Genomic DNA, 288,358 nt, shown 5'->3' with positions numbered 1-288,358 from the left:
GAAGGGGAGAATTTGAGTCCTGTGTATACACTAGTTGCCTTAAGCTTATACGCATGAGACAGCTGATGTCAACGTATGGCTTGGCACCTCAATTGAGTGGGAAGGGCTCACAGAATGTGGGCTCTACCCTCTACTCCTTGCTTACTCAGTTCACCCTCAGCTCCAGCACAGCCTCACCAGTGCAGAAGACAAATGAAGCTCATGAACTTGCTCTATCCCATTCAGTCCCTGGACCCATCAGAATCACACTTAGCAAAATTCCCATCAGTGATTGATCTGGGAAGACAGGGGTGAGTCTTTCACAAGCATATCAGTGAAAGAGGCATAAAGAAGTTTTTAGGCACCAAATATCCACTGAGCTTCTGCCTTCTTGTCCTGGGCCCATCACAGAGGTCAGTCACCCACCTCTGGCCTGCCCCTCCTTCCTACTGTTCATGGTAGCTTCCTGTTAATACAGGAGCTCCCTATGTCAATTTATTCCATAAAACTGTTCTTCCTGGCCACAGAGCTAGTGTCGGCTACAAATTATACTCTTCAATTCACTACACAAACCTCTGTCATTGATGGCTTATGTGCCACCATCTAGAATTTCAAAACATATAGCTAGGGCTACTGAGGTCATAACAATAAACATACATTTTAATAACAGTAAATGTTAACATAATTAATTTAATAGACACATCTAGCTAATGTGCTTGTGTGTCTGTGGTGTCTGTGTGTATGTGTGTGTGTGCTTTTCTGTGGTCAATATTGGAATATAAAGTTTTCTCTTTCAAAGTAAAGTCACTTTGCTCATTAAACAAGCAAACAAAATCCAACAGATAAAAAGCCCTGTTATACTTAGCTCTTCCTTAATTTCAGAATAAAATAAAACTTACAGCTCAGCATTAATTACTATCATGATCTAACCCCCACCTACTCTTCCAGACTGTATTCGGTTCTCACGTTTTATAAATAAATGCCTAAGACTAGGTAATATATAAAGAAAAAAGTTTTAATTGGCTCATGGTTCCACAGGGTGTGCACATGTCTGCAGAGGCCTCAGGAAATTTACAATCATGATGGAAAGCGAAGAGGAAGCAGGCACTTCTTATATGGCCAGAGCAGGGAAGAAAGAGAGGGAAACGTGCTACACACTTTTAAACAACCAGATCTCATGATAACTCACTCTCATCATAACAACACCATAGGGTATAGTGTTAAACCATGAGAAACTGCCCCATGATCCAATCACCTCCCACCAGGCCCCACCTCCAACATTGGAGATTACAATTCAACTTGACATTTGAGTGGAGACACAAATCCAAACCATATCACAGGCTTATGTAATATTATACATACCCTTCCTTATCCACTCTCTCCCTTTTTTTTTTCCCTGTTTTTGAACAGGTACTCTAACCCCCATTATCTTCTTCAGGTACCATAAGTGCAATAACCTGAATGTTTCCACTGTCAAGTCTTGACTTATGTCGTTCTCTCAATCTGTCTGCTCCTCACAATCTTAGCATTCTGCAAAACTCAGCTCAAATAACATCTATTAGGAGATGCTTTTCCAATTTTCTGACTCAAATTAATCACACATACTTAGGCTTTTAACATTGCCAAACCTCTCCTTAGCACTGATTTCACTTTATCTTCAAGCATGTTTGAGTTTGTGTCTCCTCCAGTGTACTGAAAGTTCTATGAAGTGAGAGACATAGTCTCATTCACTTCAGTTTCTCCCAAGTGTTACGCATATATAAAGCTCCCTAAAACACTACTGCTCTTGAAATTGAGCAAATAGAATATGAAGTTTATGTTATAGTAAAGAAGAAAACTAATGTTTACCAAGGAAATACTGTGTCTGGCACTTCAAAGTATATTCTTTATCTCTAAGCAGGAGTTTCTATTCCTCATATATATTTGGGAAATGTCGATGATTCTTTTGGCACTTAAGTTCACTTGAGTTAATAGTTATCCTTCTTGAATTCCATCCTCTCATTTCTTTTTTCTCCATTAACACTTTCTTTACTAAGATCTGGTTGAGAGGGAACAGTATGATGTCATGCCGTTGTTAGAAAAGTCCCTAAATATCATTTATCACCCTGGCATGTGGGCTTTCTGGGGCTTTTCAACAGACAAGACTGTCTTTATGAAGTGCTCATTACTTTGTTAACAGTAGCTCATCTGCCACAAACTATTTAACCTCCTGCAGTTGAGTGAAGAGTGAAGGATAAATTCCTTGACATGTGAGTTTTAAGTGTTAGTTCAAACATCACGATCCATAACTAAGCTGAATTTCAAAGCAAGAAGCAAATGTATACAAGGTAGGGGATTGCTAGATGCAATCAGTTATCTCCTTTTTAGTAGCAGAATTTGCTATTGTAAGGAAAAAATATATGAGTCCATAATCCTAGTGGTGGGAAGTCTACACAAACCCTGGAAAGCAGAACTGTAGGAAAGCTTCCTCTTCCTGGAGCCAGCAGCAATTTGGAATTCTGTGTGTGTCCCCCCACGATCCAGAACCCTCCTAACAAGAATATTCATAGGGTTTCTAATATTGGAATATATTTTACCAAAATAATTGTTGATCTAGTATACCCTTAAGTTTTCTACAGAAACAACATAGACCAAAAGACACTCATAGCTCCATGAAGGCATGTGAGGTTTTGCATCCCTTTATGACATGGAATGCCAGGTGTAGATTAATGGATGACTCTATGAAAAAAAAAAAGAAAAATGGAAAGCCAACCGTTTCATTGCCTGATGGCACAAAATAATAACACATTTTGTTTTATGATAGAAGGGTCATGTGGCATAAGTACTCAATGTTCCTGCCAAAAGCATCGATCCAGATGGAAATATTAATTATTTGACCAGATGTGTGACAATGTCACTCTGAAAGGTGGTTTCAGTATGCTGTACTGACATATATCATCACAGAAATTGCACTGCTAATAGAATGTATCTGAATTAGTGGCTCTCCAGTGGGACCTCAATCATTTTGAGCTATAAAGAATGTATGATTTTAGAGCTAGAAAAGACTTTAGATCCTATATAGTCTGAAAGTCTCATTTTATATAAGGAGAAGGTAAGGCTTAGTGAGGTAAAGTGTATCACATGGGCCTATTAAGTTATGTATGGCAAAATTGAGAATTGACTCTGGACCCTGGAGCTACCTAACCATACAACTGTGCTCTCTGATCTTAATTCAATTTCCATATATTCCTCTATTTCACTACACCCAATGTATTGTTTAATACATTGACATCCACTATGTGGCTGGCACTATAAAAGGCTGGGGGTAAACAGTAGTAAAGAGACAAGATTTCTGCTTTTGACAGTACTTACCTTCTAGTGGCTAGTGTCAAACAGAAACGAAATACACTGGACCAAACATAGGTACAATGAAGAAAGTGCAACAAGAGAACATTGGAGAGAGTGCCTGGATTGAGGCAGCTGCTTTTGGTAGGGTGAAGAGGAAAGGATGTGCCATTTTGGTTCATACTCATAACAATGATGAAAAGAGGCCAACGAAGTGACCAAAGATGTTTCCAGACAGTGAAAAGACCAAATGCAAGGTCCATGTAAGCTTGGAGAGGAAGAGGAACAGATGAAAGAATAAGATGGCTGCAGCACACTGAGCCATGGACACCATAGACCACGGTGGGAAGAGGAGTGGAAGGTGGTCAGCTCATATGAGACCTGGTGAGTTGGATTTTATTCAAACTGCAACGAGAAACTTTTGGAGGAATTTACTCAAAGCAGCAGTAGACTCTGGTAAGCACCTAATTGTGCATAGCCTATTCCGAGACATGTACTTTTTTAGGCTGCAGAGCACTCTTGTAACAGACACGATAGAAGACACCTCCTACCAACTTTTACATTCAGTTAAAATATTACTCGAGTTCCTATTTGAGTTAGTGGTGAGCTTGTAAAACCTTTAGGACAAAGCTTTAGCTGAACAATTAATCTACTTATTGTTGGTTTTTCTTTTCTTTTAATTCCCAGTTTCTCTTCTTGTTCACATTTTGCATTGACATGGTACATTTGTTAGAATTAATGAATCAATATTGATACATTGGTATTAACCAAAGTCCACAGTTTATTTATTACCATTGTTATCATTAAAATGTATAGTTTGTGTTGTTGTACAGTCTATGTGTTTTGACAAATGCAAGATGTCATGTACCCATCATTGCAGTATGATACAGAAGAGTTCATTGTCCTAAAAATGCCCCGTGCTCCACCAATTCATTCCTCCACCCCTACCTGCAAACCCTTGGTAACCACTAATCTTGCTACTGTCCTCTATAGTTTTGCATTTTTCAGAATGTTTACAGCTGGAATAATACAATATGTAGCTTTTCCAGACTGGCCTTTGTTTTCACACAAAAAATACATACTAAAGTTTCCTCCATTTTATTAACCTTGATATCACATTTCTTCTTATCATCGAAAAATTATTTTATTGTATACACATACTATAGTATGTTTATCCACTAATGTTTGGAAAGGTATCTTATTTGCTTCCATGTTGAGGCAATTATAAATAGAGACGCTATAAACATTCATGTGTAGTGTTTGTGTGAACATAAATTGTCAATACATTCAGATAAATATCTGAGAGTATGATTCCTGTATCATATGATAAGAGTATATGTAGCTTTGTAAGAAACTGCTAAACTGTCTTCCAAAGTGGCTTTGCCATTTTCATTCCCAGCAGCAATGAATGAGAGCTCCTGTTGCCCCACATCCTAGCCAACATTTAGTCTTTTGGGATTTTGGCCGTTCTGGTAGAAGTGTAGTGGTATCCTGTTGTGTTAATTTGCAACACTCTAATGATGTTGAGTATTTTCTCCATCCATTTGTTTTTAAAGAGTAAGGTATAAATTACTCATTCCTATAATAATATAACCACATAATAAATGTAAGTATGGTGATGCTTTATTCTTTGTTTATCCACTATATATTTAGCATCTACTGCATTCTAACGTCTGAGCCAGGCACTAAGGAAAGAGGGTATTCAGACAGAACCTCCCTTTCTTCTAGGAGTTCATGGTCCATCAGCAAAGACAGACACATAAACAGAGCTGTGGTAATAGGAAAGGCAGGGGTTATGAGAGCCTCAGGAGCAGGATCCAATTCTTTCTTAATAGGTTCAGAGAACTTTCTGAAGTAAAGATTTCTAGATCTGAGTTAGAAATAAAGCAGAAGAGTTTATCAGTTGATGGTCATGAGGTGGAGACCTGGGTTATCCAGCCTAATCTCTGAACAAAACAAATAGAGTTTGGTGGTGGTGTCATGTCAAACATGCATGGAGAGATGCATGGATAGGTCAATATAGACTAATATTAAGAAGAGCTGAGTGATTAAAAAATAGAAAGTTAACCTATCTAAGCTAATTTTCCAATAATGTAGGCTTATTTAAATATTAAGTCTGCTTATTATAAAAGTTCATAGCATGTATAAAATACAAATAGTTTTGGTTGCAATGTCATATGGTTTTTGCACAGTTCGTATCTTGTCTATTTTAAAATAACTTTTTAAATTATAATTTTATTACATGATGGAAAATAACAAAATACAAATGTGTAAAAAATTACGTAAGAATCTCATACTCACTAATTATAATTATTTATATCATGATTTATAATATTTCATGATTTTAACATGTATGTTTACATATATGCATTAGCAAAATTGATCGCTTAATGCTAGTTCATTTTATTAAGTGGAAGGCTGCAACATCATTTTTAATGACTTCTGAGTAATCAGTCTATGAAATGAACAAAGCATGATTAATGTACCAATTATGCCTTGAAGGTTAGTTCAGACACTTCCAGTTTTCCATATTATGAATAAATCTGAGATTAAACTATGGTATAAAATCTTTGGAAATCAATTCAATTATTTTAGGAAGCTAATTCTTTATGAGGTTAAATTGCTGGGTCAACATGTGTATGCTTATTTACTTTGATAAATATCAATAAATAATTAAACAAGTCTATAGAATATGAGACTAATGATATCATATATACATTTATATAATGCACATGCACACATATGTATGGATGTTCATTGTTACTATCCCTATTTATTCATTTTACTCTTTGCCAATACGATAACTAGAAAATGTCTGTATTGCTTTATTTTGTCCTAATTATCTCCTGCCTGGTCCAGTGTTCTATTTCCCAACCCTTTCTCTTGCTTCAGTTCTTGTCACTGACAACCTGTTCTCCAGAGAACAGCCAAAGGATATCTTTAAAAAGTGACTCTATCCTATCACTGCTCCCACCTAAAATCATTCAATAAGGTCGTGTTGTTATTATAATGAAATTTAATTCGTCCTATTAGATAGAATCTCTCTCTACCTGCCTAACCTAATTTCATACTCTGCCTATCAGCCCCTTCCCACTGCTTCTCCATCACGCACTCTTGAATTTTACCCACAATATTCTTCTTTCTGTTCCTTAGGATCTTAAAGTTGCTCCCATGCTGCCTGGAACACTGTTTCTGAGATAGTCGGTGACTGACATCTTCTCCTGATTCAGGTCTCAGTTTACATATCCATACCCCAGAGGGGTTTTCCCTGAGTACCCTAACCAAGGGAGCCTCTGCTCCATTCCAGTGGCTCTGTGTCAGATTATCCTGTTTTGTTGTATCAATACCACCTACTGATATTGACATTATCTTGTATTTCTGTTTCCCATTTGTAAACAAGTGCCTGGGACATTGTCCTTGTTCTCTGTTCTGCTTCAACCCTAGCACCTAGGTTGTTCCTGCCACATCAATAATCAGTGACAATTGTTGAATGATTGAATGAACTTTTAAAAACATATTAGAAAAATCACTTTTAATGCATGGTTTTTTCTGTAATGAATTCATTCCATTTTTGTTACTTCTGTCATTGATGCCTATTCATAAACTTTAGTCCCTTATTCTACTAAGTATCCATCTTTTCTTCTTTTTACTAAGAATTCACTGGCATACAAGTAATACTCTTTTCATGACATTTATTTTAAATATTTCCCAATTAATCATTTGCCTTTAACTTTTTATAATGATTTATTTGGTACACTATTTTTTACATTTTTACTTGTCAAATTTATTAGTATTTTTACTTTTTGCTTTCTGACTTTGGAGTTCAAGTAGTGAAGTCCTTTCCTAAGAATTAATATCCATACATGTCTATATTTTCTCCTAGAGATGTTGTACTTAAATTTTAATTAACATATTCATACCTTGTTTATTAACATATTAATAAATGTGTAAGTTATTTTTTTGCAGGTGATGATATCCTAACCAAATTTTATTTTTCCCAAAGCAACCTCATTGTTCCAATAAGTGTTTGAATAATCTATTCTTTACCAATCATTTGAATTGTGAACCATCACTTTCTAAACTCAAAAATGTGGTTCAGTCTTTGTTATCTTTTCTATTGAATCATTTTACTTATTTATTCCTAGATTGTTATCATTCACTTTTAGTTATTTTAACTTCATGAGTTTTAGCAATAGTAAGTCAAGGCATTCCAATAGTTCCATGTGTTTTTGTTATGTTGACTGTTCTGGATCAGCTTAAAGATATTTTACCAAACTGGCCCAAAAACCCCATTGACACTATAACTGTAATTTTGTTTTGTTTGTTATTATTAATTGGGGTAGAATTGAAAAATTGGTACATTAATTCTTCTTAATCAAGTCCAGAACCTAAATCTCTACTAATATCTTTTAATGTAGCTTGGGTATCCTTATTTTTCATACTTTTTAATATTTTTAAATTATAATCAACAATTTCTGAATATATCTAGATCGATTTATTCTCAAATTTTGTTTCCATTTAGTATAGAATTTTATGTCTTGAAGTGGCTACAATATAGTAAAGAAAACATTATTTTTTGCCTCAAAAATCAGTCATTTACTGGATAAAGAAAATGTGGTACATATATACCATGGAATACTATGCAACCATAAAAAGGAATGAGATCATGTCCTTTGCACGGACGTGGATGAAGCTGGAAGCCATCATCCTCAGCAAACTAACACAGGAACAGAAAACCAAACACTGCGTGTTCTCACTCATAAGTGGGAGTTGAACAATGAGAACACATGGACACAAGGAGGGGAACATCACACACCAGGGCCTGTTGAGAGGTGGGAGAAGGAGGGAGGGAACTTAGAGAATGGACCAATCAGTGCAGCAAACCACCATAGCACATGTATACCTATGTAACAAACCTTCACGATCTGCACATGTATTTTTATAGGAAGAAATAAAGAAATTTTTTAAATTAGTAATTTAATTATTATTACTTGTTACCACAAACTTTTTAAAGCCAAATCTATTGGATTTTGATTGTAAGCATTCATACTATTCCCTAATGGTTTGTCTAAATGTTTTAGAAAAAAAATGCTGAATAACAGAGGTAATAGCCAGCTTCCATTGTAATTGTTATTTCAGTCTTATTTTGTCACATTTTCAAAAGAATCCTTTCTGACCAGAATTATTCAGAAATACTTTATTATTGATTCATGTTCTAGATTACACACACAATTTGTTTAAACCTGCAGGCGTTTTTCTTTTGAGCACCATAGAGCTCTTTGCCCTCCACTAAGTGTCTCCAAATTGCTTAGTGTGTGATTTTTTTCTCCTTTGCTCTTAAATCTTATTATTCTATCCTCTCTCTAATATCATCTATCACAAGCCTATTGTGATTTCTTCATGCTACTTCTAAACCCTTTCAAATAATTCTTTGGGTAAAGGATATTCCCCTTTAATGTGGAGCCAAATGCAGAAACATTTGAAAGCTATTTACTTTTCAAATTAATTATTTAAATTAAACTTAATTTGCAGCTATGCTATCGTTGAATATGTTTATCAGATGTGTAACCATCAGGCAAATGGACGGGTGATCATATGATCAGAGACAACTTAGAGGACCCATGTAGATAGATCATAGTTGAGAAACATTGTTTTAAAGGTATTTCTAGTATCAAGATTAATCCTATAATAACCTGTCCCCTGCATCTGCTCTCCTAATTTAAAGGTGCCCATAAAAATTCAGAATTAAAAAATAATGTAGAAGGATTGACTGTTTTGAACCATACATACATTTAATAAATCGTGAAGAAATAACAACTATTTACTCTGTCTTCCCTGCTTTCTGTGATACACTTCAGAGTTTACCAGAGATTAACTTTTCTTTGCAGTTTACTAATCTGAGTATATAAAAGAAGCTTAAAAACAATAAATAAATGAAAGAACAACAAACCAATGAATAGATGAGAGGAAGGAAGAACAAAGAGGCGCAAAGAAACAGAGAAAGAAAATAGCATATTTTCACTTGCTGTAGAAAATAAAAAAGGCCAGTTACTCTCAGATCACCCTGATAATATTATCCTGAGTAATCTTTAAAAATCATAACAAGTTACATAAAGGCAACCATAGAAAGGTGTGTGTGTGTGTATGCAAGTGTGGCGCAAACACACACACACACACACACACACACACACACAAACCCCCAGAAACCACTGGAAATTAAATACTGTATTCTCATGGAGGCAGCTTTCTGGCTTCATTGCCATCATAATTTATTAAAAATCTCTGTATCAGCATATCTGTTAACCTTCTCTCAGTGGAAATTTTTACAAAGATTTACAAAAGAAATAAATGCTAAATATGATGACTATTGCAACTTTGTACCTCTCTTTGAAATCTAACAGAATGGATTTCTAAACAATGAAAGTACAGTAGAAACAATGCCAACAGATTTTAAACAGCCATCTGCTGTAATTATTCATGCTCCCTAAAAATAGGCTATTTGAAAACATGCAAAGTTCCTTTCTGATATAATTCCGTGGTCTCTCTAACAACACATGAGCTGGCAAAGAGAAACTAAAAAGGCTTTCAACGGGCAGTTCTAGTTGTTTAATTTCTTTTGTTATGTAGAAAAAGACCCAAAACTTAGATTTCAAAGACATGTTATACATCCCCATCTTCCATTTTCAAAGTTATCCTGCTGGAGCCTTTCCTCCCCTTGCTGTTGATGTGGGTGCTTATTTCCTCCAAATTACACAAAAGCAAACAGATCCCTAGTTCATCTCAACTCCATCACCTACCTCTTCAGTCAATGCCCTTTATGCTTTGCATTCATCATTCACTTGTTCATTCATTAAGGAACTTTCATTGACAGTGTATTAAAATTGTCTTTTTTTATAGTAACAATATTCCTTCTTTAATGTAGACAATATAAACATCAAAAACAAAGTGATTTGCTTTCAGTTTCTTGGATAAATAATGGTAGAACTCAATACAGGTCTCCTGAAAATTGCTTATTCTAAAGTTGTTTCTCTGTGTTTTTTTCAATCTGGGGTGCAGTGCCTGACAGAATCAAGCTCATACATTCCTTAAGCTAGAGAGGCTGGGTCCCCCACAGAATATTTCCAACTTCATCTAATATCCTATTAAAACAACCCTATTCATACACCTTTACCATCTACTTTTTCTTACTTCCTTTTCTATTTTAATTAGTTTAATTGAGGAGACTACACTCTAATATAAACATGGACAGCTTCATTATCTCAAGAATGGCTAATAATTGTATTCTAAGCCCTTTCTCTTGTTTCCAGTGAGACTTGACTGGAATTTCCTAAAGCCTAGACTATAACTAAGGGCATAATCTTCTATTTTACAATTAGCTCACCTTTCTCTGTGTTTGATCAGGGTTTGAAAGGGAAAAAGAAGTCCCCTTACATGCTCAATTATGTAGTAGGTATGGTAATGTGTCTGCCTCATTCATGATGACTGGCATCTTCAGCTTATCTTCTACTTATTCAGTGTATGTGAATGGGAATCCTAATGGTGGAATACTCAAACACAATCCTTTCTTCTAGGCATAAGTGTCCCTTGTGGGCTGGGACTGCCTGCTTTTCTCTAGCTTGCGGTGGGCTTCCCCTTTCCTGAAGACCCAGTTTCATCCACTCACATTCCCTGGGCGCTGGCAGAACACATCTTCCCTTCATCTCAGGAAACAAAGAGGGAAATACCACCCTTACCAACGTTTCTTTCTCTTTTTCTTTATCTCTTATAGTTACAGGGTAGGTTAGTAAACCTTCTGGCTCCCCAGTAATTCAACCTCAACTCAATGTGTATGTTTTATTTTCCTTTTAAATTATACCCCTGAACTTGGAGAATAACTCATTAAAGTAACACAAATAATACCCCCTTCAAAGATGTCCACAGCCTCATTGTCAACATCTATGAATATGTTACCAAATATGTATTAGGGCTCTTCAGAGGAAAAGAATATGTCTACACACACACATAGACACACAGAGAAAAAGAGAGAGAGAGAGAGATACTCTAGGGTATAGACCCCTGTGATGATTATGGAGGCTAAGAGTTCCCTCCCTCTGCCCTCAAGCTGGAGACTCAGGAAGGCTCATGGTATAGTTTTAAGGCCTTAGAGCCAGGGAGTTGTTGGTATAAATTCCAGTCCAAGCCTGAAAGCCTGAGAACCAGGAGTGCCAAAAGCAAAAGAAGGTTAATGTTCCATCTAAGCAGTCAGGCAGAAAAATGGCTAATCCAACCTTCCTTTTTCTTCTGTTCCATTCAGGTCTTCAACTGACTGGGTGAGGTCTGCTCACATTGAGAGGTGCCATCTTCTTCACTCAGTCCACCAAGTCAAATGCTAATCTCTTCCAGAAACATCCTCACAGAAGTGTTGTTTAATGAGATATCTGGCCTTGCCATGACCCAGTCAAGTTGACATATGAATTTACCCTGACACATGGCAAAAGAGAATTTGAAGTGGTGATTAAGGTTATGGACCTTTAGATGGAGAAATAATCTGGGATCATTCAGGTAGTCCAATCTAATCATATGAGCTCTTAAAAGCAGAGGGTCTTTCCAGGTTGAAGTAAAGAGAGAGACTTGACAAAGAAGACAGGTACTAATCTGTTGTTGCTAACTCTGAAAAGCGAGGAAGGGAGCCATGAGACTGAAATGAAGGTGGTCTTCAGAGTCTTGAACAGCTGTCTGAGAACAGTGCAAGGAAAAAGAGGCTTCAGTTCTATAACACTGAGGAGCCGAATTGTGCCAACTTTCTCAATGAGCAAGAAAATAGATTTTCCCCTGGAACATCCAGACAGGATACAGCTCTACTGATACCTTGATTTTAGCCCAGTGAATTCTGTCTTCAAATTCTGACCTGAAGAACTATATCATAATAAGTTTGTGTTGGTTTAAGCTGCTAAATTTGTGATAATTTGTTCTAGCTGCAGTAGGAAACTAATGTATTATTTTCATGTGCTCCCTTCCACATACAGGAATATTGTAGTTCCATTGGTTCTTCTAAAGTGGCACTTTCTGGGCAGTTGTATGCAATAGTCCAGGTTCACAGCAAGCACTTCTCTGAACCTAGAACACAGAATTCTTAATGCCATTTTCTGAGATATGATCTCTAATTTCCAATTCTAAGAAAGTTCTATTCTTTCTATACAAAGCATCCTCAGTACCGTATTCTCATGAGAGAATGTTACCCATCTGTGATAGTTAATTATATGTGTCAACTTGATTAGGCCACAGAATACCCAGATACATGGTAAAACCTTATTTCTGGGCTGTGTCTGTGAGAGTGTTTCTAGAAGAGATTAGCATTTAAATGGATCAACTGCGTAAAGCGGATGGTTCTCCCTAATGTGAGTAGGCATCATCCAGTTTGTTGAGGACCTGGACAAAACAAATGGGCAGAGGAAGGTTGAATTTACACTGCCTTCATGGTTGAGTTGGAACATTGATCTTTTGCCCTTAGTGCTCCTGGTTCTCAAGCCTTCAGACCCAGATTATAATCTGTACTACTGGCTATCCTAGATCTCCAGTTTGCAGACTACAGATTGTGGGACTTTTCAGACTTTTCAGCCTTTACACTCACATAAGCCAATACTTAATAATAACTCTATTTATGTAGATTGATTGATCTATGTTTGTATCTATCTATCTATCTATCTATCTATCTATCTATCTATCATCTGTCTGTCTTATTGGTTCTGTTTCTCCAGAGAAGCCTAATACAAAATATTGAATCCGTGAAGCATTTTCACAATCTTATATTGCCTGCATCATGCAAAGCATATTGTCTAGATATATGTGTTCATTTTAGAAAAAATTCCAAATCTTATTCATCTCAAAATGTTTCATAAGGTATCCATGTGATTCGTCACAGATATGCAATATTTCGTTTTTGAATGAAGGAACAAAAAAGAATATTGAAGCAAGTTTTCTTTTTTTTATTCCATCCCTCCTTTTTTTAGTTTACATCTTGGAAGTGAGATTATCGCCTCTCTTGCTCTACCTCTCCCATCATGGGTCTTCACTTTGATGTCTCACATACTTTATTTCAAAGAGCATTTCTTCCAAATAGCTTCCTTTCTTAACACCTCTACTTGCAGCTCTGAAACGTTTATATCTTATGTTTTTAATTTTATAAATTAATAGAAATTATGCTCATAAAAATCCAGTGGTTTTCCAATCTAAACAATGTTGTTGGGAAGGAAGGAAGAAAGAAGGAAGGAAGAAGGAAGGAAGGAAGGAAGAAGGGAGGGAGGGAGAGAGGGAGGCAGGGAGGGAGGGAGGAAGGGGAAGGAAATATGTAGGCCTACTACCCATCAGGCCCTATTTCAGGGCATAGAGCATATGCTGATAAACAAAACAAGACAAATTTGAAGCTGGAGGCATCAAATTATTTGACTTCAAATTGTATTACAAAGCTATAGTAACTAAAATATCATGATGCTGGCATAAAAGCAGAACTCATAGACGAATGGAACAGAATAGAGAACCCAGAAATAAATCCAAGCATTTACAGTCAACTCACTTTTGACAGAAACACCAAGAACCTCTAGGGAAAGGTCAGTTTCTTTAATAAATGGCTCTTGGAAAACTGAACATTCATATGCAGAAGAATGAAACTAGACTCTCCCCATTAACAAAAAACAAATCAAAATGAATTGAAGACTTTAATGTAAGACCTGAAACTATAAAGCTACTAGAAGAAAACATTGGGAAAATGCTTCAGGACATTGGTCTGGGCAAAGATTTCTTGACTAAGACCTCAAAAGCACAGGTAACCAAAGCAAAATTGAACAAATGGAATTACATCAAGCTAAAAAGCTTAAAGGATAAAATCAACAAAGTGAAGAGAGACCCTACAGATTCAGAGGAGATATTTGCAAACTTTGCAACTCACCGGCGATTAGTAACCACATTATATAAAACAAATTTTTTGCTTTGTTTTAATTAAAAGAAAGGGGTTACCTCAGTTTTCACTTCTTAGACATAAATGGAGCTACCTTTTTTTTTTGGATGTTGCTATTTATTTTAAGCAATTGTGTTGAATTAGGAGTATACTTGGTGTGGAAAGAGTATAAATTTGCCATGTGATTTCCAAATGGAGAAAAAGTTACTGTCAGCATGTGTTTTATTTTTTAATTTACACTATAGTATGATTTTTCCCCAACATTGTTTTTACCTTGCATATACTGGAGTATTTATTTTGTCTATTAAAAGGTTATGTTTCTGGGAAAAATGGCAACTCAAAAGCAAAAAAAATTCTGATTAAAACTGGTCAAAAACCAGGCTTGGTGGCTCGTACCTATAATCCCAGCTACTCTGGAGGCTGAGGAGGGAGGATCACTGGAGTCCAGGAGTTTGAGGCTGCAGTGAGCTGTAATCACATCATTCCACTCCTGCTTGAGTAACAGAAAAAAAAGGGGCAAAAAAATCTAAATAGATGTGTCTCAAAAGAAGACATACAAATGTCCTACAGGTATATGATAAAAAGCTCAATATCACTAACCATCAGAGAAATGCACCAAATCTCACTCCAGTTAAAGTCATCTTTATCAAAAAGGCAAAACAAAACAAAACAAATTTTGGTGAGGATTTGGAGAAAGGCGAATGCTCATACATTGTCGGTGGGAATGTAAAGTAGTATAGCCACTGTGGAAAACAGCATGGAGGTTCTTCAAATAAATAAAAATAGAACAACCATGTGACCCAGCATTCCCACTGCTGGGTACATACCCAAAATAAAACAAATCAGTATATCAAAGAGATATCTGCATTCCCATGCTTATGGCAGCACTATTCACAGTAGCCAGAAATGAAAAGCAATGTAAGTGTCCATCAACAGATGAATGGATAAAGAGAATGTGGTACATATACATAATGGAATACTATTCAGCCATAAAAATAATGCATTCCTGTCATTTGGGACAATATGGAAGGAACTGGAGGACATTATGTTAAGTGAAATAAGCCAGGTGCAGAAAAACAAGTATAATGTATTCTTACTCACATGTGGGAGATAAAAAAACAAAAAAAATTACTTTGTGGATGTAGACATTAGAATGATGGTTACCAGAGGCTGGAATAAGAAGTGAAGAGTGGGGGATCAAGAAGGGTTGGTTAGTGGATAGCTAAATACAGTTAGATGGGAGTAAGATCTAGTGTTTAATAGCACAATAGGGTGACTATAGTTAACAGTGATTTACTGTATATTTCAAAATAACTAAAAAAATGAATTTGGAGTTTTCCCAACACAGAGATGCTAAATGTTTGAAGTGATAAGTATTTCAACTACAATGATTTGATCATTATACATTGTATGCTTGTATCAAATTATTATATGTATCCCATAAGTATTTTCATCTATTATGTATCCAAAAGTTAAAAATATTTTTCAAAAACCAGACAAGTTCCCCCCCCCCAAAAAAAAAACCAGATGTTACTTATATTAATGGGCCTTGCAGTCTAGTTGAATTTTTTTAATGACAAAGAAGAAAATGAAGAATTATAAATTGTCAGGAAGACAAGAGTGAAAGAGGAAAGATTAGTAGAGAGAATATTATAATGGCCCAGGGGTGAAATAATGGTGACAGCCTTGGAAATGGTAAGAAAAAATTGAATATAGTCTACATTATGAAAATATAGCTAGTAGAACATAGTTATGTATTGGTTAAAGATTTTGAAGGAAAGGAGGTGTTTAAAGGTGATGTCTAGGTTTTTGACTTGAGCAGTTGACTGAATTATAATGCCATTTATTGGAATAAAAAATGTGCAGAGGTGTTGAGAGTTCTCCTTTAAATATGTTAATTGTGAGATAACTCTTGGGCATACAAATGATACATTGACTCTGAAGCTCAGGTAAAAGAGAATGGGTTTAATTTGTTTTGTCAGTGTTAAGCATACAGTTGTTTTGGAAATCCATGAAACTCAATAAGATCGTCTAGGGAATGATAAGAGAGAGAAAACTCTTAAAATATGAGCTCCAGTCTACTGCAAAAGTGTAACTAAACTGAGTCACACTGAAAAGCAAAACACACACACACATATGCACACACACACGTATACACATACACAAAAAGGATGAAAGAGGAATGGAGAAAGAGAATCACTGTTTTATACATTTATTAGGTAGTTTTCAGACATGATCTCATTTAATTTTCATAAATATAAGGTGTCTATAAAAGACAAAACAAAAAAGACTAAGGAAGTGTGCTGGTAAAATTGTGAAAAATTGGGAGATATTAAATAAATAAAATGTTTTAAGATACCAGAAGTTTCATTTCTGCCCAACTCTGCAGACAGGTAAAATAAAATGACGACTGAGACTGACCATTGGATTTACCATGCAGCGATCACTGGCAAACTTGACTAAAGCAATTTCAGTGGTATGGTGGAGAGAAAAATAGGATAGAAATGGGTTCAAGAAAGAACAGTAAGTGAAGATATGAGGACAGCAAGTAGAGTTTTTGTAGTATTTTGTAGTATTTCTTGTAGTTTTCCCTCAGTGATCTAGAGAAACTAGGAAGTAGCTAGAGTGATAAGAGATCAAGAGAGATACTACAGAATATTTGGTAACATCCTGCATTGCATAATACAGATGTTTCTGCAAAGAAAGCTGGATGCTCTGGGAGGGAGGAGTATAATCACAGAAGTGAGGAATATGAGTACGCAAGAGCTTATGGGAGCCAATGCGCGAATGAGAATTTGGTCCTCCATGGGTGAGGGGACAGTAAATCTATTGCAATGGGAAAGGAGTTAGGAATAGGTAGAAAAGAGGGAACAAAAGGCTTAGATACAGATAGATCAGTGCACGTGAAGATGTGCAAGTTAGAGAATTCCCATACGGTTTTACTAGTGAGGTACAATGACTTCCAGAAAACAGCTTGGAAGTTTTGATAAGACTATGAAGAATTGAGGATGTACTGATTCTAATCCAGAGCTATTTCAGTAAATAACCCTGGGAAAAGAGTGAGAATAATGAGAGGTTCCCATTTGACCTAGGAAGAAAACTAAGATGTAAACTTGATGAGGTTAATCTTAATCTTCTAAGAAAAAGTAGATAATCAGTTCTTATAGATTGCTTCATGAGCAAGGTCTCTTATGTGCTGTATAACAGTGAAGTCTTCAGTGCTCTGAGGAGGCAACTCTTGATAAGATTCAGATGAGCTCTCTGAGTTCATTTTTCAATCTCCTTGAGGAGCAAAAAGAACTCTATGGATCTCCTTTAAAACCAGATCTGCAGGAGATAGTGAAGCCAATTGGGAGAGAGAGTCTAACCTGGAGCTTCTGTGAGTATCAAAAGCTCAAAATTAAACTTATAAAATCTTTCTTATATGAGGCATCTGACCTATAGAAAGGATTGTAAAAAAAAAAAAAAAAAGACTCATTGTCTTAGCCCATTTGTGCTGCTGTAACAAAATAGCACAGACTGTATAATTTATGAACAATAGAAATTTATTTCTCATGATTCTGGAGGTTGGAAAGTTCAAGATCAAGGCACTAGCAGAAGTGGCATCTGGTGAGGGCTGCTTTCAGCTTCCAAGATGGCATCTTATTGTTGCGTCCTCTGGAGGGGAGGAGCACTGCCATCTCACATGGCAGAAGAGCAGAAGAGCAAGAGACTGCTCCCTTCAACTTGGAGCCCTCTTAAAAGGGTGCTAATCCCACATGTGAGGGTGGAGCCATCATAACTCAATCACCTTACAAGACTGCACCTGTTAATACTATTGCATGAAGAAGTAGTTTCAACATAAATTTTAGAGGGAACACATTCAAACAATATCACCTACCAATATTATTTAAAATAAGAATGCTATTTTCACATATTCTCTACTGTTTAAGCTATGATCAGAATTGGAAATCAGTCAAGGCGCTCTCTCAGCCAGGATGGGTCTTCAGAGTCCTATACCCACCACGCTCTGATCAGTTACCTCCTATGTATTGGAGTCAGCATGAGAGAAAAAAATGTCCTGAATACGTCTCTGCCTTCAACACACCTCCATTCTACCAACACATGTCTCAAAACTGAACTCCTGATCTCCCCTTAACTCCGGCATATACCAACATGCTTTCAAAATCCCAATCCCAGCCAATGAATCCTGGTTTTTTCTTATAGGCCAAATATAATTGATCAACCTACTTGGTCAGTTCTAAATTTAAAATGAATCTAGAAACTTCTGCTCTTTTCGTTGCTTCCATTGCAACTCCTAGGTCCAAGTTTTCATCATCAGTAGCCAGGATTGCCATAACTGATCTCCTTCTGCCCTTTAGCCCAGGTAGTCTATTTACAACACAGCAGCCAGGACGATCCTTTAAACAGGTTTAGATCAAGTCACCTCACTGTTTTGCTCACAACCCTCCAGGGAATTTCCATCTCATCACCTGGCTTCATGACCTGTGGTCCTCCCCTCTCTGACATCAACTACCTTCCCTTTTTTTCTCATTTAATTTGAGCTGTGCTGGCTTTTCTGTTCTTCCCTCTTCCAAGAAAGGTTTTCCTCAGATAGCAAGAATGTAACTCCTTCTCCTCCCTGCTCTGCTGCTGCCTTTTCATACAGCCTTTCATTATGCCCTCCCTACTTGATGTTGCAGCCACACCCAACCACCTCCACCTTGCACACTTAATCCTCTTAACGCCCTTTATATTTTCCTGACACTTATTACCATCTGACATACTTTACATTTAACATACATTTTGTTTATTGTTTCCACCCTCACCCCCCAAATTATATAAATTATATTCTAAGAAAGCAGAGATTTTGATCAATATTTGGTCTCCAGCACCTAAAAAGTCCTCAGTACATAGAAGGTTCTCAAAGAATAAATGAAGGAATTAATGAGTTTGCAAACTCAGATGTAAGCAATGCTCTTACCTGAGCACAATTACTTTTTAAAATGCAGCATGCTTGTGGAGTTCAGTTTGATCCAGTTTGCAATCCTCTGAGTGAAAGCGTTTCCTCTTGGAAGTAATTCAATAAGCCATCAGCTCCCTTAGGGGTGCTTTTATCAGTTCTGAAAGCAAGTTTTGCCACTCATCAGCTGTTTGCAGGAGGACTGAGCAGACCTCTCTGTGCTCAGCATTGGAAGCCTCTCTCACCTCCCTCCTGGGACATTTGCAGTTTCAGGAGTATTTCCTGCCTGCTGCAAAGCTCCCTGTTAGCTGGCTCTGCCATCTACATCAAAAAGGTCACCTCCAGTTACTTGTTATTCCAATATGCAACTACTTCACCTATTTTTCTCCTTCACTTTTTTCTTCCCTTGACCTGAGTTAATCCACTCCTTATCTGCCTCCCACTTGGATCAAATCCCCCTTCAACTTTAGCTCTGTTCCGGCCCTGCCTTTGCAGATCTCCACAGGGATTTCACAAGAGTCAGTGTTTAAAGACCACTTTTTTCAGGTCCAGCCCCAATTGTTGGCCAAAGAACAAAGAAGAGTGAGCTACTTTCCAAGGAAACAGGGCTGCTGCTGAGTAGTCCCCTTTCTAATAATGCCCGTCTTGTCTGCAGAAATCTGAATCTCTGTATTAAATAAGAAAATGAACCAAGTAACAGGTAATATTTGTTGAAATCTACTTTGTTCCCAAGGATTGTGCCTAGAGCATTTTTTATAGTTACTGTCAAATAATCGTTGCATGCATGCATCCTATACATTAGGTAGTTAGTAATCAACTCCATTAAAATGAGACATTAAAAAAAAAAAGAAATATGATGATGCCACCGTCGTGCTCAAAACCTTTCAGTGATTTCTTATTTTGTGTAGACTAAATCCTAAGTATGGCCAACTGGGGCTTGTACATCTGTCTGACCTCATACACCAATCCTCTCACTGCCCTCTTACCCTCTGTTACCCATGGTTAGAACCTCATATCTTTTTGCAAAAACTCCAGTGTCTATGCATTTACTGTTTCTTCTGCAGACCTGCTCATCCTCCTCCCCACATATAATCCCTTGGTTCCCAGTATCTCTCAATCCAACTGTCATCTTTCCTGGAAAACATTAGCTGACCAATCTACATGATGGCTGCCAAGTTTGGAAACAGAGAAAACTGTGTTAACAGAGGAAAATGTCGAAAATGGTTTATCAACATAAAATAATGGTATTTCGACGGCTACATCTTATGGGCAACTGTATTTCAGTCACGTCCCTTCAATTATCCCTAGTTCTTTATTTTAAACATTTCTGTACATTAAATGTGTTTGTTTTCATCATTTCTGTGCCTCATAAGAATATCTGTTCCCCGAGGATAGAGCCTTGCTATGTTTACTGCCAGCTCCCTGAGGTCTAGAGGCATGCTGTTAGAGAATTGGCAGCAGTTAACTCTGTTGAATGAATGAACTGAGCAAGTAGAAGTGCAGGCAATGTAAATAACTTGTTCAAGTTCACAGAGCTACTAAATGGCTTAGTCAAAATTTGAAGCAAATTCTGATTCCAAAGCCAACATTTCTTCCACTACTACAGATAGAATTCCCTTTCTTGTCTTGTGGTCGTTTAAAACTGTAAAAGCACCAGGGTATGAATGGAAAGGATAGTCAGCAATGAACCCATAACCAGGCCGCTGGCAAACAAAATGGAAGCAGCCCTGGCATAAGGTGAGGTGACACCATGTCAGGAGGGAGCAAAGACTTGGGAGTCCCAGGGAGCCATGTCCACCACCGCCTGCCTCTTCTACTTCCTAGAAGGTTTTGAACTTGAGTATTTGTGTTGGGTTTCAGTTTCTTCAGCCACACAATAAAAACTAGAGTAATTTGTAAAATGATCATATTATCCATCCAGCCTCTGAGACTCAGACATCCTGAAATCAAATTCTGATATAATAATATGAACACTGACCGTGACCAAATAATTTGAACTTGTTAACCCAATTTAAATTTAGATTAAGAGAATACAAATTGAATTAGAGATACAAATAATATCTTAATGTAGGTTCATCCATTGTGAATAATGCAAGACTGTTGGGAAGTGTCAATAATGAGGAAGGCTGTGCACAGATACATGGAAAGTCTCTGTACCTTCCTTTCAATTTTGCTGTGCAACTAAAACTGCTCTAAAAAAAATAAGTCTTAGGCCAAGGCGGGCAGATCATGAGGTCAGGAGATTGAGACCATCTTGGCAACATGGTGAAACCCTGTCCCTACTAAAAATACAAAAAAAATTAGCTGGGTGTGGTGGTGGGCACCTGTAGTCCCAGCTACTTGGGAGGCTGAGGTAGGAGAATGGTGTGAACCTGGGAGGTGGAGCTTGCAGTGAGCCAAGATTGTGCCACTGCACTCCAGCCTAGGCTACAGAGCAAGGCTCTGTCTCAAAAAAAAAAAAAAAAAAGAAAAGAAAAAAGAAAAAAGTCTTTTTGTGAAAAAAGTATGCTGGCTACAAAGGAGATACTCCTCCCTCCTGAGGAAGTCCCTGATGATTGACATTTCTACAGAAACCACTTGATATGATTATAAGTTATAAACAAACAAAAACCTCACATATTAAAACTCGAAAACCTAGTAAAGAAGGTCACCCCCTTCAGTGGCTTTTAGGAGATAAAATGGGATTAGGGCTCTCCCTTTTCTCTCATCCAAGCTTCATCTTTATTCTCACACATTTTATAGAACATAAATTATGACAAAAATAGTATATTCAACATAGAATAACTGAGTTTATTCATGTCATATAAATTCCTTAGCACATTGGTCAATTTATGCAAGTAGTTTCATGCTACTACAAGTTTTGCATCTTCTTTTTCTTTGTCATCTTCATCCTCGTTGTTTTTTAGGAGATACAGAACAATTCCTTTCTTGAAGACAGAGATTATTTCCTATGTATATTTCTCATCTATTGCTCTACTAGGAGAATTTAAAAGCAATACTACATGCTTACAAACATTTTTGGGTTAACTAATGGTAAACTATTATAATAATGTGAACTTGTAATATGGCTTCATATCCATTGTTTTGCCTATGAATATATACTGGAAAATTATAGTGGAGAAATCTAGCAGTTTTTATTGTTGAAAAATAACCAACAACACTGATTTGTAAGCTGTAGAATCACTCATTCCACATTATTTTGTTGATCTTCACAACAACCCTGCATGGCAGGCAGGTGAGTAATAATTCTATTCTGTTCGGTCCTCACGGAAGCCTTCCTGTGTCTTATCTATTTCTCCTTCCATGATCTTCCATATTTCAGAATTCTCAATGAACTTTTATTCATCTGCTATATTTTAGTCAATACATATTTAGAGCCAACAAAATGTTTTCCAAACATTTCTTAAGTGCCCACCATGAAAGATCTAGAGATAAATTAGCACCAACTTTGGAGCATGAAATTTGGATTCTAGGAGAAACAGGTACATGAACAACATAACCCCGAATTCCTCATGCTACTCTTGCCTGCAGGTACAGTTGGATCAACACAATAATAAAAGCAGAAAAACCTCCTTACCTCAAGCCTCATCTACAGACACAGCAGAGATCTAGCCCCAGAGATTCTTAGTCCACATAAATCAGGATCACCTGTGCTGTACTTCTTGGCAAGGCATATTTGCCAAAGGGTGGGCAAAACATGGATTAAGGAACCTCATAAAAATCCCTGAAGTGGGTTGGGCATGGTGGCTCACCCCTGTAATCCCAGCACTTTGGGAGGTGGAGGCGGGTGGATCAAGAGGTCAGGAGATCAAGACCATCCTGGCTAACACAGTGAAACCTCGTCTCTACTAAAAATAGAAAAAATTAGCCAGGCGTGGTGGCGGGCGCCTGTAGTCCCAGCTACTCTGGAGGCTGAGGCAGGAGAATGGAGTGAACCCGGGAGGAGGAGCTTGCAGTGAGCCGAGATTGCGCCACCGCACTCCAGCCTGGGTGACAGAGTGAGACCCCATCTCAAAAAATAAATAAATAAATAAATAAAATCCCTGAAGTTCACAGAAAAGAAGAATTGTTTCAGGAAGCAGCATCTCAGTGAAGTGCAAGAATGCTAGGAATTAGCTCATCAAACCAAATGGTGATAGACATTTAGAAATAGGAGAATTTTAAATCACAGTGTTTTCAATGATAGAGGAAAGTTAGAGGCAAAGATATTCTTTAAGGAAAATAACATGTTAAATCCACTTGAGTACTACCTACAAACTAGGTTTCTTCACACATTTCCCTAGCATCTTTCCATCTAGATAAAGACATGCCTTTGCATACATAGAACTTGTAAAAATTCCTTTAAAAGAAGTAATTAGATGGGTACTGTAAGCTCTGAGCTTAAAATGGCCATGCTTGGTATAGTACAATTATAGATCAGTTTTAAAATAATATACTTAAAGATGATTTTTGCACAGAGAATCCACTAACACCTATGTCTTCAATATTCTTTGCTTAAAATTTGAAAAGGTATAAGTATGCGTGTGTGTGTGACATGTCTTTCCACTGATCAATAACCTATCTAAAATGCTTCAGCAGCCAAGTGAAATGGAGATTAAGGGCATCCGCTGAGACAAGATCAAGGGAAATGATGAAGAATGATGCTTCTTAAGGCTTATCTAATTCAGCAGCCAGTAGTCAATGGTTGGGGCAGCATTTTGCCCTTCTCCCCTTGAGAATTCCAGTTTGTGCGTACTAGAAGCATTTAGGGATTTCTTTTTTTTTCTTTTTGTAAGTTTATTTAAGCCATTTCCTTTTCTTCTTTTTATTTTATTTTATTTTATTTTATTATTATTATTATTATTATTATTATTATTATTATACTTTAGGTTTTATGGTACATGTGCGCAATGTGCAGGTAAGTTACATATGTATACATGTGCCATGCTGGTGCGCTGCACCCACCAACTCGTCATCTAGCATTAGGTATATCTCCCAATGCTATCCCTCCCCCCTCCCCCCACCCCACAACAGTCCCCGAAGTGTGATGTTCCCCTTCCTGTGTCCATGTAATCTCATTGTTCAATTCCCACCTATGAGTGAGAATATGCGGTGTTTGGTTTTTTGTTCTTGCGATAGTTTACTGAGAATTTAGGGATTTCAATAAGAAAACGCCTCTCTGCTGTTTGGAGCTGATTGACTGTGACTGCCCCCTGCCATCACTTCATGGCATCTGCCTTGACGATCATCATTTGATTTTCCCAACAACTCTATAAGGTTTATTATGTTCATTCTATTTTATAAGAGAAGAAAACTGAGGTTCTAAGAGTTTAACAAAATGACCTGAGTTTTCAGAAGACACTAAGTGGCCAGATTTGTATTGAAAGCCCAGGCTCCTCTAACTATGAGCTATGAGAATGGAGAGCACACGTTTGCTATTTCTGGTAGGTAGCCTGCATGAGAGTATCCAATAATCCATCTCCTGATATCCACACCATTGTGTAATCCCCTCCACTTGAATGTGCACAGGACTAAATCACTTTTCATAAATAGAATATGGCAGAAGTGATAGATTCTCATCTTTGAGATTAGATTTTACAACAGTGTGCTCTAGGGAAAGCCAGCTGCCCTGTCATGACAGAGCTATGTAGAGAGGCCTACATGAGTGAACGCAGGAGATCTTTTGAGGTTTTCTCTTAACCAAGAGATTGAGGTTGTAAAGATTTTCCAAGGCCTGCCAACAGCCACAGAAATAGAACTCTTTCTAGCAGAGACTTGACCACAGCCAGGGCCGATATCTTTCATTATTATTATTATTGTTATTATTATTATTATTATTTTGAGTCTTGCTCTGTGGCCCAGGCTGGAGTGCAGTGGTGGGATCTCGGCTCACTGCAACCTCTGTCTCCTGTGTTGATGCGATTCTCCTGCCTCAGCCTCCCAAGTAGCTGGGATTACAGGCATGTGCCACCACGCCTGGCTATTTTGTTTTTGTATTTTTTGGTAGATTTGGGGTTTCACAATGTTGGCCAGGCTGGTTTTGAACTGGCCTCAAGTGATCCACCTGCCTCGGCCTCCCAAAGTGCTGGGATTATAGGCTTGAGCTACCATGTTTGGCCCAGGGCTGATATCTTGACTGAAATTTTTAAGAGACCCTAAGCCAAAACCACCCAGCTAAACTATTCCCAAATTCCTGATTCATAAAAACTGGATAATGAAAGGTATGTTGTTCTCAACAGCTGCTTTTGGGGGGAGTTTTTAATATAGCAACAGATAACTAATACAATATTGCTCTAGAAACCTACTTTTTTGGTGTTACTGAAGTGTAATGAATAATATATGTCATTTTCCAAAAACTTCATCATTATAATTTCTAAGAACTTCAGCATTATAAAAAACTCTTGTGAAGTAAGAATTTGTGCCACCAGTTTACAGACAAAATAAATTTATGTATTATAAAACATAGAAATAGGTGATGTAATTTACATGAATCATGACATGTTTTAGCCCTGACTTAATTTACAATTAAGGATCATTTACCTACCATGATGATAATGCAATAAAAAGATAAGAATGGATGACAGATTCATTTAGGAAATTAAAAAATATTGACTTTAGGATTGATTTTCCTGGTATATGGGAGTGAGTAGTCCAGAAAAACCAGGGATATGGAGGATGTTTACATTTTGATCTTAAGTGCATAAAAATGGCTTTTAGATATAATTTTTGGCTATTTTGGTGAAACTAAGAGAAATGTAATGTAGAGATAGAGTAAGACCTATTTATGTTTTATTTTCTAATTTTTATTTGACCTCTAAACTTCCTCTCTTGTACTATTTCCTATCTCTTAAGAAACTTAGATTTTTAAGTACCATTTTCCGGATTTACAAAGGTATATCCTTTCCAGAACTTACTCATTTATTACATGCATCTGGTCGCTGTGAGGTAGACACTATGTTCACTTTACAGACCTTGTGAGTTCACGCGTTAAGAAGAAATAACAATCAATTATCTGATTTATGTGGCTAAAGACAGATTAATCAGTGAGTTTTACATTCCAATTAAAAATTGTTTGTCTCCTGCGTATATTTATTTAGTGTTTAGGATGAATAGCTTGTTAATTTACTTAAAACTAGAGATTTGAAAGCTTCTCAGATTATGTTATAGGTTTTTTTTTTTTTTTTTAATCTTCTCTTCAAGCTGTAAGTCAAGCTGAAATATTGAAGTCGATCAGAATTAAACTGCTGTCTCCTGGATCCTGTACAACATTCCCTTCACCATGCAAATTTAGTTAACAGAAGGTCAAGTTCAAAACCCTAAAACAACTGTCATGGTAATGATTTTGAAGTAAAGAAACCTCTGACTGGGATTGTGTCTAGACATGGTTACCCAACTAGACTTGGCTATTTAATGATTCTGCCCTCTTGACAGTTGCCTCCATCAAATCAATTGTGTGATGATCTACTTTAGTTGGCAAAGTAATTTATATTCTCAGCCTATGCAGACATTACAATAACATTATTACTCTTAAGAGATGTTTACATTGAAATAAAATTCATATAACATAAAATTAACCATTGTATGTTATTATTTGCTTTTTATTTATTACTAACTTGGGGGGAAGAAGTTCAGAATATTTTTGATAATACTTGTATAAATTTATGGATATAATATAATGTTTCAGTACATGTATATATTGCAAAATGATCAAATTAGGCTAATTAGCATACTCATCACCTCAAAAAGTTGTTATTTCTGTGTAACCTTTAAAATTCTCTCTTTTAGCTATTTTGAAATATTCAAATATTGCTATTAAATATAGTTACTGGGCTGTGCAATAAAACACCAGGGTATATAACTCATCATCATTTAGCACATTCACAATATTGTACAACAACCACCTCTGCCAGCTTGCAAAACATTTTCTTCACTCCAAAAGAAAAACTTATACCCATTCAGCAGCCACATGCCATTCCTCACCCTCACTTCTAGCCCCTGGCAACCACCAAACTGCTCTCTCTCTCTCTGTGGATTTTTGTATTCTGGAAATTTCATACAAATGAAATCATACAATCTGTGGCTTTTTGTGTTTGGCTTTTCCACTTAGCATAATGTGCCTAAGGTATATCCATGTATAGCATGTTTCCATACCTCATATCTTTTAATGGCTTAATAATATTCCATTATTTGTATTTATCACATTTTGTTCACCCATTTATTTGTTGATGAACATTTGGGCTGTTTCCACTTTTTAGATATTGTAGGCAGTGCTGCTATGAACACTTATGTACACGTATTTGAGCATGTGTCTTTCAATATACTAAGTGTCCTACAGGATCTTTTTTTTTTTTTTTTTTTTTTTTTTTTTTGAGACAGAGTTTCCCTCTGTTGCCAGGGTAGAATGCAGTGGCCCAACCTCAGCTCACCACAACCTCTGCATCCCAGGTTAAAGCAATCCTCCTGCCTCAGCCTCCCAAGTAGCTGGGATTACAAGCGCACACCACCACGCCCAGCTAATTTTTGTATTTTAGTAGAGACGGGGTTTCACCATGTTGGCCAGGATGATCTCGATCTCCTGACCTCATGATCCACCTGCCTTGGCCTCCCAAAGTGCTGGGATTACAGGCGTGAGCCGCCGCGACCAGCCTGGATTATTTTTTAAAACGGAAGGGGATTGGCAAAGAAGTAACTGGCAATGCCTAGAGGGTTTAAGTTGAATGTACTCTCACATGATTTCTTATTCATTTGTGCTGTTACTTAAATTTTCTCACCATTGCATCTGCAGAGTTTATAGAGATCCCTGGAACACAGTAGATATTTTCTAAATATTTTTAAATGAATATTACAAGTTTTATTTTCTTGCTTCATGCTGCTAGTATAACAGTCAAAAATATGTCTCAGCTAATTATTTTTAATTTAAAATGAGAGCACAATCTTATCTAGAAAAATAATTTCCATGATTTGTTTAAAATATTTACTTTTATACTCTCTCTTTATGAACCTTCACACTTTATTAGATTACCTACCACCCACTACTTTATTGTGTGAAGCTTGTTTTCCTCAAAATCTTTGCAGATATTTCCAAGGGAGTCTCTAAACACTAAGTAGAGAAGTGCCTTGTCAAGCTTGAGAGAGAGATTTCCGTATTTCCTGTTACTGTTAGTGATACCCTTGTTATTAGTATGTTTTATATCTCTCTGTCAATTATGTGTCATGTGTTTTGAATTATGTAGGAAGGATTTTACAGCAGCACACATAACAATAGGAGAGTTATAACATGCTGCTTTTATTCTGCAGCTGATTTGTTATTTAAACTGAGCCCAGTGGAAAAAAATTGCTTGTATTTTTCCTCTTAGTTTTATGCTTTCCCTTGCATTCTTACGGCACTAAAAGGATTCTTTGTAACATAAGACTATTCTGAAGAAGAAAAATAGCCATAATATTTAAACTTACATGAAAATACTTTATTTTGAAGCTGTCTTACAATAAATACATTTTCATAATGGTTAAAAACTGTTTGGTATTTTATGTGGGACATAGGAAAACAATTAATAATTTTTCTACATCCTAGGCACAAGGGTCTGTTTTTAAATTTTTATTCTCTAGTTTGAATATGAAGTCAAGATTTGGAAGGAAACAGGGCTGAATCTTATGATTACAGATTCAGGACTTAGAAAACAGGTGTTCATCAAGCTGGAAAGAAAAAAATAAGTAAAAGATATAGTCAAGCTTTTCATAGAACCTGTAGAAAAACCAAGGCTTGTATTTCAGTCATCTGTACAAAAACAATGAGTTATGTTTCAGAACACTTTGTTCATTTGTTGGAGTATAAAAATAGAGAAAAAAGATGGAAGAGTGTCTTAGATCTGTCTTTTTAGAGGGTTCTACTGCTGAAGCTAAGATGGGGTAAACATTTTAAGTCTGGATGAATAATTATTTGCATATTTTATTTGCCTTGCCAAGTAGAATCTTCATAGACTTGGGTGATGAGTATTTAATTAGCAGAGTGAATGTGTTCAAGATAGTAAATCTTCTGGCCCGAGACCATTCCTGTTTTCTCTGCTTTTCATGAGTATTCTATGAAATAAATGAGTTAGATGAGTATTTTATGAAAAATACATTTATCTCAAAAACACTGAGGGCACATGGCCACATTTCCATCTTTCAGCTTCTGTTTTCCAGTCACCTGCATCTGAGGGTGTGGATGAACTTCATCTCAGGACCATCTAGTTTCTATACAAACCCTCATTCATCCTTGAAGAGAATTCAGAACAGCACAACCTAACATTTGGGTCCTGTGAATTGTTTGGCTTCTTAAGTGTCCTTGACTCTCCTACTTTGCTTTAGAATGCTAATTTTATTTTAGATCCCTCTAGAAGGTGGAAGATACAGCTTGGAGACCTCTCCAGATCTGATGAGAAGGGTAGTTACTTCAGCTTGATACAGGATGCATATGTACTTAGCCACTGTTTCTCAATCTATGAAACATATATTGCCTTTGGTACATCACTTCAAAGTTAATTATCAGTTGTTTGAAGGTTAAGTTTATTATAATCTTCTAGTGGCTATGACATACTTATATGGCATTATGCTGCCCCCCGCCCTCCACTGACAGTGGTCTGGAGTAGAAGCTAAATTAGAACAAACTCACTCACCAAGCTGTTCAATAATTTTTAAATATAACCAGTAGCTTGGGAGTTTCTTTCTGTTTTCCTTTTAGGACTAGAATGCCTCCCTACTTAACTCACATTAATTCTTTTATGCTTCTGTTATGTCGTTATCTCTTAATTCTCCTTCAATGTTTTGTATTCTGTCATATCTCCAACCCTAATCACTGTAACCACTACTCCATATACTTCCTATTCATTTAGATCTTGACATTCTGTCTTGTCAATGTCCCTGTTATTTCCCACCTAGTACCACCTAATTTAAGGTGTCCTGTCCTAAGCTTCACGAGTGATAATAAGTGCAAGGCTGTGTAGACTAGCTCAGGGTTGTCACAGGCCCTGTGCCATGACCTGTTCAGAATATTCACTTGTCCCTGGCTTTTTGAGATTCTAGCTTGGTTTTGTGTGTGGCCCTTCTTATGACAGGTTTGCTTCTCCAGTCATTGTGAAAGTCAGCCCTGATCATTTGACTTGTTTCTCAAATGTTGGCTCTTACGTTAATTCTCCCACTATAGCTTCACATTTAGAAAGTCAGTGTTTCCCATCTCATTCCTACTGAAGATCAAAACAGATCCCTTTATTTAGTCCTTGATACCTCAATGCTATGCCTGTCGCAGAAGAGGGATTATTTCCAGTGCAAGTGCCTCTTCTTGCTTCTGGTATCCTCTTCTTCACTCTCCTCCCACTTTTCTATCTCCTTGTATGTCCTTGATATAGATTGAGGGATTATTAATGAATAAATAAAAACAAACACACAAATTTCATGCATGTCCGTGTGAAGAGACTACCAAACAGGCTTTGTGTGAGCAATAAAGCTTTTAATCACCTGGGTGCAGATGGGCTGAGTCCAAAAAGAAAGTCAGCAAAGGGAGATAAGGGTGGGGCCGTTTTATAGGATTTGGGTAGATAAAGGAAAATTGCAGTCAAAGGGGGGTTGCTCTCTGGCAGGCAGAATGGGGGTCACAATGTGCTCAGTAGGGGAGCTTTTGAGCCAGGATGAGCCAGGAGAAGGAATTTCACAAGATAATGTCATCAGTTAAGGCAGGAACAGGCCATTTTCATTTCTTTTGTGGTGGAATGTCATCAGTTAAGGCAGGAACCGGACATCTGGATGTGTACCTGCAGGTCACAGGGGATATGATGGCTTAGCTTGGGCTCAGAGGCCTGACATTCCTGTCTTCTTATATTAATAAGAAAAATAAAACAAAATAGTGATAAAGTGTTGGGACCATGAAAATTTTGGGGGGTGGTATGGCGAGATAATGGGCGATGTTTCTCAGGGCTGCTTCGAGCAGGATTAGGGGCGGCGTGGGAACCTAGAGTGGGAGAGATTAAGCTGAAAGAAGATTTTGTGGTAAGGGGTGATATTGTGGGGTTGTTAGAGGAAACATTTGTCGTGTAGAATTATTGGTGATGGCCTGGATATGGTTTTGTATGAATTGAAAAACTAAACGGAATAAGAGAAGTAGAAAAACAGGCATAAAAGGTCTAAGAATTGGGAGGACCTAGGACATCTGATTAGAGAGTGCCTAAGGAGATTCAGCAAAGTCCTGCCAGCAAAGATTATTTATTTACTTCAAGAATTTAGAGTGGCGGTTTGGGGATAGCACCAGGAGATATCAGCTGTGATGGCCTGGAGAAACAGTGTAAACTGGCAGTGTAAACAAGAGCAGGGCATGTATGAGTAGTTGAGAACGGTGAATAGGAGTATGACTAGACAGAACATAGTAGGGATGACAAGTTTTTTGAGGGGCACAGTCTAAGTTGGTCTGGCGTCTGTAATGAGACTGGGGCTTAATAAAAAGGAGAGTCTATATAGGAGCTTAAATGGGCTGTACCTTGTAGCATTCCAAGGACAGGCCTGAATTCTGAGAAGGGAAAGTGGTAAAAGTATTGTCCAGTCCTCTTTAAGTTGGTGGCTGAGCTTGGTGAGGTGTGTTTTTAAAAGACTATTAGTCTGTTCTACTTTTCCTGAAGACTGAGGACTGTAAGGGATATAAAGGTTTCACTGACTACTAAGAGCCTGAAAAACTGCTTGGCTGATTTGGCTAATAAAGGCTGGTGTGTTATCAGACTGTATAGAGGTGGAAAGGCTAAACTGAGGAATTATGTCTGACAGAAGGGAAGAAATGACTGCAGTGGCCTTCCCTGACCCTGTAGGAAAGACCTCTACCTATTCAGTGAAAGTGTCTACTTAGACTAAGAGGTATTTTAGTTATCTGACTCGGGGCATGTTGAGCAAAGCTAATTTGCCAGTCCTGGGTGGGGGCAAATCCTCAAGCTTGATGTGTAGGGAAGGGAGGGGGCCTGAATAATCCCTGAGGAGTAGTAGAATAGCAGATGGAACACTGAGAAGTTATTTCCCTGAGGATAGATTTCCACGATGGAAAGGAAATGAGAGTTTCTAAGAGGCGGGCTAGTGGCTTGTACTATAGCATCACCTGCCTTTGCTGGTGTGTGGCGATTAGGCCTGGTGGAACTGCCATCAATGAATCGAGCATGATCAGGGTGAGGAACAGGAAAGAAGGAAATATGGGGAAATGGGGTGAATGTCAGGTGGATCAGAGAGATACAGTCATGGGGGTCAGGTGTGGTATCAGGAATAATGTGGGAGGCCGGCTTGAAGTCCGGGCCAGGAACAATGGTAATTGTGGGAATTAACAAAGAGTGAGTACAGCTGAAGGAACTGGGGAGCAGAAAGTATATGCGTCAGGTATGAGGAAGAAAATAGATTTTGGAAGTTATGAGAAATGTAGAGAGTGAGTTGAGCAGAGTTTGTGATTTTTAGGGCCTCTAAAAGTATTAAAGCAGTGGCAGCCGCTGCACGCAGACATGAGGGCTAGGCTAAAACTTTAAGGTCAAGTTGTTTGGACAGAAAGGCTACAGGGTGCGATCCTGGCTCTTGTGTAAGAATTCTGACCACACTAACCATGCCTAGGAAGGAAAGGAGTTGTTGTTTTGTAAGGGATTGAGGTTTGGGAGATTAATCGGACACGATCAGCAGGGAGAGCACGTGTGTTTTTATGAGAATTATGCAGAGATAGGTAACAGATGAGGATGCAATTTGGGCTTGACTGAAGCAATGGGGGCTGTCTGTGAAGCTTTGCGGCAGTACAGCCCAGGTAATTTGCTGAGCTTAATGGGTGTCAGGGTCAGTCCAAGTGAAAGCAAAGAGAGGCTGGGATGAAGGGTGCAAAGGAATAGTAAAGAAAGCATGTTTGAGATCTAGAACAGAATAATGGGTTGTAGAGGCAGGTATTGAGGGTAGGAGAGTATATGGGTTTGGCACCACGGGGTGGATAGGCAAAACAATTTGGTTGATAAGGCGCAGATCCTGACCTAACCTGTAAGTCTTGTCTGGTTTTAGGACAGGTAAAATGGGGGAATTGTAAGGAGAGTTTATAGGTTTTAGAAGCCTATGCTGTAGCAGGTGAGTGATAACAGGCTTTAATCCTTTTAAAGCGTGCTGTAGGATGGGATATTGGCATTGAGTGGGGTAAGAGTGATAAGGTTTTAATGGGATGGTAAGGGGTGCATGATCGGTCTCTAAGGAGGGAGTAGAGGTGTCTTATACTTGTGGGTAAGGTGGGGAGATACAAGGGGAGGATGTGAAGGAGGCTTTGAACTGGGGAAAAACGTGGCAATGCGGTGCGGCTGTAGCCCAGGAATAGTCAGGGAAGCAGATAATTTAGTTAAAGTGTCTCGGCCTAATAAGGGAACTGGGCAGGTGGGGATAACTAAAAAGGAGTGTTTAAAAGAGTATTGTCTAAGTTGGCACCAGAGTTGGGGAGTTTTAAGAGGTTTAGAAGCCTGGCCGTCAATACCTACAACAATTATGGAGGCAAGGGAAACAGGCCCTTGAAAATAAGATAATGTGGAGTGGGTAGCCTCCGTATTGATTAAGAAGGGAACAGACTTACCTTCCACAGTGAGAGTTACTTAAAGCTCGGCGTCCATGATGGTCTATGGGGCTTCCAAGGTGATCGGGCAGCATCAGTCTTCAGCCGCTAAGCTGAGAGGATCTGGGAAGGAGTCAGTCAGAGAGCCTTGGGCCAGAGTTCCAGGGGCTTTGGGAGTGGCTGCCAGGTGAGTTAAACAGTCCGATTTTCAGTGGGGTCCTGCAGAGATGGGACGTGGCTTAGGAGGAATCCTGGGCTGCGGGCATTCCTTGGCCTGGTGGCCAGATTTCTGGCACTGGTAGCAAGCTCCTGGGGGAGGCGGCTCTGGAGGGATGCCTGGCCGCTGCGGTTCAGGTGTTTGGAAGTTCTTGGGTGCTGGAGATGTGGCTGGGGTTTGTCTCACAGTGGAGGCGAAGAATTGCAACTCAGAAATACATTGTTACTTGGCTGCCTCTACTCTATTATTGTACGCCTTGAAGGTGAGGTTAATTAAGTCTTGTTGTGGGGTTTGAGGGCTGGAATTTAATTTTTGGAGTTTTATTTAATGTCGGGAGCAGATTGGGTAATATAATGTATATTGAGACTAAGACAGCCTTTTGACCTTTTAGGGTCTAGGGCTGTAAAGTGTCTCAGTGTTGCTGCCAAATGAGCCATGAACTGGGCTGGATTTTTATATTTGATGAAAAAGAGCCTAAACGCTATCTGATTTGGGATAAAGAAAAAGGAGCATTAACTTTGACTGTGCCTTTAGCTTCAGCCACCTTTTTAAGAGTAAATTGCTGGGCAGGTGTTGGAGGGCTAGTCTTGGAATGAAACTGCAAGCCAGACTGGGTGTGAGGAGGGGAGGTGATAAAAGGATTATAGGGTGGAGGAGGGGAGGCTGAGGAAGAATTGGGACCTAGCTCGGCCTGGCGAGGAAGGGAGAGGTCAGATGGGTCTGTAGAAAAGGAAGATTAGAAAGACTCAGCGACACTTGGGGTTGGGACTGAGGGGACAGGTGGGAGGGAAAGAAGGAAGATATGGGACGAGTTGCACTGGGCACAGAGACTAGGGAGGGACTGATGTGTAAAAGAATGCCTTGAGGTCAGGCACCTCTGACCATTTGCCTATTTTACAACAAGAATTATTTAGATCTTGCAGGATGGAAAAATTGAAAGTGCTGTTTTCTGGCTATTTGGAACCACTGTCGAGTTTGTATTGGGGTCAAACAGCATTGCAGAAGAAAATAAGGCATTTAGGTTTTAGGTCAGGTGTGAGTTGAAGAGGTTTTAAGTTCTTGAGAGCACAGGCTAAGGAAGATGGAGGAATGGAGGGTGGAAGGTTGCCTATAGTGAGGGAGGCAAGCCCAGAGAAAAGAGAGTAGAGACACAGAGGTAAGGGGTTCAGGGGTTCTTACCTTCCAGAAAAGCGGGAAAGGGGTCAGGGCACGGAAATAAGGGGTTGAGGCACAGAGATAAGAAGTCAGGGTGCGGAAATAAGGGACGGGGCGCAGAGATAAGAGGTCGGGGTGTGGAAATAAGGGATTGGGGGTTCTTGCCCCCTAGAAAAGCGGGACTTGCCACTAAGGGTGAAGGAGAAGGGGTTGAGGGGTTCTTGCTTCTCCTTCAGAAAAGCAGAGAAGGGGTAGAGACACGGAGAGAAGGGGTTGGGGTACTTGCCCCTCCTCCAGAGAAGTGGGACTTGCCACTAAGGGTGAAGGACAAAGGCAGGCGGTCCCTGCAATGATTAAACACCAAGGGTAGGCTGCCTTCCCAGTCTGTGACCGGTGTCGGAGTTTTGGGTCCATGGATAAAACATGTCTCCTTTGTCTCTACCAGAAAATGAAAGGAATTGAAATTAAGAGAAGGGAGAGATTGAAGTGTGGCACCAAGATTGAAAGGTGAAAGAGGTTGAGGGATAGTGAGGGAGGTTGGAGAAGAGAGTAAAAAGAGGCCGCTTACTGGATTTGAAATTGGTGAGTTGTTTCTTGGGCTGGTCGGTCTGAGGACCTGAGGTCGTAGGTGGATCTTTCTCACGGAGCAAAGAGCAGGAGGACAGGGGATTGATCTCCCAAGGGAGTTCCCTCGATCCGAGTCACAGCACCAAATTTCATGCATGTCTGTGTGAAGAGACCACCAAACAGGCTTTGTGTGAGCAATAAAGCTTTTAATCACCTGGGTTCAGGCGGGCTGAGTCTGAAAAGAGAGTCAGTGAAGGGAGATAAGGTGGGGTCATTTTATAGGATTTGGGTAGAAAAAGGAAAATTACAGTCAGAGGGGGGTTGCTTTCTGGCGGGCAGAGTGGGGTGTCACAAGGTGCTCAGTAGGGGAGCTTTTGAGCCAGGATGAGCCAGGAGAAGGAATTTCACAAGATAATGTCATCAGTTAAGGCAGGAACAGGCCATTTTCATTTCTTTTGTGGTGGAATGTCATCAGTTAAGGCAGGAACCGGACATCTGGATGTGTACCTGCAGGTCACAGGGGATATGATGGCTTAGCTTAGGCTCAGAGGCCTGACACAAATAAAATACATAAATAAAAGTATAATTTCTGCCATTGTGAGTTCTTTAGGGGACTCACAGTCTAGCAGGGAGAGATGACATTAATAAAATTCAAGAAGCACTAAGGCCACAAACAAAACACCCCATATGTGGAAAACATAGTGGTAGGCGTAGTTTGTGTGGGAAGATGAGGCTAAGGAGAGCATAGAAATAGTTCTAACACACCCTGCTATTGAATTGCCACCTAGTGGAGAGAATACAGATAATGCATGGCAGCTTAGAGCAACACGTTAGAAATTTAAATGTGATTGCAACAGGCAGTGAATAAGGAAGTCAGTTTACTGGGGTACTTGAAAAATATTTCCTGAACAAGGTATTTAAGCTCAACCTGGAAGGATGAATAGAGTTTTATTTACCAGAGAAGAGGGAGAATATTACAGGATTGATTTCACTAAGCAAAATGTTGTAAAAGCATCTTACTGTCATGGGTGTTTAAAACTTAATAATTCACCTGGAAAAAGTATATATTTTGATTAAATGGAATAAAGTATGTAGTTTTGTTTAAATTTATGGGTCAAAGATAATTGATACAATTTTTCACAATTATCAGTAACGTCTTTAGTCATCCACAAACATCAGCCAACTGAAGTATAGCAGCGATAACCTTGAGGAAATTAGCATGACTCATTAGGAATTAAGAGGCTTGGGTTACTAAGAGAATTTTTATAAGATGGATGGGCACAGATTTTACTGTTGGACCAAGATCTACCATTGCTACCTAAATGTTATGTGACTGGCTTTTTGACAACAAACTTAGGGAGAAAATATGATCATGTCTCATTTACAGATAAGAAAAGCAAAATAAAAGAAGGCAAGTGATTTGTTGAAGGTCATAAAAAAGGTGGTCTCAAGTAGAAGTTAAATTAGAACAAGCTCACTCACCAAGCCGTTCAATAATTTTTAAATATAAGCAGTAGCTTGGGAGTTTCTTTCTGTTTTCTTTTTAGGACTAGAATGTCTCTCTACTTAACTCACATTAATTCTTTTGTGCTTCTGTTATGTCCTTATCTCTTAATTCTCCTTGAATGTTTTGTATTCTGTCATATCTCCCTGTCTGCACATGACAATATCTACCTTTTTTCCCATGTATTGAATAACTTAATCCTAACAACAATCCTATGAAGCAGGGGAAGACAGGCTGTAGTTATTTCTGAGATGAGGAAAGTGATGTTTGAAATGTTAAATGACTTTGTCAAGGTCATCAGGCTTCTACGGAACAAAACAGGAAAAAAAATTGGACTATTTTTACTGCAAAATGCAGCATTCTTTCAAATCCTTATTTGCAGCATTAAGCTGTGATTATGTCTCAGAAACATCCCATATGTATTCAAATTATACTTTATATTTAGACCAACTTTACATTTATAGAAAAATTGGGAATATAATACAGAGAGTTTCTTTCTATCTACTCTTTCCACATAGTTTTCCTTAATGTTACTATGTTACCTTTGCATGGGAATTAGTCACAATTGATAAACTAATATTGATACATTATTATTTTCTAAAGTCCACATTTTAATCAGATTTTCCTACTTTTTATTTAAGGCCTGTTTTTTTCTGTTTCAGGATGCCTTATCATATTTAATCTTCTAAGGCTCTTCTTGGCTGTAACACTTTCTCAGACTCCAGCAAGACTTATCACTGTTGATGTTGACTTTGATCACCTGGCTGAAATGGCATTTGTCAGATTTCTCCACTGCAAAGTTACATTTTTGTTCCCTTTCCGTGGTATACCCTTTGGAAGGAAGTGACTATGAGGGACCCACACTTAAGGAATGAGGAGTTATGTTCCCCTTCCTAAGGGTAAAATAGCTATAAAAATTATTTGGAATTCTTCTGCATGAGACATTTGTCCCCTCTCTATTTATTTAGTCAGTCACTTATTTATATCAGTTGGACTCAAAGATATTTATTTTATACTTTGAGCTATAATTTAATATTACTTTATTTTGTTGTTCAAATTTCTCCAGATGTTAACATTGCTATTGGTTTCTTTAAAGTGAAATTCAAATTTAATTTGATTTCTAAATAATTCTTTGATATGTAGGCAATTGACTGCCTACATATATATGTGTATATATATATAAATAATATATATTATATATAATAATAAATATATAGATATAAAGAATAGACAAATATATATAGAAGAAACATAGAAATATATATATACATATATAGAGAATATATATATATAGAGAGAAAAGAGGTTTAATTGACTCATGGTTTTACAGGCTGTACAGGAAGTATGGTGCCAGCATCTACTTCTGTTGAGGGCCTCGGGAAGCTTTCAATCATGGCAGAAGGTGAAAGGGAAACAGTATGTCACATGGCAAGGGTGGAAGCAAAAAGATCGCTTGAATGTTCTGTATTAACCGTATATTCTGAGAGATTGCTATATTTGTCTATCAGTTACAAGGAGTGCTTTTGTCTGCTTTTCCTAATTCCCTACATAGACAATCACACCATCTGTGAAGAAAGATTTCTTTTTGTTTCTTCCTTTTAAATCTGTATACTTTACTTACCATTTCTTATCTCATTGCACTAGCTAGGACTTCTAGCGCAATGTTGAATAGGTGTAAAGAGAGAAGACATTCTTACCTTATACCCAATCTTGGGAGACACAATTAAGTTTCTCACCATTGAATACATGTTAGCTAAAGAACTTTTGTAGATGTTCTTTATGAAGTTAAGGAAGTGCCCTCTATTTTTAATTTGCTAAGAGTTTGTATCGTGAATGAGTGCTACATTTCGTTAAATGCATTTTCTGAGACAATTGATATGATCATCTTATTTTTCTTCTTTAGCTTGTTGAAGTTAACTGCAATGATTGATTTCCAAATGTTGAAACTGTCTTCAATACCTGGGTTAAAGCTCACTTCATCATGGTGTATAGTTTTATTATATATTGTTAGATGCTGGTTACTAACACTTCTTCAGGATTTTTGCTGTTATGTTTATGAAAGATGTTAGGCTATAGTTTTTCTTTTTTGTAATTTTCTTTCTGGTTTTGGTACTAATGTAATGCTGGCCTCGCAGAATGAGTGACTTAGAAAGTTTTCCCTCCAATTCAATTTTCTGGAAAAATTATAAAGGATTGGTATATTTTATTTTATTATTTTATTGAAATATTTGGTTCAATTTAAAAGCATCTGAGCCTGGTGTTTTCTTTTTATGGAAGGTTGTTAATTATCAATTCAATTTTATTAACACAAATAGGTTTATTCAAATGAGTTATATCTCCCTGGGAATTTTGGTAGTTTATACCTTTCATAGAATTGGTCCATTTCATGGAAGTTGTCAAATTTGTAGGCATAGAGTTACAAATAGTATTCTGTTTTTATCCTTTAGTGTCTCAGGATGATTGGTGATGAGCTTCTCTTTCATTTCTGATGTTGGTAACTTGTGTCTTCAATCAAAATTGTTTATTGGTCTTTTGATAAAAACAGCTTTTGATTATGTTCATTTTCCCTTTTACTTTTTTCATTTTAATGGATTTTTGTTCTAATTGTTTTCTTTACAGTTGCTTTAAACTCCAATTGCTCTTTGTATAATTTTGTTTTTAAATTTTAATTGCGAGAAAACAGGTGGCATCCCCAGGCACCATTAGATTGCGAATCAATGCTCAGTATTCAACTAAGTTGTTCTGTTTCTTAATCAGTCAAGACTACAATCCAAGGGACAAAAATTTCTTCTAAACTTTTAGAGAATGTGTTATCTATCTTTTTCTGGACATACATCACGAGTCAAATTTCATTGCTGTGTTCTACCAGTGTGTTGTGTCTCTTCTATGACAGCAATCACTTCTTGACTGTACAAAATATCCCATTAACATTTAATGCTTTAACCACATTCAACACAGTATTTGGAATGTAGGAGATATTCAATCAACATTTGTCTAATGATTCTGAGTCATGTACTGTGGTGACCTCAAGATGGTGTAAGACAAGCATCAATCTCTTCCAAGTAGAAGTAGCATGCCTAGTCAGCTCATTTCCAGAGGAAAAATACCCTACACACACACAAGGAGAAAAAAACAGGGAAAGTTAATCAAAGCAGTAAATGCAGAAGAATGCTTCCTTTTCCAGAGTCACAGGAAACCTGTAATGGGGTGATAAAGCTACCACACCTTTATCCCAGTCAAACAGTAATAAATATTTTGATATGTAACCGGGAGTTTATTATGACTTCACCACTATGGTAAGATCCTCCCTCGGTTATCTGGAATGAATGTGCATCCAAAGTCCATATCTATTTCCTTTGTTTAGATATAAAAGAGAAAACACTGCAAGGGGGAAAATCAGGCCATGTACAAAAGCAGTGGCCTCTGAAAGGCAGAGCAATCTGCTTTTATAGTTTAAATTAGCGCTGTCCTGAACAGGAAAAGAAAATTAAGTGAATCATTTATAACGTCCACATACAGGAGTAAGCAAGTGATTCTCATTCACATAAGTCATCGCCTACCTTATCTGAAAAAAATCCCTTTTTTTCTATTAATTATTTGCTTAATCTACCCTTGTCTTTCCTTTCTGAGAAGAACTAAAAACGATACAGTAAAACCAGTTTGCTTTCCCTGTAGGTATTTGAGATAAACATGAAACAATGTAGCTCAGCAGACTGAGCTTATCATGCAACTGGTGGACCAGAGTTCATTAACTATTCCATTCAGTCATCAATGTTTCTGAATGATCTATTCTATGTCAGGCCCAAACTATGTGTTTTATATTGGTTATATAGTTTAGCTAAAAAGCAAACTGATATGGTTTGATTGTGTCTCCACTCAAATCTCACCTTGAAATGTAATAATCCCCACGTTTCAAGGGCAGGGCCAGATGGAGATAATTCAATCATGGGGGGCAGTTTCCCCTATACTGTTCTCTTGGTAGTGAATACGTCTCATGAGATCTGATGGTTTTATAAATGAGAGTTCCCCTGCACAAGCTCTCTCTTGCCTGCCACCACGTAAGATGCGACTTTGCTCTTCCTTTGCCTTCTGCCATGATTGTGAGGCCTCCCCAGCCATGTGGAACTGTGAGTCAATTAAACCTCTTTCCTTTATAAATTACCCAGTCTCAGGTATGTCTTTATTAGCAGTAAGAGACTCACACACAAACAAAACAAACACCAGATTAAACTAAAAAAGCTCTCTAAAGAATGATAGAACACAGCAAAGCCAAAACTGAATCCAGTCTGTCTAATTTCAAAGCTTATCCTTACTGACTTTCACATATTATGGACTTTCTTTCTCATGTAATATTTAAGGAATATTAGATGTATTGAATGTCTGGTCTGGGATATTTGGTAAATATTTCCTGTGTGAAGAAACAAGTGAAAGAAGAAATAATTTTCCGTAATATTAGAATACTAAAATTATAAATACAATCAAATAAGACTTTCTATTGTAAAGAAACTCTATTGCTGTGGGGGGGAGCATGAATCTTTAATTTTTATGTAATCAGATGTGTGACTTTATACAAATTAATGAACAGTTGCAGGAACCCAAAAGAGATACCATTAAGTAGGCCTTGAGGTAGTAGATAAGTTTATAAAGAAAAGTTGATATGTGAGTTGGACCATAAAGTTGAATATGATTTTACCAGATGAAAACTACATAATGGCATTCTCAGCAGATGGATTGAATATGCAGACATTGAGGTAAGATGCAGTTCAGTGCATAAAGGGAACAGTTGGTATTTCTATGTAAATAGTGAATAGAGTTCATAGTGGCTGAGACTGTCAAGAAATATCATTAGGAAAAGTCTAAAATTAGATTACTATGACTGTGTGAATTTGAGAGAAATTGTGCAGTACCTAACCTGTAACAGGTGTTCAATAAATGATTTAGAAATGAATCCTCTGATCTTTTAGGTAATGAGGAGTCCCTAGAGTGTTTAATTACAGGTAAACTCTACAAAGATCCTACTAGCTCCTGAGTAGTAGAAAAGAGAAGTGCAAGGGAATAGAAGGGAGTCTGTGCTCAAGGAGAGGTACTGACTGCAGGGCTGAGGCTCTGAACTCAAGAAGCATTTCACAGACTGAATCACAAGGACTGCTCATTTATTGGATGGGAAGACAAGTGTCAATCTCCAACACATTCTGTGTGATGCTATTTTGAAAGGAGGAAAGAAGAAGGAAGTCCATGACTGACACAGCTATAAAAATAATAATCATTATAATCACACATATCCCCAAGTAAGTAAGAGTGAAGCCAAACACCTTAGAGGAATCCCTGTTAGCACAGATATACATAAAATGATGAAAAAAAACAAACAAAAAGCAGGATGCTTATGTGGTAGCCTCTTACATGGTTTCTTCTCTATCATCATTAAAATAAAAGTGGCAACTAGTTTTTCTTCAAAAAACATATATAATGTACAGAAGAGATGTCTTCAATTGCTTTTCTTATTAGAAAAAAAAAACCCCACAAAACTCTTCACCTTCACATAAACAACTCCCTCTAGTCCACCCACCTCTCCTCCTTCCCCTGACTAGGAGAAGTGTTCAGACCCCAACATGCCTTTTATTAGACCAAGACTATGTTCCTAGGGTGACCCCAGCGTACCCCCACCTCTTAAAGATCTGCCTGAAAAAATGGCCAAAGAGTTTACTGTTTGTTCTAGTCAATATGTGAACATGGGCTGACTTCCCATTTTCTTTAGAAAACTTACAATTTAACATCTTTTCTCTGCTCCATTGAGATGCATCTCCTGTAACCCAGCAATGTCTTTCTCAAAAACCTGGAAGCCATCCTTTTGAAATGTAATTATCACAACAGATGGAAACCCTGTCTCCCAATCTCTGTGACAGGGTAGGAGCCTAACTTCAATAAACACCTTTAGCAAACACAGATCTTGGAGTCACATTGGCCACCCTCCAACAGCATTTTAAAAGCTTCCTTCCTGCCTTTTGTTTCAATGAAGTTAAGCTCAGTTTATAATAACCTCTCTCTGTCCTACTGCAATAACCGGAAGAAAATTTGTCTCATGTTGTTAACATGAGTTCAGTGCAAAATTCTTCTTTTGCCTAAGTTATCTGTATACTTTCCCTCTACCCTGCTTTGAGCAACCCTTGACGTACACAGGGCAATCTACAAATATTTATTTGACAATTTTATAAGTAAATGATTTATTTTTAAACTTAACATTGCTTCGGAAAAGACATTGAAATAATTCAAGCATCATCATTCCAACTTGGATTTTTTTTTTCTAATTAAAATTAGGTTTTGCAAGTCATTGCGTTGTCTCTGATTGTTCACTTGATAGCAGGGAAAGATGTCCTGCCTCCTGCAGAGGGGATTTGCTCTCCTACTCTGCTGATTTAGAAGATCAGACAAAATGACCTCCACATCAGTCTTTGCCATCATGCTCATTTGAGTTCTGGTTTTCCATTGATGTTAGAAGTAATTCAATTAATAGCATACATGGTGGTATATTGTAATAGAGAACTGAGTTTGAATCAAAGGGTCACATTTAGTTGAAGCACACAATGACTGCTTTTTTTGATTGGTACTAAGGTTTGCTTTGCTCCCACCAAAACTCCTGTTAAAATTTGATACCTAATGTGGCTGCATTGCATTGTGAGATGGGGCCAAGGGAGAGGTGTTTGAGTTATGAGGGTGGATCCTTCATTAATAGATGAATGCCCTCCCATGGGGATTGAATGAGTTCTTGCTGTCACTAAAATGAATTAGTTCCTGCATGAGCAGGTTGTTAAAAATAGGCCGACTCCCTCAGTTTGTTTTTCTCTCCTCCTTCCTCTCTTGCCATGTGACCCCCTTGCATATGCCAGTTTGCTTCCCTTTTTGCTTTCCACCATGATTTGAAGCAGCCTGATGCCTTCACCAGCTGCAGATGCCCAATCTTGAACTTTCCAGCCTCTAGAATCGTAAGCCAAATAAAACTCTTCTCTATAAACTACCCAGTCTTAGATATTTTGTTACAGCAACACAAAACAGACTAAAACAACTGGATTCCTGTTGTTAGACATTTTCATCTGAAATCCCTGCATCTCCAGGCATTGGAACTGTCTGCTGTATGCATATGTATTTTTGACCATGAGTTAGATAAATACTTCAGAACAGTCTTGGCTCATCATGCATTTCCTAAAACCTCTAGTAAATATTGCAAACTACTGTCATTCCAATCACTCCACTGGACATTAAGAATACAGATGAAAGACTCAAGGAACTCACAGGTTGATTAAAAACAAGTTATATCAGAGAATAATAAGAACCATAAAAGAAGTAGAAGCACACAACACGGGCACTCACATGTTTGAAAGTCTATGACCTTCTTGACAATCACTGAGTAAGATCAAATCTACAAGAATCTGCACCTAGAGTTCTTTTTAGGTGAAAAGGCAGTTATTTTCAACAATAAACTCAGCAGGGAAAAGAAAACTTCACTTCAGCTGCTAGATAATAATATGAAATAGATCCATCATAGATATTAGAATAGCAGCTTATTTATTCACGCTGACTTTGGTCTCATGTCGAAGAAGGTCAAAGCACTCTTCCCATTTGCCCTCTGTTAAAAGCTTTCAAAAATGACCTGATGAAAGGTGGAGTTGCAGAGTGGAAAGGATCAGTTCTTTAGAATTTATAAATGCACTAAAATAGAATTCAAACTTTTGCTGCAGTACATTACAGATATAGAAACCTAAAATTGTAAATAATAGAAATGTGGCATCAGAGGCCCCTTTGAAATTATCTGAAGCTATTTTAAAAATTATTTTATAGTGGTAGAAACTATTCTTACAAAAGCATTAATAATGGGCCCAAGAACTATTTAGAAACAGAACTGTCCTAAATTCAGCTTTGGGGTGCAAGGAAAATATGGGCAGATTCTCCCTCACATTTGAGATTTTCTTAAAAGTAAAAGGGTTCCGTCAGTGTAAAAGCCCTGCCTCTGTTTGCCCCTATCTGTCCTCCCGTGGGGGATGGATTGCTTATCTAATTAGTATATGCAAAAGCAAGGCTAGGGCATATATAGCCAAGGTGCTCCCTTCTTTTTCTTTGGGGCAGACCTCCTTACATAAGGCATGAGTTTTTATAGCTGTTGTCCATGCAGGGAGCTCATTCCAGAGACCAGGCAGTCTGGGAATGGACTGTGGTGCCAGGATGAGAATGAAAACTCTAAATTCCAAGTTCAGCACTGGGAGGCCCACTTGACCAGTGTTTTCTCCATTAGTAATAGTAATATACTGATCTCTTAATAAGATCATACTGGTAAACTAACACTTGACTCTAAGAAAAAACAAATCAGACTTGCAGCATCTGCAGACTTCTGTGGTATAAATACCTCCACCTAGACTCATTTCACTATGACCATGACGTCAGTGAATGAGGACTTGAAAAGACATGCACACAATTCGTTCTCATAAGGTTACACAAGACAGATTCAGCTCATCACTGTCTCTTTCCCATGTTAGTCTTTTACCTCATTCCTCAATGGATGCAGAGCTGAGAGAGAAAAAGTGCTATTTAGCAGACTCCCTCAAACACCAGTATTTAGATTTCTTGATTTATAGTCAAATGCGTTTCCCACTATACCACAGTGTCACTTGGAAACTGGAGTTTTACTGCTTATTGTGTAATCAAGCATATAAGCAGTTTATATATATATATATATAGTGTATACATAGTATATAGTTATATGTAGTATGTGTATTTGAATGTACACAAATATGTAGTGTGAGTGTGCATACATGTACACACATGTAGTGTGTAAAAATACATATGAAGTGGTTGCATAGGTATATATATTGTTAAAACTTATTGAGCATTTTAAATGACTGGATTTGATCCTATGTAAATTTTACTTCAATAAAGTTAATTTTTAAAAGTTAATTTGTTCACTTGAACAAAATAGAAATATTGGATTAAATGAGGCACAGAAACCATTGAGATGATAATGGGTGGTTGTTTTATTGCATCTGAATCTTCAGCTTGGCTTAATTCCATGCTTTTATTATGTGACTTTGCTGTTACTTCATTGATGTTGACTGCCCATTTGTGCTAATTTGTTTAAAAAAAAAAAGAAATAAATGAAAAACAACCAGGGAACACTGCCAATAAAAATTGCTATTCAAAAAAAAAATAATACAAATAGCCAAACTGTGTCCCATCTATAGACATTAATCTTCTTCAAGCTATAACACCTCTGATTCTTGAACTGGCTGGGATACTTTGATGAGGAAAATTAAACATTACTTGTCCTTGGCAGCAGATATCAAACAGATGAAAATTGTATTAGGCTTATAATTAAGATATTACTTTGACATTGAAAGCTCTTAGTGGACTAGATCTCAATTAACTTCCTGAACTCCTGGCTCCTTAATTGATCATCTCACCTTTGTATTTTAAACAGAAGTTTGTAAATAATATTTTTCTTTTCACCAGAGCTGTGACTTTTGTTTACCTCCTACCCCTGGGCTATATTGCCAAGTTAATTGATATCATATTATATCTCCATCACTGGAATTATAACCATCTGGCTTCTAGATACACATCCATATATATTATGTACACACAAATGTTAAAAAAACCTGAAATAGATATACACATATATATTTATATATGCACATATATACACATACATATGTACTCATGTATTTAAAGTTTTTAGCCTAACAGCTTATATCATAAGATACTTTTATATAATCTGAAATATCTGCATCTATTACTGAATGAAATCACCTGATGTTTAAGTTGTATTTTCAATTACCTATAAGTAAACTCCTAAAATAAGCACATTTTATTGACACATTTGGTCATGCAGAGGTATTCATGATTGAAGAAAGTGCTAATTTTAACCAACTGCCTGAGAATTTGCACTCCTCTCTCCTAACTTTCCCTGTAGGGAGCGCTCCATTCATACCAACAGGGCTGCCATTACTAAAAGCAACTCTGAAACTGCCGTTTTTGGGGAACTGCCTTTGGTGCTGACTCTTCTCTATGCTAACCAGTGACAATACTTGGCAAAATCTTAGTCCTTTGAGAGTTGACTGAATATCTCAAAACTGCCAAAAGCGTTTGGAATCAAGACTAATGAAGATGGTTGATGGGAAGCTGTGGACACTGCTTGAAATCAGTGACTCCGTGGTACTATAACATAATGAGGCTTTATTTTGCTCTGTGGCTTCTAACCTGAAAGTCAGGGCCAAATGCAGAGTTCACAACATGCTTTGAGCAAATGCATATGAAATCTCTTCTTAATTGCCTTCTTTGGCTACACTAAAAATAATTATTGGAAGCACATTCACTTTTCTCTTATTTTTAACCTCTCCTGGAAGATCCCTGCTTAATGAAAATGGAACACAATAACTCTCCAGCTTGACAAAATGTTGTCTAAATTTTCTATTTCACTTCCATGGAATTACAATTTTAAATCTTTATGTACCTTCAATGTGAATGGGGCACATAACTCCTATGACCTGAAGTTTTGGTGAAGATTTAACGATAACACATGTAAAGTACCCGATCCGGTATCTACGTAAAATGTGTGTGCAATATATGTTGTTATTTTTTTTCCCCACTCTTCTCTCCTTCCCCTAATAAAACTTTTGGTGTATTCCAACATTTGAAATGATTTTGTTAATCCAACAAATGATAAATATTATATAATAATTTTAAAAAATTGCAGCCAATTTCTACCCATCTTAAAGCAGAAATGCCAAAAGTTTTAGGGATTTTTGTACACTGCATGTAACACTCTTTTGTTCCCACACAGAAAACTCTTTAGCTTTGTCTAATAAATTCCAACAAAACAGCTGAACTTGAAGTAAAACAATTTTGTGACACTTATACCCTTACATTTTGGTAGGTGATGATAAAATGCAGAAGAAAATAGGGGCATTTCAGACACATTTAAATATAGAAACATATTTTGAGTTAATTGGTTGAAGGATGATTTTGTTTGTTTTATTCTTTCTTATTTTAATTTTAGGGATGACAAAGAAAACTGGTAAGAAAAATATAGGCCAGGCTTTTCAAACAGTATTTCATTTCAAAAAATACTGTTTGAAAATAAAATATCGTTCCATTTCAATAATGAAGAGAAGGTGCTGCAACACTGATTATGCAGAGTTTGAACTGAGCATGTGCCTGAGCCGAGGTTACGGTCCTGAGGATCCTCTTGCTTTAGAGGTCTCCCATTTAGAGGCAGCATGTGCTCACTCCACAATACACAGTGACTACACATTGTGAACACAAAGGCAGAATTGCAGCATTTGCATGAACCTGCCAGTCTATGTTGCATTTTCTCACACAGGGGCCGCAATAACTACAAAAACTTTTTTCATCTAGACTATTCTACAGGTAATAGATGAAACCACTCTTCCAAAGGTGTAACTGTTTTAAGTGAATTATTATATAGAAATCTTTTTATTTCTAAGTGGAAGGCATGGTTTTGAGGTGTCTGTTTGGGAAAGTGGACCAGAATCTAAAAGGCATTCTGAGAATTCCTTGACAAATGTCATGATTTTGCTTGATGATTTGCACTTACCGGGGAAAGCTTAGAATGACCTCACCAGGCACCTGCAGAGGAGACTCCCGCTGTTTGTTTTTTATTTTGCATCCTTGCTCTTACGTGTAGGAGCACTGCCTGTTGTGTCTTGCTACAGCATGAATCCCCCATCTCTGGGGAGTGGAGATTCTACCTCTTTATCTTAGTTGGCATTAATGTTACATTTGCTAGAATTATTCTTTGAGACGGAGTCTCGCTGAGTCGCCCAGGATGGAGTACAGTGGCGCGATCTCGGTTCACTGCAAGCTCTGCCTCCCGGGTTCCCGCTATTCTCTTCCCTCAGCCTCCCGAGTAGCTGAGATTACAGGTGCCTGCCACCACGCCCGGCTAACTTTTTTGTATTTTTAGTAGAGACGAGGTTTCACCATGTTAGTCAGGATGGTCTCGATCTCCTGATCGCGTGATCCACCTGCCTCAGCCTCCCAAAGTGCTGGGATTACAGATGTTAGGCACTACACCCAGCCCCTAGAATTATTTTTAAGGAAGTTGAAAAGTCTGCATGGGGGGAAGGTGGGAGGAGGAGATGGTTTAAAAGCTAATTGCATAAATCTGAGGGAGAAGATATCTATGGCTTTGCAAACACTTTAATGGAATATTGGTGTGGAAAGAGAGTCTTCAGGATATGATCTTGATGGCCTGGGATTCAGATAAGAAGAGTAAGTGTTCTCAGAAATAAAATGATGTGAGAGTATGTGGTAGAGAAATGGCCATGCTCAAAATGAGACATGGGATCTCTGGAAGACAAGGCATCCAAGAGATAAATCTTTCAGATTCTTTGAAGGGTGGAGCTACCTAATATTTAGTTATAAATTATGTGTTGATTGGATATTTGCTGTTACCTATTTGGCATTAACTCCCAAATTTAATTAAAGTCTACTTGAAGAAATGGCCCCGTCAGAGAAGTGCCTTGAGAAAATCAAAGTAAAATAAATTTTGTTTAATCTTTGGGTCAATATTTGGTACAGAAAAAGAGAACAGCTATAAGAAACAAATGGGGTGAAATATAAAGACAAAAGAGAGAAAATATGAGAGAAAGCAAAATCTTGAGTAGGAAGACATTATAAGAAATACAAGCTCTTGTAAATGCTGGAAAATAGTGGGAAGTTAGTGAGTGATGCCCAGTTGCCCACTATTTCTATATGGGATTGGATTCATTTTTATATAAGTTCAGTCATTCCATATAAGTCCAGTCTAGAAGGCTTGGGGGTGTCTAGGAAGCTGACACATTGATAGCAATCTCACTGTTTCTAATCTCGGTTTATTACAAGATTTTTCTCAATTACCTCTACTTTCTCAGATGCGGACATAGCTCTCCAGAGGCTAAACACACAATCTAAACTCCTAAGAATGGTATAAAAAACTTAGAGACCTACCTTTTTTTCTCACCTCATTATCTAAAACTTTCTCACCCACACTCTATGTTTTAACCGTTAAGACTTATCAATAGTTGTATTTCTTTTTCTTTCTTTTTTTTTTTTGAGAGAAGTCTTGCTCTTATCCCCCAGGTTTGAGTGCAATGGCTCGATCTCGGCTCACTGCAACCTCCGCCTCCTGGGTTCAAATGATTCTCCTGCCTCTGCCTCCCAAGTAGCTGGGATTAAGTCGCTTTCCACCATGCCCAGCTAATGTTTGTATATTTTAGTAGAGACGGGGTTTCATCATGTTGGCCAGGCTGGTTTCGAACTCCTGACTGCAAGTGATCAGGCCGCCTTGGCCTCCCAAAGTGCTGGGATTACAGGCGTGAGCCACTGCGCCCAGCCTAGTCCTATTTCATTTTTTTAAAAAACCGAATTTGATCTCTGAAACAACAGGAGGTAATGACACCATTACTGTAGAAAAGACAAAAAACAAAAGCAAAAAACAAAAAACACACTTTTGAGCAACGTAGTTCACAATACCCTTCTTCTGGGAAGAAACTAGTATTCCAGACAAAATGATAAGTGATTTTCTGCTGGATTTTAATAAGATTAAGCTGTATCCAGAGAACTTCACTAACCCAGTTGACTGCCAGCTTAGTCAAGAATTCAGTGCCGTTTAAGGAGACTTTCTTTTCTTCCAGTATTTAACATGATTAATAGATAATCTAACAAAGCTACCTATTCCTTCTCTTGTGTGCTGTGAAATACTAACCAAGAGTAAATCTTTGAATTGGCCATTGGGGACTTTTAAAAAAATCTGTTGTGCAAGACTAATAAAACACTAGCCAATGCTTATAACTAAATTGTCTGAAGTTTTCTTTAATGTATGCGGGAGAAAATTATAGTTGCTTCAAAGCAACCAAATGCAAATCTGGAGCCCAGATATTGCTAGCAGCTAGAATTACAAAACATGTTTTGGAAAACAAAACATTACATATATACATACATACACATAAAAATAATAGATAATACTGTGAGCTTTGGGGAAATATATCTTAGAATTCCCTGTTAGAGTATATTATCCACCTGCACTGTATGACATAATAGTTACTAGGCATATGTGGCTATTTAACACTGGAAATGTTACTTCTACTAATTGAGATTTTTTGTAACACTTATATCCTTACATTTTGCAGATATTAAGTGTTGTATATTTTGCTTTAAGTATAAAGTACATTTGATTTTAAAAACTGTAACTAAAGCAGAATTCAAAGCATCTAACAGTGTTTATATTGATTACATGGTGAAATAATATTTTTAATATATTAAATTAAATAAAATACATTAATCAGTAAAATTCATTTTAGCTTTTTCCTGTTCTTTGATGTGACTACAAGAAAACTGAATACTATGCAGGTAGCTTGCATTTGTAGTACACATTATATTTCCGTTGGACAGTACTATTACAGATGATAAGATGTTTTCCCACTTCGAGTTTTTATTTCATTTATTTTTACGTTTCCTCTTATCTTTAAGAGGGCTTGCTAAAAATTGTGGAGGAAGTTTTAACTCAAGTTGGTATCAGTTGGTAGTAAATGAAGCCTTCTATCTCTTGGCAAACTAACAAAGAAAAAATTTACTGGAATTAAAGCACTGCAATATTTTTTTTTGGTTCCAGTTGTTCAGCAAATGTTTGCCAAATTTCTAATATATACTGAGCACAGTGCTCCATCCTGGCGATACAGTGAGTAAGCATGCAGGTGTGTTTTTCTCCTCTCTTTGCAGAGTAAGTGCATGACAGGTATAACACTTATGAACATCAGCATGGAGCAATATCATACAAAGGGGTCCTGGGTGATGCTATTGGTAAATATTCAGTAATCATTGGTGAATAACCCAGAGAAATAACTAGATTGGAGAGTTTTGAAATGGACTCTCTGATGTAGTAGTTTTTATCCTGATACCTGGGGGTTAATTTATATATAAGCCAAGGAAAGAGGAATTCTAGGTAAGAATTCTCTTTAGTTAAGTGTCATTCCTAGAGAGAAATTCAGCCAAAAGTCATCAGTAGCCAACCTTTGCAAGTATGAGTCAAAGAGAAAAGAAGCAAACTTTGACTCACTGCCCACTGAAAACATTTGAGCTTGAATCAGACCCTGGGCTTTAATTTGACTAAGAGTCCTGAATATTCATATGGCCTTAACTTGCATTGGAGTTATTTGGTTATTACCTGGATTTTTAATATCCAAAATGGATGAGATGGGATCTTATCGAACACTAATCAGGAAAGTTGTGGAATTGTTCTATAATTTTAAATAAGAAAAAGTACCATTCTAGAGAGTAAATTTGAAGTAGCAATGGGAGAAAGAATGAAGCTAGCTTTTGTATTTACCTTTGAAAGCCTAGTTTGGTCAATGAAAGCAGTTTCATATTTGGTATACTGAAATTACTTGGTCACAGGCATGCTTCTCTGCTCACATTTTAAATTCACTCAGACCTTAATGTTTCTAGCTTTGTGTACTGAAAAATGATTCAACGTTGGGTACATACTGGCCATGCAATACATATATTTAATGAATGAATAAATACTTTTAAAGTGTGTTTGTGTGTGTAATGTTTGTGGAAAAGATATCACTTAATAAAAATTTTAGACCTCTGAACTCTCTGTGGGATTAGCAGCAATGAACTGCTAATCCCACATAGAGTTCACAGGTCTAAGGGAATGAAGTTTCTTATTTCCTCATCAACAGTTATGAGTGGATATTTAGCAACTAAGCTAATCAGAAAGCTCTTACATCATCAGAATTAATGAGGATTTAAGACGCTTGATTGAGTCAAGGGAAATTTTTCAAAGTTATCTGCCACGTGCTATTGATCTCTCAGCAGTTCATTAAACACCTGAAGCAAACAAGGCCATGAGCCAGCAGGGCAGTGGATGAAGTGCTGAAGATTTACAGCTCCAGTGGATCTCATCCATCAGCTACCTTCTTTGTCTCTTGTTGTCCAGCCCCAGCTTTGTCCCAGACCTTTTTTATTTTAACTTCTATTTTAGGTTCATGGATGCATATGCAAGTTAGTTATATAGGCAAACTTTTGTCATGGGGGTTTAGTGTGTATAATGTTTAGTGACCCACGTACTAAGCCTAGTACCCAACAGTTATTTTAACTGATACTTACCCTTCTCCCACCTTCCTCCCTCAAGTAGGCCCCTGTGTCTCTTCCCTTCTTTGTGTCCATGTGTTCTCATCATATAGCTCCCACTTATAGGTGAGAATATGCCATATTTGGTTTTCTGGTCCTGCATTAGTTAGCTAAGTATGATAGCCTCCAGCTACATCCATGTTCCTACAGAGGACATGATCTCATTCTTTTGTTTGGCTGCATAATATTCCGTAGTGTATATGTACCACATATTCTTTATCCAGTCTACTGTTGATGAGCATTTAGCTTGATTTCCTGCAAGGGATAGGATCTCATTCTTTTATATGGTTGCATAGTATTCCATGGTGTATGTGTACTGCATTTTCTTTATCCAGTCTACCGTTTATGGACATTTAGATTGATTCTATATCTTTGCTACTGTGACTAATGCTGCAATGAACATACACGTGCATGTCTCCTTATGGAAGAATAATTTATATTTTGGGGAGTATATACCCAGTAATGGAATTTCTGGGTTGAATAGTAACTTCGTTTTTAGTTCTTTGAGAAAGTGCCACACTGCTTTTCACAATGGCTGAACTAATTTAGACTCCCACCAACAGCGTCTAAGCATTCCCTTTTCTCTACAACCTCACCAACATGTTATTTTTTGACTTTTTTTTTTTTTTTTGCTTCAGAGTCTCGCTCTGTCACCCAGGCTGGAGTGCAGTGGTGCAATCTCGGCTCACTGCAGCCTCCACCTCCTAGATTCAAGTGATTCTCCAGCATCAGACTCCCGAGTATCTGAGACTATAGGTGCCTGCCCCTGCACCCGGCTAATTTTTGTATTTGTAGTAGAGATGGGGTTTCACCCTGTTGGCCAGGATGGTCTCGATCTCCTGACCTCATGATACACCCTCCTCAGCCTCCCAAAGTGCTGAGATTACAGGCGTGAGCCACTGGGCCCAGCCTTGACTTTTTGTACTAGCCATCCTATTGCAGACCTCTTGTCCCACTGTTTGTTGCTATTTCCTAGTCGTTTCTGTATCCTCAGAAGGTCTCTTAGTGACTGATGAAAAGTCAGGTAAATAGAAGGATGTCCAGTACAAAGGTTGAGAAACTCATGCAACCTGATGGCCTTTTTTCCTAAAGCATATTTGACCAGAAGAGAATTCTGGATGGGAGGTCAAACAGTGTTTTCCATATTCTTTTCATATTCTTTTGCTAATTCACCTATTTGCATCCCACCCCACTCCCCACCTTTGCAAGTCCAAGTTAAATCATGCCTCTTATGGAAAATCGTCCACAGCCACCGTGTCTCATAGCCATATGCCAACTGCTGCTAATTACATAATATAGGTGCATCCTTTAAGATACCAGGAAATACAAAAATAAAAAAAAAATTATACTTAAGCACGAATAAAAGTTAAGTGTGATCTTGAAAGTTGGTGAAGAAATTAAAATTACTTAGTTTTTCTTTTTAGTAGAAAGCAACTTATAGTCATATCCAATCTCCTAATTAAATAGTGGCAGTTAAGTAGTACATGGAAGAAAGACAGAAGATAGATAAAAAGATAGATAAATTCATAATTATGTTTAATAACTACATTTCCATTAACAAGATGCTCTTTTTCTGGATCATTTACCAACTTACCAATTAGCCACCTACACTGCCAACAAGTTTGCTACCTAGTTGAGGAGAGGAGACTAACAGGAGCCAGGCCACGGCTTAAAAGATCACAGCCTACAGTAGGTGACGTCTGAACATATAATCATGACACAGCTGAGCCCAGCTCCGAGGGAGGCACTTGTTGCTTGCCAGCAGTATCAGCAGAAGGGACTCTTTTGGAGTTAATGCCTGTGATAGGCTCAATTGTGTCTCCTTTATATTCGTACATTGAAATCCTAATCCCAAGTATCTCAAACTGTGACTGTTTTCAGAGACAGGGTCTTTTAAGAGATAATTAAAATGAGACTTTAGGGTGGGCACTAATTCAATATAACTGGTATCTTTATAAGAAGAGATTTGGACACAGAAACAGAAGACCATGTGAAGATATAGGGAGAAGATTGCCATCCATAATCCAAGGAGAGGGGCCTTAAAAGAAACGAAATCTGTCGACACCTTGACTTTGAACTTTTAGCATCCAGAATTGTGAGAAATTTCTGCTGTTTAAGCTACTCAGTCTGTGGCGGTTTGTTACAGTAAAACTAACAAACTGATACAGAGGGGAAGTGCCTGTGAAGGTAGCCTGCATATATGATACATTAGCAGGATCTGAGATTATGAAGTGAAACAAAGTAGGGGGAAAGAAACTTTTCTAGAGAGAGCAGCACATGCAAAATCACAGCAAAGATAGAGGGTGCAGGTTATTCAGACATCTCTAAGTGCATTTGACTGAAGGCCAGGATGGGTACAGGATGGCAAGATGAACCTGGGACTCTAAGCAGACTTCAGATCTTAGAGGGCATCAAGTGATTGCTTAACAGGAGCCACTGACTTTCTGCTCAAAGGAGAAAAAGAGTTCTTTGCTGTTGAGGATGACCCACTGGTCAAGTTGAATTTCACCCTCTCTGCCTACCCCAGACCATTGTTACTATTCTCTGATTCATGGCTTACCAGTACTCTCATCTATACTGGGGAAAGCCCCATGGAAGAACTCAAGAAGAAAGCCACCTTACAAAGGGGCATTAATTAATTGGCAGGGAGTCTGAAGGAGTGCTAGAATAGATTGATCACAACAGATGGAGATAAGTCGCTTGAGGAAGTGAACAGCTGGATGGGTCTATGTTTATTTTCCACAGTTGCAAACTTATAACAAAATTAATACAACTTATCAACAGAGATTGATGGCATTTCAGAAGCAGTGGGCAACCACACGGGTGAAACATTTTATTATGTATATATATGAACACAGCCATTCATTAAAACAAGTGGGCCCGGCGCAGTGGCTCACGCCTGTAATCCCAGCACTTTGGGAGGCCGAGGTGTGGGGATCACGAGGTCAGGAGATTGAGACCATCCTGGCTAACACGGTGAAACCCCGTTTCTACTAAAAATGTAAAAAAAATTAGCCGGGCGTGGTGGCGGGCGCCTGTAGTCCCAGCTACTCGGGAGGCTGAGGCAGGAGAATGGCGTGAACCCCGGAGGCGGAGGTCGCAGTGAGCCGAGATCACAGCACTGCACTCCAGCCTGGGTGACAGAGCAAGACTCCGTCTCAAAAAAAAAAAAAAAAAAAAGTAATGCTTTTACAACTATGGAATGGATGACTGGATACGTCCACAGAATTCAGCTATAGACAAATATTATTTGATATATACAACTGAAAGTTCCATATTTTGTAAAGTAAGTTTTGTTAACAAAGAAGACTAAGGAGTCATACATTTTGGAAGATAAAGTATTTAATAGGGATTAAATCCACGCATTCAAGAACCGTACTTTCTTGGTTCAAATTCCACTTCTACCATTTTTCAGTTCTTTAATCCTCAGAAAGTCACACAGACTCTTAGAGCTTCAGTTCTCAGTTTTTAATGTTAAAATAATTCTAAGTATACTAATAACAACAAGCATTATGGGATTTGCCAATAATTACAATTAGTGTTTTACATATTTTGCCCCATTTAGTCCTCAGAAAAACTTTATGCTATAATAATTATCAATAGTGCAAGCCTGGTGGTTTATGCCTGTAATCTCAGCACTTTGGGAGACTGAGGCAGGCAGATCACTCGAGGTCAGGAGTTCGATACCAGCCTGGCCAACATGGTGAAACCTCATTTCTACTAAAAGTACAAATATATATATATATAACATATATCATATATATGTTATATATATCATATATATGTTATATATATCATATATATGTTATATATATATCATATATATGTTATATATATCATATATATGTTATATATATATCATATATATGTTATATATATATTTATATTAGCTGGGTATGGTGGTGCACGTTTGTAATCCTGGTTACTGGGGAGGCTGAGGCAGGAGAATCGCTTGAGCCAGGGAGGTGGAGTCTGCAGTGAGCCGAGATCGCACCACTGCACTCCAGCATGAGTGAAAGAGTGAGACTCCATCTCGGGAAAAAAAAAAAAAAAAAAAAAAAGAATTACTAACTCATTTCACTGATCAGGAAATTGAGGCAGAGAGTGGTTAAATAACTTGCCCAAGGTCACTGAACTATTATAGTAAATGACAAAGCTAAGATGCCAACCCACGCAATTTCTCTCCAGTGTGTATATTTTCATTATATTCTACAATTCCATGTGATTATTAGCACCCTTATTATTATTGTAAATTAGTGGTATAGGCACACACTATCTGTTCATTAACCTACTTGAATTCCAGGTCTTTGCATGAATCCAATCTCACCTTACTCTGCCTTAAGCAGGTTGTCTCTTAAACAAGGTCCTGGTTCTTGCTCTCCTATCCAGGATTCTGGCTGGCACTTTTTGCCCTCAGTCTCAGTTCCTCTTGATAATACCTCCATCTGGATGCTCACTTGTAGCTGAATTTTGGTTTCTGATAAATGCTTCTCTTGCTCAGTTATTTGGTCTTGCTTTGGGGACATCTCTGACTTGATTCAGTCCCTTCCCTTAAAGTTCCTTTTTGGGGGACCTAGCTCACCCATGACTCTGTAGCTACTTTCTCCTGATTGGGACCAGTCGACTCCTCCCAGTACAAATGTCCTTCTTTCCTCTTCTCTAATGATGTGAAACTTCCTGCTTTCAGACAAGATAAGGGAGCTTTACTTAAAAATACAGGGGGAGTGAAGGTTGAGAGCCTGGGCTTTGGAGTGGGGAGCTTTCCATTTGAACCTTGGTCCTACCATTTATCATCCACTCTGCCATGTGGACGATACTCCTCCCTCCCTCAGGGTTGTTTTAGATATTAAAAGAGATAATATATGAAAAGGCTTTAGCAAAGATCATAGTATACAGTAAGTGCTTAGTGAACGTTATTTTTACTATTATAATTTTAATTGTTCTAAAAGCATTATAATTTATGTTTTCAGAAATACAGTATATAAAAGCAGCAAGCCATGTTTGATCATGAATTTCTGCTACTTACAACCTTTGGAACCATCTAATTGCCTCCTAAATGAGTTTCATAAGTTGGCACCTTTTAATCTCTTTAAACATGTAGCCTCCCACCTCTCCCTTTATGCTTTATACTCTAATAATGATAAATGACTTACTCTTTCTCAAAAAACACCGTGGTATCTTTGCTTAACATAGTGTGCCACTTACTCCTAAAATCTCCACCCACTCATGTTCTCATCTAGAATATTCCTACTAAACCTTGTAAATAAGAATCTTCCTTCCAACCTTTTCTGAGAGCCCAACACTGTCTTTCCCAATCCAAGACAAGAGGGATCTTCTGTGTGCAACCCATGTGCCTTGAAAGTTTGTCTCATAGCAGATGAAATTATCACATGTTTTTCCTTCATTCTGTAACTTTTACCAGGTCTATTTCCATGCAGAATGATCTATGGTTGGATCAGTAAGTGTGTCTAATTCAGAAGCTAGTGTTAGTATGCCCAATTGCTCACAAATACAAGTTTTGTACTCCAATCTACCCTTATTATTAATAATGGGTATATTTTGGCTTTTATTTGCTTGAAATGTTATTTTTCAGTTAGTTTGTAATCCAGGTCATGGCAAAAGGAATGTTATTCATTTAGCTTCTCTCAAATAACTCTGATGCGTGGGCTATGCACCTTGACAAATGAGCAAGGTGTAAAATTTTGGAAACAAGTTACGCATGCAATGATTTTGGCTTTTGGCAGAGCTGGAACAGATGCTTGTAAACTGTGCTTTTCTAAGCACAGGCCATGCTGGCTGTTTTTTTTTTTTTTTCTTTTTTTTAATCTTAGTGACTTGCCACCTGCATTACACAGTGCAGCTGGTTTTCACTGTGGAGTTGGCTTTATGAATGTGTGGCATGATCTAGGGACTTTGAATCTTTGGACTATTTTGACCATGACAGGTTACTGCAGGTTATTGTGACACTGGCCAGAGTTCTGTGATAGCTTATATAGAAGGACGCCCCAGCAAATGTGAAGAGGGCTTCTGAAGTCCCAACAAATTTGTAGACTGCCGGTGGCTACAGGTCCCAGCACCATGATCTTGACCTGTACTTAGTTTACGTGCATGAAGAACAGGGAGCATGAAAATAGTGGTGGCCTCAGAGATATCAGTTAAAAGGGTCAGCTGAGGCAAGAATTTGATTAGAGACAACATATCATCACTAAAGAACTTTTAGGCCTCAGTGGTTGAGGAATATGTGCTGTGCTTAGTCTGAAAGAAAGTGAATTATGAGTGTGTTACAGGGCACAAGGGTAGTTCTAGGTTGAAATTGTTAACACCAGGCCTAGGGAAGAGGCTAAATTGGCTGCCGAATTTTACTTATGATTCAAGTTGAGGAAGGAAATTGCAGGTCTAGAGCCAGTACCAGGGTATAAGTCTGTTCTCACACTCCTATAAAGAATATCACCGAGACTGGGTAATTTATAAAGGAAGGTTTCATTGATTTACAGTTCTTCATGGCTGGGGAGGCCTCAGGAAACTTATTATCATGGCTGAAAGTGACGTAGGCATGTCTTACATGGCAGCAGGTGAGAGAGAGCATTGAAGGAAGCGAAACCATCAGATCTTGTGAAAACTCACTATCACGAGAACAGCATGGGGGAAACTGCTCCTATGATCCAATCACTTCCCATCAGGTCCATCCCTCAATATGTGAGAATTATGGGGAATACAATTCAAGATGAGGTTTGGGTGGGGACACAGCCAACCATATCAACCAGCTTTTCCATGGGGTCAAGTATCAACTAACTCACCCTCCCACTATCAACACTATCTTGTGATAAATTAATTCTGTATCTCTTAATTACTTATAAGAGGGGAAACCCTCTCGAAGAAGGGATATTTTTATGTCTTAAAAATTTGAAAGATAAATGAAGGAGAAGCAACCTTAGTATTTCAGAACTGAAAAATGCTTTATCATAAGAAAGTGTGGGGAACTCCATTTACTTCGTACAACCCCCATTCAGCAGACATGGAAGCCAGGAGCTTTTGAATGTTATGAGTGGAAAAGCAAGCAAATCCATTCTGACTTATCAGGCAGTATTTATAAGTAAATTTTATTGATATAGTAAAAAATTCCAGAATTAATATCTTGGTGAGAAAGTTTTCCAATTGAGTTAAAATTTCAATTATTAGATTTTTAAAAAATAGCATGAACTGAATGATATGCCAGCAAGGTCTCCACCAAGATATCCATCTTCTTTTAGCACAATACTAAGTTTCTGCTGCAGTCTTTGGCAATACAAATGATCAGGTTGAAAATATTTTTCTCTGTGAAAACTCTTCTAGAAGCCATGATGGATTGCTCTGTTTAGCCAGTTCTCAGAATAAATGCCATTGCTGTGATAATCTTTTCTTTAACAGTAACTTCTTGGAATTTTTTAAATAGTGAAGAACTTCAGAGACTCAGTGTTAAACAAATACAACTTCTGAGACCATGAAGAAGAAAATACACCCCTTCCAATGAGAAAGAGCTCAGTTTTCAAATGCTTAAAGATCACTGTCTGGTCCAATGTATTGAGAACTCTTCCAACTGACACCAAGTGGCCAAAAAATTAAATGAGTTGGAGACTTTAAAATCTGTTAAATTTTAACTCACAAGTATCAGTAAAAAAATGATTTGGACCTTAATTCTTTGGAAGCATTATATTTATACTTTAAGTTGCAACATAATTTAATCTCTCTATTTTAATATAGGCCCAGTAATGTTATAGTAGCAAAAAAAATGTTATTTAAATGTGGGTCATCTCATTATTGACATTTTGTGATTCGAGTATAATTATGTTATCACTCAAGTTCAAAATGGATCTCCTACTAGGCTATTTTGGCAATGTTACTGAGAAAAAAAATGTGAACCAGAAAATCAAATAGAGATTAAATTTTCAGCCTTAGAGTTGTTTTAACCAATGTGCTCTTCTGACCCATTTTAGAGTCTACAGGGATTGGGGAAGGTCAGCTCAGTTCAGTTCATTGATAGTTCTAAAGGGTATTCATTCCAAGAAGTAGTGTTAGCATTGGATGTGGGGCCTCATCTGGGAAGGGGACGAACTGGCTTGTTAAACTTGTGTTCTTTTCCCTGGGCAAGTAAAGCACAGTTCTAAGAGAACACAATGCGGAGGAAGGAAGGAGGAAATACTTCTCCTTTCTTGTGGATTGAGATCAATTAGTGGAACACTCTGCTTCTCTCTGTCTCATTACCATTACATCATGGAAAAGTTACTGACTAATCTTAGAGTCAATTGGGAAGTAATAAACTACATTCTTGACACAATTTCTTTGAAGCCTCTATTGCTTTTTGTCATATGTTGCACAGTTTTCTTTCCCTGGGAGCAGAGGCTTGTAAAGGGATAGCAATACCTGCAGATGGAAGAGTAAGGCTTTCTAATTTAAAGGCAGGAGCCAATAGCAGAGGGTCTATCTGCGTGAGGAATGCACTATGTCCTCCAAACTCTGCTTTCTCATTAATAAAGGTGATACCTTGCTTCCATCTAATGATAAACTAGTTTATTTTTTAGCATTGTTTCTTCTGCACCATCAAACATACAGGGTAGGGAAAATTTCAGGATCTTGTGCAGAAGGAAAAGGGCCTAAAATGAGTCAAACCTTGTTATCTGGGATGGATGTACCCACCTATGGGACAGTAAGGAGAGGGAATACAGGGTGGCCAGGATTACGTGGGGTGTGATAATTCAGGACACTCTTTCCGTCTTGAAATAACTCTGAGTCAGCATCAATTGTCTTTGTGTGCCAAGCTTAAATGAGGCAATGCTGAAAATGGGGCTGACTTGTTCCATTTTTGTGTGTGTGTGTGTGTGTGTGTGTGTGTGACATCACCCCAAACTGCTGTTTAGTGAGAAATGAATCCTGAATTCATTAATGCTTTTTATTCTTGCATGCATTTCCCTATGGATCAAGTCCTGGAGAAGTTAGAGACAGTCCTCATGAGGCAGTTAAATGGTGGGATAGCCTGGGACTATACAATTTTGTGAATCATGCCAGTGAAAACACTCAAATATGTATAAGCCACCCTTATCAATCAAGGTCTTTTTGGCTCAATTTTAAACTTACTTAGAGTAACAAGAAACTTCGTCTACCTTTGAACATGTTGAACTTCAGCTGATTGAGGTCTCCCATATTTTTCTACTGCTCTGACCAATACGAAGACAAGCAACACTGTCACCTCTTTCGTTGTAAACATATTTCTCTTAACTCAACCAAGCATCCCACTAAAACCTTTCTGTGTGTCACAGTACTGATGTGTTCTCTATGTGAAGCAGAAGGAGCACTGGCATTCTCCTGGACTGGAGTTCTAGTCTGGACAGGGATACATACTACAATATCTTTAAATTAATTTCCTGGCATTTTTAAGCCTCAGGACTCTGTTATGTAAACTGAAACATCACTGTAGCTTCATTTTGGTGATTACAAACAGCCATACTACAACTCTGAAGCCACCCTACCCATGCTCAAGTCCTGGTTCTTCCTCTTATTAGCTCTGAAGACCTTACCCAAGTTAAATAACTACTCTATGTCTGAATCTCCTCATCAGTAAAATGGACATATCAAGTGTATTCCTATATCATAATGTTGTTCTAATAATAGGTGAGTGAATAAATTTTAAGTTATTAGAGTAGTGCCTGACATATAATTAGTGAAACACAAGTGTTGTTTTCAGTTATAACAGATAAAACCCTCAAACCTTTTGTTTGGCATTGAAGACTCTGCATTAATGAATTAATCTGTTTCTCAACATTCACTGCATGTGTACTCTAGAGCAGGGGTCTCCAACCCCCCAGGCCACAGACTCGTACGTATCCATGGCCTGTTAGGAACTAGGACGCAGACCAGCAGGTGAGTGGCAGGTGAGCGAGTGAAGTTTCATCTGTATTTCTGGCCTCTCCCTCTTACTCACATTGTCACCTGAGCTTCACCTTCTGTTAGATCTGCCAGCCATGACACTAGATTCTTATAGGAGCGTGAATCCTATCGTGGACTGTGCATGCGACGGATGTAGGTTGCGGGCTTCTCATAAGAATCTAATGCCTGATGATCTGTCATTGTTTCCCATCTGCCCCAGAGGAAACTGTCTAGTTGCAGGAAACCAAGCTCAGGGCTTCCAATGATGCCACATTATGGTGAGTTGTATACTTATTTCAGTATGTATTACAATGTAGTAATAATAGAAATAAAGTGCACCATAAATGTAATGTGCTTGAATTATCCTGAAAACAGTCCCCCCCATCCCAGTCTGTGGGAAAATTGTCTTCCATGTAACCGGTCCCTAGTACCAAAAAGGTTGGGAACCGCTGCCTTAAAGAACACAATATTTGCTAAACATCATGAGGTCAGGCCCATGTCTAATCCATTGTTTTATTTCTAGTATCTATCCATGCTATCTATGTAAATATACATATATTAAGTGAGTTAGTGAATTAATCCATGCCACACTAAAATTTACCCTCGATCTCTATCTTTGTCAGAGACATTTATATTCTGTGCCTTTATGTTCATAAATGTTATTTTCTGGGTGTTCCTCTCCTACTTCTTTCCCAATATAACTCTGACCTGTTCTTCAAGGTCTAGTTCAAATGTCATCTGTTTAATTAAGATGCTTTCCCTGGAAAGGGCATCATTGTTCTGAAGTGAGAAAGAAATGAGGAGCAGAACTGTAGCAACGCTTTCCAAAATTTTGCTGGAATAGAGCCCAGCAACATGGAAGAGTGGCAACAGGAAAATATGGGGTTTGTGTTCATCCTGAGGAAGGTTTGGGGGGCTTTAGCCTTGCCCCTCAAATCTCCTTTTGTCCATCCAGAAAATTTTGTTTTTGGTTCACTTATTCCTTGATAGAAAAACCTAACAGTTTCCTTATTGCAAGTAGAGATCATAAAAATATGTTTAGAATATTTTTCTAACTTTCATTTTTGTTCTATAATTCACATTCTAAGTTACGATGATGTATTTCATATGCACATAGAGCAACATGACAAGTTCTCCAAATTCTGGTCCAATCCAAATGCTTACTCTTCACTCCTCCTATAAGGAAATTCTAGAAACACCATTGCTTGAAGATGAGGGAAAAAAAAATAACGTTAACACAGGAGAACTGGCACTATGTTTATATATGCATTAAAACAAGAAAATGTATTTGCTTTCACAATACCCCTTTGACTTTTGTCAGAAAAGCATTAAAATCGTCATTGTATAAATAAGTAAAAAATGGAGGCACAGAGGTTGCAACAATTAAAAATAAAATTTAAAAAAATGTAATGAGTTGAGTGCAGGGCAAAATTCTGAAACCTACTGTAATTATTACAAACTTGGTCTTTTATTCATGGTATCTTAATGTTAATGGAAAGTAATCTGTATATTTTAATTCCATGGCCAAGATAATTTAGATGAAAGTGTTGCAAGTCCTCATTATTGATAACCACTCATGAATATTATGACAAGATTTAGTTTTTTGCCTTGTAGTTATAGTTGAGCTTCCACATTCAAGCTGGCCTTTAATTTCTTAAACACCATTTTGGCTATGTAGAAAAATATCAGAAAAAAATAATACAGCCTTAAGGGAAAAAAGTATAATAATTATCGTATTAACTCACAAGAAAGCTTTGTGCATTAATCTGGAATCTGGGCCTTTAGCCCACATATCCTTAACATAAATACCCTTTTACACAGATGAAAAGTGCAGAAAACTGAAATCTGAAAAAGTCAATTATTCCTAAGCATTCTCCAAAAGGGAGAAAAGCCAGTGCTTTATGCCAACTGGCAACTTATATGAGTCTAAAATTGAAACTTGTTCACTGTTTAAGTTCTAGAACAGTGGACCCCCAACCTTTTTGGCACCAGGGACCAGTTTCATGGAAGACAATCTTTCCACAGACTTGTGGGTGCAGGGGGATGGTTTTGGGATTAAAACCATCAGGCATTAGATTCTCATAAGGAGTGTGCAACTTATATCCCTCACATGCACAGTACACAGGGGTTCACACGCCTATGAGAATCTATTGCCCTGCCACCACTGATGTGATGGGAGGCAGAGCTCACTGATGTGATGGGAGGCAGAGCTCAGGTGGTAATGCTCTCCTGCCTGCCACTTACCTCCTTCTGTGCAGCCCAGTTCCTAACAGACCATAGATCCATATCAGTCCATGGCTCAGGGGTTGGGGACTCCTGATCTAGAAGGTATCAGCATGATAATATCCTTTTGAATTCATTCATATACTGAAAGCATATTATATGGCAGCTACTGTTTCAAATACATGGCGTAGGATCCCCCCACATCCATGTCTTCTCTATGATTCTAAACTCACTGAACAGACTTTTTGGCAGAGGCGTGGAGGCCTGATCATCTGACTCCAAGGACTTCCCAGGGATTTTCAAAGTGGGCCCAAGGACAGAGAGTCAAGCCCAACAGTGGCAGCTACAGGGCACGTGACTCAAGGGATGACAGTCATCATGTATCCCAGCTTTTCTGGAAAGGGAGAACATAAAATAGACATGCAAAGTCAGCAGATACAAGAAATATGAAGACAACTCTCTGGTAGTTATGAAAGTACTGGGATCCTTCCAATTTTTTTTCTTTTTAAATAAAATATTTCAATTTCTGTTTATGCGTCTTTAAATCAAAACATGCCTTATTTATGCAAGAGTCTAGTGGTAGGAAAGAAAAAGCACTGTATCTTTTAGTAAGTGCAATAACAGAGAAAAATCTAGGGCACTGTGGGAGTTTAGAAAATAATTCTCTACACCAGCATTGAGGAAAACAATATTTACTAGAGAGGTGTGCTAAGTTATTATTTTTTGTTTTGTTTCCATGTGTATTTATCTGTTTCAACATTTTGTAGAGAAAATCTGGAGTTGTGGGTGGGAAAGTATACAAGATAGTCATGCTAAGGGCTTTAGGAAGATGAGGAAATTATCAAGATAAGCCAGAGTCAAGAAAATATGAAACACAAGAAAATTCATAGTGATTGACAATGGTTAGAGCAGAGGCTCATGTTGAAGAGTAAGAGGAAATAAGCCTTTAAGACCCTGTATCTGAGTTCTTAGTTGTAAGCACTGTAGAAAAGTATGTATTGGATCAAGCAAAATGGCTTACTTCCTTGAAATATGGGGGAATAAATCTGTGTAAGTATGGCTGATCCAGCTGGTTTCCTGCCAATTCTTGGATGGGTCATCCTAGTCCAGAGTACCATGGAAAATTGTCCACACAGCTTGAGTGATTGATTTAAGGGTCTACGCATGTCTCAACTCAGAAATCCAAGCTCTCCCAGGACTATTCTAACAGCAGTTCTAAAAGCCTCTTGCATTGGAGGCCAGGTAGATGTGAAGCTTGGCAGTGCTTGGACACATACTCAACCATACGGAGAATATCAGCCTGTAGCAGGTAAACAAGAGCCCAGCACAGAAGAAAAGGCAGAGCTACAAGACGACAGTGCCACATTATTTTCATTGGAATCTATGTACCCATCTATGCCTGAGGTAAGATCTACCTCATCCTTCTGAAATACCATATTTTGATCAATTTGGCTCCATGGGGCTTCTGTTACTTGCAATGTAAAATATACCAATTACACTCTGAAGCTGGAAAGTGTTTCTCCTATTGGATAAATGCAATTCATGTTATAAAATTAAGAGCTAGGAGACAACACAGATAACATGTGCACCAGCTTACATTGTGTCATAGATGAAAAAATTGAGAAATAAAGCAGGCAAGTAGCTTTCCCCATACAAGTTGAATTGGTATCAGAGAAATCCCTTCATTAGCAATTGGTAGGTATTCTATTTCACAAGTGTATACATCTGCCATTAACTATGCATGATTGCATATGTACATATATATGCACACATGCAAGCATATATATAAAAGGCAAAATCATGTACTCTATATGTTTTTTATATAGTATGTTCAGACACACATATATAAAACCTAATGCAATTAGTACTATCTATCAACAATGACTTGCTTGACTTCAGAGTGGTTACTTTGCACAATGAGAACAGAATAAATATATGTGGACTTTGGAATCACTGGGTATAGCTCATTGGCCTGAAATGACGCCAGGGCAGAGAGGGGCTTATTTCAGGGTAGAAGATCCAAATATATTCTTCATATCATTTTATCTATTGCTCTTTTCAATAATTTAAATATTATTTCTTTATTTCTTTAGGTATGTTTCCATTTTACTTTTAGGATGACACACTAAGGTCTAGGTGATTGCTTCAGCTCATTACTCAGGATGCCATATCACTGCTGGCTAGAATATTTCTTTGGCAAGTGTTGTTACCATGTCCACCAACTTTATATAGCATACTTGGTTCAGATTTGGAAGCACTGTTTTTTTTCCTCATTTAAGTGGCTTATGATTAGGGAGGCTGACAAGAATTTAACATGAGTAAGCCTCTGGCAGTGAGAACAGAACTTCTTAATGCTCAGCAGTTAGCACCAAAGACATCAGCACTTGACAATGGAATTAAGCTGTCCTTTGACAACAAGAGTTTATGATGACAGTCTAATTGTTCTTTCTCCCAAAAATATCAAAGAGAAAACTGTCCTGTCCTAGCTGCACAAGGAATAAAGAATATAAAAATCTTATTATGCTTCATGCCCGTTAGAAAACATTTTTTAAAATTAAAACATTAAAAATGAAGCTCAAGTAAAATTTAAAACATTCCAAATCCAATTGAAAACTATTTAGAGAGGTTGAATTTTTCAAAAGCTATGGAGACTTGATCGTATAGTAGAGGAAAGAACAATATTTTTAGAATGAAATAGTCCTAGAATAAAAAACAATAATAAATCCTGGTTTTATGAAGTTTTACCAACATAATTTTCTAAGCATCAGTCACACCTCACATGTCTTAGATTAGGATTCAAAATTTTGAGGCACAGCAATTATATCCTAAGAACATACAATATCAGAGAAACATATGTATTGAAAAGGAATGGAGGTAAGGAAAGAGGGGATGTTACCAAGTTGGTCAGTATTTGGTATCAAGCTCAACGTATAACTCAAAAGCATTCTCAGGCTCTTCCAGATGCATCTGACAACCTCTTAGAATTGAAAGATGGTTTAGGCATCATCTACTATAGTGTTTCTACAAAATCCATGTCTAATGTGTATTATTGCTGGGCAGCGACAGATCCAATTCAATAACTTTATCTTCTATGTGAAGAAACAAAAAAATGGTAAAATAAATTGTTCAAGGTCACATGAAGTTTTTTGTCAGAACTGGTTTTAAATTAGGTCACTCTCCAATCTAAAGCCATTTTTCCTTTTTTTTTTTTTTGTCTGAAGCAACATCTTCCCAATTAATCACCCTCTGTTCTTCTTGGACTCCACATAGTATTCTAAAGAGCAAGAATGGCTCGTCTCTTATATTTATTAGAGGACCGACCCAGTCGAGTGCCAATCATAGAGTAAAACATAAAGTGACTGTTGTAGGTTGAAATGTTTCCCTAAAAAGCCCTATGTTGAAGGCCCCTAATACTTCAAAATGTGCCTTTATTAGGAAGTAAAGTCATTGGAGATATAATTAGGCAGGTTAAGAAGAGGCCATTCTAGAGTACAATGGGACCCTAATCTAATGTGACTGGTATTCTCATGTAAAAAGGAAATTTGGACATGAAGGTGCACATACACACACACATACAGAACACCATATGAAGATAAAGGCATAAATAAGAATGATGCTTCTAAACAACCAGGAATACCTAAAAGCAGAAATAAGAATGATGTAAACAACCAGGAATACCTAAGATGGTTAGACAATTACCAAAAACTATGCAATGGCCATGGAATGGAATGGAATGTTATTCTGCCATATAAAAGCAGAACATTATAGAATATGTGACCATATGATGAACCTTAAGGGAATCAAGCTAACTGAAATAATATAGTCACAGAATAAGTGCTGTATGATCTCACTTACAAGTGGAATATAACAAAATCAAATTCATACAGGCAGATAGTAGAATGGTGGTTACCAGGCACGGATGGGGAGCAGGGGAAATGAGTAGTTGTAGGTCTGAGGATACAAACTTGCACTTATGTAGGGTGAATAAGTCTAGAGGTCTAATGCATAGCAGAAGAATTATAGTTAATAATATTGTGTTGCATATTAGAAATTTACTAACAGTAGATTTCAGACACTTTTATCACACATACACACAAGAGTAACTATGTAAACAGATGGATACGTTAGTGTGATTCACTGGTAATCATTTCAGTATGTATATGTATATTAAAATATCATATCATACAGTTGAAACATACATCTAAACAGCAGCATAACACACATAAGAAAAATAAGCATAGTTATATCTATCTATTTTTTATACAAAGACGCCATTGGGCATGAAACCACACAGAAATCATGACAATAAGAGCACAATACACATAGATTACTTGACTCTAGTTTTCTCATCTCTAAATTTGTATAATAAAATTTTACTTTCAAATTTGCTTTAATGGTTAAAAAAAACGTACACATGCAACATGCTTGACACTAGGAGAGTTACCAGAAATGGATAGCCTCTCAAATTCTGTCAATTTTGAAATGGTAAGGTGGTTCTGATCTTATCTGTGTGAATCCGGAAGCGTCAAAATACTTCACATTCAATTTTTTTAGTTAGTTACTCCCAATTTGATGAAATGAGTTCATAGCATTTTGGGGAATGAGGTTACAGCCTTGACAACAGTGCCTCCAAGGAGAAATGCCCTCTAGTGGATGTTTTATCTCCACTTGGAGGATACTTGGGAGGATCTCTTAAGTATCAGTTTTTTCCTCTAACATATTTTACAAGTTAAAAAATATATATTTTTTCAGAACAGTCATTAATACATTACTTTACTTCTTGAAATTTACTATCTTCAGATAGATTAGATAGTGTTTTGATGGAATCATCTAAAACAAATTCTGATAAAATACAGACTAGTAACTCATACATGTGGATTTTATCACTGATTCTAAGGGTGGCCTTTGGCAAAACCTGGTTTCTTCATATTTTTTTCCCCTACCTGAAACATGAGAGCTCAAAATACCTGACATCGAGTAATCTAGCTGGAGAAATATCAATTTTGTGTCTAATCATATTACACTTGATTGTAAAGAGAAAATAATAAGTCCCTTCTGTAATATTTACCTAGGTATATCATATACATGTAGTTTTAATAAGCAGAATAAATGTTGCATATAGTCTAATACAAAAATTCTGATTTGAAAGCAAGACTCCTTTTGTATATAGTGTCATGTTTTATATTTCAGGGGGAAAAGAGTAAAGATTTGAGAATCAAATTTTACCCTGGGGAGTCCCTGATATAATTCCAGTTTTCCCACTTCAGAAGATTAATCTTGAAAAGCTTAGGGAAAGAAAAAATGTGTAAAGATGGCTTTTAAAAGGAAAAGGTAGAAAAATATAAATGTAGTAAAATAAGAATTTAGCTACAAGGACTAGGCTACAATTTGTTATTCAGAGTGCAAAAGACGATATTTATGAATTTAGAATATATTCAATATTTGTATATTTGTTTTATTTTTGTTATTTCTATTTTGATTTACTTTTATCTTATATATAATATATGGTACCTATATATAACTTATAAGAGTGAAAAAATATATAATAAATAACTTATGAGTGAAAAAATATATAATAAAATATTTTGGGATGCATGCTTTAAATCTGATAGTTAAACATGATCAATGAGTCTTTCAAGCCCAGAAATAAATTTATGCATTATACATACAGTCAACTGATCACCAATAAGGATGCCAAAAACACAAAATAGTGAAAGGAGAATATTTTCAACAAATCGTTTTGGAAAAACTAGGTGCCCCCATACAAGAGAATGGATTTGGACCCTTCACATACACTATACACAAAAATCTACTTAAAATGGATTAAAGACAAACGTAAGACCTGAAATTATAAAACTACTGAAAAAACAATAGGGAAAAAACTATACGACATTGGTCTGGGCAATGCTTTTTTGGAATTGACCCCAAAAGCTCAGCCAACAAAAAAACAAAAATAGACAAATGGAAATTCATCAAACTAAAAAGCTTCTGCACAGCAAAATAAACAACAGAGTGAAGAAGCAATCTATAGAACAGAAAAAAAAATTTGCAAGCCATACATCTGATAAGGGCTTAGTATCCAAAATATATTAGAAACTCAGAGAACTCAATAGCAAGAAAACAACCTGATAAAAAAAACCGGACAGAGGATCTAAATAGGTATTTCTCAAAAGAAGACATAAAAATGGCAAACAATTATGTAAAAAATTTCTCAGCATCACTAATTAGGCAAATGTGAAGTGAAAACACAATGAGATATTACTTCACACCCATCAGGATGGCTATTATATATATAAAAAGACAATGTATTGGTGAGGATATGAAAATAATTTAAACATTTTAATACTATTGGTGAGAATGCTGACTGGTAGAGCCACTTCGGAAAATAGTATAAAGGTTTCTCCAAATATTAAAAATAAAACTATCTTATGGTCCAGCAATTCCTTTTCTGTCTTTGTGTATACATACATATATATACACACACACATTCAATAAATGATTGAAATAAAAATCTCAAAGAGCTATTAGAATGCCCATGTTCATTGCAGCACTATTCACAACAGTCAAGATATAGAAACAAAGAAATATTACTCAGTCATTAAAAAGAAATGAATTATACATTTGTTACAGCATGAACAGATCTGGAAGACACCATTCTAAATGAAATAGCCAGTCTCAGAAAGGCAAATACTGTATGATTCTACTTATATGAGGTATATACAATTTTCAAACTCAGAGAATCAGAGAAGATAGTGGTAGTTGCCAGGGTCTGGGTTAGGGGAAGGAGGAGTTGTCATTCAAAGGTATAAAGTTTCAATTACACAAAATGAATAAGTTCTGCAGATTTTCTGTATATCATAGTGTCTATAGTTAACAGTAATGTATTGAGTACTTAAAAATTTGTTGAAAGAGTAGATCAGATGTTAAGCATTCTTACCACACACACACACTCACACACAAAAGAGACATAAGAAAATTTTTGGCGGTGATGAATGCACTTGTACCTTGATTATACAGATAATATCATAGACGCATGCCCAAACTCATCAAATTGTATAAATTAAACATGTACAAAGTGTTTTGTTTGTTATCGATTATACCTCAATAAAGATAAAGAACGGAAGGGAAAGGCAGGTGAGGAGGGGGGAGGGGAGGAAAGGGAAGGGAAAGGTGGAAAGAAGGAAGGAAAAGGAAATCATGACGGTAGCATTATGTGCAGGTGAAAGTTACCAGACTTTCAGAAGACAAGTAAGGTCTTCTCACTTGGAGATTTCTGAAAAAAAAAAAACAAAAAAAAAATTAGGAAATAAGTTTTAAGGACATGTTAAGCAGAGTTGCACACTAATGTTACAGTTCAATGAAACTGACAGCAAATCATCAGACATACAGTCATTTCCACAATACCCAGACTAAGATTTTTACCTGAATATTTTCTGCTTTGTTTATATTTTACTTGATTATCTGCAACTCCGAATTTATCTAATGATATCTTAATCCTCATTCAACGTTCTGTAGTGTAACAACAACAACAACAACAGATTGTGGCTCAGAAATAATAAAATCCTAAAAAACAAGTATGGTAAAAGGTATCCTTTATGCCTAATGGGTCATTGTAATGTAAGTCCAAGTAGGCAGATTTAACAGGTGTTGTTTGATTGGCAATAGTCTTGCTCCCCCAAGCCTTTCCCTTGAGAGTGAGTGAGACTTTTTCTAGCTGTGTTGGTCTACATGCAGCATAATGGCTAAATTTTAGGTAAAAGTGTCCCTTCCTAGTAGAGAGCACAATTTGGCCTCCCATGATAAATATGTATGTGTATATATATATAAAAATATTTATATATATAATATATATAAAAATATTTATATAATATATATAAAAATATTTATATAATATATAAAAAAATATTTATATAATATATATAAAAATATTTATATAATATATATAAAAATATTTATATAATATATAAAAAAAATTTATATAATATAAAAAATATTTATATATATAATATATAAAAAATATTTATATATATATTTTAATAATCTATATAAAAATATATGTAAATATATATAAAAATAATATGTAAATATATATTTAAATATATAAAAATATATAAAAATATACATAAATATATAAATATGAAATATATAAAAAAGTGTATATAAAATATATTATATATTTCTATATAAATATATATTATATATTTATATAAAATATATATTTATATATAAATACATATAATATATATTTATATATAAATACATATTTTATATATTTATATATGTGTATATATTTTTATATACACTTTTTAAATATATTTTATATTTATATATTTATATATATTTATATATTTTTATATATTTAAATGTATATTTTTATATATCTTATATATTTATATATCTTATATATTTATAAATATCTTATATATTTATATATAAAATATATATTTTATATATCTTATATATTTATATATAAATATATATCTTCTACATTTATATATAAAATATATATTTTATATATCTTCTACATTTATATATAAAATATATATTTTATATATCTTCTACATTTATATATAAAATATATATTTTATATATCTTCTACATTTATATATAAAATATATTTTTATATATCTTCTACATTTATATATAAAATATATTTTTATATATCTTCTACATTTATATATAAAATATATTTTTATATATCTTCTACATTTATATATAAAATATATTTTTATATATCTTCTACATTTATATATAAAACATATATTTTATATATCTTCTACATTTATATATAAAATATATATTTTATATATCTTCTACATTTATATATAAAATATATATTTTATATATCTTCTACATTTATATATAAAATATATATTTTATATATCTTCTACATTTATATATAAAATATATATTTTATATATTTATAAAAATATGTTTTATAAATAAATATATAAATTTATATATAAATATATATAAATATATTTTATAAATATATTTTATATAAAAATATATATTTATTATAAAAAATATATATATTTTTCTTGCTTAAACACATCAGACAACGTCAAATAATCATGAGCCCTTTGATAAAATATTAAAATGTTAATCTTTAAAACTTTTATGGAAAATATGAAGGAAAGGGAGAGGAAATAAACAACAGTATTCATTAATGTTTAGTTATGCATTTATCCTTAATATTTTCTTTAGGGTATGTTTACAATTTGAAATTTCATGTTCCATGGACAAACTTTAACCACATCTGGCATGTGTGTCTTCCAAATGAAAAGCAGTAGATGTTCGTTTCTTTTCTATCACACTAGAAGACACGAGATATTTGGAGATGAAATATCATTATGATTGTCTCTGAAAGCTAAATACATATCCAAAAATGTTGATTGTAAAAAGCATTTGGGTGGCCAGTGTTCCAATAACTTGATTAGTCTGGGAATGCAAGCTAATGCTTATGAGCACTGTAAAATTAAATTCTAAATAGGTATATTGTTAATTCTTATGATAATATTACTACCAGTTTCCCTATGTGTACTGTTGTGGTGAGAAAATATAAGATTTTTCTTAAAAAAGAATGTTCAGAGACTCTATTAGGTTAAATTAAACATTGCTATAGAAAAACTGATGTTAAGTTCGTTGATTTTTATTTCATGACAGAAATGATGTCAAGGTTCCATTTCAAGGCCCTCATACTTGCTGTTCCAACTGTCTGGAATGTTCTCATTCCCAAATACATCTAACTGTCTCCTTTGGCCCTCCAATCTCTTCAAATGTTACCTTTCTCATAAGTCTTCCCTGTATACCTTTCCTAAATTTACTACCTCGTACTCCAATATTACATGTGTCCTACTATTCTGTTATGATTTATCACTACCTACCAACCTATTATCTATCTTGCTTGTTTACTATGCAAATGATAGGTTGTGTTCTGTCTGCCTCCTCCACAAGGAAGAAAGCTCATGAAAGAGAGACATTTGTTTATTGTGTTCACTGTTACATCTCCACGTTCTAGACTAAGGCCTGGCATATAATTGGGGCTTAACAAATGCTTTTTGAATAGTACATATAATTTTATTTATTTCTCACAACCAAGAAAAGTAGATATTATCTGTGCCCTTAGCTAAATAAACGGAGGGCCCAAAGATAGTAAATAACTTGCTCCAAACCTCAAAACAAGGAATAGTCTTTCTCTGAGAGATTAAATATGTAAAAGGAGAGCGAGGAACCTGGATAACACAGCTGAGGTGGGCTAGGAAGAGAGGTCAGACCTGTTATGTGGTTACTCAAGGAATCAGGGAGATGTCAATAGAGAGAAAGCAGGAAAATGAATTTTAGATCTTAGCAGAGATGGACAGAATTATAATCCATCATCTATGGACAGAGGGAGTTCCTGGAAAATGGAGATGTTCAAGGATGATGTGAATAATCAGAATTCAGGGCTGTTGCAGTGATGATTATATTCTGAGAAGGAACATGGATCAGATGTTTTTTAAGGACCCTGCACGATTTCCAAATATAAATTTTTAATAACACTTGGCTGCCAATGACGCCAATTACTAAGCTTCTCTGGAAAAAGAAAGGCTGGGATTTCCAATAGAAGTAACAAAAAAATCACGTTGTTCTATTTTGAAAAACTAAATTATAGCTCCAAGGAGAAAGCTTGAGGATGATGGAAATAGCCTTCACAGAGCAACTACTGTACCAAACACTGTGCGAGCCACTCCACTCACATTTTCTATTTTTCTGCATATCACCATTTCAAATGAGGATCCTAAGATTAGAAGTCAAATGACCTGCTCAAGGTGAAAACAGTGAGAAAAGTGCAGATGTAAGACACAAGGAGCCTTTCAACTCACTCCCAGCTCTATACTTCGCCAACTATGTTCTAGCTAGATTTGGTAAAAATAGGAAATAAATTAGTTCAAAAATATAGATAACAGAGAACCACTTAAGAGCATTTTTGTGGCTCGGATAAAGAAATCTGTAACTTTGTAAATTAGCTTTGCTTATCTTAGAATAATTTAAAAGTATTTAAAACCACTTGTGATGATGAGTTCTGAACTTGTGCTAAGCAGAATTGAAACAAGCATGCAGCCTTCAACTTGCATTGGCCATTTTTTTCCACGTTAGAAGCTGAAAAATGGTTATATGTTTCAGAATAAAACATTCCAGTATATTCATAACTTAGTGTATATTTTTAAAAGACAGGTAACTTGGTAACTTGGTTGATTGATTCATTTATTACTCATAAATTTGTTTTAATATATCGCCATGTTTTATACAGCTTTATGTTTGTCTTTTGAATTTTTTTAATCATAAAAGAAGCAATGACTCTATGAACTGTAGAAATCAGAAAAAAAATCCTAATCTACTATTCTTAAAATCTTTTCTCTCCAGGAATAAACTGTGTTTATCAAGCAACTTGGCATGGATTTATTAGTCAGCTAATAATGCAACAACAAACAGTTATATAGTATTTGTTCCATGGCTACACTTTCCTATATAATTAATTTAATCTTCACTTCGAATACAACATGCTATTGTATTTCCACTTAATAACAGTGGAAACTGTGGCAGAGATGTTAAGTAATGTGCACAAGGATACACAACTAGTGTTACATTTAGCACTGGACTAGAAATTTTGGGGAATTAAAAAATTATATTTGAGATGTATCACCCATCCTTAAAAAATAAAAAAATCTGAACTATTTGATGACTGAGTCAATTAACACATGGGTGAATGAAAGGATCAATAAATTACATAATTAATAAAAGAGCCAAAGAACAATATATATTATATGATCAAATGCTATCTTTGTGGTTATTAAATCAAATTTTTTGGAAATCTACAGACAAAGGAATACAGAGTAGAATTGGTGTTTAAGGGAAATGAAGTAATATCGAGCTTTAGAAAAGCAGAAGTAATCTAATTAATTTAACAAATATATATTATTCACATCATGCTGGAGAGTCATTGGACTACATTTTACAGCTATAGAAACATGTGTGGTATGTCCTCAACATCTTTCTAGTGGGAGAGAAAGATTGTAAACAAATAATTGCAGGAAGGTTTGGTTTAGGTGATGGTAGAATACCAATAAGATGTAGAAGTCTTACAGAAGAGAAAGGCAAGGCTGAGTGTTTTTTTAAATGTTGATAGAAAATGCATATGGATAACATCTGTAATTAAATTCAAATTACCATTCATGGCAAAGAGTTCTTGTGCCAGTGTCCCCATGCTTTAAATTTGCTTGAACTCATTTTTTAAACTTCAGTGAATGCTACAACTGAATGTTGTATACACCCCATAAATAGGAAATGGACCTTAGATTAGTTTTCTGTTTTTTGTGAAGCCAAATGGTGTCTCTGTCATTAGAGTAAATTAGTGCTCTAAGATTATTTATTTAACTAGCAAAATATGCAGATGCCAAATTTCACATGAACATTATCAACAGAAACTGTTGATCTAATTTCACATTTCAGAGAATCTATCTATACCAATGGCACAAGAAGGACTATTTTATTAAGATAAACATCTTTTGTAACTGAATTTCCCTTGCAGATCTGTTTTTATATATTTGTATATTATTCATCTTTTAAGAAAGTAGGAGATTATTGAGATTTAGCATTTTAAGTGGAGATGTGTCTAGGGGACTCAGAACGAATGTCAAGAATGACACCAGTCTAAGAGCACAATTACTTGCTTAATGACTCATAATTTGTGTCCAGCAATACATACTGTGATGGATGGAAGTGTTAAATACTTACAGTGAAGATTTCAGATGATACCACCACAACAAAGGGCATTTAGATAAGTCCAGGAATCAAAGGACTTTTACTGGTCATCAAAAATTGAAACGGCAGTTGATGAAGATTCAAAAAGTGCAGAAATTAAAATAAAAAACCTCCAAAGATTATCAGACAATATAGCATCCACAAATGGAATTAGAGTGGCATAGAAAATAATTATCATGTAAAGTTCTATTGTGGGATTACATTTCTGTTATTAAACCAATTTGGTCCTTCTTTGAATCCATAATGCTCATTTTGAAATCAATTATGTAATGTTAAGGGAGGTGGAAATGAAGAAAGGGAATGACACTTTTTAGTTACAACTAAATTTCAACAAAATTCTATGCTTTTGACAATGCGATGAGTTAAATGTGAACACTCTCCTCAAGAAAAAGAACACATTTGAGGACATCTTTATTGGATACACATAGAGTATGCACAATATTATCTTACAACTTGTGTATCCTTCTTATATATGTTAACGTATTGTATGTATGTGGACCATTTATGAATGAAACCAAACAATGAGTAATTATTTACTGGGGAACAAGTTCATAAAGTGGACCTTTTCTGTCCAGATTCACTGAATTCCTCCTTTGCATGCAAAACAGCCCATAATCAGGTGCCAGAATAGTTAACTGAGAGTCTACCTATCAAGATTGCAGAACCAACTAGAAATTGTATTTCAAATCAAAAGGATATTGCTAATTGTCATATTGCTAACTATGTGCACTTTTTCAATATGAATACTTAAGCCTCATTTTCCTTCTTTCTCTCTTTTTTTTTTTTTTTTTTTTTTTTGAGATGGAATCTCCCTCTGTCACCTAGGCTGGAGTGCAGTGGCTCGATCTCTACTCACTGAAACCTCTGCCTCCTGGGTTCAAGTGATTCTATTGCCTCAGCCTCCCAAGTAGCTGGGATTACAGGTGCGCACCACCAAGCCCAGCTAATTTTTTTTTAATTTTATTTTTAGTAGAGACGGGGTTTCAGCATGTTGGTCAGGCTAGTCTCAAACTCCTGACCTCGTGATCCACCCGCCTCAAACTCCCAAAGTGCTGGGATTACAGGTGTGAGCCACTGTGCCTGGCCTCATTTTCTCTGGAGATAGCCTGACTAGCTTTCTAGGATAGTTGGGATATAGCTAACTTATCCCATTTTGGAAAGAGCTCTTCTTCAATAATCTAGTTGGTGGCTTTCCTCAATTTACTTAATTTTGCTGCTTTCAGCATCATATTGTTAAAAATAGGGTTTCAGAATACCCACTTTTCAAAGTGATACCTAGTTCACTAATTAGCACAAAGTCCCTTTCCAGCTGTTCCTTTTCTGTTTTTGCTGAATCTAATACCAAAGCCCTTACAACTCACCAACCAGCGTAAGAAGCCGTCAGTTTCTAAGAGAGAGCGATCCAAAGATTCCCTGAAATGAATATGGAGCAATAAAAATGAACACAAGTATGGGATTCCAAACAGGGCTTTGCTTATTGGCCCTTCTGAAGGGACTCTAGTTTATTTACAGGTGACTAAGACCTTGGAAAAACAAGTGGACTCAATCTCTGCTCACTGAATCCTCAGCATACTATCTATGTAGCCTCTCCATTCTGCTTTTACCCTCCACTTTGTGAAGTGTCCTTCATTAACAGGACATGTCCAATAGAAACATCCTATGGAAACATGTCCTATAGAAACATCTTTGTTTACTTGTTCCTCACAGAGATTAAAAGGGAGGGAATCAATATATCTTCGTTCTAGTTTATCAAAACTAAACATGCACTAAATTGTACCTTTAGGAAATAGAAGAGGAGTCTTAGACTAACCCAAATTTTCCTTTGACATGTTTCTTCAAACATGCAGACCTTTTCCAGAGAGTGAAGAGGCAGCCTATTTGGATAATAATAGAATCATTACAGGCCAATATTTATAATGTGCCTTCATTTTACAAAAGAACTTTTGAACGATCAGGGAAAGCAACAGAATGCATTGTCAAACTGTGCACTAAAAAATAAAAAATGTTTAACAGTAACTCAAAAGCCAAAGTGTTCTCATGTCTAAAGATGGATTTCCCTGTCAACTCAGTACCCTGGGCCCCTTAAGCAGTAGCAGTAAGTACAATTTATTAATCAATTGAAGGGTAAGAAAGGCCATTGCTAACAATGTATCTTAAAGGATAAGGTATATTCATTTAGCTTCAAGTAAATTCTAATGTCTTTACATGTTATAATTCAACTTATGGAATCTTTATTGGTATCTCTACAAAGAAAGAATCAAGTAAATAATGTAGAAAGATATTCTCATGTTTCAAAGAATAAGAAGAGCAAACACTTTGTGTGATTATCTGGGTACATGTAATACTGATAAATGAATTTTTAATGGTTGCATTTGCAGTATCATCTATGTATGTATGTATATTTCCACTTAAATACTTATGATTTTTGAGTGGAGAATCAGAGTGTATTAAAACTCATTAAGAGGTCAGAAAATTCTGGTTTAAGATCTAACCCTGATAACAACCATGAACTTTTGAAAAAAGCAATTAATCTCCCCTTTGCTCACTTCCACCTATGCCAGGCTTTCCTGAAACTTTCAACAGTGTCCCTCAAAACAAGACCAGTTCACTCCTTGAAGTGCTAAGAAGCTCCCTGCACTAGGACCCACCAAACATAAAATGTAACCCATTTCTTGCACTCTTTCCTATTTTTCCCTGTGACTATGAAAGTACTGTCCTTTGTATTATTTTCCCATCGCTACATAACAAATTAGCACGTAAATAAATGCTTAAAGCAGCACAACTCCTTATTGTCTCTAAATTTTCCTATGTCAGAATTTCTGGGATGTCTAGCTGGGCCCTCTGCTTCAGTATCTCACTGGTCTTCCTCAAGTAAGATACTGTCTGGGGCTGAGTTTTCACAGCCAGTTCCAAGCTCATTTGGTTTGTTGGTAAAATTAATTGCTTGTGGTTAAAATGACTGTGGGCCTGAGCTTCCTGCTGGCTGTTGACGTAACACCAGGGGCCACTTTCAGCTCCTAGAGAGTGGCTATAGGAGCCACTCTTGTGGCCACATGCCATGTGGCCCTCTTGGTATGATGTCTACCTCAGAAAATCTTACTCTTTCAAAGCCGCCAATGTGTAAAGACTCTTCACAGGAAGGTCTAGGTACCTCGTTAAGGACTTTCATCTGATTAAGCCAGGAGGAGCCTGGCTCAAGCCCACTCAGGAGGACCTCTCTGGATAAAATAAACTGATTGTCTACAAATAAGAATAACTCTGTTGCTTTCTTCTTGTTTCCTATGTAGTTAATTTACATTTTTAACTCATTTTATTACATAGCAACTCAAATATAATATTGAATACATTTGTGGTAGTACATTTTTAATTTTGGTTCTTGTTTTTGACTGGAAATAAAGTACAGTGCTTCTAAGCACCAAAATGTGTATGTTTGCTTTTGATTTTTAAATAATCATCATTACATTTAGAATGTTTATCTTTCTGCTATTAGTTTGTTGTGTGAATTTTTGAAAACACCAAGGAGTATAGATTTTTTTTAGTATGTTACTTGCACCTATAAAATTACTTACTCTTTAATACCTAATGTGATATAATTAATTGATATATTTTATGATCTTGGCCATATATATGTCCTTGTGATAAATGCCACCCCGTATTTAGAAATTTCTAATATTTCTAATATTTCTAATATTTTTTCCTACACATGAATGAATTTTGCCCATAATTTCAGTTTCCATTCATCACTTATTCTATTTTGGTTTTAATAACTGAGTTGGAAATTTTCTTCTGTCTCTATTAATCTAAAATGGTTTTACATGATAAAGATTACCTAGTTTTTGAAATTTTATAAAAGCATCAGAACCTGGTATTAATATTAAAATTCTTTTAGGTCGTATATTTCTTCTAAAATCAATTTGTGTTGTGTTGTTTGTTTGTTTTTTAGTTTGGTGTTTCACTTAACTGGAATACAGTTGTTCATGTTTTAAAATTTTTTTAATCTTATTTTTTAAAGTCTTGTTTTTTCCTCTATTTATTTATACCTTTTCTTTTTTTTTCCTTTTTTTTTTTGAGACAGAGTCTCGCTCTGTCACCCAGGCTGGAATGCCGTGGCACGATCTTGGCTTACTGCAAGCTCCACCTCCCGGGTCCACGCCATTCTCCTGCCTCAGCCTCCTGAGTAGCTGGAACTACAGGTGCCCGCCACCACGCTCAGCTAATTTTTTTTGTATTTTTAGTAGAGACGGGGTTTCACCGTGTTAGCCAGGATGGTCTCGATCTCCTGACCTCGTGATCTGCCTGCCTCAGCCTCCCAAAGTGCTGGGATTACAGGCGTCTGTTTTATTTGATTAGTCTTGAGGAAAAAAGTTCTCTATTTTGCAGTTAGTCCAGAGTTGATTTTATGGTTTTAAACTTTCCTTGTTGTTTTATTTTCTATTTAGTTTAAGTTTTTTCTCCTATTTCACAATTTTCTTCTTTTCAATATCATCATGTTTATTCTGTTTGCTCTTCTGAGCCTTTACAGCTGAAGTGCAACCTCCTCTTTTTCTTCTCCCATCTGCTCCAACTCCTCTTCTTCCTCCATAACTTTCTTCCTTCTCCTTTTCCTCCTCCTCCTTCTCCTGCTCTTCCTCCTTCTCTTTCTTCTTCTTCTGCTTCTGCTTCATTTTTGGCTCAGAATATTCAGGGATACTCTCTTATTCTTTGACAGTATTTAACTACATATTTCAGATTTTGATATGTAGTGTTTTTAATTGGAATTCAGATTAATGTATTTTCTAATTTCAATTGCTCTTTTCTCTTTATCTTATAAAATTTAAAATAATATAGTTTAGTGTTTTTTCTAATTCAACTGAACTTTGCTCAGATGTGATTTATGAAATTTTAATTTTTAGAAAATAGCCTTACCTTATAATGTATTTTGTGACCACAATTTACAAATGTTTCTTTAAAAAAGTACTTTTTTCCTTTGTGTGAATTTTCCCTTTTCACCCTCTCTCTGTGTGTGTATTAGTCCATTTTTGTTGCTATAAAGAAATAAATGAGCCTGGGTAATTTATAAAGAAAATAAGTTTAGTTGGCTCATAGTTCTGCAGACTGTACAGGGAGCATGGTGCCAGCATCTACTCAGCTTATGGTGAGGCCTTAGGTAGCTTTTACTCATTGTGTAAAGTGAAGCAGGAGCAGGCAGTCATATGGCAGAAGTGGGAACATGGGAGACGGGGTTAAAGAGAGAAAGGAAAAGGGGAAGATCCCAGACTCCTTTAAACAATCAGATCTTGTGTAAATAAACTGAAAGAGAACTAACTCATTACCAAGAGGATGGCTCTAAGCTATTCATGAAGGATCTATCCCTACGACCCAAACATCGCCCACCAGGCCTCATGTTCAACATTAAAGATCACATTTCAACATGAGATTTGGATGGGACAAACATACAAATCATATCATTATCTCTCTCCCCACTTCTCTCTTTATCAATCCCTCCCTCTTTGTGAATCTTAGCCTTGGCCTTCAGATTTTACCACTTGATTTTTCACATTTTCTGTATTCTTAATGATCATTTTTGCCTGCTTGACCTAACCATTTCTAAAAAGGTTTTATTTACAAATGGTCAGGATTCTGTTATGGTGATGCTTAAAAATATCCCTTTGTAGTTGATATAGTACCAAAAAGAGAGGACTGTCCAAGGCTCATGGTTTCTAAAGTGAGAAAAGAGAACCACATCTAGTCTTTCTCATGTTTCAAGACACTTCTCAGAAAGCCAACTTTGGCCTCACTGTACAGGAAAAGAAGGTGTAACAGCATAGGCAGAATATCTGAGGCCAAGTGGAAACAAAGCAAGATGGTACAGCCCATTGGCAGTCAGCAAACAGATCTTTGTGGTGGCCCTGTGTACCTGCCAGTGGTGGTGCTCAATCAGAATAACTAGCAAACAGCATAGCCCACCTGCAAAGCTGAGCTGGTGGCTCCCATAATTTGTAGGATCTGGCTTGAATATCCCAGCCAAGAGGCCCAGCTACAAGCCCTACTCCAGGCCCCTGCCCAGCAAGAGTGATGCTCACCACAGTGCAATTTGGCAAAGAGTAGGGACTTTGCCAGACCCAGGAGTTTAAATGGTGCTCAGGTCATCTTCAAAGCTCAACCCAAGTCTCCACCTAGGCAGGGAGGTAAACCTTAACCATGCATCTCTATCAAGCATAACATCTGGTCTTATTTGTCCAAAGAGGGAACTCCATTTACCCTTGCGGCCCAGCCTGTAACTCTGTCCAATTTCAGATCTTAAATATCAATACCATCTGGCAAGAGAATATACTCTGTCGCTTGGCCCAATCAGAGCCAACTACATTTCCCAGCCATCAGCTCTGCTTGATTGCAGAATTAAATCAGTCATCTCACCTGACAAGGAGGCCCAGGGTTCAGTCCCACCTAGAATCACAGCCTATAATAAACAGTAAAGTCTATCTCTGCCAAGAAAATAGAAAACCTTGTAAAACCTGAAAGAATTGGCTATCTCCTCAATTGTGGAGAATTCAAGGATTACAAACATCCAAGAAATCATGACACCTATAAAACAAAGTTCCAACATTGAGCCCTAAAAAATGAGACTCATGAAATAACAGAAAAATAGTTCAGAATTAATCCTCTTGAACGAATTTAGTAAACTATAAAATATGTGGATATAAAATTAAAGGAAATACAAAAAAATACATACACAAATCATGAGTTTAACAAATAAATAGAAATTAAAAAAAAAAAAAAAAGAGGGCAGGTGCAGTGCTTTATGCCTGTAATCCCAGCACCTTCAGAGACGGAGGCAGGCAGAACACTTGAGATCAGGAGTTCCAGACCAACCTGGCCAACATGGCAAAATCCCATTTCTACTAAAAATACAAAAATTAGCTGGGTGTGGTGACATACGCCTGTAGCCCCAGCTACTCAGGAGACTGAGGCACAAGAATCGCTTGAACCCAGCAGGTGGAAGTTGCAGTGAATCAAGATTGTGCCACTGCACTCCAGCCTGGGTGACAGAGGGAGACTGTCTCTGAAAAAGAAAAAAAAAATAGAAATCCTAGGGAGGTAGAATACACTAAGTATATGAAAAAATGCAATAGAAAACTTCAACAGCAGGTGCAATGAGGCAGGAGAAAGAATCAGTGAGCTCAAAGACAGAACATTTGAAATTATCCAGCCAGAGGAGCAAAAGAGTGAAAAATAATAGAGAAAGTCTATGATAATTATAGGACATCAACAAAAGATCTAATTTTTATATAATAGAATTTCCAGAAGAAAAGCAAGAAAAGGTCCAAAGGGGAATATTTAAAGAAATAATAGCTAAAAATTTCCCAAATCTGATGCCAACGTCCAAGTACCGAAAGCAAAGAGGTCTTCAATCCAAAGAGGAGTTTACTAAGGCACGTCATAATCAAACTACAAAATCTAGGGACAAAAAATTCTGAAAGCTAAAAGGGATTAAAAAAAATCACTAAAAGGGGAGTCTCAATAAGACTACAGATTTCTCAACAGAAACCCTGGAGGACAGAAAAAAGTGGGATGATATATTCCAACACATCCTGAAGGAAAAATAAATGCCATGCAAAAGTACTTTATTCAGCTAAGCTGTACTTCATAAATGAGGGAGAAATAAAAACATTCCCAGACAAACAAAAGCTAAGGGAATTTATCAACGCTAGGCCTGCCTTACAGACACTACTAAAGGAAGTTATTTAAACTATGCAAAGGCCACTAATTAATAACATAAAATGATATTGCGAGAGAGGAGCCAAGATGGCTGAATAGGAACAGCTCCGGTCTACGGCTCTCAGCGTGAGCGATGCAGAAGACAGGTGATTTCTGCATTTCCATCTGAGGTACCATGTTCATCTCACTAGGGAGTGCCAGACAGTGGGCACAGGTCAGTGAGTGAGTGCACCGTGTGCCAGCCGAAGCAGGGGCGAGGAATTGCCTCACTCGGGAAGTGCAAGGGGCCAGGGAGTTCCCTTTCCAGGGGTGACAGACGGCACCTGGAAAATCGGGCCACTCCCACCCAAATACTGTGCTTTTCCAACGGGCTTAGGAAACGGTGCACCAGGAGACTATAGCCCGCACCTGGCTCAGAGGGACCTACGCCCACGGAGTCTCGCTGATTGCTAGCACAGCAGTCTGAGATCAAACAGCAAGTCAGCAGCAAGGCTGGGGGAGGGGCACCCGCCATTGCCCAGGCTCACTTAGGTAAATAAAGCAGCCGGGAAGCTTGAACTGGGTGGAGCCCACCACAGCTCAAGGAGGCCTGCCTGCCTCTGTAGGCTCCAACTCTGGGGGCAGGGCACAGACAAACAAAAAGACAGCAGTAACCTCTGCAGACTTAAATGTCCCTGTCTGACAGCTTTGAGGAGAGGAGTGGTTCTCCCAGCACGCAGCTGGAGATCTGAGAATGGGCAGACTGCCTCCCCAAGTGGGTCCCTGACCCCTGACCCCCGAGCACCCCCCAGCAGGGGCAGACTGACACCTCACACGGCCGGCCGGGTGCTCCAACAGACCTGCAGCTGAGGGTCCTGTCTGTTAGAAGGAAAACTAACAGAAAGGACATCCACACCAAAAACCCATCTGTACATCACCATCATCAAAGACCAAAAGTAGATAAAACCACAAAGATGGGGAAAAAACAGAGCAGAAAAACTGGAAACTCTAAAAAGGAGAGTGCCTCTCCTCCTCCAAAGGAACGCAGTTCCTCACCAGCAACAGAACAAAGCTGGACGGAGAATGACTTTGACGAGCTGAGAGAAGAAGGCTTCAGACGATCAAATTACTCCGAGCTACAGGAGGATATTCAAACCAAAGGCAAAGAAGTTGAAAACTTGGAAAAAAATTTAGAAGAATGTATAACTAGAATAACCAACACAGAGAAGTGCTTAAAGGAGCTGATGGAGCTGAAAGCCAAGGCTCGAGAACTACGTGAAGAATGCAGAAGACTCAGGAGCCGATGCGATCAAATGGAAGAAAGGGTATCAGCCATGGAAGATGAAATGAATGAAATGAAGTGAGAAGGGAAGTTTAGAGAAAAAAGAATAAAAAGAAACGAGCAAAGCCTCCAAGAAATGTGGGACTATGTGAAAAGACCAAATCTACGTCTGATTGTGTACCTGAAAGTGATGGGGAGAATGGAACCAAGTTGGAAAACACTCTGCAGGATATTATCCAGGAGAACTTCCCCAATCTAGCAAGGCAGGCCAACATTCAGATTCAGGAAATACAGAGAACACCACAAAGATACTCCTCGAGAAGAGCAACTCCAAGACACATAATTGTCAGATTCACCAAAGTTGAAATGAAGGAAAAAATGTTAAGGGCAGCTAGAGAGAAAGGTCGGGTTACCCTCAAAGGGAAGCCCATCAGACTAACAGCGGATCTCTCGGCAGAAACCCTACAAGCCAGAAGAGAGTGGGGGCCAATATTCAACATTCTTAAAGACAAGAATTTTCAACCCAGAATTTCATATCCAGCCAAACTAAGCTTCATAAGTGAAGGAGAAATAAAATACTTTACAGACAAGCAAATGCTGAGAGATTTTGTCACCACCAGGCCTGCCCTAAAAGAGCTCCTGAAGGAAGCACTAAACATGGAAAGGCACAACCGGTACCAGCCACTGCAAAATCATGCCAAAATGTACAGACCATGGAGACTAGGAAGAGACTGCATCAATTAATAAGCAAAATAACCAGCTAACATCATAATGACAGGATCAAATTCACACATAATAATATTAACTTTAAATGTAAATGGACTAAATGCTCCAATTAAAAGACACAGACTGGAAAATTGGATAAAGAGTCAAGACCCATCAGTGTGCTGTATTCGGGAAACCCATCTCACGTGCAGAGACACACATAGGTTCAAAATAAAAGGATGGAGGAAGATCTACCAAGCAAATGGAAAACAAAAAAAGGCAAGGGTTGCAATCCTAGTCTCTGATAAAACAGACTTTAAACCAACAAAGATCAAAAGAGACAAAGAAGGCCATTACATAATGGTAAAGGGATTAATTCAACAAGAAGAGCTAACTATCCTAAATATATATGCACCCAATACAGGAGCACCCAGATTCATAAAGCAAGTCCTGAGTGACCTACAAAGAGACTTAGACTCCCACACATTAATAATGGGAGACTTTAACACCCCACTGTCAACATTAGACAGATCAACAAGACAGAAAGTCAACAAGGATACCCAGGAATTGAACTCAGCTCTGCACCAAGTGGACCTCATAGACATCTACAGAACTCTCCACCCCAAATCAACAGAATATACATTTTTTTCAGCACCACACCACACATATTCCAAAATTGACCACATACTTGGAAGTAAAGCTCTCCTCAGTAAATGTAAAAGCACAGAAATTATAACAAACTATCTCTCAGATCACAGTGCAATCAAGCTAGAACTCAGGATTAAGAATCTCACTCAAAACCACTCAACTACATGGAAACTGAACAACCTGCTCCTGAATGACTACTGGGTACATAACAAAATGAAGGCAGAAATAAAGATGTTCTTTGAAACCAACGAGAACCAAGACACAACATACCAGAATCTCTGGGATGCATTCAAAGCAGTGTGTAGAGGGAAATTTATAGCACTAAATGCCCATAAGGGAAAGCAGGAAATATTCAAAATTGACACCCTAACATCACAATTAAAAGAACTAGAAAAGCAAGAGCAAACACATTCAAAAGCTAGCAGAAGGCAAGAAATAACTAAAATCAGAGCAGAACTGAAGGAAATAGAGACACAAAAAACCCTTCAAAAAATTAATGAATCCAGGAGCTGGTTTTTTGAAAGGATCAACAAAATTGATAGACCGCTAGCAAGATTAATAATGAAAAAAAGAGAGAAGAATCAAATAGATGCAATAAAAAATGATAAACGGGATATCACCACCAATCCCACAGAAATACAAACTACCATCAGAGAATACTACAAACACCTCTATGCAAATAAACTAGAAAATCTAGAAGAAATGGATAAATTCCTCAACACATACACCCTCCCAAGACTAAACCAGGAAGAAGTTGAATCTCTGAATAGACCAATAACAGGAGCTGAAATTGTGGCAATAATCAATAGCTAACCAACCAAAAAAAGTCCAGGACCAGATGGGTTCACAGCCAAATTCTACCAGAGGTACAAGGAGGAACTGGTACCATTCCTTCTGAAACTATTCCAATCAATAGAAAAAGAGGGAATCCTCCTTAACTCATTTTATGAGGCCAGCATCATCATCCTGATACCACAGCCAGGCAGAGACACAACCAAAAAAGAGAATTTTAGACCAATATCCTTGATGAACAGTGATGCAAAAATCCTCAATAAAATACTGGCAAACAGAATCCAGCAGCACATCAAAAAGCTTATCCACCATGATCAAGTGGGCTTCATCCCTGGGATGCAAGGCTGGTTCAATATATGCAAATCAATAAATGTAATCCAGCATATAAACAGAACCAAAGACAAAAACCACATGATTATCTCAATAGATGCAGAAAAGGCCTTTGACAAAATTCAACAACGCTTCATGCTAAAAACTCTCAATAAATTAGGTATTGATAGGATGTATCTCAAAATCATAAGAGCTATCTACAACAAACCCACAGCCAATATCATACTGAATGGGCAAAAACTGGAAGCATTCCCTTCGAAAACTGGCACAAGACAGGGATGCCCTCTCTCACCACTTCTATTCAACATAGTGTTGGAAGTTCTGGCCAGGGCAATTAGGCAGGAGAAGGAAATAAAGGGTATTCAATTAGGAAAAGAGGAAGTCAAATTGTCCCTGTTTGCAGATGACATGATTGTATATCTAGAAAACCCATTGTCTCAGCCCAAAATCTCCTTAAGCTGATAAGCAACTTCAGCAAAGTCTCAGGATACAAAATCAATGTACAAAAATCACAAGCATTCTTATACACCAATAACAGACAAACAGAGAGCCAAATCAGGAGTGAACTCCCATTCACAATTGCTTCAAAGAGAATTAAATACCTAGGAATCCAACTGACAAGGGATGTGAAGGACCTCTTCAAGGAGAACTACAAACCACTGCTCAAGGAAATAAAAGAGGATACAAACAAATGGAAGAACATTCCATGCTCATGGGCAGGAAGAATCAATATTGTGAAAATGGCCATACTGCCCAAGGTAATTTACAGATTCAATGCCATCCCCATCAAGCTACCAATGACTTTCTTCACAGAATTGGAAAAAACTACTTTAGAGTTCATATGGAACCAAAAAAGAGCCCGCATTGCCAAGTCAATCCTAAGCCAAAAGAACAAAGCTGGAGGCATCACACTACCTGACTTCAAACTATACTACAAGGCTACAGTAACCAAAACAGCATGGTACTGGTACCAAAACAGAGATATAGATCAATGGAACAGAACAGAGCCATCAGAAATAACGCCACATATCTACAACTATCTGATCTTTGACAAAGCTGACAAAAACAAGAAATGGGGAAAGGATTCCCTATTTAATAAATGGTGCTGGAAAAACTGGCTAGCCATATGAGAAAGCTGAAACTGGATCCCTTCCTTACACCTTATACAAAAATCAATTCAAGATGGATTAAAGACTTAAACGTTAGACCTAAAACCATAAAAACCCTAGGAGAAAACCTAGGCATTACCATTCAGGACAGAGGCATGGGCAAGGACTTCATGTCTAAAACACCAAAAGCAATGGCAACAAAAGCCAAAATTGACAAATGGGATCTAATTAAACTAAAGAGCTTCTGCACAGCAAAAGAAACTACCATCAGAGTCAACAGGCAACCTACAAAATGGGAGAAAATTTTTGCAACCTACTCATCTGACAAAGGGCTAATATCCAGAATCTACAATGAACTCCAACAAATTTACAAGAAAAAAACAAACAACCCCATCAAAAAGTGGGCAAAGGACATGAACAGACACTTCTCAAAAGAAGACATTTATGCAGCCAAAAGACACATGAAACAATGCTCACCATCACTGGCCATCAGAGAAATGCAAATCAAAACTACAATGAGATACCATCTCATACCAGTTAGAAAGGCAATCATTAAAAAGTCAGGAAACAACAGGTGCTGGAGAGGATGTGGAGAAATAGGAACACTTTTACACTGTTGGTGGGACTGTAAACTAGTTCAGCCATTGTGGAAGTCAGTGTGGTGATTCCTCAGGGATCTAGAACCAGGAATTCCATTTGACCCAGCCATCCCATTACTGGGTATATACCCAAAGGACTATAAATCATGCTGCTATAAAGACACATGCACACGTATGTTTATTGCGGCACTATTCACAATAGCAAAGACTTGGAACCAACCCAAATGTCCAACAATGATAGACTGGATTAAGAAAATGTGGCACATATACACCATGGAATACTATGCAGCCATAAAAAATGATGAGTTCATGTCCTTTGTAGGGACATGGATGAAATTGGAAATCATCATTCTCAGTACACTATCGCAAGGACAAAAAACCAAACACTGCATATTCTCACTCATAGGTGGGAATTGAACAATGAGAACACATGGACACAGGAAGGGGAACATCACACTTCGGGGACTGTTGTCGGGTGGAGGGAGGGGGGAGGGATAGCATTAGGAGATATACCTAATGCTAGATGACGAGTTGGTGGGTGCAGCGCACCAGTATGGCACATGTATACATATGTAACTAATCTGCACATTGCGCACATGTGCCATAAAACCTAAAGTATAATAATAATAAAAAAAGAAAACATAAAACATATGAAAGTGCAAAATTCAATGGCATAAGCAATACAGCATCCTATTCATAACACCCTACACTGAAAATGGTAGTGTGTAAAGGAATATCATCTCTACTGTGATGGTCAGTAGACAAATCTATTAAAAGAACTATAGCTAAAATTAATTGCCAGAGAACAAAAATTACAAAATAATGTAAATTTTGACATTAAAATTATAAAATACAAGGGAGAATAAAAGCATAGTGTTGTCATATGAGATCAAAGTTAACTTACTATCAGCTTGAAATAGCCTGTTACATGTTTTATGTAAATCTTAAGGTAACCACAAAATAAAAATATATAATAAATATTAAAAACATAAGTAAAATGATTCAAAGCATATCACTACAGAGACACATCGAACCACAAAGGAATACAAATAAAGAACAATAAGGATATTACATATATACAAAATATCCAGAAAGCAAATCACTAAATGACAATAATAAGTTCTTCTCTATGTGCTTGAAAGTAAACGGAATAAATTCCTTAATAAAAAAGACACAGGGTAGCCAAATACATAAAATAAATAAATAAAAATAAAAAAGACCAAATAGTCAACTATATGCTGTCTACAAGAAACTCACCTCATCTTTAAGGACATACGTTAACTGAAGGTGAAGCAATAAAAAAGGATACTTCATACAAATAGACACAATGACCAATGGAACAGAATAGAAAGCTCAAAAATGAACCCATACGTTTATTACCAGTTGATTTTTGACCAAGGTGCCAACAGTACACAATAAGAAAAACATGATCTCTTTTAAAAAGGATGTTGGGAAAATTAGCTGTTTACATAGAGAATGAAATTGAACTTTTTCTGATACCATATACAAAATTCAACTCAAAATGAATTAAAACTTAAACATAAGATATAAAACTGTAAAACGAGTAGAAGAAAACAGGGAAAAAGCTATACAATATTGGTCTGGCAATGATTTTTTAGAATTGAACCCTAAAAGTAAGATTACTTAAAACTAAAAAACATCTTCACAGCAAAGTAAACAATTAACAGAATGAATAGGCAACCTACAGAATGGAAGGAAATATTCATAAGCCATACATCTAATTAGAGGTTAGTATACAAAATATATTAGAAACTCAAACAAACAACTCAATAGTAAAAAAACAAATAACCTGATTTTTAAAGTGGGAAAATGCCTGAGTAGACATTTCTCAAAGAAAGATATGGAAATGGCCAATGGAAATGTAAAAAAAAAATGCTCAACATCACGAAATATTAGGAAGATGCAAATTAAACCTACAGGGAGTTAACACCTCACAATTGTCAGAATGGCTACTAGCAAAAAGCTGAAAGATTACAAGTGTTGGCAAGAATGTGAAGGAAGGGGGAAACCCTAGTACACTAATTCACACGCTGCTGCCTTACCAAAAGCTGTGCGACTGTGCAGTTACTGTAACATCAGTGTCCTTATTTTAAAATGGGGTCAACTTCTGTCCCCACCTGCCCACTGAGGTGTTGTGAGGATCAAAACAGATAATGCAGCAAATGTTATTTAAAGCTGTTAGAGATCATGCAAAGTAAACATCATCTATATGACTAAGATGATGATGATGATGATGATGATGATGGTGATGATGAAGACAACAATGGCAAAGGTGATCAATCCAGGAAATTTTTTTTTTTGAGAGAAAAAGAGTGCTGTAAATAATTACTCTGGGACAACCCTCTTAAACCAGGATAGCCTCCAAAAAACTGGGGACAGGACCGCAGCCACTCTTTTTAAGCTGATCTTAACAACATGTTTAATTGCTGAAGATCACACCACAGTCTGGGGCTGGAAAGGAAGAATTTATATGTCTTTCCAGCAACGTGGTTGATCTAAGAAAGCCTAACTTGAAAAGCGGATGGGAGAAGAAGGCAAGTGGAAGGATTGACCCTACAGACCCACCATTGCTAGTTACTTAGTAGAAAGTCATTTCTGATTAGATAGTTTTACCTGTGTATCCCTTAAGCCCCTCAAATTCAGTGTTCTCAAACCGAGGTGTTCTTTCCACAAACTTTTTTCCTTTTTTCTTTTTTTTTTTCGTTTGTTTTTGAGACGGAGTCTCGCTCTGTCCCCCAGGCTGGAGTGCGGTGGCGCGATCTCGGCTCACTGCAATCTCTGGCTCACTGCAAGCTCCGCCTCCCGGGTTCACGCCATTCTCCTGCCTCAGCCTCCCGAGTAGCTGGGACTACAGGTGCCCGCCACCACTCCCAGCTAATTTTTTTGTATTTTTAGTAGAGAAGGGGTTTCACTGTGTTAGCTAGGATGGTCTCAATATCCTGATGTCGTGATCCACCCACCTTGGCCTCCCAACACAAATTTTTTTTCTAAAGACTTCTTTATGAAGTTATACTAAAATACCCTTTTCCATTGACTGACCCTTATTTTATCTGGCAGAAAGTTTGTTACTTTTGCCATCTAAAACTGATTTAAGTTTCCTTTTGCTTGTTCAAGCTGACTTCCACTGAGTCTGTTCACATGCCTTATGATACTTTACCTTAGGTGTTAAGATACCCTTAATCTGGCTTTTCTGCTCGTAGCTCCCACTCTTCCAACTTGCTTGAATCCTCTGTCTGCTACTCTTAGAGCCATCATGCTTAATGATTTCTCATCATTTTCTCTTCCATACTTGTATATGATGCATCTCTCACAGTGCTTGAACTCTGTGCACTTACACTTAATGTTTGCCCAACATTCATATACTACCCTACATTAAAAAAAGCTATTTGAGATTAGAGTGACAAATCGCACAGGGCTTGAAATGGAATACAGACTGAAAAACTCACTCTTGAACAGCAGATTGTGTATACACATTTCTGTAAACATCCACTATGCTAAATGCTTCGGACTCCTACACAAAGAAGAAGAACAAGGAGAAGGAGAAGGAGAGGGAGAGGGAGAAGAAAAGGGAGAGAGAGAGGAGGAAGAAGAGAGGAGGAAGAAAAGAGGAGAAGGACGAGGAGGATAAACTTTCTCAAGAGTTTTTTTTTTTTCCCCCCATAAAGTTTTGTCATGATGAAAGTCTTCTGGGTATCTTTATATTTTCATTCTCAATTTATACATGCAAGGATGATCATATCTGACAGATTTTCTAGGAAAGTCCTGATTTCAAAAAGCATATTGCATACTACAAACCTATAAACTACCACCACTGTAAGAGATATTTAATATCTAGTTCAGTGGATCACAAACCCATTTACGTGATAACAATCCTGGAATTCAGAGTGTCTTTATAGAATTCTGTGATACAATGGTTTTATCATGTATTTAATTTCATCATGTAAAATAAGAAAGTATTTGCCATCAGAAAATGTGATTTGATGCCCGCATGGTGTATAAAAGTCATCTTATTATGATGGGCACTAGAGAGAAGGTAGTTAGTAGACACCTTTTCAACCAAACTGTCACTGCTGTTGTTTTTGTAGCTGTTGTTGATGTCTGCTTACTTACACTATGTGGATTCAGGTTTTTTTCTGTTTGCACGTGAGAGTAGCTAACATTATCAGAAAGAAATTAAGGAAAAATACCTCATGACTGACATAATTCTAAAAAGTTAACTTAGCTTTTTCTCTGTATTTGCAAAACATTTATATGGCCAACCCCTTGCTCCTGTACTCTGCAGGCATATAATTTAAGATTTATTGGCTCGAAACCTTAAGTTTTAAAAAATCAGAGTTATTTCATGATTATTGCCCATTAAGAGACATAATTTACTTCTAGGTCACACTCTAAGTGAAATTCTTGCTTGTTTTTTTTTCTCTAAACTTGAAAGGACCAAAGATGACACTTAGTGATTTTGGAAAAATGAATAGCAGAAATACGAACCAGCCACATGCATGAAACTTATTCCATGGCTGAGCCCTGAAAACAGAATTAGTTAAGTCATTGGCTCAAAGCAACATGACTAAGGTTACTAGAGGATATGGCAGGAAGGGGCTCTATATTTATGGCATATTTAATGTGAACAGGAAAACTGAGGAGAAAGGTCATTGACTGGGTTACTTTGTATTGTAATGAAATCTTGATATGCTGTAAAACAGGAAGCACCAAGAATTTCGAAGAACTCGGTATCTGGGGTCAGAGAAGCAGGGTGGAATTCCAGCTTTGTTGTATTTGACAAGTCAGTTAACTGCTGCCAGTCTCTATTATCTTTGCTTAAGTGACAATAATAATAATTGCATAGGAATATGTGTATATATACATAATCGCCTAACTGAATTTTACCAGGATTAAATGTCTAATAATTGTTGTATGCAAAAATTGTTGACAACTACTTAAATACTAACACCAACAAACAGAAACTATAAAAGTGATGAGTCATATCACATGGTTATTTCATTTTATTTCTATGTTGACGTTTTACCCATAGAAGTTCTATTTTCTTAAAAAAGGTTAGTGCTTACACATATGGTAAATGTATTGAAGAGATCAGACTTTGGTGATATCAACTAGGTCAGATCCAAGCAATAAATCTCCAGGTTTTCCCTTGGATATGGAAAAGCGACACCAATGATATTGTTTTCATCAGCACTGCAGCTTAATTTATTTTCATTATATACTACAATATTTTCTTTCAGGAGTCTGAAAACCCTTTTATTGGAAAATTAGGTCATTACAGCGATTGTGTTATCTGCCTCCACCTTCCTCCAATGTGCTAATCAAATCGTCCCCAGTTCAGGAAATCATCAAATAAATGAGAATGCTTACTCCACACACTTATGTGTCCACAGCTGCCCTTTAGTGATTTTGTATCTGTTACCACTGTAGTTTCAAGTAACATTTTTCTCCTTTCACTTTGGATGATGTCCTCCAACAAATATTTGCGTGTAAACAGTAAAAAGAAAAATATATTTTTCTGATCTAATTGTATGATACTTTTATTTTGTTTTCTCCTCCTCAAGTTTAAAGATGCTCAATGACTGTAGGAAGAAGATACTGGATTTTCAAAATAACATTTGATGAAAGCAATTGCCATGCAGTGATGAGAACAGGTTTGGGAGGCTCAAGACTTGGTGTGACATCCTGACTCCAATTGGTGTAAACTGCATTGCTCTGCTCAAATGATTCAAACAATATAAACTGCAGTTGCACATTGGTAATATCTACTTCATTGGTATGTAAGATTTGAAAATGTTCATAAACCACCAAGCACTATGTAAGCATTAGTTATTCTTATTATGACTTTTTTATTCCTTCTATAGGGAAAAGAGTGCTAGAAGTTATAGCTAGGAATTCTAGTTACTACACAATTCCATAAACAATGTTGTCAAATAGCTTAAATTCTAAGATCAAAGATAATACTTATTCAGTAGGGTTTATATGTATGTTTATATATACATATATTTTTAGTCAGAGCAAATAATATGGTCAGTAAAATGGGTTACAATTGTAAACACAATGACCATTAGTGTTGTAAAGTACATGTCAGCCTAGGATGTAAAATAACTTTATTGAATAAAACCTTTCTAGCTACATAATATCTAAAGGGAACTGTGTTAATATACACACACACGGAAATAGCATTGAAAATAAAATAAGATGCTATTAAGTTCAAATGATGATGAAATTGCCCCCAAGACATGGGAGTAGGTAAGCAGTAGAGAGCCAGTGGTCTTCTGAAGTCTGTAGCCCTGGGGCCTGGCTCAGTCTCAGATAGTCCCCTCAATTCAAGAGAAATTTAAATGCAATAGACTATAATCCAGGTCTACATATTTCCAGATCAAGCTATTTTCCCTTCTCCTTGCCAAGTGCAATAACAAAGTTTGGTTCTGAAATTCCCCAACGGACTGTTTAGCCTGGCTTTGGGCCCCCACATAGAGTGTGACAGCAACCATGCAGTGAGGGCTTTCACCCCAGGGACGGTGATGGTAAGCATTCAGAAGATGTGTGCATGAGGTAAGACAAGTCTTTGCTTCATAAAGTGTTCTGTGTATTGTGAGTTGTTTCACTTCTCTTTCTCCCCACATCAAATTATAGTAAGGTCTAAAAGTGAATAACAAAAAACAGTCTTCACAACACATTTCTAAATGATTCCTGGGAGGAATTCCCACCCAAATTGAGAACCTTGGAGTTTTAAGATGGTTGTTGCTGAGGTCAGACTCTTAAGAGCAATCTGAGAACCCCTTTCTTTCATCTGAACTCAGACTATGCTCTTAGACCTAGAAAAAAAGGGGTTTCAGTGTCCAAAAGCTGAAAGGCTATGTTGTAGACATATCATGTTTCATGGACTGCAAAGCACCTGAAGCCTGTGCCTACATACAGAAAAACCGTGTCCCTAATTATAGGTTGATAGAGGCCAAGATTTAACTTTCCAATCCCTCAGAAAAATATAAAGGCCTGTGACCTTGCCTACCAGCCAAGGAATGTGTCTGGTCTTAGGGATAGAAAAGACCTAGGAATGGAGACTTTTATGTTCTTGTGGGCAGGAGATGCAGTAGGAGAATCAGCTACCAGGGATGGTCCACAGCACAGTGGAGACCTCATGTGCAGTGTTGGAAGCAGTGGCAACAGCATTCAGGTCCTCACTAGATTAGGTCTGCAGCATCATTTGTGCAGTGGTTCTGGTTTAGGAGCCTCTCCTTATTTCTGTTCTTTTGAGCCTGATTCTCCAATCTTCCTGGAAATCTATGAATCACTCCCTATCTTTTCAGTAAGGATTTTTTTTCTGCCTAAAGAAGCCTTCACTTGGTTGTGGTATGGACTGCATGATTGTGTCCCCTTCCAACTCAAAAAAATACCTATATGTTGAAACCATAAGGCTCAATGGGATGGTATTAGAAGGTAGGGCGTTTGGGAGATGATTAGATCATACAGGTGGAGTGCTTATAAATGGGATTAATGCCCTTGTAAGGAGAATTATGAAGAAAATGCTTCCTCTTTCTCTGCTCTTAGTCATATGAGGAGACAAGGAGAAGATGTCCATCTGGAAACCTTCAGGAAGTGGATCTTCACCAGATACCAGATCTGCTGGTACTTTTCTCTGGACTTCTCAGTCTCCAGAACTGTGAGAAATAAGTGTCTGTTGTTTAAGCCACTCAATCAATAGCATTTTGTCATAGCATACTAAACTGTCTAGTGGAGTTTGTATTGTTTCAACCTAAAGCCCTGAATGGTGAGAATGGTTAACCATTTATAAACCACTGAAGGTGACTCAGCACATTATCTTGTACATGGTGGACCACTCATACCAGAGGTTAGTAGGTTTTTCTGGTTAAACCTTCTAATCATGCAGCAAACATTGTCTGTGCACCAATAAGTGCCAGGTACTCTTCTAGGTGCTGGGGATGCAAAGTGACACAAACCCAAGTCTTGCCCAGGAGCTCATCATCTCCTAAAAACAAACAAACAAAAAAGCAACTCTATACATTTATGTGTTAGTACTAAAACAGAGGTATGGTCCAGGATTTATGTAAACTGATGATCTTAGTTCTTTGTTGGTTATACACATTGAAAAGATATTCTTACAGTTTATGATCTTTTGTTTCACTTTTTAAGGTGTCTTTTACGTAGAGTTCATTATGTTGTATGTATTTATAACCCAGAATTATTAAAATGCTTGCCTATATGTTTTTTGCCTGAATGTTTTAGGTTTTCTATATATTAAAAAATTAATTTAGCAAATGTTTTCTTGAATCTATTGAAGTGATTTTATGGTTCTTCTCCTTTAATGGACTAATGAAGATAATTACTTTAAAAGATTTTTTAATATTAAACTATACCAGCATTTCTGGCATACACCCAAATGAGTCCGAAATCTTTCATATATTACTGGAATTAATTCCTTAATATTTTGTTTAAAATTTTTACAACTATGTCTGTAACTTGAATTGTTGTATAATTTTCATTTATCATCTGTCTTGGCTTGGTTTGATACCAAGATTATCTCAGTTTCATAAAATAAGTTCAAGTGAATCATCTGTTTCCAAGTTCTCTGGAACAGTTTGTATAAGTTTGGAATAGTTCTTATCTTGATTTATTTCCTGAAACTTGACTCTAAAACCTTCTGAGTAAGTTGCCATTTTTGTAAGTAGATTCAGCCATTTCTCTCTTAAGAATCATTGTATCTCTGCTATAATTACATATTGAATATAAAAAGCATTAATTGCACCACTTATTATACACCTCCCCACTGCTCTTATTCTTCCTTCTAGTTCTTCTCTCAGCAATTCACCTTCTTTATGTGTTTTTCAGAAATAGCCATTTTCAGGAGAATGGTGTGAACCTGGGAGATGGAGCTTGCAGTGGGCCAAGATCGGGCCACTGCACTACAGCCTGGGTGACAGAGCAAGACTCCGTCTCAAAAACAAAACAAAATAAAAACAAACAAACAAAAAACAAAAACAGAAATAGCCATTTTATGTACTGTCTGAAGTGATCTCATCCAAACTTGTTTTTTTCTAAACAGCTAAAGAAACTGAGAGAATGGAGCATATCTGGGTTCAGGAAATGATGCTTCAATATATTCAGGGCACTGATGGTTTCCATCTTACAGAACACATGCACTATCCAATTCCTGAGTGTCCATTGAAAGAATATAAGGCCTTTTCTGCAAAATCATTTGCCAATATTCAAAGAGCACTTCTTATATACAAGTTCAGAGCCAGGATCTGGGATGAGTAAAGAAGGTACATGATCCTCCTCCACCATTAGCCTTCAGTGTTTCACAGTGTATTAGTTCATTCTCACATTGCTATAAAGATACTACCTGAGACTGGGTAATTTATAAATAAAAGAGGTTTAATTGACTCACAGTTCTGCATGGCTGGGGAAGCCTCAGGAAACTTACAATCATGGCATAGCGCAAAGGAGAAGCAAGGAGCTACTTCACAAGGCAGCAGGAGAAAGAATGAGTGCACAGAGAAAACTACCATTTTTAAAACCATCAGATATCACGAGAATTTCTTCACTATTACAAGAATGGCATGGGGGAAACCACCCCCATCATCCAATCACCTACCACTGTGTTCCTCCATTGACACATGGAGATTACAATTTGAGATGAGATTTGAGTGGGGACACGGATCCAAACCATATCATTCTGCCCTTGGCCCCTCCAAAATCTCATTTTTTTTTTCACATTTGAAAACCAATCATGCCTTCCCAACAGTCCCTCAAGATCTTAACTCAACCCAGGATTAACTCAAAAGTCTAAGTCCACAGTCTCATCTGAGACAAGGAGAGTCCTTTCCACCTATGGGCCTATAAAATCAAAAGCAAGTTAGTTACTTCCAAGATACAAAGGGGATACAGGCATAGGGTAAATGTTCCCTTTCCAAACGGGAGAAATTGGCCAAAACAAAGGAGCCACAGGCCCCGTGCAAGTCTGAAACTCAGCCAGGCAGTCATTATGTCTTAAAGCTCCCAAATCTCCTTTGATTTCATGTCTCACATCCAGGACACACTGATGCAAGGGGTGGACTCCCAAGACCTTGGGAAGCTCTGCCTCTGTGGCTCTGGAGGGTACAGCCCCTGCAGCTGCCTTCATGGTTTGGTATTGAATGCCTGTGGCTTTTCCAAGCACATGGTGCAAACTGTTGGTGGATCTACCATTCTGGGGTCTGGAGTATGGCAGCCTTCTCACAGCTCCACTAGGCAGTGCCCCCGTGCAAACTCGATGTTGGGGCTCCAACCCCACATTTCCCCTTTGTAATGCCCTAGCAGAGATTCTCCATGAGGGCTCCACCCCTCCAGTAGACTTTTGCCTGAACATCCGGGCATTTTTATAGATCCTCTGAAATCTAGGCAGAGGTTTCCAAAGCTCAACTCTTGTCTTCTGTGCACCCACAGGTGCAACATCACATGGAAGCCACCAAGTCTTGGGGCTTACACCCTCTGAAGCAATGGCCTGAGCTGTATCTTGGCCCCTTTTAGCCATGGCTGCAGCTGGAATGGCTGGGCTGCAGGGCACCAAGCTCCAAAGCTGCACAGAGAGGAAGGGCCCTGGGTCCAACCCACAAAGCCATTTTTCCCTGCTAAGCCTCTGGGCCTGTGATAAGAGGGGCTTCTGTTAAGATCTCTGACATGCTCTGGAGACATTTTCCCCATTGACTTGGCTATTAACATTTGGCTCCTCATTACTTATGCAAATTTCTGCAACCAGCTTGAATTCCTCCCCAGAAAATGAGCTTTTTCTTTATAGTCAGGCTGCAAATTTCCCAAAATACTCTGCTTTGCTTTTAAACATAAGTTCCAATTTGAAACCATCTTTTTGTGAATGCGTATGACTGAAAGCATTCAGAACAATACAGCTTACTTCTTGAATGTTTTGATGCTTAGAAATTTCTTTTGCCAGATACCCTAAATTATCTATCTCAAGTTCAAATTTCCACAAATCTGTAGGGCCGGGGCAAAATGCCATTCTCTTTGGTAAAGCATAACAAGAATTACCTTTATTCCATTTCTCAACAACTTCCTCATCTCTATCTGACACCACCTCAGTCTTGACTTCATTGTCCATATCACTATTTGCAGTTTGATCAAAACCATTCAACAAGTCTCAAGGAGTTCCATACTTTCCTATACCCTCCTGTCTTCTTCTCAGCCCTCCAAACTGTTCGAACCTCTGCCTGTCGCTTGGTTCCAAATTCGCTTCCACATTTTCAGGTTATCTTTATAGCAGTACCCTACTTCTGTTATCAATTCTCTGTATTAGTTCATTTTCACACTGCTATAAAGATACTACCTGAGAATAGGTCATTTACCAATACAAGAGGCTTAATTGACTCACAGTTCTGCATGGCTGGGGAAGCCTCAGAAAACTTGCAATCATGGCAGAAGGCAAAGGAGAAGCAAGAACCTTCTTCACAAGGCAGCAGGAGAGAAAGAGAGAGCACAGGGAAAACTGCTATTTTTTAAACCATCATATCTCATGACAGCTTTCATATTATCATGAGAACAGCATGGGGGAAACCGCCCCCATGATCCAATCACCTTCCATAATGACCCTCCCTGGACATGTGGGAATTACACTTCAAGATGAGATTTGGGTGGGGATACAGAGCCAACGCAAACCATATCACACAGTTTTTTGGGAGGTGGACAGTTGATACACCAATAATTAAAGCAATAAGGTAAATGCAGTGACAGAAACCAGGCAACACAGAGGAGGCAATATCCAAATGCCTAGGGATGACAGGATGAAATTGAGGAGTCAATTGTCCTCTAGATGTTGGATACAAACTTTTTGCCTACAACTATTACACTTTTAGCACTATACATTCTTTAACCCAGAAGCTCCCTCAGTTCCTGGCAAACCAGGTCAATTGGTCACTCTATCTAGACCTTCAGTGCCTAGCACAAACTTGTCCAACTTGCAGCCCGTGTGCTGCATGTGGCCCAGGATGGCTTTGGGTGTGGCCCAACACAAATTCATAAACTTTCTTAAAAGTTTATGAGGTCTTTTTTGTAATTTTTTTTAACTCACTAGCTATCTTTAATGTTAGGGTATGTTACGTGTGGCCCAAGACAGTTCTTCTTCTTCCAATGTGGCCCATGGAAACCAAAACATTGAACGCCCCTGGCCTACCACTATATATGGCACAAAGATGGAATCCAAAGGGTATACTTAATTAGTTGACATATGATCTGAGTAATCATGAACAGTAAGTTTTAACCAAGCATATGGAAAAGGGATTGCAAGGCTGTCTGGAGGAACAATGCAGGCAGAATTACTAGAGAACATGGACACGGTTTAAAATTATAAGTCATCCTGTGTGATGGAAGGAGCAGTGAGTACAGGAAAATAGTTGGTGATAAGACAGCAGAAATAGACAAGGTTCAGATGGTAAAAGTCAGGTTGAGGAGTAAGGGCTTTATTTTATCCTATAGTCAATAAGAGGATTAATAGAGAGGCATTAACAGAGTCAGCTAGCTCTGAGATAATATGAGCATAATAGTGAAGAATCCAAATTTCTTTACATGTTTGTATATATAGGCATCTTTGTATATATTTGCATTTTGTATATTCAGGCATTGGAAGAATTGTCTGCCTGTTTTTGTTTCTGTTTTTGTTTTTAATCAGGACCCCATGTGTGAGAGAAGAAAAAGTCTCAAGTTGGAGTTAAAATTCTCCTGCATTCTGATCAGATTCTGCTGCATTCTCCATGTGACCTCGGGCAAGTGTCTATATTTCTCCAGCCTTAGGAATTCTAAAAGGGAATTCTTAAATTTTAAAAGGGAAACAGTGATATCTATTTCTAAGTCTTTTGTAGAAGACTGTGAGAAAATACCTACAGACAAGCTCTGAAAAATGTCAGGCAACACGGAAATCTAGGTTTGGAATTTGTAGTTGGAATGACTAATAGATTGAATGGTTAATGGTGTAAGAGAAGAATGACTGAAAAAAGGAACTACATTCATTAGCAATTGAAGCTACTCTTGAATTGGCTGTGAAACTTCAGCAAAGCTATATAATAGTCCTATAACTTGAGATAACTCAACAACAGCACAGCTTGTCACAATTAATGTTAATTATAGGTAACTGATACATGATATGGATTGGCTTATGATCCCAATACAAAAAAAGAGCCACATTTTACCTGACATGGAAGATGAACTAACTTACAAAAGAGTTAACAGTCCATGGGTCTGATATAACATATTTAATTAAATGGTGCCTATCAAAACCTCTGCTACTGAATTCCAATAAGGGTCTCCCCTGCTCGCTGAGTCAGCCTTTATCACCCTGGCTGTCAGCACTGTGAACATTCTATTGTTTCTATTTGCTTTGAGATACAAACTTCTGGGTGCATGGGGGCTGCAAGTGTTATTTTCAGCTATGTGTCTCCAAATACTGCAATCACCTTACATCTGGCCCATTTCCATGACGTCTGCTCTAAGAACCCAGTGGCACAATGGTCATGGCTTGTTTGTTAAGACATTCTGGGTCACTTTGGTTTATTTATATTTTTATTAAGGTAAAGTTAGAAATTATACCGTGTCTGTCTCAATGAACAGAATGTTTGTATTCCTCCCCACCAAATTCATATATGTTGAATCCTTAATCCCAATGTGATAATATTCAGAGGTGTGGCCTTTGGCTGGTAATTAGGTCACAAGGGTAGAGCCATCATCAATGGGATTAGTAGTACTCTTATAAGGAGAGGCTGAGGAGTTAGATAGCTTTCTTTCCTTCCTTCCATGTGGGGCTACAAGAAGGTGGCCATCTGCGATCTGGAAGAGGGCCCTCATGACAATCTGACCATGCTGGTATGCTGACCTTGGATTTCCAGCCTGTAGAGCTGTGAGAAACAGATATCTGTTGTTTATAAGCCATTCAGTCTATGAGACTTTGTTATAGCAGCCCACGCTGGTTAAGACATCTGTAAACATAGCTCACTCAGAATAGCAGAACTCAAAATAAGCACGTGGACCACAGAGGTCATATGAGTTGAGGATCCTTGCATCTTGTGTGTCTTGGGTTTTGGTCTCAGGTCTGCTGCTAACTGCCGGTATAACCCCAGGTGAGCCTCTTGAATACTCTGAGCCTGAATCCCAGTTTTTAATCTGTGCACTGAAGAAAGGTAATTTTATTTGTTTCGCCCATCTGTTGTTCTATAAATAAATGAATTATGGTAAATGTGCTTTGTAAATGGAAATGTTTAGCAGGGATATGACACTTTAAAAAAGGATGAGAAAAGTTACAAATTTTAAGTCAGAAGTTTGATCTTCCACCTACAGGTTGGGAAATGATGGATGAAGCACCACTAGTATCTTGGAGTAGTTCAGAGTTTCGCTCTGGAGTCAGAGTGCCAAGGTCAAATCACAGTACCACATTTTACCAGCTATATGTGTGGCCTGAGGCAGGTTACTGAATACACTGTGTTTCAGTTTCCTCATCAGATAAGTGTGGATGATATTAATTGGTTATGATATTAACATAAGAGTGTGAATATATATCAATAGAGTCTGTATTACTTAGTTGATATGAGTGTTAGCTGAGTTAAAAATCTGCAAAGCCCTGTGATCAGAGCCTGGCACACTGGCATTTCTGAATCCATGGTAGTCATTATATTTGCTTTGGTTACCTTTTCTTAAATGAAAAAGATTAGAATACCTCTGCCTAGAGCAAAATATAATGAATTTTAAAATACTTTGTCAACTTCAAAAGACGTTCAAATTTCAGTAGTAGGTACGAATAAATACTGATGAAATGCATTTTGCTCAGCAGGGTGGAATTCCTGGATTTTGGGTCACACACACATGCACACATACACACATACGGCCAAACCCACTCACACACATGGTTACATACTCAGAGACACACAGACACATGCGCGCGCACACACACACACTCTCATACACATGTACAAATGCACTAGAGTTCTCATCTGTCTCAGTACAAAATCCACTTCCATTTTTGAATGTGAAACCTGGAGGAAGAAGAACTAGGGTCTTCCAGAACATCCACAGTTTAATTTGTTTTCAGGGAGTCCCCTATCCCCCAGAAATCATTAAGCTACAATTCAGAGTTATTAATCTTGAACAAGGCAAGTCTTTTTCCTTTTTAGGTACTCAGTTATTTCAATTGTAAAATGAAAAACTTGGTACATAAGAGTCACTCTATGAATATTTGTGGAATGAAATAATTAAATGGTCAAAAAGTAAAATTATGTAAAATTATTATTGCTATGATGTGTTTATTATGACAAACTCTTTCAAGGGTGCATTTTTAGAAAAATTCTGTTATGCAATGATTCCCAAAGTCAACCCAGCCACAATTACCTTTTTTTCTGTAGATTACTAAAATATTTATAAAACGCAATAATCAGGAGTGAATGTGTGTGAACAAACTTGTCCACGAGACTCCAAGTCCTCCCTCTTGGGAATCTCAGGCCTCTCATTCATACACTCATTCAACAACTCTTTGCAGAATACCTCCTTTGTATCAAACATTGTCTGGTGCACAATGATAGAAAAATGAAATCAACAGGTTCCTGATTTTAAGGAGCACTCAGTCTAAAGGGAGAGTGGGAAGATATACAGTGGGTATGGCAAAGACTTTCTGCAGTAGCTAACATTTCAACTGATGGGAAAAGTAAGCAGGAATCCATCAAGGTTTTAGGGTATTCTGCCAGTGGAGGGCAGATTGGCAGAGGCTTTGTTAAGAAATGCTCTATGTGTGCACCCAAACTGCAGGAGAATTCCTGCCACGGACCATGGGCAGAAACTCAAGGACACTGAGCCACAAAATGCAGTGACACTTAAAGCACTGTCTCTGACAAGAAAAATATGTGCTCACACCTAATTGACCAAAGTATGTCATATGGCCAAGGTCAGTGTCACAGGGTAAGTCACATGTCAGGCAACCCAATTGTTTAATCTTATTGCAGAAAAGGAGTAAAAAATTGAGAATAAAAATATAATCTTCCATATTAATTTTATTAACAAGCTGATAATTTAGTAGGACCAATGAGCTTTGAATAATAATAGGAGGTGAGATTAAAACCTAAAGTAGAGACAACCCCTTGTGCATAAACACAGTTCACACAGGTAAAAACCTGGGAGTTCTTTAACACTTTATTTTCTCTTTCCCCCAGAAGTTAGCCATTTTCTAATGCATGTGAATTCCATTTATAACACTTATAGTGCTTAGCAAAGTATCTGACACAGAGTTGGTATTCACTGTATGTTTGGTAAATGAATCCATGTATGCTTGAATAAATACATGGCCATGCTGCCAGCCCTTTCTTGCAAAGTCTGTTTTAGATTGGATTCAAGCTTCTACAGCACCTGCGCTTATCAACTGTGTCACACTATTACAGTTCACTATAATTGTTTGTTCATCTGCTTCTCATTACACCATACTCATGGTGAGGTCAGAGAATGTGTCACCTCTCCCTAACCGAGGGCCTGGCAGAGTGTTTGGCATATAATAAGAGCTCAACAATGTTATTCGATTCCTAATTATCACTAGCAGCATGAATTTTTGACCACTTAACATACAACTTAAGTCAAGAGGTGCTGAATAACCAGGTCACACATTGAAAAAGTGTCAACACTAAAATTTATGACACAGTTTTTCTCTAAACTAGTCTTTATACAGTACATCATATTTATTTCAGAGATCAGCTAGAAGCTGAGAGAAAGCATATTTAATATACACAACAAAGACTATATAAAGAACTTATACAAGTTTAAAAGAAAAACACGAACCCCAGGGAAATATGGACAGTTTGAATAAGTTTGTCATAAAATATAAAAATATGTATGGTTTGTAAAATACGAGGGTATATCCAGCTCCATTAGTTTTGAGAAAGATGCAGTTGAAGACCATGATATGCTACTATATTTTACCGTCAATTGATCAGTAAAATTTCAAAAGTCTGACAATATCAAATGCTAGAAAGATACAAATTTATAGCATCTCTTACCTATTACTGATTGATATGTAAATTTGGCTGAATCTCTTAAGAAAATAGTTGAGTATTGTAAACTTGTATATTCAAATACTGAGAAAGGTACATATTTTACTTCTACACGTAGAACCAAGGGAACCTTTTAAACAGGCTTACCAAATAGATATGTGTCCACTATTATGCACAAAATCTTTGAAACTAGCAAAAACCTATAAACAACCTAATGCCAATAGAGAGGATACAAGATGAATAAACTGTTGTATATTTACTATTATGGCCCTAAAAATAAATGTGGTATAATAATAATGAACAGTATAGATGAATTATAAAAATATATTCAAATTTTAAAAATACATTGAAAAATATTATGTATGCTGTAAATCCTTTTTAAAAATAAAGTTGAATACAATTATTAACAAACAAGTGCTTGCTTGAAATGCCACACACAAATAGGAAAACAAGGAAATGATGCACAGAGAATTTTGGATGGTGGTTACTTGAGATGGAGTTACGTAAGAAAAATAAATGCAAGAGGACCCCATACAGTTACTGTTAATGTTCTTCCTTAACTGTGGGTTCATGGATGTTTATGACATTATTTCAAATTAATTGTAATCACTTTTTGAAAATTTAAAAAAGTGTAATCCGTGGACCAATGATACATTGCATGGCCAAGGATTATAAATAATACAATTGCACTTGAGATCCATTAACAAAAGAAGAAGACCTGATTGAATCCAAGTAACTAGGCTTAGAGTTAACACAAAATATTGATCTCGAGGAGAAATTCTCTACCCCTTGAAAATTTTCTTCAAGTAGGTCAAGTCCAGGTGTAAGAAGGAGACAGTCAAATGGAGCACAAGATAGGCCCAAGGATTTGGGATGCTCAAGTTGTGGGTCAGAGGCTGATGATACAAACCGGAATCGGGAAGACACAAAATAATATGGAGCGGGGCTGGACAGCAGTGTAGCTCTAGAAGACTGACAGTTACCAGCACACCCATGGGAAAGGAGAGGTCAGAGAGGGCCAATGGACCTGCTGGGTAAACAATCAGGATTTGAAGATTCAAAACAAATAAAGAAGATGATTGTAAATGCTGAGCTAGAGTTCACAGAGAAGCTGTGCAGTGCACTGGAATAAATACTACATTCTGGCTTCAACTCTGTTCCTGACTACTCTTAGGCTGTTATGCAAATCATTTTCTCTGTTTAAGCCCCAGTTTCTTCCTAGGATAACTTCCTCCATTACAGAGGCTTCTGTGAAGCTCAAGTGAGAAAATGTATATGGACATGCTTTGGAAATTACAAAATGCCTAATAAAGGTGAGAAGTTGGTATTATTTTGCTCACCGAAGACATTGGAAATAGAGTGATCGTGAAAAAATGTCAAGATGCCCCTGATATTTTTAAGTACTCATTCACCTGTCTGCCTCCACTAATGGGTTATATGCTCTTAGATTATCGAGATGTCAATGTGTTCTCTATATACTCCTTGTAACTATCTCGTTAGCTGATTCCATGTGGTCTACTAAATATTAAAGCAATCAATAAAATAATTGCAAACAACCTTAGTGCTGGCCTCTATGTAATCCAATTTCCCAATGACAGTGGTTTTATAGCTAGATCCCTTCCCCCTACTCTCCTTATAGTTGGGACTCCAGCCTTTCTGAGAGAAAAATCTAATGGTACAATTCAGTTTAAAAATTCTCGTAAGCTCACTAAAGTCTAAAAGAATGAAAGCATGATATTCAACACTGTTTAACATATTCTGTCTTCTCCCTACTTTTCCCGTCTCATTTTCCACAAAGGCACACAGAGCCACCAAATTCTAGAAATGCTCCATGCTCTTTTCAAGTCTTAAAAGCTTCACTGCTATTCCTTGTACCTGGGATTTTCTTGCCGTTTCTCACTCTACCTCTACCAAGTAAACTGCAGTTTACTCAAAGAGTCAAAGTTCACACATCTATTTTCCTCATTAGCCCAAGACAGAGTTTCACAGTCTTGTCTCTGCTGGAAACCACCACATCTCATGGAATGATGGGTGTGTGAGTGTTCTCATGGCTAATAAATTACTTGTGTTTATTTCTTATGACCAGCACCCACTGCAGTGCTTAGAAAGAGAAAACATGCTCAATATATGTTTAATGCAAAGATAGAAGAAAGAATATTACTTTTTTCAGTTGTAGCACAGGAGATATTCCTGGGAGGACATCAGGGAAAGCATTTCCTATGGGTCTTTACATGACAATCCCCATGGAGTAGAAGGAAAAAAGCATATAATAGTATTTCAAGCTTCTCAATTTTGCCCAGCCTTCAAGAGCTTATTTCCTATGCAACATTGACTGTATGGAGTTAAATTAGATTTTATCAAATAGTAATTTGTCACATATGTAATACATGAAGGTGTGTGATTGATGTGGAATCTTGCAAAATCATTCTAATATGTCAGAAGGACAAATGGATTAGTGAGAGGTATAATTTATGGTCATAGATGCGGCTCTGTATTAAGTTGGCAAAATCAAAGCCTCACTTGAAGGTAAATTACCTCACTCCTTTCTTAACTAAAGTGTCATTGCCAGTAAGACCAGCATAGTGGAAACAGCTCAATTGTGTTGAATTCAAGCTATTTAATCAGCTTCCTTTGACTGATTCGTCAGAGCATTTGTTACTATACTTGTTGATAAACATGTGACCCTGGATGTTTTCTCACTTTAATTTTTATATCACTAGAAATGAAGTGTATTTTAATATTTAATATTTAGGGCCAGGCTCACGTGTAATCCCCACACTTTGGGAGGCCAAGTCAGGTGGCTCACTTAAGGTCAGGAATTTGAGACCAGCCTGGCTAACATGGTGAAATCCTGTCTCTACCAAAAAATACAAAAATTAACTAGGTGTGGTGGTGCATGCCTACAGTCCCAGCTACTAGGGAAGTTGAGGTGGGAGAATTGCTTGAACCCAGGAGGAGGAGGCTGCAGTGAGCCTAGATTGCACTACTGTACTTCAGCCTGGGCAACAGTGTAAGACACTGTCTCAAATAATACTAATAATAATAATAATAATGATGATGTTTAGTTTTAATATAACTAGAAATGAAACTTCCCTTAGAACATAAATGTATCTTTTCCCTGCCTTTTTTTCCATTTTAAGTCTATAAGTTACTGTCATGAACTAAATTGTGTCTCTCTCAAATTCATATGTTGAACCTCTTTTGAAGATAAAGGTTTTTTTCTTTTTCTTTTTTGATTTTTGTAGGTACAGTCTTTAGGAAGGTAAGGTAAAATGAGGTCATAAAAGTAGGTCCCTAACTGAGTAGAACTGGTGTCCTTAGAAGAAGAGGAAGAGATACTAGAGCTCTCTCTCTCCCTAGTGTGCACACAGCAAAGGTCAGACAGAGTGGCCTCATCAGACACCAACTCTGAAGGCACCTTCTTCTTGAACTTCTGACTTCCAGAACCGTGAGAAAATAAATTTCTGTTGTTTAACCCACTCAGTCTATGGTATTCTGTTATGACAGAGTAAGTACACCAATATAGTTACATAGAGTGGAATACATAGAATTTAAATTTACATTGCAATATGTTTTAACATATGCATATACTCATATAACCTCTCCCCAGTCAGAAGAGAACATTTGCAACATCTCGGAAAGCCTGGACTCTCTGCCACCTCCCAAGGCAGTCTGGCTTCAAACTCCCACCCAGGGGCAACTGCTACTCTGATTTCTATCTCCACAAATTAAGCTTTGCCTAAAATAGAATTTCAAATAAATGAAATCTTACAATACGTACTGTTTTGGTCAGAATGTATTAGCTCAACATCACATTTTTAAGATTTGCCCATGTTATTTCATTCATACAAATATTGATATTCCTGAATGGTATTTCATTTTATAAATATATCATCCTTTATTTATTCATTGTCTTGTTAATAGATATTTGAATTGTTTTTAGTTTTATTTGTATATTATGAATAAAGCTGCTCTCAACATTCTCATAAAAGTCTTATTGTGGCATTTGTTTTGATTTCTCTTGTTTAAATAACTAGTAGTGGAATAGTTTGATCACTGAATATTTACCTTTGTAAGAAACTACCAGAGTAATGCAAAATACTTGTAATGTTTTACATTCTCAAAAAAAAAAAAAAAAAACCACAGTTTTTATAGCTCCACATTCTCACCAGCATTTTGGTGTAGTGGCTTTGTGTATTCCTGTGGATTTGTATGATATCATAATTTGATTTGAATTTGCATTTCTCTTTTGACTAATAGTGCTGAGCACATTAAAAAATGTAATGTGCTTATTGGCCTTTAGGTATCATTCCCCTTTTTTTAAATTGCAGTTCTTTTTTTCTGGAAAAAGTCCTTTCTCAGATATCTGTGCTAATGATACAATTTTATTAAGAGTCATTTGATGAACTGAGGTATTTAATTTTTATAAAGTTCAATTCATCACTTTTTAATGTTTTATGGAACTGTGCTTTCAAAAAAGTCTTTTTCTACTTTGTCTCGATCACAAAGATGTCTTTCCTGTTTTCCTCTAGAAACCATAATTTCAACCTTAAAATTAATGCATCAGATCCACTCAAATTTACTCTTGCACATAGGATGAACCAAGGGATGAGAAGTTTTTCCCTAGGGCTATCGATTTGATTCTACATAACTTATTTAAAATGTTAATTTTCTTCATTGAATTGGTTTGTTGCCTTTTGTTGAGAATTAATCAACTTGATAATTATAGGTATATTTGTAGAAACTATAATCTGTTACATTAATCTATTTGTTTATCTTTATGCAAAATTCGCACTCCCTTGATCACTGATGCTTTATATTAAATTCAATTCTGTTCCTTTTTAAAACAGTTTTGGCAATTATAACTTTTGAAATTAATACATGACTTTTACAATGAACATAGGACTTTCAAATCACTGTGGCAAAACTCTACTGTAATTTTATGAATGTTGTACAAAATCTATCAATCTGAAAAGAACCAACCCAGGAACAATATTCAATCTTCAAAACTGTGAATATGGTATATTTTCGCATTTATTTGAATTTTTAAATTTATTTCAGCAATGCTTTATACTTTTTATTAAGTTCTTATAAATCTATCCCTTAGCTTATTCCTAACCTTTATCATCTTTATGTTATTGCAAAAACTACACATACTATTTGTTTGCTTGTTTGTTTTCTTATTGTACTGGCCAGGTGCTCCAACACAATGGGGAAAGCAATATCCCTCTTAATGGATGGATATTATTGTCCTATTTTTTATTATGGTTTCACTATGAAATAAGATCTTAGCTGAAGATTATTTATACATGTCTTTATCAGGCTGAGGAAGTCCCCATTTATTCTAAGTTTGCTGAGAATTTGTATTAAATAATATTTCTGCATTTATTGAAATGACTAAATACATTATTTTCTTAATCTGTTAATATGGTAATGTATATTGATTCACTTTGCAATGTTAAACCAACCTTGCATGGCTTGAATAAATGTGACTTGATTACAGTCTATTATCAGATATGATTTGTTAATATTTATTTTGTTAAGAATTTTTGCATCTGCTCCTGAGAGAGATCCATCTTGAGATTTCCTTCATTGCAATACCTGTCTGGTTTTGTTGTCACAGTAATGATAGTTCAAAAAATGAATCAGAAAGTGCTTCCTTATCTTCTGAAAAACAGATGTGCAGTACTTTAAATATTTGCCTGAATATATCAAGGAAGCTATGTATGCCTAGAGTTTCCTTGACTAAAATATGTTTAACTAGAAACTAGCTTTCTTTAATAGATACACAGCTTTTTCTGTTTTGTCTTGAGACAGTTTTGGGAATATGACTTCAGGGAATTTTTCTATTTAATTTAAGTTGAAGAGTTTATTGGCACAAAAGATTTCGTAATTATCTTTTGAGATTCTTGTAATATTGTTAGAATTCTTGGCGATGTCTTCTCCTTCATTCCTGATATTGATAATTTGTGTTTTCTCTTTCTTTTCTTGATCATTTAATCTAGAGGTGTATTAATCTTATTGGTCCTTTGAATGAATGACGTTTTGTTTTTGTTGACTGTTTGCTGTTCTTGTTTATGTGTTTTTATTTTTATCCTTATTATTTCCTTCCTTTTATTTAATATCAATTTACCTTTCTTTTCCTAGTTTCTTAATGTTTAAACTTACATTATTAATCTTAAACCTATCTTCTTTTTTAATCAAGTCATTTGAAGTTATAGATTTTTCTCCAAGCAATACTTCAGCTTAATTCCACAAATTTTATCTAAATATTATAGTCATTTTATACTATTGGAAATTATATGTAATTATTATTTTATCTTGCATTATTTAGTATGTAGTATTGGTTTAATTATAAATAATACTATTACAGATTATTACTTTGTTCCAATTTATTACTAAATATTTTGGGTATTTTTTAGAAATATTTAATTGGCTTCTAATGCAATTTTATTATAGTCACTATATTTGCTTTAATTTTAAAGATTATTGTAACATTTTATTTTCCAATATAAGGGCTATCGTGATGAATGTTTCTGACATTTAAAAACAACATGCATTCTGAGATCTCTGCTGCCAAGACCTAAACTAGTTCCATTTATTTATCCCATTTTTCATGCCATTGTTGTTTGTACAAGCAAAGAATAATTCTGAAATCCATTATCCATCATAACCAAAATGGAAGTGCCTTTTGTTTGTCTTGAAATTTAATACTAAACCATAGACATTTCCATGACTAACAAGTAGCTCATAATCTCTGGGCTCTTATTCCAGAAAAAAAATGTACTTTACATCCTGAAATATTTGTTATATGAGTGGATGTGGAAATAACAACAGCCAATACAGATTATGGACTAACTCTAGAGGAAAGGGCTCTGATGGAATATGGGTTAGAGCTGCAGGCCACTTTCCACGCAGTCACTATTGCCAGGTTGTCAGTCTGAAAAAATAAAACATAAAAAATAAATAAAATAAAATGTCTTGCAAGAGAGACATAGCTATTTAGCATCTCAGAAATAAAGCAGAAAATTCTGAAAAGAGAAAGAACATTTCCTGGCAAGTTAGATGCAAAGGTTAAGGAGAATAGAAACTAGGGAATGCATAAGATCAATAATATCAAAATAACCAAACAAGGTTTAGTTATATTCTGTTAGTAATTCTTATAGTATGCTCTAATGGCAACTTGTGTTGTAATCGCTAGAGTTGCTTGTTAAAAATGGGCATCCGAAGGCCCCACCTGTGCCTTTTAATAACAAAGAACACTATCATTTGCAATTTGTCTTGAAGCATACCAAATGCTTCCCATGGATTATCTCATTTAATTTTTATAGCCACATTATAGGAGAGTTCTTATTAAAAATCACCACTACAAAAAGAACCTGAGGATTAGATAAGAACTTTGTCTTCTCCAAGTTCGTAGAAGCAAGAAGTAGCAGAGTAGGTGAATCTCATGCACACTAAAGTTTAGAACAATTAGTTTAGGGGTTTAATGTGATGAAAATGACCCCAAGATGATAAAGGGATAATGAATACAGTGTGTGGGATAGAACTACACAAAAGCTGCAATCAGGGACAATATTACAATTGTGTCTATTTGTACCTGATCTGCTCTTCTTTCTTCATTCTTGGAAATAAATCAAGGGGGAAAGGTGTCTGGAAGCCAAGGTCAGTACCCACCCAGGAAAAGGACTTGGCCATATAGCTTGTCAGAGTTTTAAATCAGGTGATTGGGACATGGAAGACTTCCATCCTAGCAGGGGAACAGAGTCCCTACTGTAAAGTTGAGGAAGAAGCTGCACGTGGATAAACTTTGGTAGACAGGTATCATAGTGATATACTAGAACAGGCCCAGGAGGAGCATCTACCGGGAAAGTGTCATGCAAAACAATTCCAGACCCCAACTGCCAGTGGCATGAATAATAGTAATGTTTTCCTTGCTGTGCTCAGGTTTGTCATTGTGTCCAGAGTTGGTTCCTTCCAGTGGGTTCTCGGTCTCATTGACTTCAACAATGAAGCCACGGACCCAGCAGCAACCCGCTTGGGTCCCCTTCCACGCTGTGGAAGCTTTGTTCTTTTGTTCTTCACAATAAGTCTCACTGCTGCTCACTCTTTGGGTCTGTCCCACCTTTAAGAGATGTAACACTCACTGCGAAGGTCCTCGGCTTCATTCTTGAAGTCAGAGAGACCAAGAACCCACCAGAAGGAACCAACTCCAGACACATCATGACCACTGAAGAGGAATGAATATACAGGTGAAAGGATCTCAGAGAAGCAGCTAAGGAGGCTGTCAGAAAGACTTTTTCCCCCTTGGCTTACCACAAAGAACTATTTGTTAGGGAGACCATGCATTATTTGGGTTAAGTACATGCGTATACGAGTCAAATATGTATGAGTTACAAATATGGGTTTGCATTTATGAACTCCATAATCCAGGACATTTTTTTACCCTTTCTGAACCTCCAATGTTTGTCTATAAAATGAAAATACTTCTTTTCAGAGCATTTTGAATAATTAAATTAAGTCATATCTAAAACACTGACAGTCAATAAATGCTCCCCCCACTTGCACTGTTTTAGAGAAATGGTGCTTACAAATGTGTACTGTGGTATCACTGGCCAAAGGAAGATGTCCAGGTAGTACATGGGTCTCTGCCCAGAAAATTCAGGAAGTACCAACTAAATGCAAGAACAGTCAGGACTCAGAGATCAGAACAAGCAGTGCATCTGGAATCCCTATTTCAGGCAAGATTTCAACCTAAAAACAACTGTCACATGTCTTTGAGATATCCAACTTGGATACTAAGTGCCAAGAACAAGAAACATGATTGATATTAAAGAAAAAAAAAACACCACATAACAGCTGATGCAAGGAATCTTTTTATCAGTGGAGAAGCAAGTGAGCCTGGCGTGGAAGGAAAGGCTGGCTGAGATTAGGGTTCCTTAGCCACTTGTTCCTGAGACAGAACTTCTCAAATAAGTTTAAAACTGTATTATCCATTGGTTTGTAATAGATTTTGCCAAAATTTACCAGCATGTGGCAACAAACATCTATTATCCCACATCATTTTGTGGGTCACGAATCCGGGAGTGGCTTACCTAGGTGGTTCTGGCTCAGGGTCTCTCATGAGGTTACATCAAACTGTTGGCTGGGGCTGCAGACTTTTGAATTGCTGATGGGACTCAGCTTCTCCCAGCTGTTGGCTGAAGGCCTCTGTTTCTCACCCTATGTATCTCTTCATAGTCTGTCTAAGTGGTTTTTTGACATGACAACTAGAGCGTTAGAGAGATTCCGGGTGATGTCATACTACTTTTATGACCTAGTTTCTATTTTACGCATGTGACTTCTGTTTAATTCTATTGACTGTAGTTAGTCACCAAGTCCAGCTCACATGAGATGGGACAGGTTTGCACAAAGGTATTAAATCAGGGGACGGGGCCATTTGGCACCTTCTTTAAGACTGGCACCACAGGAATTGTGGTGCTACATTTAGGGTCTACTGTTTTTTCTTGGTGGTGATGGTGGGGTAGTTACAAGAAATGGAGCTACAGGAAGGCTCAGATACTGATGGTAGAAAGAGCTCTAATTCTGTGTAGGTTCTGACTATTTAGCTTTCGTATATCAATGCCTATTCTCATCATCTGTGCATAAGTATTTCAACCTCTGAATTATAGTTTAAGAGAAATTCCTTTTGTAATTTCATGTAAATTGTATGTTTTGTTTTTTTAAAAGGAAACATATTTGTTGTTTAAAAAATAGAAAGGAAATAAAAGTCCTCTGCAATCACCCCACCCAGAGATAATCACTATTAATATGTGGATGAACACTTTAGACATTTCTAAACCATATAAACACATACAACTATATATTATGTAATTGTACATAAATTTACAATAATATTGCACCTGCTTGTCAGCAATAGCTTTTTTCACTTGATGGTATGCTATGAGCTATTTTTCATGTCAATAAATATAACTTCATGCCATCATTTTTAGTGGCTGCAATATGTTGCATTGTATGGATGCTCTATAATTACTCCTCCAATCACTTGTTATTTGATATTAAAGTTGTTTCATATGTGTGTTTTTATAGAAATAAAATGCGCAGCTGTAGGAATGCCCAGCTTAACCCAAACCCAAATTATGATGCATTCATTATCATTGCTTTCTGTCCTTTTCCATACCTTTTTATAATATAGTGGAAATGTCAATGTTTCTCCGTTATTTGTGGAATATTTTAAATGTTTTTAAGGATTTCAAGAGGCCAGAAAATGCAGATAAATGTGTAATGCAAGAGGGTTTTCCTGCTTTCTGGGTAGTGTTAACTTTATTAATTTGATAAGATCCAGAGCTTATAGTCTCTCCATTCTCTCATCTTTACATAACACATTGAAGATACAAAGAGACATTTAACGATCATTGGTGAAATTAGCTCCACAGACAAAACCTTAGTTTAAAAATGCACTGAGTACCAAGCACTTGACTCCTGGCTGTACCTCAACTGCTCCATGCTTAATCGTTTCTCTCCATGAAAGTATATAAAAAGTACCCTTGGATCACATAACTAGGGTGACCATATCATTCATCACCCAAATGGGACACTTTAGAGAGTAAAATCAGAATTATTAATAATTATATGGGACAATTGGCATAACCAAAACTGTCCCAGGCAAGCTGGGACATACGATCAATCCAAATAGATCAGTTAAGGAAACTGAGGCATAGATTGCTTATGTGAACTATCAGAATTCACAGGTAGCAAATTACATATCGCCTGTTCCAGATCCATTCCCTTATCATTGATTTCCGGGTCCCTGAATATCTTTGCAAGTTTGTTTTATGCAGGGGCCACTTCTTCCTATTAGGTGGGATCTCATGGATATAATTTTGTCTTTATTGGAAATGCTTACTTTATTGGGAATTACTTTCTTTATTGGAAATGCATATATATATGTATATATATATGCACAATATATGCACACACACATATCCAATATATTGGATATATTATATAAATATAATAAATATATTTGTATGAATATATATAATTTCTATATATGTATGGATTTTTATACATATGAATACATTATATTTTATATATGGATATGCATATAATATAGATGTATTTCTCTTTCCCCAGATGTAATAAACAACTGTTAAATACTGGATGTCTTCTGCATTTTCGTGGAATTGAGAAAAGTGCAGAGGGGTAGTTCATAGGTCCACCACTAGAGAGAGTGCTGGCCAAGAGTTTGTGTCTATAGCCTGGAAGTTCTGTGCTTTATGAAAAAGGCACAAGAGTGGAATTTGTTCCCTTATGTCTCTTAGAGAATGAGAAACTTTTCTATACAGCAATAAAATCTTTCTCCCTACTTCTATATCAAACTTTGTTTGGTTTGTTTTTCTCAGTCTTGACTGAATTCTAACATCTATCAGTAACTTTTGCTGCTCCATCTGTGTCTTTTTTTCCCCAGAACCCTCTACTGTTTCCTCTTTTTATTCAGGAGAATCCCCCATTCCTCACAGGCCTCCAATCCAGTTTGCAGAGTATTTGAGAGGTTTTGTGGCTGCATTGTCTTAGAAAAGGAGCCCACATTGAGCACCCTTTGCCTCCACTCTTAAGCTGATCTGGCACAGCGCCATCTTGAAACTGAACAAACTACTAAAGCGTATCCCGCTCTGGGGGCCAGGGGCCACTGACTGTTTTCAGCTTTGAGTGCCTGCTGTCATTCCATCACATTTCCGTGAATGTCTGGAACACCATGCTCTTGGCTGCCTACAGCTTGGATCTGACAGAATTATTGAGATCCTAGCATCTAAATCTACACAATACTTCCACAACCTTTCCACAGGAAACTGGTGGATCTGCATAGAAAGGAAGCTGTTGAACAGTCAACCATACCACCGCACTTGCCCTGATTTTCTGGAAAGACTACCACACAACTAGCCAGCCTGCTTGTGCATACATAGCTTGACAGTCAGTCCAGTGGTGACCCAGCCCCACAAAGAGAGCTCACCAGATAGCCTGTTGGCTCTCCATGCCCACTTACACTGGGCTAGAAATCCAACCTGGTGCCCTCATCCCCAGCAAAAACATGTCACCACTATCATGAACTTCTGTAGCTTAAGTCATTGAGGCAATCCCAGACATCACCAATGAGGATCACAATAGAAGGAACTGTATGGAGACCACACTACTGAGTCCAACCAAAACCAAAGCCAATGCACCATACCCAAAGAACCCACAGGACCCACCTATGATGTACTCCATAAAATTAGAAAAAGCAACCCTTCCACTAGATGCATAGATATCAACATAGAGACACAGGAAACTTGGAAAAAGAAGGAAAAATAGCATCTCCAATGGGGCACAATAAGTCTTCAGTAACAGAACTCAAAGAAAAAGATATTTACAAAATGCCTGAAAAACAATTCTAAAATAATGATCTTAAGAAAACTCAGTGAGATACAAGAGAACATAAACAAAATTTCAATGAAATTAGAAAACAGTTCATGATTTGAATGAGAAATGCAACATAGATAGGTATTATATAAAAATAAACAAAAGTCTTGGAGCTGAAGAATTCAAAAATAGAAATTTTAAAAATACAATCAAGAGCTTTAATAACAATCTGGATAAAACAAAAGAAAGAATTTTTAAAGTTGAAGACAAGTTTTTTGAAATAGCCCAGTCAGAAAGAAAAAAAATAACAATTTAAAAAGAATGAAAAACACTATAAGACCTCTAGGACAACATTATGCAAACAAATATTCATGCTATAGAATTGTCAGAGGGAGATGATAGGGAGAAAGGCATGAAAAACCAATTTAATGAGATAATAGGTAAAGACTTTCCAAGTCTTGGAGAAATATAGGCATTCAGATCCAGGAAAAGGGAAGGTCTGCAAAGACATAGCACTCAAAAAGTTACCCTTGAGGTCACATTATAATGAAACTGCCAAAAGTCAAAGACAAGATAAAGAGATAATTCCAAAAGCTAATGAGAAAAGCATGAAATCATGTATAGGGGCTCAACAGAAACCTTATAGGCCAAGAGAGAGTAAAGTGATATATTAGAAGTGCCAAAAGAAAAAAAAATGCCAGCCAATAGTACTATATTCAGTAAAGATATAATTGCTATCATGAAAACACATGAAAGTGTAATATCAATAGAAATAAATGCATAAATCAAACTCAGAAGTTTTCAGTGATATTATGGTGCTATGTAAATCTTTCAGGCCTCTAGTATGAAGATTTAAAGTCAAATGGTAAAAACAGCAACATATAGGTTTACAATAGTCTATTATAACTACAAGGCTCTATGTTAGCCACATGTTAAGCATAAAGAAAGAAATTACAGCAGATGTATGAATGAAGCAAAGAAAGGAAACAAAGCTGAGCATACAGAAAACCACCAAATTAGAGAGACCAACAGCAAGAAAATAAGAGAGGAACAAAAATCTACAAAACAACCAGAAAACAATTAACAAAATGAGAGGAATATTTCTCTACTTATCAACCATAAACCTGAATGTAAATGGATAAAATTTCCCAACCAAAAGAGACAGAGTGGTGAATAATTTTTTAAAGACCTTACTATATGCTGCTTATAAAAGACTCCTCTGCCTATTAAAGACAAACAGACTGAAAGTGAAGGAATAAGAAAAGATACTCCATGCAAATGGAAACCAAAAAGCAGAGGAAGTAGCCATACTCATTTCAGATAAAATAGACTTTAAATAAAAAATTTAAATGAGACAAAGAAAGTCATTGTATAGTGATAAAAGGAGCAACTCAACAACAGCAAAAATAGCAGGTGTATATACATATATCTATGTACATATATACACATATAGATATATATATACACACATCCAACACTGGTGCACCGAACTATATAAAACAAATATTATTAGATCTAAAGGGAGGGATAGACTATAACACAATAATAAGAAGAAATTTCAATACCCAACTTTCTATAATGGACAAAAAAAAATTAACAAACATCAGACTTTAACTGCACCAAATGAATCTAACAAATATTTACAAAACACTCCGTCCAGCAGCTTCAGAATATGTATTCTTTTCAACTACACAAAAAACATTCTTCAAGATAAATGATATGCTAGGCCACAGAAGAAGTATTACAAATTTAAGAAGATAAAAATCAAATCAAGTGTTTTTTTAACCACAATATTGTAAAACTAGACATGAACAACAACAAAAAACTTTGGAAACTTTCACACAAATACTTGGAAATGAAACAACATGCTCTTAAATAACCAATGGGTCAGTGAAGAAATTAAAGGGAAATTTTAAAATAATTCTTTAAACAAAAGAGAACAAAAGTATGTTATCTCAACACCTAGGAGCCAAAAAATATTCTAAAAAAGATGTCTGTAGCAATAAACACCTACATCAAAAATACTCGCACCTGTAATCCCAGCACTTTTGGAGGCTAAGGCGGGCGGATCATGAGGTCAGGAGATTGGGACCATTCTGGCTAACACGGTGAAACCCCGTCTCTACTTAAAACACAAAAAATTAGCCGGGTGAGGTGGCATGTGCATGTAGTCCCAGCTACTCGGGAGGCTGAGGCAGGAGAATCGCTTGAACCTGGGAGGTGGAGGTTGCAGTGAGCCAAGATTGTGCCACTGGACTCCAGCCTGGGTGACAGAGCAAGACTCATTCTCAAAAAAAGAAAAAAAAATTAAAAAAGAACTTTAATAAATAGCCTAAAGATGCACCACAAGAAACTAGAAAAACAAGAACAAACTAAACCCCAAATGAGTTGAAGTAAGAAAATAATAAAGCTCAGGGCAGAAATAAACAAAACAGAGATGAGGAAAAAAACCCAGAATATTAATAAAATGAAAAGTTGATTTTTTAAAAGATAAACAAAATTAACAAACCTTTAGCTAGACTAACTATAAATAAATAAATAAATAAATAAATAATAGAAGATGCAAAGAATTAAAATCAGAGGTGAAAAAGAAGACATTCTGATGGATATCACAGAAATACAAAGGACTATAAAAGACAATTATCTACTACTATACACCAACAAATTTGATGTCATACAAGGGATGAATATATTTCTGGATACATAAAACCTACCAAGATTAAATTATAAAGAAATAAAAAATGTGAATAGACCAATAATGATTGAGACAACTGAATCACTAATTTAAAAATCTTTCATCAAAGAAAAGCACAGGACCTGGACAGCTCCACTGCTGAATTCTACCAAACATTTAAAGAAGAACTAATATCAATCCTTATTAAATTATTCCATAAAATTAAAGAGAAGGAGAAACTTCCAAACTCGCTTTACAAGGCCAGCAATACTCCGCCTCCAAAACTGGACAGGTATACACAGAAAAAGAAAACTACAGATGGTAACCGTGATAAACATAGATGTAAAATTTATCAACAAAATACTAGCAAATCAAATTAAATAACACGTTAAAAACAGCCTTCACTATAATGAGGTAGGACTGATACCAAAGATACAACAACGGTTCAACATATGCAAATTAAGAAATTTAATACATCACATTAATAGATAAAAAGACAAAACCTTATGATCATTTTAATAGATGCAGAGAGGTATTTGACAAAATTCAACATTGCTTTATGATAAAAACTCTCAACAAACTAGGTATGAAAGATATGTACCTCAACAAAATTAAGGCTATAGATGGCAAACTCTCATATAACATTACAATGAATAGGAAAAAGCAGAAGGCTTTTCCTGTAGCATTAGGAACAAGACAAAGATGTTCAGCTATATGACTTCTATTTCATATAGTACTAGAATTTAGAGCAATTAAGCAAGAGAAAGTAATAAAGAGCATCCAAATTGGAAAGGAGGATATCAAATTATAATTTGTAGATAACATAATCTAATATATACAAAATCCTAAAGATCCCACCAAAAAACTGTTAGAATAAATGAATTTAGCAAAATCACAAGATATAAAATCTACACAGAAAATCAGTAGTGTTTTCATATGTTAATAGTGAACTATGTGAAAAATAAATCAAGAAACCAAATCCATTTACAATAACTATAAAAAAAACCCAAAGATACTTGGGAATAAATTTAAATAAAGAGATGAAAGATCTGTGCATGGAGAAATATAAAACATTGATAATACAAATTAAGGAGAATGCAAATAAATGAAAAATCCCATGTTCATGGATTGAAAAACATTGTTAACATGACCATATTACCCAAAGTAATCTACAGATTTAACACAATGTGTATTAAAATACCAATAGCACTTTTTGCAGACATATAAAATACAATACAAAAATTCATTTGGAAACACAAAAGAGCCTGAATTGCCAAAGCAATCCCGAGCAAAAAGAAAAAAGCTGCAGAAATCATACCTCTGACTTCAAAATATATTACAAAACTATAGTAACCCAAGCAGCAGGGTGCTGACATAAATACAGACACACAGACCAATAGGAATACAATAGACAGCCTGGAAATAAATGAATGAGCCTGGAAATAAATGAATGCACCTATAGCCAAATAATATTTGCCAAAGGAGCCAAGAACACATATTGAAGACAAGACAGTCTTTTCAGTAAGTAGTGCTGGGAAAATTGGATATACACATGCAGAATAATGAGACTAGACTCCTACCTCCGACTATATACAAAAAGCAATTAAAAATGAATTAAGAACTTAACTATAAGACATGAAATTATAGAAGTCCTAGAAAAAAATCACAGGGGAAATGCTTCACAATATTGGACTGGGAAAGAATTTTAAAATTTTACATGAAAAGGAAGGCAACAACAAAAAAATTAAACAAATGGGATTATATCAAAGTAAAGATATTTTATACAGCAAACGAAACAACAGAGGAAAGAGAACCTATAGAATAGAAGAAAATATCTTTCAAACTATAAAACTGACAAAGGGTTAATTTTCTGAATATGTACAAAACTTAAAAAACTCAACAGCAAAAAGAATAAGTCAATTAATATATGGTCAATATACTTTAATAGGCATTTCCCAAAAGGAGACATACAAATGGCCAAAGGTGTATAAAAAAATGATTACGATCACAAATCATCACAGAATTACAAATCAAAACCACAACGAGATATTTCCTCACTCCAGGTAGAATGGTTATTATCAAAAAGACAAAAGAAACCATGTGTTGGCAAGGATGTAGAGAAAAGGATGCATTTACATATTGTTGGTAGGATTATAAACTAGTATAACCATTACAGAATACAGCATGAAAGTTCCTCAAAAAATTAAAAATAGAACTACCATATGATGAAGCAATCCCATTACTGTGTATAAATTCAAAATGAAAGCAGCTGGAGAGGAGGAGGTGGAGCATGATGGCTGAATAGAAGCCTTCAGCAATTGTCTCCACTGCAGGAATACCGAATTTAACAACTATTTACACACACAAATAAATACCTTCATAAGGAACAAAATTCAGGTGAGCCATCACAGTACCTGGTTTTAACATTATATTAAGAAAAAAGGCACTGAAGAGGGTAGGAAAGACAGTCTTGAATCACCTATGCACACCATCCCCATTCCGTGGCAGCAGCCATGTGGTGTGGATAGAGAATCTATTCACTTGGAGAAGGGAGAGGGCAGTGATTATGGTAGTTTCCATTGGAGCTCTGTGCTGCCCTGTCACAGTGGAAGGAAACACAGGGAAGAACTCAGCTGGCTTCCACTGAGGGAGAATTTAGACAAGCCCTAGCCAGAAGTGAATAACCCATCCCAACAAGTAGGCTCTGAGTTTCAGCAGGCCCTGCCCATGGGTAGGCTGGTCTTGAACTCCTGACCTCATGATCCACCTGCCTCAGCCTCCCAAAGTGCTGGAATTATAGGCGTGAGCCACCATGCCTGGCCAGATGATGTAATCTTACATGTGGGAAAACTTAAGACTCTACCAAAAAAACCTCTTAGAACAGATAAACAAATTAAGTAAAGTTGCAGAATACAAAATCAACATACAAAAATCAATAGCATTTCTATATACCAACACTGAATAATCTGAAAAATAAATCCAGAAGTAATAGATAAAAAATGTGGTACATAGAAACAGTGGACTACTATTCAGCCATTAAAAAAAAAAAATGAATTCCTGTCATTTGAGACAACACACATAAAACAGGAGGATATTATGTTAAGTGAAATAAGCCAGGAACAGAAAGACAAACTTCACATGTTCTCATTTGTTTATGGAAGCTAAAAATCAGAACAAACTCATGGAGAGTAGAGTAGGATGTTGATTACCTAAGGCTGGGAAGGCTGGTGTTTGTAGGGGATTGGGGAAAGTGGAGGTGGTTAATGGACACAAAAATATAGTTGAATAGAATTAACAAGATCTAATATTTGATAGCACACCAGGGTGACTACAGTCAATAATAATTTATTGTACATTTCAGAATAGATAAAAGTGTATAATTGGATATTTTGTAACACAAAGGATAAATGCTTGATGTCATGGATATCTCATTTACCCTTACATGATTATTATACATTGTATGCCTGTATAAATATATCTCATGTACCACATAAATATATACACCTACTATGTACCCTCAAGTATTAAAAATAAAAAAGTTTATTTCAGCACTATTTAGAGTGGCCAAGATATAGAATCAACCTAAGTGTTCAACAATGGATGCATGGATAAAGAAAAAATCGTATATATACTCAACGGACTACTTTAGCCATAAAAAGCAATGAAATTCTATAATGCAACAACATGAATGAATCTGGAAGATATCACCTGAGTGAAAAAAAGCTAGGCACTGAAAGGCAAATACCTCATCTCACTCATATGTGGAATCTAAAATAAAAGTTTTTTAGGCTGAAATCAAAGAAGCAGAATGCAGAACAGTGATTACTAGAGATGGGGAAGTGGGTCAGAGGAAGAAGAACGGGGAACGGCTATTCAACAGGTACAAAGCTCCTATTAGGAGGAATCATTTCTGGTGGTCTGCAGCACAGTAGGTTGACTATTGTTAAGAGTAAAGTGTTTTACATTACAAAATAGCTAGAAGAGAAATTTTTGAATGTTCTCACCACAAATAAACAACAGTGAATTAGGTGATAGGTATACTAACTATCCTAATTGAATCATTATATATGTATCAAAACATCAAATTTTACCTCATATTTTAAGTATGATAAAAATGTGTCAATTTAAAAAGAAAAAGAAAAGGAGGAAATAGAAGAGGACTATTCTATGTTCCTTAACACAAAGAAAAATTCAATGTGAGCCTGAAAACAGTGACCAAGAACAGATCATATTTTATGTATTAATGAGAAGTACACACAGGTCCAAGTTTTCCTTATGTTTATGCTCTATTTCTTGGACATCTGAAGGAGGTAGATAAGATATAGGAGCATGAAGAGATCCAACTTAAACTCAGGAATTCTTATTTACATTAAAAAAATTAAATGTGAATGATTTCTTTTTCTTTTTCTTTTTGTTAACTTGTAAGTCACCGTCAGGACCTTGGAGAATCTTGAGTCTATCGTGCAGGATAGTTAATACTCCTTGTTGCATGACATCCGTGACTATCTATGTTCCTGTAACCATTTCTGGGTTTAATTAAAATGTTGAACACTGCAGGGTTAAAGACAAGACCATCAGATGCATTACTAGGGAACTCTGTCAATTTTACATTGATTCATTAATTCTTACCTTATGATTTATGCAATCCCCCATGAAACCAATTATTACACTGTCACTTAATGCACATTTCTAGATCTTGAACATGATGGACTCATGAGATTTTTTGGAAATGCCTTCTTAAATCCAGGTTAAAAAATGTGTATCTATTTCTGAGTCTAAAATACCTGTCAAAAATTCTAGTAGGTTTAGTTTCTCTATGAACCAGTGCTGTGTTTTAACGGCTCCTGCCTTTTATCAAGTATTGATTTGTTTAATAATTCAATAAATTTTTATTTCTCACTTATTTTGTGATAAGCATTTTGCTAAATACTTGTTTCAAATCACTAGCACTGAATATTTGGTATCTGTGTGGTCTCTTTTTTAAAAACTAAAAAAAAATTTGCTCACCAAGTCTTCAAGAACCTCTTTCCCCAGAATTCTTAGGTAATCATTGCCAATGTTTCTCTGATATCAACTTCAAGACTTTAAAATAAATATCAGATATATAATTTATCTGTCACAGACTAGACACCTGAACTCAAAATCATCTAAAGCTAAGCTATGTTTTTAATTTTTTGCTGAAGGGTTTCCTTTTCTTGGGACCTTATTTTTCCTCTACTTCTCCATTGAGGATCATATGAAAGTCTTTTGAGCCTATTGACTTAGTTAGATTAATTCTGTAGCATGTCCTCACTTCTATGTTCTAGATTATTTCTTTTATTTTGTAGCCCATCCCCGACTTTTGGTGTTCTTGGAAATGAGGAAAGGGGGCAGTAAAAAGAGCCCTTTAGGCATTACCATGGCTGCTCTATCTTCCTCTGAGTGATATCTTGCTTCTCTCTATGATTTTTATGGGGATAGTCACTTTTTTCTTTTTTCTTTTTTTTAATACAGAGTCTCACACTGTCACCCAGGCTGGAGTGCAGTGGCGTGATCTCAGCTCACTGCAACCTCCACCTCCTGGCTTCAGCGATTCTCCTGCCTCAGCCGCCTGAGTAACTGGGACTACAGGCGCGTGCCACCACACCCAGCTCATTTTTTGTATTTTTAGTAGAGACAGCGTTTCACAATTTTGGCCAGGATGGTCTCGATCTCTTGAACTCGTGATCCACCCACCTCAAGCTCCCAAAGGGCTGGGATTACAGGAATGAGCCACCAGCGCCTGCCCACTTTTTTTGTTATATAGGTGCAGTATTTCCAACAAGCCACACATATTGTTGTTTCTGTACTTGAACCCTTATGCCTTAGTCCCAGTTACAGTAGCCTTAGCTACCTGTGACATCTTGTTAGGTTATATCTACTGTGCTATGCATTGATGATCCTGCTGAGTAACTGCAATAGTTCTAGTATAATAAAACAATGTTTCCGGGTAATATTATATATAAAAATCCTCAAAGTCGACTATTCATTCAATCTTAATAGTTCCAAATAATGACCAGAAATCATATGTGGTTCTATAGTATCGAACCCCATGATTTGGAGGGGTTATTTTTGTATGATTTTCACCAATATTCCTTAGTAAAATTATCTATTTTGCCTCAAAATCATGTCTTTGGTTACCTAACCATGGGTTATTTAAAAAAATAATTTGCAAAATTGTTATGCAAGAATGTTTGCAACCACACACTCTACAATAAATATTGATTGAGATTGAGTGCCTACATTGTAAAAAGCTGTGTCTTCTCCCAGAAAATTGACTGTGGAAAAAAAAAGAAATAAACAACAATTAAGAAATAAAACAGAGCCAAAAATGAAGGCATATCTCAGAGCCCTAAGGTTATTTTGTTTTGTGTTACTTTTCCTTCCTTTTAATTTTTCTTTTCACATTTCCTCCTAGAAACCCTGTCTCCCCAGGAGAAAAAGTCCTCATTGTTGCAAGATCACTAAAAGATTTACAGAAGAAATGGGCTGTTTTGTTTTTGTTCTTTATTCATCTTCTTTCCTTATGCCAAAACAAATATATTTGCATTCTGAAATCAACAGCATCCGTCAAATATGCTTTTCATAGACTAACCTCTAAAAAAGGTTTCTTTGAACCTTTTGGAGGCTTTGATGGTAAAACTGAAAAGTCCCAAACTATTTTCATTCATCCCACTTGGAATACATCATAAATTATGTTGCTGGAATTAGTGCATGCCAGTTAGTGTTTTGTCTTATTGGCTTTGTGTCAATTTCATCAGTGGTTTTATTTGTTAGATTGTGCACATCCTACATGAATTTCATACAGAAAGCTCCTCTTGTTTCATGTTTATTTAGGGCTTCCACTTGAAATACTGCATTCTTAGCCTCACAGTTCTGTGGTAGAGGCAAGGATGGTATTAATATTTCCGTTTGACAGATAGATAAATGTATATTTAATTGGAATTAGCAATTTGTTAATTGGGTTATGAATTAGCAAAACCAGAACATGAACTCAGGTCTTATCAGTGATATTTCTATATCTCCTTACCACCAAATCCAGCATTAAGTAAGGAATACTGTTAATGGCTATTCCTTAACCCAAAAATGTCTAAGTCTGCTTCCTCTTGAGGACATCACCTCATTTTCACCCTTCTTTTTACACACATACTTTCAAAAATATTGTTCAGTGAGAAATAATGCTGTGAAAAAAATAGCAGTAGAGGCAATATAGTTTTTACATGGCCCAGAATCTAAATCTCCCCATCCGCAAATAAAACAAAGAGAGCAACTAAAATACCTAAACAAACACGAATGGACAACTTACAATAAAACCGGGTGATTGGATAGCCCCATAAATCCCCAAAATATAAGCAGGTGTGGACAAACAACCAACAGCTGTGAGACTCATGCGACACAGCATCTGTGTGGTAGAAAGAGACTCATGTGACACCAGCATCTGTGTCATAGAAAGAAGAGAGAAAAATGGGGCACCTGGAATCTTCAAAAGAGAAGAGCTGCAAAACTGCCACAGGTATTGTTGCAGTTTGCATTACCAGGAAAAAAAGACAATGAGAGGGATATTTGCGTAACACGCTTTTTTTAGGAAGTGCTTTTGGGATCCATGCCTGTGGAAGGGAGAGAAGAGAAGTAGCACTGGGCAGAGGGAGTGGAGCTGTAATACATTTCTAAAGAGGGCTTCAGCAAATCTCCTGGGAGCTCTGGAGTTGGAATGGGTAATTAGAGTTGTTCTAAGATTGGGCAAGGTTGCCTGGACTTTATTATTTTTCCACATTGATTAGCCATTAAGTATGAGCTAATCCTACAAAGCTTTATGACCTTGGGTGAGTAAGATTATTTTAGCTATGGCAAACCCCACAGTCAGTCCTAACAGATGGAGGCCCATCTTTTAGCAATACTTTCAGCAGCTGAAAGAATAAATCTTTCGTTCCTGAAGAGGAATTTAAACAGTGCTTCACTGAGTCACCAAAAGCACTTATTGGGAAGTCTGAGTACAGTAACCAACGGGGAGTGTGCTCCATAGACTTCAACACAGGGGTGAAGTAAGGGTTCTACAGTAATGTGTTGGAGTGGTCTGAGACCTGTGTATACTCTAAACTAATGACTTGAAGCTCCATACTAGGAGAAAGCCATATGCTAAGAAATAATTGCTAAAGGAAGAATACAAATTGAGCAAAACAGGCCAAATAGGGACAAAGAAAAGAGAATACCCCCAAAATATTGGAAGATACCATCAGAAAATATAAAGCCATTTTTTATTATATCAAAATATAAACAACAAAAATAACAGCAAAAGAAGATGCTCTAGGGCAGTGAACCTTAAAACAGCTATTCTATCCCACTGTCTTCCTTTAAAAAGTACTGGAAAAGTAATTTTATGTAAAACGAGAAACATAAAAGAATTCTATATGAAGTAATTGTAAGAAAACGAAAATACAAGGAGCAGAACAAAGTCTGTACAGACAATGAAATTCTGCCAGAATATATGTCTATAAAACAGATTTTTATCTGCAAACTATTTTAAAGCCACTTAAAGAAATTGAGAAAATAATAGAAGCTTTGAAAGAAACCATTAATCAAAAGACGAAGTTCAGAAATGATGTGATTGGAGGAGAGGAGTGTTTGAAAAGTGCAAACCAAAAATAAAATTCTAAGGCTCCCCAACCATTTGAATGAACTTCCTCCTCAGTCAGGACACTCTAAATTTTAACCTGAAATACTGATTCAGGCCATGACCTGAAGTGGGCATCAGCCATGACTCGTTATACCCTCCCTCATTAACATCAACACAGACCTTAAATCTGATAAAACTTATGACCAAGTTGGTTTTACCAAGAAATGTAAGTTTGTTTTAACACTTGATAATCAATGTAATTTTTCATATTAATAGACTATATATAAAATAGGATGATCTCAAGAAATAGACAAAATATTTCATAAAATTCAACATCCATTTATGTTAAAAGCCTCCAGAAAATTAGATATTAAGCAACCTTTATCAATCTGATGAAAAGCACCTACAAACTCTCTAGCTAAGAACATTCTTAATGTGAAAGACTGACTGTTTTCCCTGTAACACTGAAACAGTACAAGGATGACTGGTCTGTCAATTCCTATTCAACATCCCACTGATGTTTTTACCAAATGAAATAATTCAAAAGGAGCCAAATCATGAAGAAGCTCCCACTCACAATTGCTGCAACGGGAATAAAATACCTAGGAACACTGCCAACAAAGGATGTAAAGGACCTCTTCAAAGAGAACTACAAACCACTGCTCAAGGAAATAAGAGAAGACACAAACAAATAGAAAAACATTCCATCCTCATGGATGGGAAGATTCAATATCATGAAAATGGCCATACTGCCCAAAGTAATTTATAGATTCAACATTGTTCTCATCAAACCACCTTTGACATTCTTCACAGTATTAGAAAAAACTACCTTAAAATTCATATGGAACCAAGAAGGAGCTCATATAGCCAAGATAATTCTAAGCAAAAAGAACAAAGCTGAAGGCATCATGATACCTGACTTCAAACTATACTACATGGCTACAGTTGGACATGCAGATTAGTGGAACAAAACAGAGACCTCAGAAATAACACCACACATCTACAACCATCTGGTCTTTGACAAACCTGACAAAAGCAAGCAATGGGGAAAGGATCTCCTATTCAGCACATGGTTCTGGGAAAACTGACTAGCCATATGCAGAAAACTGAAACTGGACCCCTTCTTTACACCTTACAGAAAAATTAACTCAAGAGGGATTAAAGACTTAATGTAAAACCCAAAACCATAAAATCCCTAGAAGAAAATCTGGGCAATACCATTCAGGACATAGGCATGGGCAAAGAATTCATGATGGAAACACCAAAAGCAATTGCAACAAAAGCCAAAATAGACAAATGGGATCTAATTAAGCTAAAGAGCTTCTGCACAGCAAAATAAACTAGCATCACAGTGAATAGGAAACCTACAGAATGGGAGAAAATTTTTGCCATCTACCCATCTGAAAAGGTCTAATATCCGGAATCTACAAGGAACTTAAACAAATTTACAAGAAAAAACACAAAAAACCCCATCAAAAAGTGGGCAAAGGACATGAACAGACACTTTTTTTTTTAAAAAAAAGACATTTATGTAGTTAAAAACATATGAAAAAAAGCTCAACAACACTGATCATTAGAGAAATGCAAATCAAAACCACAATGAGATACCATCACATGCCAGTCAGAATGGTGATTATTAAAAAGTCAAGAAACAATAGGTGCTGGCGAGGCTGTGGAAAAACAGGAAATGTTTTCAGACTGCTGGTGGGAATATAAATTAGTTCAACCATTGTGGAAGACAGTGTGACGATTCCTCAAGAATCTAGAACCAGAAATACCATTTGATGCAGTAATCTCAATACTGGGTATATACCCAATATAAATCATTCTACTATAAAGACAGATGCACACGTATGTTTATCACAGCACTATTTACAATAGCAAAGACACAGAAGCAATTCAAATGCCCATCCATGATAGACTGGATAAAGACAATATGGTACATATACACCATGGAATACTACACAACCATAAAAAGGAAGGAGAACATGTCCTTTGCAGGGACATGGATGAAGCTGGAGGCCATCATCCTCAGCAAACTAACACAGGAACAGAAAACCAAACACTCTATGTTCTCACTCATCAGTGGTAGTTGAACAATAAGAACACATGGACACAGTAAGTGGAATAACACACGCCAGGGCCTGTTGAGGGATGGCAGGGAGAGGGAGGAGAGCATCAGGACAAATAGCTAATGCATGCAGGGCTTAAAACTTAGGTGATGGGTTGATAGGTGCCACAAGCAACCACAGCACTTGTATACCTATGTAACAAACCTGCATGTTCTGCACATGTATCCTGCAACTTAAAGTAAAAAATTAAAAAAGAAAAAAAGATAAAAGCCATACCAAATGAAAAGAAATAAATTATCCTATTTCTCTTTGCAGACAAAATGATTGTCTACATAGAAAATCCCAAAGAATCTACAAAAAAAGCTACTGGCAGTAATAAATGATTTTAGCAAGGTCATAGGATACAAGATTAATATAGAAAAATCAATTGTGTTTCTCTATACTAGCAGTGATCAAATGAAAATTGAAATTTACAAAACAGCACTATTTATAATAGCATCAAAGCATCAGCTCTTATTAGGAAAAACTTAATGAAAATATATATAAGATTTACATTTGTACTGAGAAGTACAAATGCTAATGAAAGTAAACAATGTTGATCTGAGAAATACACCATGCTCATGGGTTGAAAGATTCAGTATTGTTCAGATGTCAGTCTACCAAAATCGATCCACAGATTCAGCACAATCAAAATCAAAATTCCCACAGATATATAAATAAATTTATATATAACTATGTAAATTTATATAAATGTCAATTAAATATACATATTTAATTGACTAACTTTAATTTATATGGAAAATAAAAGTAACTAAAATAGTTAAGACAACTCTGATAAAGAACAAAGAGAGAGAACTCACACTACTGGATTTCAAAAACTCATTGTAAAGTTATAGCAATCAAGAATGTGGACCACCTGTGGTGGCTCACGCCTGTATTCCCAGCACTTTGGGAGGCCAAGGCGAGTGGATCACCTGAGGTCAGGAATTCAAGACCAGCCTGGCCAAGACGGCAAAACCCCGTCTCTACTAAAATGACAAAAATTAGCTGGGCATTGTGGCAGGTGCCTGTAATCCCAGCTACTCGGGAGGCTGAGGCAGGAGAATCGCTTGAACCTGGGAGGCGGAGGTTGCAGTGAGCCAAGTTTGTACCACCTCACTCCAGCCTGGGTAACAGAATGAGACTCCGTCTCAAGAAAAAGAAAAAAAAAAAAAAGAGAGAAAATGTGTGGTATCAGTGAAAATAGGGGTTGGTAAATATTTTATTGATATACCAGAGAGTAAATATTTTAGCTATGTGGGCCATAGGTTCTCTGTCACAATTATAGTGCTATTTAACGTGAAAGCACCCATAAACAATGTATAAGCCAATAAGCATGAGTATGTTCTAATCAAACTTTATAGAAACTAAAATTTGAATTTCACACAATTTTCAAGTGTCATAAAATATTATTCATCTTTTGATTTTCTCATTTAAAAATGTAAAAGAAATTTTTAAATTTCGGATCACATAAAAAGAGGCAATGGGGCAGGTTTTGCTAAGCTCTGAATTAAAGACTAAATGTACGATCCATGGAATTCAATTGACCTACTTATATCTGGTCAATTTATTTTCAACAAATACAAGACAATATAGAGGAAAACTGTTAGTCTTTTCAATAAATAAGGCTGGAGCAACTGTGCATTAAGCCTGACCAACATGGTGAAACCTTGTCTTTACTAAAAATACAAAAATTAGCCAGCCGTGATGGCGCATGCCTGTAATCCCAGCTACTCAGGAGGCTGAGGCAGAAGAATCGCTTGAACCTGGGAGGTGGAGGTTGCAGTGAGCTGGGATCGCACCACTGCACTCCAGCCTGGGCTACAGAGTGAGCCTCTGTCTCAAACAAACAGACAAACAAAAAATAGGGCAAAACAAGTCCTCTACTCATAGATCACACCATATAAAAAATAAACTCAAAATTAATCATAGATATATAACTTAAAACTATGAAACACTTAGGAAAAAAGAATATAATCGTATAACTTGTATAACTTTGGGTTGGCACAATATACCAATTCTAATATTTAAAGTCAATTCTAATATGTGAAATAAATTGGCAATACCAAGCTGATTTAAAGCAACACGAGCTCTCATTCATGGCTAGTGAGAATGCAAAAATGGTATAATATAAAAATATAAAGCAACATGAACTCTCGTGGTTAGTGAGAATGAAAAATGGTATAACAACTTAGGAAAACAGTTTAGTATTTTCTTATGAACACACACTTATAATATTACCCATTAATTCTACTGCGTTTAAGTATTTATCAGGGAAAAATGAAAATATATGTTCAAACAAAAACAAATAATGTATGTGAAAGTGCTCATTTATAATTGCCAAAAACCAGACACAACCCAAATATCTATCAAGTAGGGAATAAACAGAATATGGTAAATCCATATAAGGTAATCGGATTTAGCAAGCAAAGAATACACGAAAAAAAAAAATGGATGCATCTCAAATGCACTGCATTAAACAGAAGCCAGATTTAAAGCTACAATATGGTCCTGATGATTCTGATTACATGACATCCTGGAGAATGAAAACAATTGACATATAAAAATATACCAGTTACTGCAATGGGCTTGCAGAGATGAAGGGAAATGACTCCAACAGAACATTCAAGAACTTTTTGGGGTTCTACATCTCCTTTGTGGTGGTGGGTACATGAATGTGTGTGTTTGTCAAATGTTATAAACCAAACATCAAGAAAAGGTGAGTTATTCTGATTAGAAATGGCATTACAGTGGCATCACAATAAATCTGACAGGGTGGAGAGAGATAAAGAAAGAGAAAGAGAGAGAGAGAAACCAGGTCTAACCCCATGGGCAATTTTGTGTGTAGAGAGTGAAGAAATGGAAATAGACTAGTAGAGGAAAGTGAGGAGGAAAAGTAAGGTACAAAGAGAATTGAGAGTGGTATCTGGAGAGCTAAAAAAGGAATATAGTCTAAGATGAGATAGATCACTATGTTATGCTGCTGATAGGGTATGCAAGGAGAATATTAGCCACTGGACTTAGTAATAGAGAAGGCACTAGGTGACAGACAAGAACATTTTCAAGATCTGGTGGGTTAATAATGGGTTCAAGAAAAAGGAGACGTATAAATGAAGAGTGAGTAAAGAAAACTTTTTAACGAGCTTTACTGTAAACAAGCAGTGGAATGGGACAGGAGCCAGAAGGCATATGAAACCAAAGATTTTGTCCTGTTGTTCTATGATAATACTGCATGCTGGTATGTTGGTGTGAATGATCTAACAGAAAGAAAACAACAGTGATGACACAGGAGAGGAAAGAATTGCTGAAGTGAAAAACTTGAATAAATGAGAAGAGATGGGATCCAGGTCATAATGTAGTCCAGAAGAATTAGAAAAGAAGATAAAGATCAGGGAGAATCTGAGAAGTCTCGTTTTCAAGATAAGGCTGATTCTTGCTCAAGGTTGCCTGTCTAATTTGGAAAAGGATTCCACTGGTATTGTAAGGTAATGCCAGAAGTCACAAGAAGTAGTATGAAGTGCCAAAGAAATGGAGGTAATGAGACCTAGATTGGAGGTCTGAGTAATAGACAAGGAATTTACATTCAGGCAAAACCTGAAAAGATAATCAAGAAATGCAAGAGATGGGGAAAGTACATTTGAAGGGGTATAGGGAAGTAGGCTGTGCTCAGAAAAGTAGACCGGAGGCTTACCCATAGGCATTTGGATTTATACTATGAAATTTAATGTTACAATCTCTGGATTTGAACCAATAATCAACTGTGAATCACACCTAGCCAAGGCTCCTATATAATGTCAGGCTTTGCCAAGATTGGCTAAGAAATTAGGAGAACCTGGGCCTGCTATTTGAAGGTTAAGTGTGACTATAGCTAATGAAACTGCAGTTCACAGCAGTATTAAGAAAAATATTTATTGACCTGGTTCTATTTGTTTTAATGGATATTTAAAATATGTACAAAGTGCAAGTGGATTGATTTTGAGTGTCATTAATTCTTTGCTAGAGTATTGAAGGAAAATGGCAGGCACAGAAACTATGGAACCGTAATAGATAAATCCTTTCTGAATCCAGTATTAAGCCATTCTTAAATGTTATTCTTATTCCATGTTAAAGCCCAGATATTTTTCCCCTTTTGAACACCTCATTGAAATGATGGAACTTATTGGAGGAAAATGTGATTCAATAAGTGAAAGTTTATTCTACATCTGACTTTTCAGGAAGACTAAAGCCTCATTTATACCTTATCATAGGTTGTAAAGTGCTTTCAAATATTTGACATGTTATTCTCACAATGAAATGATTTTTTCCTCATTTTACAAATGCAGATGTTAAGGCCTAGAGAGATGAACTGCTTTGCTTTAAAATACCCAGCTAATAACAGAGCCAGAACAAAACTCCAGGCATTCTACATTCAAATCTAATGATAGTTCTGCTATGTCTGTGCATAACATCATTGACCAATCATTGCAAATGTGTGGGTTATGTGCACAGAAAATTTGCATTCCCAGTGCTTGTTGCCAAACAGTATTTGGTGGAATGTGTCTGAGGAGTTCGTATTTTAACTTCTTCAACCTATCTGAAGATTCTATCCATCACGTAGGTTCATTCAACTCCACACAGTGGCACACAGGGTCATTTGGGAGCTTCCATTAGGAAGTGCCCTTCTGCAGACTGTGCCTAACCACAGAGCCCTGAGGAAATAGTGTGTAATGAAAACAACACAAGTCTCGAAACAAGGAAGCATCATCGCAATGCCTGCTCTGCCACTCTCCTGCCAAATGGCCTTCAGCAACTTAAGTCACCTCTCTCTGAGCCTCTGTTTTCTAATTTCTAAGAAACTGATCTAACCTACAGAATTGTTATGAAGATGAGAACGTACCACACTCAGCCAATGCTGTTTCTTACAATGACCAAAAATAAAGCTTTAGAAACTAAAGTGTGGCAAATACATATATATATATATATATATGCACACACACACACACACATATATATGGATAAAAAAATCACAATTGAAAGAATGTGGTAAAAAGCAAATGAGCTCTGCAATTCATCTGTAAGTTCTTTTGGTTTAAAATTTCATTTTAATTTTGGCACAACATTAGCAATCCATTGAAAATATTCTGAAATAACTCATATTCAGAGTTATTAAAGAAAGTTGATGGGTTTCACGCGCACGCGCACACATGCACACACACATACACCCACCCCTGCAGGTTGTGCGTTTTAGCAGACCTAAATGTAAACTTCTGGAATCCAAAATAAACTCCAAGTTGGTGATATCTAAAATTAACCCCAGTATGTTACTGTCTGCAAAAAAGAACTGTGAGAAAGTCTGTTCAGAGGATAATGATAGTGACTCAAATCCAGCTTGGAAGCGAGGCCTTCTGTGGGAGACAAGATGAGGGGTAATGTGGGGTGATGTCCTGACAAGAGCAAGCCGGAGTGTCACTCCAACTGAAGCTCATTAATTCTTTTTACCCCAAAGCCTGAACCTGATCATTGTCCCTATCACACGAGGCTTTACTGGAGGCACCATGCCTCTTCTTTGCAGAATTCTTTAACTCGCTTAAGACACTTCAGTTTTGCAAGTTGAGTTGAGGACACCTGGTAATGAATGATTCAAAACACACAGGTGGCCCAGGACTGGGCCTGGCAGGCGTATTCCTGGAACGGCGCCCCCGTGCGGATCCTATATGCAGAGGGAGAGCAAGCCAGTAGTTAGATTCTTGCTTAGTCAATTATGCATAATGACTGTCAGTCAAGTTCTCCTGTTTGTGTCCTCATGAAACCTGGGGAGGGGAGGAACCAAGGCTGTGATGTGTTTAAGGGTAGCACTCTTACTTTAGTGGAAGCAGCTTCAGCCCAAGACTTGCAAGCTGAGTCTTCTCTCTGCAAACAGAAAATTCTGTTTATTGTCATATACAGAACCAAGTCCTTAGTGAGACTACAATAAGATCTTCGGGATGCTCATTTGTCTCTCAGCCTGTATTTCCTGCAAGTTTTCTACATGCACTGGGTGCTTCAACAATGGAGGGTGACTGTTAAAAGTTGAATTGTGCCCCCCAAAATTCATATGTTCAAGTCTTACCACTAAATACCTCAGAATAGGACCATATTTGGAAATAGGATCATTACAGATGTATTTAGTTATGATGGGGTTGTACTGGAGTAGAGCAGGCCTCCAATACAAGACTACAGTGTCTTTATAAGGAGGGGAAATTTAGACACAGAGACACCCACACAAAGAGAATACTACGTGAAGATGAAGGGGGCAAGGATTGGGGTGATGCTCCTAACAAGTTTAGAAATACAGAAGACTGCCAGAAAACCACCAGAAGCCAGGGAAGAGGCACATAACTGATTTTCCCTCAAAATCTTCATAAGGAGCCAACCTTACTGACACCTTGATCTGGAACTTCTGGCCTCTGGAACTGTGAAAAAATACAATTCTGTTATTTAAGCCACCCAATCTGTGGTCCTTTGTGATGTCAGCCCTAGCAAATTAACAGAATTGTTTTGGCCTCCAAAAAGGGATAGTCTCAAATTCTAGCATTTGCACATGTGTTTCCAGATCAGCAGAGAGTTTAGGGAACAAGGTTTGGAGCCAAACAGAGTGGCTGTGATTTCCAGGTTGACCACTTTCTGATTGTGTCATTCTAAACAAGACACTTTGGAGTGTCTGCTTGGAAATTTTGAATCATAGTGGTTAACATTACGGCCTTGGGATTCACAAAGATCTGGTTACAAATTCCAGCCATTCACCTGCTGAGTAGCCCAGGTATGTTACTTTTCCTGAATGTGTTCTTGTTCTTATAAACAGTACAATACTTACTTTCCAGGAGGCTTGTGAGGATTCAATGTCATAATGCACAGACATCTCAAACTTGCTGCTCTGGCATCATCATTACTCATAAGAAGGAAGCAGGGATTATGTTCTCCTGGGATTCATTTCTCTTCTGCTTTATCTGGACTACTATGTTCATCCTGCAGATTCCATAGAAGGGTGGCCTTCTCAAGAAAGCCTTGCCAGTCTGGTCAGCTGTGACCTATCATCTCACAATAGCTTGTTCCTAAGAAGTGCATGTACCCACACTCGCACCCACCCATGGACACTCATATTAACCTGTTTTTAAGTAGCTTACGTACATGCATACTCCCTCTGCTAGACTGTGTCTTTTGAGGCAGAGACTTTTTTCATTTCCATATATTAGCTTTTTACATAATAGGTTTTCATTAAATAGATGATGAAGAGATAAATGAATGAATGAATGAATGAATGAATAGCAAGCTTCCAAGTAAGTTTTAGGAAAGAGTTCTATTTTTCTATTCTTTTCCAAATATCTGTGGCTGTTTCTTCCTGCTGCTGCTGCTGAATGGCACTCTAAGGAAGGGAAATTTGAAAAAAAGATGCCTTCCAGGGGTGGGAAAGACACTGGTCAGAAGAGCCAAAGTGGATTCTGGGTAACGTATCCCTTACAGGTGGCTAGATCTTTTACGTTACAGTACTCTACCTTTATGAAACAGTCTTGCAAATGCTATCTCACTTAAATACCACATCATTCTACTAGATAGGCCAGAAGGACATTACTTCTCCATGTACCAGTGAGGAAACCGAGGCATATGACTTCCCCAGAATTACATAAGCTAAACAGAGACAGAGCCAAGTCAAGAATGCAGTCTTCTAAGATGGCCTCATTTTTGACTTTTCTTCTTACTAAAACTTGCTGACTTTGATTTCATATGGCTGATTTCTAAAATAAGGACTTAGGCTTCTAACTGAGACCACTCAATAGATGTCTTAGTAAAAGTCATCATGTGTGGGTTCTAAGGACTGGTTTCCTGGGAACAATATGCCCTTCGAAGATAGGAACCTAAACATAACTCATTCAAGTGGAGGATGAAACCTCCAGGGCTGTAAAGCAAGATTCTAGAGCAGAACATCAGGTAGAGAGTAAAAGATACTTCCATGAAATCCTAATGATGGTCCTAGCTCTGAATTATTATTTGGCTGATAATTTTCTTATCTCTCTGAGTCTCAGGGTTCTTATCTGCAAAATGGAAATATTTTCTGCTCTAATTCAGAGTTCATGACAATCAATTGTGATAGGGAAAATGAAGAGCACCCCAAAAGTCTGTAGCAGATATGTAAAACACCATTAACTTTGTCTTAATAACATTAGGTTCTGAAATCAACAAATACAATTAAAATTGTGTACGTTGAAATGACTCCCCAAAATCTTTTGAGAAGGTACAAAATTAAACACTATTATTTTTTATCCACCTAACACAATCAGCTTTCCCTCCTGTGTACATACAAATTGGTCTCTGTTTCCTTGAGCATAGAAGACATTGTTAATTTTCTTCTAAGGAATATGTGAAACAGGAAAAAATATGAATATTTACTATAAGAATCAGACAACTGAAGCAACAGCACATTCCTCTCTCACTTGTCACACTCAATCAAGGACATATTCAGAGGAACAGAGAAATGAGGGGTAGAATCACCTGTGCTCTATTCATTGTCATATTCCATCTCTCTCCCTCTTCATTATTATCAACATCATGATTATTATCCTGTCATTATTTGCCAGCATGCATAGTTTAATCGTATAAATCAAATGTGTGTATGATGCAAGAGCATGGTGTTTAGAAATCAGAGATTCAGAAACCCTCAGTTGTAATTGAAGTGGCATACTGTGAGATGAGCCTCCAGTCATTATTCAAAATGCAGTGAGTCAGCGCTTCCCATTTTAGATCACACAGCCCAACCCCACCTAAGATATGAATCCTAAGGTTTATAAATTCTACCGTGTTTTAGCTTTCCTGATATTTTTGACTCAGCTTCCTGCCCTGCCCTCATCAAGTTCTAGTGACATTCCAATGACTGTTAGGGAAGAGAAAGTATAGGATATGAGAAGAGCAGCGTCCAAGGTAGTAATCTGCAGGGGTGGATAACTCCCATCTTGGTAGTTGTGCCAGCCAGTTCCATATTTAACACACAATGCATGGGACTTGCAGGTTGGGTGTGTTTGTGTGTGTGTATGTGTGTATGTGTGTGTGCATGGGTGTTTCCCTTAAATACACTGAGTCGTATTTGCAATCTGAATATAAAGAACTAGCAAACATCTGAACTGAGCTTCTTTGGACCAAGCTAAGACTCAAAGCAATTTTCCTTTTAGTTATTTCAGAATAGATACTGATCAGGTTAACTTTTGCAGACTCTTCCTTACCTTAGGGTGGTAGTGTTTTAGTGGGTAGCAGTTAGAGCTCGGGACATACTAGTAAACCAAGGTAGATGCCAGGCTCTGCTCAAAAGCCACCACTGGGAAGAGTTTTTCCCAAAACCACTTTTCTCAACACTGAGCTCTTCCTTCCCCACTCTCTTCACAGGATTCCTGTTTGCTATTTCAGAGATACTATGGTTCTTATAGACAGTGGCAGCAGACTCCCAAATCTTCTCCTTGCTTTTATTCTCAGCATACTCCAATTTATCTCCCACACTGTAGCCAGAGGTAGCTTTTAAATTGTAAATTTGACAAAGTAATTTACTGCCTAAAACCTGTCAGTGTCTACCAGTTACCTTCAAGACAGCATTCAAAATCCTTAAGAAGCCTTTCAAATCACTTGGCAAGCCAGCCCAAACAACCGTCACGCTTTATCTCTTACCACACCTTCAGAGAGTGCTGCCAGATTAAATTAGAAACAGAGAGGAGGCCAAAAAAAATGGCAAGAACATATAAAAAACAATTTCCTCTGCTTTCTCTAACTACATGGAACTCACATATAATCTATGTTAAAGCCATTGCCTCTTCACCACAGTTCTGTTAAAGAAGAAAACCCTGAACATCTGACTTTTCACTGGATCATAAACATTTAAAGATGGAAAAGACACAAAGCAGATTTTCTACAACTTTCATGAAGACCTACACCTCCTTAGCCTTTAGGAATCCAACTTTTTAAAAAATCTGATTTAAAGGTGACCGGGCAACCTGCCCTTGTTTCTATTTTTCAGCGTCCCTCAGAAAATCTGTATTAGATTCAGTAAGCATGTAATGAATGCTAAGGCTTTTGTGCCAACCTGTTACTGGTGCCGAAATGGATTCTGAGTGAAATTCTGATCTGCTTTATCCAGTGTGAGTGAGTGACGGTGTTACATGGTGCAACAGTATCTATGTTTCTCTGCAAAAGGCAGTCTTCAGCTTAAACTCAATTTGGCTAGTGCATGTTCGATTAAAAAAAAAAGTGGTCCCTGAGCCTCACTACTTTCCTAAAGAGAATCAAGTCACACACACACACACACACACACACACACACAGAGAGAGAGAGAGAGAGAGAGAGAGAGAGAGAGATACATATACACAGAAGATTGGCAACTACAGTATATAAGGCATTTGGAAAAGACCATATTGGCAGACCGTCTGCAGATATGCAGCTGACAAAGCACACTGTTGTTGAACTGTAATAACCAAATAAGCAGAAATGAGACACTTTCTGTAAATAATATCATTAAGCACCAGATAGATGATTATGCTCAAGTTAAATGCACAATGCATAATTTTTATTTAATACTGAAAGCATTTCCAATTACTTTCCATCAATGTTCTTATAAAATCTTAAATATTATAGTAGATACATGTAATCTGTTAAGTGATATGAAAGTAAAATATCTGATACAGACTCCAGAAACTAGAGTGGCCAGGCCAGATACACAGAAGAACTTCTACTTTTGCCTATAGGATGAGATAATATTGCACGTTTCATTCATTTAATTCATTCAACAAATGTGTGTCAAACTTGTAATATACGGCAAGTACGTTCATGAGTGCTGAGGATATATTACTAAGTGAATCAGAAAATAATCAAATTGATATCATAATGGGGCTGACAGATCATTATGAGGCTAAGATTTAAAAGAACAAGATAATTTCTGTGATAAGTACTATAAAGAAAATGAAACAGGGTATAACAAAGAAAGTGGTGACAGCTAATTTAGATAACAGGGGCAGGGAAGGACAATTGATAAAATAGCATATCAAAAGCCATGGAATGAAGATGCTGCTTAGAATATCAAGTCCAAGAGGGCCAGAGATGCCCACACCCCCAAAATTTCTTGCCAACCCAAAATGAAAAGGAGTAACCATGATTTCCCATTTCACAAAAAGGTATAGAAAAATAGCTAAAAGAATAGAGGCAGGAGACTTGAAATAAATATAATAATGGCAAGTAACTTAACATGTCTACCACACAATAGACAGTTCCAAAAAAGCTCACAAGTATTTTCTTCTTTCTCCTCGTACTGGGAATGTCAAGGAGGTTGCTACTATTATTCTTACTTTACTGATAAGAAAAATGAAGCTCTGAGCTTGATTTATCCTTGGGTTACACAACTAACCAATGGCAATGCAAAGTCTAAAACAAGAGGCAGAAAACTACTACCAGCAGGCTCAATCCAGTTGGCCACCTGCTTTTGAACATAAAGTTTAAAGGGAACACAGCTTCACTCATTCATTTGCCTCCTGTCTATGGCTGCTTTCATGCTAGAACAGCAGAGATGAGGAGCTGCAACAGAGATGGTAGGTCTTGCCATGCCTAAACTATTTACTACCCGACTCTTTTTTTTTGCCAATCCTTGATCAAGGACAAAAGTTTTCTGATGTTGTGTATAATTTACCTTCCTGTACATGACACTGTGTATGAACCTATTTCATGTTTTTTTAAATCTTGATCCCTAATTGGAAGATTGAGTCCTGGAGGAAAAGAGTATATTTTAAATGTTGCATCCTGGAAAAAAAAATGTATATAATAAACATTTATTGTCATCACTTGATTCACATTACAACAAAAAAAGACAACTGAGTCACAAATTTATGTATGTATTAAAATTTTTTTTAGCAAATCTAGCTATTCTGTTATATTCTACTTATTTCCTAGTGCATCCAGATTACATTTTCAACACTCAAACAGAAAGACCAGTCCATATTTGCATGATGAAAATCACAGACAAAATTCTTAATCAACGTGTCATTTGTGATAAGTACGGTTTCTCAATGATACAGTAGGAAATAGATGAGAATGGAAAATTAAAGAAAATAACTTAATTTCATGTCTTGGAAAAAAATTAGTTGACCTTTGAGTATTCAGTTTCTTCACCAGGACATTAAGCATTCCATAAAATATGATTACTAGTAAAAAAAACTTCCTGAGTTTATCATTAGTTATTTCATTCATTCGTGAGACATAGTTAAATGCTACTCTAGCTCTCTATTGTTGTATAATAAATTTCTTTGTAACTTAAGGCTTAAAATGATCACAATTATTTATTAGTATCTATGAAAATTCTGGGGTTTGATTATGTTCAGTTTAGTGTTTCTTACTTTTGTGCATTTTTAGCTAGACAGTGAGTAGTACTGGAGTTATGCCAAAAGCCTCTATAACACATGCCTGCTTGTTGATATTGACTACTGGCAGGGATCAAAACTGGGAATGGAACACCTACCTACGGACTTACCATGTAACTGGTGCATCCTTAAAACAAGGTACCTAGGTTCCAATAGCCACTATCCCAAGAGCAGGAAGTCAAAGTGGCTAAGTTCTTGTAGCCTGGGCCTGAAAGGTGTCAGAGGGTCCCTTTTGGGGTAATCTATTAGAAGCACAGTCATAGAGCCCAGTTTCAAGGGAACATAGACCCCATTGCTCAATAGAAGAAATATCAAAGAATATCACAGTAAGTTTTTAAAACCACCAGAGTCTGGCCACCAACTTCAAATTATGAACATTTCTCCAAAATGCAAAATATACTCATTCCCAAGATCTCTTAAGAATTTAATAGCATATTGGTGTCAGACTCATCCTCAAGATTCAAATATTTTTATTTAAATTGGTTTCTTAAAGTGCAGATCCTTGGCTCCTGGTTTCTCTCAATCTAAAAATGTACAAACTAGAGACAAGTTATCTGACATCTCCCCTCAATCTCTTCTCCACACCACACTCAAAATCCAATTGTGGAACAGATACAGAATAACTGCTACTGACTCTGTCTTAGAAAAAGAGAGAAAACAGAAAGCACAAACAGTTACTGGTCCATAGCAATTCTGAAATCCAGTCAGACACATGTTCTGTAGGGCCCTTTCCTCCTTCATAACAGTAATTCTCCCAAATTTTGGCTCTGTGCTCAAAGTTCATGGTTCCTTCCCATAAGTCATTCATCATTTTGCATAAGAAAATTGACTTTGCAACGAATGAGACTTCTCAGCCTGCTTCCCAACACCCTTTTCATTTTATACAGCCTCTATTTCTTTTTTTCCAAGTAGGTGGTGCTTCCACCAGAAATTTATTTTAAAATCCTTGTGAATTTTTTTTTACTCTTATGTGGGTTCACTCCATTAGACTTAGCCAAATCAGAAAGCTCTTTTAGGAAAGCTCTTCTCCACCTTGAGTTTCTTGTGAAGCTGCTGTTAGAAAATGAATTTTTGGAAGCCCTATTGTTTAATGGAAACGACCTGTGAGGTGTCACCTTAAAATCCTCAGAGGCTCTTTTATGTGTTTGAAAGTTTTCATGAGCCACTGCTTAAATTATTATCAGGTGACAGAACATCCTACCCTGTATTTGATCTTTGACCTAAGCCATGTGTAATTTTAGAATCATTTGCTGTCTGGAGAGACTGGGAATTGAAAACAGCTTTAATTTAAAATACAGCAAGTTCCAAATGCTTTTTATTTAGCATTTTACCAACACACTGGCTGGAAATCTTAACTAGATCCTTGAGATCTTTAGTTGCATTTCCTAATTATGACATTAACACAAGTGACAGTGTTGGTAGACTTTCTGCCACCACACAAGTATCCTCTTTCCTCCAGCTTCCAGAAACATTATCCCATTCTTACTTTCCTCTAAGCCCTCTATGATAGCCCTCTTGAAATATTTTAGGCTTTTACTAGCAGCCTCCTCAAGGTCTTTCTATCTCCTCCCAGTGCTCAATCTCAAAGCCAACGTCAATTTTTAAAAATATGATAGCATAACATATTTAGTATTGTAATCTATTCCAAATATCTGTTTTTACAACAAATTATCCCGAAGTTAATGTTTCAATTTTAGCCAGACAGTTGCTAAGTTCAAGACATTGCAAAGGCCTCTGCACTTTCATGTCCAGCAGGTGATCCACTGGGACTTCAGCTGGAGCTAATAGGTGGATCATTTATACACGGACTCAGCATGTAGCTTGGGCTTTCTTCCAGCATGGCTGACTTCTAAGAGCAAATATTCCAAGAAGCAGGAAGTGAAAAGTGCCTTTCCTTAGGCCTTGACCCCCAAAATGGGCACAGTGTTACTTCTGCCATATTCTATTGGTCAAGAAATAGCAGATCACAGATTCAAGTGGAAGATACATAGACGACACTGCATGTCACATAATTTGGAGGCTAATTTTTTTAAACTTTCACAAGTTGCAACCGTCTTTCAGAAACAAATTTATGCACTTTTAGACGTTACAAAAAATAATCAAGGCATGCAGTATCTCTTTGAGATTATAGTCTAAAATAGTTTTGTTTTGTTTTTTACCATGTCAACTTAATTAAGCTGTACCTTTCCAGAATCCCTTTCCTTATACAAATCCAGGTTAGGTTTGACACAAGGAAAATTAATCATGATGTAGAATGTAGAAGTGAAAGAGCCATTATTACCCAGCAAATGTTGGTTTCTGGTGAAAAAAACATTGCATGTTTCCATGTTATTGCTGAGGTTTAGATTTAATTGCTATCATGGGACAGTAGCTGGGCTTGGAGTAGCTCCATCACTTTTACTGCATTTCCTCTTTCATCTTCTCTAAGTCTTGAACCAGATGAGCATGTAGCCTTGTGGCAAAGGACATCATCTTCTTTTCATGGCCAACTGCATTGCTGATGTTGGAGGCAGTGCAGATGTGGGTTCCAGTTTCCCTCATAGGTTCTTGTTTTCTTTACAGATTCCAGTTGTTCCTTTCTGTCCCCAATTTCACTTTTATATTTTTTCCCTGACTGCTGGCTTTGCTGACCTTCAATGACGTTAGGTCTACTGCCAGATGCTGAAGGAACAACTTTCCTCAGACTTCTTCACCTCCCACAATTATGTGTGGCTTACCCCCAAAATCAATCCCCTATTTCATATTACTTATAGTAGGGCTACTTCCCTGGTAGAAACCAAACTAACTCAGGCAGAGAATGATGAGTAAATTATTATGTTTATAATACAGAGTAATACGCAAGATATGTAACGGAGTAACTAACTATGGGATGAGCAAAGCTTTCACAGAAGTGACATTTTACCTGGGTCCTTTTCATTTTTCCAAGTGCAGAAAAGACAGGGCATAGTATTCAAGGTAAAACAAACAACACTGATTCCACTGACTTTCAAGTAATTGACTTTAAATAAATCACCTTTATTGACTGTAGCTGGTAGTTCTTTCAATCACATACTTTGATTGTCACTAGACTTTTTCTGTTTACCCAGCATATGAACTTCCATTTGGTCAGGAAAGCCTTGGGATTTATAAGACCTTAGTCACAACTCACTCCTCCTTCTGATTTTGTTTTTCAGACATCTCTACTGAAAGCTGCTATTTATTCCCGGCCATGACATGGCCAGGATAGAGAAATCTTAATAACTTCCTAGTTCTTCCTGAGTTGCCTCTCTGTGACTTTGCTTGTTTACCCTATTTGTAGTGCATTCCCAGAACTTCAGGCACACCATGCACAAATGTGTGTGTCTTTATAAAGCACTTTCTCAAAGGGAGCATCAACCATTGCTCAAGCCAAATCTAGAGTGCTGCTGTTATGGAAGAGTTATTTATGAAATTGCCATCCCTGGGTTTCAGCCTCCATTATGTCTCAACGAAACTGTTGCAGTTTGAGCAACTCTTATAATTTTCATATGCCTCAATTTCCACAACTGTAAAATAGATAATATTTTCCTTAACGAATGCTGTTAGGGTTGTTGGTGATGGTGTTGGTTGAATTAAAAATGAATTTGAATAAATTAATTAATTGTAAATTAAATATTAAATACAATTTATCCTTTTGTTAAGTATCAGCCTTTGTTTCTGTCCATTAGTGTTGGGAAGTAAGAACACTTTGCAACCTAACAGTCTAGAAATTTACTCCTTAATCTCAGAGTTTTATTTCCTCCGGCGCTATTGAGGATTAGAAAGAATGTATGTAACACACCTCAGACAGTGTCTGATGAATTCATTATAGGTGCTCCACGTAAGAGATCCAACTGGATCTAATGTAAGTTTGAGATGATTTAAGATTATTTAATATGGTAGAAGGAGTTAGTCCAGGGAATCTAGGAACACTAATACCCTGTCTTGGTTACCTGCTTCTTTCTGCAAACCATTGCTGTAAATAATAAGGCAAATAAAAGGCAGAACAACACTTTACCAGTAGCTGGATCTTTGTCCCAAGCAAGAGATCATAGTGAGGTCTGATGCACTGTGTGGAGACAGAGTTTATTGAGGATTAAGACCAGGGTAGCTTCATTCTCTCTAAGCTTAAACTTGAAACTCACCATCCAAAATATTTCACAGAGCAGTGATGGAAACAAAGGTGAATACAGAGAAGTAGAAATCATGGGAGAGTGTACTTATGCCCATGTTAACTCTAGACTGGCCTATGCGTTCCCGTATACAAGCATAAATCTGAATCCAGCATTTACTTAGAAGAATAAAGAAAGTGTACAAAGAAAGAGATGCCTAATATGGCTGGAACACTGTACTATTACTTCTTTGGCACATGGAAACAAAGGTTCAGAGAAAAACTGTACATAAATATTTCCCAACTTACATATATACTTTAAAGCTATCCCTTAGGAAAATAAGGCCCATTCAGAGGTCCCAGTGTTAGGAAATCTTCCCTCACTGGTATCAGGAAAGAGGATAGTGAAATTGTATATTTAACCATGACTTATTAATAACATTATCTCATGAGTAGTTATCTTCATTCAGTGTTCATTTTATTTATTTGTCTTTGGTGAAATAGACTAAGACCCTTTGGTGTTAATTCTGGTTCTCATATTAGGTAGCTGAGCGACCTTGAACAAAGTTTCTCTCTAGTACTCAGTTTCTACATCCATAAATAGAAGGTGTGAACCAGATAATTTGTTGTTTCCCTCTCAGATCTAACATTCTGGTAGATAATCTAGTTACTTAACTTCCTGTAAAGTACTTTTAAAAATTAAAAGTGTGTGCTTTTATTCTCTAGGAAATAGTTTTGCATCCCACTCTTTATTTTAAAAATCTCTGCTGCATGATTTTTCTTTTAACAGACACAAAATCTTGGTGATTTTGCGAAAGTTAAAAATAGAGTCTCTTTGAAAATAGGAGAGTCACGTTGTTTATAAATAGCAGGCCTTCAACTCTGCAGTGTATTCGGTCAGAAAGAGCAGTTTAAACTGAAATGCTGAGTAAAAATAAAACTAACTAGTTTTGCAAGAGTCTAGCAAAGAGATTTAGATCGCCTGTGTTAGCTAAAGAAAGGTATGGAGATGAAAAATTAAGGATTATCGGATTTACTGTGAAGAGGAAGGTGCATTTTTAATAATTGCCCATTTTATAAAGAGGAGACTGAGGCTTAGAGGAATTATTTTTTAGGACTGTGCCCAGAAAATGGGGAGGCTTGAATGGGAATCTGCTTGATTAGCTGTTTCCATTCCATCATCCCCACTTCTGAGACAATCGTGGAGCTCTCTGTTTATCCAACCACTTTCTTTTCACTCAGTTGACCCTAAACTCAAATATGAGACTGAAGGCAGGAGGAACTGTTATCACTGAAGCATGTCTGCAAAGAGGCACCCCACGGATTAATCAATTAGGTAAAATGTATTTATCAGAGACTTTATGCATGGTGCTGTGAAATAAACTTTATGAAAAATGCAGTCTTTGGTGTCAGGATGCCTACACACTGTTAAGGCAAGATCTTATCAAATTAAATGTCAGAAATACATAGTGCCCAAAGAAATACATAATATTAATTTCTAAGCATTCACCCAACATAATGGTCCTTGTATCTGGGTGGTGGTATTCCATGAGAATTTTATTTTTATTTCCTTTTCGCTTTTCTGAATATGTGTGACTTTTACAAATGTTACAAAATGCACAATATAAATTCTCCAAGGAGCAGTTTTCTTAGATACAGATATAATCAGCTTCAGACTACAAAGGTATGGTTGCCTGACTCTTTTGGTGAATTAGTTTGTGGTGTTTTCAACAGACATTAATGTTTAGAGAAATTTTAGATTTATGGAAAAATTGAGTAAAAATCCAAAGTGTTCCCATATATACTTTCACACCCATCCCCTCAGTATCCCCTGTTATTAATATATTGCATTAATATGGTATATCTGCTGTAATTGATGGACTGATATTGATATATTAAGTTCATACTTCATGTTAGATAGAGTTCACTATTGGTGTTATACATTCCATGGTTTTTGAAAAATGTAAGATGACATGTATCCACCATTATAGTATCATCAGAATAGTTTCATTGCCCTAAACATATCCTGCACTCCACCTTCTCTTCATACCTCCCTCTCTCCCCTGACCCCTGGCAATCACTAATTACTTTTACTGTATTCATAATTTTGCTTTTTCCAGAATGTCATAAGTTAGAATCATACAATATCCTTTTCAGAATGTTTTCTTTAACTTGGCAATATGCATTTAATATTTTTCGACGTCTTTTTGTGGCTTCATAGCTCATTACCCTTTATCTCTGAACAATATTCCATTGTATGGATGTACCATATACATTAATTCATGTATTGAAGAACATCTTGGTTACTTCCAAGTTTGGAAAATAAAAGTAAAATTGCCATAAACATATGTGTGCAAGTTTTTTTGTGGATATAAGTTTTCAACTCATTTGAGTGAAACTCAAGGAGCTAAATTGCTAGATTGCATGGTAAGAGTTTCTTTAGTTTTATAAGAAACTGACAAACTTTCTTCTAAAGTGGTTGTACCATTCTGCATTTGCACCAACAATGAATGAGAATTCCTATTGTTCCACATCCTGAGCTAAAATTGGTACTGTCAGTGTTTTGAATATAAGCCATTCTAGTAGGGATATCATGGTTTATTTTAATTTGCAGTTCCCTGATGATATATGATGTTGGGCATCTTTTAATGTGTTTTTTTTTGGTCATCTGTATATCAGTGAGCTGCCTGTTCCCCATTTTTAAGTAGGTCGTTTAATTTTGTATTGTTGAGTTTCAAAGAGTTCTTGGTATAATTTGATTACTAGCCCTTTTTATGTAATAGGCGTTTTCAAATATTTTCCAGTTTTTAGTTCATCTTTCTATTCTCTTCACAATTATCTTGCAGAATAGAAGTTTTAAACAATTTACTGAAGTCCAACTTATAATGATTTTTTTCTTTCATGGATTATGCTTCTAATGTTGTATCTAAAAAGTCAGGACCACATTCAAGGTGATCTAGTTTTTCTCTATTGTTATCTTCTGGAACAATACATTCATTTGTATTGCAGTTCATTACAGTTTTGCATTTTATATTTAGGCCTATGATGGATTTTGAGTTAATTTTTATGAAAGGCAGAAGATCTGTATCTAGATTCTTTTTTTTTTCCTATATGTGGATGCCCAGTTGTTCCAGCACCACTTTATTTTATTATTATTTTGAGACAAGGTCTTGCTTTGTCACCCAGGCTGGATTGCAATTCCACAATCATAGCCCACAGTAGCTTTGAACTCCTGGGCTCAAGTGATCCTCTCATCTCAGCCTCCCAAGCAACTAGGAACTACAGGCATGTGCCCCCACACCCAGCTATTTGTTTGTTTGTTTTTGCAGAGATGGCATCTTGCTATGTTGGAAACCATCCCAGACCAGGGGTGTGTGTGTGTGTGTGTATGTGTGTGTTGATGGTGTGGGAGGATGTTCAAACATATTCTGGAGAGCTGGGAGTACCAAGGGTTCATGGGACTGCTATACTACTTTGTATAATCCAAAGGAAGGAAAGTCTCCAACAATAAAAACACAAAGTACATGGGCAGAGTTAATGACGCATCACATTGGTCTAGGGAATGATAAGAAAATGAATTTGCTGTTGCATATGAGGGCAATGATTTGTAAGGTAAAAAGCATGAGACAATATCCCACTGCTTTTGTAGACAATAGCACTCTTCCTGACCTTTTTTTCGCTGTTGCCCTTTCAAAAACCCCTCAAGAGGGACTGCCTCAGATAACTCACCCATGTATTCATTCATCCAATAACTCTTTCTGTGGGCCACATTACACTCTGCCTACTATTCTAGATGCTGGGGGATATGCGTGTGAAAAAGATAGTAGAAGTTCTTCTTCCAAAGCACCATATACTGCTCCACACTGTAAACCTCTTTAAATGCTTTTGTCGTACCATTGCTTCAAAAAGCAATTCAGATTTCCTTCTCTTATTTACTGACACAAATATTCCTTTAAACCACCTGCCATACCTATGCACTTCTTAACCACTGGTATCTTCATTCAGTTTTCTCTTTTGATTCAAGAACATCTGAAACATTGTTTTCTATCCTCAGCATCATGAAACCCTAAACATACAGGTTCCTGTCTTGCTGCTGGGGTGGGAAATTTGGATCAGTATGTGACATGTTGTACAAATGCAACTAATGTATTTACCTTTGGCTTTTCTGCTAGTTTTAAAGACTAAAACTATTTGATTTCCAGGAGAAAATTGGATGAGGTGTCATGAGAAAGGTATGGTCATTCTGTGAATTGATCCTCTGGGGGAAAGGGCTGTGATATGGTTTGGCTGTGTCCCTACCCAAATCTCATCTTGAATTGTAACTCCCACAATTCCCATGTGTCATGGCAGCAACCTGGTGGGAGGTAATTGAATCACGGGGATGGGTCTTTCCTGTGCTGTTCTTGTGACAGTGAATAAGTCTCATGAGATCTGATGGTTTAAAAATGGGAGTTTCCCTGCACAAGCTCTCTTTGCCTGCTGCCATCCACGTAAGATGTGACTTGCTCCTCCTTGCCTTCTGCCATGATTGTGAGGCCTCCCCACCATGTGGAACTGTGAGTCCAATTAAACCTCTTTCTATTTTAAATTGCCCAGTTTTGGGTATCTCTTTATCAGCAGTTTGAAAACAAACTAATACAGGGTGCTTCGTGAACTGGAATTAGGGGAACTTCTAGAGAAGCCTATGCAGGGCCTGGAGCAAGTGCTTCACACCCAGGACATCACACAAAGAGGGGAGGCTGTGAACATTGTCAAGGCAAGACACTACGGTGGACCAGGCATTTTAACTGCAGTTTTTCCTTAACTGAATTATCAAAATAGCATGAAGATACAGCTGTTGCTGTCCTTCACTAAGGCTCAAGAACACCAGCTAATTTCCCCGGGGTTATGTGGTTCTTTGTTGGCAGAGCTGGGATTCAAACGGAGGTCCGTTCTCTATAGTTTTAAGCTTTTAGCCTTTCTGTTGCTACACACTGCCTCTTAAAGGTGGCAAGACATCCAGAACAGAGCTTCTATTTCAGTTTGTAAAATAACACACTGTAGCAGGTTCTGCTGCTGCTCTGCTCACCTCCTTTGTCACTAATCATCTTAGCACCTGCCAACAGTCTTTCACTGAAGGCAGGTAGGGCTCTCTACCTGAGGGATTTTTCTCAGCCTTCACTATAAGCTGGAATTACTGAGGCTGCAGCTCTGGGAGTACCCCTCTACTACTGACAGATGAAAATTCAAGGACAAGAAGCCCAACTTCCTCAATCCCCAGGTAGGATAACTGTGATATGCTCTACAGAGTTCCCTGGCATAGTTGAACTCAAGTTGTCCACACATCAACTCAAGTGCTAATCTCCTTCAAAACACACTTTTATTTGCTTCTTACCCTGACTGATCTACCTTCCCCCTTCCCTTACTAGTGCCTCTTGGGACCATCTCCCAAATTCCTAGACACACTCTTTGACTCAAATCCTAGTCTCAGGAGCCAATTCTGTATAAACCCAAATAGAAATACACTTTTTACCTTAGACATAATGAATGCAGAAGAAAAATTTGACTGATGGTAAAAGATCTTTAAAATTAAAGGTATCCCTGCCTATAGATGAGCTTCTCATTCTGTCTCGTGCTTTTATTTTTCACCACTTTTCCTTATGATTAGCATACTTTTGATAACATGAAAGCATTCCTCTTTTGTATCAAAGGAAATACCATCAAAAAGTGTTTGAGGCAGCACTAGGTTGGGATTTAAAGACTGAAAGGCTAAAACGGTCTCTGAGAGATTCCTGACTGTGTTCCTGAGTTACACTTTGCTGAAAGAATGGGTCTACCATGGGAACACTTAGACAGTAACCATGGAGAGCCTGGATGCACCAACCTGCTCCCACTATGCTCTGGTTCAAGGTCAGGCACATCTGGTAGAGACGCAAGAATGTGTTTCTTAATGTATCTTTACATAGAATACAGTATCACAGACTACCACTTCCTGGAAGTTTGTCCTGTAGACTTCATTGTCCATAGCTATACACTTTCAACAGTCATTCTATTGTGAGTCTTTTCATACTAATATTTTTTGGAGGGTAGGAGAGGGCCCATCAGTCATGCTAATTAGCTACCATCTTAACCTGCAGAAATAGTGATGCATGGAAATACGGGTTGGCAGTGAGTCTGAGGAATGTGTCCAAAAAGAACAAGGTGACTGTGTCAGGGTTGGGATTAAGGGTAGGGACTTAATACCTGGAAAGTAAAAGGGCAGCCTCTTGACAACAAATTTTAAACCTAGTCATCCTAATAGAGGAGACTGCTGATAATATTAGGACTTGCTCTCATGAGAGAGGGATAGGAGTAGCATAAGTACATTCCATTGGGGTTGTAATTAATTCAGTCAGTTGTGGGTTGGATAGAATCTGTCAAGAAGCAGCAGGGGAGCGAGTTAAGATGAGTTGGGTAAAACAGAGGAACCTGGTGTGAACAGTCTCTGATGACCCTACTCTCCTATTCTGGAAGGCAGTGAGGAGAAAGCCACTGAGCAGGGGTGCCAAATCTTCTGAGGAAGGGATGCTAATTCTAGCTCTATGCAACCAGAAGACATTTCTTAACCTCTCTGCACCTGAATTTTCCAGGCTGTCAAGTGGAAATCTTAGTATGTGACACAACTATTATAGGAATTGAAATGAGATACTGTTTATCTAATTCATGGAACATTGTAGACAATAAATAGCAGTTCCTTTATTACACACAATAACCATTCTTGTGGAATTGACTAAAACCCTTCTTAAATGAATTGATTAAAAGATTCAATTTTTGGCTTATATACAGAATATCCTTTGAAGATGCTTTAAAAAAACTGAAATGAGAAAGCAGTCATTGTTTTGCTCAGAATTTCTTAATGCACACAGTTAACTATGTCAGACAAAATGCTTTGCTCCCAATAGTGCTTATCATTGTAGACAAGATTATTCTGTCATAGAGGCAGAAGGCTCAGCTCGGGGGAAATATGTCTCATTCAAAAAAAAAATGGAATAATTTAATAAAGTACCTTTCAGTCGTGGAAAGGAACAGAGACCTCAGTTTGTCTGTTGTACCATAGATCTCATGGAAAGGAGGTTCCAAGAAGAATAAACCTGAAATTTACAGATAAAATCAATAGAGACACTTGCAAAGTGCAAGACGTCCCCGGAGAACACCTTCATTCTGGGAGGATGCATCTCATCTCTTTGCACACTCAGCCCAGCCCATTGTGTTACATTCCTCAAGCAATGGCATCAACAACATTCATTTTTCTCTCCCTGCTTCTTTTGAGTCTTGTGTCAACACACAGTAGCTGGTGAATCTCCTCATTATGTTTCTTAATTTCAATAAGAATGTATCCGGTCCAACTCCTGAGAGCATCTACATTCATTGCATTCTGTGGGGGAAGGAGAAGTCAATCTTTCTATATTGATTTCTATGAAAATGAAGCATGAAGCTAGAAGCACTTTTTTTGGCAGAAAATGATTTTACAAATACAACTGTCTGCCTGAATATACTGAAAGAATAAGGATCTCTAATTAGTTTTCTAATGCAATTGCGTTCTTATAATAGAGGTTCCCCCTCTCAAAAGAGTAATTACAAAAATAATTGTATTGAGAAATGAAGTAGCTCTTTGCAGGTAAGGAGGTCCCTCTTTCACTGAATGTCAATCGCTTGATTTGCTCTTTCTTTGCAAAGAGACCAAAAATAGAAAAGAGAAAAAGTAACAAAAAATAAATAAATAAAAACAAAAAAAAAAGCTGTTCTGTGGTACTATGCATGGTTTGTTTAGGAAAAGGCCTCCAGGAAGGCCCTCAATTGAAGTTCACTGAAACTTTTTTTTTTTTTTTTTTTTTTTTTGCTGTTTTATATGTTTTTTTTTTTTTTTTTATTATTATTATTATTATTATACTTTAGGTTTTATGGTACATGTGCGCAATGTGCAGGTAAGTTACATATGTATACATGTGCCATGCTGGTGCGCTGCACCCACCAACTCGTCATCTAGCATTAGGTATATCTCCCAATGCTATCCCTCCCCCCTCCCCCCACCCCACAACAGTCCCCAGAGTGTGATGTTCCCCTTCCTGTGTCCATGTGTTCTCATTGTTCAATTCCCACCTATGAGTGAGAATATGCGGTGTTTGGTTTTTTGTTCTTGCGATAGTTTACTGAGAATGATGATTTCCAATTTCATCCATGTCCCTACAAAGGACGTGAACTCATCATTTTTTATGGCTGCATAGTATTCCATGGTGTATATGTGCCACATTTTCTTAATCCAGTCTATCATTGTTGGACATTTGGGTTGGTTCCAAGTCTTTGCTATTGTGAATAATGCCGCAATAAACATACGTGTGCATGTGTCTTTATAGCAGCATGATTTATAGTCCTTTGGGTATATACCCAGTAATGGGATGGCTGGGTCGAATGGAATTTCTAGTTCTAGATCCCTGAGGAATCGCCACACTGACTTCCACAAGGGCTGAACTAGTTTACAGTCCCACCAACAGTGTAAAAGTGTTCCTGTTTCTCCACATCCTCTCCAGCACCTGTTGTTTCCTGACTTTTTAATGATTGCCATTCTAACTGGTGTGAGATGGTATCTCATTGTGGTTTTGATTTGCATTTCTCTGATGGCCAGTGATGGTGAGCATTTTTTCATGTGTTTTTTGGCTGCATAAATGTCTTCTTTTGAGAAGTGTCTGTTCATGTCCTTCGCCCACTTTTTGATGGGGTTGTTTGTTTTTTTCTTGTAAATTTGTTGGAGTTCATTGTAGATTCTGGATATTAGCCCTTTGTCAGATGAGTAGGTTGCGAAAATTTTCTCCCATTTTGTAGGTTGCCTGTTCACTCTGATGGTAGTTTCTCGGCCTTTTGGCTAAGATCAAGTGTAGTATCTGTTCTTATCACTGAAACTTTAATTGAAGTTATTAAATTACTGCTTTTGGCAAAAAAAAAAAAAGATTGAGCAGTAATTTTTGAGTAGTATATATAAGCAGATTTCTCTAAGTGATTAGATTTACCATGTTCACTCTCACCCTCTTTATAAAAAAGTATAGACATGACACTTTGAAAATACGGGTAGATGTTGTTCATTTCAAGGAAAGGTTCACAGAGGATATTAACTGTCCAAAGATACTAAATTGCTATTAAAATTCATAAAACTACATTCAGACACATTTATGTTTACATGTACACGTCTATGTATTTGTTTATACACATACACACATATATTATATATATAGGCTATGATAGAAAATTTTACATTTTATGTTCTTCAAACTGAGGCAAAGACATCATCTTCACTGACGTTGTTTACCGGAAAGCTAAACTCTTTCTTCTTGCACAAATCTTTTCTTTTTTCCTCAGGTAGGAAATATATTTGAACTTGAATTCTTGAACTGCCAGAGCATATTCCACTGTCAGACCACGCTGAACATTCACAGTTACATAATTCCTGAACATCTATTTGTGTGTGAATAATTCAATGTGCTTTTGAAAAAATGTTCGTGAATGCTTAATGAACAAGAACATATTTGTGCAGGGTAAATCTGAGAGATGCGATGGAGGGGCTCATGCATTCACTCACAGTTTTGAAGCCAGTAATTAATCAGAGATGACTGAATGAAAGTAGTGTAGCTACATGTGAGGTTGCCACCTCCCATTCTTGCCCTTGCGTTTGTGTGGTAAGAAAGCAAGCACGTGATTAAAAAGGGGCACTTGCGTGTTGTCCTACCTTAGTCTTTGGCCCTTTATCGTATCTCAGGACTGGAAATCCTGCTTTAAAGAAAAACAACTTTAGGAATTTACTGTGTGGATACACGGGGGAAAGCATTCTAGTCCAAGGACTGAAACTTAGATGTTTAATTTTATTTGAAAAATCATTATTTTGTTTGTTTATTTTGGTAAAAGTCCCATTAATCCCAGATTCAGCTTCTATAGTGTGTACATTTCTGGGTGTCCTGGTGTCTGTCAGGTTGTATGTGCTCAAAAGATCTTTGTACAGTTGAAATCGCAGTCAAAGCATAGTGACTTTACCTTTCTAAATCTTTCTTCATTTTCCTCTTTTTCTTTCCAACTAGAAAGCAGCTAAGCTAATTATAATCTCAAGCCTCTAGTTTCCTGCTGAACCACACTGACTCTCAGGATTATAGATGTTCTTCTTCATCACCTTAAAATGCTTCCTCACGTACACTACCTAATTTCGTTTTTACAGTAACATTTTCAGTTGTGTATTAACAGCCATTTCTACAGATTAAATATGTGTAGGTCTGACAGGTTTGCTTAGCCACTAAATGGAAGAGTTGAATTTGAAACCATGCCTTTGATTTTAAATCAATATAATTTCTCAGATGCTGTTTCATCATGAGTAAGTAGTCATAAAGGGGATAAAATTATTATATATAAGTTTCCTGGCATTTAGAAAATATGTAGTAGATGGTATTATTATTATTTTGCTGGTAGTAATTCAGTATGTGGCTATGGCTAATGAGGAGTTATATACACTAGAATTTCAAAATAATCAACAAAGTCTGTTAACTAAAAAATAAAGTTTCTTTAGAGGCTATGACTAACTTCATTATCAGAGAATTAGAGAAGGTATTAACCCCAACTCTAACGTAATGGCCACTTAAGTGAGTATAAATCAGTAAAACTGTAGAATCACAGCAAGATAGTCAGGAAGTCATTCTTGACCCCAGTTATAATACTCAGAAGGGGATAGAATGGGGGAGTGGAGACATTTGAGCAGATGCAGGGAACAAACAGTTTATGAATAATAAGGGAGAGACTTTCTCCATCGATGCTAAGTCCTGAAAGTCATCTTTTTCTAACCAAAGCCAGAGGCGTTGGTAACACTCCCACAGAGGACATTTTGAAGAAAGCAATCTCAGAATTTCTGCAGAAGACTTGTTCTCATAGAAGGAGTGCCATACCTTCATTATTTCCAGAATGTGTGAACTAGCAAATAAAACAAAAATAGCAAATTTTAATTGTGAGACATTGCAAAATTGGCCATAAAAATCTTTTCATGTCTGCAGCACACTCTGTTGTGCTATGTGGCAGTGCAAATCACCTCCATCAAGGTATCCCATAAAACTGAGTTGGCCATGTGACTTGCTTTGGTCAGCAGGGCTTCAGCAAAATGCCTGAAGCAGAGGCTTAGAGAGCACTGTTGCATTGAGGCTATCCCTCTTGCTGTTCTTGGAACCCTAAGGTTGCCCTATGAAAGAGCTCAAGCTAGCCTATTGGAGCCAAGAAGCCAGACTGAGGAGAACCAAGGCATCCCAGCTGACAGCCAGGCAGCTACCAGATGTATGAGAGAGACCATCTCAGGTGCAGACATCAGCTTGTCTCACAGCTTACCATAGATGCATGGGAGACCAGATCAGAAGAAACATCCATGCAGCCTCCAGTATTGTGAGATGCAGAAAATGGCTGTTGCTTTACATCTCTAAGTTTTGCGTTAGTTGTAATCATCATAAGCTAATGGATATAATGCAAAGTACTGAGGCTGCATGAAGACTGAGCTGGCAAGGTCTTTATAAAAAGATATCAGAGAAATTTCAGGCACAACGATTGAGAAAATGTCATGTTTAATTAGGACACTGGGCAGCAACTGGATCCAGAAAGCCTCTTCTTTGTGTTGGGCAATGTTGTACAACTTGTTAGAGAGAGAGAACTGAATAAGTTCCTCATGCTCAAACTCTGCTCCTTAGGATGAACAGCCTCTCTGACCTCTCAATTTCAGTTTCTTCATCTATAAAAGAGAATATAAAGCCTTTCCCCCATCCCCACCCCCTTAAAATATCAATTCCTTAGTACACCATCTGGGATCCCAGGAAGGCTTGACAAAATTATAGCTATTTTAGCTTTGGTGATTATAATAACGCTTTCTGGGGTAAGAATTCTACTCTCAAAACCAGAACTTCCTTTCAGGAGCTATGTGGGCTCTGGATTATGATTGGACACACCCTACACCATCAAGATTTATGTGTTCTGAGAGATTAAAGGTTTGAAAAGAGCCATCATAGGGCAGAAGACTGGAAATTGGAAGCAACAAAACAAGGATTTAAGGCTGATGATTTAGTGGGGTGGGGATTGATGTGAACACCAGTCACATATTGAAGCAATGTTTATTTGATTCCTTGTAACTTGTAAATTCCACTATGTAGGTATAGAGAGTTAGGAACAAAGCCACTGAAATTTGATTAGTCTAATATGTTTACTTATTTTCAAAGGACTTTCTTATTGTCCATAGAAATTTTCCCTTAAAGTTCTACATTTGGAGATTAATTTAATATAATGAAGTAATATTTATCTGTTAAAGAAATGAACTATAGATGGATAGATGGATAGATCCTAGAAACTTATTTTAACAGCACTTTATATACTTGAATAAGCAAGAAAATAAATAAGCTCTATTTTCTCTCAGACACATACTTAATGGTTAAAAATAGTCAAGAGACTTTTGCTTCTAACCAAATAATAATCTAGATATAGTTTAAAAATAAAAAAAGAAAATTAAAGAAACAGTGTTCTAGGAAACATGAAAATTATGTGAGAAAAATCTTTAAAAATATATTTATATGAATAAACGAGATTGTAAGAAAATACTAGAAATCCTCAGGGCTCAAAATGAAGTAGAATTCTCACTGGTGAGTAATAAATTGTCAGTGAAGCTTGTAGATGCCCCAGAAGTGTTATATAATCCCTGCTCACCTTGAGCCTTCTTTGCAATACAACACATCAAAGGGACATGAGGCAAGATCCTATAGGCTTGTGGAAGGGGAGCAGTTGGCACAGACAGGCTGAGAATAGGAGCCCGTAAACCCAGGATATTATGGAGCTCCATTCTCAGTGAACATCCAGACAACAAAAAATGTAACCTTGATGCCAATATGAGTTATCTTTGGGAATAAATGGAAGAGAAAGCAGAATAATTTTTCTACAGTCCTCATAAAGAAAAAATTTCAAACTCTTGGAAAAAAATTATGCCAATACGACCTCTTAAATAAGCACTAACAAGCATAAAACGGTAAGTAAAAGACTGATCAATTACATGGAATATTAAAATTTACTTCATCAAAATTAATAAAAATAGTGGAGAAAGAGAAAGCTTGGAACAGTTACCACACTTACAACGTTTATAAATGATTTTTGAAATCAGTAAAAAAACAAAACGAAACAAATTACCTAATAGAAAAATGGCCAAATAACATGAACATATGTTTCAACAAAACATATTTTGCTAAAAAATGAAAATATGCTAGCCAATAAATAAATAAATAAATAGCTAATATGATCCATTTCAATAGTAATCTTGGAAAAACAAGTTACAAACCACAGTAAAATAATATTTTAGGCTGGGTATGGTGGCTAATGCCTGTAGTCTCAATACTTTGGGAGGCTGAGAAAGGAGGATCCCTTGATCTCAGGTGTTTGAAACCAGCCTAGGCAACATAGGGAGACCTTGTCCTAACAAAAAATTTAAAAAAATCCCTGAGAAATTGCCACATTGTCCTCCCCAATGGTTGAACCTAGCTACATTTCCACCAACAGTGCAAAAGCATTCCTGTTTCTCCACAGCCTCCACAGTGTCTATTGTTTCTTCACTGGTTAATAATCACCATTCTTACTGGAGTGAGATGATATCTCATTGTGGTTTTGATTTGCACTTCTCTAATGATCAGTGATGATGAGCTTTTTAAAATATGTTTGTTGGCCACATAAATGTCTTGAGAAGTGTCTGTTCAGATTCTTTGCCCAATTTTCAATGTAGTTGTTTTTTTCTTGTAAATTTGTTTAAGTTTTTTGTAGATTCTGGATATTAGACCTTGTCAGATGGATAGATTGCAAAAATTTTCTCTCATTCTCTAGGTTGCCTTTTCATGCTGATGTTAGTTTCTTTTGCTGTGCAGAAGCCCTTTAGTTTAATTAGATCCCATTTGTCCATTTTGGCTCTTGTTACAATTGCTTTTGGTGTTTTAGTCATGAAGTCTTTGCCCATGCCTATGTCCTGAATGGTACTGCCTAGATTTTCTTCTAGGGTTTTTATGATTTTGAGTTTTATGGAGTTAATTTTTATATAAGGTGTAAGGAAGGGGTCTAATACTATTAGACCCAGCAATCCCATTACTGTATATATACCCAAAGGTATATAAATCATTCTTCTGTAAAGACACATGCACATGTATGTTTACTTTAGCATTATTTACAATAGCAAAGACATGGAACCAACCTAAATGCCCATCAATGACACTGGATAAAGAAAATGTGATACCTATGCACCATCAGATACTATGTAGCCATAAAAAGGAATGAGATCATGTCCCATGCAAGGTAATAGATGAAGCTGGAAGCCATCATCCTCAGAAAACTAATACAGGAACAAGAAACCAAACACTGCATATTCTCACTCATAAGTGGGAGTTGAACAATGAGAACACATGGACAAAGGGAGAGGAACAACACACACCAGGACCTGTCGTGGGGGTTGGGAGAAAGGGAAGGGAGCTCATTAGGACAAATACCTAATGCATGCGGGGCTTAAAACCTAGATGACAAGTTGATAGTTACAGCAAACCACCATGGCACATGTATACCTATGTAACAAACCTGCGCTTTCTGCACATGTACCCCGAAACTTAAAGTAAAATAAAATTTTAAAAAATAATCAGGTATGGTGGCATGCCAAGTATTCCCAGCTATTTGGGAAGATGAGGTGGGAAGATTGCTTGAGCCAGGAGGTTGAGGCTGCAGTAAGCAAGTTTGCACCATTGCATTCCAGCCTGGGTGACAGAGAGTCATCTTGTCTCAAAAACCAACAAAAAAAGAACTAACATTTTATACCTTATAAATTGGCAATAAAATTAAAAGTTTGACAATTCCAAAGTTTAGCAAAGATGTGGGAAAATGGGAGCCCCTAAACACTAGTGGTATCGGTGTAATTGGTACAATTACTTTGGAAAGTGATTCAACATTACCTATAGATGTTTAAGCAAATATATGATGATTAGAAATTTTGCTCCTGGATAAACTTCGCTTTCTGTGTCATGAGAAATATGTATAAGAATGTTCTTGTTCATATCATTGGTAATAATAAACTTGAAGATTATTTAGTATGAAAATGGAGCCAAAGTCTAGAAATAGACACAAAAAGGAATACCATATAACAATAAGTGATTAATTAGATCTGCATGTATTGGCATGAACTAACCAAAATATTGAGTGAAACAAAGTAAACTACAGAATAAATTTAGAATGATAGTTAAACGAAGTTCATGACCACATAAACCTGACACGTCATAACCATGGATAGAGAATGAGGGATCACATTGAACTTAGAGTTTATGCCTTCATGGAAAGCATGGGAGTGAGATGAGGATGGAGAGCTTAGGACCTTCAATTCTATTGGTGATATTTGATCTCTTGAGTGGTGATGACACTCATATGTTTATGACATTGTCCTTCATAAAGATTTCCTGTTTATGAAATATTGTATCATCAATCTTTTATAAAACGACTTGAAAGGCACACACCAATTATACCAAAATCATACTGTCATTACCTCCAGGGACGGGAAAAAGAATGGGATTTGGAGGTAGCAGGCAAGGAAAAGTAACTCTGTGTCATTTAAATATAAAAGTTTGGTCCTTAGCTCAATCTCTCCTCATCTAAACATACTTCTTAGGTGATTTCATCTACTTCGGTCCTTTAAATACAATTTATATTACAGTGAATTAAAAATCTATATTTCCTTCCTGGTGTCTCCCTGGAATTCCAGCTTCAGATATCTAGCTGCTTATTTACCATATCCTCTTGTATTTGTAATAGGTATCTCAATTTTAACATGTCCAGAGAACATGCAGCAATGTTTCTCTGCAAAGGGCTTGGTAATCAGTCTTCCCTGTTTCATGACGGACATCATGAACTGGTCAACTGCTGTGCCAATAATGAGGAGTTACATGTTTTATGGTCTGTTTCTCTCACTGTGCTCTTACTTCACTCAATCCATCAGTAATACTGTTAAATTCTAGTTCCAAAACTCACAAATTCATTCATTTCTCTTGGTCTCCACTGTTACCACTGTAAACTAAGTTACCATCATCTTTTGCCTGGACCACTGCAAGAGTCTCCTGACTATTCTATCTGCCTCCAAAATTGCCCTTCTGTAGGCCATTCTTCCAGAATATTCTGAGGAAATATTTTAAAGATAGATCATATCATGTCACTTCTTGATGAAAATCCCACAATGGAATCCTATGCACTTAGAATAATACCCAAATTCTGGTTTGCCAAGCTCTATATCTGGCTTCTGACCATACCTCCTGCTCCTTCTCGTACCATTCTTCCTCACTCACTACATTCTAGCCCCACTGGCCTTCCTCCTGCTGTTGACAATTAAGCAAGCATACTTTGCCCTTAGTATGTCAGTGCTAGGTTTTCTTCCTAGCTGGGGTTCATGCTGTCCCTTGCTGTCATTCATATTGGAGCTTAAGGGCCACCTCTCAATAGTCCTGCCCCGAGCACCCATCTAAGGTTGTCACCTAAAAATTCTCTGGAATTGCCTCACCTTAATTTTCTCCATAGTTCTCATGACTGTTACATAGATTTGTTTAAATATTCATTCTTCTTCTCCCTCTCCAAAAAGTAAAATCACACACACACCTAACACTGGTTATGTGCCTGGCTCTTTTCTGAAAACTACATGTGTATTTACTCAGTTAGTATTCAGCAAAATCCTTCAAGATAGGTGATATTATTATCCCCACTATACAAATGAAGAAATTGAAGTATGGAAAGATTAATTTACAGCTACCAAGCACCACAGCCAAGACTTGAACTCAGAAGGCGGGCTCCGGAAAACAGACAATACACCCCTATATTATACCACTTCCTCTGGGCACAGAAATTCTCTTGTCATGTGTTTTTCTTATTTTTTTCTCTCTCCTTGTCACCATTTAGAGCAGGGTATGGTACATGGTGGCTACTCAAAAAATAATTGTTGAATAAATGACAAATAAACATGCATTAAAGAAAACGCGTGCTGATATTGCTTGCCGCACACACACACAAGCACACAACAAAATGCTGTGGGACCTTGAGCAACTCAAATTTAACTTATCTCTGTTTCAGATTTCTTCATCTGTAAAATGGAGATAATGATTTGACCTATAATACAGAATGGTAGGGATTAAATAATGTAATATGCATAAAATATTTAGTATAGGGCTTGTGTGTGTATATATGCATATTATATATATATACTCAGTAAATGTTATTTCTAATAATGAAGATGAAGAAAATAATGATGTCTAAACACGGATGGTTGGAAAATATTTTTTTGCTTTCTACTTTTCTTCATTTATCAAATTTCCAAACGTATAACTATGTTATCTAAATATAAATATATGCATATCTATATTATTTTCTAAGTTCTTTAGCTATTTGGAAGAGAAACACCTAAACTGGCTGGATCCCTCCCATGTGGTCATCACTTTCCTAGCTCCAGAGCTGCCTAGAGCAGATTTGCATCTCCTCAACAGAATCGTGTCTTATTCAAAAGCTGTGCATCTGGGGCTGTAACATGTCAGGATCCCTCTAAAAGCAGGGGAACAGAGGTAACAGCATAGCCCAGAAGCATAAGAATGTAAGATTCTCACATTCTACTGAAGAAATGATGGTATATAGTTTGGCTCTGTGTCCCCACCCAAATCTCATCTGGAATTGTAATCCCCACGTGTCCAGGGAGGGACCTGGTGGGAGGCGATTGGATCCTGAGGGTGGTTCCCCCATGCTATTCTCATGATAGTGAGTGAGCTCTCAAGAGATCTGATGGCTTAAAAGTGTTTAGCAGTTCCCTTTCACGCTGTCTTTCTCCTGCTGCCTCATGAAGAAGGTACCTACTTCCCCTTCATTTTTCACCATTATTGTAAGTTTCTTGAGGCCTCCCCAGACATGCAGAACTGTGTCAATTAAACCTCTTTTCTTTATAAATTACTCAGACTCAGGTAGTTCTTTAGAGCAGTGTGAAAATGGACTAATATGGAAAATTGGTACCAGGAGTGTTGAAACGGACTAATGCAGATGGCAAGCAAACCAGGACACGGTGTGTGCTGGGTTCTATGATAGGGGAGCACCAGAGGGCCCAAGAGTAGAGTCACCTTAACCTGGTTGCCCATGTGTTCCCTAGTGCCAGGATGGTCAGGTTTAGAATTGGAACATTAGTTTTACAGGATCACTTTGAAAGTTTGTCAAGATCTACTCTTTTATTCTCAATCACTTGCAGAATTCTAATATGTCAACCAAGGACACTAAAAGTATGTCTTTTTCCTATGATGCTGGTCTATTTCCATTTCCTCACAACAGCCCTAAGAAATAAAAGTATTACATCCATTTTACAAATGAAAAACTAAGGCAAAAAGGTGAAGGATTGCAAAGCTGATAAGAAGAGCAGTTCCAAAACCCATGTCCAAATACCACGGACACTTTGAAGTCAGAAGTCGTTGTGCCAATTTTTAGCAAATGTCTTTGGGCAAGTTATTCACTTCTTGGTTTGTCCATTAAAAAAGGCCCTAATAAACATTTTATACACTGCACTATTTCTATAAGGACTACATGACATGGTTCACACAATAGTGCTTTATAAACTATACAGTGGTTTAAAATTAAATGGATAATCATAGAAAGCAACTATTAGTTACTTTAATAATATAATGGTTACAGAATCATTATTATCAATAGCCATCTTAATGTTTTTCAGGTTATCTTAAATAAGGGCAATAACTAGGCTAAGGGATGAGAGCAGAGAGGAAATAAGGACGATTTTAGACTCCAGTTTTAGTACTTGATCAGTATCAGAAGTCGATCCTACAGGTGGGCTTGTGATTCAGGACAGTGGTGAGGAAGGGCTGGAGGAGCATTCTTGTTCTCCTATTTTTGTATCACATGCAATATAAAAAGGATCTACTCAAGAGTGGGGATTGGACTCAACCAGTGGAAGCTCAGATTGAGGCAGGTTTCATCCCAGTCCCAGAAGCTCTTTGTTACCTTAGATATGTGATGTATATATTCTTTGTTTTCATTTTTGTGTGACTATAAAAGGTAGACATTACTATTGTTTATTTTCCATAAACAAGCTCTGTTAAGAGTTTGGTGAATATCCTTACTTATCTTCAAAAATATATAGATCATAATTGCTCTTCTAGAGCATATGTTTTTTAATTTAGCAAAAAAGTACACACTTTCTCACATCACTTAATATTACTTTAATATTATATATTATTTTATTACATAAATATATCACAGTGGGCTTAATCATTTACTTTTTATCAATTTGAAATTGTTTTTAATTTCTCATAATTTTAACTTATAAATACATTCTTATTAATGTTTTTACAAGTATATCTTTCAATGTCCTTAGAGTAAATTCCTAGATGCACAATAAATTCCTAGATGCATATATGCTGGGACAAAAAGCATGTTCACCTTTACAGCCTTGGCTATTTACTGGCAAAATGCTTTACTGAAAGGTTAAACTATTTAAAATTTTACCAGACACTTATGAGTGCCCATTTTCTTTTGCTTTTTTAAATTTGAGAATTATAGTTTTAATACTTTCTCAGTTTAATAGTGCTTCTGTTTAATTTTAAAAATGATAGTTAGGTTAAACCTTTTTAATAATGTGCTTATTGCCTTTGAGATTCTTGTTTGTAAACAGTATTTTCAGGAAACCAGAATGGCATTTACTACTGTCTGTGGGGCTTTCCTCTTGGTTGTACCATTGATCCCAGAAATAATTATTTATCCTTCCTGGCCCATCTGTATTATTTCTCCTGATTTTCTCTCCTGGTTAATGGCACACATCATCAGTCTAGTTAACTAATGCCCTATCAAAGCTCTTATTATATGTTCATTTCACTCTAAGTAGGCACCACATTTTGATAATTCTACCATTTAAACATCTCTCACACCTGTTTCTACTGGTCTATCCCCAGTAAGACTGTCCTAGGAGAGTTGCTGATCATTACTTAAAGAGGCACTTCCAGTAGCTCCTCAGGAGGAATTGCAGCCTCAGATTCCCTCCCACAACATGTCTGTCCCTGATTGTGCCAGAATGATTTTTTCAAAGTGCAAATATGCTCGTGATGATTCTCCTTCCTTTCTCTTTGTGCTCCTGTGGAACTTTATATGAATGCCTTTGATATTAATCTTCCAGTGAGTTTTGGATACCTATCACTGGTAGTAGGTAATGGGGTTTTTGGTGTCACATGAATGGACACCTTTATTTCACTAATTAGGTGTATTTGTTTTAATGTAATTGAAATATTACAATGTATCTACTGAATGATAATATATATTCTTTACAAATGTTTTATGATTAATAAATAATAAAAAGATTGATTGGTAAAAATGTCCAAATGAGTCTCCAAGATGAAATTTCAGTTACTAAAACTTGTGAAGCTCTGTTTCATACTGTGGGCTCATTGTATTACAGCTGTACTTGTGGCTTAATTTCCTAACAAGCAATGAGCCCAAGGGTACAGGAACTCTCTTTTTGACTTCTTTATCCTAGGAATACATTCTTAAAACCCAATACATTTTACCTAAATAAAAAATGAATAAATGAGAATATTAACTTTATTTTTTTCTCTTTTTATCTGAATATATATTCTTTGATCAATATTGACTAAGATTTTGTGAATATGAAAGGAGTAGAGAAGATAAATTTGTGAGCACGTCTCACCTTCCTCTAAAATTTTATAAGTACCAGAGGTCAATCTTTTCCCTTTGAGTCTGTGAATTCCTTACCTTTCCACATCTTTTTACATTCAAATATGAATCATATTTGAGATTTTTCAGGGCACCACTTTTAAATATTAAAATATGCTGTTAACAATTAAACTTGGTTTACAATGGCAGTTATGCATCGTTTAACAATGAGTATATTAATATTTTCTGAGAAACACATCACTAAGTGATTTCATCATTGTTTGAACATTATAAAAGGTACTTACACAGGCTTAGATGGTAGCACCTGCTACACATCACACCCAGGTTATATGGTATAGCTTATGGCTTCTATGCTACAAGCCTGTATGGCATGTTACTATACTGAATACTGTAGGCAATTGTAGCACAATGGTAAATGTTTGTTTATCTAAACTTATCTAAACATAGAAAAGGTAGCAAAACAAGCATTTGGCCTGAGGAATTCACTGCAGAATTCTACTTTTTTTTTTTTTTTTTTTTTTTTTTTTGTAAACACAGTACTGGGCCAGGCACAATGGTTCATGCCTGTAATTCCAGCACTTTGTGAGGCTGCAGCGGGCAGATCACTTGAGGTCAAGAGTTCGAGACCAGCTTGGCCAACATGGTGAAATGCCCATCTCTACTAAGAATTTAAAAATTAGCTAGGCATGGTGGCATGCACCTGTAGTCCCAGCTACTCAGGAGGCTGAGGCAGAAAAATCACTTGAACCTAGGAGGCAGAAGGAACAGTGAGCTGAGTTTGGGCCACTGCACTCTGGCCTGGGTGACAAAGTGGGACTTCTTCATCTCGGAAGAAAACACACACACACACACACACACAAAATACCAATTCTTCTTAAGTTATTACAAAATATTTCAGTGGAGGAAATTCTTCCAAGCTCATTCTTAGAGGCCAACATTACCTTGATGTCAAAATCAGACAAAGAAACCAAAAAAAAAAAAAAAGAAAAGAAAACTACAGGCCAATTACCCCTGATGACTGTACATGCAAAATCCTATTGAGAGCAGCCTGGCCAACACGGTGAAACCCCGTCTCTACTAAAAATACAAAAAAAATTAGCCAGGTATGGCGGTGTGCACCTGTATTCCCAACTACTCAGGAGGCTGAGGCAGAAGAATCGTTTGAACCTGGGAGGTGAAGGTTGTAGTGAGCCGAGACCGTGCCACTGCACTCTAATCTGGGTGACAGGGTGAGACTCCATCTCAAAAAAAAAAAAAAAAAAAAGGGTATCTTGTCATTGGTGACATGTATGGATAAACCTAGAGAAAATTATGTGAAGTCAAATAAGCCAAGTACAGAAGTAAAAATACTGCATGATCACACTTACACAAGGAATCTGAAAATGTTGACCTCTTAGAAGCAGAGAGCAGAATAGTGGTTACCACAGTTGGAAAGAATGAGGAAATGCAGGATGAGGAGATATTAGTCAACCAGTAAAAAGTTCCAGATAGAGAGGAAAAATAAGTTCTGGTGTCCTGATGCAGAGTAGGGCAACTGTAGTCAACAACAATGTATTGTCAGCTTCAAAATAGCTTGAAAAGAGGAATTTGAATGTCCTAACCACAAAGAAATGACAATTGTTTGAGATGATGGGTATACTAATTCCCTTGATTTGTTCATCACACATTGTGTATATGTATCAAAATATCATCCTGTGCTCCAAAAATATGTGCAATTATGTTTCCATTAAAAACAAAACCATAAAAATACGGCATAAATGAGAAAAAGAGTACACTTGTGTAAGGGTCTTCCTGTGAATGGAGCTTGCACAGCAGGAAGTTGCTCTGGGTGGGTCAGTAAATGAGTGGTGAGCGAATGTGAAGGCCTAGGACATGACTGCACACTACTGTTGACCTTATCAACACTGGACACTTAGGCTACATTAATTTTATTTTAAAAAAATTTCTTCAATAATAAATTAATATTTGCTTATATATATATTTTTTTATATCATACACTTTTAACTTTTTAACTTTTTGATTATTTTGTAATAAAACTTAGCTTAAAACCCAAACACCTTGTATAGCTGTACAAAAATATTTTTCTTTATATTCTTATTCTATATGCTTTCTAATTACTTGCTTTTACTTTTTAAAATTTTTTAATTAAAACTAAGACACAAACACACACATTAGCTAAGTCCTACATAGCATCAAGATGATCAGGACATCACCAAGTGATAGGAAGTTTTCAATTTCATTTTAGTCTTATGAGGCCAGAAACAAAGTAATAAAGCACAGTGTGATCTTTCTGTTAAGCCAACAGCAAAAGGGGCAAGTTGGCAGAGCTGGCTTCTTGTACTGGCCATCCACTATTTAGTAGGTGAACTTGGAGCTTAAGCCTTTAGTTTCTCTGTCCCATCCCTTCATTATAAAAATAAGGATGTTTTGGTGCTGACAACAGAGAGATTAATGAATCCACAAAATTAATGTCAAAGTAAGACCAAGCAAAGTGTTTTTTTTTTTTTTTAAACAGAGTCTCGCACTGTCGCCCAGGCTAGAGTGCAGTGGCACGATCTTGGCTCACTGCAAGCTCCGCCTCCTGGGTTCATGCCATTCTCCTGCCTCAGCCTCCTGAGTAGCTGGGACTACAGGCGCCCGCCACCACACCCGGCTAATTTTTTGTATTTTTAGTAGAGACGGGGTTTCACCGTGTTAACCAGGATGGTCTTGATCTCCTGATGATCCGCCTGCCTAGGCCTCCCAAAGTACTGGGATTACAGGTGTGAGCCACCGTGCCTGGCCTTGCATTTTATTAGAATAATTGATTTCTGTGGTTTTTAAAAATCTCTAATCCCGGTATGATACATGATCAAATCAACCAAGGAACATACTCTAAGTCCAAAAGCTACACAAAAAAAATTGATTTGTATAAATTAAAACAAGACTAACAAGGATTGAAAGAAAGGAAAATCAATAATACCAATTCTTAGAATACTGCATGCTTTTTATACTTACATGAGTAATTCCATAGTTTATAAGTTTCCTAGACAAAGTGCTTGTGCTTGTATTCAGGCTGATGCTAAGTGAATTCACACCATGAGGGCCTCATTGACTGTTGTCAGTATCTGTTCTGGTTAGTCACAAAGTGGGCTAAGCCTGGGAGGAGGAGGCTGCAGTGAGCCAAGGTCGCACCATTGCACTCCAGCCTGGCAACCAAGTGAAACTCTGTCTCAAAATGTCCAACAATGATAGACTGGATTAAGAAAATGTGGCACATATACACCATGGAATACTATGCAGCCATAAAAAATGATGAGTTCATGTCCTTTGTAGGGACATGGATGAAACTGGAAATCATCATTCTCAGTAAACTATCGCAAGAACAAAAAACCAAACACCGCATATTCTCACTCATAGGTGGGAATTGAACAATGAGAACACATGGACACAGGAAGGGGAACATCACACTTCGGGGACTGTTGTGGGGTGGGGGGAGGGGGGAGGGATAGCATTGGGAGATATACCTAATGCTAGATGACGAGTTGGTGGGTGCAGCGCACCAGCATGGCACATGTATACATATGTAACTTGCCTGCACATTGCGCACATGTACCATAGAGCCTAAAGTATAATAATAATAATAATAATAATAATAAATTAAAAAAAAAAAAAAGGAAAACTGGGCAGGGGACCGCCAAAGCAGATTAAGAATATCCACATTGGCACATGAATTTACTAATCCTTCTATATAAAAGACTGGGCCTTAGCATATGCAATATAAAATATGGCCCTAACCAGATTCAAATTTTTGAAAATTCTTCAAGCAAACATTCCAAATCTCAATAAATAGCTGCTTGGAATAAATGTGCCTTTTTACCATGCTCCCTGCAGGAAGTAGCAGTACTGTACCCACTTCCCATGTGCTTTTTGTTTTCCTTTCATTTTTCACTTTTCAGAACATTTGTGAACAAAGATGTAATCATATCACAAAAATCCTATGGCCTACCGAGTTGATAAGCTCTCACCAAAGTAGAGCAGATTTTTCTTCACTCAGTCTTAGCATTTGTAGAAACTGTAAATCAGAACTTAGAAATTGTATTTACTATTTTCCTGCTTCCAAATTGAACACCACTATGACCTGCTGATCTTCTCCTCTTTTTTTTCCTTGAGACAGAGTCTAGCTCTGTTGCCCAGGCTGGAGTGCAGTGCGTGATCTTGGCTCACTGTGACCTCCGCCTCCTGGGCTTAAGCAATTCTCCTGCCTCAGCCTCCCAAGTAGCTGGGATTACAGGTGCCCGCCACCACACCCAGCTAACTTTTGTATTTTAGTAGAGACAGGGTTTCATTGTGTTGGCCAGGCTGGTTCAAACTCCTGACCTCGTTATCTACCCACCTCAGCCTCCGAAAGTCCTGGGATTACAAGTGGGAGCCACCGCGCCCAATCTTCTCTTATTATTATTTAATTAATTTACATATTGCCTTGGTTATAAGAAGAGATACAGTGGATAAGGCTACATGTAGCGCATCTGAATTCATCCACTCTGGTGACAAACCCTTGGAACTACTCACTATTGGCCTTTGGGAGGATCCTTGAGTAAAAGTAATGTGTAGAGTTTTAGAGAACTATTCTGTCAACCACATATGGACTGCTCAACCTTCAGCCTCCCAAACAGCACTCTGTGAACTGTTGTATTACACGTGATGGTTGTGATTTAGTGGAAAGAACATTAAATGTGGAGTCCAACCAAACTGTGTTCGAGTTTGACTTTATCTACAAGTTAAATGAGCAACCTTGACAGAAGCTACCTAAGTTCTCAGTATTCCAGTTTATCTACTGAAAAAGTGGTATTACCTGCCCAGCTGACTCTCTTTCTTGTTTAACAGAACATGATCACTGCAAACTGTCCATGGGCAGAAACAAATCAAGAAATGAGAAATTAGTTCCTTGCCTGTTTCCAACAATGCATTTCTTTTCATCTCATTATTACACTTCATGCAGCCTCAAGGGCGTCACTTCACAGCCACCCCTCACTGCTCACAGAGCAACACCAGTGAAATAATGCATCCAAGCTGTCATCACCTCTCACCTGGACAAGGGCAAAAGCCTCATACCTGGCCTCCCTTTGTCCACAGTTGCTCCCAAAGTGCTTCCTCCATCGAGTCGCCACAGTAATCTTCTAAAAATGCATGAGATCATGCCATTCTCCTGTTTAAAATACCCCAAAGACTTCCCCTCAGACACACACTTAGCATGAAACCCGAAGTCTTTGTTGAGTTCACAAGGCTCCGCAAAGCTTCACCATCACCTGCCTTTCTGACCCCGCCTCTTACCATTCTCCTCTTCATCTCCATCTTTCAACCTTGCTGGTCTTCTTTCTGTTTCTCAAGTACACCAAGCTCTTTTTCAATCCACCCTGTGGCCTTGCACGGCACACTCTGTTCTCTTCTATACATGTTCTTCTCTCTGTTCTCTACCTGGATGGCTTCTTGTCACCTTCAGATTTCAGATCACTTCTTCCGAAGGGCCGTCTCCAGGTACTCTTTCTGAAGTACTCTTTCTCCAGCATCTGTAACTTTCTTGTCAATGCCCTATTTATTTCCTTCATAGTACTAATCACAATCTCAAGTTATCTCCTAAATTTAGGCTTACACTTCATTGTCTGTCTCTTCCTATTACAGCATACGCTCCAAGAGACAGGTCATCTGACGTGTTCATTGCTTGACCCTTGGTTTCTTGAAGAGTGCTTACACATAGCAGGCTCTGGAAAAACACTTGGGAATATAAGGCCCTTTGTAATTAACCCCAGGATACCTCTTCTGTATCACCAACCACCTTCCCCTCTATGTTCCAGCATCACCAACAAAGTTGATCACTTGGCTTGGAACATCTGTTTTTTTCTTCAGGAAAATGCCTCTGCATCGCCTAATCTTGTATACGCATCTTTGGAGATACGCTCCATCAGCATCTTCCCCCAAAAGCCTCAACAAACTCTCTAAATTGTATTATGTGGCCTTTCTCCATGATTGTACTACCTAAGGAATATCTTTGGTATTCGCTTACCAAGTACATTAGAATGCTTGTGCAGAGTTCTGTCTCGCCTCCACCATTTTATACTCTGCCAAAGGCCAGAGACAAACTTAAAAAAAAAAAAATCAGTGCATTCACAATATCTAGCAACATACCTGATACATAGCAGGTGCTAAAAGAAAATGTAAAAAACACATGGGAATGAGGGAATAGGGTCTCATAAATCAACTAAAACAAGTAAAAGAATTAAACACATGAAAGTAGCAGGAAAAAGGCAAAGAAGTCATCTCTTTGGCATTTCCCTGAGTGTCTACCTCTTATAAGCATTATTATGTGAGAATCTGTCATATTCTAGATATGAGGACCTATGAAAAATATAAGCACACTGGCAATGCTCTATGCACTCGACATGATTTTTTTCACTTGTAGATCCCCAGTAGGTAGAGTAATAGATGAGCTACAGATGAAATAAACAAGGCAAAGTCTATTGTCCAAAATCAAACAACCATGGAAATGGCAAAAACTGAAATTTATCACTCAAGATTTTTTATATAAGCCATACACATGTATAGCTACATTTTGTTCACTCTCCCAGCCTGGAAGGAAATCATGGTGCATTTAGTACACATGCTCTAAGTCGAGGCTTGAGTGCGTTGAGCCTTTTACCTTTGTTGGGTTGGTGGCCCAAGTTAAATTTATTTAATTGTTTTTCATCAACTTTTAAGTTCCAGGGTACATGAGCAGGGTGTGCAGGTTTGTTACATAGGTAAATGCATACCATGGTGTTTTGCTGCACTGATCAACCCATCACCTAGGTATTAAGCCCAACATCCATTAGCTGTTCTTCCTGATGCTCTCCCTCCTCCCAGCCCCTGACAGGCCCCAACATGTGTTGTTTTCCCCCATGTGTCCATGTGTTCTCATCTTGTTTAAATTTTTGACAGAGAATTTAATATTATGGGTTTCTGTCTCCCTGATGAAATTAGAGACGATATAACACAATTTTCAAATGATAAAAATAGAAATGCCTAATAAAAATTAGAACTTTATTTCAGGCTAAATTAAATTAACCAAATCACAGTTAATGCTGGAGGAGCCTTCACAAATTTTCCATTTCAGCAAGTCTTTAAATTGTTTTTCAGGTACCCAAACATCTGAGACATAAGATTTTTTTTCAGAACACTATCAAACATGAACATTAAAATAACAAAGTGCCACTTACATGTAGACATATAGTAGCATATGCCAATTGCTTAAGACATCATTAGTGTGTGTGTGTGTGTGTGTGTGTGTGTGTTTGTGTGTGTTTCCAATCTCCTGCCCCAGATAAAATGCAGCTCCTTTATTTTACCTACAAATGATTGGTTTTTCATTAGAGCCTTCCCCCTCCTCTAATCTAGGAGGAAGGTGACTAAATTAAGGATAATCTAGCAACCTTTCACTGAGGCAGTCATACCAGGAACCCTGTAGGTAATGACTGTTCTAAAAGTTCTTATCCAAGAAGCCATAGGGGTATTGGAAGGAGCTCACTGTGTCCTCACAGAAGCTGTGGGTTGGGGGAGGTCCTCGGGTGCACACAGTGCATCCTCTGGATCCTTGGTGGTCCATGCCTGCAATGGCTACACCAGTTGATTCAATAGATTAGTCGATCATTGTAAAATGATTATTTTATTCACTAATTCATTGAAGAAACTGGTATAGACAGTGGATTAGTGGTGCACTACCTCTGAACACCTTTTGGAAAGTACGGTGTGAGCACCTCCAAGAGTCCATGGTTCTGACACTGAGTCCAGAAGACTTCATCTTTAGGGACTCCTTATTCTTCACTCCTTGCTTTCAAAAACTTCATGGGGTCATCTGGGTCTCCTGAATGATACATCCAGTCCCTGGGAAGACAGGGATGCTGCGACTTGTTCACTGTTCAGCTGCTTCCCACAGATGCAGCCAACAAGGACTTGTGTCATCACCTTGCATCAGCCAGCACGAGACTGTGATAGCTACAAGCAGGGTTCTCCTAGAAACTTGCGATCCTCCACATGTATGTCAGAGAAATCATGGCACCGCCACATTTGTTGCCAGGCTTTCCCATACCTATTTGGATGTTTAAAGTCTTTATCATCTGCTTAGGTTCCTTATCCATGGAGGGTAGGGGGAGAAAATTAAAGACCCTGGATCCTGATCTACTTCTTTTTCTAAGTCCTTTTTTTCTCCTATTTATAGGAAATTTTTTTAAAAAATCAAAATTTAAAATCATGTACATTAACATTTCTGTTCTAATTGAAAACTTCATCATTATTCCCCCACCACCCCCACCCCCCGCCTTTATTTTTTTTAGACGGGAGTCTTGCTCTGTTGCCAGGCTGGAGTGCAGTTACACAATCTCGGCTCACTGCAACCTCTGCCTCCCGGGTTCAAGCAATTCTCCTGCCTCAGCCTCCCAAGTTGCTGGGATTACAGGCGTCTGCCACTATGCCCAGTTATTTTTTGTATTTTTAGTAGTGATGGGGTTTCACCATGTTGGCCAAGATGGTCTCGATCTCTTGACCTCATGATCTGCCTGCCTCAGCCTCCCAAAGTGCTGGGATTACAGGCATGAGCCACCGTGCCTGGCTCATTATTCCATTTTTCTAATTGAAGTTTGTCGTTATTCCATTTTTTCTAATGGAAAGTTTATCATTTTTTTCAGTGAAAAAAATGTATTTCACCAATAAAGTATCAAATTTCTACATTATTACAATTTTAAAAATACTAATCTTCCCAGCAACATCATTTTAGAGATGATACCCAAAGAAACCTTGCAAATTTCCTAAAATCTCAATTCTGCTCCTTATAAAAATTCTAAGGGGCACTAATATTTCATCCCTTAAATTAAGAGTAGATGGTCATTTGAATAATGAGAATTAGGGATTGTGTAAGCTATAGAAAAATGTAAATTTTAAGAGCACATTTGGTCCCTGAAAATCTCTACCTTATGACTTTGGGTATCTGAGTTTGTCTAATTTAAGATTATAACAAGTCCAGGAGCGAAAACGCATTCCCTTATTCACTCATCAGTTCATTCAACCAGCCACTCACTCACTCTTTCTTAATTCATTCAACAAGAATATGTTCATTATCCACCTACTATGTTTTGACTGCAGTGCCAATAAAGGTTTAGGGTTATTGAGGTATACATTTAATAAACTATGGTCTTTTCCAGCAAACAAAACTAAGGGAGATAGAATATGCAACACATGTTTGTATGTAATATAACTGAGATATTTAGAGAGTGCTGGGATCACAGAAAAGAGAGAGATTACCTGGGACACCAGTAGAGTGACTATATAGGAGATAGCATTTGAAAGGAACTTGCAAGGAAATTTTTACTGAATGCTGAAAGCCACAGAAGTCAAAGCAAGAGCTAAGGTGTAGGGACACAAAAAAATGGAGCACTTTGTATTGAGTGTCCTTATTTTTTAACTTAGAGTTTCTGATAATAACCAATGTCAGTAATCTTCTTTATATAGCAACTTAACTGTTTAAAGCAAATAAATGATATAGCATGCTGGAAATAAGAAGCTTAAAAAGCAGATAGACGACAGGATTTCTGGATGTATGTGCTTGTTATGCCAGACTAGTTATGTAAATTTGGGTCAGTTAGCCTCTCTGAGAATAATTTTGTTCCCAGAACAAAAAGTTTTTAAATTATAAGGGATAGAGCAATAATAACAATGACAATGACAGCACCTTAAATTATTCAAGGGCTACTGTGAAAGTGTTTAAAGTTATTACCATGTATTTTTAAAACAATTAATTCTCACAATAGCCCTATTATGTAGAGGCTCTTGTTTTCTCTATATTCAAAATAATCAATATCAATGGATCTCAGTTTTTTGAGACATAAGAAATACTTGGTGATGGCAGGGTGCAGTGGCTCATGCCTGTAATCCTAGCACTTTGGGTGGACGAGGCAGGCAGATCACGAGGTCAGGAGATCGAGACCATCCTGGCTAATATGTTGAAACCCCGTCTCTACTAAAAATTAAAAAAAAAAAAAATTAGCCAGGCATGGTGGTGGGCGCCTGTAGTCCCAGCTACTCAGGAGGCTGAGGCGGGAGAATAGCGTGAACCCAGGAGGCGGGCTTGCAGTGAGCCAAGATAGTGCCACTGCAGTCCAGCCTGGGTGACGGAGCGAGATTCCGTCTCAAAAAAAACAAAAAAAAAAAAACAAAAAAAAAAAACTTGGTGATGGGGCCAGGTGTTGCTAAAAGCGCTGTTTCATGAACTAGTCCTACTTCTAAGAAATTTTATTTACCAGATCTGTGGTTATCTGCCTTGCCTTCTCCTCAGAACCACCTGGAAGGATTTTCAAATGTCTGAGGCATGGCCTCCACCCAGATAAATTCAAGCAGAATATCTGGGAGTTGGGTGGTTTCACTTTATATATCTCCCCAAAGGATTCTCACATGCATCTGAGGTGGAGAACCTTGCTTTAAACCTGCTCATCCAGACTCCAGATTGGTTCTGCTGTGCTATGGAAATCCCTGAGTGTGAGGAGCTACAGATGAAGGAGGAAAAGAGGATGAGTTGCGGAGGTAAAGGTAATGAAGGCTGAGGAGTGAATGGGGAAATCCATTCTGAAGACAGGAAATTAGAAAAAGGCTGTGTGATTTGCAGATGAAGGGAACTGAGGAGGTGAGGTTTTAGATCGTTTATGTGAGCAAGTTGAGCCAGTATTGCAAATTGAAGACAGATTTGTTTTTCCACATACCATGAATGAAATTCAAGATATTGGAACCAAGCCTTAACTGTACAGTTAAACAAAATCTTTGATAAAAACTAGAAATCCCGTCACTTTTAAATAGAGGCAGTGGTGCCTGGAGCGGGAGGGAAGAAGGAAGCTGAGAGTTCTGAGTAATAAAGCAACAGGAGGTAAGCTTGCATTTGGATCTTAATTAACATTTTTATTAAAAATCATGAAAAAAGATTAAACAGACAGGAAAACAGAGAAAGAGAAACCTGCTGTTGATACTTAATCTTAAAGTGCTAAATACACAGATAAGAAGAACAAAAACAATGCAAATTTAACCAAAAAACTTAAAATGTCAAAAAAAGTCATGATTATTCATTCCACCAAATAACAAAGAATAAAAGGGTCCTGTTTCTGTAGAATGAATAACAGCAAAAATAAAGAAAAGTCAATCATTCCCTTGGGGGATAAAAAAGAATATTATCGATTTAGTCCACTTCTAAATTGTCTTCATTTTTTCTTGCCTTGAGCTACTTTGACTCTGAAAATGGAAAGAGCAGATACACATGTGGGTTTTAAAGTAATATGTAGTCTACATATTTATGTAGATTATGTGTAATGTTCCAAGCAATCTTATAAGATAGGTACTATTAGATCCTTTTTATAGATGAGAAAACTGAAGTTCAGAGATGAAGCTCTAAGATGATACCTGTTCAAGATCATGTGGAACATGGGAAGATGGAATTCTGGTGTAGGTCAGTTCCAAAGCCTGAACTAGCTCTGCTTTAGTCATCCAGTAATTTTGGACCTCATGTTGGAAACTGCAGTTAGAATTTCAACCCTTTGCCCAACCAATATGTAGCAATAGACTTGCCATGTTTAACTACCACACTCACCACTTATTTGAGATTCAATTTTCTCAGGAAAGAAATAAGGCAGATAATAATTATCTTCCTTGAGTGCAGAGGTAATTGTGTCGGGCCTCTGAGCCCAAGCTAAGCCATCATATCCCCTGTGACCTGCACGTACACATCCAGATGGCCAGTTCCTGCTTTAACTGATGACATTCCACCACAAAAGAAATGAAAATGGCCTGTTCCTGCCTTAACTGATGACACTATCTTGTGAAATTCCTTCTCCTGGCTCATCCTGGCTCAGAAGCTCCCCTACTGAGCACCTTGTGACCCCCACTCCTGCCTGCCAGAGAACAACCCCGCTTTTTCCTGTACCTACCCAAATCCTACAAAACGGCCCCATCCCTATCTCCCTTAGCTGACTCTCTTTTCGGACTCAGCCCGCCTGCACCCAGGTGAAATAAACAGCCTTGTTGCTCACACAAAGCCTGTTTGGTGGTATCTTCACACAGACGCACATGAAATTTGTTGCCGTGACTAAGATTGGGGGACATCCCTTGGGAGATCAATCCCTTGTCTTTGCTCCATGAGAAAGATCCGCCTACAACCTCAGGTCCTCACACCTACCAGCCCAAGGAACAACACACCAATTTTAATTCAGGTAAGCAGCCTCTTTTTACTCTCTTCTCCAACCTCCCTCACTATCCCTCAACCTCTTTCTCCTTTCAATCTTGGCACCACACTTCAATCTCTCCCTTCTCTTAATTTCAATTCCTTTCATTTTCTGGTAGAGACAAAGGAGACACGTTTCGTCTGTGGACCCAAAACTCCGGCGCAGGTCACGGACTAGGGAAGGCAGCCTTCCCTTCGTGTTTAATCATGGCAGGGACGCCTCTCTGATTATTCACTGAGGTTTCAGACCACGCAGGGATGCCTGCCTTGGTCCTTCACCCTTAGCGGCAAGTCCTGCTTTTCTGGGGGAGGGGCAGGGACCCCGACTTCTTATCTCTGTGCCTAGATCCTTTATTTCCGTGCCCCAACCTCTTATCTCTGCACCCCAACCCCTTATTTCTGTGCCCCGACCCCTTCTCTGCTTTTCTGGAGGGCAAGAACCCCCCACCCCTTTCTCCGTGTCTCTACTCTCTTTTCTCTGGGCTTGCCTCCTTCACTATGGGCAAGCTTCCACCTTCCATTTCTCCTTCCTTCTCCCTTAGCCTGTGTTCTTAAGAACTTAAAACTTCTTCATCTCTCACCTGACCTAAAATCTGTGCGTCTTATTTTCTTCTGCAATGCCGCTTGACCCCAATACAAACTCGACAGTAGTTCCAAATAGCCAGAAAATGGCACTTTCAATTTTTCCGTCCTACAAGATCTAAATAATTCTTGTGGTAAAATGGGCAAACGGTCTGAGATGCCTGACATCCAGGCATTCTTTTACATATCAGTCCCTCCCTAGTCTCTGTTCCAAATGCAACTTGTCCCAAATCTTCCTTCTTTCCCTCCTGCCTGTCCACTCAGTCCCAACCCCAAGCGTCGCTGAGTCTTTCTAATCTTCCTTTTCTACAGACCCATCTGACCTCTCCCTTCCTTGCCAGGCCAAGCTAGGTCCCAATTCTTCCTCATTCTCTGCTCCTCCACCCTATAATCCTTTTATCACCTCCCCTCCTCACACCCAGTCCGGCTTACAGTTTCCTTCTGCAACTAGCCCTCCCCCACCTGCCCAGCAATTTACTCTTAAAAAGGTGGCTGGAGCTAAAGGCATAGTCAAAGTTAATGCTCCTTTTTTTTCATCCCAAGTCAGATAGCATTTAGGCTTTTTTTAATCAAATATAAAAACCCAGCCCAGTTCATGGCTCATTTGGCAGCAACCCTGAGATGCTTTACAGCCCTAGACCCTAAAAGGTCAAAAGGCCGTCTTATTCTCAATATACATTTTATTACCCAATCCACTCCCAAAATTAAATAAAACTCCAAAAATTAAATTCCGGCCCTCAAACTCCACAATAGGACTTAATTAACCTCACCTTCAAGGTGTACAATAATAGAGTAGAGGCAGCCAAGTAGCAATGTATTTCTGAGTTGCAATTCCTTGCCTCCACTGTGAGACAAACCCCAGCCATATCTCCAGCACAAAAGAACTCCAAATGCACGAACCGCAGCTGCCAGGGGTTCCTCCAGAACGTCCTCCCCCAGGAGCTTGCTACATGTGCCAGAAATCTGGCCACTGGGCCAAGGAATGCCCGCAGCCCAGGATTCCTCCTAAGCCATGTCCCATCTGTGCGGGACCCCACTGAAAATCAGACTGTTCAACTTACCTGGCAGCCACTCCCAGAGCCCCTGGAACTCTGGCCCAAGGCTCTCTGACTGACTCTCCTAGATCTTCTCAGCTTAGTGGCTGAAGACTGAAGCTGCCAGATTGCCTCGAACCCTCCTAGACCATCACGGATGCCGAGCTTCAGGTAACTCTCACAGTGGAGGGTAAGTCCATCCCCTTCTTAATTAATATGGAGGCTACCCACTCCACATTACCTTCTTTTCAAGGGCCTGTTTCCCTTGCCTCCATAACTGTTGTAGGTATTGACGGCCAGGCTTCTAAACCTCTTAAAACTCCCCAACTCTGGTGCCAACTTAGACAATACTCTTTTAAGCACTCCTTTTTAATTGTCCCCACCTGCCCAGTTCCCTTATTAGGCCGAGACACTTTAACTAAATTATCTGCTTCCCTGACTATTCCTGGCCTACAGCCACACCTCATTGCTGCCTTTACCCCCAGTTCAAAGCCTCCTTCACATCCTCCCCTTGTATCTCCCCACCTAAGACACCTTTACTCCCTCCTTAGTGACCGATCATGCACCCCTTACCATCTCATTAAAACCTAATCACTCTTACCTGGATCAATGCCAATATCCCATCCCACAGCACGCTTTAAAAGGATTAAAGCCTGTTATCACTCGCCTGCTGCAGCGTGGCCTTTTAAGGCCTATAAACTCTCCTTACAATTCCCCCTTTTTACCTGCCCTAGAACCAGACAAGCCTTACAGGTTAGTTCAGGATCTGCACCTTATCAACCAAATTGTTTTGCCTATCCACCCCATGGTGCCAAACCCATATACTCTCCTATCCTCGATAATACCTCCCTCAACAACCCATTATTCTGTTCTGGATCTCAAACATGCTTTCTTTACTATTCCTTTGCACCCTTCATCCCAGCCTCTCTTCACTTTCACTTGGACTGACCCTGACACTCATCAGGCTCAGCAAATTACCTAGGCTGTACTGCCGCAAAGCTTCACAGACAGCCCCCATTACTTCAGTCAAGCCCAAATTTCTTCCTCATCTGTTACCTATCTCGGCATAATTCTTCATAAAAACACATGTGCTCTCCCTGCCGATCGTGTCCCACTGATCTCTCAAACCCCAACCCCTTCTACAAAACAACAACTCCTTTCCTTCCTGGGCATGGTTGGATACTTTCGCCTTTGGATACCTGGTTTTGCCATCCTAACAAAACCATTATATAAACTCACAAAAGGAAACCTACCTGACCCCATAGATCCTAAATCCTTTCCCCACTCCTCTTTCCATTCCTTGAAGACATCTTTAGAGACCGCTCCCATCCTAGCTCTCTCTGACTCATCCCAACCCTTTTCATTACACACAGCTGAAGTGCAGGGCTGTGCAGTCGGAATTCTTACACAAGGACCAGGATCGCTTCCTGTAGCCTTTTTGTCCAAACAACTTGACCTTACTGTTTTAGCCTGGCCATCATGTCTCCGTGCAGCGGCTGCTGCCGCCCTAATACTTTTAGAGGCCCTTAAAATCACAGACTATGCTCAACTCACTCTCTACAGCTCACATAATTTCCAACATCTATTTTCTTCCTCACACCTGATGCATATACTTTCTGCTCCCCGGCTCCTTCAGCTGTACTCACTCTTTGTTGAGTCTCCCACAATTACCATTGTTCCTGGCCCGGACTTCTATCTGGCCTCCCACATTCCGGATACCACACCTGACCCTCATGACTGCATCTCTTTGATCCACCTGACATTCACCCCATGTCCCCATATTTCCTTTTTTCCTGTTCCTCACCCTGATCACACTTAGCTTATTGATGGCAGTTCCATCAGGCCTAATTGCCACACACCATCAAAGGCAGGCTATGCTATAGTACAAGCCACTAGCCTCTTAAAACTTCTCATTTCCTTTCCATTGTGGAAATCTATCCTCAAGGAAATAATTTCTCAGTGTTCCAACTGTTATTCTACTACTTCTCAGGGATTATTCAGGCCCCCTCCCTTGCCTACACATCAAGCTCGAGGATTTGCCCCCACCCAGGACTGGCAAATTAGCTTTACTCAACATGCCCCTAGTCAGACAACTAAAATACCTCTCAGTCTAGGTAGACCTTTCACTGGATAGGTAGAGGCCTTTCCTACAGGGTCTGAGAAGGCCACCGCAGTCATTTCTTCCCTTCTGTCAGACATAATTCCTCAGTTTAGCCTTCCCACCTCTTTACAGTCTAATAACAGACCGGCCTTTATTAGTCGAATCAGCCAAGCAGTTTTTCAGGCTCTTAGTATTCAGTGAAACCTTTATATCCCTTATGGTCCTCAGTCTGCGGGAAAGGTAGAACAGACTAATGGTCTTTTAAAAACACACCTCACCAAGCACAGCCACCAACTTAAAGACGACTGGACAATACTTTTACCACTTAACCTTCTCAGAATTCAGGCCTGTCCTTGGAATGCTACAGGGTACAGCCCATTTGAGCTCCTATATAGACGCTCCTTTTTATTAGGCCCCAGTCTCATTCCAGACACCAGACCAACTTGGACTGTGCCCCAAAAAACTTGTCATCCCTACTGTCTTCTGTCTAGTCATATTCCTATTCACCGTTCTCAACTACTCATACATGTCCTGCTCTTGTTTACACTGCCAGTTTACAGTTTCTCCAAGCCATCACAGCTGATATCTCCTGGTGCTATCCCCAAACTGCTGCTCTTAACTCTTGAAGTAAATAAATAATCTTTGCTGGCAGGACTGTGCTGAACCTCCTTAGGCACTCTCTAATTAGATGTCCTGGGTCCTCCCAATTTTTAGACATTTAATACCTGTTTTTCTCCTTCTCTTATTCCGTTTAGTTTTTCAGTTCATACAAAACCATATCTAGGCCATCACAAATAATTCTACATGACAAATGTTTCTTCTAACAACCCCACAATATCACCCCTTACCACAAAATCTTCCTTCAGCTTAATCTCTCCCACTCTAGGTTCCCACGCCGCCCCTAATCCCGCTAGAAGCAGCCCTGAGAAACATTGCCCATTATCTCTCTATACCATCCCCCAAAATTTTCTCCGTCCCAACACTTTACCACTATTTCATTTTACTTTTCTTATTAATATAAGAAGACAGGAATGTCAGGCCTCTGAGCCCAAGCTAAGCCATCATATCCCCTGTGACCTGCATGTACACATCCAGATGGCCGGTTCCTGCCTTAACTGATGACATTCTATCACAAAAGAAATGAAAATGGCCTGTTCCTGCCTTAACTGATGACACTATCTTGTGAAATTCCTTCTCCTGGCTCATCCTGGCTCAGAAGCTCCCCTACTGAGCACCTTGTGACCCCTACTCCTGCCTGCCAGACAACAACCCAGCTTTTTCCTGTACCTACCCAAATCCTATAAAACGGCCCCACCCTTATCTCCCTTCGCTGACTCTCTTTTCAGACTCAGCTCACCTGCACCCAGGTGAAATGAACAGCCTTGTTGCTCACACAAAGCCTGTTTGGTGGTCTCTTCACACAGACGTGCATGAAAAATCGTATGGGGTCAGGTCCATTAAATCATCTTTGTTCATCATTCTGTTACTAAGTTTTCAAACATATAGCAAAGCTGAAAGAACTGTACCAAAAACATCCATATATCCATAAATGGAAAAATCTATCATTTGCATGTTACTATACTTGCTTTATGACATGTCTGTCCATCTGTTCATCACTCCATTCATCAATCCACGTTTTTTTTTAATGTACTTTCTAGTAACTTGCAGACATTGGTACACTTTCCCCTACATATCTGAAGTTAGTTTTAAATTCAAAATGAACTTTAAAACTGCAAGGATCATCATTATTAAAACTATACTTCTCATTATAATAACTTCCTCTGTAACATTGAGCAGTCCCCTGTCATAACTGCCTGTTTCTGGTTGTGATAGTATTTGTCTACTCTGCTGTATTACTGGGCTACACTTCCTAAGAGTTGAGGAAAGATAAAAGCTGAAGTTCATATGGCTCACTTTTTTGATTTGCCCAGGTGTTATTTCTCTTTGGAAGACATATCTGCTCCGTGGTCTCAGCACCACCTAATTCAGTCTAGTTCATCCCTACTCCAGTTACTTTTTGTGTATCTTATCATTTTCCAAAATATAGCAATGATAATGTGCACCCCATGTAGGGAATTTACTAGAACATTCCTACAAAGGGCAGAGTAGGAAGGAAAAAGAACTAAGCATTTGCCGTGTATAGTGTCAGTTGCTTTACATTTCATTCTACAATATGCAGGTAAATAATACATTTCTTGCAAATCAAAACCACAATGCAGCGCACCAGCATGGCACATGTATACATATGTAACTTACCTGCACATTGCGCACATGTACCATAAAACCTAAAGTATAATAATAATAATAATAATAATAATAATAAAAGAAAAAAAAATAATACATTTCTATATTCGTATATATAATCAAACATGTGCAATATATAATCACCTATAATCAAATTGGTTATAGATTTTTCATCGCTTCAAATACAATATGCTTTCTTGCCTTTTCAAAGTGGTTTTTAGTTTTTCCTCAATTGACAAGTGTCCACATGACCTCTCACCTCTTCCCTTTGCAACTACTTCACCCTCCTCTAGGATGACCAGTGTCTTGTATGTGTTCCACCAATACCTGCTCCAGACCAGTGACAGTGTAATTCTATATGGAGAATTACACAGAACCTATGCCAGACCAGTGACAAACGATACTTATTGATTGTTTGTTTATGTGTTGTAATATATATGTAACTATATACATTTATATATTGTATAAGTACACTATATACATGTATATACAGTATATATGTGTATATATAGTTTAATACTGTTTATATATTGTATACAAATATACAATATATAAAGTACTTTATATAGTACTTATTACTTATACAATATATAAATAGTATACTGTGTAGAACAATTTATATAAAAATAAATTTATATATAATTTTTTATAATTGGGTAAGTATATACAATATATTCATAGTATTATACTTATTGTATAAATACAATAGCATTTAGTATTGTACCATAGTATTATACTATTGTATAAGTACAATATACAATATATACATAGTATTTTACTTATTGTATAAGTACAATAGTATTATACAATGTTATACTATTGTATATGTACAATATAGAATATATACATAATATTGTACTTATTGTATAAGTACGATAGTATACAATAATACTATTGTATTGTACTTATATATATTATACTATATATAAATTTATATATGTATAATATAATGTATATATTGTATTTGTATCATGTGTATTTATATATTGTATTTATATCATAAAACATTAATATAGAATGTGTACATATATCTATATTTCAATATGTATGAATATATATCTATATTTCATATGTATGAAGATACATGTATAACTATGATATATAGATAAATACATCTATTTACCTTTCATTCATATATAAATATAATTCTATTTCATCAGTGAATCCAGAGGTTATTTTTATTTCAGTGAAATGTTTCAAAAAAAGAAAAAAGACTCGCCAAATCTTAAAGACAGCAGGCTAGAATCGACCAATGCCTCTAGGTTCATTGAGAAAATTGAAGCTGCTTCCATCAGAGAGGTGAGGAAGCCAGTGGATCTTAAGGAGGCAATGGTGTGATGTGAGCTCTTACTGCAGTTACTGAGAAAAGGTAATCATTGCCACCGTCATCCGCACACCACATAATCTTATCATCTGACTAAGGAAAAGAAAGTAAATATCACCTCCAAACAGGCATATTTTAGCCTCCGTGGAGGTGCTAAAGAATGAAGTGAACAGTCACGAATTCGAGAGAAGTGCTCTGATTCACACATTGACATCTGGCTTGGCTCCATGCAGTCTTCACAAAATGTGCAGCAAACTCCCCAGAAGCTTTCTGAGTGTTGGCAGTGGCAACGGGAACGAAGCACGAAGCAAAATATTAACATTTCGCGCAGCAAGCAGGTCACACTATGTGAATTTCAGGAACAAAGTGCCTCTATTTCCCCAGAGCTTACACAGATGACATGGCCTCCTGCTCAGCTCATTACCAATGCTCTGATGACCTCTCCCGGAAGAATGTGTTGACGGTGTTGGCATTGAAAAGATGCTCAAAAGATCAAAACAATAAAATCATGTGAAAACAGCCTCTGCAGACATGAAACACTTCTGTTCAGTGATGCCTGAACTGGAGGCGGCTCAAAGAGGTGTTTCCCACGGAGAGTTCTAAGTGAATGTCGCCTTTTGCTGTGAGTGCCACGACATCGGAGACAGATAAGAAGTTGGTGAAACATATGCCAGATCTCAGGGATGGTTATATCTTCCAAAGGAAGATTGGAGCTGCGGAAAATCTCAGAGGCTTCCTCTCCGGGATCTTAGCACAGTCTCAGTGAGCGTCACATTTTTCCGCTATCCAAGTCATAGGTACCTTTTCTAATGAGAAAATTTACAAATGATATAAAATTACTTGGCTTCCTTTGAAATCACTGACCCCCATAACAAATTTGTTTTCTTTCCCTACGGTGGTTAACCAATCAGAAATTAAGCACCAGAAGGGGCACCTGTTACAAATGCAGAATCCTGGACTTTTTTTTTTTTTTTTTTTAATACCCGACGTATGTCTCTTGGTTTGCATGCAGTATCTCTCAATGCTATTCTAGACCCAGGCAAGTTAAATACTATTGTCATATGTAACAGACCTGCACGTTGTGCACATGTACCCTAAAACTTAAAGTATAATAATAATAAAATTAAAAAAATATATATTCTATTGTCCCCGTTTTATAGGCTATAAGGCTGAAGCTTAACAAGGTAAATCATCTTGTTTCAGGTCACAACATATTAAGGGACTTCATGGCAGATGCAGCATTAAAAACCAGAGCTGTCAAATGCTAAAGCTTGGACTTTTTTCTATGTTGCATGCATTTGGTTGCAAAAAATGTATTAATCATGATTTTTTTATGTTCTAAAAACATGAGTTACATAGGAAATATATTTTACAGCAGTTTTCTCAAACTTTAACATGAGGAATCTTATTAAATGCAGACTCTGATTCACCAAGTCTGGGGTGGGGCCTGGAATTCTGCATTTCTAGCAAGTGCCCTAGTAACACTAGATATTGCTGATGTGGTGACCAGATTGGAGCGTGAAAGTTTGGAGCATGTAATCTCAACAAATAAGACTAAGCCCTTGTAGGTACAGTGCGCAAGAGTATTTGCACTAAATAACAAAAGTGGCGGGTTCTGCTGAGGATCAGTATGAATTTTTTTTTTTTTTTTGGTCATCACTAATGATCGTTTCTAAATTCATTTTCACAGAAGGCACATTAATTCCACTTTATTCAACTCATCAACAGAGATTCAGTGGCTATCTACAAAAATGTTCATAGCTAACATTTGTCATATACTTTACACTTTAAATGTCTTTTTATGGGTGATCTTATTCAATTTTCACAAAAAGGAAAGGAAACTAAGTAAGCATTGTCAGTGATTTGATTTTAATGTGATAATTTTAAGATTTGGAGAAATTAAGTAACATATAGCTGACATGTGACACAGATTGTATTAGAATATACATTTTTCTTACTCCCAATATTATACCAAAGCATGATTTATGAGACATTGAGGGAAGGTGTATTCATTTGCTGGGGCTGTCACAAAGTACCGCACACTTAGTGGCTTTGATAAAATGTATTGTCTCACAATTCTGAAGGCTAGACATCCAAGATCTAGATGTTGGTAGGGTTGGCTTCTTCTGAGGCTGTGAAGGAGAAATTGTTCCATCCCTCTCTCTTAGCGGCTGCTTGCTGGTGGTTTCCTGGCAATCTTTGTTTTTTGGCTTGCAGACTCATCGCCCCAATCTCTGCCTTCATGTTCACATGGCACCTGTGGGTGTCAGATATGGTGTGGCTGTGTCTTCACCCAAATCTCATCTCGAATTGTAGCTTCCATAATTCCCACATGTTGTTGGAAGGACCCAGTGGGAGATAATTGAATCATGGAGGTGGTTCCCCCACACTCTTCTCGTGGTAGCAAGTCTCACGAGATCTTATGATTTTATAAGTGGTTCCCCTTTTGCTTGGCTCTCAAGTAAGATGTCCCTTTGCTCTTCTTTCCTCTTCTGCCATGATTATAAGGCTTCCCCAGCCATGTGCAACTGTGATTCAATTAAACTGCTTTCTTTTATAAATTATCCCACCTCAGGTATGTTTTATTAGCAGCATGAGAACAGACTAATACAGTGTCTGTGTCCACATTTCCCTTTTTTGTATAAGAACTCCAGTCATGTTGGATTGGGCTCACCCTACTGTAGCACGACCTCATCTTAACTCATTACATCTGCAACAAACTTATTTCCAAATAGAATAAGATCATATAAGGTGCTGAGGGTTAGGACTCCAAATAAGAATTTTGGGGGTAATACAATTCGTACCATAATTTATAACACAATTCATAATATAATAATAGGTGTTGCCTGGCCACTGTCTGGGAATTGCTTATGATCTACTTGAGCCAACAATGGGGCACCAAGGCAAATCATGACCCATAAAGGGCAGGAAGGACACTTTCCCAGTGAGTCTTGAAGAGTCCTGAGAAGGAGAGAGCTAGTATTCCCCTGAGAAGTGCAGGGCAGCTTTGATGAACAAGTTGGCAACCCAGGTTACCTTCGGAGTATGAGTAAAATTTAGAAAGAGAACTGAAGAGCGTCCCAGCTGACAAGAAAAGTGTTTTGCCAAAAAGAAGAAGAAAAGCAACACCCAAACCTGTTATAGTCATTTTTTTTCAAACCCCAAAACAGGAAATTAAAATTAGAATCAAATGACACTGATTTTATATTTATTTCTAGAGACAAAAATAAAACAACTTTGAAGTCTAGCCTTAGTTTGTAAAATTAAAATACTAACTCCAATATTGTAGGAGTTGTCTTTCATTCTTTCTTTACAAAACAACACAAAAACAATATATGTCAAAGCATGTATCTAACTTCTAAATATATGTCTGGGGTATGCTGCTAAAAATAAAAAAAACTAGATGTGAAGCAAGAATGGTTACTATTATTGCATTCTAGAATCTAGGTGACTTGATTTTTACACTTGGAAATTATAGCTAGATTTTTGCTAGATTAAAATAAACCCACTTTTTGTTTGCAGGATTGTGGATTTCAGAGGTCAGGTCATCATACTAATTGACAGAAGATTTTGAGGCTCTGGCAAGGGATTGTATTTGAACTCCTCTAGACAGTCTCAGATTTGCACTTCTGTGTGTGAAAATAACTCTTTTTCAGTGAGGAGAATGACATCTTTGGGGAGTTGTCTTTGAAAGAATGTAGTCACCAAAATTCACAAAGAAAGAAATATTCACACCCTGAATAGGGACTATCTCACAAGATAAATAGCCATGTCCTGGTTCAGACAGAAATGCATTTTGACAAGGTCAAAGACTCTCTCCTTATTCCTGAGGCCCCTGTTCCCTGGGACCCCTGAGGTTCCTTGTCTTAGTGGAAGAGCTTAGGGACCAGTGGAAAGAGAGAACTCATTAATTCTGTCAGTAGCAAGTCTTCCCCTCTTAGCTTTTATAGACTATCTTAAGTAAAAGACGAGCTGTTCTCTATGTTCTTATTCCACTCACAGAGTGATTTAAAAGCAGGCTTTTCTATTTTCATCTCATACCATCCTCTTCTTCTGATATTCACAGGCCCCATAAATGTACCTTTTCCTCACTTCTTCCAATGTCTAATCAATGTCTCCCTTACAAAGAGCCACACCTATAATCAAATTGGTTATATATTTCTCATCATGTCAAAAACAACATGTCAAACACAAAAGGCTTTCTTGCCTTTTCAAGGTTTTTTTTAATTTCCCCTTCCTTGACAGCTGTCCATGTGACCTCTCACCCCTTCCTTTTGCATCTATCTCACCTTACTCTAGAACAGCCAGTGTCTTGCAAACAGTCCACCAGTACCCATACCAGGCCAGTGACAGGCATTACGAAAGAGTCACAGCGCAACATCCTATCCTGCTAAGCTTGGATGGGTATTGACAGAAGTCTCCTTTCCTTCTTCCTTCTTCCTTCTTTCTCCTTCCTTCTTTCCTTCCATCCTTCCTTCTTTCCTTCCTTCCTTCCTTCCTCTTCCTCTTTCTCTTCTTCTTTCTCCTTCTCCTTCTCTTTCTTCTTCCTCTTCTTCTTTAACACAATTCTCCAGGCAAAGATTTTGATGGGAAGAAAGATACAAGTGAAAAACTGGCAAGGATGGAAGTGAGGATAATGAACATGAATATGATTTGTAGAACATTGAGGGAGACATCATGGGTAAAGGGAGCACACATTTCAGGTTCATGAGAGACCTGATGCGAGTCTAACTGAATGACAGGAATTTGACACTCAAATCAAAGGCAGTATTCAGGAGCATTTTAAACTATTTTTGGTATACAAGATGGTGTACCAAGAGTTTCCTATGTGCTTTCTCAGTGATGCTCCTCAGTAACTTGATAGATTATTGTTGCTCCCATTTTGTAGAGGAGGAGCCTGCATCCCATATAGCGTATTCACCTTGCTCAATTCACAGGAGCTGAAACAAATGCAGTGTTCTTCCTACAATGTCATTGCAGGAAAGTAGAGACAGTAAACAGTTAAGTTCTCCTGGTTTCTTATAAGAAACTTGTTAGCTCTCTTGATAACATTTTTAGACCTTTATTTTGCTATGTTCTCCTAAATTGTTTTAAAAAAATCTTTAGCTCTTTATAAAATGAATTGTGTACTTGAAAGAAGGGAGAAAAATGTGATAGTTTATGATGAAATTATATTAATGTAAACCTGAAATTTTCCAAACTAAAGAAATTATTTTACTGCTGGTCAAGTCTCAGTGAAAAATACACCATTTGTATAGGATAGAATCTTTTTGCTTGTTTATAGGCAAGTCTACCCAAATCATGACTGATTTATCATCCACTACTTAATTAAAATTCCTTCCAATAGTCTTTGATAATTGCAGGCATTCATTATTTTCCTCAATATAGCCAAGAAGTTTGACAGAAAATTTTATCACATGCATTTTAGTTATCTTCTTGAGCATCAATTTCTATGAGGAGACTCAAAACTTCAAGGAAGATACAGAAGCCACCATAGAGCTCAGTGAGAAAGACATAGCCCCAGAGCTCTACATATGTCATTCATTCACTAAACACATATTTATTGTTTGCCTGTGTCTGTCAGGCATTATTCTATAATCCTGGAATACAAGAGTAAACCTTCATCTTATAGCATTATATTCCAGGAGGGTAAGACATTAATATTATAAATACATAAAAGTACACAATAAAATATTTGGAAGAAAAAATAGATGAAGAAAAAGGGGATAAGGAATGCTGGGGTGAAGGGATCTTTGCAATTTTAAATAGGGAATTCTGGGTAGGCCTCATTGAGAAGATGTTATTTAAGCAATGTCTTGAAGCTCACTTGAGTTAACTATGTTTGGAGAAAGCATTATCAAAGTTCCTCTTAAAGGCCAGGTTGGACTGGGTTGAATCAAAGAGGAATACATCTGGGTTTGCGGTTTACAAGGAGAACCCAGTTAATGTGTAGTAAGCAGACTGGGCTGGCTGGGCAGAGAGAGCTAGTAATATATAGAAGTATAAATAAGCACAAATAAGTGGTGAATAATAAATTGCAGTCAAGAAGAAAGTCAGAGATACTTGGTGCTTCTTGAAAAGCAGTACCAAGTATCAGACGTAAAGGGCAACCTAATTTTTAGGCTGTTAGGATTGCCCTAGCAAAGTACCACAGACTGTGTGGCTTGAAAAATAGAATTCACTTTCTCACAGTTATGGAGGCTAGAAGTCTAAGATCAAAGTGTTGGAAAGTTGAGTTTCTTCTGAAGGCCTATCTCTCCTGCTTGCTGATGGCTACTTCTTGCTGTGTGATCACTTAGTCTTTCCTCTGTATGCATACACCTCTAGTATCTCTCTGTGTATCTAAATTTCTTCTTCTATTAAGAACATTAGTCCTGTTGAATTAGGGTTTCCTAGTTTCTCCAATGGTCCCATTTTAACTTAATAACCTCTGTAAAGACTCTATTTCCAAATGTAGCCACATTCTCAGTTACTGGGTATTAGGGATTCAGCATATGAATTTTGAGGAAATACAATTCAATCTATACCACTGGTTTCAATGCAAACAAGTGAGCTAGATAAGAAGCCAAAATTATTAGAAGAAGGTCATGAATCAGAATTCATAATGACAGTTCAAGGAGGCAGTTGTAAGCCTAAAATTTCTAGGCTGAAAAAAAGTGAATTCATGAGGATAGTTGGTGGCAAATTAACCCACAATGCCCTAGAAGGCTGCTTTTTATTTGTCTACAGTAACAATGTGGGAAGAACTACAAGTTGATGGATGAATGGTGACATCTCCAAGGGGAACCAAGGCAATGAATGAATATATCCAATAAAGCAATATGCTGAGCAAATGACAAAGTTAGGTATGAGCCTAAAAGTATGACTAGGTTCTCCCAGGAGGCATTTCTTATTATCCATTTTTCTTTTTTAAAGGCATTTGGTGCTCTGAAATGGAGTTGGATTCCAAAGAAAGAACAAAAAAGAGGAAAAGGGGAAGGTAAGGAAAGAGAGAAAGAAGGAAGTGGAAAAGAAGAAAACAAGAAAGAGGAAGAGGAGGAGGAAAAAGAAGAAGAAAGAAGGAGAAAAAGGAAAGGGGATAAGAAAGGAGGAAGAAGAAAAAGCAGAGAAGGAGAAGCTTCAATAAGAGGACCACAAAAAGGCAGGGAGTTGAATTACACACAGAGTTGAGGTATGGGGTTTGCTGAAGGATGGCTGAGAGATAGAAACTTACAGAAATAAATCAGAGAGGACACAAACAAATGAAAAAACATTCCATGCTCATGAATTGGGAGAATCAATATCATGAAAATGGCTATACTGCCAAAAGTAATTTATAGATTCAATGCTATTCCCATCAAGCTACCATTGACTTTCATCACAGAATTAGAAAAAAATTACTTTAAATTCATATGGAACCAAAAAAGAGCTCATATAGCCAAGACAATCCTAAGCAAAAAGAACAAAGCTGAAGGCATCATGCTACCTGACTTCAAACTATACTGCAAAGCTACAGTAACTAGTACAGCACGGTACTGGTACAAAAACAGATATATAGACCAATGGAACAGAAGAGAGGCCTCAGAAAAAAACCTACACATCTACAACCATCTGATCTTTGACAAACCTGGCAAAAACATGCAATGGAGAAAGAAATCCCTATTTAATAAATGGTCTTGGGAAAACTGGCTAGCCATATGCAGAAAGCTGAAACTGGACACCTTCCTTACACCTTATACAAAAATTAACTCAAGATGGATTAAAGATTTAAATGTAAGACCTAAAACCCTAAAAATCCTAGAAGAAAACCTAGGCAATACCATTCAGGACATAGGCATGGGCAAAGACTTCATGACTAAAACACCAAAAGCAATTGCAACAAAAGCCAAAATGGACAAATGGGATCTAATTAAACTAAAGAGATTCTGCACAGCAAAAGAAACTACCATCAGAGTGAACAGGCAACCTACAGAATGGGAGAAAATTTCTGCCATCTAGCCATCTGAGAAGGTGCTAATATCCAGAATCTACAAGGAACTTAAACAAATTTACAAGAAAACAACAAATAACCCCATCAAAAAGTAGTCAAAGGATATAAACAGATACTTTTCAGAAGAAAACATTTATGCAGCCAACAAACATGAAAACAGAAAAGCTCATCATCACTCATCATTGGAGAAATGCAAATCAAAACCACAATGAGATACCATCTCACACCAGTTAGAATGGCAATCATTAAAAAGTCAGGAACGACAGATGCTGGAGAAGATGTGGAGAAATACGAACACTTTTACAATGTTAGTGGGAGTATAAATTTGTTCAACCATTGTGGAAGACAGTGTGGCGATTCCTCAAGGATCTAGAACCAGGAATACCATTTGACCCAGCAATCCCATTACTGGGTATATACCCAAAGGATTATAAATCATTCTACTATAAAGACACATGAACATGTGTGCTTATTGCAGCACTATTCACAATAGCAAAGACACAGAACCAGTTCAAATGCCCATCAATGATAGACTGGATAAAGAAAATGTGGCACATATACACCATAGAATACTATGCAGCCATAAAAAGGAATGAGTTCATGTCCCTTGCTGGGACATGGGATGAAGCTGGAAACCATCATTCTCAGCAAACTAACACATGAACAGCAAACCAAACACTACATGTTCTCACTTATAGGTAGGATTTGAGCAATGAGAACATATGGGCACATGGAGGAGAACATCACACACTGGGGCCTGTCGGAGGGTGGGGGGTAAGGGAGGGATAGCAATAGTTGAAATACCTAATGTAGATGACAGGTTGATGGGTGCAGCAAACCACCATGGCATATGTATACCTATGTAACAAACCTGCATGTTCTGCACATGGATCCCAAAACTTAAAGTATAATTTAAAGAACACACACACTAATTGGTAAATAAATAAACATTATTTATGTGAAATAGATATTACTAGTAAAATACAAGTTCTCATTTTATTTATTGGGGTTCAACTTGCTTCTCATTAAAAAGAAGGAAGTTCTACTACTGTGCTTAAATGTCACTAGCACAATCTCCTACTTTTAGTACTTAAAAAAAAAAGTAAAACTATAAGAGATGAAGGGACTTCCAAGATGTCACACACAATATATTTTAATTTTGTTCCCAGAGGAAGTTGTTTTTGTTTCTTCTTGTTTTTCTGTAGTTTGTTTTGGAAAAAAAAAAAAAGTATTTGCTTATTTATACTTCATGGGAAAAGCATCATTAGCATTTTGTATTTTTTGGTAGGCTTTTCTTCTTCCCTGGGAATTATTTTACATCTGAAAGGGCATTATTCCTCAATGAATAAAGAGAAAGATTTCAGAAAACCTTTTCTCTACAGCTCTCCCCTCACCCCTATTTTCTTTTCCCAACCCACATGTATATAGAGTCTGTGATTAGAGGCCAAGGAACAACTACAGACATTGAGGGCATTTGATTTCTAGTCTGAAAGTCACATGCTTTCTAGTAATGATAGCCCTTTCTGCAGGGAGTGGCTGCAAAAGATGGTCACTGTCATAGTTTCCAAAAATGGACATGGGAAATTATATTAAAGACCACTCTTCAAATGGATGTAATTGAACATGTAAATTGGATTTACACACTCAGGTTTTGGGAACAGTGACTAGAAACACAACGTAAGACTTACATTCACAAAATTATAGAGGACTATACATACAAATCAGCTTTCATTGAATCTTTGAAAATGAAATTGCATTTCTTCAGGATTTACCACACACTCCGTGCTGGATAACTTCAGCAAATCATTGTCACTGAGCATAGCTGAAAAAATAGGAAATGCCCACATGGCTACTTCTTTTCCCTGGAGATGAGGGGTTTGCAGGTGAAGTATTTACCGAGTGTTTAAAATGTAATGCAAAGGAGATCCCTAATTTTTTTCTTTTTCCCATTGGTGTTGTAGTCTGGATAAATCACACCCTTTGGCATTTGCATTGACACAACAAGAACATACTATGCAGCACAAATAGCCTCATTTCCATAAAACAGCCTTTTAAAATTAGAAAATGTATAATTCATTTGGGGTGGTTATTACCGCTTTTGGGAGGGATTTAGACTTGTATTTAAATGCAAATAGGTGTATTTTTTATTCTTCCATTTACACATAGGAAGCCACAAAATTTAGGAACTCTATGATGCAAACTTATTCTTAACTATGACTTCTGGATTACAATATCAGTAACAAAAGAGATTTGCTTGGTCCATTAAAGTTTGCAGCTGTCTTAAATTTGGTCTTCCTCACTTCCGTGAGAGAATACCCATTGTGCACATGAGGAAAGTGAGGCCCAGACAAGTTGGGTGATGTCTCGGAATTGCACACTGAGGATGTGGCAGAGCTATAACTTCTATCCTGATGAGAGAGCAAATGGACAAACATAAACAGCTAGACAGGGTCAAGAATGGGAACAAGGTAGCCAGAAAATGGATGAAAAAGGGAGAGAACAGAGAAGCAAGAAAAATTTTAGTAGGCAGAAAATATCTAGACAAAGAGGGCCAAGAAAACTATTGAACAAGAGTGCAGCACTTTGCCTCCCACCTCTGACCCTCTGAGCTGTGCTCCAGCTCCCTGGTATTTAGAGACGAAAAGGCAGGAGAACCTTTATGATGATTCACTGACCCTAAAACCTGCTACCTCCTATTTGACTGTGCTGCTTATATGTCCTTTATTTGAGCAGGCTGTTTATCCTGTGGTCACCTAGGCAGGGGGAAATATCTCTACGTCCTCTTCTGAAACATGTGGCTCATGTTTTAGTCATTAATGCTGTAGCTCCACAAAAAAGCCTTGTTTCTGATTTCTGGATTTTTGCATATCCTAAGAAGTTCTCACTCTATCTTTGTCCCTAATCCTCAATACCCTCATTCTTCCTTCATCTGGCCAATTCCTACTCATTTTCCAAGACTACACTAATGCTGGAGTCCCCTAAGAAAACTCCTGAAATTTACTTCCATCATCAACCAGTCTAGACCACCTCTGCTTTCTCAGCCCTTATAGGTCAGTAGGAGCCCAAAGACTCTACAGTTGAAATGTCCCCATCTCAGCAGCCTTCCCCACTGGGCTGGAGACCTCAAAAGCAAGGGTCCATTCTTGTGTATCTGCATATCCCCAACCAGTGCTACAGAAAGTGAGATAAAGAATTCTGTACATATTTAAGGAATCCTAATTCTGCTGATACTCTCTGTGTGACTTTGGACAATTACTTAATTTCTCTGAACCTCAATATACTCATCCAAAAAATGGACCTACAGTAGGGATAGAGTGAGCCCTACCTCCACTTGTAAAGGTAACCTGCATGGGACTTGAGCAGGTCTCAAGAAATGACAGCTATAATGATTACTATTGCTAATTTGAAGTTGATAAATAGATGTTTTAATACTAGAGACCCTCCCTCAGACTTTGTCATTCAGGCCTTTAGATATCAGTCCAGACATCAACTAAATTCCTTTCCATGCAAAATATCCCCTAACTCCAGGCCCAACCATGCTACTATTGTCAAGCCTCTTTTACAGAACAGAATCATCTGGTCACCCAGGGCCTTTTATTTCCCCAGCCTCAAGAAGTCTATTCAAATGTTAACATTTATTCTATGATAAACCAGCTTCACTGGGGTATCTGTGAAACCACCTTTGCAAAAATCATAACAGTGAGAAAACTATGACAGTGAAAGGGACCTTACTTAACCAACTTCATCTTGTCTTTAACCCCCAAACTGCCCTTGGTTAGGCACGGGTCAAGCTAACTTTCAGAGAAATTTAGTTTATAAGTTAAATGATAATAGCCCTTCCTAAAACTAAATTGCCTTTGTAAAACTGAAGAAAAGCCACCAGATTAGTATGATGAGGGGGGCCTGAATTCTGCTACAATCTAGGCTTAGTTAAACAATAATCAACCATTGTTCCAGAGATCACAAAACTTGCAACTTCCCCACATACTCCTGTAAATAACATCACTGTTGTAGAACCTAAGATTGGCCTTTTGAAATGTCTTTTCAAGCATTTGCATTTCTGATGACCAGATAGCCCCACCCAAAGCAGCAACTCCTCTATGGCCCCCACCCAGAAGCTGATTCAGGGCAGGAGGACCATTTTCTACACCTCTATGATTGCACCCCAACCAATCAGCAGCACCCATTCCCTACCCACCTACCCACCAAACTGTCCTTGAAAAACTCTAGCCTCTGAATTTTGGGGAAGGCTGATTTGAGTAATAATAAAACTCCAGTCTCCTGTGTAGCTGGCTTTATACTTATTAAACTCTTTCTCTATTGCAATTCCCTGTCTTGATAAATTGGCTCTATCTGGGCATTGAGCAAAGTAAATCCATTAAATGGTTACATCTGTTTGTCAGCAATGGCTTGAATTATCACTATTCCCCCAGAGACTGAATTAAATCTGCTAAGTTATCCTTTTCTCTGTTCCTCATTTTCTTTTTGGCCATATGAGGAGGTTGGACAAAACAGATTCCAATTTTCCTTTCAATTCTAACTTCTGATTCTCAAGGAAAAAAAGGGTTTCATCAGGGACTTAATTTAAAAAACACTTCATGTAGCAGTGGAATCCGAAAAGCCTCCTGGTGCAAGAATCAGGACTGAGAGGAAGCACCTGTTTGAAATTGAACGTGACACTATTCTTTTCTGAATCTTCTATGCTCATCTAAGAAATAACTGGCAGGTGGCTGCATGGCCCTAATGTGGGTCTACAACCGTTCCCCGAGGGCACATAGAAGAAGTGTGGGGAAGCATGTTTATTGTCATACTCACACAGTAAGTGAGGCTGGGATGCTAAGATACTCACAATGAGGAAAACATACCTGCATATTGAAGAACTGTCCTATTGAAATAGTTGGAATTGTCACCATTGAGGTCACCTTTGCATTGTTTCAAGGATGCCTATAGGATATTCCAGCTTTAGCATTTTGTAAAAGGCTAATTGAAAAATAGGGCTCAATACATTTGTGTTTAGAAGAGTTTTCAGTTTTGCAATGCTGTGACTTTTATAATATTGCATAACTCTAATTATCCTTGAAATTCTGTTCTTGACCTATATTAAAAAGTACCAACATTTTTCTTCTTTTAAGCACTCGGTTTCCAGAAAATGCTATGCACACTCATTTCCTATAACCTTTCCTTCATGAGCCTACATTATAGCCTCAGCACTTCTCAAAGTTCCAGCTATCAGAATTGGGGGAAATGCAGCAGCTAGGGACCCATTTGTGAATTTCAGTCCATCATTAAGCTGTTTACATCTTCAATTCTAAGAAGAAAAACTGAAGACGGACCACCTCGGGCTCTGGCATCGCTAATTCTCCTATTTATAAAATTATCTTTTAAAAACATATATATTTTCCAAGTTCCTTCTTTGTGTCAAATACTGATGTAGAAGCTTTGCAAATATTATTATTAAGACAACACTTCACTTGCAGATTATTTCCCCATTTTCAAAATGAGGAAAGTATGTTCTAGTGAGATTTGTACATTTGCCTAAGATACACAGATACTAGTGATGGATCTAAGTTTAAACATACATTTGTTCAAATCTGTTTCAGAGAAAATCATATTATTACATTCTGTCTTCAGTTATATTTACAATAAGTTTGGTGAGCAATTTATTATCTCAATCAAGAGAAAGCTGTGAAATTTTTTCATATTTATTCTATAGGGATATTAAAAGTATGTAGTTTTTTAATGATGATGTCTATTTGATACTGCTACATATTTTTCTAAGACAATTTTAAACTAAAATATTTTAAAATGTATTTCCCCACAAAATTCTCACTAAGTTCCAAGGGGTGTGTGTGTATGACTCACAATTCCCAAGCCCCAGTTCATAGAACTGAGAACTGAAAGAGGGTCAGAGAAAGTGGTGAAGCCTGGAGGAATTCTCAGAAAAGATCATGCTTGTTGGGGAGCTCAGAAGAGCCCCCACAGCATCCAGAATGAATGAGTTGAGATTTCTTGGGTGCATTTTCTGCCTCACTGAAGTGCTGATTGATTTGGTTTGGTTCTGTGACCCCACCCAAATCTCATGTCAAATTGTAATTCTCAGTGTTGAAGGTGCGGACTGGTGTAAGGTGCTTGGATCATGGGGGTGGTTTCTAATGGTTTAGCACCATCCCGCTAGTGCTGTCTTGTGAGTGAGTTCTTGTGAGATCTGGTTGTTTGAAAGTGTGTAGCACCTTGCCCTTCATTCCCTTCCTCCTGTTCTAGCCGTGTAAGATGTGCCTCCTTCCTCTTCATTTTCACCATGATTGTAAGTTTCCTGAGGCTTCCCCAGAAGCAGAAGCACTGCATAGCCCTCAGAACCATGAACCAATTAAATATCTTTTCTTTGTAAATTACCCAGTCTTCAGGTAGTTCTTTATAGCAGTGCAAGAACGGGCCCTTACACTGATAAATGTTTAAGAAGGGGTGGGAGGGAAGTCCTGAACAGTAGCACCTGCTAATTCCTCTGGCATGAAGATTTCCTCCATGTCTACCTATAGCCCCTGGCCCACCCTAGTCACATAGCTGGGCAGAGATGTCCTTTATGCTGACTCCAGCACATCACTTTCTGCATCCCATGTACTTAAAGTGGCAGCGGGCTCACAACTCTCCTCCATTACTCAGAAAAGGATGTGATAAACTTTGACACCATGGGATGAGCCTGGCTACATTCCTGCATTTGCATATTCGTGGACCCACTCATTCCACTGAAATTATGGTGCCAAACTCTATACCAGGTACAATGTCAAGACCAGGAGGTAGAAAGGTTCAGAAAGGTGACCAGGAGCCAGTTCCACCAGTTAGTAGTGGAAGACAGGCACAGAAGCAGACAGTTACAATACAGAGTTCTTGACTATTTCTTCATTATTTACAGTTAACTGTTTCCTCACTTTCCACTGCCCTGCATACCCTCACACCCATCTTTCCCAGCTTAGATTCCATGAATACACTCTGCTCCTCTGCCTTCTCTTCCTTCTTTCGCTTTGTAGCTGCACAATGCAGCTGACACATTTAACTGTTTCCAGGGAATTGCCAAAGAACACGTGACAAACAGCAGATACCATGCTAAGCAAGCAAGCTATATGTATGGCCTCATTTGACCCTCACAAACAATCTTACAAAATGAGCCCTATTACAACCTTCATTTTACAGAGGAGAAACTAAGGTAGGAAGAGGTTAAATTACTCATCCAAGGTCGCACAGTCAATACATGACAGGCCCAGAATTCCGAATTAGTATACTGAACTAGTTTTAACCTCACACAGTGTCTGAAAGGACAGTGATCTGGTGGAGGGATTACAGTATTGGAGAAAGTGGGAATACAAAAGAGAGTGCTTGAAACTAGGAATTAAGATATCAGGATTTTAATCCCAGTTCTGCTAATGAGTCATCAAGGGACTTTACAATGTCACTTCCCTTCCTGGGACCTCGGTCCTTCATCTGAAAAATTATTGGGTTTTAACTGTGATATCTAAGTTTACCATCCAGAATCCTACGAGATGGTTTGTGCCTGCACTGCAGAAGGCATCTGCTCCCTTACAAACCCTTCATGAAGAGCATAAACCCCAGTGGAGGGTCAGTATGATGGTATGAAAAGAAAGCGCCCTATTCCTACTCTGTAAAATAATAACAACTTTATGTATTACAGTAACAAGGACAATGCTATTATTATTAACAATCCCAACCATAACTCTCACTTGCTGAGCATTTAGAATGTGTCCAGCATTATGGAAAAGGTTTCCCTAGGCATTGTGTAATTCAACCTTCACAACAGGTTGGTTAAGCAAGTATTAGCATTAGTTCATTTTACAGATGGCAAAGCAATGACTCACAAAGCTTAGGTAACTGGTGCTGTTTCTTGTTGGTTGCAAAGCCAGGGTAGAAACTCATTTTTCTCTAAGTTCAGAGCTTGCTGTCCCTACCACACTCAGTGCTTCCAGGAGGCCAGGGTGAAGTACTTCTCATGACAAAGCGGCCACCTGCGAGCTCACTGTGTGTGCAGGGTTCATGTGTCCCTGTTTCCTGAATTTCATTCTTCCTATGGTTTCTTCAGCTAGCAAGTTTCCCAGCCATGTCTCATGCATAGCCCCCCCATGCAAGGCAGGCAAAGCTGGAATAACTTGAAGCCTAGGCCGATGCTGTCTTGTTTTCTCTGCTCCAGTAAGAGGCTTCAGCTTGGAGTGTTTGCACAACCACCAGTGAATTCTGTTCCTCCCCCAAATTCATATTTTAAAGCCTTAACTTCAGTTAAGACTTTTAGAGGAAATTGAGGTTAAAAAACTATTAGGATGGGCACTGATAATGGCTGATGTCCCTTTAAGAAGGGGAGATTGGAACAAAGAGGGGTGACCATGTGAAGACACAGGGAGAAGCCTCAGGAGAAACCAACCCTGCTGACACCTTAATCTTGGACATCTAGCCTGTAGGATTGCAAGACAATAAATTTCTGCTATTGAAGCCACCCCACCTGTGGCACTGTGTTATGACAGCCCTAGCATATGTGTTACCCATATTCATATAAAATTGCACCAATGAAAGAGTCATGTGTTCCAGGTATAAAACGTTAGGAACATGTTACACTTAGCTCAACTAAAACACATGAAACCCTCTCTGGCAAGTGCTGGGGTAGCTTCAAAAGAATACATAAAGTTTCACTAAAGCCTCATGGCCTGGGGCTGAACAAAAGTGTCTGAAGGACACAGGTCAAGATGAGACACAAAGGATCACGTTTTGTGCAAGTCTCATCTCCTTTCTTTGTGCCAGTTGCAATCCTAAGCACTAGGCACATGTTTTTATCAATCCTTGATTTTAAAGACACAGAAATTGAGGCAGAGCAAGAAAAAATGACTTACGTAGTTAGTGTAGGAAGTGACGTATGTCTGATAATACCTTTGATCCGTTCAGAAACCTGGTTGTTGTCATTAGTCCAGGCTTCCCTGAAACCAAGGGGTGGAGCTGTGTACCAGTGATTGCAGTGCAGTTGAGGGTGAGGCAGGAGGATACAGAGTGTGTTTGTGGGACAGGTGGGACCAGGCTTAGTTCAGCTTTGTAGGACCTTGGAAGGACTTGAGATAAATATGGCTTGGGTGCTAGGCCTTAAAGTGAAAGTTCACTTTGATTGATATAGAAAGGAGTAGGGCATTTCTGTAAGCCAAAACATGGCAGATGCAATAATTTTCCAGGGAATGTTCAGGATCCGGTAGGGATGGCTTAGACAGTGGGGTAGGGGTGATCTGGCTAAAAATTGGTAGATTCTGGATTCATAAAACCTGTGACCCATCTAGCTGTTGATAAGCTTCAAATTTCAAGAAGTGGACTTACATCCTGAGGCTGTGAGTCTTTCTCTTGCCAGTGATACACTGCAAAAAGTTCAGGCTTTGGAATCAAACAGCCCAAGTAGGAAACATCATTTATAACATCAGTGACTTTGAGTAAGTTACTTGACTTTCCAAGCCTGAGTTTACCCATATATTAATGGGACAAATTCATTTCAGGTCTGTTTAGTGTGAAGATCAAATAGAACAGAAGCTTTGAAGCGCGTAGGGCATTACCTAGCAAAATGTTGGGACTCAGTAAATATTAATCTGTCTTTACCACCTCCTCTGCCTGAGCACTTATCTTTATCACTTGTCCTGTGATCAAGCCAGACAGGATTTAGACCTAGGTAAACCTGTCCCTGCTAAGCGACTTTGCTTGTAGCTTTTGCATCCCAATTTTTTTTTCTGGGGACCTATGCCCTGTGACTTGTTCTTGGGCTTGCCCTCTGAGCACCTTACATTCTTTTGAGGTATCCATCCATGTCCAAATGCTCTGACTCACAGGTCTATATTGACATGTGTCCACCTCAGAGCTGAACCCTGTCCTACCGTCATTTTGATCAGGCCATTTTGATAAAAGGAATAATTTAGTATGATATTTGTTTATTTATTTATATTTATTTATTTATTTTTCTGAGACAGAATCTTGCTCTGTCACCCGGGCTGGAGGGGAATGGCAGGATCTCGGCTCACTGCAACTTCTGCCTCCCTGGTTCAAGCGATTCTCCTGCATCAGCCTCCCAAGTAGCTGGGACTATGCCACCATGCCTGGCTAATTTTTTTTTTGTATTTTTAGTAGAGGTGGGGTTTCACCATGCTGGCCAGGCTGGTTTCGAACTCCTGATCTCATGATCTGCCTGCCTTGGCCTCCCAAAGTCCAAAGTGCTGGGAAAACAGGCGTGAGCCACCATGCCTGGCCTGGTATGATATTTATAATGTTGCCCTAAACCTCACTCCACTCCTAGCTACACGTACATGGGGAATAAAAGATGAGGGAAGTGAGGAGAGCTGCTAGCGAAGGGTTGGGGGTCAAAGATGGGCTGGGGATGCAATGGTTACCATGTGTCTGTTGGGCATAGTAATTATTACTTTAAAATTCTAAATGCTTCATGCTTGTTTTTAGGCAAAATCACAAGGTTCCTCCATCATGACAGCTCTATTAAAATCCTGTGCAGCCCCTATTGCTTCTATTTAGGCATCTTGTGGTCATTTCTGCGGACCACACTGTATTTTTTCCCACATACTCAGTTTACAATATTATCAAGTACACCTACCAATTTAGAAACCTGCATCCTGAAAGTGACATTTTAAAGTCTGGCTTTCACCAGGTCTCTTAGGCCGAAACTAGTCCCATGAGCACTGACTTTTAGCTCTTAATTTCCGGTTCTCACACACACCCTTGGACAGGAAGGTGCCTCATTGGCACCAGGGCGTTGTCTTTCGGCTTTCGGGGAGAGCAGTGACTAACTATCCAGCACTGCCCTCCAAGGAGGCTACTTCCTTGTTCAGCCCAGCTCTTACACTCCTGCAGAAAATGGTGCATCCACCAATGGGAGGTGATGGGCTCCTGGCCTTGAGGGTTACTGAAATAACTGTAATCCTGGAAAGTAGAATTAGCTTTGTCCCCATCTGTTTCATAACATTTTGTATCTCTTCTTGCCTCATCCATATCTGTATTGCAATCATTTGATTTCAAAGCATCCTGGGGCAATGCAAAACTAGGTTTCAGGACAGACATGCTGTATTAACAGGTTGCGGTTGATTGTGAGCTGTAGGGTTTGGGCACATCCGTAAGCTTGCTGAGTCTGTTTTTTACTTCGTAACGTAATACTAACTACACATACTCCACAGGATGTTCAAGACTCTTAGGTGATCTCATGCATGTAGTTACCTTAGGGTAATGTTGGCCCAACATATTATGGTTACTCCAAGATGAGTAATATGAGCTTTCAGCCTAAAACGCTACCAAGAGAACTAATGAAATGCCAGGCAACATTAACAGAAATGTGGTGACCAGGAAAAAGACAACAAGAGTTAACAGTTAAAGTAAGTTGGTCAGATCAAACCTGAAACCTGGGGTCTCTTCCAAGAATTACACATCAAAAGTGATTTTGGCAAGCAGACACACAGTCAGAGGACAATGGCTGACATTGAGGAGGGGATAGAAATAAAAACAAATAATATTAGAAAAAACTGAGATGGTTTACCTGAAGTAGGCAAAACTTGAGAGCACAGGAATGTTGTCATAGGACACAGAGGGTGCCACTATGAGGTGCCAGGCTTAGTAGGTAACAGATACAGAAGAAATGGGTTTACCAGATAACAGACAAAGAAGAAGAGATTCCAGCTCAAAATATAAAAGAAGTTTCCTAATTTGATGACCTCCTTCAACCGTAAACAAATCCTCCTAGCCCAAGAGTTTCTCTTATGCTATTGAGTCATACATCTGCATATTTTACTTGTATCCTCTTAGGCAAATGAAGGCATATATATAGTTTTACTCAGCAAAAATATTCATGAATAGCTGTGCATACATCAAAAGTAGATATGAATCATCTTTTATCATTGACCTACATTAATCTCCTGTAAGAACTCTAAATAATACAACTTTGATTTTCCTGGGACCAGGTTCAATCAGCCAGGTGCTCTACCATCCAATATTAATGTCTTATTTTGTCTACTCAAGAAGGAAACCAACAGTTGTCCCTTTTTCTTTTTCTACATCATCAATTTCCCCTTGCTTTGGGATCAGTCTGATTAAAATTATATATTACTTTTTCCATTAAAGAAAACCCTGACTTGATTTTATATCTTAACCTCCAGTTATTACCCCAGTTTTTGCCCCTATTTACAGTTAAAGTATTCAAATAATGGTCTACACTCACTCTCTCCAAATCCTTTCCTCCTGTTCTCTCTCGAGCTCTCTATCTATGTATCTCATATACATATATATGTATACTAATGTATTTATATACAATCATATACATATATTTGCCTACTAATCCACAAATGTTACTTCTGTTTTATTCACCAAGGCCCTCCATATTGCTTATTTAATGCCTAATTCTCAGTCCATTTGGCTTGATCTATTAGCACTTTATATGCTAGATCTGTCCCTCTTTCTGGCCACACTTCTTTTACTTGACTTTCGGTCAACCCATTCTCCAAGTTTCCTTCAGGGTGGGCTTTTTTTTAGTGACTATGTTGTTCCTTTTTACCCTTAAGACCTTTAAATAAGCCTCAGTTCTTGGATTTCCTTACTTTGACCTGCTTTCTAGGGAACATTTACATGCCCAGTTTTACATGCTATTCCTGTTCTGGAAACTCTCAAATGTGCATTTCTAGCAAGGATGTCTCTCTTGAACCCTGACTTGTAGGTTCAGCTGTCTACTTGACATCTCCCTTGGAGGGGGAAGAGACATTTCTAGCCAGGCATATCTAAAATTCACTTCCTGTTATTTCCCATGCCCTGCCTCACCTCTCCATCTCAACTAATGACAACTTTATTTTCTAAGTTAGCCAGGTAAAAAACTTCAACACATTTTTTAACTCTTTTCCCTCACCCTTCAGATGCAATTCATCAGGAAATCCTGTTGGTTTTCCCTTCTTCATATATCCAGACCTGACCATTTTTAGCACATCCATTCCTTGACTCAAGCCATCATAATATCTCTCCAGAGAATTGCAATAACTTCTAAGTGATCCTCCTTCATTTTACACATGAGCCAAGAATGCTTTGTAGTCAGAAGCAAGAGTAATTCTTTAAAACAACAAATTGGGCCAGGCACGGTGGCTCATACCTGTAAGCCCAACACCTTGGGAGGCTGAGGCAGGTGGATCACCTGAGGTCAGGAGTTTGAGACCAGCCTGACCAACATGGCAAGACCGCGTCTCAACTAAAAATACAAAAAAATTAGCCAGGCATGGTGGCATGTGCCTTTAATCCCAGCTACTCGGGAGGCTGAGGCAGGAGAATCGCTTGAAACTAGGAGGCAGAGGTTGTAGTGAGCCGAGATCACTCCACTACACTCCAGCCTGGGCAAAAGAGAAAGAGATTCAGTCTAAAACAAGAATAAAAACAAACAAACAAACAAACATAAAAATAAATAAATAAAAGATAAATCAGATCACACCAGTCCTCAGTCCCAGGGTGTCCCAGCTCATTCAGAATAAAAGCTAAATTCTTTAAAATGATCTGCAAGTCCCTACATGAACTGTCCCCATGACCTTTCTGCCCTTTTCTGTGTTCTCCCTCACTCTTCTCCAACCACACTGGCCCCTTGCTGTTTTATGCACTCATTAAGCATGCCGTTGCCTTTTGGTTTTACACATGCTCTTCCTTTCTCCAGAACTGTTGTTCTCTCTCATATCTCCATGGCTGCTCCTTCACCTCCTTCAAGTCTTTACTCAAATATCACCCATGCTTTCCCTGAGCACCTTTTTCAGAGGCACAGCTTTCCCTGTCCCAGCACTTACTAGCGTCCTTCCCTGCTTTGTTTTTATTCATAGACTTGGTCATCATTAAGCACATTTTATTTTTGTTTATTTTCTGTCTCTTTCCTCCTGGCTACTCAACCCTATAAAGAAGGAATATTTTCTTCTTCTTTTGTTCTCTACTCCATCTTTAGCACCTAGAATAAGCCTTGAATTGAATTGTTGTCTCAAGCCACACCGAGGCAAGAGGAGAAAGCAGTTATGGGAACCCAGTGAGAGTTGAAACTGTGGGAAAGTGCTGCCCACAGGAGCTGCTGCAATCCAAGAGGAGCACCTTGGCTGTGGCCAAACTCCCATGAGGCAGACAGGGAACCCTAGGAACCAGTAGCTCCCAGCTCTTCTTCCTTTGATCTCCCATTTCTCGCTGCTATATCCCATTGACCAATTCCAACAGGAAGCCAGAGCATAAAAGCCCATTTGAGGCAGTCTCTCGGGATACCTTTCAGAGTGAACAAAGGTAGAGAGTGAACCTGGAGAGGCAGACAGAATGTACCCTGAAAAGTCAGAAAATAATCAGCCAATTAGAAAGAGATACAATGCCTTCATTTTAATTATAGAACTCACTGGATTTTCTTCAACTGAATGAATTTGCGGTACCTCTGTGATGAATGAAGGGAACTTGGGGAGGAGACATTGAATCAGAAGTATGTTTTGTTCTGCTTTTATTTACCTACCATAAGTTACTTTCTCTAACAAGAATGACATTGGAGAGTATGCATTTGACTTAGAGTATCTGTCCCAAAAGAGATTTTGGGTGGCTTGCTTAAATGCATACAATGCAATAAGTAGAAACATAAATTGCATTGAAGAAGCACATTGTACTTGAATACAGAAATGCTGGGAAGGACAAAATTCTTTGCTAATGTTTTGCTGGACTATTCTAATGAGCAAAGATTGTGTTAATGTTGGATTTTGGCTTTGCCCTCTTTCCAAACAACATCAGCTCCCTGAACAAGAATTTCATAACTCCTGAGCATTTTTATTGTGCTCACAATTCCTGGGACATAAAAGCCCTGGGACCCTGGTCTGCAACTGCCTGAGGCTGTCTGTCGCTTTGGGTCATAGCTGAGCCTCTCATGACCCTGTCTTACTTTCAGCTCAGATATGCTGTGTTCCATTTGATGATAGTTTGATATCAAACATAAACCAAGTCCTAAACCTAAATTAAATGTGTAGATTAAACTAAGACTCGACATTTCTGCAGTGTCACGTTTCCCTTACTAAACAATCTAATAATCATTTACTCAAGTTTATAGATTTCAAGCTAAAGGTTGTAGAAATATCTAAACATCATTCTATAGTTAAGTAAGCAGCAAGTCCCATTGCACTAGTCACTAGATGAAAAGTGAAAAGGGCTCCAGGAGAGGAGAATGTTTGAAATGTTTTGAGACCCAACCCCACCACTTTCTAACTGGTGAATCTGGCTAAATTATAAGCTTTTCTGGGCTTGATCTCTCATCTGCAGAATGGGAATAGTAACACTAGCACTTAGTATACTGTGCTGTTACATGAGGATTAAATGAGTGAACATTTGAAATGCTTAGAATAGTGGCTGGCACAGAGTAAGCACCCTATAAGTGTTGACTAAAATAAATTACTATATTTTCAACTTTCACTTTACAACATTTTCTCACTGATTCTGCTAAAAAAAATTAAGAGGTTACTAGTAGCTTTTGAGAAAAGTATAGTCTGTTATACAAGGATATTTATGTGATATATAAGATTGCATTGCTTTCACAAAATTGATTTTTAAATCTAACTGGTAAAATAAATAAATTAGGAGAAATAGTAGGGAGAATAATGCTTTCCCACAATCCACAAAAGATGTTCATTCCCTAATGCTTGGGACCTGTGTATATGTTTGTTGTTTGTTCATACAGAAACAGGGTGATATGGTTTGGCTGTGTCCCCACCAAAATCCCATCTTGAATTTTAGCTTTCATAATTCCCACGTGTGATGGGAGAGACCCGGTGGGATGTAATTGAACCACTGAGGCAGGTCTTTCCCATACTGTTATCACGATAGTCGATAAGTCTCACGAGATATGATGGTTTTATAAAGGGCAGTTCCCTGCACACGCTCTCTTGCCTGCCATCACGTAAGATGTGCCTTTGCTCCTCCTTTGCCTTCTGCCATGATTGTGAGGCCTCCCCAGCCACATGGAACTGTGAGTCCATTAAACCTCTTTCCTTTATAAATTACCCAGTCTTGGGTATGTTCTTATAGCAGCGTGATATCAGACTGATACACAGGGGCTTTGAAGATGTGAATGTTAGGATCTCCAGATGGGAAGATGATCCTGGATTATCCAGGTAGGCCAAATCTAACCCTTAAAAGAGAACAACCTTTCCCAGCTATGGCCAGAGGGAGGCTGACTATAGAAGAACAGTGGGAGAGATGCAACATCGCCAGCTTTGAGGACACAGAAAGGGTCCGTGAGCCAATGAATGCGGGTGGAGTCTAGAAGCTGAAAAAGGCAAGTCAACAAATTCTTCCCTGGGCCCTCCAGATAGCTTAAGTTTAGGTCAATGAAACTTGATCTTGACCCATAACTGACCCATACCTGTAAGATCATAAATGCATGTTGCCTTAAGCCACTAAGTTTGTGATAATTTATGATAGCAGCAAAGAGAAAACTGATACACGAGATAAAAATTGGCTCCTGAAAGTATTTCACTTTAAATAATGTTTTCAATTGCATTTGTATATCTATATTAATTTGCTTTTATTGGGAGGTGTCTGTGAGTAATGTTTTTGGTAATGAGTTTGCCCTGTTCAAATTTCACCTATCCTTCAAAACTAAGAAATTGGTACACCAGGAAATAGTGAAAAGGCGATGTGATTTAGAGTTAAAGATACCGGGGCTTAGAGTTGCCAGATTAACTGAATAATATTTTTAAAGTATGAATATATTCCATGCAATAATTGCAACATACATATAGTTAAACAACAACAGCAGAAAGAGCATGCATTATTTATCTGAAATTCAAATTTAACCGAATGTCTTGTATTTCACCTGCCAATGTTACCTGGATGAGAATCATGTCTGTCATAAATATAAATGGACCCTTAGGCTGGTGAGTCCCAAACTGGGCTGGATATTGGAATGTCCTGTAGAGCCCTTATAAATCTCATTTCCTAGCTGGTGATTTAATTAAGCAAATCATTATCTCTGAGGGTAGGACAGAAGAATGAGAATGTTTCAAGTTTCTCAGGTAATTCCCAATGTGCAGGTAATAACCCACACAATGGTTCTGTGACTATGTTGTTCATAGGAATTACCCAGGGAGCTTATGAAGATGTAGTTCCTGGTTTTATCTTAAGAGATTCTGATTCAGTAGGACGGGAGGAAGGGGGATTCAAGAGCGTCCGTTAACCAGCATCCCAGGTGATTTTGATGAACTATCAGTGACTCACACTTTAAGAAACCTAAAACATCTTGGAACATGTGGCAACAATTTTAACTACAAGGAAACTCATTGCACAGGTATTAGGAGGATTATTTCACTTAGGTGTACACACTGTAGAAATTTACTTTACACGAATTGCTAAAAATATAATCATTGGATTCCTTTTCTTCTTACGTTCTTCCATTGCCTTGAAGCCTTTCTTGGTTTCTTTAGCTCTGCTGAACCCCACCCCTCTCCCCTATCTTCCTGTAGGATCAGGAGTTTATGCCACATAGCTGAATTCAAGTTAAATTCATCTTAAGTTATTCTCTCTGATTTCAGGGTGGTTGATCTTGCCTTCCCCATGTGCCCACACTTTTCTATTCATTGGTCGAGGAAACAAGGATCACCTACTTGGTTTTCCTGTTTAATCCATCAAATGATCCTGAAAACTTGATGCTTTTGTCTCTATTGCCTGACACAATGCTATGTCTTCATATGATTTCCATCTGGAATTTAAAACTCAGAGAAAATTGTCACAGCAAAGGCAGACACACACAACTCTGTGTCTTCCTGTCTTCAGGACCCATATGCTTTCCATAAAGTACCCCACCTTTCCTGAAACTAAGCCAGGGGCTGATCTCATTTTTTCAAACCTTTTCTGTTACCACCCTCCACCAAGCCCAGTTCCACTCTCCGATGAGGTTCAGTGCACAGCGGTCATTTGGCAGCACATTCCCATGGACTGAATGACCCATGCATTATGGGAAACACACTAAGCTCGGAAGAAAGGCTTTTTCCTCCTTTTCCTTAATTCTTGGCGCCTGCACTTTCACAATTCCTGCTTGGAAGGACATGAGTCCAAGAAGGCCGGCATCTGTCCTTCTATGCCGGGGCCACCTGGGGCTTGCCTGAATGGCCCAGGCCCACTGGGTTTGAGAGTCAGGAAATTACTGCCTACGGGGTCAACTTGGACCTTCATAGAAAAAACAGCTGACATTGTTCTGACCATGGGGAATAATATCTACAAATAGCCTAACGTTGTTTGAAGGAACAATAGCAGCACAAATTACTGCTTCCCCCTGGCCCCCACCCCACCAAACAGATAGGGCTTCACTTGTTACAAGCAATGAACTCGAGTGTTTCAGTTTGTATAAGGAACATTTAACAAGTGAAACACCCTGGATTCTATGTGTGTTTTCCATGTCCCCAAGTTCTCAGACTGATATGTTTTATATATGGGCAAGAGCAGAGATTTTGGTGTTGTAAAGAACTGTGTTCAAATCCCAGGTCTATCACTTAATAGATGCAAGCCTGTGAAAATGTATTGTAAACATTCTCGAGTTTCTATAATCAGGAGGCACTCTAGTGGAGGCATTGCCTGGTCTTTACTCTGTACCCAGAAGCTGTATGATTCTAAGAAAAGCATTTCTATCACTCACTGTGAGGGAGTTCCAGGGTTCTTCTCAGTACTCTGCCAGAGAGAGCCTTCAGCTGACCAAATGCCCACAGGTATCAGAGAAAGAAGGACACCTATGGTGCAAGCTGAGGTTTGTTGGCACTATTTATCCAAAATAATAAAACTGAGGGACACAGAGAAGATAATCTCTTGGCTAAATTATAGACCACACCTCAACTTTGACTTTAAATTATAATTGGCATACCTAAGAAGCATGCTTCACTTTCATGAGCCTCTGGCAAAGTCACCTTGAGACAGCAGGAACATGAGTTAGTCAGTCTTCCTCTCCATCTGATGTAGCCTGCGTGTCACCAGGACACATCCCTGAAAGGAGAAGGGTATGCAATACACTGACTTGTAGTGAATAGGAAGTGGGAGGCTGCCTAGGGGTCTAGACTCAGTGGATACAGGTCTTGGGACACAGATACTCAAGGAGGCCAGCTTGGCCAATTATAATTTAAAGTCAAAGTTGAGGAGTGGTCTATCCTTTAGCCAAGAGATTATCTTCTCTGTGTCCCTCAGTTTTATTATTTTGAATAAATAGTATTTACCTCTGCAGATGGCACTTATGAACTATGTGATGTTTTCTTATAATCATTAACGTTTCTTCTAAATCTTTCTGCTATAGAAATTTCACGGGCTGATTGTGAAAAGAGGCAGAACATCCTGCCAAGGTGTAGCCTGTGTTGGTAACATGTCAGGCTAGGCTGTTTTCTCATCTGTAGAATGGTAATGAAATTATAATATTCATGGAAAATATTAAATGAGACTGGTTGTAGAAAAGTGCTTTGTAAATTATAAAGAAAATAGAATGTTAGTTGTTTCTTTTTTCTTTTTGTTGTTTTATTTTGTCTCATTTTCTTTTTCCCCAGTCTTCTGTCCTAATTCCCATAGGACAGACACACTGCATCAAAGACGGTAGTGGCTGCAGCTTTCAGAAACACTATCTGTGAAAGTCCACTTGGGCAGGCAGGGGGAGCTACTTGCAATTAGCATTAGGAATCAAGTCCCAACCAGCAGGTCTAATGTTACTCATCAGGTAACTCTCAGCAAGCAGGAGATTTGCAGTTGGTTTGGCAACTGGATCAAAACAGAGTCGGCAACCTAGTTTATATTACTTCAGAAAACACAGGTTGTATAATGTTTTAAAAGGCCACTTGGTACATTGTCAGAATTTGTTTAATAATATACTTTATGATATTTAATTTTTCCAGTGTGTGTCAGGCAGCATGCTAGGCATTTGGAGTACAGAGGTAGGCAAGACTGAAACCATCCTTTCCCTAACACAACTAGCATAGAATTACAAAATACAAAAAAACTACAAAAAGGTAAGATGAAAGTTTATTGTGGGCATATATTATTGTCCAGGGATTTTTTTCTTGCAACCTTACCATTCCATGAATTTTCAATGGGTATTATCTCCCTCCTATCTCCAGCATTTACAGATGTACAGCAGGAACCGGAATATGTTAGGTTTACATATGTATATATTGCTTTTCTCCTGAATCAATTGAAATTCCTTTGGGATGATGAGCTAGAGAGATAAGAAACACCTAGGACTTCCAGTTTCTTTCCTTGTTCAATTAGGAGCTTGATCAATAATGGATCTCAATACACTGAGAGAAGCAGAAGGATAAAGAAAGCTTACATTATGGCTGGGCGCAGTGGCTCATGCCTGTAATCCCAGCACTTTGGGAGGCCAAGGCGAGCGGATCACAAGGCCAAGAGATTGAGACCATCCTGGCCAACATGGTGAAACCCCGTCTCTATTAAAAATACAAAAATTAGCTGGGTGTGGTGACACATGCCTGTAGTCCCAGCTACTTGGGAGGCTGAGGCATGAGAATCTCTTGAACCCAGGAGGCAGAGTTTGCAGTGAACTAAGATCGCACCACTGCACTCCAGCCTGGCAACAGAGTGAGACTCTGTCTCAAAAAAAAAAAAAAAAAAAAAAAAAAAAAAAGAAAAAAGAAAAAAGAAAGCTTACATTATCATTTGAGCCAGATCCAGCAATACCTGAAGCCAGGAGAACCCTAGGACCTGCTTCCTAAAGTAGTTATCATTGGGTGTTTTGTCTTTTGACACAAAAAAAAAAAAAAAAAAAAGAGTCTTAACTGACCCTGCTATAACGGTGGAAATGCAAGTTTCTGTGAGAACATAGAGAGATTCTGGGGGTCAGAAAGATGCCAACAAGAGTGACCTTTAAGGAGAAGCCCAGTTTTTCCAGACAGGAAGTCAGAGAACAGGAAGACCCAGAAATGAGGCAGGACATGGTGAGTTTAAGGACTTGAAAATTTGTCAGTATGGCTAGAACAAAGTTTGCAAGCAGTAGGTGCACATGTGTGCATGTGTATGTGTATGCATGATGGAGCTGGAGGAATGAGGAAGACCAGGAACAATACACGAGGTACTGACTTCTGTCCCTATCACTTCATGACCTTGAACATGTCACAATTTTCTTCATCTGTGAATTAGAAATACTTGTATCTAATTAACAGGGATGATGTGAAGTTTCAATAAGATGAGTAAGGCAATGCAGGTAAGAGCATCCATCCACCTGGGGCTTGGGTCTGCAAAAGAGCCTGAAGACCCTGCTACGCTTCCAACTGCAATGACTGCCACAATATTTTTGGAAATAGGGTACGCCTGCCCCAGAAACTGGGCCTCCAGCTCTCCCAGATGGCTAACTGGGAGAGACCCTGGAAGGAGCCTTCAGTGTCCTGCCAGTGCAGAAATAACACATCTGAGCTCCTCACCTGGCTCAGGCCAGGTAACAGGCAGCCTGGGCTAGAGAACCAATGGCCAGCCTCGGCAGAGCTGGTGAATCAATCCTCAGCTTCTTGATGTACACAGATACCCTTTATGTGAATCTGGTCATGGAGGGCTCCAAAGGGCTTTCCCGTGTCAGCACCTAACTGTCCCAAAGCAGCTACCCCTCAACTTACCCATCCTTAACAGATGTACCTGGCAGAGGAAGTACCATGCCATACTATTCCCATTGCCTTTACCCTGGGTGAGCATCACTGCTTCCTGCAGTTAAACAGCCTACCACCCATATCATGTAATGCTGGTTAAAGCTCTTAGCACAATGCCTGTCATCCCACAAGCAAGTAATGAAGGTTAACTATTCCTATTATATGACCATTATATGAAACAACTTAAAAAGTCTAAAAGCAATATGCGAAAGTAAATACTGAGTGCAAAGAAATAAATTAATTCAACTCATGTTTACGAAGAGCCTGTGCATGCCAGGCCCAGTTCTAGACACTGGTGAAATAGTTGTAGACACAATTATATAAGGTTTCATGTAAAGGGAAATTACAAATAAGCCCCAAAGACAGCACCCTCATACTTACAGATTTTATGTCTTGCTGGGGAAAAAAAGACAAGAGAAAATCAATAAATAAAAATACCATATAATTTCAGATGGAAGGAAGTGCTATGAAGAAATATAAACCAGAGTAAAATGATGGAGTAATAGGAGGTCATGTTGGGGAAATGTGTTTTAGGAGTGGCTGTCAAAGTAGGTCTCTGAAGGTGTGGAATCTCAGAATGAGGCCAGGGAGTGAACTCTATAGAGGTTGGGATCATGAGAATTCACAGAATCAAGACAGAATGCAAAGATTCTGATATTGGAATAATCTTGAAGTATTAGAGGGACAACAGGAGGCCAGCATGGCTGAGGAACATTGAGAGAAAATAAAAGTCCAACAAGTGAGATTGGAAGCAAGCAAGGGCCTGAGCACATGGGTCTGCTGAAAGCAGTAAAGTCTTTGAATGTTTTTTCTAAAGGAAATGAAAAACCATTAAAGAGTTTACACAAAGGAGTGATATGATACGATTTACATTTGCTAAAGATCATTATTTAGTTTGCTTGGGCTACCATAATAAAATGTCACAAACAGGGTGGCTTAAGCAACAGAAGTTTACTTTCTCACAGTTGGGGAGGGTGGAAGTCTGAGATCACGGTGTCACTAGGGTTGGCTTCTTCTAACGCCTCTCCTTGGCTTGTAGATGGCTCCCTTCTCCCTGTGTCTTCATGTTGTCTTTCCTCTGTCCACGCAGCACATGTCTGCATCCAAATTTTCTCTTCTTATAAGGACAGCAACTATGTTGTATGAGGGCTCATATTAAAGACCTATTTGAACTTATTGTCTGTTCAATAGTTGTATCTCCAAATACAGTTGCATTGTGAGGTACTGGGAATTACAACTTCAGCATATGAATTTTTGGGGTCACAATTCAGCCCATAACAATTTCTCTGGCCACTCTGGGGAGGATAACTGTCTGAGGGAGACAGTGGTGAGGAGCAAAAACAAGGTTAGTTGAGAGGCTATTTCAACAGTCTAGGTGAGAGATAGTAAAAGCTTGGACTCCAGTGGTTACTAAAGAGTTGGTGAAAAGTGATCAGATTAGGGGTATATTTGAAGTTTCAACTGACACAACTTGAAAGTAGGTTGATATTATAATGCCAAGAAAAAAAGTAATTGAGTCATATTGGTATTTATCAAAATGTGGAAGATTAGAGGAGGAGAAAGTTGGAAACACAAGGATCAAGAATTTTGGACATCGTAATGTTGACATGCCTATTAGAGGTCAAGAAAGATATTGAACATGGAGCACTACTAAAATGTCAGAGTCCTAGTCACTGACACATAGTTTGTCTGTGAAGCCATGGGCTTGGATAAGATCTCTAAGGTAGATAGTCTAGATCAAGCGTGTCCAACCCACAGTCCATGGGTCACATGCAGCCCAGGATGCCTTTGAATGCAGCCCAACACAAATTTGTAAACTTTCTTAAAACATTATGAGATTTATTTGTGTGTGTTTTTTTTGTTTTGTTTTGTTTTAGCTCATCAGCTATCTTTAGTGTTAGTGTAGTTTATGTGTGATCCAAGACAATTTTTCTTCTTGCACTGTGGACCAGGGAAGTCAAACAATTGGACATCCCTGGTCTAGATAGAAAAAGGGCTGGCCATAGAGTCCCATGGATACTAGTGTTTCAAGGAAGAAAAGAGGAATAGAACCAATCAAAAAAGACTGAGACATAACTGCTGAAGGAGGAGAAGCAAGAGAGCATAGGATTCATGCAGTCAAATGAAGAATATTTTGAAGAAAGACTGATCATGCTATATGCTGTTGAGAGGCTACAGAGACACTGACTCTAAAGGAGCTGAAGAATTGGCCCTTGCATTTGGCAAGACGAAGATTGTTAATGACCTTTACAAAAGACAGCAGTGTTGGTCAGATAAAGAGAGACCAAAAAGTGAGAAAATGAATTCAGCAAATAAATGTGTTGAAGACCTTTGCTATAACACAAAGCAAAGAAATAGAACAGTGTTGACAGGAAGTTGTGTCAAAGAGAGTTTGAGAGTATTTTGCTTCTTAAGATGGGAGATATTAGAATAGGTTACTATTTTAGCAAAAAGAAAAAAAAGAATAAATCAGATGAAATAAGGCAGGAGACAATTTCAGGTAAAAAAGAATTATGAAAGAAAAAAAAAAACCTTAAATAGCAAAAGCAAATGGAACCCAGTATACGAGTGAAAGGTTTGGCCTTGATAAGATCAGGAGCATTTTATAGTAGGAAAACGTAGATGACTTCATGTGAGCCAAATCTTACTCTAGTATCTGAATCTATGTGGACCCCTGTATATGTCCTTTTCATCCCATTATCCAAGTTTAAGTAGAATGTCCTGAATTTCCTAACTCTGTCCACAGAACTCACAACAAATAGCTAGAATTCGAAACTTTTTTTTTTTGAGATGGAGTCTCACTCTGTTCCCCAGGCTGCAGTGCAGTGGCAGCTATCTCAGCTCACTACAACCTCAAACTTTCATGAAACCCAAGAATGAGTACTTAGGAAGTCATTGACCTTGCTTTGCTCTACAAAGTTTTCTATCAGTTCTCTTTTCCTTGCCTGGTATACTTTATTTTAGCTAGTAGACTTCCTGGTATGCTTTGGACTCACTGAAAAAATGTAGTGGAAGTTAATCAATGCCTGCCTCCTAATTAAGAACTGGACTGTGCTATCAAAGGTCAGATGAGAAGCAAAGCAAAATGACTGCCTGGGACTAAGTATAGAAAATCACCTGAATGAAAAGAGGAACAAGTAGAAGAACATGAGAAACAGGTTTTAATGAGTGCTCTTCCTTGAAACCCAGTTCTTGGGAAGTTAGCTCCACAATTACTAAGTATAATATTTTCTTCTGAAAAGAGCTCCTGGCTTAAGAGAGAAAGGCCAGGTTATGAATAGTAACGCCACCCCATGATCTGTGTGTCAAGTATTTAACTCATCTAAGATTCCTTCTTTCCATGGGTAAAATGCTACTAACAAGCATCCCTCAAGAGAAGGATTTTGGGGGTTAAAAACATCTATAAGTAGAAGTCTTGGCAGGTGATCAATTAGGGCCTATTTCCTTTAAATGTATCTTTCCATGTTTAAGTTAATTAAGTGTATTGACACATTACCAACTGGCCTAATAAACTAAATTTTGGCAGGCACTTAATGAATTTCAGGTAGTTTCAAGATATTATGTGTGATACATTAATCACAAAATTTCCCCTGTTCTCTAAGAGTTCATTATATTCCAGGTGATAGGGTGACAAGTAGAGAATTACTACATGTTAGTTTACAATCATGTAGCCAGTACCATCATCAATAGCATTTACTTAGATGGCAGAAGGTTGCAATTTTGAGAGCGATCTGTGGCAATAGACTAGAAGAATCTGTATTATTTCTGTAATCAATGAATTTCCATGCAGGTTTTTTTTTTTGTGGGAAACTCCCTATTAAGGCACTATGGTAACATATATGAGATGGAGTCCCTCTCCCCTTATAGGAATAATGTAATTCAGAATCTCAATCAAATATACAGTCATTAAGTCATTCAGCCCTCTTCTGGGTGTCTGAGTACAGCAGCATGTGATAGTATCTACTGCTGCACTCAAACACCCAGTACTTTAAATAAAAGTATTTAAGGCCTTTTGCAGGTGGATCTTACGTGCAAATGGGAAATATAAATTATATAAATAACTAAATATATACAATTCATATATATATTTGAATATATACTAGAAAACATAGCAAGAACAATGGAGATGGACTTCAGACAGGTTGTGTGTGATGCCAAAATTCATAGGCTTTCCACTATACTAGGGGTTGGCAAACTATTGTCTGTAGGCCATATCCATCCTAGGTCTTGTTTCTATGCCTAAAACTTATTGGAACACAGTCCTGCCCATCTGTTTGGAGGTTATCTATGGTTGCTTTCCAATTGCAACAGCAAACTTGAGTAGATGTGAGAGAGGTTATAATACCCACAGAGCCAAAAGTACTGACTATGTGGCCTTTTACAGAAGAAGTCTCCTGGCTCTTATGTTATACTGTGCTGGGCACAATATAAACAGAGCTGTACAACCAACCACATCAGTTAGGTCAGTTATGGCCATAAGCAACCAACAGCCCAGCTAAAAAGTGGGGGAGATTATATATGTCTCAAAAGACAATGAGTTGGCAGTAGAACAGTCTCATGGTAAATATAAAAGTCAATTGCCATCACCAGTAGCATAGATTATTCTCTTCCATTCTTACATCTTCAGTCTCCATTTTCTCAGGATAGCTGTCCCAATGCCAGATGTCACATGAAATGACAATGTCCAGAAGGGAAAAAAACAAGCAACCATACCTTGTGTCCCATTTTAAAAATGAAACAAACCTTCCCAGACCCTCCAGGTAGAGATCACTCTTTGTTTGACCAAAATCGTGTCACATGCTTTTTTTTTTTTTTTTTGACAGTCTTGGTCTGTCACTCAGGCTGGAGTACAGTGGTGCAATCTCAGCTCACTGCAACCTCTGCTTCCCTGGTCCAAGAGATTATCAGGCCTCAGCCTCCATGAGTAGCTGGGAGTACAGGTGTGTGCCACCACGCCCAGCTAATTTTTTTATTTTTAGCAGAGATGGGGTTCCGTCATGTTGGTCAGGCTGGTCTCGAACTCCTGACCTCATGTGATCTGCCCGCCTTGGTCTCCCAAAGTGCTGGCATTACAGGTGTGAGCCACCACGCCCAGCCCACATGCCCATTTTCAAAACAATCCCTTGCCAGAATAATAAGATCAATATGACTGGCTAAGTCCAATCATGACTCACTCCCAGAGGTTGAGAAAGGATCCACTTTTCCCTGAAATAGAAGACCACCCCCTACCTGATGAAAATTGGGTATCTGTTAGAAATGAAGAAGGGGACAGAGAAAGACATTAATAATATCTGCTATATCAGCTGAAATAAATCATAGACATTTTTATAAAATATTACAAATTAAGCACTAAAATGTAAACTCTGTGAAGGCAGGAATTCTTATCTTTCTGGTTCACTGCAGTAGCACCAGGGTTAAAGTGCTTAACATAGAGTTGGTGCTCAATAAATAAACAAATATTGATGGAAAACATGAGTATATTTTGGAGAGTTGGGGAAGGAACCAAAATAAATCTAAGTGAAAAGCTGTTATACAGTGACAAGATAACAGTGAAATGCCATATTGCTATAAACCTTGGTTTGAGTGATCCCAGCCATCCACGTAAGATAACTGGCAAGTGAACACAGGCGAAGAGAAATTCTAGATGAGAGTGAAAATCCAGCTGGAGAATCATGGAATTCAAGTCCCGTTAGTCCATTTAAATCAGAGAACATGTCCTTACCTTTGTCACTGGGTCCAGAATAACAATCTGGAAGGAGGGAAAATTTTTGTGATTGCTTACCTCTCTTATTGCCTCATATGCTGACAGCAGCCTAAAAGAAACACAAGAGACTCTCAAGTAGAGAAATGGGCCACTTTCAACAAGTATTTACCTTGGCTATCTTAATGCTTGGTTGTGTAGGTTGCAGAAAATTAAATAATTCAACAACCTGAGAACTTTTATTACACATATTCATCATCTGGGAGACATTGGACTAGGTTTAGGGATAAAGGGGTGAGCAAATAGACAAGTAAAAAGCACATAAATCAGCATAAAGGAAAAACGCATCAGGGAGGGGTTTCTGGAAAACGTTACTGCTCAGTTGAGGCCTGCAGAACGACTGGGAAGTTAGCCAAGTTAAGAAGGGCGGAGGAAGCAGTCGTGCAGATGGAAACAGACACCCAGGCTCAGAAACGAGTGTGTGGCACGCCCACGAGACACCGAGGATCTGGATTAGGGGGCAGGAGACCCAGGGATGAGTCTTAGCTCTGAGTTAGACCCAGTTACTTCATTCATTCACTCACTTATAAATAGAGTCTCTCTGAGGTTGAAAGACACCCAACCCTCCTTAATTTTTGGATAATTTTGATGTATGAAAAATAGACAAATGCTCAAAAATATTTTCATTTAATAATGACTCATTTTACAAAGGAGTAAAATTATATAATAATTATTAAAATACTATAATAATTATTTCAAGATGAGGTTTATAAAACAATTTGCTAGGTCACTACAGCAGGAGTTGTCAGAAAATGGGTCATAACTATAAACTTCTATGAGAAACCTTCCCCCACCCTCAATTCTGTAACTTTATGTATTACTGCATATATAATTTCATTTGGAGTAACTAACAAGAGTCTAAATTTGAGGACATTGTTTACTGTAAAACTCAGGCCTAACAGTCTTCATTCAAGTACCCAAGTCAATGATTGATTTAAAAAATACCTATTGTGGGGAGAACCTTTTAAAGCCTGGATGTGGAGATGACGGTGGAAAAAAACAAGTATGGCACTGTCCTCGTGGACAGTAATATTTATCTTTCCAGGAGAAAGATGCATATTAAAGAAACATAAATGATTCAATTACCTCATATAATATTAAGTGTTTTGAAGAAAAAACAATCTATCTTTAGGTCTCAGTATGTATATTTATAAAAAGAGGGGGTGATAAAAGACTCTCTTAACGGACCCTGAGGTTACAAGACTGATTAATTAGTCTACGGAGAGGAACTGCTCAGAGCAGGTTAGGTGAAAGGCATTTGAAGATGGTTGCTGCAGCAAAGGAACAGGGAGATTGCTCAGGAAACACACAAGGCAGAGTTCAAAGCATCTACTCAAGTCCTAGAAGTCTTGGAAAATAATAGAGAAGTAGAGAAGTAAAAAAGAAATGGTAGAAACCTCCTTTATGGGCATTGTATCCAGAGAAGTTTAGAAGCCAAGGGGACTTTGAGAGGCAGCCATCTGCATTTTGTAATGTCACAGATGAGAAAACTATGTTCAGACTCACCAGAGGTGAACAGACCCGCCCAGTGCAGGGAGTGAGTCAGCAGGAATGGCATTTTACGGTATCTAGTAGACTCACTGATTTTTCCAGAAATACAGGTTAGCTGAGTCGGAAGAGTTGTTTCTCCAGCCAAGCAATGCCCCGTTGCATGTAAATGTTTCTCATCCAAAAGGATGAACAGAGCAGGAGCTTGACCTTCAGAGGTCATGAGTCTAGACCTCAGAGAGATGGATGTGTTTATCTGATGAATAATGATAGCAGTAAACAAAAAAGAAGAAGGAAAGAGGTTGTGGATAATGCATGAGAAAAATGACTCTTATTTCCTAGAATGAATTACAAAGTATAAGATCTAAAGGATGACACGCTCCCTTGGTCCCTATGAAGCTTTCCTGAACTGAGCAGAGCAGTTTTTTCTTGAAGTTTAACTTCTATCTAGAGGGGCATCAGAGCATCTTGTGTTTTTTTTTTTCCACCATGGCCTCTCTGAACCAAATTTTAGGTCTTTAGCTTCCCAGAGCAAAATCCGTGGGAAAAGCTGAGATAGCCAAATAATTGTGAAGCAGGACTCCAAGCAAGTATTCTTGATGTCCAAGCTAAATGACAATCATTTAGCACTTTCAGGAAAATGAGGAGAACCTGACTCCTTTTTATTCCTCCACCATTGTAAAAGGAAGCTTTGATATTTCTTTGTGATACCACAGCAGAAACTTCGTTAATTATAATATTATGCTTTTTGACAATGAAATGAACCTCCAGAAGTAGGCTTATTCATTAGGATTCTAAGTGCCTTTTAACCTCTGCCATCAATTTTCACTTCCTTTTCACCCTTCCCAAACATTCCTGTGTACATATGCCTCCAAAATACGCACAGTTTAACCACATACTTTCTATCTTGTCTCTAATATTTCCACCATCCCAACTTACAACAACAGCAAAATCTTAATAAACTCTGCATCAGCTAACATTTTCTAAATTCCTTTTTTGAAGAAAAGGTGTATTCCTGTATTTACAATTTTCTATGAGAGCTCATTATCATAGTCGGTAGTTCACCCTGGAATCTATCTGTGCTCTTTCAAAATAATTGTGTGATGCACTTATTAAAACACAAACTTTTTTTAGGACTTCAGAGTTTTCAGGTTACATTCAAATCCACTATTCCAGCACCTTTGGAATCCAGTATGTGGAACACAATTAGGCAGAAATGGAGCCCCAACATTTCTAAATGACTTAAGAAACTGAGGCCCAAAATGTATCAATTATTTGCTCAAGGCCATACATCTCCTAACTGATAAAAATAAGCATGCTATCTATCAGGATTTAGAAGAGCAAAACCCATGCTGTATCCATAGTGTTCCTTATTAAGAAGAAATCAGTAAATCAGCAAATAAATTAGTAAACAAAAATAAATTTTAAAACTAGCATATGAATACCCTCCCCAGTTAAAAGAATACCACATATCTCATTTAAACCTGACAAAATTTTAATGAGCTGATAGCATTAGAATACAAAATTATTGTGAGCTGAACATTTAATACTGTAGTTCATATTATTTCTGTATTGTTTTTCATTTAGATCATAAGGTTCTTCACTCTGAGGTTAAGGATTGTTTTATTAATGTCTGTGCCCAGAAATCAACATGTTGAATACATTAGATGATTAACTCAGAATGAGGAAAAAAAACTTTAATATTTTGAAGCAATAAAGATTGGTTAAGATCTCATTCCTTCCTAATATCTAGGACGATGCGCCATGAATCATTGTGGAACTCATTCTGGCTCCATGTCAGAGAAAATGAAACAATATTTGGAGTCCAGACAGGCTTCAATTTAAATCCTAACTAAACCACTTACTAAATGTTTGTATAAGTTTCTTAACATCAATTAATTAAGAATTAGGCCACTTGCCAAGCTTCAGTTTTTTTGTTTTTTTGTTTGTTTGTTTCATTTTTCGAATGAGGATAATAATACCTCCCTGGTGGAAATGCTGTAAAGATTAGATACATGTGTAATATATTTAAAGCACCTAGCTAAATGACGGTAGCTCTTATTTATACACTCTGTCCTTAATAAGAAAACTCATTGCAATAATATTGCCAAATTATTTTCTAAATTGGCTAAGATACATTCTGCAAAAAGCATTGGCCTGATTTCCTACTCAATCACTATTACAAGATCTTAGACAATTCACCAAGGTCTTTTGGGCCTCAGATTCTACTTCTGTAGAAGAAGCAGGAAATAAGTAGAAAAAAGGAATTGGATTTCACAACCTCAACCACCACTTTCAGCTCCTGACATTCATTATTATATAACTTTTGTACATAACTCTATTTTTACAAGTAATATTTATTGGGTGGAGAAAGTTTTCCTGGTTATATTGTGCTTCGTAAAAATCTCAACTCCAGTTCACATCAGCAAATATGATTTCTGACAGGAAGTGGACTATTTAGTTGATCTCTGGAGGTTGAGAGAGGTGGTGTTGATAGTTGCTCAGAATAAGATATGAGGATGTTAAGGAATAAAATAGGTGAAGACAGACAGGAGACAGGAGCAGAACTGGATGAAATCTAACACTTTAGCTAAGAGAGTACATATGGGAAATGGGTGAAGAAATCTGTGTAAATATGCTGAAGGGCATTAAAGAAGAGAACAAGTAAATAAAATTTGCTATTAAAAATGATGAGGAAGCAAGTAAATCATTATCCCATTTGCACTACCAGGAAGTGGTCTTTTTTCAGATACTCTTTCCCTCTAGCACTTAATTATCTCATCCTTTGGCAGGACCTTTTTCAACAGAAACCTTTGATACTAAAGAATGAAGGTGGGCCGGGCACGGTGGCTCACGCCTGTAATCCCAGAACTTTGGGAGGCCGAGACGGGTGGATCACGAGGTCAGGAGATCGAGACCATCCTGACCAACACAGTGAAACCCCGTCTCTACTAAAAACACAAAAAATTAGCTGGGCGTGGTGGCGGGTGCCTGTAGTCCCAGCTACTCGGGAGGCTGAGGCATGAGAATGGCGTGAACCCGGGAGGCAGAGCTTGCAGTGAGCTGAGATTGCACCACTACACTCCAGCCTGGGCGACAGAGCAAGACTCCGTCTCAAAAAAAGAAAAGAAGAATAAAGGTGATACATGGAATTCTAATTCTTTTACTCCACATGCTCATCCCAATTTTAAGTCATCAAATGAAATTTTCATTGAGCATTCCCTTCAGGCAGGGCATGGTATTTGATAGCCTTTGCAGTGGGATGTTAGTGAAGGTAGCCAACTAAACATTGGAACATATACATTCAAAAGGTAATGACTCTGCAGACTCAGATTAGGTAAGGGCAGTTTCTAGGTGAAGGATAGGTTTCAGGGTGGGGGAGTTGGAGTTTAAGTTTGCTCAGTGGTTCAGGACAAAAGATGATGGCAGATTCGCCACCTCCAACAGAATGCTTGCCTGAGTGGAAAAATGAAATGCAGGGGAATGGATGGAAGATTTTCCCAGAGCAAGCATGGAGGAAGCTCACATCACTTCTCCCACACTCCATCACAGTGAGGTTTGTTCTGTAGCCATACTGTAATGCAAAGAATGCAGAAAGATTTGGCCAAGCTCTGACCGGAGGAAGAGCATACTGAGTGTTCAGTGAGCAGGCTGCCCTAGGGGCAGAAGGAAGCCTAAAGGAAACTTCAGCACAGCTGTGGACACAGGCATGTGAAGAAATGTCTTTCACACACGGTGCAGTGTATCCCACACAATCAGGGAGACCTATATGCAAAGGAGACTGAGAATGTGAAAGGTGGGGGTGGATAATTAATTTGCAACCAAGACGAGTAAGCAGGAACGAAGCAGACCTAAAGGGATGTATTCAATACAGGAAATTTTCATAGTATAGTCCACAGGTGACTTTAGTAAAACACATCTGAAATGAACCTAAAATACCTCTTGCCCAGTTGCAAACAGAATCTTCTGTTAGGTTTTCAAGATATCCAGAGGTGAGAGTAAATTACCCACTAATCAGAGAAAACTTCATTGTGCTCCTTCTCCAAGGAGCATCCCTGTCACTCTGATCCCTAGCCTGCTTTCAGTGCACTAACACCAGATTTCCATTGTCCTTCTGTGCTCCATAAGTACAGTGTGGCAGGAATGTTTTCCCTCCTGTTTACCACTCTATCTCTAGCACCTACAATGGTGCCTGGCACAGGCTTCAATTAGTATCTGTTGAATGCATGGATTCAACAGATACTGATTGAATGAGTGAGATCATTCTTTGGGGATCTAAACAACAATGGACTAACAGAGAGTCAAAGCCAGAAAGGATATTAAGAAAAACTGAGTTCAAACTCTTTCTTTTCTTTCTGAGACAGAGTCTTGCTCAGTCACCCAGGATGGAGTGCAGTGGCTTGATGTCAGCTCACTTCAGCATCTGCCTCCCAGGTTCAAGCGAGTTTCTCAGAGCTATTACAGGTACACGCTACCATGCCTGGGTATTTATTTTATTTTATTTTATTTTTAGAGATGGAGTTTTGTCATGTTGGCCAGGCAGGGCTCAAACTCCTGGCCTCAAGTGGTCTGCCCACCTCAGCCTCCCAAATTGCTGAGATTACAGGCATGAACCACCACACCCAGACTTCCATTTTTTTAAATATAGAAAGTCTGAACTCAGGTTTTCTGCTCCAGTTTTTCAACCTCCAGGCTGAGGTGAGCTGCAGTGAGCTGAGATTGTGCCACCACACTCCAGCCTGGGCAACAGAGCAAGACTGTCTCAAAATGAAAAAAAAAAAAAAAGCAAACAACAGGAAAAAAAGGAAAAAAAAATAAAGGAAAAAGAAAGATAATCCCAGCACTTTGGGAGGCCAAGGTTGGCAGACCACTTGAAGTCAGGAGTTGAAGACCAATCTGGCCAACATGGTGAAAACCCATCTCTACTAAAAGTACAAAAATTAGTCAGGTGTGGTGGTGCACACCTGTAATCCCAGCTACTCGGGATGCTGAGGTAGGATAGTTGCTTGAACCTGGGAGGAAGAAGTTTCAGTGAGCTGAGATCACACCCCTGCACTCCAGCCTGGCAACAAAATGAGACTCCATCTCCATCTTAATAAAAAAAAAAAAAAAAAGTAGAATAAAAAAGAAAAAAGAAAGACAGAAGTGGAGTCTCGGGGGGGTAACAGATTTCTCCAAGATGACATACATGTTTTTAAATGCAATGTAGTGCCTTTCCACTATGCTATATATGCTAACAAGAATATCATGATATCAAGAATATTGTAAATGGCATCAAGAATATCATAAATAATATCATGTAACCATAAGCAGATTCTTGGAGACTTTGGATCTTTTTGCACTAACTTGAGAAAATGTAATATTGATACATAGTGTTATTTGCAAAATTAATGTGGTGTTAATTGTCATGCAGTAGAATATTTCCTTTTCTAATGCTGCATGCCTAGCATGAGAAGCAAATGTGAAAGCTATATGACAGGAAATGATTGAGGTCCTTGTAGCATAATGAGTTATCAAAATCAAATAGATAAGCACCTCCCTTAGACAATTGGGAAAAACATAAGCACAAAGAAAGAAATGCAATGATACTAGAAGGAGTTTTATTTCCTTGTAAATTGTAATAATACAAAACAAAAGTAAATTTTTTTAAAGTTGAAAACTATAATAATTTTAAAAGAGAATGACACAATTCAGCACTCACAAAGGTACAAGATAAGAGACATCCCAATATTGTGTGGAAATATCTATCAATGACCTATTTTGTTTTTGTTTTTTTTTTTTGACTTAACGTTTCCATTTCTAGAAATTTATCTTAAGGACATAATCATGGCTGAATAATGTGGAAAAATAAAACTGTTGACTGTGTGTGTATATATATGTGTGTGTGTGTCTGTGTGTGTGTGTATATACCTATATATTTGTGCATGTGTGTATATATACATATAAGTGTATATGATAAAAATACTAAAATTATACCATATATAGACACATGCAAGGAAAGTTGGGATATATTTTTACTGGTCTATGAGAAGAATATTAAAAAGATGCTTTCCAAAAGATAAAACTCAAATAATAGAGACAGCAGGGATGGAAGGCTATATGCTTTATTCAAAACAAGTGCCTTGATTTTAATCCTATTTCAGTGTAACAGCAAAATCTTTGTTCTCAGGGTGCACACATTCTAGTAGAAAATGTGAACACTTTCTGTGAAATCTGTGAATACTTCTAGTGGAATCCTTTAGCTGAATAATTACACAAATATATAATTACATATTGGGATAAGAACCATAATGGAAGGACCCAAGAAAATACTACTGTAATGTATAACCAGAAAATGTGGAGTCAGGAGGAGAGTTTAGGGAAGTGTTGTTTGCTTGAGCTGAATTTGGAAGATTGGAAGAATGACAAGACGTTCATTCTACTCAGCCATTCTTGCCTGTTCCCTGTTCCTTACACACAAGAGAAATGTTCCTGCCTCCGGAAATTTTGGACTCATTTTTCTCTCTTCTTGGAAAGCTCCTACAGAAAAATCTGCAAGGCTAACTTCCTCACCTCCTTCAAGTGTTCCTCAAAATGTATCTTATCAATTAAGCCCATCAGGATATCTGTTTTTAAAAAGGCATTCCGTAGCACTCTAACCCTTGATACTCCAAATTCCCCCTATACTGCTGTTTTTTTTTCCATGACACCTTCAAAGTTACTATAATTTTACTTTTTGGAAGTCAGTTCTGTAAATTAACATGCTAGCCATAATTTCTGTGAAGAAAAATGTTTTCTCAGCTTTGTTCACTGATGCATTTGAAGTATTTAAAACAGTGCTTGGGCATCGTTGGATGTTTTTTAAAAGTTAATTAGTTAATTGTTTAATAAATAAATTGTACTGAGTCATGGTGAATATAAAATATAACAAATTGTTTAAGAGGCAGCTAACATAGTGTCTAGAAGATAAGCTATATATTTAAATGAACATATTAGGGAGAAAAGAGTTAAAATCAATTCTCTTACTTTCCATACGCCAAAGTTAAAAGAGAAAAGTAAACCTAAACTATGTAGAACAAAGGAAAGAACTAAGATATAAGAGGAAATAAATGAAAGTGAAAGCAGAAAAGAATTGAGAAAATCGGCAAAAACAAAAGTTGCTTATTTTAAAAGATCAATAATATTGATGAACCCATAGCTATACTTAACAAGAAAAAACACAAGTAACAAAATCCACAACTACCAATTATCAGAAATGAAATAATGAAAATCAATATTTTATAGATATTCTGAGTTCAGTGAGCCTCTCTAGCAAATTAATCAAACCCAAGGAAAGGGTGTGGGAACCCTTATTTACAGCCAGTTGGTCAGAAGCACAAATCACAACCTGTGCTTGCAGTTGGCATCTGAAGTGGTGAGCAGTCTTGTGGGACTGAACCTTCAACCTGTGGGATCTGACACTATCTCTAGGTTGATAGCGTCAGGGTTGAGTTAAATTAAAAGACACCCAGCTGCTGTCTGCTGCAGAACTGGTCGCTGGTGGAGAGAAATCCCTATATGCATTTTGGAGACCAGAAGTGAAGTGTTCTGTGTTGTATTGGCATGGGAGTAGGAAATAACACTTTGTTTTTCCCTATTTCTCTTAGAGCAGCCATAGAAAATAAATACAGCCATATCTATACTATAGAAGGAGTCATTCCTGGGGATTCAATCTGGAACCCAATAATTCTACGACCACGTAGTACTGCTCATTAAGTCCCTTTTGCACAGATTTTTTTCTATTTCCTGCAATGAAGACAGATTGATTCAGAAATGCACTGATCAGGAAGTCAGAGAAGCTGGCTTTCTAGGCTCAGGTGTTTTACTCCTTGGCTTTATGCTTTGAGTAAGCCGTGTGACCTCTATGAGTCAACATTTTCAATCTATAAAGCAAGCATTTTGTATTAGATCAATGATTTTTTAAATGGCAATACCAAAGATTGATTTAGGTGGATGTGAGTTATTTTTATTTTTATATTCACATATAAGTTTTTATTTTCTATGTTTGATGAGTGATACTGGTTTTCCAGGTCTGTCAGTGTCTTAAAATTTCCTTAAAAATAGATAGTCTAGAATTGTTTTAAAAGAATAATTTAAACAAAATATTGTATAGATACAGGGAGTCTTTTGGTATGGTTAAAATAGTGAAGGTGGTGTGAGAAAAACTGAATTTAGAAAACAGTGAGAGAGAAAATGCCTGGCTTCTTCTCTGCACTTATCCAATCAGTAACCAATTTACTTATTCATTTATTCATCCATTAAATATATAAATATTCATGAGCATCTTTCAAGCACACGGCCCCAAATAAGAGCACACTAGGAACACAATAATGAATGTGATACAATCCCTGACCTGAAATACCTGAGTGGGGTAGGGGAGACAAACTCGTTCCAAATGGTAATGTGGTATGCTTGGAACATCAACAAGGACATAAATACGGCCCTACCAGTTTCTACTTTTGGAACCTCCAGGCTTTCCTGAAATTTATCCTTTTCAAAAGCTACCAGAATGATCAATTTAAAACAAACTCTAAGCGTGACACTCCTTTTCTTTAAACCAGCACTTGACAAACTGTGATCCCAGAACAAACACATTTTACTGTCTCTTTCTGTAAATAAAGTTTTATTGAAAGTTGTACTGGAACACAGCCATGCCCATTCATTTCATATTGTTTATGGCTACTTTCACACTGCAAAGGCAGAGTAAAGTAGTTGTGACAGAAGCTTCAAGAATTCCTAAAATATTTACTATCTGGTCCTTTATATATATGCAATCTCTATTTTTAAATCCTTCTTCTCCTTTCAAAATACCTCTCTTATAGATCTACACAATGAGACTTGGCTTTGATTAGAATATTTCCCATCTTTCCTTTGGTCTCCCAACATTTCCATATCTCATTCATCTGATCAAAAGGCCACTGGGTGTGCCTTTCAGGGCTATGACCCTTATTTTGAAAGAAAACAATACCCTCTCTCCAAGGTCTGAGGAGGCTAATGTCAAGTAGCGCTGCCAAGTGTTTCCATATTTGACATATATTCTTCACAATTTTAATTTTGGTGTGGTGGTTATTTCCTTTTATTGAAGTTTTCTTTTCCTTTTTTTTTTTTTTTTTGGTTGCTGTTGATAGTAAAATTTGAAGAGGTCAAAAAGTAAATATTCCTTCAGACTGCCATCTGAAACCAGATACAGCTTGATCAGGTTTTTCAAGTCTGTATCTGAAACAAAGGAACATGTTTCTTGAGCTTAAAACATATGAAGTCTGGCATTTGAGTACTCAATACAGTTAGGTTGAATTAATTAATGCACAAATCCCCATCATTTCACAAATGCAGAAGCTGAGTGAAACGTGTAGATTTGGAGTCTGTTCCAGAAAATACCAATCACCCATTTGACCTGTTATATTTCAGGAGGCTCTTGAAATAAAACTGGCTCCTGCATACTTTCCTACGAAAACGCCCTCACCAGCAGCCACCAGCCATGGCACATTTGCTTCCTTCCTGTGCGTCTCTACATTGAACACCCACCAGTCAAGACAAACCCGAGAGGGAAATTATAACTCGAAGGGAAAGAGGAGGGCTCTAGAGACACCAAGAGTAGGGCTGCAATTTCAAACTGGGTCATGAGGCCTCAGGGACCTGTAGGTGGTGAAGCTCAGCTCTGCTGACAGACATTCCAGCCCTGCAGGGGTGTGGGCAAACTGGGTTCTGTTTCTGCTTTAAAACCTTGTTATATTCGAACTATCTCTCAAAAGCAATAGTACGCTGAGCTTAAGTATGATTTGGAACCTTTAAAATAAGCAAGAATGTTAAAGTTATAGGATGGTACTTGGCACCTAATGAGTCATCTTTTGCATGTTATGCAAATTTCAAGACAACACCAGATGTTGGGGGAGGATCATTCTCCAGAGGGGAAAATTACTGTTTTCTGATTTTAAAAAATGATAAAAACTATCGCTTACAGACAAAAAATATTAAATTTGGGGGTAATTATTGCTTTCTCTCTCTCTCTCTCTCTCTCTGTGTGTGTGTGTGTGTGTGTATGTATATATATATATAAAAATATGTTTTTCTGTCTGTGTGTGCATGTGTCTCTCATATATATCTTGTTAATTACTGTAGACTCAGCACTTAATCTATTTTGTGACATATGAGATATTAAAATATTTGGAGAAATAATAAATGAATGAATGTGCCACTACAGATACAGAAACAGTACTAACCCAGGGAGAGGAACTGGGAGGAACAAATGGAGAGCTTCATTCAGTCACGTGGTAATAGGATGTTTATACTAGAATATTCTAGAAACATGTCCATAAGGACTATTAGGACCCACTATTTCTGAAGCCTATAAACCCAAAACAAGTGTCATGTGGGAAGACTTTGACTAGTGTCATATAAATGCCTGAGAGAAATTTTGAATAGGTGTCACAAACTGTCGATTCAGCCATTGTCATGATTTTTAAATAAATATTGGTAGCCTCCTACGGTTAGAGATAGAAGAGGATATACATCCTCTCCCTAACAATTTGGCTATGAGTCAGCATGTTACAATAGAAGCAAGCTTTAGTCCAAATTCCTCTAAATGTTTCAAAATTTATTAGCATGGCACAAAAGTTGCAACTATTCTTATGAAGTAGTCCTCACTTGCTACATTCAGGTACTCAGATAAGCACTAAAAAGAAAACAATTACTTTGAGGTTTTAAAGTTGGTGCATGAATAAGACAGAGGATGAAGCCACCTTTCTGGCAAGCAACAGAGTCCTTCAATATATGGGACAATTGAAGTTAGCTCAAAACATAAACTTTCTGAAGATGATTCACCATGAAGCTGCTGGATTTTTATCCCACATTCATGCAAGGGCATTGTAAATATCTCACTAGGTATTTACATCATCAATACCTTACTAAGGGTCTTACCTTACTAAAGGCATCATAAATACCTTATTAGTCATCCTCATATTTTGAACATTACTAATTTCACCAATGAAAAATTATTTCTAATATGTCATATTTGCCAATTAATCCAAATTAATGGTTTCTTTTGGATAGCCTTTGATAACGATACCTGAAGCACTTATAGACAACCACTATGGGCTGTTGGTTTCTGATTCAGCACTTCCTATGCAATTTAACTGCCACCAAATTGTAGATTAAAGTTAATTTGTAAATATATGTGTTTGTGCGCATGTATATACACACACACACATATATATGTATATACATAACATTATTTATACCACAGCATTTTAAATTACCATACAAATGATGTACAAAAATTCAGGGTAACTAGATAAAGTTGAAAGTGGAGCAAAACCCTAAAATTAGATTTAATGGTGATGTCATAATTTGATTAATTCATTTGTTCAATAAACATGAATTATGTGCCAGTACAACTCAGTTCATTGTAGATACCCTTTGGCTCACTGAAGGCAATGCATTAAGTGTAGTGTCCTTTAAATTCATGCTTCAGTGTTTTGGTAAACACATTTCTGTAGAAATATTAAAAAGAAAAATAATCATATTGATTTTTAACTAAAATAACTGCATCTCAAGGGCCCTAGAAAAACTTTTTTTCTGATCACTAAGCAAAATCAAGTTACTACCACCTATTGGTTGCTATATACTGGTTTTGAACTTGTGTCTGGATTATTAGAATTCTAAAATTGAACTTTATAATGATAAAAAGTCATAGTGGAGAAGATTTAACCTGTTAGGTGACGAGTGTCCATGAACCTCTTATATTTCTGCACACTCTTCTGAGCAAAGGAATAAACTTTTTTTTTCCAGACTCTCATTTCTAGTACTTTCATATTAAAAAAAAAAAAAAACTGCCCTGAGAGAGATATATATTTTCTCCTTCTGGAGCAGATTTGTTTACTTTCCTGGGTAATAAAAATAATGTCTTTTTCTATGGCAAAGATTAGGCAGATTTTCTACAGTCTCCTTATATAAAACAGAGGCTTTCTAATCTCTGGGATTTCTTTTCTGGAACATACTCTACTGTATGATAAGACAGTATTTTCTCCTAATTTTCTTGATCTTTGGAAATGGAGGCTTAGGGAACCAGGGCAAAAATAATATTGTAGCCACTGATATAGCTGTGAGTATTACACTGTCTTTTATCTCTGACCCAGGACTGTTGTGTCTCCTGCCAGTTTCCATGAAACTGTGGCAGGCTAACTTGTTAGTTTGCAAGTAGGGCAAAACTTAAGACTCTCCATAATGCTTGTCTTAATATCCCCCCACCCATTATTCCAAATATAGAAAAGACTAAAAACTGTTCACACTTTAATTTCCTAGTGTCCAAAGACAATGTAAAACTGGCTTCAAATAAAACACATAAGACAATTTGACAATTGAAAATTGAAACCTCGCTTACACTGCACCCTGAGGCACCATGGAACAGTGCAAAGAGCATCATAGACTGAGAATACAAAACCATGAGCCATGAGTTCTAATCCTGATTTGGAGACTCACTAGCCAGGGGACTTGGGATAAATCTTATACTGCTTAAGGGCCTAAGTTAGTCCTCCATAAAGTAGATAAATATTGCATCTACCCTATAAAGCTTTGGTTAAAGAAAATCATAATATATATGTAGATGTGCACCACAGAGCCTAATATATACTCAGCAATTGCTAATATCCTTTATTTGTAGTGACTTAAATGTTTTGGCACTTGGCTTCTAATTTTGTCATTATAATAAGATGAATTATACTTTCATACATATACACATAGTCGTATATTATCATAAACTCTGGTTGTCTATTCAGCATTCCTTCTCCAGTCTAATAGAACTCTAAAGAACCCTGTTTTATTCAGACAGTCAAGCCATCCTCAGTTCCAGAGATGAATCCCTATTAGTCTAAACAAATATGTTCATCATATTTCTGGGTAAATGTTACTGGTTCAAAAGTGAACATATGACCTTAGATAACCCTATCAAACTGAAGGAAAAAATGTAGATTCTATAGTTGAACAAAGTGTCATGAGTTGAATCTTCCCCCACACACACACACACACACAAAAAAAAAAAAAAGATTTGAAGTTCTAACATCACGTATCTCAGAATGTGACCCTATTTGGAAATAGAGTCCTTAAAAAACATAATTAGTAAAGATGAACTCATACTGGAGTAGGGTTGGCACCTAATCCAATATGACTGGTGTCCCTTTAGAAGCACATGATCGTGTGAAAAAACAGAGACCCAAAAGGAAAACAGCATGTGACAACAAAGGTAGAGACTGGAGGTCTGCTGCTGCAAGCCAAGAGCATCAAAGATTTCTGACAAAACACTGGATGAAAGAAAGATGCAAGAAGCATTCCTCTATTGCATTCAGAGGTAGCATAACCCTCTCAACACCTTGGTTTCAGAACTCCAGCCTCCAGAACTGGGAGACACACATTTCTGAATTCTTGTTCGTTTGTTGTTTTTGCATGTGTGTTAAGCTACCCAGTTTGTGGTACTTCATTGTAGCAGATTTAAGAAACAAATATAGGAATATTTCCTCTTTTCCTAAAGTAGGAGGACAGAAATAGCAGCTATGTTGTAACCATGAGAAGAGCAAACCTGAGGATGAAGCAGACGCAAGAACAAGATGGCTGAGAGTTATGACGGAGTCTTGACCTTCCGAGGATGAAATCTCAACCTTTAGGTTTTTTCCATAAAATGATATTCTTTTTTACTGAACAAGCCAGTCTGAGTGACATTTTTCTGATAACTTTTGTAAGTATGGGAAACACACACACACACTCTCTCTCTGTCTCGTGTGTGTGTATATATATATGTATATATATACACACATACACAGACATATGGTGTAGTATGTATGTTTACATATATACATATATATTTCATATATATGTTACAGAGACATAAGTGTGCTGGCACTTCATTTAATCACCATTTATGGTTGTACACTCACTATCTGTGCTGTTCTCTGTTTTATACAAAAAATTTAAAATAGTTTTCTTTCCTCTAACTTTAAGGCCCTTAAGGATCAGTGTTAAGCTTTGTGTTATATAATATCCTGAGCCGTCCTTATGGTTTGTACTTTATACGCCCTGATTCTGTTTTAGCGCCTACCACTCTACTTGGTAATTATTGATTAAATTCTGGTGTCCCTCTGTCTGCTTGTGATGCCAGAGCATGTATCCTAATGCTGTATTTATAGCACCAAGCTCAAAGTATTTAAGCAAGCAATGTTGGTGGAATGAATAAAGAATAGTTGCCATTCTTTTCTGAAATCTTGAAATATTATTAACCAGCTCTCCTCTCATTTTTTTTTAAATTGCGAGTCTTCCTTCTGTCTGTCATTCACAATGACTCAGACAACAATGACATACTCCATTTATTTCTAGCATTCATGCCTCAAAGTTGCCAGGTAGACTCAGCATTGGAATAATGATGGGGAATTCTCTCTCTCTGTTAGTGTTAATAATATTCATGGCAAAAAAATTTGAATTTTCCCATGCGGAGAAACCTCTTTCCTTTTTGTGTGAGTATGATGAATGCTCAGTTATGGATACACTAGTGGCTCCATAGCGATACATTGCAAAATTCTTTTTCTGCCTTTCATGATATAATTTAAACTCTTTACTGTAGCATACTATATCCCTTCTGATCTAGACAACTTAGATGTTCTGACATCCCTCATTTCTCCTTATTCTACCAATTGTCTGTCATCTTCGTTGATCCTGGACTTCCCTGGTTTTAGCACTAAAAGTTCCCTGTCCCAGGAAAAGTGTCAGACCCAGGCAAACAAAGACTGTTAGTCACCGTTTTTGGCTTCTCAACTTCCCTCTATTTGACTGTGAGATGCCTCAAAGAACTGAGTGTAACCTCTATTTGTTTTTGACACATGGTTGGTACAAAGCATTAATAAATAGACAAATTGATGACTGAATAAAAGGAGCATGTCATAGAAGAGTTTTGGAATCATAAAGATGTGGACTAAAATCTCAGATCAGTCACGTTGGACCATACAACTGACTTCATGTTTACTAAGCCTCAGTTCCATCATGAGCAAAAGGTTGGAGGGGAGAAGAATAAGAGCCACTTCATGGACATGTCATAGGAATAAGATGATACTATGAGCTCCTAGTAGGCTTGTAAATCACTTGCATGCATAGGCTGTGCTGTGTTAATTATAGCAATCTCACATAGGTACCCAATAACTGTCTGTGTAATTAGAACAATACTTTATGCAAAATGCTTAGAGCACAATAGATGTTTGCTAAATGAAGGCTATTGTTAGGGTTGTTATTAACATTAAAATGAATGAAAAATATCTTGATTACCCAAAATATACAAGCTGCTGTGCTTAGTCTTGGGAGAGATGAACCTGGGGAAAATAAGGTATACTCTGGTTATAGGGCTGGAGCTGTGCTCGCTTAGCTACAATGCAAAGCATGATTTGATAACTCCCAATTAGAACATGGAGCTTCATGCACAGAGTATGTATTCAATGGGACAAAAATATAAGTTAATGAAAAAGTAACTGAGTAAAAATATGAAAGCTTGAACCAGTACAAAACATGAATACTTTGAAAAGTGAGAAGTCCTGAGATCTCATCCCTATCCCGCTTGTACTTAGAGTGTGCTTTCAGGAGTTTAATTACTCTCTCTGGTACAAATTCCTTATTTTCAAAACTGGGCCACTTAGTCTCACTTTGTTATTTGTTACTATTGTTAATAGTCAAATACATTTTTCAGACATTAAATTTCCCAGCTACAGAAGTTCTTCCCTTGTGTTGTTAATGCCTCCCAGTATGGCTAAGCTTGTGCTCATTGAGAATGTAGTATGAGCCAGTCAGAACCCAGGGCTTCTAATAGTCACGTAGCAAGATAAACCAAAGGAAACCTTAAACCACAGCTAGGCTAACTAAGCCGATTTAGTCTTTTTAATACCTGCTGGGAAAAAACAAAATGAACCAATACTTCCTTGTTGTTGAACAAACTTCCTGTTGCTATGGCCAGATCATTTTTCATTTACCTAAATAGTCACAGAGGATATTATTGAATTAATAAGGCTCTGAGTTCCCTGGAATTTACTCTCAAGAGCCCACCTGTGTTAACATAGGCACACTATAGAAATAATTGCCAAAGCACAAGTTAGAAGTAAACGACTGGGCTATCTGGTTATGAGATGAAAGCCGGTGATGAGTGAAATTCCTGGGAAACTCGGCTTCTCCTAACTATTGAGATTAGTCCTTGTTACTACTATATTGTGAGTTAAACCTTCCCATGGATAAAAAGCAAAACCAGAAATCTATTGCCATGAAAATAGGTGTAAAAGAACGGCTGGGTAACGCAGCCTATATTCAAGTTCTCCAACAAGCACTGGCTCCTTTTCTTTCTGTCTGCCACTTGTTCATGCATTAGCCATTTATTCTAAGATATTTATAGAGCATCAGTCATAGACAGAGCTGGACGCTGGAGATAAAGTTGAGAGTAAAATCAAGCAGGAGTTTTACCTTCAGAGAACTTGTGTGGGGAAGTAGATCTTCATCTGCTAGGCATTCAGACAAGTCTGAAAGAGCAAGGGAGGGGGGCACATGCTATATAGAAAAGCACACTGCTCCTGAAAAGCTTCTACAAGTGGGTTCTGGTCCATTCCTAGAATTCAGAAAAGATGTCTAGACAAAGACAAACCTGGACAAATATGACCAGGAATGAGGTCAAGGAGGAGGGGATGGAGGAGCTTTCCAGGACATAGGAATCACACCTATTACATTGGTGCAGAAGTAATTGCAGTTTTTGCCATTGCTTTTAATAGAAAGAACTTGGGAGTGGTGAAGAGTATGGAGAATGCAGAGAGCTGACAGAAGGCCAGTGTGGCCAGAGCCAGAAATAAGGTACAAAATGAGACTGGTGAGCAGGTAGATGTCAGAGTAAGAAGAACGTTATTGACCATTTCAAGGAGCTTTCGCACTTTCCTACAAAGTTCAGAAGACAACAAAGACACCCTCTTTTAAAAAGAGGGTGTTAGACAATCAGATTTACAGTTTAGACTTTTACTCAGGCTGTGTTGAACCGATTAGCAAAAGGCCAAAGTAGATGACAGTAGACTGGTTAAAAGACTATGCTCGAGGTTGGTTGGACTAATGAAAGAGTGGTACAAATGTAGAAAAGTGAATGAAATTGGGATACCTAAAAAGACATGTTTTTTGAGTGAAATGTAACAAATGCATACCTTACAAAACTGTGCAAGGTTGAAGGCCCTGCTAATAGCCACCTCCCTCCCCCATGCAAAAGAAGTATTACAGGTCAAATCACATGACATTATTATATTTGTAGGTCAAATAAATGGCTGGATATTGGCAATTTCATAGGGTTCCCTCTCTTTGACAGGCATTCCTTACTTGATATCCATGGTGATTCAACCCAGTCAGTGAAACATAAAATGTGGACTTAGGGGCACACACATCCTTTTTCTATTTAACATGTATACCAGGATTTCTCTTGCTATAGGCATTTGTAGGTTCAGGCTTCTGGAGTAACAATGGGTCATCAGAAAGCTTGGTTCAACACCTTTCTTTGATGGGCCAGAAAATTGCTTGAGAAAGGTTAAGAGACCTTAAAACTAAATAAAATAGAATAAGATAATGTAACATAATAAAATATAAAATAAAATGTAATAGAGTCCTTGGAGCTGTAGCTAAAAGTAAATCCTGAAATACGGGAGAATATTTGTGCAAAGTGATTCAAGTAGAATACTCCGATCTTGAGGAAGGTGGTCTGCAAGACTTAGGATTGCAAGGATAGAGTTAGATGCCTTTCCAAATCACGAGAAATGGAACACCTAGAACAATCAGAATGACTACAGAATTTGGGTGGATAAGGATACACCTGGTGGATGCTCTGAGGTCTTGACAATCTGTTGTTACTTTTGTGACAGAGTATCATTGCATGGGCGCCTTTTCCTTAGAGTACCATTCCCACACATCCATTCAAATAAATTAACACTCTCATCTCCACTGACCCATTTGTCAGACATGCCAAAATGTGGGCTGACCCACATAACCTTTTTGCTGAAAAATATATCTAATGAGTGTCATTGGGCCTCACTCTGACAAACCTGGAGTAATGGTTATCATTTGTTTTTCCTTTTCTTCTTTATCATAATCATATCAACTGAACCACACCTGCCATTCTGAAACATAGACTTTGTTCTGGAGAACAGGAAGGACATGCAGAGCTGTTGTTTCAGATTCTTCAAACAGTCATTGAGACAGGATCCTGACAAAAATAGAGAAACAAAACTCTATGGCATACCTGTTTTGCGCTAAATTTGGAATAGAATTAGTTTCATGCAACACCCGTAACCTCCTCTAAGCCATTGAACTTGAAAGCAACCTGCTCAGTCTCACACAGCTAAAATGTTACAGTCAAGACTCCTCAAAACTTGTTAATTAAGATATATTGTATTATGGAAAAATGCAAAGAGAGTGGATGTTAAGTGTTCTCACCATGAAAATGATAACCATGTGAGGTAATGCATTTGTTAAGCAGCAAGATCTAACCATTTCACAATGTCTATGTACTTTAAAGCATTATGTTGCCAGGCACAGTGGCTTACACCTGTAATCCCAACACTTTGGGAGGCCAAGGTGGGTGGATCACCTGAGGTCAGGAGTTCGAGACCAGCCTAGCCAACATGGCCAACATGGCAAAACCCCGTCTCTACTAAAATACAAAAATTAGCTAGGTGTGGTTGCCACTGCCTGTAATCCCAATTACTCAGGAGGCTGAGGCAGGATAGCCGCTTGAACCCGAGAGACAGAGGTTGCAGTGAGCCAAGATTGCTCCATTGCACTCTAGCCTGGGCAACAAGAGCGAAACTCTATCTCAGAAAATAATAATAATAATAATAATCATTTAAAAATAAAAATTAAAAGAAAGTATTATATTGTTCGTGATAGATATACAATTTTTTCAATTAAAAAAAAAAAAGACTTCAACCCAAGTCCATGAATCTCAGGAATTAGGGACTAGTCACTTCCCATTCTATAATGTTGCCAGAAGGAATCTGGCTAGCATCCTTCTCTGGAGATCAGCTAGTTATCTCCAGGAATTCACTCTCTTTATCTTCCTTTAGATTTCGCCACCATATTTCTCCCTCTGTGGATACTTTCGCTAGGTTTCTTGGAGGGCACTAAAAATAAATAAATAAATAAATAAAATAAATAAATTGATAAGTAAATAAATACATAAATAAATCATTCAGTTAAATAATTGACGAGAAGCTAAAACATGCCATTTTGTTTTCAGGCCAACACTGTCCCAAGTGAGCTGGTTGCAATGAACTTGTAAACACAACAAAGAAAACAGAATTCACATAAGTTCTCTGCTAAATTCTCCCCTATTGACACTGGAACATCAAGGCTATGAAACACACAGGAGATGTTAAGGGTGAATCAAAGTGCACTCCTTAATTTTTACCACACCAACTCAACAGTAAAATGTGATTTAATTTACTATATAATTTGCTTGTTCAACAAAGCTGAAAGATAACTCACTTAGTGCCACTTTGCTTATAAGTAAGCCAGTAACTGGCAGTGTTCTTCCAGTGAATGGTTTTGTTGTTGATGCCAGAGAAAGCTGTTTGAGTGGAAAATACACAAAATTAAGGGCCTGCTGCTGTAGTATTTGCAATGCACTTCCTTTGTCCTCACCAAGTTTATTTCTGCAAAGAGGCAATATCAGCCCTTTGTTTTTCTAACTCGATGAAGTCACTACGTCTTGCTCAGTGGCACACGGCTAGGGAAAAATGCATTCAGCCAAATTTAGAACCATTTGGAACTCACGAGTTGTGAATTTTGAACCAAACTTGAATCTTTTAAAAGCTCATCTGTTCCACAAAGCATGCCAGCTCGGCTAACAGCCTTGCAGCCTGGTCTGTCCTTTGAGGGCTGAGCTGGGGTCCCCAAGTCCCTCACGTTTCTCCCAATTGACACATTGGAGTATCACATGGTGCAAAAGCTTAGATGCAATGAGATAGGTGTACTACAAAGCTCCAAAACCTGTAACACAGAAGCAGAGATATCCCAAAAAGATGAAATAGAGGTCTCTTTTGTGTTTTGCCAATTTCTTAATATTTTCCATATGTCTTTAGAATCTATTTGTCCTTTTTGTCCATTAACACCATTCTAGCATGGACACATATTAGCCCATATCTCCCTAAGCCTCAAAACCAGTCTCACTCCCACAGGTCTCTCCCACCTGCAGTTCATCATGTGTATTCTAATCAGATCAATTTCCTGGAATCTCTGCTTGCATGTCTCATTCCTCTGCTCAAAGTCCTTTTATTTATTTATGTCCTCACTTGTTCTTTCATTCATGAGTCTCTCCTGAGCAGCTTCTGTGCACCAGCAACTCCAGCAGGGAAGCCCTGAGTAGAGGCAGAAACAACAGCCAGCCTTGTCTTTAGGCAGGTCAGGTTTGTTTGTTTGTTTGTTTGTTTGTTTTAAATCTCAGTGTGATATGTGTCCTGAGAAGGGAATTGCACTGCAATGTTAGGGGTATAGGAAGGTCTGATGAAGGATACCCAAGGCCTGAATCCCGGAGGCATGGTTGTTCTCAGGGAGATGCCAGAGTGCAAGGGAAGAAGAGTGGGAAAGGAAGAGTTGTCTTAATAGAAGAGGTAACGTGTGCCAAGGAAAACAAGAGCATGACAGCAGCTCAAGCAACCTCATTTGGGTCACAAATTCCTTCACAAAGCCTGTGGGTGTGTGCATGTCTGAGTGTTAGCAAGCAGGAAAGCAGTGTTGATGATGAAGTGCCACAGGAACAGTGGAAGAAAGTGAAGCTGGAGAGGAAAGTGGGTGCCAGTTAATGGAGGCCCCATGACAGCCTGCTAATGAGCTTGGACCATGTCCTGAAGATGTGGAGCCATTTTACCTGAAAATTCATCCTCGTCTACAGATCACAGTCCAAACTCCTTTGCCCAGTATTCAGGGCTTTCTATATGTTTCCAGCCTATCTAGAAAAATTAGTCTGTCGTTATTTCCAGGAGCAGACATCTTCACCCAGCTAATACATATATATAGAGAACATGTCACAGACCTCTGCCTCTGGTCTCCACATAGGTGTTCACACCACTGGCCTCCAGCTAGAACCCTTGATGGCTTCTATTTGTCAGGGGTGTGTGGCCTCTTTATGTCTCCTGTATGTGCTCCTTAAATAAATACTGTGCATCTAGCTAAGCATAGAAATAACAGTTACGAGTTCATTGATTCATTCAATAAATATTTACTGAGCTTGTACAGAACAGAAACTGTCCTAGATGCTGAAGCAACCATGGTAAATAAGACAAAGCCACCATCCTCATGATGCAAGCATGCCATATTTAGGGGAAGAAAAACAAGTACATGAACAATTCAAACAGAGCTCAATAGAGAGCAACATGATGGAAGAAATATATGGAGCCACAATAAGGTACAAGAAAGAAGCCTAATTTGTAGTTGAACAGTCAGGGAAGGTTGCCAAAGGAAATATTATCTGAGCTGAAACCTAAAGGATTAGTAAAAATTAACAGAAGAGGAGAAGGGGAGAATGTGTTAGGCTGAGGGAGAAGCACACACACAAACCAGGGACTAGAGAGGTTGGTGCACTTAGGCAATAAAGCCACCTTAAAATGGCTACAGCATGCAGGGCAGAGAGAATGGTCGAGTTGCTATGAAAGGAGAGGGAAGAGCAGAGTGGGTAGAGATGCTGCTGCATAGCAGTGATGCTGCTCAATCCAGCCTATGTGCTAAGTCCAAAACTGTCTTCATCTCACTGCCTGTTTAGCAAAAGAGGCTGAATAAGCAAGAGCTAAGTTGAGAGGATGGGATTCAGGAATAGAGAAAGGACTATATTCTGTTTTGCTGTGGGGGGTCGGTCAGAGAGGTGGGAAAAGCTATAGGGAAAGAATGCAAACCTTCTGAAAGGTAGGAAGGTTCTGCAGAGCCATGGGGAGAATAGCTGAAGGCAGCTGTTCTATAACCCTGAGGCAGAGGGCAAAGTGTAGGTTCAAAGGAGTTTGGGGAAATTTATCTTAAACAGGCTTGTTTACTTACGTTTACGGGGAACTGACCTTTGATCATTGGTGCACTTGATATTCCCTGAAAGGGGAACAATAAATGTTTATTACCCACAGGTTGTGTGGGCTCCAGGTTTTCAATATTGTGCCTGCACTGAATAAAAACAAGCAGCTCCAGCTTCTTGGGGCTGCTGTCTGGCCACTAGATCCAGGCAGTGACCTAGCTGCTCTTATACTGCATACCTGTGTCTGAGTACTCATTTCATCCATCCACCAGGGTCTGCAGGACAGACCTGGCATTTTTCACCAAAGGCTGCAATGACAACAGTAATGCAGTGATTATGAAGCAGTGATGAAAGGCAGCTGCTGTAGTTTCTGGGGTGGAAGGTGCTGATGATGTCCTGCCCCATATCCTGTAGCTCACCTGAGCTCACCTGAAGCTACAGGCAAGGTTTTCTTCATATATACAGCTTCCTACCTCAAGGACCTATATCTCCATTGCTCTTTGCCCAGGGACTTCTTCTGGAACCAAGGTGGCTTTCCCTAAAGCACACAGGAAGCAACTAAAAAATAGGGAAGGGAGAAGGAAGCAATATTCCTGGGGGAGAATCCTTAACTGATGGAACGTGAGAGTCAGTGGATGTGTGCCTGTCTCCTGAAACTCCAGGTGCCTGGTTCCAGGTTCTCAGCATGCTGCCAGCAAGATGAGCCCCATTTGTCCAGGGCAGTGACCTGATTTATATGGCTTTCCTCCATCCCTTCTCTGACTTTTTCCATTTTCTCACTGTTGATTCCAGGAACCACTTTCCAAATGAATTGCTGGGACCCAAATCCTGGTCTAGGGGTCTGGTTTTGAGAAATACAGCCTTTGGTACTGTCACATGACCAAACATAGGCCTCCTAGAATTAAGTTCCTGTCACTTTACCAACTTCCAGGACAACCTTCACAGTTTTTAAGGGAGGTGAGACCAGACATTAGTGCTGCATTGTAAAACTGACCTTTCAGTTGGGGGTGTGTGTGTGTGTGTGTGTGTGTGTGTGCATGTTTGTAGAGCTACGATGCAAAGTAATTTTGTTACCAATGTCATGGTCAATAGAGTTTATCACACATCTGCTGTAGAGGGTAGCTATAGAGGATGATTGCTTACATGGAGACCAATTGGAGACAGTGACAATTGCCCAGAGAAAAGATATCCAAGGCCTTAACAATAGTAGTGACAGTGATGATGGAGAGGAGGAAACAGATTGCAGACACATTTGGGAGGATTTAGTTACTCCTTATCATAATGGGTTCTGGGTCCCCCTCCAGAAAGACATGATTGACATGATGAGAATAGTAATAATGTAGTGAGAGTCATGCCAATGGCCTAATGAACCTGAACATGATGTGCCGAGAAAAACAATTTCCTTGGAAGAACTCAAGCAAAGCAAAACATACAAAGAGTACAAAGAGTGCTAGGCGCTAAACATGCAATTATAGTTTTCTGAGTTTAAAATTATGTTTGGGTATGTGGTGCACAATCTCTAAAATATAATTACTGAGGAACATAGTTTAATTTGTATCAGTCACAATTTACGGCTTGTCTATGTTTACAGAAATGATTATGGTTTGAAGCTTCTTGTGCCTTCCTTGATGCATAAAAAATGATTATCAAGACTTCAGCAGCAGCCGCCTTCCCTGAGAATTGGCAGAAATGGGCCCTTTAATCAGGAACAAGATCCTACAGAGCCAACGTATGCAAATATGCAATCTCAGAACAACAGCTCACTTTTTATAATTAGAGAGTTGGAAAGAACCATAGTGAGCCCCAGCAGCAAGTGCCCACCTAAGAGAATGCCAATAATTCAGTTACTGAGCATGGAAGTCTATACTCCCTTCTACATCATCTTGCCACATCGAAACACAAGCCAGTTTCTGCCATCAACCTAACATGTTAATACTGTCATTGTTTCAAATAAACTATCAAATTGATCAGCTGCCAGCCAGTTTTCAAAAGACTTTATGAGAAGAGACTCTAGAAGGTTTTCAACTGTTGATGATTATTCATCAATACTGCCATTAACTCATAATATGACCTTAGGTATGCCATTTAACTGCTTTGGGTTTCCTATTTTCTTATTTTTGTAATAAGGGGGTGAAACAAAAGGCTTCAAAAGGCCCCTCTAGCTCCCAAAGATGATGTCTCCATGTGAATAGAAGAATGATAATTCTTTGAAAAGCTATTCAATGTGAGTATACACATTCACACATCATAGATGCATGCATATCCATACCATATTTTAGCTGTGAAATCTCAAATGACATAGGATTTGATTTATACATAAGAAAGAGAAAAAGAAATATAAACAATAAGTTTGCATGGCCCTTACATTTAATATGTCACTTAGATGCAGCTTTGTTGTCCAAATTTGTCAAAAACTTTACCAGGATAGATTCCGGTAGAAAAGATGTGAAACTTAGAGGCATGCCTCTCTTATTATAGGGCAGCTCCCACCCACTTCCCAAAAGAAATCCATCTGTTAGGTCAACCAGAGGCTGCACCCTGTTCTTTGGAGGGTAGTTATTTTTTTTTTCCATAAGAGTAAAAGGTATTGAAGAGAGCCAGAAGAGAAGTGAAAATGCTCTTAAGAGAATTCTCAGATCTGAACATCATTATTAGGAGGCATTCAGACAGTTCTTCATAGGCACAAAGTGCTCCCCAATCATCACATTAATTTTGTATGAGCTAAATGCTATGGAATTTGTTATACTATGGCCCAAAGTGGGTTTGAAAACTATAAACACTTTCTTACAGGATAATTGTGTAAGAAGTCGCTTTCTGTGAGCTCCTGAATAATAGTATCTCCCAGGGGACTTATTTTTCAGCCAACCACAGGAGTCCCAAGAGCAGAAGGGGTTGGTTGGGGTCATAGACTAGAAATGCAGTGTTCAGTCGGAGGATCAGGTGGGTCATTGAGATGGTGACATTTGAGCAAAGATGTGGAGAGGAGGAAGAATGTGGCCATGAGGATACCTGAGGCAGGTGCAATTCTAGCAGTGGGAAGATCTAAAGCAAAAGCCCTGAGATGGAAGCCTGTCTGATGCCTTTGAGGAATATCAAGGCCAGTGAGGCTGGAACAGAGTCAGTGAGAAAAGAGTAGGAAGATGAGTTAGAAAGGTAACAGGAAAGTAAGTTCACAGAGAATCTTAGACATTATAAGGGCTTTGGCCTTTATGCTGTGTTAGGTGAGAAGCTACTGGAAGGTTTTAAGCAGTGAGTCATGTAGTTTGTTTAAAAGCATCACCCTGGCAGTGCAGTGTTGGAGTCTGTACAGGGGCAAGAAAATGATGAGGAAGATCCGTTAGGAGGCAAATGTTGTAGTCTAGGAAAGAGGAAATGGAAATGGTGGCTCAGAATAAATAGATCAGTAGAGGAGGGGAAGATGAGATTCTGGATATACGTTTTGAAGGGAGAATTAAGAGGACCTCGATTCTGAAGGATTGAATGTGGGATATGAGAGAATAAATCTGAATGATTCCAAGATTACTGACCTGCACACCAGAAGGGTGGAATTGCCATCAATGGAAATGGAGAAAACTAAGTCATGGAAGATAAGTCAAGGATCTGGAAAGAAAACGCTAAGTTTAAATGGACTATTGGAAACCCATAAATACATTTCAGGTAGACAGTTGGATATACAAGTCTACGATTCTGGGCTGGGCTTAAATATTTTATTACCAAAAGCATCCAGGTAGAATTTAAAAACAAACAAACAAAAAATAATAAAACTACAATAGGGCCCAGAATATCCCCCTTCTTGCTATATCCCCAAAAGAAATGAAATCACCACCTTGTAGAGATATCAGCACTCCTGTCTTCATTGCAGCATTCTTTACAAAGCCAAGATACGGAAGCAATCTAGAGTCCATTGGCAGATGGATGGATAAATAAATTTTGGCATGTGTGCACATACATGCACACATACACACACACAGAGGAATATAATTCAGCATTACAAAAGGAGATTCTGCCATTTGCAGAAACATGGACAAACCTGGAGGACATCATAGTAAGTGAAAGAAATCAGACACAGAAAGAAAAATACGACGTGATTTCATTTATGAGGAACCTAAAAAATGTCAAATACATACAAAGAAAGTAGAATGGTGGTTACCAGGGTCAGGGACTGGGGGGATGGGGATATGTATATCAAAAGATACAAAGTTGCAGTAATGTAGGATGAGTAAGTCTAGAGATCTAATGTATAGCATGAGGATGGTAGTTAATAATATTGTATTGTTTATTATTGGAAATTTGCTATGAGTAGATTTTAGGTGTTCTTACCACACACATAAAAGATAAGTATGTGAGGTGATGGATATGTTAATTCGATGGACTGTAGTAATCATATATATGTCATGTGTATTACATGTATATTTTGTATATATGTATATCAAAATATTATGTTGCCCACCTTAAATATAGACAATAAAAAATATGGAAAATAATGAAGCCATTAGAATGGATGAGAGCAACACAGAGAAGTGAGGATGGAAAGAAAAGAACAAAGTAGTAGCCTGGATTCCTGGGCCTTGCAGACTGGAAGGAGACATTAGAAAATTACGTCATGAAAGAGCCAAATAGCAGCCACTAGAGGTAGAAGTGAAACCAGGAGAGGACCCTGCTGGAGGCCAGGTGAGGAGAGGACCATGCTCAAAGCCAGGTGAGAATGGGATTTCAAGGAAGAAGAAGGAGTGATGGTGTCAGACATTGCTGAGAAGCAAAGCAAATGCACACTGACAACTGATGATTGAATCAGACTGAGAACTGAGGGCTTCAGGAGGAGTCGGGAGATGGAGCCAAAGCTTTTGCTGCAAAGGGAAGAGGGGTGGTACCTGTTTGGGAGAATGTGGTCAGGAAGAATTTTTTTTTCTGTGTTTTAAAGATAAAATAAATAGCAGCATGTTTGAATGCCGAAATGATGAGGATAGAGGAAATCTTTATCAGCAGAGAATGGAGGCATGCTGAAGCAATGTGATGGGACATTGTGTGCTGCAAAAGGACTGGCTGTTACTATGGTTAACACGCAGGAAGTCAGGGTATCTGGTGTGAAGGCCACCAGGTGTGTAGATAGTGAGGTGGCACTGGGTGACATTATTTACCCAATCAGTCATTCATACTTTACTATGTTTCACACTCTCTGCCTGCTGTTCTCCCACTGATTCTTCTAGGTGCAACCCACAAGCTACTTTGTTCAAACTTGAGCTGTCCAGTTACCATCTGGGGCGGTTAGAAAAAACCCTAAAATCTGGCTGGGTTTTTTTCTTTCGACATAAAACTAAACATGTGCTTAAAGCACAGGCAAAATAGTCATCAGACAAGAGAGGAATTCAAGGTCAATAAGCTTTCTTTAGAATTACACAGCTAGGAAATTTAGTTCAAAAAGCTGTTTCAATTTTGGAAATTCAAAATAATAAACTTTTAGTTTGAGTTGCACATAAGAAGAGAATTGCCATTATGTTTTTAGTGCAGATTAAGTCGCAGGATCTTAATTTTCCCCTGCCCCAAAGCCACATGTTCTGGTCCCATGATAGCAGCCTAAAGACAGCACAGGAAAGTCACATTTCTGTAGCTGCTGGTAGAAGTGACTAGAACTGCAAATTTGAGTCTTGTCAGTGGAGAGAAGCTGCAAACAAGATCAGAGGAACCACAGCTTCTGTCAACGTGCATGTAAAGATATAGAGTTGGAGATCGACGAGCATCAGCAGCAGGTGAGAAAAAGCCAGGAAAATTTTGACCCTCTTAATCTCCTGTTGCAACCCTTCATTCCAATCTGCATATCTGGGATACAATTCTTTTTTTTTTTTTTTTTTTTGAGACGGAGTCTCTCTCTGTTGCCCAGGCTGGAGTGCAGTGGCACCATCTCGGCTCATGGCAACTTCTGCCTCCCGGGCTCAAGCAATTCTCCTGAGTAGCTGGAATTACAGGCACACACCACCATGCCTGGCTAATTTTTGTAATTTTAGTAGATACAGGGTTTCACCATGTTGGTCAGGCCAGTCTCGAACTCCTGACCTTGTGATCCGCCCACCTCTGCCTCCCAAAGTGCTGGGATTACAGGTGTGAGCCACCGTGCCTGGCCTGGGATACAATTCTAATGCTTCCCCTGATATTTGAGACCCATTGCTTGATCACTTCTTGGCCTGCTTCCTTCTCTGTATCCTTGAACCCTCATCCCACCATGGGTTATATTTGCTCACCCCCAGATCTCTGCACGTGCTGCACTCGCTTTACCTGACATGCCATCACTCTTGCCTGTGTCAAGCTAACTCTTTTACTTTCAGGTCTCAGAAGAATAGTGACTTCCCACCGAAGCCTTCCTTGACACTGCAGCAATCTTGGAACAGCCAACACTTACACAGCTGTTACTATTCATGACTTACTATCCTATGAACTTCGTAGAAATTGACACACTCAAACCTCACAAACAATATTATGGTTATTACTATTTTCATTTTACAGACGAGAAACATTATGCTCAGACAGGTCAAGTAGTTTTAAGAGCCAGCATTTTCAGTCATGCCCAGCCAGCCCACGTCTAGAGACCCACTCCGAAGCTTTACTCTAGGCTGTCCTTCATAAAAGGGTGTAGAAGTTGCAGATTTCAGAAGGTTTATTGTATTTGTTTTTTCACTTGTAAACAGCTTTCCCACTGGACCTGAATGTGGTTATAAACATTTAAACTCTACCTCCTGAAACTGGGTGTGTGTGGTCTGGTTGCCAGAATCAACCTCAAATGGCCTCCTATGCTATCTTAAGTCAGGTAAGAAAATGAAAATACATTTAGTTGGAAGATTTACTGATAGAAATGTAGAGTAGCTGCTTTACCCTCCTACTATTTAAAATAACTCCCCGCACAACATGTCCTGGTCATTACCACTTGCGCTGAGTAAATGGAAAATTATTTCACACAGAGGCTTGTTCGTGTACACTTTGGTTAGGTTTATTTTGCTTTAAGATATATGATTTGATTCATTAATTCATTCATTAATGAAGAGTCTAGCTTTAAACAAATGTGAAGGTCACAGCTAGGAAGAGGTAGCTCCTGGATTTTAGCTTAAGAAATATATCTCAGATTCAGGACCCTCAAGACAGACTGTTGCACTGCAAAGTAGGAGAGAATGTTCTGAGAGCATCAACAAAACAAGGCTAACTCTGTTAGGTGTTCAGTGAAGGCTTCAGAGAAGAGCCATCATTTGAACTGCAATGTGATAGAATTACAATTGAGTAAGTCAAAAAGGCTGTGCACACATTCAACACCCAGAACCAATAAAAATCTTCAGCACTGCTCTCACCAGGCAGGTGCACTCCCACTCTGTGTGTGCTTCCCTTTCTCTGCATATCCTTATCACATCCACCTTCTCTACATAGATGTTCCTGAGACTCTCTAAGAGGAAACTCTTGACACATCTTGCCTGAGTTATTCTTTTGGCAATAACCAAATTCAGCCTCCTGGCATCTCGCCCAACATTTTGTACCTCTTATGTAACTTAGTTGGTAATCTGTCATCCAGTCCTTTTTGCACAGGCACTATTTATGGCATGATAAAAAGAACATTTGCTGTAAAGATAAACGCCATGATTTTGAATCCAAACCAGGCATGTACCTCATCATTATATTCAATCTCTCAGATCCTTCATTTTCTCTCCTATACTATTGAAATAATAATACTCCTCTAATAAATGTGTCAAAGTACTTAACTTTCTCCTCAACATTTGTCTTCTGTACAGTGTCTTGCATAGTATTCAGAAAGGTGCCTCAGATGTCTCATGAATAATGAAAGATTTGCTTCAGACATTATTGGAATTATGCATATGGGCTGAGTGTTAAGAGAACATAATAGCAAAACAAACTTCCTGATAAGGGAAAAGACAGAAGGGTTATAAAATACTGCAACCATCTTTCCAGACCCTCATTGTGGAGCGTCATTGGGACACCCACACTCCCAACTGCAGACTTCCCCCACCTGTGCTAATATGTTCAAGGCACGCCCTGAAGTGTTTACTACTAAGAAATGAAAGAATCTTGAGTCTCAAAAATATAAGAATTCAGTTAATTCAATGTGGATAAACGAGCATTGCTGACACTCCTAAAAATTAGTGTGACCAAAGAAAGTGATAGCAGTCAAACTGATTCTCTGTTGGCATGAGTGTTACCATCTGCACTGATTTTTTTTGTTAAAAAAATTATTATTATTAGTTATATGTTCCACAGAATTTTTTTTCTGCTTTTTTTTTTTTTTTAGACAGTCTCTCACTCTGTTGTCCAGGCTGGAGTGCAATGGCGCGATCTCAGTTCACCGCAACCTCCGCCTCCAGGGTTCAAATGATTCTCCTGCCTCAGCCTCCTGAGTAGCTGGGATTACAGGTGCCTGCCACCATGTGTGGCTAATTCTTTATATTTTTAGTAGAGATGGGGTTTCACCAAGTTGGCCAGGCTGGTCTCAAACTCCTGACCTCGTGATTCACCCACCTCGGCCTCCCAAACTGCTGGAATTACAGGTGTGAGCCACAAAGCCCGGCCCCATAGGAAAAGTTTTAAGAGGATTTTGGAGACAAATCAGTTATAGTCTTACTAGCTATTTGACTTTGGGTAAATTAACTGCCTAGTCTCAGTTTTCTCATCTATAAAAATAAGAAAAATGCAGCAGCTGCCATCAATGCACCAGCACTCCAACTGCCTTTAGATTTCACCTTTAATAAAGACTTACACAAATTGTCATTGCAACCCCTTCCTGGGTCTTTTCTTGGGCAAGGGGTTCTGAGATCAAGGACAGAGACAGTCCTGAGTGTAGCAGATGTTAGAGCCCCTGGGAGCCCCTTACCCAAGATGACTGGAGAGTTGGTTGATAAACATCCATTCACTCCCACCCCTTCTCTTCTTTGAAATTTCTCTGAAGCAATTTACATTGTATCCCGGATTTCTCCAACAGCATTATCTTGTTACACACAGGGATAATTTGTTTGAGAGTATATCATTTATTTGCTGCTTTTCTTTCCTTGTCTTACTTCCTCACCCTCCTACCTGAAAATGCTGGGATCCTTCAGTTTCTGAAGGGATGCAGAACAGAGCAGAGGATAATATTATGTACATCTGAGTGATTTCATGGCATAAGCTTGGCACACTTATTGGCCCATCTTATCTATTTGGATTCAATCAGAAATCAGAAGCAGTTGGAGATATATCTGAAGCAATTTATTGCAAGGAATCAGCTTACGTGATTGTGGGGCTAGCTAGGCAGGTCTGAAATCTCCATGGCAGGTTTCTGGGAAGGTTGGTTGGAACTCTTGGGCAGGAGCTGGTGCTGCAGTTCACAGGCAGAATTTCTGCCTCCGAAGGAAGCCTCAACTCTGCTTTTAAGAACTTTCAACTGTTTGAATCTGACCCACCAAGATTATCTAAGGAAATCCTCCCTTACTTAGAGTCAATGAAGTATGGACTTTAATCAGATCTACAAAATACTTTTATAACAAGTATTGCTTAGTATTTGATTGAAAAGTGGAGATTGAAGTCTAGACAAGTGAACATATTAGACCATCATACCCAAAATAAGTGGTCAAAAGTTGTCAAATTATTATTCTTTATCTTATGTTATTAAAAATAATTATATTTTATTTGATTATGCTTAATTATAATTTATTATATAATATTTGTAGGAAAAATTTATACAAAACAAAATAATACTCATTTACAAGTCCTCCATGAAAAGATTATACCACTGGCCATGCATTTTACCTGCACAACAATGCCTCTGTTTTTGCCCTCTTACACTGCATACCCTTCACTTGACATTCTATAATGAGCATATTCTTATCTAACAGATTTTTTAGGACTTCAGCTATTTTAATAACTACAAAGTATTTTATCATCTATATGCATCATTTTCTTAATTTCATACTCTTTGAGTTCTTCCTCCTTTTTACTTCTTTGCTGAATCACCTTGTATATAAATCTTTACCTGCATATTAGGATAAGTTCCTGTTTATTAATTGGTCTAGTTGATTCTTGCAACTTGTTCTGCAAGAGGAATATGTTCTGACACTCTAAAGCATCCACTGTATGTAGTGAATTAACTTCCCTCCTACATATCTACAATGGTACTACTAGTTTTGGGGTACCCTTGCGAGACGTTGGAAAAGAGTCACTGAAATCATTTTCTGAGTACCATGATTCAGATGAAGATAGCCAGTTAAGAAAAGCTGATAGAAGATTTGAAAAGGTGACTTAATTCTTTTAAAAGTTTGTTGAGATTAAAGTTGCCAAACCTATTCCCTTCCTTTCCAGATTTTTAACAGAAATTTTATAAGTAATTTATTTTTAAAATCTAGAAAATAAGAAGATAGATCAATGGTTGTTTGATATTACTGGAGGAAGAGAGTGTGGTTATCGAGGAGTAACACAAGGAAGTTTTTCAGGTGATAGAATTTTTCTGGATTCCAATTTAGGTGGTGGTTAAATAACTCTTTATGTGTGTTAAACTACAACTGCACAGAAAATAAGTCAATTTTACTGCATGATAATTTAACAAGAAGGAAAAAGAAGAAAATAGGATAAGTAGAATGAAAAACAAAAAAAATGGGGTATGGAAAGGATTTTGTGCAGAAGGATTAAAGCGCAGAGTTTTCTGAAATTTTAATGCCATAATTTAGAGCACTAAACATTTCACTTTTCCTCTGAATCCTTAGATTTAAGGACTTCAGTGTTTAGTATCATCATTTACAACCAAATAAAAAATTATGATTTCACTTTATAAAAGATTTCTCTAAATGAAACAAACTTTTTCCGTAAAAAGATCAATCTTTTCTACCTTGATTATTTTCAAGTGAGAATTTATTTACATTTTTAATATTCATTTTCTAAACGTTTTCCACATTCACACTTAGATTAAAATGTTCAGCTAAATATTCAATCATTCAAATGCATAGTCATCAAGAATTGCATAAGGAGTTTCAGAAACATGTTAAAATATGGAAACTCAGTAGAAATTTTAAAGTTACCTTAATGCAAAACATAATCGCTACATTTTATTTTATAAGTTTGGTACACAGAGACTGGAGGTTATAGCTGTCTTGGTTTTGGACCCAGGAGATCTAATCTGTTCATTGGCTTTGACCAGCCTCTTGGGAAGATTTAAGATGAGGTTTCTGCAAATAACTGAACCAACAGCGGTGAGTTATGATAACCTTCTGAAAGCTGCATTCACATGTTGTAAAATGGTCTTCTCCTGTTATCACTGGTTCTGTATACCTGTTCTCGTGTGTACAGGTCCCTTGGGCCAACACTGCTTTTCCCTCTTTCTTGCTTATGGTTTTCAAGAATTGCTGTAGAATGTGCTGGAAATGCAACATCCTGAGATAGACAGGGACTGACTGGACCTGCTTCAGTTCTGTTACAGTTTCCCCCAAAACAGGATGCCCTTCACTGCTTTAGCCCAGGGTGTCATGTTTCCCACAGGGTATAAAACCCAGAGTGGGCTTCTTTCTGAAATCCCTTAGATATGGTGCAAGTGAGGAATGGTGCAGGTGAGGAATGGGCTGATGAGGCTGCATCTGCCCTGGCATCTTTCCTGAGCCTTGGGGCCTGAATCAAAATGAATTCTAGCCTTCTGTTATCCCTAGCTGTCTACCTGAAAGTAATAAATCTGCTTCATGTAGCTTGTGTGTGTGGGTGTTTTGTCTCACTGGACTCAGACAAATTGCTAACCAGTGCACAGTGAACCAGCTTAACCACATGCACTCTCCTCTACATCATGCACAAGGGTCTTTGAAGTTGTTTCCAACCCATGAGGGCTGTGAAATTCGTGGGGTAAAGAAGCTATTCCTTATGGCCCTTGAGATTTACAGTAAGTAGATGGTAGGGTCTCATTTAAGCCACTCTATTTTAAGGTGCACTGCTTTGCCCTCTGCTCTCCCTCCTCACCTGGCACTAACTTCAGAAAATTTTACTTTAAATCTTTTAGCAACACTGTTTGTTCAGCGATTTGTTTTGGTGGGAGAAGACAGATGAGCACAAGAGCAAGATTTCAAGGTATCCTAAGGTGATTTTAAGAGCTAGAAAGGCCTTTATATGTCACTTCTCTCTCTCTCTCCACCTTCATCTTAGTCCAAGCTTTCTTCATCTTGCATAAATTTTTTATGGGTGTCTCCCAACCCTCCTGTCACATTAATATGATTTCTCCATAGATGTTCATCCCTTTTGTGGGTTATGCAGGCAAAGACAAGTCCAAGAGAAAATAATTGGCTTTCAAAGGGCAGTCTCCAGCAGGTCTAACTTAGAGATGGGAAGTCCATGGACTCTGAAGTGTTTTCTAGCCAGCGGGAGTTAGGAACAGCCTTGCCAAACACAAGGCCAGCAAGGTGGTAGCTTAAGACCCCAAGCAGAAGGTAAGTAAGTGTTCACTATAAACCCACTTGTCTGATGTATTAGTCCTCCATGTGTTCCTCTTTCACATATTCTGGTGCTATGACAAGATGCAGTGAGGATTAGGAGTCCATGGGTAATATCCTTCTTTCCCTCATGAGTTTGAAAATAAGCATAAAAATGGCACGAGAATCAGAGGAATGAAATTCCAAAGAATCAGCTTTCTAGCTAACTAAACCAGTGTGAGAGGACATGGACACACATCTGCAGCCACGTGAGTTTGCAAACACTTTCCCTTGAGTTAGCAAACTCACCTGTACAGGTCCTGGCATGGATGGACCACTCCAGGCATCGCCTGTGAGGGCACAGCAGGGAGCCAGACCAGAACGCACGTGTCCAATGCAGAGGGAGTGGGCTGCCCCAAGGATGCCTGGCTCCATCTCCGAAACTCACTAGTCAGAAAGGCAGCCCTCCTCCCATGGAAAAGAATGAGTGAGGGAAGGAAGAAAAACCTGGAGTGGTACTTGAGCTGAAGTCCCCCACTAAGGCTACCAGCATCCCAGGGAAATTAACATGCATCCTCTCCCTGCTTCCAACCTGCTGACCCTGGGCCTTTTTTAGGAGAGAGGCACATGTAAGATGACACTTAAGCTAAAGTAGATGTTACCTCCAGAAGGCAGCTTGGCTGTGCCAGGGGAGATGTCAAAGCTAGCAAGGAGAATGTGAGGATATTGAGCACTTAATTGCGAGTCCTGGAAATTCAGAGTTTTAGGTTGTAATGTCATGGTGGAAATGTTAGTAGCTTAATGGCAGAAAGGTAGAAATAAATTCTCACACCACCATACTCCCAGAAAAAAAAAATCTACTATTTTAAAGCCACATGCAGTATGAGGTGGCCGATAAAATAACCCAGGACCCCCCCATGGGGTAATTGCTTCCAGTGGGTTCTATTTTATTAATATTAAGGATGGTGGAAGCTCCCTTTAAGAGCAATGCAAACTTTTCCACCGAAGTCTAGGTGTGGACCAGCTGGTGGGTGAAAAATGAAGGTGTCAGAGACTGAGGACTTAGCTTTAAAAAGTCTGCAACATGATGGCATTCCTTTGAAGTCCTTTATTTACTCTATCTTAAAAATTCACGAGATTTTTGACAGTCTCTCAAACAATACTTTCATTTTTGCTTTGATATAAAAATAGGACTTAAATTACCTACCATTAAGAAAATGGATGCTTTCTGGGAAGACGTGGTATGCTTTGCCCTTGGTCCTGCACATCCCAGGCAGGTCTCTGAGTAACTCCCCAGAACTCATTCTGTTATATAGTCTCAGGCTTGAGAAGCACTGTTTATATGCAGTATCCATTCAGCTATCGATCCAACAAATATTTACTAAGCAATAATTATTCATAAGGCATTCTATGTGTAAGATATAGTCAAAACCTCAAGGAGTTATGACTTCTAATAGACAAGTTTAAAATTTTCATTTACAGTAAGAAAACAAATGCCACCTGCCTCTTCCAGTAATTGGTAGATAGTAGTCATTTTTAAAGGTATTTTATATCATTACATATTTTCATTATTATCCTAAGAATGCACTGGTAACAAAGGCAAATAATACTGGATTTTCACTTGGAAAGAAAGGGGAATCTTAAAAGTCTTGGCCAAAACAGTGAAAAAAAATCAACCAGCTGATGAGAATGTAAATTAGTTCAACCATTGTGGAAGACAGTGTGGTGATTTCTCAAAGACCTAGAATCAGAAATACCATTTGACCCAGAAATCCCATTACTGGGTATATACCCAAATGAATATAAATCATTCTATTATAAAGATACGTGAACGTGTATGTTCATTGCAACACTATTCACAATAGCAAAGACATGGAATCAACCCAAATTTCTATCAATAATAGACTGGATAAAAAAATGTCATACATATACATCACAGAATACTATGCAGCCATTAAAAGAATGAGATCATGTTTTTGCTGGGACATGGAAGGAGCTGGAAGCCACTATCTTCAGCAAACTAACACAGGAACAGAAAATCAAACATTGCTTGTTCTCACTTATAAGTGGGAGCTGAACAATGAGAATACATGGACCCAGGGAGGGGAATAACACACACTGGGGCCTGTCAGTGGGGTGGGGCATGGGATGGGAGAAAGAGCATGAGGAAAAATAGCTAATGCATGCTGGGCTTAATCCCTAGGTGATGGGTTGATAGGTGCAGCAAACCACCATGACACACATTTACCTATGTAACAAACCTACACATCCTGCACATGTGCCCCGGAACTTAAATAAAATAAAATAAAATAAAAACAAAGAGAAGAAAAACACAACAGCAACAAACATTCCCTAGTGCCCTGTTATTGTGACCTTCATTAGGTTGAGGATCTTTTAGTTAATGAAATAAAAATCTGTTGCCTAATCTCAAACAATACTGCATGTATGAATGACGTAGCTTAGCATGTGGTTATGTACAGGCACACTCATTACCTTTTTGATCCATTAAACAATGTTACACCAACAAGAACATACACTCCTTAAATCAGAAATCATTCTGTAGCACCTTTGCTCAATAGAAATACAGTGCAAGACACATACACAGTTTTAAATTTTCTTTTCTTTTCTTTTTTTGAGACTGGAGACTATCTCTGTCACCCAGGCTGGAGTGCAGTGGCACAATCCCAGCTCACTGCAACCTCCATCTCCCGGGTTCAAGTGATTCTCGTGCCTCAGCCTTCTGAGTAGCTGGGACTACAGGCACATGCCACCACACCTGTCTAATTTTTGTTGTTGTTGTATTTTTAGTAGAGACGGGGTTTCACCGTGTTAGCCAGGATGGTCTTGATCTCTTGACCTCGTGATCCGCCCACCTCAGCCTCCCAAAGTGCTGGGATTACAGGTGTGAGCCACCACACCCAGCCAGTTTTAAATTTTCTAGTAGCACATACAAAAAGTAAAAAGAAACAGGTGAATTTTAAAAATAAAATACATCCTAAATATGGCCATTTCAACATGCAATCAATACAAAATTATAAATGAAATCTTTTATATTGTTTTCTATTGTCTTCAAAATCCAATGCATATTTTATGCTCACCCACATCTCTGTTCCAACTAAATACATTTCTTGTGCTCAATAGCTGCAGTGACTCGTGTCTGCCATATTGAACAGTGCAGGTACAGACTACAAGGCTTTAGTTAAAAGTCCAAAAAATCTCCTATGAGGAGCTTATCATTAAAAAAAAAAGAAGTATGTGTTTAAATTTTATTTTAATCATGGACATTGATAATAACAATCCTCAGTGGAATTCATTCTAAATTTATTGACCTCTTCTTAAGTCGCATAAATTAAACAATATTAGTTTTGGATAAAAGTAGTAGTTACGAACGTTACAGAGGGCAGGTCTGAAGTAAATCAATTATTTGTTCTTATCCTGAATGGTTCTGTATTACTAGGGTTTTTGGTTATCTCTGTTGCTAACAGTTTTTATTTTCTGTCTTTTGCATCATTATCAGGCACTTGTACACTTTTAATCTATTGCCATGGTGTTTGACTCCTTGCTCTAATACACATGCACATAAACACACACACAAACTTACACTCTGTAGAAAATGCTACTACATGTGTTAAAATGTACGTAAAAATTATGTATTTTTGGCATGAGAGACTGAAATATTCTCCCATAAATAAAAAATGCTTTATCAACTTCCTTTTGCCTCAGCTAACCTCAGCATAGTGGTAGTTAGAAGATACATGAAGTTCTTTCCAGTAAAGAATTACAGTGTTTATTTATTCAATTGTTTACTTATTTTGATGTGTCATATTTACATATACTAAGACAGTTTTCTGAAATCCCATAGAAACTATCAATGCTTTTTTGGAAAATGCCATTTGACGATAAAGAAATTTAATTATTTCTCATAGTATTAATTATTTTTGAATACAGAAAAGATCTGAGGATATTTAGAATGCATGTTTTTAGAAATATAATACCCATGGAGGTATTTAGCTCCCCTCTGAGAGTTTAAACATCTCATTTGTGTAATCACATTACTAACACTGTCACTATAAAGAAAATTTCAAGAAATAGAATAGCTATTCGTTGTGCACCACTCAACATAAAAGTTCAATAAATTCATATAACATAAAGAATGGGGATACACCTGAGGTAACAATAACAATATGATAGTAGCATATGATAATATAATATTTATTCTATTAATGTGATAGGAATAATAACATAACAGCATAATATATAATGTAATAATATAATATTAACACATGCTATTACAATAATGTAACATTAACTACTTAGTATATCCCAGGTAGTATACTAAATATTTTATATTCATTTTGTCATCTAATCTTCACACTGACCTTGGAAGGTATACGCACTTATTCTACACAAAGGAAACAGGAAGTTTGAGAGCCATGTAGCTGTGTAGTGATGGAGCTAGGGTGAAAGAAAACACACTTCTCTCTGACTCTAGATCCAAACTCTTAACCATTGTGTCACACTGCCACATTTTGTCAAATTACATTTATTGGAGGAGCAAACTGACCAAAGAAGGAGAATGACTATAAAAGGTGTCCTTCTAATCTAATCAGTGTCATTGCCATCTCCAGAAACCAAGTCTTCTTACTCAGGGCCATGTTTATTCAACAATGATGGTCTGAGTTTATTAACCTAATCACAGAGTGTTTTTATAAACATGAATTGTTCTACAGCAAAGAAGAAACTATTCTTGTTGCAGCATTATTCACGGTAGTCCAGATAAACTAGCCATTGATGGATAAAGAAAATGTGATGTATGTGCATATATATGCATACATATATGTGTATATATACATTATTTATATGTTATATCTGTATCTCTATATAATTCCACCTTAAGAAAGAAGGAGAGACCCTGTCATTTGCAACAGCATGGATGAACCTGTAGGACATCATGTTAAATGAAATAAAACAGGTGCAGAAACACAAATACTACATGATCTCACTTATGTATGTAATCAAAAAAAGTTGAAATCACGGAAGCTGAGAGTAGAATGGTGATTGTGAGGGACTGGGAAGAGGACAAAAATGGGTTGATGTTAGTCAAAGAATGCACAGTTTTAGTTAAGCAGTTGAATAAGTTCTGGAGATCCAATGTAAAGCATGGTGACCACAGTTATTAATACTATATTGTATACTTGACATTTACTGAGAGAATAGATCTTTAATGTTCTAACTACAGGTAGAAAAATGGTAATATTGAGCCGATGGATGAGTTATCTTGAGAGTGATAAACAGTTCACAATACATACACAATAAAAGCACCACGTTTGAAGTCTTCAATACGTCCATTTTTTATTTTTCAATTCTTGTGGTCTTCATTCACATGCAATTCCAATCAGGTGGTTAACTGGGCAGAGTCTATGGACTCTAAGATGTCTTCCTTGTCTTTAATGAATATAAAAGCAGATGTCCTTGGCTCTAATTCCCCTTCTATCGCTTCCTTTTGCACACTGGGGTTTGTAGGTAACCCCTGACAATATCTGTCTCATCACCCATATGTAGAGATAAGCAGCATGGTGACTGGATCACCAGTACTTGTCATGATATGTCACAGTGCAGCACTAGGTTTGTCACACTAATGAATAAATTAAATAATAAATATTTACTCCTTTGTAAACTGTTCATCACTTCTTCTTAGTTGTCATTATATGCCTGTGTTTATTCCCAGTTTTGTGCCTTAACCTTGAGTAACTTTTTCTTCCTTCACCAATAAAAATTCAATGGATCCCTCAAGGCTGGTGTAATTTTGTTCACTTTCCCAGGCAATACTGAAATCAGCCTTTTCATATACACATTGTACATTGTGAAGTGGCCACCTGCTTATGTATCTGTTCTTTTCTGAATAGCATGAGACAACCACACTTGTGTAATGCCAGCTTATGCGATGAGCCTTACACAAAGGCTGGCCTCCTGATAATAGATAGGTTGCTAATGAGGTATGTGACCTTGAGCAGACACCCTAGCCTCTGAGGCCAAAATCTCTCAAAATAAAATAGGGATAATACCTAGGATTTAACGGTTAAAGGCCCAGCTAAATAAAAGACAAAATAAAAAATTGTTAGCACCCTCTCCCTTCCCTGAGCTCCACATATTCTCAGTCATTCATTCCCTTGACTGCTTTTCCTTACCTCCCACATCCTATGGATTAAAAAGTCCTCTGTGGTTACTTCCAACAAATATTGTGAATTGAACTATTTCTCAACAATTTTACCACTACCCTACCAGGTTAAGCCACTATATTCTTTCATCAAATTCTTCAATAGCCTCCATTCTTGCTCCCTTACTGTTTATTTTCACTTTAATATATAAATCAGATCATATTACTCTATGATATGGTTAGGTTTTGTGTCCCCACCCAAATCTCATCTTGAATTACAATCCCTATAATCCTAATAATCCCCATATCAGGTGGAGGTAATTGGATCATGGGGGTGGTTTCCCCCATGCTGTTCTCCTGATAGTCAATGAGTTCTCATGAGATCTGATGGTTATAAAAGGGACTCTTCCCCCTTCACTCCTCATTCTTCCCCTTCCTGCCACTTTGTGAAGATAATCTTGCTTCCCCTTCACCTTCTGCCATGATTGTAAGTTTCCTGAGGCCTCCACAGCCATGCTGACTGTGAGCCAATTAAACCTCTTTCCTTTATAAATTACCTAGTCTCAGGCAGTTTTTACAGCAGTGTGAGAATGGACTAATACACTCTCCTACTCAAAACTCTAATAAAAAGAGTAGAATGCATTATGATATGGTCTGGGTCTGTGTCCCTGCCCAAATCTCATGTTGAAATGTAATCCCCAGTGTCGGAGGGGGGCATGGTGGGAGGTGACTGGATAATCAGGGCAGATTTCCCTTTTGGTGCTGTTCTCATGAGAATGAGTGTGTTCTCACTAGAGCTGGCCATTTAAAAATGTTGTGCACCTCCTCCCTCTCTCTTCCTCCTGCTCAGGCCATATAAGATATGCCTGCTTCCCTTTCACCTTCTGCCATGATCGTGAGTTTCCTGAGGCCTCCCCAGCTATGCTTCCTGTACAGCCTGTGGAACTGTGAGCCAACTAAACCCCTTTTCTTTATAAATTGCCCAGTGTTAGGTGTGTCTTTATAGTGGTGTGAGAACAAACTAATATATATTATAAACAAAATTTAAACTCTATTGCTACGGACAGAGTCCTACATGGTCTGGACTCTGCTGATATCTCTAACTTCATTTCACACCACATAGCTCCATCAGTCTATGCTGATTATGGGACTTATTGCTATTCCTGTAATTCACAAATACATTCCTGCCCTGGGGTCTTTTTAGTCCCAGTTCCATCTGCCTCCCTTTTCATTATTTACGAGGTTTTCATTCTCGGTCCTGTGAGGCATTTTTATATATTTCCACTTGGGAGAGACCTTCTGTCCCTATGACAAGCGAACTAGTCTCCAATTCCATTAGTCTCTATCCTTTACTCTCCTTTATTTTCCTTCATAACATTTATTTCCAAGTATAATTACATTATTTATCCATTTGTTTGTTTATTGCCAGCTCACTGTCCTAAAATAAACAAACTATAGAGAATAGAGACTATATCTTTTGGACAATGTTAAAAGTACCAACTAGATTGCTTATACTGTGTGCTCAATAAATAATATTTTTTAATAAAACATAATAACTCAACATGTGCCAATAATAACCACTATACTGATTGATAGCACTTATAGCATTTTACTGGGCATGTCCATTCTAATGTCTGTGTTCCTCATTTCCCTTGGGGATGAGAACTGTGGCTTACTGATTCCTAGTGTTTCTGCCATCTGTGGCATGTATTACATAATTAGAAAATATTTAATGCTTTAAATACCATTTGCTAATTGTCATGCTTTGTATCATTTGAGTCTCAGCAATTCAGTGAGAGAATCAGGGTTGCTATTATTTCCATTTTGCAATGGAAAAAAATATGCTGAGAAAGGAGAAATGTTAAGTCCATGGCTGTATCTAAAATGAAAGACAGAAAGGGAAATGCCAGATAAGGCTGGAGACATAGGTTGCAGCCAGATGGGGAAGCACTTTGTATACCGTGCTTAGAAATTTGGACTTTATCCTGTAGTATATTGCAAAACAGGGGCTCAAATTAACAGTAAAATAATCACATTCAGTTTCCTATGCCATATAACAGTTCTGAATCTACACTTTGCATTTATAACATCTAAACATTCCATTCAACTGAAGAATGGGCAAATCTCTTCTCTATTCTGTACTGTGTGGCTGGCCAAGTACTTCCCCTATTTAATTCAGTGAAACTCTTGGTGGTTTCCATCTGTGCAAGGTCTAAAAAATTAAATCAGTTCAGAATATCCTCTTTTATCTATATCTACTAATCATTTACTTATTCATACATCTACATATCCATTTAGTTGGTTATTCATATTTACTGAACACCTATTGTAGTCCAGAAACTTGGGCTAAAAGTCAAGTGTTAAGTTTTAAAATGGCTATATATATAACAGTATGTACAAAACACATATATATTTGAATATTTCAGATAGGTAGAAATCATGATTCAGAAGTCACAACCATCACTCATGTGGCACTTACAATACCAACAGAAATTAAAAATATAAAATCTTAAAGTTTAGAATGTGATATAATTGACTCATTCCTAATGTAAATGAATTTACTTTGTATATTCATGGAGTGCTTACTATGTGCTAAGCATTAGGTATACACAGATAAGTAGAAAGCCTCTGCCTTCTAGGAGCAGTTCTATCTGTTTTAGCATTGGTGAGAGTGTAGGCTGAGCAAAGGGAAAATATGAGTAGGCAGCCCTCACAATAGACTCACATGAGAAACACCTTTATCATCACCCACCACACTTTACAGGTGAGGAAAGTGAAAGTCCCTAGTTAGCCAAAAACCAAAGACAAAGCTGTAAGTGGCAACATCAGAATATGAATATCATTTACAAGCTCTAAAATCTATCCCTTTCCTGCCCTTCCCTATTTACTATATGTATGTATCAATCCCTCCATAATCAGAGACCCACCCAGGTCAAGGAACAGAACATGGATCCCACCTTTCAATGAGAGGAGAGACAATAACATGCTGTAAGAACAGCATGAGGAGTGAAGGATCTTTACACATGGGGAAATACCTGACAAATAAAAACTGAGAAACATTGTACAATTAACTGACCTGTAATCTTGATACATGTCAAGAGTATGAACTTCAAGGAAAGACAGATGAGCTGTTCCAGCCTGAAATAGTTTAAAAAGATGGGGCAACTCACGGCAACGTAGGATTCTGAATTAGATCCTTTCACCAGAGAGGACATTATTGGAACATTTATAAAACTTTGCTGGAGTTTGAAGATTACATGATAGTAATGTATCAAAGGTTACCCTCCTGATTTTGATATTATTATGTCTATGCGGAAGAACATTCTTGGTTAGAATCAATAAATACTACATTGTTAAGGGGAGATGTGGCATCAAGTTAAAAACCTTCAAAGTTCTTTGTTCTACATTTGCAACTTTTCAGCAAGTTTGAGATTTTGTAATAAAAAAATTCATTCTTTTTTTTTTTTTTTTGGAATAAGCAAAGTAATACCTGGATACCCCAGGTCTTACCAACCAAATCTAGCTGGAAATGTGTGCCAAATCTCTACTTCCTTTGGAATATACAAAGACAAAGGACAAGAGAAAAATTAAATCACAACCTTAGTAAACATGTGTTCTATCAGATTTGTTTATTTATTATTTATTTTTAATTTGGAGAGAAACTAGTACCTGACTTACGCTCCAATAAGAAAGAACAAAACCTGTTTCCTAAATAATTCACACTTTGATTGACTAAGATCACAGCAGGTAGTTTAGAATAATCAATTCAAAATATGTCATAATACAGTTTTTCAGAAGGATCACACAGAGTCAGAAACTTTCAGCAATCTATTTATTTGTGTTTTTCTCTGCTTAGAAGTTCTGCTGTTCAAGTCAAGATTATGCTTAGGTGTTTTCAACTCATGAATATCACCTGTTACCATAAATGAATTTTGCTTTTAATTGTTCATTAAATTATTTATGCTTATAAAGCCACAAGATCTGCTAGTTAATCTTTAAAAAAGAAAGCATGATAGACAATAAAAGATATTTTGAAAATAATATTATTAAATAATAATAATAATGTTTAAAGCCTCAACTCTAAGACACTTATTTTGTGTGTATTTTCTTTAGTTTTCATGTGCATGAAATGTCTTCTTAGAAGCTGTGGAGTATCTACATCACTTTTTATTTTCATTTTTTCACCTAATAGAGCATTGCAAGCAGTTATCCATATTGTATATGGTTGTCATAACTGTCATTTTTAGTGGCTAATAAATCATCTCCTCACTGCAAACTTGTTTGCTCAGGCTTCTCTCCCAACATAAGCTTTACTTCTAATCCAAACTTTCCCTTTCCAAATGATCCTCAGCTCCCTGACAGTGATCTTTCCTGCCTTTGAACATCAGCCACATTTAATGCATTTCCTCCAGTTGAAGCTTGTCATACATCACCAGTGCTGGAAGGTCTTTTCTATCCACAGAGACCTCTTCTGTCCAAACTGGCATCCCCTAGCCACATGTGGCCATATAAATTTAAAATTAAACTAATTAAAATTAAATAAATTTAAAATTCAGTTTTGGAATCACATTGGCCACATTTCTACTGCTCTACCACCACATGTGACTAGCCCCTATTATTTTAGAGACAGGACAAATTAAAAAAACTTCCATCATTGCAAAAATTTCTTTTTTTTCTTTTTAATTCACAAATACTATTTGTATATATTTATGGTGTGCAATGTGACATTTCGATATCTTTTTACATTGTGGAATGATTTAATCAAACTGAACTATCCTATCCATCACATCACATACTAATTATTTTTTAAACATTTAAATATACTCAAGATGTTTAACAGATAGTGTCTCCCTGGATTGTGAGTATCTCACAAAGCATTATGTTTTAAGAAGTGAGTCCTGAAATTCCAGGTGCATGTAAAGGTGTGTGGAAAGGGACATTCTCATTCAGAGTGCAAATTGATACAACCACTTTTGATAATGATCTGGTGATATTTAGTAAGTAAACTTGAAAATGTACAATCTTTACTCTGATGGTTAATTTTATGTATGAACTTGATTAGGCTCAGGGATGCCCATATAGCTAGTTCAACATTATTTCTGGATGTGTCTGTAAGGGTGTTCTGGAAGAGATTAGCAATTTAACCAGTGGACACAGCCATGAAGCTCTGCCCTCACCCATGTGGATGGACCTCATTGTATCTATTGAGGTCAGACTAAAAACTCAGAGAAAGAACAAAAGCTCAGAGAAAGGGCAAATTTCTCTCTCTTCTTGAGCTGGGTCATCCATTCTCTCCTGCCCTTGGACATCAGTGCTCCTGATCCTTGGCTTTGAAGTTGAGCCAGGACTCACATCACTGGTACCTAGTTTGGGGACCTTCAAACTTGGATTGGGACTACACCATTGGCTCCCTTGGTTCTCAAGTCTTCAGGTTTGGACTGGAACTACACCACAAGCTTTGGTGGGTCTCTAGTTTACAGAGGACAGAACATGGAATTTCTCAGCCTTCAAAATTGAGTGAGCCAATGCCCCATAATAAATCTTTTTCTATGCATCGATATATGTCCTATTGGTTCTGTTTCTGTGGATAACCTTGATTAATACATTTATCAATTTCACTTTTCCACTTCCACATATATACTCAAGAAAGAAACTCATGCTCACATGCGTAACATGACTTACAAAAAGTTTCATTGCAGCATTTTTATAAAAGCAATGAATTATAAACAAAATCTAATGTCCATCAATAGGGGTATGATTAAATGAGGGATATTCGTATGAGAGAATAATATATATAAAGTAAACGAAATAATTAAACTTGTATCAGGATGGGAAGATATAAAATATACAATATTAAGTGAAAAACCAAAACGTCGAATAAAATGTGATGCCATATTATAAATATTAAGGTTATATATTGTGTGTGTACACATACTATGTTGTAATAATAAAAACCATGGACAGGGTGGACACACAACAGATCAATGACACTGTTGCCTATCATGGTAAATAAAGGTGATAGGAAGAGCAATGAGACTAGGAAAATATATAGGATGGAAGCAGCATTTGTTAAAGAGATCAGCAGTATTATTACAGCTAACATTTTAAAACTATGAAAAGACCATGATAAAATGTTAACACTTGTTAATAATGAGTGGTGAACAATGAGGTATCTTTTAGGCTATTCCCTAAATTGTCTGTCTGACTTTTACCTCCCTACTTCCAGACAGCATTCCACCCTTTCACATCTCAGAATGGTAGAATGTTCTTACCAATTGGGCAACACATTTTCTTTTTCTCTTTCAAAAAATAATTTTAAAAACTCTTATTTAAAGAGAACAGATACTCCAAGGTGGTGGAAAGTAGTAAGTGAAGAACATAGAAGATCCAGACTAATGCTTCTCGAAGTGTGGTCCATGGACTAACAGTATCAGCATTTCCTGCGAATTTGATGGAAATGCAAATATTTAGTCAACAAGTAAAACCTACTCAACCAGAATCTCTGGAAGTGCAGCTTGGCATTCTCAGTTTTAAGGTTTCTGGGTCATTCTGACACATGGTTTTTGTTTGAGAACCACTGTTCTAGGGAAAGAGTAGATCATTTTGACTTAATAAGACTGGTAGTAAATATTTTAGGCTTTATTGACCAAAAGCCAAAGGGATGAGAACATACCCATTGAAAAGAGAGAGCAATCAGGAATTGTTAAGGTACAGCAACCCTGCCCACTGGTAAAAGGGGCTCAGTCACATCTGGAAGCAAATTAGATTAGCAGTTATTATTTCTGGGATGCAGAGCTCAGAGGGTTTGGGTGGGTGACTTTCCTGCCTCCCACTGAAATCTTTCTTTAAAAAAACTAAGTGTAGATGTGCAATTCAGTCAAGAGACTCAAATAGGGACAGCGATGATGCCACTGAACATCTTAGCTGTTCTGTGGTGGCTATGTTTAATTTTCCTGAGACCCGTGCTCCTGGAAAACAGCAAAGCTTAAGATATCTCCCCACCCTCTTGTGTCTTAGGAAAGGATTTACTGCAAAGAACTACACTTCTCCAAACAACTTAGGCAAGACTCAGAGATCACTCCCCAACTCCTGCTTACTGATGACAAGCCAGATATAGACTCTCCAAATCCCCATTTAGCCTCATAAATGATTAGCTGAAATCTGGTACAAATCTGCTACACACAAATTTGCAATCTACGACAATCTGCAAACCCACACTCTTCCCTTTCTGTAAATTTTTATTAAAATAGAATTTTAGAGGTCTAAAAGGATTCTTAACTTTGTGTTCCTAAAATTCAGAAAGACCAAAGATTTTGCCTGAGTTTAGATAAAGTTTCTTTTTGTGATTATACCTTTCTCTGGGGAAAATATTCAGATGTTTCCTTAGATTCTCAGAAATTTTTCGGAACACTTGTAGTGATTGAGAGACTTTCAGAAGTGGTAAATTAAGAAATTTGGCAGATGCTCTCCCCAGCAAAGCAAAAACTTAAATAGTAAAAATATTTTAAAATATCACTTAAAATCTCTGAACTTGTCCAAAGGGTGCATAGCAAATGGCAAAATATTCAATCAAGACAATCTAATAAATCATGGTAAGAAAACCAGGAGTTTATGACATTGGGAAAATGAATAAAATCAGCAGTGAATGGGGGCCATTATTACTGAGCTAGTATAGAGATTTCTCAAGTAACTAAAAATGGAACTACCATTCATCTAAGCAATCCCACAACTAGGTATCTACCCAAAGGAAAAGAAATCATTGTGTAAAAAAGACACCTGCACTCATATGTTTATTGCAGCACTACTCACAATAGTCAAGTCATGAAATTGACCTAAATATCCATCAATGGATGACTGGATAAAGAAAATATGGTATACATATACCACGGAACACTTTGCAGCCGTAAAAATAGAATGAAATCATGCCCTTTGCAGCAACATAGATAGATCTGGAGGTGATTATCCTAAGTGAAATAACTCAGAAAATCAAATACCACGTTTTCTAACTTATAAGTGGGAGCTAAGCAATTGGTACACATGGACACAAAGACGGAAATAATAGACACTGGGGGCTCCAAAAGGGGGACAGCAGGAAGGGAGTGAGGGTTGAAAAATTAGCTATAGGGTACAATATTCATTGTTAGGGTGATGAGTACAGTAGTAGCCCAAACCACACCATTATGCAATACACCCATGTAACAAACCTGCATATGTACCCTTGAATCTATAGTTTTTTAAAAAATAAAAATAATTATTAGAGTCCTATATAAAAACTGAATCAACAAATTAGGGAACTTAGATGAAATGGACAATTCCTAGAAAGACACAAATTGCTAAACTTATTCAAGAATAAATATAAGATTATAATAAACCATACGAGTGGAAAAATTGAATTAGTAATTCTATAAACTTTCCATTACAAGGAAACCCTAGGCCCAGTGTGTGTCACTTCACTTGCACCAAAAATGACGTAAAACTAATTCTTCGGAAACTCTTCCATGAAATAGAAGAGGAAGAAGTACTTCTCAACTCATTCTATGGGCCAATATTATCCTAAAAAACAAAACAGAAAATAGTATCACAAGAAAACTGCCTGCCAACATTCCTTATGGGCATAGGTACAAATATCCTCAAAAAAATACTCGGCAACCAAATTCAATAACATCAAAAGTAAATAAATAAATAAAGAGGTTAAGTCATGACCAAGTAGAACTTATTCTAGGAATGCAAGTTTGGTTTAACATCTGCAAATTAATATAATTTACAATATAAATAGAATAAAGTACAAAAAATTGTCATTTCAACAGGTATAGAAAAAAATTGAAAAATGTGATGCCCTTTCATGCTAAAAACACTCAACAAACTAGAAATAGAAGGGAATTCCCTTAACCTTCTAAAAGTTATCTCAAAAAATTCTGATAATGTCATGCTTAATGGTGAAAGAATGAATGCTTTCCCCTTAAGATTAGGTCCAAGACCAAGCAAATATGTCTGCTTCCATCACTTTGATTCATCATAATACTGGGGTTTATAGCCAGGGCCATTAGTCAATAAAATGAAATGTAAGTTACCCACATTGAAGAGGAAGAAGTCAAATTATCTTTTCTAACAATGGCATGATTTTGTATGTAGAAAGTTCTCAGAAATCCACTGGAAAAAAAAATAGAACCAATAAACTCGTTCAGCAAAGTTTCAGGATATAAGATCAAAATGCAAATATTAATTGAATTTTACACATGAAAAATGAGCATTTTGATATAAAACTAATAAAATAATTCAATTTACAGTGGCATATAAAATAAAATACTCAGGCACAAATTTAATTAATAATAGTTTTTTTTTTTAAAACAGGGTATCACTCTATCACTGGAGTGCGGTGGCACAATCATGGCTTACTGCAGTTGTGACTGCTTGGGCTCAAGTGATTCTCCCACCTCCACACTCTGAGTATGTGGGACTACAAGTGTGTGCCACCATGTTCAGCTAATTAATTAATTTTTTCTTTTGTTTTTTTTTTTTTTTTTGTAGAGACAGAGTCTCACTATGTTGCCTAGGCTGGTCTCAAACTGACCCTGCTCAAGTGATCCTCCTACCTCAGCCTCCCCAAGTTCTGGGATTACAGGCATGAGCCACTACACCCGGCAAAATTACCAGTAGATGCAAAATTTTTGTATAAAAACAACAAAATATCATCGGGAGAAAATAAAGACCTACATAAATAGAATCACATCACATTGTCATGGAATAAAAGACTTAATACTGTTAAGATGGCAACACTCCCAAATTGGTCTACACATGCAACACAATTCTTGCTGCCTTTTTTTTTTTTAGAAATTGACAAATTTTTTCTAAAATTATTAAGAAATTCCAAAGTACCACAAATAGCCAAAACAAAGAATAAAGTTAAAGAAAAAAGTTGGAAAACTCTCTTCCAACTTTCTGATTGATAAACAATACAAAAGTACAGTAATCTAGACAGTGTAGTGCTGGCATTAGTATAAACAGATAGATCAATGGAATGGAATTGAGAGTACAGAAATAGTTACTTACGTTTATGCTCAATTGATTTGCAATGAAGGTGCCAAAAAATTTAATGGAGAATGAAGAGACTTTTCAATAGATGGTGCTAGGACAAACACAAAAGAATGAAGTCAGACCCCGACCTCACACCATTCACAAAAATTAACTTAAAATTGATGTATTTATTTAGAGACAGGGTCTCGCTTTGTTACCCAGGCTGGAGTGCAGCGATGTGATCACAGCTGGCTGCAGCCTCAACCTCCCAGGCTCAAGTGATCCTCCCACTTCAGCCTCCCTAGTAGCTGGAACCAGAGGCACATGCCACCACACCCAGCTAGTTTTTGTATTTTTTGTAGAGACAGGGTTTTGCCATGTTGCTCAAGCTGGTCTCAAATTCCTGGGCTCAAGTGATCTGTCCGCTTCGACCTTCCAAATTGCTGGGATTACAGGCATAAGCCACTGTGTCCAGCCTAACATAAAATTTGTCACAGACCGGCCGGTTCCAGTGGCTCACGCTTGTAATCCCAGCACTTTGGGAGGCCGAGGAGGGTGGATCACGAGGTCAGGAGATCGAGACCATCCTGGCTAACACAGTGAAACCCCGTCTCTACTAAAAATACAAAAAAATTAGCCAGGCATGGTGGTGGGCACCGGTAGTCCCAGCTACTCAGGAGGCTGAGGCAGGAGAACGGCATGAGCCCGGGAGGCGGAGCTTGCAGTGAGCCAGGATCATGCCACTGCACACCAGCTTGGGTGACAGAGTGAAACTCTGTCTCAAAAAAAAAAAAAAGAAAAAAGAAAAATTTTTTTTTATCACAGAACTAAATGGAAAAACAAAAAATAAAAACTATAAAATTATTAGGATAAACCAGGCATAAATCTTCATGACTCTTCTCTGCAAACAATGTCCGACAATGATAGACTGGATTAAGAAAATGTGGCACATATACACCATGGAATACTATGCAGCCATAAAAAATGATGAGTTCATGTCCTTTGTAGTGACACGGATGAAATTGGAAATCATCATTCTCAGTAAACTATCGCAAGGACAAAAAAACCAAACACTGCATGTTCTCACTCACAGATGGGAATTGAACAGTGAGAACACATGGACACAGGAAAGGGAACATCACACTCTGGGGACTGTTGTGGGGTGGGGGGAGTGGGGAGGGATAGCATTAGGAGATATACCTAATGCTAAATGACGAGTTAATGGGTGCAGCACACCAGCATGGCACATGTATATATATGTAACTAACCTGCACATTGTGCACATGTACCCTAAAACTTAAAGTATAATAATAAGAAGAAGAAGAAGAAGAAGAAAAAAAAAAGAAATGAAAAGCAACTAACAGAATGGGAGAAAATATTAACACACCATAAATCTCATTAGGACTTTTAAGTAGAAAAATGTAAAAAATGTATAGAACTCAATCATAAAAAGACAATTCAATTATAGGAGAGAAAAATTTAATTTCTTCAAAGAATGCATACAATAGCCAATGAGCAAACGAAAAGCTTCTTAACATCATACTCTGTTAAAGATTCAAGTAAAAACAATAGAGATATCACTTTATGCCGATTGACTGGTTCTAATAAAAAAAAAGCACATGATTACAAGTGTTTTGTAAGGTTTTGGAGGAACTGTAACCCTCATATATTTTTGGTGGAAACGTAACATGATGCAGCCACTTTGAAGAATATTTTGGCAGTGCCTCAAACTATTTAACACAGAGTTATCATATGACCCAGCTATTTCCTCCTATGTATATATTCAAGAGAATGGAAAACAGATATCCACAAAAACTTGTACACACTCTTCATAGGAGAATTATTCATAATAATCAAAGAGTGGGAACAATGCAAATGTTCATCAGTTGATGAATGAACGTATAAAATGTGGCATATCTATTTAGTGGGATATTATTTGGCCATAAGAAGAAATTATTTGGTAAAACGTGTTAGGAAATGAATGAACCTCGAAAAGATTATGCTAAGTAACAGCAGTCACAAAAGACTCGAATATTATATTATTCCATTTCTGTGAAACATCCAGATTTGGCAAATCAATAGAGACAGAAAATAGATTAGTGGTTACCTATGGCTGAGTGGGAGGAGAAAGTGGGAGATGATTGTTAATGGATATGAGATTTATTTTACAGGGGAAAAGTATCTTAAAATTTATACAGATGTTCCTCGACTTATGATGGAGTTACACTGCAATAAACCCATCATAAGTCAAAAGCACATTTAATACCCTGACAAAGCCATCATAAAGTTGAAAAATGATCAGTGGAACAATCCTAAGTTGAGGACTGTCTGTATTGTGGTAATGGTTGTGTAGCCCTGTACATATTCTAAAATATGGTGAATTATACACTTTAAATAAGTTAATTGTATCCTATGCAAATTATATTTCAGTAAAACTGTTAATAAGAAGTTGTAGTTAGTGACTACCATGGATCATAGATCATAATGAAAAATGGCAGATAAGCAGTCCACTCTCATAACAACAGTAGATTAGAACAGTTTAGTCATTTGTATACTTTATAATAAACCAAATACAAGTTCAGCAGACTTCTAACATCTTGCACACTCTTTCATCCCCAAGCTGGATTTACCCCAAATGTCACTCTCCTCATGGGGTATTTAGAGTCTTGTCATTGCAGAGGTATTTGTTTCTTCCCATTTTGCCTCAGAACTATCCTTTACAAACACAAAGCATGACACCGCATGTAGAGTTGTTCACATTCCTTACTAGGCGGGAAACAATCATGCCATATGTAGTTTTGTTTCACTTGTATCCACCAATAACATAGCAGCTTCTCAGCAAATGCTTGTGAAAAGAACAGGTAAATAAAGTCCTCCATTAGTGGTTGAAAATTTGTGTTCAGTCAGCTACCATTAGACAGAAGACATACTTTGTTTCATGTACACAGATGTTTACTAAAGTAAACTGGTTGCCAACATTTAAATATTGGGCATTTCCACATAAAAACCCACATTTCTAGGCTCTTGAAAATTTGAAGAAAATTTGACTTCTAGTCCCACATGACAGCAGTCAACTGAATAATTACTGTATCCTAATTTGCCACAACCTCCACCATTCTTGTCTATACATTCATGCATTTTCATTTACTTACAACATTTACATTTGCTTTCTGGTCTATGCACATGTTTGACATTATGTGATTTCTGTGTTAACCTGTAACACATTACACAGCTTTCAGTGAAATAATAATTCTATTTTTGTTCTCTTGAAATTGCCTTAGAACTAAGACTGCCATTAGAATGGCCCCAGAGCTTCCAGATGACGTGTAAGTGAAACAAGTGGATGAGTTATCAGAACCTCTGTGCCTGTCATTCACTCCAGTATCAGTGTTTTAAGGTGCACCTTCCAGCAAGAACCTTCTGAGTCACTGCTTAGAAAGTCTGTGGTTACCAAATTATTTAGTAAATAATTTATCTTATTTTTCTCACGTTAGTAAAATTACCATAATTTTGTTTTCCCTTTCTCTTTATTAATATCTCTGGGTTCTGCTTGGAAGTCCAGAAAACTTTTTCAGGAAGCAGGCTGCCTCTGAGGCCATTCTCCTTCCTATCCTGTTCAGAAATTCCTGTTCTTCAAGTGGACTCATTTCCTTTCTGCCACTGCACCTGTTACTCAACCACCTTGGATGCAGAAAGATAAGAAGGGTGACCCCACCTTCTTATCACCACTTAAATTTTCAAGTACTATCTGTACACCGATGGCTTGAAACTGTGCATTTTTATCTCAACCTCTCCCCCCAGCATCCAGGGCACACATCCAGTGTCTATATTTAATCTTAATTTTGATATCCCATGGGCATCTCAAATTTGAGGTTTTGATACCATTACCCACTCCACATGCATGGTCTTCCTGTAGCCTTTCCAAACTCAGACTCGCAACTCCATTCCAGCCTAAGCAACTTCCAGCTGCCTTAGAGGTGCAAAACTCTGCAGTCTCCTATGACTCCTCTCTTGCTCTCACTCCCCACATCTTGCTCATAAGCAAATTCTATTGGCTCCTTCAAAATGTATCCAAATCTCCCACCTCCACTCCCAACTCCTGGTCCATGCCAGCCTCTTCTCTTAACACTGGAAGAGCCTCCACACTGTCTTTCTGCTTCTGGCCTGCTCCCACATCTCTTTCAGTGTATTCTCAAAATACCCATCTGAGTAATTCTCATGAAATATGTCGCATCTCACTCCTCATGTACTAGCTTCTCCATTTACCCCAGACTGCAAGCCAACAACCTTGCAGTGGCCTCAAGGCCAGAGATGATCCAGACATACATCCTCTCTCCAGAATTTTCCCTATTCTATTCCCCGCCTTCCACTCCACTGAATGGAGTTCCTCATAACCATGCAATGTTCTTTTCTCAGATGTCTTCATGATTAGTTCTATGTCTCTTTATTCAAATTTTACTTTCTCTATTAGGGTTCCATAGCCACCTCTTTAAAATTATTCCTCCAGTACTTATGATTCTCCTTACCTAATTGATTTATTGGCTTAGCATTTATCACCATCTTTATATTTTGTGCTATATATTATGTACGTACTATATATACACACACACATATGTGTACACTTATATAATTTTACATAAATTTATAAAATTATATAGAAACATTTACATTTTTTACTTATAAACAAATTACATATAAAAGCATATATTTATTTTTATGTATTTTACTTGTTCATATGTTTTATCAGATTCACTATATTTTGCTTATTCAATGAGTGTACATTCATTGTCTATCTCACTCGCCAGAATATGTCAGCTCTCTGAGGACAGATATTTGTATTGGTTGTGTTTCCAGCTGAATTTCCAAGGCTAAGAACAGATCTGGCACTAAGAAGGCTCTCAAGAAATTGAATAAGCCACTTCAGCCACATCCCATTGGCTAGAACCCTGTTGCAGGGACCCTGTCTAACCACGGGGTACCCTGGGAAGTGCAGAGGGACAGAGAGAGGTGCTGAGCTCCAGCCATCTCTGTCATATCCAGGACATGAGAATAATGAGTGCTGGTTCAGCCCCTTCTCCCAACCTACCACCCATACTGCATTTCCAGTGCTATGCTGCCACATCCCACTTGCATTCTAGATCATTCCTTTCGGTAACTTGTACTTTTCTGCCTTTCATTTTCACCTATCTGGGAGGCTCTCTAAGGCTGGGCTTGCATTTGTCATTTTTGTTCCTAACTCAAGCCACCTTCCAGTCAGGGGAGAGGCGGTGCTGGTAACAAAATCCTGAGGAGACAGCCTTTCTCCTTCCTCTATTGTGAGGGAAAGTACCACTTCCTTCTTTAAATAAAGGCAAATCATTTATCATTAGAAATTTGGCAGCTTTCCAGCCAGCCACACACACACACACACAGACACACACACACACAGACACACAGACACACACACACACGAAAAAAACCTTTGCAATACTCCATGTGCTTTATCCCACCTCAAGACTTCCTCAAGCTTGCAACTACCTTGATCCACATCCTGCCTTTAAAATAATAGATTGGCCTGAGGCACACTGAACTAGAAATTCACCAGTGGGGCAGAGTACAGACAATAAGAGGCCAGACACTCCAAAAATTAGAAAGAATTTCCATACAAAGAGATGAAAGGAGAAAAAATATATATTTTCTGGACACATTTATTACATCCCAGTAATTCCAAGTCCCAAGAGAGTAAAAACCTCACCCTTATGTCATCTACAGAGCCTAACACAGTGCCTGACTCACAGGAGAAGCATCATATTTACTTGCTGAATGATTGAGATGAATGCTAGTCTCTGTGCTTGGTTCCATATCTATAGATTCAGAATCTGATTCATCTGTGAAGTTTATTATCATTCTATTCTTCCAATAAGAGAACAAGAATTCCCAGAGGCAGAAAAACTGGCCCAGTATTGAACACAGAGTAAGGAGTAGAGCTGGGAATGGGATCATGTCTTTCAGGAGCCAATTTTCTTACTTTTTTCGATGACATTCCACTGTCTAGTAAGTTAGAGTGAGCTCATGGCCAACACCTACAAGAAGCTTTGCCTGGAGACAGCCAGCACAGAGTGATCAGCCGCATTTGGAATGCATTGCTCTGAACTGATACAATGAGTTAATTAGAGTCAGTAGGGCCCGCTGATGCGTTCACACAAAGTATGTATGGAGAGGCCTGGAGATCCTCTGCCGGTTCTCTTAGAAAAAGAGAAGTAGAGACCTACATGGATGTCTCTTATACAGCCACAGTCACAGATCTATATGTGCTTATCTATAGGGAGATTGATAATTACTATGCTAATCATTGTAGTCAGCTTTAATCTCCCACTTAGTGCCTGCCAGCCATTATGAATTCAGTCTTTTGTCTCACTTAGTCCTCATATAGTAGTTAAATGACTTGCTTATGGACACACATATCAAGTGCTCAAGTAGGAATATCAATCATTCCAGATATATCTGATGACAGGCACCGATATTTTCACCTCGATGCTGGAAACTATGCATGGACATCAATGCATGCCAACAGACAAACACACAGACTCACGTGCAGACATCCTGCAAGCATGGAATCTTTGAAGGCTGTCTCAGCAGATCGGAGGGTTATGCGTACTAGGAAAGAAGACTCACTGGTTCTAATACCCCATTTCAGTCCCAAGACAGTGCTCAGAATAGAGACCCAGAGGTGTGGCAGGGGAAGAAAGAGCACTGGCAAAGTAGAAACTCGTACCTTGTGATTTGGCTATAAGTCACCTTTCAACTAATTCCTAAATGTTCACAGCTTCCTATGAAACAATTTCCTTATTAATGTCCCTATTTCCTCCCTCTTTTATTTATTCTACTGGTTTTCCAGTGGTAGAGAAGGTGAAAAGGTATTAACATTTAGTGAACATCTATTGTTATCTGAAGATTTACATATTATCTCATTTAAGAGCCGTTGGGAAATATGTATGATTTTCCCCATTTTATAGATTAAGGGACTGAGATTCCAAGCAGCAACTCCACGGAAATCACATATCTAGTAAATGGCAGAGAAGAAAGAGAAGCCAGGTATCTGTGACTCTAGAGCCTATGCACTTTCTCTTACACTTTGTAAAAATTCTCAACTAAAATTGATTGGCTTCTGACTGTATTTCAGCACTCTTCAAAGTTCTTGACCTGAAGTTATTGCATCTTGTCCTCATAAAACCATCCAAGGTGGTTTATCTTATTTAAAAAAAAAATGGTGACAATGAAGATTATGTTGCTAAAGTAATTTAACAAACATCACGCAGCTGGAAACTGTAGAGCCAGAATTCTGGTGGGCTGATTCCAGCACCCGGGCTCTTACACATTATGATATCCTCCCTCCAGAATTTTGTGTGTGTGCTATAAGTAGCACAGTTAGCAGCTGAACAAAGAGACTAGTTCAAAGCAACATTTACTTCTACTCTCTCAGTATATCAAAGGAGCCATTTCTCTGGAGAAAAAAAACAACAACTATGTGTTAAAATATGTGTTTGTGTCCATATCTGTTTTTTGCATTTAAGACAGCCAAATTAAACATAACTCTGAATAAATGCCATGTTAGAACAAGCATGTTTTGGGGAGAGAAATAATTTATTAGTTGCTGCTAAGCCTGCCTTTGGCTCAATCATTTCCTACATCTGTGTGGATTCAAGTCAGGAGTTATTCTAGAACATTCTTTGTCATTTAGATAACCTGTTGGCTATATATTTGTTATATGTTCAGCTCTATGCATGATGCCTAAATGCTTTACATCCTTGTTCATATTAAATTGAACTATGGAGGTTCTACTTTAACCATGACAACAATTTCCTTCTATGACTATTAGGAAGAGATTATCTGGGAACAAGCTAGGGAATATTTGAGCAAGAGATGCCTCCAAGAACAGAATTCTAAGAGAAGTCAGCTTTGGGGCTTGTCCAATGGAGAGAGTGTTACCAGTAGATCTTATTCAAGTATAACTCATCCAGAAAAGCTAAGCCAAAATCAGAATGGAGGGAGACAGAAGCAAATGTAATGGATAAGAACAACATTCGAGTACAAAACTTTGTAAGGCTAGAGAGATGTGGGACTGGGGTTATTTAGATGACAAATATATTATAGGAGATAATCAGGAAAAAAGGTAAATGGAGCAGGAAGAAGCAGGAGAGCATAAAACAGAGGTTGTTGAGCACTGGCGTACCTTTGGAAAATACAGATTGACAGAATTCAGCCTGTATAGCTGCTGTGTTGAAAAAGCACCAAGAGGATGTGAAGGGCCTGTACAAGTTGTCTTGGGTGAGGGATTGCCTGGCTCTGGGAAACATTCAGCTTGTGCCATTTGCAACAGAAGCCTTCTTAGCAACTTCTCTCTGAAGCAACACAGCTTGGAGTGATCCTGAAGACAGGGATTGGAAGAAAGTAAGGCAGGGAAAACAACCAGGGAGAAGGAAGTAGACAAAGAGGGACTTGATCAGCCATGTGCAGCCAAACAGTCTTCACCTTTTGACCCAATAAAGGACAGGAACTTAGTTCGTCATGAGCAAGAATGACTCATAATCATTGCTAGATAAGGGCTGTTCATTTTTATTAATCATGTCTTTAGCCTGAACAAGCCTCTCTTTAAGTTATTGTTCATAAGTTAGCAATTACAATGCCCTCTCCAACTCAATGATGGAATCAATGGCTATGCTGATAAGAAACATCATTGCTTTATTTCTTTTTAATTCTGCCTAATTTATGAACATAGAGAAGCTTAGTGATTACAAGCACTGACCCTAGAGTGAAATGACCAGGATATAAATCCTTGTTCACATGCTGTGTGATCTTAGAAAAGTAGCTCTTTCTTTCTGAGCCCATGTTTTCATCTCAGTAAAACAAGGAAATAAATATCGGAATTGGAGTGCTGTAGCAAAGATTAAAATATATAAGTTATATAGGTAGAGCACATTGCATTGCATTTGACATGTTAAGCATTGAATAAATGATAAGAAACCTTCATATTATAAGATGGGCTGTGAAAATATCACCAAAGGTACTTTGCATTGTTGTTTTATTGCTGCTGCTGCTGATGATGATGATTGGTTTCTTTGTTTCCTTCAGTCCACTAGTGGAAAAAAACTATATCCTATAGAAGGTAAAAAAGACGTTGGCAAAATCACACATAGTGTTTACTATGAGTCAAGAATGATTCTATATTTCAAGTATTTAATTTTTACAAACCACCAAGGGGAAGGGGGCATGGTCAAAGTAGTGGCAATATCCACAGGACTGACCAAAGACCAAAACTCACAAAAATACCAGCGTCTTTCTCAACAGTTGGAAGTCATTTAAATAAGACCATGTCTGAAGGTAAATATTTGTCTTATAGAGTTATAAAATTTTATTTACGTATCACTCAATACAGTATGAGGTTTCAAAAAGTATATAATATTAACTTACTTTATTAGCCCCTTTTATTTTTAAAAGTGTCCAGTTTGCACAATAATTATATGGTCACATACATTATGACTTTTTTTAAACAAATAAACCCAGTTAGTTTGCAATAAAAGTGACACATTGTAAAAGCTCTAAATGAGGCACAAGTAGACCTTTAGCAGCAAGGGAAAGGGGTGCAATTCTGATTCAATGATCTAGTCACAAATTTGGTTTTGAGCTTTCTAACAGCCATAGCAAAAATATTATATGGCCTGTGGTGTGCTACTCATTCACAAAAACAAAAGAAGTATAGATATTAAGTTTTTGTCTAAAAGCAATTTTATACTTGAGAACTCCTG

At 37.7% G+C, this 288,358-nt stretch overlaps 1 long non-coding RNA gene and 1 pseudogene across 1 annotated transcript; one reads left to right on the top strand and one right to left on the bottom strand.

The window, feature by feature from the left end:
- Window positions 1–62,253: 62,253 nt before the first annotated feature.
- LOC134739252 (uncharacterized) lies at window positions 62,254–286,976 on the bottom strand. The gene is made up of 5 exons (XR_010125864.1): window positions 286,786–286,976; window positions 278,610–278,685; window positions 65,702–65,862; window positions 65,490–65,566; window positions 62,254–64,449 (listed from the first exon to the last, which is right to left on the bottom strand). It is a non-coding gene; the product is annotated as an uncharacterized LOC134739252 (long non-coding RNA).
- LOC129036017 (U2 spliceosomal RNA) lies at window positions 159,640–159,761 on the top strand (annotated as a pseudogene).
- Window positions 286,977–288,358: the final 1,382 nt, after the last annotated feature.

This window comes from Pongo pygmaeus, chromosome 3 (assembly GCF_028885625.2).
Source record: "Pongo pygmaeus isolate AG05252 chromosome 3, NHGRI_mPonPyg2-v2.0_pri, whole genome shotgun sequence".
Lineage (NCBI taxonomy): Eukaryota > Metazoa > Chordata > Mammalia > Primates > Hominidae > Pongo > Pongo pygmaeus.
The sequence above is the reverse complement of the archived record's forward strand: the minus strand, read 5'-3'. Positions and strand labels throughout refer to the sequence as shown.